The 285,403-nt window shown below is 36.2% G+C and overlaps 11 protein-coding genes, 1 long non-coding RNA gene and 1 pseudogene across 24 annotated transcripts; 7 read left to right on the top strand and 6 right to left on the bottom strand.

Annotated features, from left to right (window-relative positions):
• The first annotated feature begins 63,156 nt into the window (after positions 1–63,156).
• LOC138180949 (alpha-ketoglutarate-dependent dioxygenase alkB homolog 4-like) lies at positions 63,157–65,314 on the top strand (annotated as a pseudogene).
• Positions 65,315–81,381: 16,067 nt separating this feature from the next.
• Positions 81,382–83,194, bottom strand: LOC138180542 (large ribosomal subunit protein uL5-like). Its single transcript, XM_069114501.1, has 4 exons — positions 82,604–83,194; positions 82,169–82,318; positions 81,944–82,091; positions 81,382–81,680 (listed from the first exon to the last, which is right to left on the bottom strand). The coding sequence occupies exons 1-4, from the start codon at positions 82,682–82,684 to the stop codon at positions 81,625–81,627; spliced, it is 435 nt and encodes a 144-aa protein (XP_068970602.1). The 5' UTR covers positions 82,685–83,194; the 3' UTR covers positions 81,382–81,624.
• A 170-nt stretch (positions 83,195–83,364) lies between these two features.
• Positions 83,365–180,997, top strand: Sytbeta (Synaptotagmin beta). Of its 7 annotated transcripts, none has more exons than XM_069114493.1 (11): positions 83,365–83,449; positions 90,037–90,179; positions 112,469–112,824; positions 171,738–171,801; positions 172,823–173,066; positions 173,942–174,178; positions 174,407–174,502; positions 175,947–176,220; positions 176,828–177,061; positions 177,397–177,561; positions 180,724–180,997. In XM_069114493.1, exons 3-11 carry the CDS (start codon positions 112,558–112,560, stop codon positions 180,907–180,909), a joined length of 1,767 nt encoding a protein of 588 aa, XP_068970594.1. In that variant the 5' UTR covers positions 83,365–83,449; positions 90,037–90,179; positions 112,469–112,557; the 3' UTR covers positions 180,910–180,997. The 7 variants fall into 7 exon arrangements, with proteins under 7 accessions (XP_068970594.1, XP_068970598.1, XP_068970596.1 ...); XM_069114495.1 differs by lacking the exons at positions 83,365–83,449; positions 90,037–90,179 and adding exons at positions 85,941–86,380; positions 102,968–103,077; XM_069114494.1 differs by lacking the exon at positions 83,365–83,449 and adding an exon at positions 85,941–86,380.
• Positions 150,110–152,560, bottom strand: LOC138180541 (uncharacterized). The gene is made up of 3 exons (XM_069114500.1): positions 151,434–152,560; positions 151,177–151,352; positions 150,110–150,388 (listed from the first exon to the last, which is right to left on the bottom strand). The coding sequence occupies exons 1-3, from the start codon at positions 152,383–152,385 to the stop codon at positions 150,374–150,376; spliced, it is 1,143 nt and encodes a 380-aa protein (XP_068970601.1). The 5' UTR covers positions 152,386–152,560; the 3' UTR covers positions 150,110–150,373.
• A 2,858-nt stretch (positions 180,998–183,855) lies between the features above and the next one.
• On the bottom strand, positions 183,856–186,999 carry LOC138180538 (mitochondrial disaggregase). Its single transcript, XM_069114491.1, has 10 exons — positions 186,326–186,999; positions 186,190–186,242; positions 185,941–186,130; positions 185,590–185,840; positions 185,421–185,511; positions 185,128–185,335; positions 184,896–185,028; positions 184,603–184,815; positions 184,227–184,524; positions 183,856–184,150 (listed from the first exon to the last, which is right to left on the bottom strand). The coding sequence occupies exons 1-10, from the start codon at positions 186,675–186,677 to the stop codon at positions 184,008–184,010; spliced, it is 1,932 nt and encodes a 643-aa protein (XP_068970592.1). The 5' UTR covers positions 186,678–186,999; the 3' UTR covers positions 183,856–184,007.
• Positions 187,000–187,612: 613 nt separating this feature from the next.
• Positions 187,613–196,013, top strand: Hsc70Cb (heat shock protein 70Cb). Of its 2 annotated transcripts, XM_069115922.1 has the most exons (12): positions 187,613–187,952; positions 189,107–189,305; positions 189,701–190,057; positions 190,188–190,509; positions 190,611–190,866; positions 190,952–191,082; positions 191,166–191,431; positions 191,815–191,922; positions 193,189–193,314; positions 193,403–193,642; positions 193,723–194,013; positions 194,103–196,013. In XM_069115922.1, the coding sequence occupies exons 1-12, from the start codon at positions 187,837–187,839 to the stop codon at positions 194,289–194,291; spliced, it is 2,601 nt and encodes an 866-aa protein (XP_068972023.1). In that variant the 5' UTR covers positions 187,613–187,836; the 3' UTR covers positions 194,292–196,013. The 2 variants fall into 2 exon arrangements, with proteins under 2 accessions (XP_068972023.1, XP_068972024.1); XM_069115923.1 differs by lacking the exon at positions 191,815–191,922 and having other exon boundaries at positions 187,614–187,952.
• LOC138181227 (uncharacterized) lies at positions 191,654–197,482 on the bottom strand. The gene is made up of 2 exons (XR_011173468.1): positions 197,391–197,482; positions 191,654–191,961 (listed from the first exon to the last, which is right to left on the bottom strand). It is a non-coding gene; the product is annotated as an uncharacterized LOC138181227 (long non-coding RNA).
• On the bottom strand, positions 196,181–197,150 carry LOC138181226 (vacuolar ATPase assembly integral membrane protein VMA21 homolog). Its single transcript, XM_069115929.1, has 3 exons — positions 196,962–197,150; positions 196,765–196,870; positions 196,181–196,346 (listed from the first exon to the last, which is right to left on the bottom strand). The coding sequence occupies exons 1-3, from the start codon at positions 196,974–196,976 to the stop codon at positions 196,207–196,209; spliced, it is 261 nt and encodes an 86-aa protein (XP_068972030.1). The 5' UTR covers positions 196,977–197,150; the 3' UTR covers positions 196,181–196,206.
• On the top strand, positions 197,314–200,214 carry Lamtor1 (Late endosomal/lysosomal adaptor, MAPK and MTOR activator 1). Its single transcript, XM_069115928.1, has 5 exons — positions 197,314–197,746; positions 198,009–198,085; positions 198,162–198,251; positions 198,378–198,576; positions 198,654–200,214. The coding sequence occupies exons 1-5, from the start codon at positions 197,702–197,704 to the stop codon at positions 198,741–198,743; spliced, it is 501 nt and encodes a 166-aa protein (XP_068972029.1). The 5' UTR covers positions 197,314–197,701; the 3' UTR covers positions 198,744–200,214.
• Positions 200,215–200,576: 362 nt separating this feature from the next.
• Positions 200,577–203,827, top strand: Nf-YA (nuclear factor Y-box A). 4 transcript variants are annotated; one of them, XM_069115927.1, is made up of 7 exons: positions 200,577–200,732; positions 201,500–201,809; positions 201,882–202,000; positions 202,230–202,403; positions 202,489–202,580; positions 202,687–202,831; positions 202,904–203,827. In XM_069115927.1, the coding sequence occupies exons 2-7, from the start codon at positions 201,518–201,520 to the stop codon at positions 202,973–202,975; spliced, it is 894 nt and encodes a 297-aa protein (XP_068972028.1). In that variant the 5' UTR covers positions 200,577–200,732; positions 201,500–201,517; the 3' UTR covers positions 202,976–203,827. The 4 variants fall into 4 exon arrangements, with proteins under 4 accessions (XP_068972028.1, XP_068972027.1, XP_068972025.1 ...); XM_069115926.1 differs by having other exon boundaries at positions 201,882–202,018; positions 202,690–202,831; XM_069115924.1 differs by having other exon boundaries at positions 201,882–202,018.
• Positions 203,828–204,475: 648 nt separating this feature from the next.
• On the bottom strand, positions 204,476–205,824 carry LOC138181323 (uncharacterized). Its single transcript, XM_069116069.1, has 4 exons — positions 205,498–205,824; positions 205,172–205,292; positions 204,893–205,100; positions 204,476–204,662 (listed from the first exon to the last, which is right to left on the bottom strand). Exons 1-4 carry the CDS (start codon positions 205,723–205,725, stop codon positions 204,476–204,478), a joined length of 744 nt encoding a protein of 247 aa, XP_068972170.1. The 5' UTR covers positions 205,726–205,824.
• A 4,609-nt stretch (positions 205,825–210,433) lies between these two features.
• Positions 210,434–218,332, top strand: LOC138180887 (U8-agatoxin-Ao1a). 2 transcript variants are annotated; one of them, XM_069115194.1, is made up of 3 exons: positions 210,434–210,637; positions 216,134–216,212; positions 217,684–218,332. In XM_069115194.1, the coding sequence occupies exons 1-3, from the start codon at positions 210,556–210,558 to the stop codon at positions 217,817–217,819; spliced, it is 297 nt and encodes a 98-aa protein (XP_068971295.1). In that variant the 5' UTR covers positions 210,434–210,555; the 3' UTR covers positions 217,820–218,332. The 2 variants fall into 2 exon arrangements, with proteins under 2 accessions (XP_068971295.1, XP_068971294.1); XM_069115193.1 differs by having other exon boundaries at positions 217,657–218,332.
• Positions 218,333–229,724: 11,392 nt separating this feature from the next.
• LOC138180705 (uncharacterized) lies at positions 229,725–279,824 on the top strand. Of its 2 annotated transcripts, XM_069114793.1 has the most exons (7): positions 229,725–231,232; positions 231,327–231,704; positions 265,208–265,315; positions 265,740–265,904; positions 267,382–267,479; positions 274,757–274,916; positions 279,130–279,824. In XM_069114793.1, exons 2-7 carry the CDS (start codon positions 231,512–231,514, stop codon positions 279,372–279,374), a joined length of 969 nt encoding a protein of 322 aa, XP_068970894.1. In that variant the 5' UTR covers positions 229,725–231,232; positions 231,327–231,511; the 3' UTR covers positions 279,375–279,824. The 2 variants fall into 2 exon arrangements, with proteins under 2 accessions (XP_068970894.1, XP_068970893.1); XM_069114792.1 differs by having other exon boundaries at positions 229,725–231,704.
• The last annotated feature ends 5,579 nt before the right edge of the window (positions 279,825–285,403 follow it).

The following is a 285,403-nucleotide window of genomic DNA, read 5'->3' as shown; positions in this document are numbered from 1 at the left end:
GGGGTAGGCACCCTCCCTCAGGCATCTGGTGTACAGGTGTCGCAGGCGGGGAGCCATGGCGTCGATCGTCTCCGCCCACACTCGGCCTGGGATTCCGTCCGGACCCGGTGTCACGTCGCGGGATGCCATCCTCCTCGTGGCTTCGAAGAGCTCCTCTTCGGTGACTCCGAGCTCTTCGCTCCACTCCGTCGTCGTCGTCACCGCCTCCTCGTCGTCGTCGTCGCCGCCGAAGTAGGAGGATGGCGCTGATCGTCCCGCGTCCCTGTCTTCCGGTGGGAACAGAGTACCGATGACCTTGTTCAGCAGCACCGGGTCCATGTTCGCGGTCAGCGGGGGCGCCGTAGGTCGCAGCTTCTTCGTCGCTATCTTGTACGGCCGCCCCCACGGATCGGATTCGACCGCCTCGACCAGCTCAGCCCAGCACCGAGCTTTCGCGATCTTGATCTCCCGCTGAAGAGTGCGTCTCGCCTCTCTGTACGCCTCGTAGCAGCTGGAGATCTCCTCTTCGTCGCGCGTCAGCCTGCGACGGCGGGCCCTCAGGAATCTTCTGCGGGCTCGGACGCAGTTCGCTCGCAGCTCCGCGATCTCCGGTGTCCACCAGTACACGCAGCGATCGCGTCTACCGCCCGGGACGGAGCGCGGCATCGAGGCGTCGCACGCCGCGCTCATGCGTCGGCGAAGTTCTTCCGCCTCCTCGTCGACGCTTTCCAACGATGCTGCAGCTGCTGCTGTTGTCCGTCGGGCGTCCCAACTCCAGGCGGAGACGGTGGCCGCCGCCCGCAGCAGGTCCTTGTCCCTCTCCTTGAGCCGCCATCTCGGTGGTGGGCGGGATCGGTTTTCTCCTCGTCGTCGGGCGTCGTCGTCGTCGTTGTCGGCGTGTGTAGCCTCGGGGGCCACCTCCATCAGTATGTAGAGGTGGTCGGACAGCGTTTCCATCCCCTCGGCCACTCTCCAGTCGTGGATCCGCCTGAACAGCTCCGGGGTAGTCCACGTGACGTCGACCACGGAGGACCCTCTCCATGCCACGCAGGTGCTCGCCGAGCCTCTGTTCGCCAGCACGAGCCCGAGACCCGCGGCCCAGTCGGTGAGCATCCTTCCCCGAGAGTTGGTACCGGGGTTTCCCCATTGCGTGGAATGGGCGTTAAAGTCCCCGAGGACGAGCGCCTGGCGGGGAAGGCATCTCCTGACGCACTCGCCGACCCTGTCCAGAAAGTCCCCGTACGCGTCCAGGCCGATGTTGGGGGAGACGTAGACGGCCACCACCGCTATCCTAGCCCACTCGACCGCGACGAAGCCGCGGCCGCGATCGAGCGGAACGCCGGGGGCACTCGAGGCTGACGTCCAAGTTATCGCCGTGGCTCCGTCCAGGTCCGCGATCCAGTTGGGAGCGTCGGGAACGCGGTACGGCTCGGCCACCGCCGCGAGGGCGACCTCGTTCTCTCGGATGGTCTGCGAGAGCAGGTCTTGCGCTCTTCTCGACCTACCGAGGTTGCATTGGAGGAGGCGCTCGAATTACGCGGTCACCTCCATGGCCTCCTCCCGACCATCCGCCGCTGCTGCTTTCGCGGCGCTTCCTGGACTCTTTTCCGCCGCTGGCTCGCGGATTGGTCTCCTCTTCTTCTTGGTCTTCGGGGGCGCGCAGGCCGCCCCGCCCATCCTGTGGTTCGCGGGTGCCCCGAGCGACTCGCACAGAGGGCACTTGGGAGCAGAGGCCGGACAGCCTCTGGCTCGATGTCCGCTACCGCCGCACCTGTAGCACAGATGCCCGCGATCCACACCGGACACGCACGTTGCGCGCACGTGCCCCAGCTCCAGGCACTTGAAGCACTGGAGGGGCCGCTTCGGGATCGCTCTGATCCTGGCTGTCGACCAACCCAGGGCGATTTTCCCCGCCTGGGCTAGTTTGCGGGCTCCTGCCACCGGGCATTTGATCCACACGGACCCGAGGCCGCCCCTGGTGGCGCCGATCTCTCCGATGTGCATCTCGGCGCAGCCGCATCCCGCGGCCGAGGCCAAAGCTCGCCGCAGTTCGTCCTTTTTGACCGAGATGTCGATCCCGGTCACTTGGAGCTCGGCCATCCTGGTTGGTGTGGCGACTCTCACCGCCGTCGGATCCAGCGCCTCGGCCAGACGCGTCGCCAGCAGTGTCGCCTTTCCCCTGTCCCTGTCCCCAGGGACTCTGATGATTATGGCGCCCGTCATCGCCTTCCTCATGTCGACGGACTCCACACCCACCTCCGAGAGCGGGACCTTCGCTCTGGCTGCCTCCAGCACGTCGGCGTACGACATCCTGGCTCCCTCGTTCAACGTCAGAGTCACCGCGGATGTTCGCGGTGCTCGAGGGAGCGTGACCGTCTTGGGAGCCTGCGGCGGTCCTCTCTTCGCTGCGGCGGCGCTCGGTTTCGGCGCGCCTGTCGTCCTGGTCTGCGGTAGCCGCTGGCGTCCGCTCGTCGCCGGCGGAGCCACGGTCGCCCCGTTTCTCGCCGTCTCGACTCCAGCGGCGGCGGCGGCGGCGGCGGCGGCGGCGGCGGCTGTCTTCTTCCGCTTCTTCCGTTGTTTCTTCCCCCTCGACTCCACCACCGTCCACGACTCGCCACCCTCCTGCTCCCTCGGGAGCGACGCAGTTTGGGGGGTACGTAGAGTAGCGGGGCGGTCCGCGCCTCGACGCGCGTCGGGGGTCCGCGGTCGTTGTTTCCCGAGCAGCTCCTCGATGTCCCTGACGATGGAGGGTCTGAGCTCCCGGACCTCCTTCTCCAGGGCATCCAGGCGTGCCCTGTCGCTGTTGTCTTCCCGCGGAGGACGGCCATACTCGCACAGTGGGCCGGTGCATCGCGGACACTCCTGAACGCGAGCAGTCAATATCGCCAGCTGTTGGCGAAGGGCTGCGTTCTCTTGCTCCACCGCGGACAGCCTCGTGTCTACGACGTCGCTGTCGCGCGCCTGTCCGGACCTTCTCCTGCAGGACTCGTGCTTCCATGCGGCGGTGAGGTAGCTCGCCGCGTCCTTCAGCGTCTTTATGCACGTCCCCTTCAGGTTGGACGATATCGTCGCAACCTTCATGATTTCAGAGATGCGCATCGTCACCTCCGCGCTGACTTCCGCGGGCGAGCTCGTCCTTACGAGGATGTCCAGTTCCTCGGGCACGTCCGGGGTCGTAATGGCGACCCTCCTCTTCTTACCCCTGGACGTCGCAGAGACCAGCGACGAACGCGACGAGATCGAGGCGACGGACTCCTCGTCGTCGGACCTTACTCGCGTCCGCGGCCATACTGCCACCGATGACGTGGCATAGTCGACCAGGGGCGGAGCGAGAAAAGCGTACTCCGACCTGTCCGTGCTCTTGAGCGAGCTCCTCGTGCTCCTCCTCCTTGGAGATTCCTCCGCCATCTCCATCCCGTTGTCCTCGCCAGACGCAGAAACACGTCCGGGGGCCTGGCGGTCCACCCTCGAACGGCCGTGGTCGTGAGATGACGACGCAGCGGGGCCCACTTGACTACCCACGACTGCGCCGGTACTGGGGTATCCCTCCCCTGCACCGTAAACGTTTTTACCTAGTTTCTTATCTTCCATATTTGGTTTGTTTGTTTGGTCGCCGGGTCGTCAACAAATCTGCATCCTGGTGCCACTCACTCTTTCGCACCCTACCCCGGTCAAGGCCGGTGCAGGGTGACGGGGAGCCCCACGAGAAGGTGAGGTGAGTGGTCTTGGCAGATATGGGCCCACCAACTTCTCCGAAGTTCTCCGCACCGGATCAGCGAACCGACGGGTACCAAAGGCACCGACCAGCCGCCACCCGACTATAGGAGAACATCAGATCCATCGGGGTTTCCCAGGGCGTGGTCCTACGACCTGAGAACCCATACCCGCCTCGTGCTCCCCAACCTTTTTTTTTTTTTTTTTTACGTGGAGAAATCCTCATGGACACCCGCCGCTGTTTCACAGCCGCGGGTAGTGTCGGACTCTTACCGACTAAAACTCCACGGTGGCCTGTCCTGACGTTTGGTCGAGGGTCACCCGGGTTCTCTTGCGAAGTACTACCGGGGTGCCCCCTGTCGTCTATCTCCCTGTAGGTCTTGAAGGGAGACGTCCTGTTCTTGTTTGGTCCGTTAGGGGGGGGGGACCACGCCCCCTCACGCCTCGATCCTGTTCTCACGCTCCTAAGGCGGCGGCTGCGCCGCGCCTTCGTGGCGTCTGGTGTTTCTCTGATGCTGCTGCGACGTCCTCGAGGGATGGCGCGATCTTTCTCGGTCTCTTTCCGCCCGCTCCTTCGCGAGCATCACTTGCTCGCAGTACGTGCGGACGGCGACGAACTCCTGGCGCCCTCTGAGCATCGCCTCGACGACCGCTTCGGGGGCTAATCTCTCGCCGATGTCGAGCCGCAGGACGCGTCGCGGTTCTGCCCACGCCGGGCAGTGCTCCAGCGTGTGCTGCGCCGTGTCCTCCTCTTCCTCGCAGTGGTGACAGATGGACGTCACCTCCCGCCGAATCCTGAGCAGGTACTCGCCGAATACTCCGTGGCCGGTGAGCACCTGCGTCGTCCTGAAGGTTAGCGGGACCCCGCCGTGTTCTCTCCAGGCGTCCCAGTTCGGAAGCACGGCGCGAACGGCGCGATGTGGCCGCACGGCGTCCTCCTCCACCAGCCGAGAGCGCCATCGCTCCCAGATCTCCGACTTCGTCTCCTCCCGGATGTTTCGGACCGTCTGGCTGTTGGACGGTGGCGTCGAGCGTCCGTCCGAGCTCGGACCTCTCAGGTGTTCGTACACCCTTCGGAGCGCGAGGGCCTGCAGCTCGAACGGCGGGGACGCAGCCAGCACGGTCGCCGACGCGTAGGACACCGTCCTGTATCCTCTGGCGATGCGGATGGCGATCGTCCGCTGCAATCTTCTCACCAGGACCAGGCTGCGACGACTCGCCGCCAGATCTTCGGCCCAGACGGGAGCCCCGTAGAGGACTCGGGACCGGACCACTCCCTCGTAGAGTCGGCGGACTCCCAGTCCTGCTCCGCCGATGTTCGGTAGGAGGCCGCACAAGGCGTTGGCCGCGGCTGTCACCCTGGGGACCAGGAGCTCGAAGTGCGGTCCGAACGTCCATCCGCTGTGGATGGTGAGACCCAGGTATCTCATCTGGTGTCTCACCGGCACCTCTTCTCCGTCGATGGTCACGGAGAGATCGGGAGGAGGGGTTCCTCTGCGGCGTTGGTCGAAGAACCAGAGGGCCTCGGATTTGGCCGGCGACACTCTCAGCCCGAGCGTCCGAATGGCGCGTACCGCGCATGCCACGGCGTTCTCCGCGTTGTTCACCGCCTCGTTCCACCATCGTCCCCCGGCCAGAACCAGCGTGTCGTCGGCGTAGCAGACCAGGCCCGCGCCCGGGGGCACGGGGCATCGGAGGACCGAGTCGTAGGCCGTGATCCACAGTATGGGTCCAAGGACCGAGCCCTGTGGCACGCCGCGCTCGACGCGTCTTCTCTCTTCCCCGTCCTTTCCGCTGTACAGGATCCACCGGTCGCTCAGGTACGCCCGGATCACCCCGACGAGATAGGCCGGAACCTCGAAGTATCGCAGGGCTTCCACTATCCTGGTCCAAGGGATGGAGTTGAAGGCGTTCGTGACGTCCAGCGATACCGCCAATCCCACCCCCTGGCGAGCGACCGTGTCCTCGGCCATGGATCGGACTCGCCTCACCGCGTCCACCGTCGAGCGGCCTCGGCGAAATCCGTACTGGCTTTCGTGCCATCCGGGCGTCCTCTCCGTCATGTGAGCCTCCAGACGGGCGGCGATGACTCGCTCGAACAGCTTCCCCACCTCGTCGAGCAGGCATATAGGCCTGTACGCGGACGGCGAGTCCGGCGGACGATCCTCTTTCCGCAGCAGAACCAATCTCGCCGTCCGCCACGTCCGGGGGTAGGCACCCTCCCTCAGGCATCTGGTGTACAGGTGTCGCAGGCGGGGAGCCATGGCGTCGATCGTCTCCGCCCACACTCGGCCTGGGATTCCGTCCGGACCCGGTGCCACGTCGCGGGATGCCATCCTCCTCGTGGCTTCGAAGAGCTCCTCTTCGGTGACTCCGAGCTCTTCGCTCCACTCCGTCGTCGTCACCGCCTCCTCGTCGTCGTCGTCGCCGCCGAAGCAGGAGGATGGCGCTGATCGTCCCGCGTCCCTGTCTTCCGGTGGGAACAGAGTACCGATGACCTTGTTCAGCAGCACCGGGTCCATGTTCGCGGTCAGCGGGGGCGCCGTAGGTCGCAGCTTCTTCGTCGCTATCTTGTACGGCCGCCCCCACGGATCGGATTCGACCGCCTCGACCAGCTCAGCCCAGCACCGAGCTTTCGCGATCTTGATCTCCCGCTGAAGAGTGCGTCTCGCCTCTCTGTACGCCTCGTAGCAGCTGGAGATCTCCTCTTCGTCGCGCGTCAGCCTGCGACGGCGGGCCCTCAGGAATCTTCTGCGAGCTCGGACGCAGCTCGCTCGCAGCTCCGCGATCTCCGGTGTCCACCAGTACACGCGGCGATCGCGTCTACCGCCCGGGACGGAGCGCGGCATCGAGGCGTCGCACGCCGCGCTCATGCGTCGGCGAAGTTCTTCCGCCTCCTCGTCTACGCTTTCCAACGATGATGCTGCTCCTGTTGTCCGTCGGGCGTCCCAACTCCAGGCGGAGACGGTGGCCGCCGCCCGCAGCAGGTCCTTGTCCCTCTCCTTGAGCCGCCATCGCGGTGGTGGGCGGGATCGATTCTCTCCTCGTCGTCGGGCGTCGTCGTCGTTGTCGGCCTGTGCAGTCTCGGGGGCCACCTCCATCAGTATGTAGAGGTGGTCGGACAGCGTTTCCATCCCCTCGGCCACTCTCCAGTCGTGGATCCGCCTGAACAGCTCCGGGGTAGTCCACGTGACGTCGACCACGGAGGACCCTCTCCATGCCACGCAGGTGCTCGCCGAGCCTCTGTTCGCCAGCACGAGCCCGAGACCCGCGGCCCAGTCGGTGAGCATCCTTCCCCGAGAGTTGGTACCGGGGTTTCCCCATTGCGTGGAATGGGCGTTAAAGTCCCCGAGGACGAGCGCCTGGCGGGGAAGGCATCTCCTGACGCACTCGCCGACCCTGTCCAGAAAGTCCCCGTACGCATCCAGGCCGATGTTGGGGGAGACGTAGACGGCCACCACCGCTATCCTAGCCCACTCGACCGCGACGAAGCCGCGGCCGCGATCGAGCGGAACGCCGGGGGCGCTCGAGGCTGACGTCCAAGTTATCGCCGTGGCTCCGTCCAGGTCCGCGATCCAGTTGGGAACGTCGGGAACGCGGTACGGCTCGGCCACCGCCGCGAGGGCGACCTCGTTCTCTCGGATGGTCTGAGAGAGCAGATCTTGCGCTCTTCTCGACCTACCGAGGTTGCATTGGAGGAGGCGCTCGAATTACGCGGTCACCTCCATGGCCTCCTCCCGACCATCCGCCGCTGCTGCTTTCGCGGCGCTTCCTGGACTCTTTTACGCCGCTGGCTCGCGGATCGGTCTCCTCTTCTTCTTGGTCTTCGGGGGCGCGCAGGCCGCCCCGCCCATCCTGTGGTTGGCGGGTGCCCCGAGCGACTCGCACAGAGGGCACTTGGGAGCAGAGGCCGGACAGCCTCTGGCTCGATGTCCGCTACCGCCGCACCTGTAGCACAGATGCCCGCGATCCACACCGGACACGCACGTTGCGCGCACGTGCCCCAGCTCCAGGCACTTGAAGCACTGGAGGGGCCGCTTCGGGATCGCTCTGATCCTGGCTGTCGACCAACCCAGGGCGATTTTCCCCGCCTGGGCTAGTTTGCGGGCTCCTGCCACCGGGCATTTGATCCACACGGACCCGAGGCCGCCCCTGGTGGCGCCGATCTCTCCGATGTGCATCTCGGCGCAGCCGCATCCCGCGGCCGAGGCCAAAGCTCGCCGCAGTTCGTCCTTTTTGACCGAGATGTCGATCCCGGTCACTTGGAGCTCGGCCATCCTGGTTGGTGTGGCGACTCTCACCGCCGTCGGATCCAGCGCCTCGGCCAGACGCGTCGCCAGCAGTGTCGCCTTTCCCCTGTCCCTGTCCCCAGGGACTCTGATGATTATGGCGCCCGTCATCGCCTTCCTCATGTCGACGGACTCCACACCCACCTCCGAGAGCGGGACCTTCGCTCTGGCTGCCTCCAGCACGTCGGCGTACGACATCCTGGCTCCCTCGTTCAACGTCAGAGTCACCGCGGATGTTCGCGGTGCTCGAGGAAGCGTGACCGTCTTGGGAGCCTGCGGCGGTCCTCTCTTCGCTGCGGCGGCGCTCGGTTTCGGCGCGCCTGTCGTCCTGGTCTGCGGTAGCCGCTGGCGTCCGCTCGTCGTCGGCGGAGCCACGGTCGCCCCGTTTCTCGCCGTCTCGACTCCAGCGGCGGCGGCGGCGGCGGCGGCGGCGGCTGTCTTCTTCCGCTTCTTCCGTTGTTTCTTCCCCCTCGACTCCACCACCGTCCACGACTCGCCACCCTCCTGCTCCCTCGGGAGCGACGCAGTTTGGGGGGTACGTAGAGTAGCGGGGCGGTCCGCGCCTCGACGCGCGTCGGGGGTCCGCGGTCGTTGTTTCCCGAGCAGCTCCTCGATGTCCCTGACGATGGAGGGTCTGAGCTCCCGGACCTCCTTCTCCAGGGCATCTAGGCGTGCCCTGTCGCTGTTGTCTTCCCGCGGAGGACGGCCATACTCGCACAGTGGGCCGGTGCATCGCGGACACTCCTGAACGCGAGCAGTCAATATCGCCAGCTGTTGGCGAAGGGCTGCGTTCTCTTGCTCCACCGCGGACAGCCTCGTGTCTACGACGTCGCTGTCGCGCGCCTGTCCGGACCTTCTCCTGCAGGACTCGTGCTTCCAGGCGGCGGTGAGGTAGCTCGCCGCGTCCTTCAGCGTCTTTATGCACGTCCCCTTCAGGTTGGACGATATCGTCGCAACCTTCATGATTTCAGAGATGCGCATCGTCACCTCCGCGCTGACTTCCGCGGGCGAGCTCGTCCTTACGAGGATGTCCAGTTCCTCGGGCACGTCCGGGGTCGTAATGGCGACCCTCCTCTTCTTACCCCTGGACGTCGCAGAGACCAGCGACGAACGCGACGAGATCGAGGCGACGGACTCCTCGTCGTCGGACCTTACTCGCGTCCGCGGCCATACTGCCACCGATGACGTGGCATAGTCGACCAGGGGCGGAGCGAGAAAAGCGTACTCCGACCTGTCCGTGCTCCTGAGCGAGCTCCTCGTGCTCCTCCTCCTTGGAGATTCCTCCGCCATCTCCATCCCGTTATCCTCGCCAGACGCAGAAACACGTCCGGGGGCCTGGCGGTCCACCCTCGAACGGCCGTGGTCGTGAGATGACGACGCAGCGGGGCCCACTTGACTACCCACGACTGCGCCGGTACTGGGGTATCCCTCCCCTGCACCGTAAACGTTTTTACCTAGTTTCTTATCTTCCATATTTGGTTTGTTTGTTTGGTCGCCGGGTCGTCAACAAATCTGCATCCTGGTGCCACTCACTCTTTCGCACCCTACCCCGGTCAAGGCCGGTGCAGGGTGACGGGGAGCCCCACGAGAAGGTGAGGTGAGTGGTCTTGGCAGATATGGGCCCACCAACTTCTCCGAAGTTCTCCGCACCGGATCAGCGAACCGACGGGTACCAAAGGCACCGACCAGCCGCCACCCGACTATAGGAGAACATCAGATCCATCGGGGTTTCCCAGGGCGTGGTCCTACGACCTGAGAACCCATACCCGCCTCGTGCTCCCCAACCTAACCCCAACCTTTTTTTTTTTTTTTTTTTTTTTTTCGTGGAGGAAACCTTCATAGGCGCCCCGCGCCCTCCGGGGAGAGAGCGCTGGGTAGTGCCGGATTCGTACCGGCTAAAACCTCCACGGTGGCCGTCCCTGGCGCATTACGGTGAGGACCCTAGAAACGCTCATTAGCATGCCATCCCGAGTCCCCTCCGCGCCGAGTCCACCTCGAGTTATGCAATTATAACTAACGGCGCGATGCGCGGCCACCGCGCATCGCGCCACCTCCGACGGGCCGCCGTGCAAGACCTCCTGGTTCCCCGACCAGGCGATTTAGCGGCACCGTGGCGCCGAAGCGCCCGACGCCTAAGACACACCTGACGGCGGAGCGGTCCGAGCTCGCCTGGAAGTGGCGTGCCCCCCCCCACACCCCGCCGCCGTCCGCCTACCCTTTCGGGATGGGAATTCCGTTCTCTCTCTCGCTATCCGCCAACTCCTTCCGCAGCGTCACCTGCTCGCAGAATGTGGCGACCTCCTTCCAACTCCTCTCGTTCGCCAGCAGCGCACCAAACACCGCCGGCGGAGAGATGTCTCCCCCTATCTCAGAATCGAGAGCGCTGCGAGGCAACGCCCACGAAGGACAGTGCTCCAGCGTGTGTTGCGCCGAGTCCACGCCCCCGTTGCAATGCTGCCACCGCGCATCGCGCCATCCCCGACGGGCCGCCATGCAAGACCTCCTGGTTCCCCGACCAGGCGATTTAGCGGCACCGTGGCGCCGAAGCGGCCGACGCCTAAGACCCACCTGACGGCGAAGCGGTCCGAGCTCGCCTGGAAGTGGCGTGCCCACGCCCCCCCCCCCCACCGTCCGCCTATCCTTTCGGGATGGGAATTCCGTTCTCTCTGTCGCTATCCGCCACCTCCTTCCGCAGCGTCACCTGCTCGCAGAATGTGGCGACCTCCTTCCAACTCCTCTCGTTCGCCAGCAGCGCACCAAACACCGCCGGCGGAGAGAGGTCTCCCCCTATCTCAGAATCGACGGCGCTGCGAGGCAACGCCCACGAAGGACAGTGCTCCAGCGTGTGTTGCGCCGAGTCCACGCCCGCGTTGCAATGCTGGCAACGCGCTGTCGCCTCCCGTCCTATCCTGTGCAGACACTCACCGAAGCATCCATGCCCGGTAAGTACCTGTGTCGCCCTATAGGTCAGGGCGGGCCCGCCGCCGTCCAACCAATCGTCCCAGTTTGGTAGGACGGCCTCGACGACCCTGAGGCCAGGCGAATAGGTAGACACTGTAAATTAATACTTTGAATGATACAAATTAATAGCCGCAATGTTATAAATTAATAAGTTAATTCGTAAAAGTTTAATTCTTCGATCTGCATTGTACACTGGTTGAAACACAACTGACGTCGCACGAGGGTAAATGTGTTCCTTGCATACCTGTTGGTATACACGTGGCAAAATGCCAACGGTCGATCAAACAGAAACGGTTTGCAGATATCACAAATGTACCTTTTAAATGTCGTAAATAAATGGTATAAATGTTACAAATAAATAGCGTAAATGTTATAAATTAATGGCTTAAATGTATAAAATATCAGTTCAAATATTGTAAATTAGTGGCTTAGATGTTGTAAATTAATAGCTTGAATGTTATAAATTAATAGCATAAATGTTATAAATTAATAGTTTAGACGTTATAAATTAATTCCTTAAATGTTATAAATTAATGGCTTGAATGTTATAAATTAATAGCTTAAGTGTTGTAAATTAATGGTTTAGACGTTATAAATTACTAGTTGCAATGTTGTTGTTTGATATTTTTTTTTACTTACCTTATATTTATGTTCTTCTTCGATGTTCACTCTCCGGAATTTCAGGCACAAAAGTGCTCGCGCGCGACTTCCGTGTTCCTTATATAACTTGACAAGGTGTCGGTTTGTTAATCAAACGGTAACGATTTTTTGACATAGCAGGAGGCGGTTTTTCCATTGTAACAAAATCAAATTGAACGATTTCTTAATTTTTATCGTAAATTGGCATCTTTTACGATTTAATACGATATCCATTTTTATCATTTTAATAGTTTCTACAAACTAAGACTAAATTCGCACCTCCTTGATACTAGTTTTCGACTATCGATTAGTTTGAACAAAAAGGGAAAAGAGCCTAAGGGCAGTCGATGACGTTACTGTGATATAAGTTAAGCTATTAAATAATCAGACAGATAAAATTCATATGAAGCGTTATATTATATTATCGATATTCGTTCATTTACTCGTGCTAATTAAAAAATAAAATGACCTTTTTTCTTGAATAACACCTACATCACTGTATGCGATACTTAAAATTCTTATTTAATGCTTGTTTAAAATACCTTTTTAGTTCCTCTCACGTTAAACGAGTAAATATACTCGTCATAGTTGTAACATAAAATTTCTTTTATTCTCCAATACCGCCTACATCGCAGTACGTGATACAGTTATTAACTATGTTGCAAATAATATGATCTAATTGGTTGCAATCGCGGTTAGGTATTTCTTCGTTAAACCTTGTCGATCTATTAGGCTATTAGCTAGAGACTTATTGATTCCTGGAACAATTGTTTGATTCTTATAAATTAATGTTTTAAATGTTGTCAATTAATGTTTCAATTGTTATAAATTAATAGTTTAATCGTTGTTAATTATTTGCTTAAATGTTATAAATTAATAGCTTAAGTGTTATAATTTAATAGTTTGAGTGTTAGGAATTAATGGTTTAAATGTAAAAATTAATAGCTTAAATGTTATGAATTAGTGGCTTAGACGTTCTAAATTAATTGCATAAATCTTATAAATTAATGGCCTAAATGTTATAAATTAATAGTGCAGTCCAATTTAGATCATCCAACAATCTCTTAGAGGCTTTTGGTGATCCAAACTGGACTGTTACGTAGTTCTTGGCTTGGTATCGTTTTCCAAAGATTAATCGACTGATTAATTTTTGGAAAACGATGCCAATTACCAGGTCTCACCACGAGGAGGTGACTACGCACGAGACCCGCCCATGGGTTATTTAACACTACACATCGATCTCGACATTCAACCTATTGGCAGAATGTCCAGTTTTGACTCTACTTGACCATGGGCCTGCGTAAAGAAATAGTTGCTTCGTAGTCTAACTGAGAAACACATATCTCCAACGCAGCGCTTACATGAATCTTTACAAACGTAGAACAAGGCATACGTAACGCAACATCTATCTCCCACACAACGATTACATCGATCAGTACAAATATTATACAATAATTCGCATGCCTACTGGCAGCATTCGGTATCGAAGACACATTTATCTAACTTGGAAGGAAAAGAAGAAAATGAAGCTACTGACACTGTATATACCATTTCGTGTCTTGCAGAAGGGACATACGAGTCGCTGTACTAAACTGTTTAACGTTCTACTTTTACGACACTATAAGATATTGAAGATATTGAAAAGTTATAAACTCTAACGTGATTTCAATAAGTTTCCCTTAAAAATGAGAAAACAAGAAGATGCCCGATGTATCAGATGATAAAGGAAAAAATCGCGGCGCGCCCGAAACGAACGAGATCGCGATCTCTCGAAAGAACTAACAAACCTACGCGAAGTACTCCCGTGCACCAGATAACTCTAAGGTTCAGCGGAAAGCCCAAGCATTGACCTTCTCTCGATACCTGTCAAGTAGTCTGGATCTTATCACGGTCGATGGCACCGACCGATGATACTAGTGACCCAGCAAACAGGCCTGCAATTTAACACACTCCAACTGAAACAAGTGAGAACCCGGGGAGGGACCGCTGAACAGGATTACGAAGGCAAGAGGCCTCAACTGCACAGTGGGGTCCACTCACGAGGATGGACCGCTGAACAGGATTACGAAGGCATTACCCCAACTGAACAGTGGGGTCCCCCCGCCCGCGAGTTTTTCACTTAAACAGGATTACGGAGGACGTGAAATGCAGGTTTCTGTCCGAGTACCGAAGTACCAATCGGACAGTATTGCGGTCGCAGGTATCACCAGTGCGATGACAACTCCCGTGATTCGAGGCAAACGACGGGCAGTTTTCGAGCAGTTACTAACCACAGAGGTGTGCTTGGGGCGACTTACGAATCCAAAGATTTGTCCAGTGCACGTTGACCCGCACGTACCCGGAATACGCGCGAACGAGTACGTCACGCTACGGTTTGAAAGAACTGAGCGACCGCGAACCGATATATCGTGGGAACAATTTTTTCAGTGTGGTAAGCGAGGGGATCAAGAGAGACGAAATCTTTATTTTTCGCTCCAAGATAGATAAGTATCTTTGTACAGAATGAGCTTACAATGCACTTAACATAGGTATCTACCTTACAATTAATTAGGACTAAAACGTACGCATCCTACGATATCCCACGGTGTCCCACGGTGTCCAACGATGTCCCACGGTGTCCAACGTTGTCCAACGGTGTTCAACGGTGTCCAACGGTGTCCAACGGTGTCCAACGGTGTCCAACGGCGTCCCACGTTGCAGTCCAGTTTAGATTATCCAAAATTCTCTTCGTGGCTTTTCGTAATCCAAACTGGACTGTATTAGCGTGGTTCTTAGCTTGGTATCGAATTATTGTGCAATGTTTTTACTTATCGATGTAGTGGTTTTCCAAGAATTAATCAACTGATTAATTTGCGAAAACGATTACATCGATCGGTACAAACATTGTACAATAATTCGCAACCGTACTGGCAATATTCGGTATCAAAGATACATTTGTCTAACTTGGAACGAAAGAAGAGAAATGAAACTATTGACACTGCATATACAATTTAGAATCTTGCAAAAGAGACATACGACTCGTTGTACTAAACTTATGAAGATATCGAGAAGTTATATACTCCAAAGTGATCGCAATATGCTTCTTTTAAAAATGGGGAAACGGGAAGGTGCCTGAACAATCACACAATGAAAGAAATATCATTTGAGTATCTAGTATACATATTTAATATGCTATAAAATGTTCGTATATGTAACTGAAATGTAATTTCTGTATATTGATAAATCTGGAACAAACTCATTTTCTGGTTTCTATATGAAGGAAACAGGCATCTTTAAAACGAGAACAATTTAAAAAATGAAAAATAAACTACCAATAATGGTCAATTATAGATCAAATTACTATTGATTAAATTTTAGCAAATATAGAGGATCATTTGTATCTTTTTAATCGAAACTAGGATTACGTTGAAAACAAGAATTTTAAGTAATTGAATTTAAGCTGAATTAAAAATTGAAAAGTTCATTTGGAATAACTAAGATGAGAGAAACCCCGATTATTATAAAATCACCTGCTTTGTCTTTTAACTTTTAACTTTTAAAAATATGTCTTATAGCAGTATTTTCAGTAATAAACGTAGTAATAAGGGGCGCTGAAAAAGAAACAAAGCAGTAGCCAGAAGGGCTACTAAAATTCAATCGTCTTCCACTCTATTGGTAAACCCGATCAACACGCCGAGAGTAGAACTGAATATTCTTGTTTCGCAACGCTACTTTACTACTAATATTTATGAAGCAGAAAATTCTCAAAATCAAACGCGATGAGTGCTTTGTTATATCTGCAATATCAATTAATCTACCATTAAAAAAAAAAAGGAAAAGTCTGAAAATTCCCGATATTTGATACGCAACGCTAATAAGTATAAATCTACGCACTCGTATTTAAGCAATACGCAACACTAATAGCGAGAGATCGAAGTGCAACCATTTAAGAGGTTGCTGATGAACGATCACACTTGCACAGCTCTTGCAGCTGTACGTGTGATCCAGGAACAGTGTCCGACAATTGCAGTCGGAGGGTTGGGGTAGTTTGTGAACGCAACTCTACTCAACAAAACGCGATCATTCATTATCGCAACGCTAACAGGAAAAATTAGCAGAACTCGCGATGGAACAATATCGCAACGCTAACTCTTATAGTGAATTTAATAAAAATTGCTATTTACTATATAAAAAAGCTACTTTAAATATTCTGGTATTGCTACTTGCAATACTATAAAATTAATTGAAAACTAACTCTTTTATAATCTAATTTTAAACAATAGAAAACAGGAAAAATTCTAAAAATTGCAAAAGACAATCGCGATATCGTAATTCGCAACTCTAAAACAAACGCGATTATCATTTTATCGCAACTCTAAAGCAAACGCGATAATCATTTTCTCGCCACACTAATGAAAAGCCGCGATGTTATTTCGCAACTCTAATACAACCCGTAATTAATTTGTCGCAACACTAATAAGAAAAATCGCGATTTGCCCAATGGGACAATGGACCGATATATCATATACATCGGCCAAAAAAGCAAACTACTACTACCACTACTACAAATACTAAAATCGAGCATAGTGACAAAGTAGTAACAATAATGACTTCCCATGCTCTGGATGACCCAGAGGATGGGGAGCCATTAGTAGTTGCCCTCTTGAGTGGCAGTTTGCCGGGCCTCTTCGGCTTATAGCCTCTTCTTTCTTCGGGCGCAATGCCCGCTGAAACTTAAGTCTAAGCTCGAGACTTCTAAATCGCAAACAAAAAAACAAAAAACTTGAAAATAAAAATATAAACCGCGGAAACTGATTGAAGTGCACATGGACTGACCAACGATCACGGCAGTGATCGTTGCCCACTCGCATGTGCGTGCTCGAGCGATAAACGTTCGTTTCGAGCCCACTCGCGACCGCGACCGCGACCGCGAAATTCGAAAAATCGATAGGCAAAACCAGAGACGAGAGCATGCTCTACCCGTGCCAGTTTCACCGTCGATTTTTCAAATTAGATTTCCAGAAACAGGTTGGTCACACGAAAACGCGCCTACCCGACCAGAGACTGTGCCAACCTGCCCGGCCCTACCTACTTATAATTAACAGTCATACCAGAAAGTATACTACCTATCCTACCTAGCGCTATATTTAAAAATGGCAAAACAGGCACACCAACACATTCGCTCCACGGTTCTCACACAAACGCTCGGGCGCAAAGGTCCTACACTAGAGAGGACGTCGCGGGACGCCTCCGACACCCGAGCTTAATACACAGCATGCACACTCTAAGGTACGTACCGTTTTCCTGAAATCGACTGACGAAGGCTAGTGACCATTGCGTAAAACGCGATAAAACACGTCTGAGAAAATGATATCGTTAAAATAAATGTAAGTAAACTTGGAATTATAATTGTAATTTACGGCAATATTACATGGGTGGTTACACTTAATCGCGTGGACAATATTATCAAAAATTGCGATTGTATCGAGACGTAAATTGAATCGATATATGTCTCGACATTTTTAATATTTGAAGTTTTAACGAATGAGAGAAAGCGACGCAATTCCACGGCCTAACAACACACACACACATAATGTGGAAAATACGTCGTGCACGATACACTAACACATCGTCAGTCGCTGATCAATTATTACATTACTTAATTCTAGATCATCGTGCCCAATGTCTCTCTCCCATTCAAGTAGCACCTGGGCACGTGAATGAGATCCTGACAATGGGCACGGAAAGGGTTAAACCTGAAAATCCTGATCTAAAAAGATGATTAGTTTGTGTAATTTTTATTTAACGGACTAACGTTCTTTGATTTTATATTTTACTACTTCGTTTCTGATTAAATCAACTTTATTAATTTAATAGTAACTAAGTAACTCTACTTTATTAATTTAATAAATTAGAACAAAAGTTTAATATTGCAAAAAAGGTAGCGTTAATTGAAAAAGACTGAGACTCGATCAAATGGAACAATTGACTCTAAATATATTACTAAGAAAGAAATAATCTCAGGCGACCTCTTTATCAAAGCATATACTCGAAAGTGCAGAAGCAGTGTTCAAAATTATTGCTTTGATTCAAAAATCTGCCTGTCGCGAAGTGTCTTCTTGCACGTAAAATTTCACGCATTCTTGTACGGGAAAAAATGAATTTTAACTCATATTTTAAATTCTAGCCAAAGTGAAATAAACGAACGTGACTTAATATTGTCACGATTAATTCATTGCCTAAGATCAAGTATATTTGTGTCAAACAGATATATTCGTGTAGATATTTGCCATTTGCAAATATTCATACGGAATATTAACATGCATACTTATAAATAACACGAATATATTCTCAAGTGTATATGTTTAAACTAATTATTATAATCGCGCTGTGCAAGAAGACCTATCCTAAACTAATAAATTTAAAAAAAGAATGTTACTACTCACAGGTATAAAACATACCCGCGGTCACTATGCTCGCAAAAAATTCTACGTAATACAACCAGTCACCCGTGCCGATTCGGACCTTTCATCCTACGACATGATTGGGTGACCGGAGGAACAAAAATGCATGCGACTCACCGTTCGAAGCGGAGAAACAGAGGACGTACCATGGATGCTGCGCCATCCCAGCGAATATCATCAGGGAGACTAACATCAGGCAGGAACCGTGTAAAGTCCAGTGGTGGAAATGGTGGTTGTTTAAGGGCGGATGGGAGGGGGGGGTGAGGAAGAAGCGAAACGTCGTTTCGACAATTTTCGTCTTTTTCCTATCGAACGTTTATTTAGAAAATACTGATATTTTTTACACTTAAAAATTATTATTGACTAATTGGAATAAGTTTGAAAAATATTATTTAGTTGAAAATTGTGAGATATTTCTCGATAGCGAACAAATGCTTACGAATACCGTGAATGCAATGCAATCGTTTGCAAGAATTATACTGTTGGCAATTAGAATATATACTCTGAATTTTCGTTATTAGAATACGAAATATACATTCCACTAATACACTATAGTCGCGTATTATAAATATTGGAAAATATTTGCAAGAATTCAAATGTTCGCCACTTAAATATACTTAAAGAATACTGCACAAACACGCGCGAAACCTTGTTTCGAGGTATTTGAATCTAACTGTTACTAAGTTGCAAGTTTATGACGTTATAACTCAATTTGAAACAATAAGATAATACGTTAAAAATTCATTTGAAATAAGAGAACAATTTCATACATCGGGATCTTTCAAAAGAATCGATGGACTCGCGTGACGCTTGTGCACAAAATAACTGCAAGATTCAGTGGAAAAGAAGAATAGATTTTTATATCTCGTTCCAAGTGAGATAAGTATCATTGTACAGAATGGGCTCAGAATGGATTCGACATAGTCAAGACATATCCCACGGTATCCAACGGTGTCCAACGGTGTCCAACGATGTCCCACGTTGCAGTCCAGTGTAGATCATCCAACAATCTCTTAGAGGCTTTTGGTGATCCAAACTGGACTGTTACGTAGTTCTTGGCTTGGTATCGTTTTCCAAAGATTAATCGACTGATTAATTTTTGGAAAACGATGCCAATTATGAAGGTCTCACCACGAGGAAGTGACTACGCACGAGACCCGCCCATGGGTTATTTAAAACTACACATCGACCTCAACATTCAACCTATTGGCAGAATGTCCAGTTTTGACTCTACTTGACCATGGGCCTGCGTAAAGAAATAGTTGCTTCGTAGTCTAACTGCGAAACACATATCTCCAACGCAGCGCTTACATGAATCTTTACAAACGTAGAACAAGGTATACGTAACGCAACATCTATCTCCCACACAACGATTACATCGATCAGTACAAATATTATACAATAATTCGCATGCCTACTGGCAGCATTCGGTATCGAAGACACATTTATCTAACTTGGAACGAAAAGAAGAAAATGAAGCTACTGACACTGTATATACCATTTCGTGCCTTGCAGAAGGGACATACGAGTCGCTGTACTAAACTGTTTAACGTTCTACTTTTGCGACGCTATAAGATATTGAAGATATTGAAAAGTTATATAACGTGATTTCAATAAGTTTCCCTTAAAAATGGGAAAACAAGAAGATGCCCGATGAATCAGACGATGAAAGAAAAACCGCGGCGCGCCCGGAACAAACGAAGTCACGATCTCTCGAAAGAACTAACCAACCTACGCGACGTACTCCCGTGCACCAGATAACTCTAAGGCTCGGCGGAAAGCCCAAGTATTGACCTTCTCTCGATTCCTGTCAAGTAGTCTGGATCTTATCACGGTCGATGGCAAAGACCGATGATACTAGTGACCCAACAAACAGGCCTGCAATTTAACACACTCCAACTGAAACAAGTGAGTACCCGGGAAGGGACCGCTGAACAGGATTACGAAGGCAAGAGGCCTCAACTGCACAGTGGGGTCCACTCACGAGGATGGACCGCTGAACAGGATTACGAAGGCATTACCCCAACTGAACAGTGGGGTCCCCCCGCCCGCGAGTTTTTCACTTAAACAGGATTACGGAGGACGTGAAATGCAGGTTTCTGTCCGAGTACCGAAGTACCAATCGGACAGTATTGCGGTCGCAGGTATCACCAGTGCCATGACAACTCCCGTGATTCGAGGCAAACGACGGGCAGTTTTCGAGCAGTTACTAACCACAGAGGTGTGCTTGGGGCGACTTACGAATCCAAAGATTTGTCCAGTACACGTTGACCCGCACGTACCCGGAATACGCGCGAACGAGTACGTCACGCTACGGTTTGAAAGAACTGAGCGACCGTGAACCGATATATCGAGGGAACAATTTTTCCAGTGTGGTAAGCGAGGGGATCAAGAGAGACGAGATCTTTATTTTTCGTTCCAAGATAGATAAGTATCTTTGTACAGAATGAGCTTACAATGCACATAACATAGGTATCTATCTTATGATTAATTAAGGCTAAAACGCTCGCATCCCACGGTGTCCTGCGATGTCCCACGATGTCCCACGGTGCCCCCGCGGGGGGTTATTAGTCCAGTCTAGATCACCAAAACTATTTTGGATGATCAAGACCAGACTATACTCATGTAGTTTTTAGCTTGATATCGTTTTCAAATAATAATACTAATATTCAAAATAGTACTTGGTGTATTATTATTTGGAAAACGATACCAATTACCGGGACCCACCACGAGGAGGTAACTACTTTCGGGTCCCATTTACATAAAGAGTTTCTAAGCATTGGAAGCAGAGATGTAAAATTATTTTATAATAAAGAAGTGGCGTGTATTGAAATTTAATAATTGGAATAGCTGTAGTACGTGGATCCGCATAATCGTACTTGAATTTTGTACTTATCATCGAAGAAACGAAACTATGCGAGGTACCAATTGTAGCGCGTATGGACAAATTATAGGATGTCGTTGCCTTCGGTTAAATTGCACTTGCTTCCTTGATTCCATGAATATGGTGTTGTCGCCTTGGTTTTGAGCAGAAATGGAAAATTATGTCTTAAAATTGAACTCTGTGTTACCACAGATTTTATACGAAATAATGAAATGAGAGATTAAATACTGTATTTAAAATTAAAAGATAATGCTATATAGAAATAAAATAGCACTTCAAAAAAGGCTTGATGGATTCCGTTAATAAAATAAAACAAAATAAATCATTAATTCACTCACTACGAATTGATGGTATTGATTTAAATCAATGGATGTAGAGTTACATCCGAGTAACGGTACAACTGTTATAAATTAAGAACATAATTACTTTGAATTAATGGGAGAATGTGGTTATAAATTATTGGTATAACTGTTAAGAATTAATGGAGTAATTGTTTTAGATTAATGGCTTAAATGTTATAAATTAATAGTTTAAATGTTAAAAATTAATTGTTTAACTGTCATAAATTAATGGCTTAAATGTATAATATAACAGTTTAAATATTGTAAATTAGTGGCTTAGATGTTGTAAATTAATAGCTCAAATTTTATAAATTAATGGCATAAATATTATAAATTAATATCTTAAATGTTGTAAATTAATAGCTTAAATGTTATAAATTAATAGCTTAAATGTATAAAATAACAGTTTAAACGTTGTAAATTAATAGTTTAGACGTTATAAATTAATAGCTTAAATGTTATAAATTAATAGCTTAAATGTATAAAATAACAGTTTAAATGATGAAAATTAATGGCTTAGATGTTGTAAATTAATGGCTTAGATGTTGCAAATTAATAGCTTAAATGTTATAAATTAATAGCTTAAATGTATAAAATGACAGTTTAAATGTTATACATTAATAGCTTGAATGTTATAAATTAATAACGTAAATGTTATAAATTAAGAGTTTAGACGTTATAAATTAATTCCTTAAATGTTATAAATTAATGGCTTGAATGTTATAAATTAATAGCTTAAGTGTTGTAAATTAATGGTTTAGACGTTATAAATTACTAGTTGCAATGTTGTTGTTTGATATTTTTTTTTACTTACCTTATATTTATGTTCTTCTTCGATGTTCACTCTCCGGAATTTCAGGCACAAAAGAGCTCGCGCGCGACTTCCGTGTTCCTTATATAACTTGACAAGGTGTCGGTTTGTTAATCAAACGGTAACGATTTTTTGACATAGCAGGAGGCGGTTTTTCCATTGTAACAAAATCAAATTGAACGATTTCTTAATTTTTATCGTAAATTGGCATCTTTTACGATTTAATACGATATCCATTTTTATCATTTTAATAGTTTCTACAAACTAAGACTAAATTCGCACCTCCTTGATACTAGTTTTCGACTATCGATTAGTTTGAACAAAAAGGGAAAAGAGCCTAAGGACAGTCGATGACGTTACTGTGAAATAAGTTAAGCTATTAAATAATCAGACAGATAAAATTCATATGATGCGTTATATTATATTATCGATATTCGTTCATTTACTCGTGCTAATTAAAAAATAAAATGTTCTTTTTTCTTGAATGACACCTACTCACTGTCTGCGATACTTAAAATTCTTATTTAATGCTTGTTTAAAATACCTTTTTATTTCCTCTCACGTTAAACGAGTAAATATACTCGTCATAGTTGTAACATAAAATTTCTTTTATTCTCCAATACCGCCTACATCGCAGTACGTGATACAGTTATTAACTATGTTGCAAATAATATGATCAAATTGGTTGCAATCGCGGTTAGGTATTTCTTCGTCAAATCTATCGATGTATTGGGCTATTAGCGGGAGACTTACTGATTCCTCGAGGAATGGTTTGATTCTTATAAATTAATGTTTTAAATGTTGCCAATTAATGTTTCAATTGTTATAAATTAACAGTTAAATCGTTGTTAATTATTTGCTTAAATGTTATAAATTAATGGCTTAGACGTTATAAATTAATAGCTTAAATGATAGAAATTGGTAGTTTAAATGTTATAAATTAATAGTTTGAGTGTTATAAATTAATGGCTTAAATGTATAAAATAACATTTTAAATGTTGTAAATTAATGGCTTAGATGTTGTAAACTAATAGTTTAAATGTTATAAATTAATAGCTTAAATGTTATAAATTAATAGCATAAATGTTATAAATTAATAGTTTAGACATTATAAATTAATTCCTTAAATATTATAAATTAACGGCTTAAATGTATAAAATAACAGTTTAAATGTTGTAAATTAATGGCTTAGATGCTGTAAATTAATAGCTTAAATTTTATAAATTAATGGCTTAAATGTTATAAATTAATAGTTTAAATGTTAAAAATTAATAGTTTAAATGTTATAAATGAATGGCTTAAATGTTATAAATTAATTGCTTAAATGCATAAAATAACAGTTTAAATATTGTAAATTAGTGGCTTAGATGTTGTAAATTAATAGCTTAAATGTTATAAATTAATGGCTTAAATGTTATAAATTAATGGCTTAAATGTTATAAATTAATAGTTTAAATGTTAGAAATTAATGGCTTAAATGTTAGAAATTAATAGTTTAAATGTTATAAAATAACAGTGTAAACGTTGTAAATTAATGGCTTGGATGCTGTAAATTAATAGCTTAAATTTTATAAATTAATGGCTTAAATGTTATAAATTAATAGTTTAAATGTTAAAAATTAATAGTTTAAATGTTATAAATGAATGGCTTAAATGTTATAAATTAATTGCTTAAATGCATAAAATAACAGTTCAAATATTGTAAATTAGTGGCTTAGATGTTGTAAATTAATAGCTTATATGTTATAAATTAATGGCTTAAATGTTATAAATTAATGGCTTAAATGTTATAAATGAATGGCTTAAATGTTATAAATTAATTGCTTAAATGCATAAAATAACAGTTTAAATATTGTAAATTAATTGCTTAAATGCATAAAATAACAGTTTAAATATTGTAAATTAGTGGCTTAGATGTTGTAAATTAATAGCTTAAATGTTATAAATTAATAGTTTAAATGTTAGAAATTAATGGCTTAAATGTTAGAAATTAATAGTTTAAATGTTATAAAATAACAGTGTAAACGTTGTAAATTAATGGCTTGGATGTTGTAAATTAATAGCTTAAATTTTATAAATTAATAGCTTAAATTTTATAAATTAATAGCTTAAATTTTATAAATTAATGGCTTAAATGTTATAAATTAGTAGCTTAAATGTTATAAATTAATAGCTTAAATGTATAAAATAACAGTTTAAATGTTGTAAATTAATGGCTTAGATGTTGTTAATTAATAGCTTAAATGTTATAAATTAATGGCATAAATGTATAAAATAACAGTTTAAATGTTGTAAATTAATGGCTTAGATGTTGTTAATTAATAGCTTAAATGTTATAAATTAATTGCTTAAATGTATAAAATAACAGTTTAAATGTTGCAAATTAATGGCTTAGATGTTGTAAATTAATAGCTTGAATGTTATAAATTAATAGCATAAATGTTATAAATTAATAGTTTAAATGTTAAAAATTAATAGTTTAAATGTTATAAATTAATTCCTTAAATATTATAAATTAACGGCTTAAATGTATAAAATAACAGTTTAAATGTTGTAAATTAATGGCTTAGATGCTGTAAATTAATAGCTTAAATTTTATAAATTAATGGCTTAAATGTTATAAATTAATAGTTTAAATGTTAAAAATTAATAGTTTAAATGTTATAAATGAATGGCTTAAATGTTATAAATTAATAGCTTAAATGTATAAAATAGCAGTTTAAATGATGAAAATTAATGGCTTAGATGTTGTAAATTAATGGCTTAGATGTTATAAATTAACAGCATAAATGTTCTAAATTAATAGTTTAGACGTTATAAATTAATTCCTTAAATATTATAAATTAATGGCTTGAATGTTATAAATTAATAGTTTAAATGTTAGAAATTAACGGCTTAAATGTTAGTAATTAATAGTTTAAATGTTATAAATTAATAGCTTAAATGTATAAAATAACAGTTTAGACGTTGTAAATTAATAGTTTAGACGTTATAAATTAATAGCTTAAATGTTATAAATTAATAGCTTAAATGTTATAAATTAATAGCTTAAATGTATAAAATAACAGTTTAAGTGTTGTAAATTAATGGCTTAGATGTTGTTAATTAATAGCTTAAATGTTATAAATTAATGGCATAAATGTATAAAATAACAGTTTAAATGTTGTAAATTAATGACTTAGATGTTGTAAATTAATAGCTTAAATGTTATAAATTAATGGCTTAAATGTTATAAATTAACAGTTTAAATGTTATAAATTAATAGCTTAAATGTTATAAATTAATAGCTTAAATGTATAAAATAACAGTTTAAATGTTGTAAATTAATGGCTTAGATGTTGTTAATTAATAGCTTAAATGTTATAAATTAATGGCATAAATGTATAAAATAACAGTTTAAATGTTGTAAATTAATGGCCTAGATGTTGCAAATTAATAGCTTAAATGTTATAAATTAATAGCTTAAATGTATAAAATGACAGTTTAAATGTTGTAAATTAATGACTTAGATGTTGTAAATTAATAGCTTAAATGTTATAAATTAATGGCTTAAATGTTATAAATTAACAGTTTAAATGTTATAAATTAATAGCTTGAATGTTATAAATTAATGGCTTAAATGTATAATATATCAGTTCAAATATTGTAAATTAGTGGCTTAGATGTTTTAAGTTAATAGCTTAAATGTTATAAATTAATGGCTTAAATGTTATAAATTAACAGTTTAAATGTTATAAATTAATAGCTTGAATGTTATAAATTAATAACGTAAATGTTATAAATTAATAGTTTAGACGTTATAAATTAATTCCTTAAATATTATAAATTAATGGCTTGAATGTTATAAATTAATAGCTTAAGTGTTGTAAATTAATGGTTTAGACGTTATAAATTACTCGTTACAATGTTGTTGTTTGATATTTTTTCTTACTTACCTGATATTTATGTTCTTCTTCGATGTTCACTCTCCGGAATTTCAGGCACAAAAGAGCTCGCGCGCGACTTCCGTGTTCCTTATATAACTTATCAAGGCGTCGGTTTGTTAATCAAACGGTAACGATTTTTTGACATAGCAGGAGGCGGTTTTTCCATTATAACAAAATCAAATTGAACGACTTTTTAATTTTTATCGTAAATTGGCATCTTTAACGATTTAATACGATATCCATTTTTATCATTTTAATAGTTTCTACAAACTATGCCTAAATTCACACCTCCTTGATACTAGTTTTCGACTATCAATTAGTTTGTACAAAAAGGGAAAAGAGCCTAAGGGCAGTCGATGACGTTACTGTGAAATAAGTTAAGCTATTAAATAATCAGGCAGATAACATTCATATTAAGCGTTATATTATATTATCGATATTCGTTTATTTACTCCTGCTAATTAAAAAATAAAATGACCTTTTTTCTTGAATAACACCTACATCACTGTTTGCGATATTTAAGATTCTTATTTAATGCCTATTTAGAAGTCAGGTACCTTTTTAATTCTTCTCAAGTTAAACGAGTAGATTTACTCGTTATAGTTGTAACATAAAATGGCTTTATTTCTTCAATACCGCCTTCATCGCTGTACGTGATACAGTTATTAATTATGTAGTAAATAATATGATCTAATTGGCTGTAATCGCGGTTAGGTATTTCTTCGTCAAATCTATCGATGTATTGGGCTATTAGCGGGAGACTTACTGATTCCTCGAGGAATGGTTTGATTCTTATTAATTAATGTTTTAAATGTTGCCAATTAATGTTTCAATTGTTATAAATTAATAGTTTAATCGTTGTTAATTATGTGCTTAAATGTTATAAATTAATGGCTTAGACGTTATAAATTAATAGTTTAAATGTTAGAAATTAATGGCTTAAATGTTAGAAATTCATAATTTAAATGTTATAAATTAATAGCTTAAATGTTATAAATTAATAGCATAAATGTTACAAATTAATAGTTTAGACGTTATAAATTAATTCCTTAAATGTTATAAATTAATGGCTTAAATGTTATAAATTAACAGTTTAAATGTTGTAAATTAATGGCTTAGATGTCGTAAATTAATAGCTTAAATGTTATAAATTAATAGCTTAAGTGTTGTAAATTAATGTTTTAGACGTTATAAATTAGTAGTTACAATGTTGTTCTTTGTTATTTTTTTTACTTTTTTTTTTTTTTTTTTTTTTTTCGTGGAGGAAACCTTCATTGGCGCTGGGTAGTGCCGGATTCGTACCGGCTAAAACCTCCACGGTGGCCGTACCTGGCGCATTACGGAGAGGACCCTAGAAACGCTCATTAGCATGTCATCACGAGTCCCCTCCGCGCCGAGTCCACCTCGAGTTATGCAATTATAACTAACGGCGCGATGCGCGGCCACCGCGAATCGCGCCTCCTCCGACGGGCCGCCATGCAAGACCTCCTGGTTCCCCGACCAGGCGATTTAGCGGCACCGTGGCGCCGAAGCGGCCGACGCCTAAGACCCACCTGACGGCGAAGCGGTCCGAGCTCGCCTGGAAGTGGCGTGCCCACGCCCCCCACCCCCGCCCCGCCACCGTCCGCCAAACCTTTCGGGATGGGAATTCCGTTCTCTCTCTCGCTATCCGCCACCTCCTTCCGCAGCGTCACCTGCTCGCAGAATGTGGCGACCTCCTTCCAACTCCTCTCGTTCGCCAGCAGCGCACCAAACACCGCCGGCGGAGAGATGTCTCCCCCTATCTCAGAATCGAGAGCGCTGCGAGGCAACGCCCACGCCGGACAGTGCTCCAGCGTGTGTTGCGCCGAGTCCACGCCCGCGTTGCAATGCTGGCAACGCGCTGTCGCCTCCCGTCCTATCCTGTGCAGACACTCACCGAAGCATCCATGTCCGGTAAGTACCTGCGTCGCCCTATAGGTCAGGGCGGGCCCGCCGCCGTCCAACCAATCGTCCCAGTTTGGTAGGACGGCCTCGACGACCCTGAGGCCAGGCGAATAGGTAGACACTGTAAATTAATACTTTGAATGATACAAATTAATAGCCGCAATGTAATAAATTAATAAGTTAATTCGTAAAAGTTTAATTCTTCGATCTGCATTGTACACTGGTTGAAACACAACTGACGTCGCACGAGGGTAAATGTGTTCCTTGCATACCTGTTGGTATACACGTGGCAAAATGCCAACGGTCAAACAAACAGAAACGGTTTGCAGATATCACAAATGTACCTTTTAAATGTTGTAAATAAATGGTATAAATGTTACAAATAAGTAGCGTAAATGTTATAAATTAATGATTCAAAGGCCCTGAATTAACAACTCAAACGTTGTAATTCAATGTATTAAATGGTGTAAATTATTATTTTAAATGCTTCAAATCAATAGGTCAAACGTTATAAATTAATAGTTTAAATGGTTATAAATTAATGGTAAATTGTAAGAAAAGAATAGGTAGACACTGTAAATTAATACTTTGAATGATACAAATTAATAGCCGCAATGTTGTAAATTAATAAGTTAATTCGTAAAAGTTTAATTCTTCGATCTGCATTGTACATTGGTTGAAACACAACTGACGTCGCACGAGGGTAAATGTGTTCCTTGCATACCTGTTGGTATACACGTGGCAAAATGCCAACGGTCGATCAAACAGAAACGGTTTGCAGATATCACAAATGTACCTTTTAAATGTCGTAAATAAATGGTATAAATGTAACAAATAAATAGCGTAAATGTTATAAATTAATGATTCAAAGGCCCTGAATTAACAACTCAAACGTTGTAATTCAATGTTTTAAATGGTGTAAATTATTATTTTAAATGCTTCAAATCAATAGGTCAAACGTTATAAATTAATAGTTTAAATGGTTATAAATTAATGGTAAATTGTAAGAAAAGAATAGGTAGACACTGTAAATTAATACTTTGAATGATACAAATTAATAGCCGCAATGTTATAAATTAATAAGTTAATTCGTAAAAGTTTAATTCTTCGATCTGCATTGTACACTGGTTGAAACACAACTGACGTCGCACGAGGGTAAATGTGTTCCTTGCATACCTGTTGGTATACACGTGGCAAAATGCCAACGGTCGATCAAACAGAAACGGTTTGCAGATATCACAAATGTACCTTTTAAATGTCGTAAATAAATGGTATAAATGTTACAAATAAATAGCGTAAATGTTATAAATTAATGATTCAAAGGCCCTGAATTAACAACTCAAACGTTGTAATTCAATGTATTAAATGGTGTAAATTATTATTTTAAATGCTTCAAATCAATAGGTCAAACGTTATAAATTAATAGTTTAAATGGTTATAAATTAATGGTAAATTGTAAGAAAAGAATAGGTAGACACTGTAAATTAATACTTTGAATGATACAAATTAATAGCCGCAATGTTATAAATTAATAAGTTAATTCGTAAAAGTTTAATTCTTCGATCTGCATTGTACACTGGTTGAAACACAACTGACGTCGCACGAGGGTAAATGTGTTCCTTGCATACCTGTTGGTATACACGTGGCAAAATGCCAACGGTCGATCAAACAGAAACGGTTTGCAGATATCACAAATGTACCTTTTAAATGTCGTAAATAAATGGTATAAATGTTACAAATAAATAGCGTAAATGTTATAAATTAATGATTCAAAGGCCCTGAATTAACAACTCAAACGTTGTAATTCAATGTATTAAATGGTGTAAATTATTATTTTAAATGCTTCAAATCAATAGGTCAAACGTTATAAATTAATAGTTTAAATGGTTATAAATTAATGGTAAATTGTAAGAAAAGAATAGGTAGACACTGTAAATTAATACTTTGAATGATACAAATTAATAGCCGCAATGTTATAAATTAATAAGTTAATTCGTAAAAGTTTAATTCTTCGATCTGCATTGTACACTGGTTGAAACACAACTGACGTCGCACGAGGGTAAATGTGTTCCTTGCATACCTGTTGGTATACACGTGGCAAAGTGCCAACGGTCGATCAAACAGAAACGGTTTGCAGATATCACAAATGTACCTTGTAAATGTCGTAAATAAATGGTATAAATGTTACAAATAAATAGCGTAAATGTTATAAATTAATGATTCAAAGGCCCTGAATTAACAACTCAAACGTTGTAAATCAATGTATTAAATGGTGTAAATTATTATTTTAAATGCTTCAAATCAATAGGTCAAACGTTATAAATTAATAGTTTAAATGGTTATAAATTAATGGTAAATTGTAAGAAAAGAATAGGTAGATACTGTAAATTAATACTTTGAATGATACAAATTAATAGCCGCAATGTTATAAATTAATAAGTTAATTCGTAAAAGTTTAATTCTTCGATCTGCATTGTACACTGGTTGAAACACAACTGACGTCGCACGTGGGTAAATGTGTTCCTTGCATACCTGTTGGTATACACGTGACAAAATGCCAACGGTCGATCAAACAGAAACGGTTTGCAGATATCACAAATGTACCTTTTAAATGTCGTAAATAAATGGTATAAATGTTACAAATAAATAGCGTAAATGTTATAAATTAATGATTCAAAGGCCCTGAATTAACAACTCAAACGTTGTAATTCAATGTATTAAATGGTGTAAATTATTATTTTAAATGCTTCAAATCAATAGGTCAAACGTTATAAATTAATAGTTTAAATGGTTATAAATTAATGGTAAATTGTAAGAAAAGAATAGGTAGACACTGTAAATTAATACTTTGAATGATACAAATTAATAGCCGCAATGTTGTAAATTAATAAGTTAATTCGTAAAAGTTTAATTCTTCGATCTGCATTGTACATTGGTTGAAACACAACTGACGTCGCACGAGGGTAAATGTGTTCCTTGCATACCTGTTGGTATACACATGGCAAAATGCCAACGGTCGATCAAACAGAAACGGTTTGCAGATATCACAAATGTACCTTTTAAATGTCGTAAATAAATGGTATAAATGTTACAAATAAATAGCGTAAATGTTATAAATTAATGATTCAAAGGCTCTGAATTAACAACTCAAACGTTGTAATTCAATGTTTTAAATGGTGTAAATTATTATTTTAAATGCTTCAAATCAATAGGTCAAACGTTATAAATTAATAGTTTAAATGGTTATAAATTAATGGTAAATTGTAAGAAAAGAATAGGTAGACACTGTAAATTAATACTTTGAATGATACAAATTAATAGCCGCAATGTTATAAATTAATAAGTTAATTCGTAAAAGTTTAATTCTTCGATCTGCATTGTACACTGGTTGAAACACAACTGACGTCGCACGAGGGTAAATGTGTTCCTTGCATACCTGTTGGTATACACGTGGCAAAATGCCAACGGTCGATCAAACAGAAACGGTTTGCAGATATCACAAATGTACCTTTTAAATGTCGTAAATAAATGGTATAAATGTTACAAATAAATAGCGTAAATGTTATAAATTAATGATTCAAAGGCCCTGAATTAACAACTCAAACGTTGTAATTCAATGTATTAAATGGTGTAAATTATTATTTTAAATGCTTCAAATCAATAGGTCAAACGTTATAAATTAATAGTTTAAATGGTTATAAATTAATGGTAAATTGTAAGAAAAGAATAGGTAGATACTGTAAATTAATACTTTGAATGATACAAATTAATAGCCGCAATGTTATAAATTAATAAGTTAATTCGTAAAAGTTTAATTCTTCGATCTGCATTGTACATTGGTTGAAACACAACTGACGTCGCACGAGGGTAAATGTGTTCCTTGCATACCTGTTGGTATACACGTGGCAAAATGCCAACGGTCGATCAAACAGAAACGGTTTGCAGATATCACAAATGTATCTTGTAAATGTCGTAAATAAATGGTATAAATGTTACAAATAAATAGCGTAAATGTTATAAATTAATGATTCAAAGGCCCTGAATTAACAACTCAAACGTTGTAATTCAATGTATTAAATGGTGTAAATTATTATTTTAAATGCTTCAAATCAATAGGTCAAACGTTATAAATTAATAGTTTAAATGGTTATAAATTAATGGTAAATTGTAAGAAAAGAATAGGTAGACACTGTAAATTAATACTTTGAATGATACAAATTAATAGCCGCAATGTTATAAATTAATAAGTTAATTCGTAAAAGTTTAATTCTTCGATCTGCATTGTACACTGGTTGAAACACAACTGACGTCGCACGAGGGTAAATGTGTTCCTTGCATACCTGTTGGTATACACGTGGCAAAATGCCAACGGTCGATCAAACAGAAACGGTTTGCAGATATCACAAATGTACCTTTTAAATGTCGTAAATAAATGGTATAAATGTTACAAATAAATAGCGTAAATGTTATAAATTAATGATTCAAAGGCCCTGAATTAACAACTCAAACGTTGTAATTCAATGTATTAAATGGTGTAAATTATTATTTTAAATTCTTCAAATCAATAGGTCAAACGTTATAAATTAATAGTTTAAATGGTTATAAATTAATGGTAAATTGTAAGAAAAGAATAGGTAGACACTGTAAATTAATACTTTGAATGATACAAATTAATAGCCGCAATGTTATATATTAATAAGTTAATTCGTAAAAGTTTAATTCTTCGATCTGCATTGTACACTGGTTGAAACACAACTAACGTCGCACGAGGGTAAATGTGTTCCTTGCATATCTGTTGGTATACACGTGGCAAAATGCCAACGGTCGATCAAACAGAAAAGGTTTGCAGATATCACAAATGTACCTTGTAAATGTCGTAAATAAATGGTATAAATGTTACAAATAAATAGCGTAAATGTTATAAATTAATGATTCAAAGGCCCTGAATTAACAACTCAAACGTTGTAATTCAATGTATTAAATGGTGTAAATTATTATTTTAAATGCTTCAAATCAATAGGTCAAACGTTATAAATTAATAGTTTAAATTGTTATAAATTAATGGTAAATTGTAAGAAAAGAATAGGTAGACACTGTAAATTAATACTTTGAATGATACAAATTAATAGCCGCAATGTTATAAATTAATAAGTTAATTCGTAAAAGTTTAATTCTTCGATCTGCATTGTACACTGGTTGAAACACAACTGACGTCGCACGAGGGTAAATGTGTTCCTTGCATATCTGTTGGTATACACGTGGCAAAATGCCAACGGTCGATCAAACAGAAAAGGTTTGCAGATATCACAAATGTACCTTGTAAATGTCGTAAATAAATGGTATAAATGTTACAAATAAATAGCGTAAATGTTATAAATTAATGATTCAAAGGCCCTGAATTAACAACTCAAACGTTGTAATTCAATGTATTAAATGGTGTAAATTATTATTTTAAATGCTTCAAATCAATAGGTCAAACGTTATAAATTAATAGTTTAAATTGTTATAAATTAATGGTAAATTGTAAGAAAAGAATAGGTAGACACTGTAAATTAATACTTTGAATGATACAAATTAATAGCCGCAATGTTATAAATTAATAAGTTAATTCGTAAAAGTTTAATTCTTCGATCTGCATTGTACACTGGTTGAAACACAACTGACGTCGCACGAGGGTAAATGTGTTCCTTGCATACCTGTTGGTATACACGTGGCAAAATGCCAACGGTCGATCAAACAGAAACGGTTTGCAGATATCACACATGTACCTTTTAAATGTCGTAAATAAATGGTATAAATGTTACAGATAAGTAGCGTAAATGTTATAAATTAATGATTCAAAGGCCCTGAATTAACAACTCAAACGTTGTAATTCAATGTATTAAATGGTGTAAATTATTATTTTAAATTCTTCAAATCAATAGGTCAAACGTCATAAATTAATAGTTTAAATGGTTATAAATTAATGGTAAATTGTAAGAAAAGAATAGGTAGACACTGTAAATTAATACTTTGAATGATACAAATTAATAGCCGCAATGTTATATATTAATAAGTTAATTCGTAAAAGTTTAATTCTTCGATCTGCATTGTACACTGGTTGAAACACAACTAACGTCGCACGAGGGTAAATGTGTTCCTTGCATATCTGTTGGTATACACGTGGCAAAATGCCAACGGTCGATCAAACAGAAAAGGTTTGCAGATATCACAAATGTACCTTGTAAATGTCGTAAATAAATGGTATAAATGTTACAAATAAATAGCGTAAATGTTATAAATTAATGATTCAAAGGCCCTGAATTAACAACTCAAACGTTGTAATTCAATGTATTAAATGGTGTAAATTATTATTTTAAATGCTTCAAATCAATAGGTCAAACGTTATAAATTAATAGTTTAAATTGTTATAAATTAATGGTAAATTGTAAGAAAAGAATAGGTAGACACTGTAAATTAATACTTTGAATGATACAAATTAATAGCCGCAATGTTATAAATTAATAAGTTAATTCGTAAAAGTTTAATTCTTCGATCTGCATTGTACACTGGTTGAAACACAACTGACGTCGCACGAGGGTAAATGTGTTCCTTGCATATCTGTTGGTATACACGTGGCAAAATGCCAACGGTCGATCAAACAGAAAAGGTTTGCAGATATCACAAATGTACCTTGTAAATGTCGTAAATAAATGGTATAAATGTTACAAATAAATAGCGTAAATGTTATAAATTAATGATTCAAAGGCCCTGAATTAACAACTCAAACGTTGTAATTCAATGTATTAAATGGTGTAAATTATTATTTTAAATGCTTCAAATCAATAGGTCAAACGTTATAAATTAATAGTTTAAATTGTTATAAATTAATGGTAAATTGTAAGAAAAGAATAGGTAGACACTGTAAATTAATACTTTGAATGATACAAATTAATAGCCGCAATGTTATAAATTAATAAGTTAATTCGTAAAAGTTTAATTCTTCGATCTGCATTGTACACTGGTTGAAACACAACTGACGTCGCACGAGGGTAAATGTGTTCCTTGCATACCTGTTGGTATACACGTGGCAAAATGCCAACGGTCGATCAAACAGAAACGGTTTGCAGATATCACACATGTACCTTTTAAATGTCGTAAATAAATGGTATAAATGTTACAGATAAGTAGCGTAAATGTTATAAATTAATGATTCAAAGGCCCTGAATTAACAACTCAAACGTTGTAATTCAATGTATTAAATGGTGTAAATTATTATTTTAAATTCTTCAAATCAATAGGTCAAACGTCATAAATTAATAGTTTAAATGGTTATAAATTAATGGTAAATTGTAAGAAAAGAATAGGTAGACACTGTAAATTAATACTTTGTATGATACAAATTAATAGCCGCAATCTTATAAATTAATAAGTTTATTCGTAAAAGTTTAATTCTTCGATCTGCATTGTACACTGGTTGAAACACAACTAACGTCGCACGAGGGTAAATGTGTTCCTTGCATACCTGTTGGTATACACGTGGCAAAAAGCCAACGGTCGATCAAACAGAAACGGTTTGCAGATAACACAAATGTACCTTTTAAATGTCGTAAATAAATGGTATAAATGTTACAAATAAATAGCGTAAATGTTATAAATTAATGATTCAAAGGCCCTGAATTAACAACTCAAACGTTGTAATTCAATGTATTAAATGGTGTAAATTATTATTTTAAATGCTTCAAATCAATAGGTCAAACGTTATAAATTAATAGTTTAAATGGCTATAAATTAATGGTAAATTGTAAGAAAAGAATAGGTAGACAATGTAAATTAATACTTTGAATGATACAAATTAATAGCCGCAATGTTATAAATTAATAAGTTAATTCGTAAAAGTTTAATTCTTCGATCTGCATTGTACACTGGTTGAAACACAACTAACGTCGCACGAGGGTAAATGTGTTCCTTGCATACCTGTTGGTATACACGTGGCAAAATGGCAACGGTCGATCAAACAGAAACGGTTTGCAGATATCACAAATGTACCTTTTAAATGTCGTAAATAAATGGTATAAATGTTACAAATAAATAGCGTAAATGTTATAAATTAATGATTCAAAGGCCCTGAATTAACAACTCAAACGTTGTAATTCAATGTATTAAATGGTGTAAATTATTATTTTAAATTCTTCAAATCAATAGGTCAAACGTTATAAATTAATAGTTTAAATGGTTATAAATTAATGGTAAATTGTAAGAAAAGAATAGGTAGACACTGTAAATTAATACTTTGAATGATACAAATTAATAGCCGCAATGTTATAAATTAATAAGTTAATTCGTAAAAGTTTAATTCTTCGATCTGCATTGTACACTGGTTGAAACACAACTGACGTCGCACGAGGGTAAATGTGTTCCTTGCATACCTGTTGGTATACACGTGGCAAAATGGCAACGGTCGATCAAACAGAAACGGTTTGCAGATATCACAAATGTACCTTTTAAATGTCGTAAATAAATGGTATAAATGTTACAAATAAGTAGCGTAAATGTTATAAATTAATGATTCAAAGGCCCTGAATTAACAACTCAAACGTTGTAATTCAATGTTTTAAATGGTGTAAATTATTATTTTAAATGCTTCAAATCAATAGGTCAAACGTTATGAATTAATAGTTTAAATGGTTATAAATTAATGGTAAATTGTAAGATAAGAATAGGTAGACACTGTAAATTAATACTTTGAATGATACAAATTAATAGCCGCAATGTTATAAATTAATAAGTTAATTCGTAAAAGTTTAATTCTTCGATCTGCATTGTACACTGGTTGAAACACAACTGACGTCGCACGAGGGTAAATGTGTTCCTTGCATACCTGTTGGTATACACGTGGCAAAGTGCCAACGGTCGATCAAACAGAAACGTTTTGCAGATATCACAAATGTACCTTGTAAATGTCGTAGATAAATGGTATAAATGTTACAAATAAATAGCGTAAATGTTATAAATTAATGATTCAAAGGCCCTGAATTAACAACTCAAACGTTGTAATTCAATGTTTTAAATGGTGTAAATTATTATTTTAAATGCTTCAAAACAATAGGTCAAACGTTATAAATTAATAGTTTAAATGGTTATAAATTAATGGTAAATTGTAAGATAAGAATAGGTAGACACTGTAAATTAATACTTTGAATGATACATATTAATAGCCGCAATGTTATAAATTAATAAGTTAATTCGTAAAAGTTTAATTCTTCGATCTGCATTGTACACTGGTTGAATCACAACTGACGTCGCACGAGGGTAAATGTGTTCCTTGCATACCTGTTGGTATACACGTGGCAAAATGCCAACGGTCGATCAAACAGAAAAGGTTTGCAGATATCACAAATGTACCTTTTAAATGTCGTAAATAAATGGTATAAATGTTACAAATAAGTAGCGTAAATGTTATAAATTAATGATTCAAAGGCCCTGAATTAACAACTCAAACGTTGTAATTCAATGTTTTAAATGGTGTAAATTATTATTTTAAATGCTTCAAATCAATAGGTCAAACGTTATAAATTAATAGTTTAAATGGCTATAAATTAATGGTAAATTGTAAGAAAAGAATAGGTAGACACTGTAAATTAATACTTTGAATGATACAAATTAATAGCCGCAATGTTATAAATTAATAAGTTAATTCGTAAAAGTTTAATTCTTCGATCTGCATTGTACACTGGTTGAATCACAACTGACGTCGCACGAGGGTAAATGTGTTCCTTGCATACCTGTTGGTATACACGTGGCAAAATGCCAACGGTCGATCAAACAGAAAAGGTTTGCAGATATCACAAATGTACCTTTTAAATGTCGTAAATAAATGGTATAAATGTTACAAATAAGTAGCGTAAATGTTATAAATTAATGATTCAAAGGCCCTGAATTAACAACTCAAACGTTGTAATTCAATGTTTTAAATGGTGTAAATTATTATTTTAAATGCTTCAAATCAATAGGTCAAACGTTATAAATTAATAGTTTAAATGGCTATAAATTAATGGTAAATTGTAAGAAAAGAATAGGTAGACACTGTAAATTAATATTTTGAATGACACAAATTAATAGCCGCAATGTTATAAATTAATAAGTTAATTCGTAAAAGTTTAATTCTTCGATCTGCATTGTACACTGGTTGAAACACAACTAACGTCGCACGAGGGTAAATGTGTTCCTTGCATACCTGTTGGTATACACGTGGCAAAATGCCAACGGTCGATCAAACAGAAACGGTTTGCAGATATCACAAATGTACCTTCTAAATGTCGTAAATAAATGGTATAAATGTTACAAATAAATAGCGTAAATGTTATAAATTAATGATTCAAAGGCCCTGAATTAACAACTCAAACGTTGTAATTCAATGTATTAAATGGTGTAAATTATTATTTTAAATTCTTCAAATCAATAGGTCAAACGTTATAAATTAATAGTGTAAATGGTTATAAATTAATGGTAAATTGTAAGAAAAGAATAGGTAGACACTGTAAATTAATACCTTGAATGATACAAATTAATAGCCGCAATGTTATAAATTAATAAGTTAATTCGTAAAAGTTTAATTCTTCGATCTGCATTGTACACTGGTTGAAACACAACTGACGTCGCACGAGGGTAAATGTGTTCCTTGCATACCTGTTGGTATACACGTGGCAAAATGCCAACGGTCGATCAAACAGAAACGGTTTGCAGATATCACAAATGTACCTTTTAAATGTCGTAAATAAATGGTATAAATGTTACAAATAAATAGCGTAAATTTCTAGAAATTAATGATTCAAAGGCCCTGAATTAACAACTCAAACGTTGTAATTCAATGTATTAAATGGTGTAAAATATTATTTTAAATGCTTCAAATCAATAGGTCAAACGTTATAAATTAATAGTTTAAATGGTTATAAATTAATGGTAAATTGTAAGAAAAGAATAGGTAGACACTGTAAATTAATACTTTGAATGATACAAATTAATAGCCGCAATGTTATAAATTAATAAGTTAATTCGTAAAAGTTTAATTCTTCGATCTGCATTGTACACTGGTTGAAACACAACTGACGTCGCACGAGGGTAAATGTGTTCCTTGCATACCTGTTGGTATACACGTGGCAAAATGCCAACGGTCAAACAAACAGAAACGGTTTGCAGATATCACAAATGTACCTTTTAAAAGTCGTAAATAAATGGTATAAATGTTACAAATAAGTAGCGTAAATGTTATAAATTAATGATTCAAAGGCCCTGAATTAACAACTCAAACGTTGTAATTCAATGTTTTAAATGGTGTAAATTATTATTTTAAATGCTTCAAATCAATAGGTCAAACGTTATAAATTAATAGTTTAAATGGTTATAAATTAATGGTAAATTGTAAGAAAAGAATAGGTAGACACTGTAAATTAATACTTTGAATGATACAAATTAATAGCCGCAATGTTGTAAATTAATAAGTTAATTCGTAAAAGTTTAATTCTTCGATCTGCATTGTACATTGGTTGAAACACAACTGACGTCGCACGAGGGTAAATGTGTTCCTTGCATACCTGTTGGTATACACGTGGCAAAATGCCAACGGTCGATCAAACAGAAACGGTTTGCAGATATCACAAATGTACCTTTTAAATGTCGTAAATAAATGGTATAAATGTAACAAATAAATAGCGTAAATGTTATAAATTAATGATTCAAAGGCCCTGAATTAACAACTCAAACGTTGTAATTCAATGTTTTAAATGGTGTAAATTATTATTTTAAATGCTTCAAATCAATAGGTCAAACGTTATAAATTAATAGTTTAAATGGTTATAAATTAATGGTAAATTGTAAGAAAAGAATAGGTAGACACTGTAAATTAATACTTTGAATGATACAAATTAATAGCCGCAATGTTATAAATTAATAAGTTAATTCGTAAAAGTTTAATTCTTCGATCTGCATTGTACACTGGTTGAAACACAACTGACGTCGCACGAGGGTAAATGTGTTCCTTGCATACCTGTTGGTATACACGTGGCAAAATGCCAACGGTCGATCAAACAGAAACGGTTTGCAGATATCACAAATGTACCTTCTAAATGTCGTAAATAAATGGTATAAATGTTACAAATAAATAGCGTAAATGTTATAAATTAATGATTCAAAGGCCCTGAATTAACAACTCAAACGTTGTAATTCAATGTATTAAATGGTGTAAATTATTATTTTAAATTCTTCAAATCAATAGGTCAAACGTTATAAATTAATAGTTTAAATGGTTATAAATTAATGGTAAATTGTAAGAAAAGAATAGGTAGACACTGTAAATTAATACTTTGAATGATACAAATTAATAGCCGCAATGTTATAAATTAATAAGTTAATTCGTAAAAGTTTAATTCTTCGATCTGCATTGTACACTGGTTGAAACACAACTGACGTCGCACGAGGGTAAATGTGTTCCTTGCATACCTGTTGGTATACACGTGGCAAAATGCCAACGGTCGATCAAACAGAAACGGTTTGCAGATATCACAAATGTACCTTTTAAATGTCGTAAATAAATGGTATAAATGTTACAAATAAATAGCGTAAATGTTATAAATTAATGATTCAAAGGCCCTGAATTAACAACTCAAACGTTGTAATTCAATGTATTAAATGGTGTAAATTATTATTTTAAATGCTTCAAATCAATAGGTCAAACGTTATAAATTAATAGTTTAAATGGTTATAAATTAATGGTAAATTGTAAGAAAAGAATAGGTAGACACTGTAAATTAATACTTTGAATGATACAAATTAATAGCCGCAATGTTATAAATTAATAAGTTAATTCGTAAAAGTTTAATTCTTCGATCTGCATTGTACACTGGTTGAAACACAACTGACGTCGCACGAGGGTAAATGTGTTCCTTGCATACCTGTTGGTATACACGTGGCAAAGTGCCAACGGTCGATCAAACAGAAACGGTTTGCAGATATCACAAATGTACCTTGTAAATGTCGTAAATAAATGGTATAAATGTTACAAATAAATAGCGTAAATGTTATAAATTAATGATTCAAAGGCCCTGAATTAACAACTCAAACGTTGTAAATCAATGTATTAAATGGTGTAAATTATTATTTTAAATGCTTCAAATCAATAGGTCAAACGTTATAAATTAATAGTTTAAATGGTTATAAATTAATGGTAAATTGTAAGAAAAGAATAGGTAGATACTGTAAATTAATACTTTGAATGATACAAATTAATAGCCGCAATGTTATAAATTAATAAGTTAATTCGTAAAAGTTTAATTCTTCGATCTGCATTGTACACTGGTTGAAACACAACTGACGTCGCACGTGGGTAAATGTGTTCCTTGCATACCTGTTGGTATACACGTGACAAAATGCCAACGGTCGATCAAACAGAAACGGTTTGCAGATATCACAAATGTACCTTTTAAATGTCGTAAATAAATGGTATAAATGTTACAAATAAATAGCGTAAATGTTATAAATTAATGATTCAAAGGCCCTGAATTAACAACTCAAACGTTGTAATTCAATGTATTAAATGGTGTAAATTATTATTTTAAATGCTTCAAATCAATAGGTCAAACGTTATAAATTAATAGTTTAAATGGTTATAAATTAATGGTAAATTGTAAGAAAAGAATAGGTAGACACTGTAAATTAATACTTTGAATGATACAAATTAATAGCCGCAATGTTGTAAATTAATAAGTTAATTCGTAAAAGTTTAATTCTTCGATCTGCATTGTACATTGGTTGAAACACAACTGACGTCGCACGAGGGTAAATGTGTTCCTTGCATACCTGTTGGTATACACATGGCAAAATGCCAACGGTCGATCAAACAGAAACGGTTTGCAGATATCACAAATGTACCTTTTAAATGTCGTAAATAAATGGTATAAATGTTACAAATAAATAGCGTAAATGTTATAAATTAATGATTCAAAGGCTCTGAATTAACAACTCAAACGTTGTAATTCAATGTTTTAAATGGTGTAAATTATTATTTTAAATGCTTCAAATCAATAGGTCAAACGTTATAAATTAATAGTTTAAATGGTTATAAATTAATGGTAAATTGTAAGAAAAGAATAGGTAGACACTGTAAATTAATACTTTGAATGATACAAATTAATAGCCGCAATGTTATAAATTAATAAGTTAATTCGTAAAAGTTTAATTCTTCGATCTGCATTGTACACTGGTTGAAACACAACTGACGTCGCACGAGGGTAAATGTGTTCCTTGCATACCTGTTGGTATACACGTGGCAAAATGCCAACGGTCGATCAAACAGAAACGGTTTGCAGATATCACAAATGTACCTTTTAAATGTCGTAAATAAATGGTATAAATGTTACAAATAAATAGCGTAAATGTTATAAATTAATGATTCAAAGGCCCTGAATTAACAACTCAAACGTTGTAATTCAATGTATTAAATGGTGTAAATTATTATTTTAAATGCTTCAAATCAATAGGTCAAACGTTATAAATTAATAGTTTAAATGGTTATAAATTAATGGTAAATTGTAAGAAAAGAATAGGTAGATACTGTAAATTAATACTTTGAATGATACAAATTAATAGCCGCAATGTTATAAATTAATAAGTTAATTCGTAAAAGTTTAATTCTTCGATCTGCATTGTACATTGGTTGAAACACAACTGACGTCGCACGAGGGTAAATGTGTTCCTTGCATACCTGTTGGTATACACGTGGCAAAATGCCAACGGTCGATCAAACAGAAACGGTTTGCAGATATCACAAATGTATCTTGTAAATGTCGTAAATAAATGGTATAAATGTTACAAATAAATAGCGTAAATGTTATAAATTAATGATTCAAAGGCCCTGAATTAACAACTCAAACGTTGTAATTCAATGTATTAAATGGTGTAAATTATTATTTTAAATGCTTCAAATCAATAGGTCAAACGTTATAAATTAATAGTTTAAATGGTTATAAATTAATGGTAAATTGTAAGAAAAGAATAGGTAGACACTGTAAATTAATACTTTGAATGATACAAATTAATAGCCGCAATGTTATAAATTAATAAGTTAATTCGTAAAAGTTTAATTCTTCGATCTGCATTGTACACTGGTTGAAACACAACTGACGTCGCACGAGGGTAAATGTGTTCCTTGCATACCTGTTGGTATACACGTGGCAAAATGCCAACGGTCGATCAAACAGAAACGGTTTGCAGATATCACAAATGTACCTTTTAAATGTCGTAAATAAATGGTATAAATGTTACAAATAAATAGCGTAAATGTTATAAATTAATGATTCAAAGGCCCTGAATTAACAACTCAAACGTTGTAATTCAATGTATTAAATGGTGTAAATTATTATTTTAAATTCTTCAAATCAATAGGTCAAACGTTATAAATTAATAGTTTAAATGGTTATAAATTAATGGTAAATTGTAAGAAAAGAATAGGTAGACACTGTAAATTAATACTTTGAATGATACAAATTAATAGCCGCAATGTTATATATTAATAAGTTAATTCGTAAAAGTTTAATTCTTCGATCTGCATTGTACACTGGTTGAAACACAACTAACGTCGCACGAGGGTAAATGTGTTCCTTGCATATCTGTTGGTATACACGTGGCAAAATGCCAACGGTCGATCAAACAGAAAAGGTTTGCAGATATCACAAATGTACCTTGTAAATGTCGTAAATAAATGGTATAAATGTTACAAATAAATAGCGTAAATGTTATAAATTAATGATTCAAAGGCCCTGAATTAACAACTCAAACGTTGTAATTCAATGTATTAAATGGTGTAAATTATTATTTTAAATGCTTCAAATCAATAGGTCAAACGTTATAAATTAATAGTTTAAATTGTTATAAATTAATGGTAAATTGTAAGAAAAGAATAGGTAGACACTGTAAATTAATACTTTGAATGATACAAATTAATAGCCGCAATGTTATAAATTAATAAGTTAATTCGTAAAAGTTTAATTCTTCGATCTGCATTGTACACTGGTTGAAACACAACTGACGTCGCACGAGGGTAAATGTGTTCCTTGCATATCTGTTGGTATACACGTGGCAAAATGCCAACGGTCGATCAAACAGAAAAGGTTTGCAGATATCACAAATGTACCTTGTAAATGTCGTAAATAAATGGTATAAATGTTACAAATAAATAGCGTAAATGTTATAAATTAATGATTCAAAGGCCCTGAATTAACAACTCAAACGTTGTAATTCAATGTATTAAATGGTGTAAATTATTATTTTAAATGCTTCAAATCAATAGGTCAAACGTTATAAATTAATAGTTTAAATTGTTATAAATTAATGGTAAATTGTAAGAAAAGAATAGGTAGACACTGTAAATTAATACTTTGAATGATACAAATTAATAGCCGCAATGTTATAAATTAATAAGTTAATTCGTAAAAGTTTAATTCTTCGATCTGCATTGTACACTGGTTGAAACACAACTGACGTCGCACGAGGGTAAATGTGTTCCTTGCATACCTGTTGGTATACACGTGGCAAAATGCCAACGGTCGATCAAACAGAAACGGTTTGCAGATATCACACATGTACCTTTTAAATGTCGTAAATAAATGGTATAAATGTTACAGATAAGTAGCGTAAATGTTATAAATTAATGATTCAAAGGCCCTGAATTAACAACTCAAACGTTGTAATTCAATGTATTAAATGGTGTAAATTATTATTTTAAATTCTTCAAATCAATAGGTCAAACGTCATAAATTAATAGTTTAAATGGTTATAAATTAATGGTAAATTGTAAGAAAAGAATAGGTAGACACTGTAAATTAATACTTTGAATGATACAAATTAATAGCCGCAATGTTATATATTAATAAGTTAATTCGTAAAAGTTTAATTCTTCGATCTGCATTGTACACTGGTTGAAACACAACTAACGTCGCACGAGGGTAAATGTGTTCCTTGCATATCTGTTGGTATACACGTGGCAAAATGCCAACGGTCGATCAAACAGAAAAGGTTTGCAGATATCACAAATGTACCTTGTAAATGTCGTAAATAAATGGTATAAATGTTACAAATAAATAGCGTAAATGTTATAAATTAATGATTCAAAGGCCCTGAATTAACAACTCAAACGTTGTAATTCAATGTATTAAATGGTGTAAATTATTATTTTAAATGCTTCAAATCAATAGGTCAAACGTTATAAATTAATAGTTTAAATTGTTATAAATTAATGGTAAATTGTAAGAAAAGAATAGGTAGACACTGTAAATTAATACTTTGAATGATACAAATTAATAGCCGCAATGTTATAAATTAATAAGTTAATTCGTAAAAGTTTAATTCTTCGATCTGCATTGTACACTGGTTGAAACACAACTGACGTCGCACGAGGGTAAATGTGTTCCTTGCATATCTGTTGGTATACACGTGGCAAAATGCCAACGGTCGATCAAACAGAAAAGGTTTGCAGATATCACAAATGTACCTTGTAAATGTCGTAAATAAATGGTATAAATGTTACAAATAAATAGCGTAAATGTTATAAATTAATGATTCAAAGGCCCTGAATTAACAACTCAAACGTTGTAATTCAATGTATTAAATGGTGTAAATTATTATTTTAAATGCTTCAAATCAATAGGTCAAACGTTATAAATTAATAGTTTAAATTGTTATAAATTAATGGTAAATTGTAAGAAAAGAATAGGTAGACACTGTAAATTAATACTTTGAATGATACAAATTAATAGCCGCAATGTTATAAATTAATAAGTTAATTCGTAAAAGTTTAATTCTTCGATCTGCATTGTACACTGGTTGAAACACAACTGACGTCGCACGAGGGTAAATGTGTTCCTTGCATACCTGTTGGTATACACGTGGCAAAATGCCAACGGTCGATCAAACAGAAACGGTTTGCAGATATCACACATGTACCTTTTAAATGTCGTAAATAAATGGTATAAATGTTACAGATAAGTAGCGTAAATGTTATAAATTAATGATTCAAAGGCCCTGAATTAACAACTCAAACGTTGTAATTCAATGTATTAAATGGTGTAAATTATTATTTTAAATTCTTCAAATCAATAGGTCAAACGTCATAAATTAATAGTTTAAATGGTTATAAATTAATGGTAAATTGTAAGAAAAGAATAGGTAGACACTGTAAATTAATACTTTGTATGATACAAATTAATAGCCGCAATCTTATAAATTAATAAGTTTATTCGTAAAAGTTTAATTCTTCGATCTGCATTGTACACTGGTTGAAACACAACTAACGTCGCACGAGGGTAAATGTGTTCCTTGCATACCTGTTGGTATACACGTGGCAAAAAGCCAACGGTCGATCAAACAGAAACGGTTTGCAGATAACACAAATGTACCTTTTAAATGTCGTAAATAAATGGTATAAATGTTACAAATAAATAGCGTAAATGTTATAAATTAATGATTCAAAGGCCCTGAATTAACAACTCAAACGTTGTAATTCAATGTATTAAATGGTGTAAATTATTATTTTAAATGCTTCAAATCAATAGGTCAAACGTTATAAATTAATAGTTTAAATGGCTATAAATTAATGGTAAATTGTAAGAAAAGAATAGGTAGACAATGTAAATTAATACTTTGAATGATACAAATTAATAGCCGCAATGTTATAAATTAATAAGTTAATTCGTAAAAGTTTAATTCTTCGATCTGCATTGTACACTGGTTGAAACACAACTAACGTCGCACGAGGGTAAATGTGTTCCTTGCATACCTGTTGGTATACACGTGGCAAAATGGCAACGGTCGATCAAACAGAAACGGTTTGCAGATATCACAAATGTACCTTTTAAATGTCGTAAATAAATGGTATAAATGTTACAAATAAATAGCGTAAATGTTATAAATTAATGATTCAAAGGCCCTGAATTAACAACTCAAACGTTGTAATTCAATGTATTAAATGGTGTAAATTATTATTTTAAATTCTTCAAATCAATAGGTCAAACGTTATAAATTAATAGTTTAAATGGTTATAAATTAATGGTAAATTGTAAGAAAAGAATAGGTAGACACTGTAAATTAATACTTTGAATGATACAAATTAATAGCCGCAATGTTATAAATTAATAAGTTAATTCGTAAAAGTTTAATTCTTCGATCTGCATTGTACACTGGTTGAAACACAACTGACGTCGCACGAGGGTAAATGTGTTCCTTGCATACCTGTTGGTATACACGTGGCAAAATGGCAACGGTCGATCAAACAGAAACGGTTTGCAGATATCACAAATGTACCTTTTAAATGTCGTAAATAAATGGTATAAATGTTACAAATAAGTAGCGTAAATGTTATAAATTAATGATTCAAAGGCCCTGAATTAACAACTCAAACGTTGTAATTCAATGTTTTAAATGGTGTAAATTATTATTTTAAATGCTTCAAATCAATAGGTCAAACGTTATGAATTAATAGTTTAAATGGTTATAAATTAATGGTAAATTGTAAGATAAGAATAGGTAGACACTGTAAATTAATACTTTGAATGATACAAATTAATAGCCGCAATGTTATAAATTAATAAGTTAATTCGTAAAAGTTTAATTCTTCGATCTGCATTGTACACTGGTTGAAACACAACTGACGTCGCACGAGGGTAAATGTGTTCCTTGCATACCTGTTGGTATACACGTGGCAAAGTGCCAACGGTCGATCAAACAGAAACGTTTTGCAGATATCACAAATGTACCTTGTAAATGTCGTAGATAAATGGTATAAATGTTACAAATAAATAGCGTAAATGTTATAAATTAATGATTCAAAGGCCCTGAATTAACAACTCAAACGTTGTAATTCAATGTTTTAAATGGTGTAAATTATTATTTTAAATGCTTCAAAACAATAGGTCAAACGTTATAAATTAATAGTTTAAATGGTTATAAATTAATGGTAAATTGTAAGATAAGAATAGGTAGACACTGTAAATTAATACTTTGAATGATACATATTAATAGCCGCAATGTTATAAATTAATAAGTTAATTCGTAAAAGTTTAATTCTTCGATCTGCATTGTACACTGGTTGAATCACAACTGACGTCGCACGAGGGTAAATGTGTTCCTTGCATACCTGTTGGTATACACGTGGCAAAATGCCAACGGTCGATCAAACAGAAAAGGTTTGCAGATATCACAAATGTACCTTTTAAATGTCGTAAATAAATGGTATAAATGTTACAAATAAGTAGCGTAAATGTTATAAATTAATGATTCAAAGGCCCTGAATTAACAACTCAAACGTTGTAATTCAATGTTTTAAATGGTGTAAATTATTATTTTAAATGCTTCAAATCAATAGGTCAAACGTTATAAATTAATAGTTTAAATGGCTATAAATTAATGGTAAATTGTAAGAAAAGAATAGGTAGACACTGTAAATTAATACTTTGAATGATACAAATTAATAGCCGCAATGTTATAAATTAATAAGTTAATTCGTAAAAGTTTAATTCTTCGATCTGCATTGTACACTGGTTGAATCACAACTGACGTCGCACGAGGGTAAATGTGTTCCTTGCATACCTGTTGGTATACACGTGGCAAAATGCCAACGGTCGATCAAACAGAAAAGGTTTGCAGATATCACAAATGTACCTTTTAAATGTCGTAAATAAATGGTATAAATGTTACAAATAAGTAGCGTAAATGTTATAAATTAATGATTCAAAGGCCCTGAATTAACAACTCAAACGTTGTAATTCAATGTTTTAAATGGTGTAAATTATTATTTTAAATGCTTCAAATCAATAGGTCAAACGTTATAAATTAATAGTTTAAATGGCTATAAATTAATGGTAAATTGTAAGAAAAGAATAGGTAGACACTGTAAATTAATATTTTGAATGACACAAATTAATAGCCGCAATGTTATAAATTAATAAGTTAATTCGTAAAAGTTTAATTCTTCGATCTGCATTGTACACTGGTTGAAACACAACTAACGTCGCACGAGGGTAAATGTGTTCCTTGCATACCTGTTGGTATACACGTGGCAAAATGCCAACGGTCGATCAAACAGAAACGGTTTGCAGATATCACAAATGTACCTTCTAAATGTCGTAAATAAATGGTATAAATGTTACAAATAAATAGCGTAAATGTTATAAATTAATGATTCAAAGGCCCTGAATTAACAACTCAAACGTTGTAATTCAATGTATTAAATGGTGTAAATTATTATTTTAAATTCTTCAAATCAATAGGTCAAACGTTATAAATTAATAGTGTAAATGGTTATAAATTAATGGTAAATTGTAAGAAAAGAATAGGTAGACACTGTAAATTAATACCTTGAATGATACAAATTAATAGCCGCAATGTTATAAATTAATAAGTTAATTCGTAAAAGTTTAATTCTTCGATCTGCATTGTACACTGGTTGAAACACAACTGACGTCGCACGAGGGTAAATGTGTTCCTTGCATACCTGTTGGTATACACGTGGCAAAATGCCAACGGTCGATCAAACAGAAACGGTTTGCAGATATCACAAATGTACCTTTTAAATGTCGTAAATAAATGGTATAAATGTTACAAATAAATAGCGTAAATTTCTAGAAATTAATGATTCAAAGGCCCTGAATTAACAACTCAAACGTTGTAATTCAATGTATTAAATGGTGTAAAATATTATTTTAAATGCTTCAAATCAATAGGTCAAACGTTATAAATTAATAGTTTAAATGGTTATAAATTAATGGTAAATTGTAAGAAAAGAATAGGTAGACACTGTAAATTAATACTTTGAATGATACAAATTAATAGCCGCAATGTTATAAATTAATAAGTTAATTCGTAAAAGTTTAATTCTTCGATCTGCATTGTACACTGGTTGAAACACAACTGACGTCGCACGAGGGTAAATGTGTTCCTTGCATACCTGTTGGTATACACGTGGCAAAATGCCAACGGTCGATCAAACAGAAAAGGTTTGCAGATATCACAAATGTACCTTTTAAAAGTCGTAAATAAATGGTATAAATGTTACAAATAAGTAGCGTAAATGTTATAAATTAATGATTCAAAGGCCCTGAATTAACAACTCAAACGTTGTAATTCAATGTTTTAAATGGTGTAAATTATTATTTTAAATGCTTCAAATCAATAGGTCAAACGTTATAAATTAATAGTTTAAATGGCTATAAATTAATGGTAAATTGTATGAAAAGAATAGGTAGACACTGTAAATTAATACTTTGAATGATACAAATTAATAGCCGCAATGTTATAAATTAATAAGTTAATTCGTAAAAGTTTAATTCTTCGATCTGCATTGTACACTGGTTGAAACACAACTGACGTCGCACGAGGGTAAATGTGTTCCTTGCATACCTGTTGGTATACACGTGGCAAAATGCCAACGGTCGATCAAACAGAAACGGTTTGCAGATATCACAAATGTACCTTTTAAATGTCGTAAATAAATGGTATAAATGTTACAAATAAATAGCGTAAATTTCTATAAATTAATGATTCAAAGGCCCTGAATTAACAACTCAAACGTTGTAATTCAATGTATTAAATGGTGTAAAATATTATTTTAAATGCTTCAAATCAATAGGTCAAACGTTATAAATTAATAGTTTAAATGGTTATAAATTAATGGTAAATTGTAAGAAAAGAATAGGTAGACACTGTAAATTAATACTTTGAATGATACAAATTAATAGCCGCAATGTTATAAATTAATAAGTTAATTCGTAAAAGTTTAATTCTTCGATCTGCATTGTACACTGGTTGAAACACAACTGACGTCGCACGAGGGTAAATGTGTTCCTTGCATACCTGTTGGTATACACGTGGCAAAATGCCAACGGTCGATCAAACAGAAACGGTTTGCAGATATCACAAATGTACCTTCTAAATGTCGTAAATAAATGGTATAAATGTTACAAATAAATAGCGTAAATGTTATAAATTAATGATTCAAAGGCCCTGAATTAACAACTCAAACGTTGTAATTCAATGTATTAAATGGTGTAAATTATTATTTTAAATTCTTCAAATCAATAGGTCAAACGTTATAAATTAATAGTTTAAATGGTTATAAATTAATGGTAAATTGTAAGAAAAGAATAGGTAGACACTGTAAATTAATACTTTGAATGATACAAATTAATAGCCGCAATGTTATAAATTAATAAGTTAATTCGTAAAAGTTTAATTCTTCGATCTGCATTGTACACTGGTTGAAACACAACTGACGTCGCACGAGGGTAAATGTGTTCCTTGCATACCTGTTGGTATACACGTGGCAAAATGCCAACGGTCGATCAAACAGAAACGGTTTGCAGATATCACAAATGTACCTTTTAAATGTCGTAAATAAATGGTATAAATGTTACAAATAAATAGCGTAAATGTTATAAATTATTGATTCAAAGGCCCTGAATTAACAACTCAAACGTTGTAATTCAATGTATTAAATGGTGTAAAATATTATTTTAAATGCTTCAAATCAATAGGTCAAACGTTATAAATTAATAGTTTAAATGGTTATAAATTAATGGTAAATTGTAAGAAAAGAATAGGTAGACACTGTAAATTAATACTTTGAATGATACAAATTAATAGCCGCAATGTTATAAATTAATAAGTTAATTCGTAAAAGTTTAATTCTTCGATCTGCATTGTACACTGGTTGAAACACAACTGACGTCGCACGAGGGTAAATGTGTTCCTTGCATACCTGTTGGTATACACGTGGCAAAATGCCAACGGTCGATCAAACAGAAACGGTTTGCAGATATCACAAATGTACCTTTTAAATGTCGTAAATAAATGGTATAAATGTTACAAATAAATAGCGTAAATTACTAGAAATTAATGATTCAAAGGCCCTGAATTAACAACTCAAACGTTGTAATTCAATGTATTAAATGGTGTAAAATATTATTTTAAATGCTTCAAATCAATAGGTCAAACGTTATAAATTAATAGTTTAAATGGTTATAAATTAATGGTAAATTGTAAGAAAAGAATAGGTAGACACTGTAAATTAATACTTTGAATGATACAAATTAATAGCCGCAATGTTATAAATTAATAAGTTAATTCGTAAAAGTTTAATTCTTCGATCTGCATTGTACACTGGTTGAAACACAACTGACGTCGCACGAGGGTAAATGTGTTCCTTGCATACCTGTTGGTATACACGTGGCAAAATGCCAACGGTCGATCAAACAGAAAAGGTTTGCAGATATCACAAATGTACCTTTTAAAAGTCGTAAATAAATGGTATAAATGTTACAAATAAGTAGCGTAAATGTTATAAATTAATGATTCAAAGGCCCTGAATTAACAACTCAAACGTTGTAATTCAATGTTTTAAATGGTGTAAATTATTATTTTAAATGCTTCAAATCAATAGGTCAAACGTTATAAATTAATAGTTTAAATGGCTATAAATTAATGGTAAATTGTATGAAAAGAATAGGTAGACACTGTAAATTAATACTTTGAATGATACAAATTAATAGCCGCAATGTTATAAATTAATAAGTTAATTCGTAAAAGTTTAATTCTTCGATCTGCATTGTACACTGGTTGAAACACAACTGACGTCGCACGAGGGTAAATGTGTTCCTTGCATACCTGTTGGTATACACGTGGCAAAATGCCAACGGTCGATCAAACAGAAACGGTTTGCAGATATCACAAATGTACCTTTTAAATGTCGTAAATAAATGGTGTAAATGTTACAAATAAATAGCGTAAATTTCTATAAATTAATGATTCAAAGGCCCTGAGTTAACAACTCAAACGTTGTAATTCAATGTATTAAATGGTGTAAAATATTATTTTAAATGCTTCAAATCAATAGGTCAAACGTTATAAATTAATAGTTTAAATGGTTATAAATTAATGGTAAATTGTAAGAAAAGAATAGGTAGACACTGTAAATTAATACTTTGAATGATACAAATTAATAGCCGCAATGTTATAAATTAATAAGTTAATTCGTAAAAGTTTAATTCTTCGATCTGCATTGTACACTGGTTGAAACACAACTGACGTCGCACGAGGGTAAATGTGTTCCTTGCATACCTGTTGGTATACACGTGGCAAAATGCCAACGGTCGATCAAACAGAAACGGTTTGCAGATATCACAAATGTACCTTTTAAATGTCGTAAATAAATGGTATAAATGTTACAAATAAGTAGCGTAAATGTTATAAATTAATGATTCAAAGGCCCTGAATTAACAACTCAAACGTTGTAATTCAATGTTTTAAATGGTGTAAATTATTATTTTAAATGCTTCAAATCAATAGGTCAAACGTTATAAATTAATAGTTTAAATGGCTATAAATTAATGGTAAATTGTATGAAAAGAATAGGTAGACACTGTAAATTAATACTTTGAATGATACAAATTAATAGCCGCAATGTTATAAATTAATAAGTTAATTCGTAAAAGTTTAATTCTTCGATCTGCATTGTACACTGGTTGAAACACAACTGACGTCGCACGAGGGTAAATGTGTTCCTTGCATACCTGTTGGTATACACGTGGCAAAATGCCAACGGTCGATCAAACAGAAAAGGTTTGCAGATATCACAAATGTACCTTTTAAAAGTCGTAAATAAATGGTATAAATGTTACAAATAAGTAGCGTAAATGTTATAAATTAATGATTCAAAGGCCCTGAATTAACAACTCAAACGTTGTAATTCAATGTTTTAAATGGTGTAAATTATTATTTTAAATGCTTCAAATCAATAGGTCAAACGTTATAAATTAATAGATTAAATGGTTATAAATTAATGGTAAATTGTAAGAAAAGAATAGGTAGACACTGTAAATTAATACCTTGAAATATACAAATTAATAGCCGCAATGTTATAAATTAATAAGTTAATTCGTAAAAGTTTAATTCTTCGATCTGCATTGTACACTGGTTGAAACACAACTGACGTCGCACGAGGGTAAATGTGTTCCTTGCATACCTGTTGGTATACACGTGGCAAAATGCCAACGGTCGATCAAACAGAAACGGTTTGCAGATATCACAAATGTACCTTTTAAATGTCGTAAATAAATGGTATAAATGTTACAAATAAATAGCGTAAATGTTATAAATTAATGATTCAAAGGCCCTGAATTAACAACTCAAACGTTGTAATTCAATGTATTAAATGGTGTAAATTATTATTTTAAATGCTTCAAATCAATATTTCAAACGTTATAAATTAATAGTTTAAATGGTTATAAATTAATGGTAAATTGTAAGAAAAGAATAGGTAGACACTGTAAATTAATACTTTGAATGATACAAATTAATAGCCGCAATGTTATAAATTAATAAGTTAATTCGTAAAAGTTTAATTCTTCGATCTGCATTGTACACTGGTTGAAACACAACTAACGTCGCACGAGGGTAAATGTGTTCCTTGCATACCTGTTGGTATACACGTGGCAAAATGCCAACGGTCGATCAAACAGAAACGGTTTGCAGATATCACAAATGTACCTTCTAAATGTCGTAAATAAATGGTATAAATGTTACAAATAAATAGCGTAAATGTTATAAATTAATGATTCAAAGGCCCTGAATTAACAACTCAAACGTTGTAATTCAATGTATTAAATGGTGTAAATTATTATTTTAAATTCTTCAAATCAATAGGTCAAACGTTATAAATTAATAGTGTAAATGGTTATAAATTAATGGTAAATTGTAAGAAAAGAATAGGTAGACACTGTAAATTAATACTTTGAATGATACAAATTAATAGCCGCAATGTTATAAATTAATAAGTTAATTCGTAAAAGTTTAATTCTTCGATCTGCATTGTACACTGGTTGAAACACAACTGACGTCGCACGAGGGTAAATGTGTTCCTCGCATACCTGTTGGTATACACGTGGCAAAATGCCAACGGTCGATCAAACAGAAACGGTTTGCAGATATCACAAATGTACCTTTTAAATGTCGTAAATAAATGGTATAAATGTTACAAATAAATAGCGTAAATTTCTATAAATTAATGATTCAAAGGCCCTGAATTAACAACTCAAACGTTGTAATTCAATGTATTAAATGGTGTAAAATATTATTTTAAATGCTTCAAATCAATAGGTCAAACGTTATAAATTAATAGTTTAAATGGTTATAAATTAATGGTAAATTGTAAGAAAAGAATAGGTAGACACCGTAAATTAATACTTTGAATGATACAAATTAATAGCCGCAATGTTATAAATTAATAAGTTAATTCGTAAAAGTTTAATTCTTCGATCTGCATTGTACACTGGTTGAAACACAACTGACGTCGCACGAGGGTAAATGTGTTCCTTGCATACCTGTTGGTATACACGTGGCAAAATGCCAACGGTCGATCAAACAGAAAAGGTTTGCAGATATCACAAATGTACCTTTTAAAAGTCGTAAATAAATGGTATAAATGTTACAAATAAGTAGCGTAAATGTTATAAATTAATGATTCAAAGGCCCTGAATTAACAACTCAAACGTTGTAATTCAATGTTTTAAATGGTGTAAATTATTATTTTAAATGCTTCAAATCAATAGGTCAAACGTTATAAATTAATAGTTTAAATGGCTATAAATTAATGGTAAATTGTATGAAAAGAATAGGTAGACACTGTAAATTAATACTTTGAATGATACAAATTAATAGCCGCAATGTTATAAATTAATAAGTTAATTCGTAAAAGTTTAATTCTTCGATCTGCATTGTACACTGGTTGAAACACAACTGACGTCGCACGAGGGTAAATGTGTTCCTTGCATACCTGTTGGTATACACGTGGCAAAGTGCCAACGGTCGATCAAACAGAAACGGTTTGCAGATATCACAAATGTACCTTGTAAATGTCGTAGATAAATGGTATAAATGTTACAAATAAATAGCGTAAATGTTATAAATTAATGATTCAAAGGCCCTGAATTAACAACTCAAACGTTGTAATTCAATGTTTTAAATGGTGTAAATTATTATTTTAAATGCTTCAAATCAATAGGTCAAACGTTATAAATTAATAGTTTAAATGGCTATAAATTAATGGAAAATTGTAAGAAAAGAATAGGTAGACACTGTAAATTAATATTTTGAATGACACAAATTAATAGCCGCAATGTTATAAATTAATAAGTTAATTCGTAAAAGTTTAATTCTTCGATCTGCATTGTACACTGGTTGAAACACAACTAACGTCGCACGAGGGTAAATGTGTTCCTTGCATACCTGTTGGTATACACGTGGCAAAATGCCAACGGTCGATCAAACAGAAACGGTTTGCAGATATCACAAATGTACCTTCTAAATGTCGTAAATAAATGGTATAAATGTTACAAATAAATAGCGTAAATGTTATAAATTAATGATTCAAAGGCCCTGAATTAACAACTCAAACGTTGTAATTCAATGTATTAAATGGTGTAAATTATTATTTTAAATTCTTCAAATCAATAGGTCAAACGTTATAAATTAATAGTTTAAATGGTTATTAATTAATGGTAAATTGTAAGAAAAGAATAGGTAGACACTGTAAATTAATACTTTGAATGATACAAATTAATAGCCGCAATGTTATAAATTAATAAGTTAATTCGTAAAAGTTTAATTCTTCGATCTGCATTGTACACTGGTTGAAACACAACTGACGTCGCACGAGGGTAAATGTGTTCCTTGCATACCTGTTGGTATACACGTGGCAAAATGCCAACGGTCGATCAAACAGAAACGGTTTGCAGATATCACAAATGTACCTTTTAAATGTCGTAAATAAATGGTATAAATGTTACAAATAAATAGCGTAAATTTCTATAAATTAATGATTCAAAGGCCCTGAATTAACAACTCAAACGTTGTAATTCAATGTATTAAATGGTGTAAAATATTATTTTAAATGCTTCAAATCAATAGGTCAAACGTTATAAATTAATAGTTTAAATGGTTATAAATTAATGGTAAATTGTAAGAAAAGAATAGGTAGACACTGTAAATTAATACTTTGAATGATACAAATTAATAGCCGCAATGTTATAAATTAATAAGTTAATTCGTAAAAGTTTAATTCTTCGATCTGCATTGTACACTGGTTGAAACACAACTGACGTCGCACGAGGGTAAATGTGTTCCTTGCATACCTGTTGGTATACACGTGGCAAAATGCCAACGGTCGATCAAACAGAAAAGGTTTGCAGATATCACAAATGTACCTTTTAAAAGTCGTAAATAAATGGTATAAATGTTACAAATAAGTAGCGTAAATGTTATAAATTAATGATTCAAAGGCCCTGAATTAACAACTCAAACGTTGTAATTCAATGTTTTAAATGGTGTAAATTATTATTTTAAATGCTTCAAATCAATAGGTCAAACGTTATAAATTAATAGTTTAAATGGTTATAAATTAATGGTTAATTGTAAGAAAAGAATAGGTAGACACTGTAAATTAATACTTTGAATGATACAAATTAATAGCCGCAATGTTATAAATTAATAAGTTAATTCATAAAAGTTTAATTCTTCGATCTGCATTGTACACTGGTTGAAACACAACTAACGTCGCACGAGGGTAAATGTGTTCCTTGCATACCTGTTGGTATACACGTGGCAAAATGCCAACGGTCGATCAAACAGAAACGGTTTGCAGATATCACAAATGTACCTTTTAAATGTCGTAAATAAATGGTATAAATGTTACAAATAAATAGCGTAAATTTCTATAAATTAATGATTCAAAGGCCCTGAATTAACAACTCAAACGTTGTAATTCAATGTATTAAATGGTGTAAAATATTATTTTAAATGCTTCAAATCAATAGGTCAAACGTTATAAATTAATAGTTTAAATGGTTATAAATTAATGGTAAATTGTAAGAAAAGAATAGGTAGACACTGTAAATTAATACTTTGAATGATACAAATTAATAGCCGCAATGTTATAAATTAATAAGTTAATTCGTAAAAGTTTAATTCTTCGATCTGCACTGTACACTGGTTGAAACACAACTGACGTCGCACGAGGGTAAATGTGTTCCTTGCATACCTGTTGGTATACACGTGCCAAAATGCCAACGGTCGATCAAACAGAAAAGGTTTGCAGATATCACAAATGTACCTTTTAAAAGTCGTAAATAAATGGTATAAATGTTACAAATAAGTAGCGTAAATGTTATAAATTAATGATTCAAAGGCCCTGAATTAACAACTCAAACGTTGTAATTCAATGTTTTAAATGGTGTAAATTATTATTTTAAATGCTTCAAATCAATAGGTCAAACGTTATAAATTAATAGTTTAAATGGTTATAAATTAATGGTAAATTGTAAGAAAAGAATAGGTAGACACTGTAAATTAATACTTTGAATGATACAAATTAATAGCCGCAATGTTATAAATTAATAAGTTAATTCGTAAAAGTTTAATTCTTCGATCTGCATTGTACACTGGTTGAAACACAACTAACGTCGCACGAGGGTAAATGTGTTCCTTGCATACCTGTTGGTATACACGTGGCAAAATGCCAACGGTCGATCAAACAGAAACGGTTTGCAGATATCACAAATGTACCTTCTAAATGTCGTAAATAAATGGTATAAATGTTACAAATAAATAGCGTAAATGTTATAAATTAATGATTCAAAGGCCCTGAATTAACAACTCAAACGTTGTAATTCAATGTATTAAATGGTGTAAATTATTATTTTAAATTCTTCAAATCAATAGGTCAAACGTTATAAATTAATAGTGTAAATGGTTATAAATTAATGGTAAATTGTAAGAAAAGAATAGGTAGACACTGTAAATTAATACTTTGAATGATACAAATTAATAGCCGCAATGTTATAAATTAATAAGTTAATTCGTAAAAGTTTAATTCTTCGATCTGCATTGTACACTGGTTGAAACACAACTGACGTCGCACGAGGGTAAATGTGTTCCTTGCATACCTGTTGGTATACACGTGGCAAAATGCCAACGGTCGATCAAACAGAAACGGTTTGCAGATATCACAAATGTACCTTTTAAATGTCGTAAATAAATGGTATAAATGTTACAAATAAATAGCGTAAATGTTATAAATTAATGATTCAAAGGCCCTGAATTAACAACTCAAACGTTGTAATTCAATGTATTAATGGTGTAAATTATTATTTTAAATTCTTCAAATCAATAGGTCAAACGTTATAAATTAATAGTTTAAATGGTTATAAATTAATGGTAAATTGTAAGAAAAGAATAGGTAGACACTGTAAATTAATACTTTGAATGATACAAATTAATAGCCGCAATGTTATAAATTAATAAGTTAATTCGTAAAAGTTTAATTCTTCGATCTGCATTGTACACTGGTTGAAACACAACTGACGTCGCACGAGGGTAAATGTGTTCCTTGCATACCTGTTGGTATACACGTGGCAAAATGCCAACGGTCGATCAAACAGAAACGGTTTGCAGATATCACAAATGTACCTTCTAAATGTCGTAAATAAATGGTATAAATGTTACAAATAAATAGCGTAAATGTTATAAATTAATGATTCAAAGGCCCTGAATTAACAACTCAAACGTTGTAATTCAATGTATTAAATGGTGTAAATTATTATTTTAAATTCTTCAAATCAATAGGTCAAACGTTATAAATTAATAGTTTAAATGGTTATAAATTAATGGTAAATTGTAAGAAAAGAATAGGTAGACACTGTAAATTAATACTTTGAATGATACAAATTAATAGCCGCAATGTTATAAATTAATAAGTTAATTCGTAAAAGTTTAATTCTTCGATCTGCATTGTACACTGGTTGAAACACAACTGACGTCGCACGAGGGTAAATGTGTTCCTTGCATACCTGTTGGTATACACGTGGCAAAATGCCAACGGTCGATCAAACAGAAACGGTTTGCAGATATCACAAATGTACCTTTTAAATGTCGTAAATAAATGGTATAAATGTTACAAATAAATAGCGTAAATGTTATAAATTATTGATTCAAAGGCCCTGAATTAACAACTCAAACGTTGTAATTCAATGTATTAAATGGTGTAAAATATTATTTTAAATGCTTCAAATCAATAGGTCAAACGTTATAAATTAATAGTTTAAATGGTTATAAATTAATGGTAAATTGTAAGAAAAGAATAGGTAGACACTGTAAATTAATACTTTGAATGATACAAATTAATAGCCGCAATGTTATAAATTAATAAGTTAATTCGTAAAAGTTTAATTCTTCGATCTGCATTGTACACTGGTTGAAACACAACTGACGTCGCACGAGGGTAAATGTGTTCCTTGCATACCTGTTGGTATACACGTGGCAAAATGCCAACGGTCGATCAAACAGAAACGGTTTGCAGATATCACAAATGTACCTTTTAAATGTCGTAAATAAATGGTATAAATGTTACAAATAAATAGCGTAAATGTTATAAATTAATGATTCAAAGGACCTGAATTAACAACTCAAACGTTGTAATTCAATGTATTAAATGGTGTAAATTATTATTTTAAATGCTTCAAATCAATAGGTCAAACGTTATAAATTAATAGTTTAAATGGTTATAAATTAATGGTAAATTGTAAGAAAAGAATAGGTAGACACTGTAAATTAATACTTTGAATGATACGAATTAATAGCCGCAATGTTATAAATTAATAAGTTAATTCGTAAAAGTTTAATTCTTCGATCTGCATTGTACATTGGTTGAAACACATCTGACGTCGCACGAGGGTAAATGTGTTCCTTGCATACCTGTTGGTATACACGTGGCAAAATGCCAACGGTCGATCAAACAGAAAAGGTTTGCAGATATCACAAATGTACCTTTTAAATGTCGTAAATAAATGGTATAAATGTTACAAATAAATAGCGTAAATGTTATAAATTAATGATTCAAAGGACCTGAATTAACAACTCAAACGTTGTAATTCAATGTATTAAATGGTGTAAATTATTATTTTAAATGCTTCAAATCAATAGGTCAAACGTTATAAATTAAATGTTCGAATGTTGTAAATAAACAGCTTAAAGCAAAATTAATGGCTTAAATGTTGTAAAAATGTCTAAAAATAAAATGGATTTGGAAATTTGTTTAATTAATTCACATATTCTATAAAAAAAAAGACAAAAGAACGAAAAGCCATTTAACCACCTGCGATTTACAAAAACTTTAGTAGACCAGTTAAGAGGAGATATTGGACAACCACGAGATCGAGCTTCGACATCGACTGCTAATTGTGATGAAATTCGGTTAAATGGAAAGCTCCATGTAATTTTAACAAGAACAAAAAAGTATTGTTATGTGTGTTCTTACCGAAACAAAGCAGGAGAAAGACACGAAACAACTTATTATTACGATACTTGTCCCGACAAGCCAAGGATGCATCATGGCAGACGTTTTATAAATTATCGTAATAAAAAGATACAAAAAAATATTAAAAAATTATACTTTCAAAGATGTAAATATATATGAATTATTAAAATATAATGTCTTTTTAAATTAATTTTTATGTAAAATCATTTTATATTACCTACAATACACTCGTCACATACGCGCAAAATTGTCTCGAGCTGCTGCTACGACCAACCGAAAAGGCGGTCGATTACAAAGGGTAGTTTAAAAGTTATAAATTATTGTTCCAAATGTATTAAATTTACTTTTTGCGGACGAGTGTCGGCAAATAGCTGCCCAAGTCTTTTTACCGTTGCGGACGCGTGTCGACATATAGCTGCCTGAATCTGTTCACAGTTCCGGACAGTTATTTAGAAATGGCTGGCGTACTTCTATTTTTCTGAGCGATAATCTTATGCGTATTTGGGCATGGGTATAATAAACTAAACAGTATTATGTTATGAAGATTTTAGATCTTCAAAAAACTTATCTTCCGTTTAACGTAAACTTGCGATGCAGGATGATAGTCGAGTCAGAACAAATTTCAATCTTTCAATGGCATTACCAGATGAATCACAAAGCTTTTTATATATTTTTTACAATACCTTATACACGATGCCTAAAAGTTCCAGAAAGAACATGTTCGATAGTAATAATAGTGGTGACGAACATTATTTTGAACCTGACAAGATACGCGGCCCCGTCCGCAAAGGGTTAATAGTTTAAATGTTATAAATTAATGTTCCAAATGTTACAAATTAATAGTTTAAATGTTATAAATTAATATTTTAAATATTGTAAATTAATAGTATAGGATTATTTATTCAGAAATATTAGAAATTAGGATTTCCAATGATTTCTATTCTATAGGATAAATTTATTGATAGATGGATCTACTTACAGTGGATTAAACAGGAAACGATGGTTATTTAACGTGAACTTAATGTAGTAATACGATATAACTAAGACAATTAGATTGATAATTAATAACTCACAACTAATAGTTTACAACTCATGACAACTCGGCAACTCTGTCTCGACTCAACTCTCTCAGCTCAACTCTCGACTCGCAACTAACTACCTCCTCACAATTCGACTATCAATTCACGACTGCCGATTAACTTGCCTTTTTTCCTTAAGCATCCCTTTGTTCTTCTCATACCCCCACCACGTACGTGTTCCGTAACCGTCCGCGATCCTGATCACGTCGCCTTTTTCCGCGTAATCACTAGACTGAAGGACCGACGACACATTGATGGGCCGCTTGGCCCATTGAAGTTTCCCGACCCTTTCGGCCTGTCGGCACTTAGGCTCTCTCGCAAAATTGTTTATAGTTCACCCGATATTTCTTAGACAATCTGACCACGATATTACAATAGTTTATATGTTTCAAATTAATAGTTTAAATGTTAATAAATTAATCCATTGAATTAGTTAATAAATTAATAGTAAATTGTTAGAAAAGAATAGTTTAAATGTTGTAAATTAATAGCTTGAATCTTACAAATTAATAACGCAAATGTTGTAAATTGATAATTTAATTCGAAAAAGTTCAATTCTTCGATGTTCATTGTACGATGGTTGAAACACAAATGACATCGCACGAAAGTCGTGTGTTCCTTGTATACCTGTTGGTATACACTTGGCAATGTGCTAATGTTCTGTCAAAAGAAGATTGTAAAAAGATTATCAGTTGAAAAGTTTATTATAAAGGCATTATTATAAACGAGGAGATTTATAGTCGATAGTAAATTATTCTAGTAATTTCGAATAAAGTTAACACGTATAGAAGACCCAACCAACGTATTACCCTTCTTATGCTATCGCATCGACATTGTCCTTTAGTTCCCTGACTTTCACGTACTATGTGTCTAAAATATGTATACATATGTACATATGAATATAGTTCGAAATAAGTATTTAGCGACTTTTAAGTTCTTTGTTACTTATTAAAGGATGGAAACAGTGCGTTCTTGTGGTTGAAAGGGAATAAGATCTTGTCTTCTCTGCGAAACTGAACATAAGATTGTGAAACCCAATCTTAAGACTCATTTTGAGGTTATGTCCCAAAAGTTTGTCTTTTTTACAAATAAGTTTTCTATTATGTTATATACTTGGACAATTAATTTATTTGGTAGCATTGCTATTTTTAATATTTTTTATGAAAGATTTAAATTATTTATTTATTATTTAATTTATCCGTCAATGAAACAAATGATTTTCTAACGCAAGTATGTAATTTTTAATGTAGGCAGTATGTATTAATGTAGGCAAAGTTACTGTTTTATGTACAAAATATGAAAGGTAACATTGTTATTGAACTAGATAATTTACTTTTTTATTAAATTTATACACATAACATTTAAAATTTGTTTCTATGTCTTATTAACTATTATGGATTATAATATTTTAGAAATGTTCCAGTTATGTATATTGTCCAAACTGTGACAAATCGTGGCCTGGTTGGGATGCTGATCTTTACAAAAATCATCCGTATCATCGAGGAACAGCCATAGAATTTCCTGGTGTATATATAAAGGTATTTACTTACCTGTATCCGATACATCCTTCCATTATTTAATTTCTAATTCATGGTAATATTATTCGTTAATTTTCCCTTTCAAATTAATTTACATTTAAGAATATAACAAGAGATTATCAACCATCAATTATAAAAAAAGAAGTAAGATTTTTTAGTGAAGAGAACTTGATAAAAAGTATTGTTAGAATAATAATTTTATTATTATTATTTATATTTGAGATAATATTCGTAAGAAATTAATATTAACCTATTGTTTTATATTCACTTTTATACAAAGCTAGATTTTCTAAATCCTTGGGAAATTAATTCATTGAAGAACGCGCTTGAAAAAATACCTTGGGAAGTTTCTCAGAGTGGAAGAAGGAAACAGGTATTTCAAACAGTATAATATATAACTACATTTATTATTATAAAATTTTGAGATATCGATAAAGTTTATTAATAGATAAGATAGGAAGATTTAAGACATAATTTAAAAACTCCAGAATTTTGGTCCAAAATGCAACTTCAAGAAGAGAAAGCTTCAGTTGGGTTTTTTGGTGGTTTTCCAAAGTCTACTCAATTTGTGCAACAAAAATTTTGCCAAGTACCCATGCTTAATAATTTCCAAACGGTAGAACAATGTACTTTAGAGTATGATTCGCTACGAGGAGCTTCAATAGATCCACATATCGATGACTGCTGGATTTGGGGTGAAAGAATAGTTACTGTGAATGTCATGGGTAACTCAGTTTTAACAATGAGTCTTTACCATGGTCCAGATACAAAATATAATTTAGAAAGCGTTGCAGAGTATTCCACTATACTCGAAGGCTTCGAATTTGATACAAATGATAAAAATGAAAGTAATAAAGATATCGTTTTAAGGCTCCCAATGCCAGAGGGATCGCTTATGATTCTTTATGATAGTGCAAGGCAAGAAATTTTTCTTACAGACATGGCGAATTAGTACTTAAACATCTATATCGTATTATATTTCTGTAATTGTTTGGCAAATTTAGTTATACAATTATTTTAATTGTCAGGTACAACTTGAGAAAGTATTTTATAACATAGATAAAATAGAATATAATGAATGTGAATTTTATTGCATTATTTACATAATTACTAGATTCTCTTCTATATTTTTTATAGGTATAAATGGGAACATTGTGTTTTAAGAGAAGATATAACTTCTAAGCGAATTTGTTTGGCTTATCGCGAATTAACTCCTCCATATTTATGCACCTCAACAAATAATGAAATAGTCAAAGAACTCTTAAAGAGAGCTTCGGTCTTTCAATGAAGTGTGACTAAGATTTGAAAATAATTTATTCCAACAAAGTATGTAATATAAAATTTGTACGAAATATTTGTACGTTTCATTATGTATTATGAAAATATATTAGATCCTTCTATATATATGTCGGAGATGAAAGGAAAGCCGAAGCCGTTCCTTGGAAACTTTGGGAACATCTTCTAGTAGTCTAGCCTGGATTTTATCATAGCTGTAATTGTTCGAGATTTGTGATATCAAGATTGGGTTCGAGGCGACAATTGGTCGCCGAACGTAGCCACGGTCACGGGATGGATGTTTTATCTAACGGAGGTCTGGAGTGGTTGTATGTGTTCTCCGAGAAATGTGGTTGTGGCGGCATGCGACCTCGAGAGCGGGCCTAGCCACGTGTGATGTTGCCTCGGAGGTGCCGATGCAATGGGACATACATTGTATTAGTAATCAAAACTCCAGGCAGAAACTGCCTAGCAACGGCGTTTGGAACTTTCTCGATGCTTCCAACGAGTGTGCCTAGCAACGGCGTTTGGAACCTTCTCGATGCTTCCAAACGGGTATAGAAAACAAAATGCAATCGTACAGGGAGAAAAATCTCCACGAGACTGGCATTCGTCTTGTGACTGCTTTAGAGAGTGACACGTCGTGTTTCTGTGCTTAAGATCAGTCTACGCTTAGTAAGGAGTCATCCCGTTGATCGTGGATTCGTTTGAACTCAAATTATTGTTTATAACGATTATTAACTTATTGTTTGTAAACCATATTATTCATTGAACTTACTATCCGTTAAACGTATTATTCATTAGCTTTATTATCTGTTAGACTTACTAACCGTTCAACTTATTATCCACTAATTTTATTATTTGCTTAATTTATTATTCGTTCAATATATTTTTCGCTAACTTCATTATTTGTTAAGTTTATTATTCTCTAGACTTATTATTTGTTAATCTTTGTAATAGACTTGTGTATACGTGAAAATATAATCTTAGTTGTGTTAAACAATGGATAACTCACGTGAAGAATTGTCACGCGCCCAAAATTCCAATCTCTCCCCGACATATATATGTCGGAGATGAAAGGACATCGGAGTCCTCCCTTTGGAACCCCGGGAAAATCCCTTAACACCGTAGTCTAGATTCTATCATAGGCGTAATTAAACAATTGTCGTCTTTCGATCCGATTGTATTTGTTCAAGATTTGTGATAATGAGCTTGGGCTCGAGGCGATAGCCAGTCGCCGAACGTAGCCGCGGTCAAGGGATGAACGTTTTGCCTAACAAAGGTATGAAGTAATTCTATAGTTCTCCTTAAAAGAAATATCTCTGGCGACACATGACAGTAAACATTCCAACGGTCTCTGTCCCGTGGCCACACGCAGTTCCTATTCTTCGAGAAAGATGATTGCCAGATGTCGATGTCTCTCCACAGTACGTGATCAGCTAGCCCGAGGGCCGTTATAAACACTAATATCTAGTTACCTAAAGTCCTTCGAACAGATAAACAGTCTTTGTCCCAACTACGGGAAGATAGGGGAGATCTATTTCTTTCAACGAACGGCGTCTCCCACTAGCAACTTTCCCTCGAGGGCGGCTAGCATCTTTTTCTAACCACCGATATGGAGATTGACCAATTAGCAGCAACGCCAATTTCCCTCACCTTCTAAACGAAGGCTATCCTCGACGAATCCAAGAATCTCGTGTCCTTAGACACACCCCATCATAGTTTTCCTCTGCAGCATAATCGCGAAGGAAAGTCATTCTCTGGTGAGGTCGTATTAGCGAGTTACGTAACGTCTGCACGCTCGGTGGATATTCCACGTTTTAACAAAGAGTCCGACTTAGATTTTGTGAGCATGTTCATCCACCATCCCGTCGACCGCGGATTCGTTATTGAGCCTAGGATCATTGTCATTAGTTTCTCGAGTATCTAATTACCACGGTTCCTTGTCCAATCCTATAATAATCGTATCTGCACTAGTCAATGTCTTCTCTATTGCTTATCGACAATGCGTAAACCAAACGACGATTCGTTTCACGCCCCTAATCCTAATTGCAATGTAAACCCGACATATATATATACATACATATAACAATTTAAATAATTCCATACTCAAGTTTAAATAAATTCCGTGCGACGAAGTCGAATATTTATTTTATTCAAATTAATCCTCTCCCGTGCCAGTATCCCTGCACATAGCAGGTTAGCCGAAAACGTGGAAATTATCTATCAGTAGCCTAACACTAGTCAACGCTACCCCTAAGTAATTAACTTATCAATAAATTATTTCGAAAATAAGTATAAAGAAATTTCTCTATTCGAAACAGTCCTCGGACTGTTTCTGGTGGCAGCAACTACCGTGTAAGACATAGTTTTCGAATGCATGTATAAATATTCAAAATAATATCGTTCAATAAAAAAAAAATTTTTGAAATAGACCTTAGACTATTTCTGGTAGCAGTAATTACCATATAACCAATATTTCTTATACAATCAAATCATTTAAATCTTTCCCTTCAGATTAAATTTAAATCAAACAGAAAATAAATCAAATTAAATTCAAAAGTTTGAATTTGACTTTAAACGAGTACGTAACAGTATAACGTTATATGATATAACTTTATAACGTATTACATCATATGGTATAACGTTATAACGTAATACGTTATATGGTATAACGTCATAACGTAATACGTTATATGGTATAACGTTTTAAGGTATTAGGTTATATGGTATAACGTAATAACGTAATACGTTATATGGTATATCGCTACAACGTATTACGTTATATAGTATAACGTTATAACGTATTACGTTATATAGTATAACGTTATATGGTATAACGTTATAACGTAATACCTTATGTAGTATAACGTTATAACGTATTATATATGTAGTGTCCGACAAATGCAGTCGGGGTGTTTGGGCATTTTGTAAACGCAACACTACTTAACAAAACGCGATCATTGATTATCGCAACGCTAATTCTTATAGTGAATTTAATGCAAATTACTATTTACTATATGAAAAAGCTACTTTAAATATTCTGATATTCCTACTTGCAATACTATAAAATTAATTGAAAACTAACATTTTTATAATCTAATTTTAAACAATAGAAAACAGAATAAATTCTGATACGTATAATTCTATAAGAAATTCTAAGAATTTATAATAAAATTTGTAAAAGAGAATCGCGATATCGTAATTCGCAACTCTAAAGCAAACGCGATTATCATTTTATCGCAACTCTAATTCAAACCGTAATCATTTTCTCGCTACACTAATGAAAAGCCGCGATGTTGTTTCGCAACTCTAATACAACCCGTGATTAATTTGTCGCAACACTAATAAGAAAAATCGCCCAATGGGACGATGGACCGATATATACATCGGTCAAAAAAGCAAAGACTACTACTACTACTACTACTACTACTACTACTACTACTACTACTACTACTACTAATACAAATACTAAAAGCGAGCATAGTGACAAAGTAGTAACAATAATGACTTCCCATGCTCTGGATGACCCAGAGGATGGGGAGCCATTAGTAGTTGCCCTCTTGAGTGGCAGTTTGCCGGGCCTCTTCGGCTTATAGCCTCTTCTTTCTTCGGGCGCAATGCCCGCTGAAACTTAAATCTAAGCTCGAGACTTCTAAATCGCAAACAAAAGAAAAACTTATAAAGGTAAAATAATAATATAAACCGCGGAAGCTGATTGAAGTGCACATGGATTGACCAACGATCACGGCAGTGATCGTTGCCCACTCGCATGTGCGTGCTCGAGCAATATACGTTCGTTTCGAACCCACTCGCGACCGCGACCGCGAAATTCGAAAAATCGATAGGCAAAACCAGAGACGAGAGCATGCTCTACCCGTGCCAGTTTCACCGTCGATTCTTCAAATTAGATTTCCAGAAACAGGTTGGTCACACGAAAACGCGCCTACCCGACCAGAGACCGTGCCAACTTGCCCGGCCCTACCTACTTATAATTAACAGACATACCAGAAAGTATACTACCTATCCTACCTAGCGCTATATTTAAAAATGGCAAAACAGGCACACCAACACACTCGCTCCACGGTTCTCACACAAACGCTCGGGCGCAAAGGTCCTACACTACAGAGGACGTCCCGGGACGCCTCCGACACCCGAGCTTAACACACAGCATGCACACTCTAAGGTACGTACCATTTTCCTGAAATCGACTGACGAATGCTAGCGACCATTGCGTGAAACGCGATAAAAGTTAATCTCAATTTTAATTGCAAATATTCATAATTTATAGAGTGAAATTGTAGATAGTACGAAATGTGGTACCATTTATTATAATTTAACAATAAAATTAATGACACTAATATCTCTGATTCCCTGTATTCAATAACGAATCTTTGTTTTTACAGGTTGTGATTGAAATGATATTTGTTTGAATTTATTTTTTATTATTTAGATTTGTAGTAAATGCAATAAATACTGAACGACGCAATTCCACACCCTAACCACACACACTATGTGGAAAGTACGTCGTGCACGATACGCTAACTCATCGTCAGTCGCTTACAAATTATTATAAAATCAATGGTCATCGTACTCATTGCCTTTCTCTCACCCAAGTAGCATCTGAGCACGTGAGTGAGATCCTGGCATTAAATACGGAAGGGGTTAAACCTGAAAATCCTAACTAAAAAAACGTATTAGTGCATCTAATTTGTATCTAACGGACTAATCTTTCTTCATTTTGCATTTTCGAACTTTATCTCTATTACTATCACTGTATAGTCTAGGTTATTAATTTTATAATTTACCGAAATACTAATATTGAATTTATTTATAAAAAACAGCATAAATAAGATCAATGCAATATAATGATTCATTCAAATAATTGACTCTACGAACTATTGAAATTCCACAACAAAAGAGACAAATTGACAATGAATAAGAAATTTATTTAATAACTGACTCAAAGTTACATATTATTGCAAACAACCTCAGGCAATTCCTTCGTCAAAGCACATTTTCGGAAGCACAAAAACAATGTTCAAAACTTGCTGCTTTGATTCCAAAATTTGCCTGTCGCGAAATTTCTTCTTGCACATGAAATTCCATGCATATTTGTACGGTAGGACTGAACTTTACTATCTTTATATGTATATTTTAAATTAACACTCAAATTAAAAAATGAATGGCAAACAATTAAATCCATCGTAATAGCGCCAGGTGAAATAAAAAATGACTTATTATCGTTATTATTAAATATGTAATAATCGCAATTTTTAATGCAACGAAGTCGGAGGGCATCCGACTTCATCACTACGAAACATTTAATTAAATCATTACAACTCTCTCTAGATATACATTTTTAATACACTCCAACTTTAAAAGTGATTACAATGAACATATATGTATATCTTCAATCACAAATATTCAAACTAATTGTTAATATAATATCGTTATAATATCAGTTAGTAGTATTATTAATATTGTTAATATAAAATTTTTCAGTATATCATGTAATTAACATAAACAAAAACGCGATATGCAAGAAGACCTATCCTAAACTAATAAATTTAAAAACAGAATGTTACTACTCACGGGTATAAAAAATACCCGCGGTCACTATGCTCGCAAAAAATTCTACGTAATACAACCAGTCACCCGTGTCGATTCGGACCTTTCGTCCTACGACATGATTGAGTGACCGGAGGGACAAAAATGCATGCGACTCACCATAAGATGCGAGGAGCGTAGTCATCGATGCTACGGTAGCCCAGGGAAAGTTGTCGTGAAGACCGTTATCAAGGAGGAGTCACGCAATCCAATCCCATCATGGAAAAAACTGTAACAATGCATGGAATATTATAATTTAGTCATACTATATTATATTTTATATTATTACTTATATTATATTATATTTGCTTATATTATATTATAATATAATATGACGTTAATTAATTGGAAAATTTAAAGCAGTGGAGGATTAATGTCTATTAATCTCTATTAAAATTTTAATGACAATATTCAAATTAGGAGTAGCAAATTGAAATATATAGCAATAGAATTAAATAATTTACATATTACTTACATTCTTAACTTTTGAAACACCACTAGGTCCTTTCCAGGAAGCAGGAGGAAGAGGAAGGAGTGATAAACCTTTAACAAAACATATGTCTTCTTATAGATATATAAATAATACATGCGTGAATAATTTATTTTGAAACTTAATGATTCAGCAAAAAATGTTAAATAACGTAATATGAAATTCTATGATAACCTTAAACTTTAATAACAATAGGAAAATTAAATTGTTAGTGAACTTTAATTACTGTAACAACTGAAATTCTGATATTAAAGTATAAAATCAGACTTGTTTTTTTTATTGTGAATAATTATAGCAAAATACAAGGAATAAAATTAATTGGAGTACAATATGCAAAGATTCTTACATGCTTAGTTTTGAAGCATCACTGCGTCCTTCCCAAAGCACAGGAAAAAGTAGAAATTATGAGAAACTAAAACAAAACATATGAAATATCATAATTTGTTCTTAAAAAATAATATATCGTTAATAATAAAATAATATATAATAAATAAAAATAATATATTGTTAAAAAAGTCTAAGGTAATGAAAAATAAATCTCTATTCAAACTTGAAATATTAATAACAATAAAAATTGAAATTGTGTTAAAATCTAATTACTATACAAATAGATTGTTTTCTAATAACAATTAAATGTGTTGCATAATTTGTTATATATTAATATAAAATCATTAATTAATTAATTAATAGTATATCCGATTAATAACGATAATCTATATACCCGAAACATTTTTATATGTGAACAGTTTCAAATGTGATTTCTTTAACCTCTTTTTGTTTCATCTTAATATTTTCAACAAATTATGTAATTATTTATAAAATGAAGTATTTATAAAATAACCCCAAACTTTTTTTTTTTTTTTTTTTTTTTTTTTTCGTGGAGGAAACCTTCATAGGCGCCCCGCGCCCTCCGGGGAGAGAGCGCTGGGTAGTGCCGGATTCGTACCGGCTAAAACCTCCACGGTGGCCGTCCCTGGCGCATTACGGTGAGGACCCTAGAAACGCTCATTAGCATGCCATCACGAGTCCCCTCCGCGCCGAGTCCACCTCGAGTTATGCAATTATAACTAACGGCGCGATGCGCGGCCACCGCGCATCGCGCCACCTCCGACGGGCCGCCGTGCAAGACCTCCTGGTTCCCCGACCAGGCGATTTAGCGGCACCGTGGCGCCGAAGCGCCCGACGCCTAAGACACACCTGACGGCGAAGCGGTCCGAGCTCGCCTGGAAGTGGCGTGCCCCCCCACACCCCGCCGCCGTCCGCCTACCCTTTCGGGATGGGAATTCCGTTCTCTCTCTCGCTATCCGCCAACTCCTTCCGCAGCGTCACCTGCTCGCAGAATGTGGCGACCTCCTTCCAACTCCTCTCGTTCGCCAGCAGCGTACCAAACACCGCCGGCGGAGAGATGTCTCCCCCTATCTCAGAATCGAGAGCGCTGCGAGGCAACGCCCACGAAGGACAGTGCTCCAGCGTGTGTTGCGCCGAGTCCACGCCCCCGTTGCAATGCTGCCACCGCGCATCGCGCCATCCCCGACGGGCCGCCATGCAAGACTTCCTGGTTCCCCGACCAGGCGATTCAGCGGCACCGTGGCGCCGAAGCGGCCGACGCCTAAGACCCACCTGACGGCGAAGCGGTCCGAGCTCGCCTGGAAGTGGCGTGCCCCCCCACACCCCGCCGCCGTCCGCCTACCCTTTCGGGATGGGAATTCCGTTCTCTCTCTCGCTATCCGCCAACTCCTTCCGCAGCGTCACATGCTCGCAGAATGTGGCGACCTCCTTCCAACTCCTCTCGTTCGCCAGCAGCGCACCAAACACCGCCGGCGGAGAGATGTCTCCCCCTATCTCAGAATCGAGAGCGCTGCGAGGCAACGCCCACGAAGGACAGTGCTCCAGCGTGTGTTGCGCCGAGTCCACGCCCCCGTTGCAATGCTGCCACCGCGCATCGCGCCATCCCCGACGGGCCGCCATGCAAGACCTCCTGGTTCCCCGACCAGGCGATTCAGCGGCACCGTGGCGCCGAAGCGGCCGACGCCTAAGACCCACCCGACGGCGAAGCGGTCCGAGCTCGCCTGGAAGTGGCGTTCCCACGCCCCCCCCCCCGCCCCCCCGCCCACGTCCGGCTATCCTTTCGGGATGGGAATTCCGTTTTCTCTCTCGCTATCCGCCACCTCCTTCCGCAGCGTCACCTGCTCGCAGAATGTGGCGACCTCCTTCCAACTCCTCTCGTTCGCCAGCAGCGCACCAAACACCGCCGGCGGAGAGAGGTCTCCCCCTATCTCAGAATCGAAGGCGCTGCGAGGCAACACCCACGCCGGGCAGTGCTCCAGCGTGTGTTGCGCCGAGTCCACGCCCGCGTTGCAATGCTGGCAACGCGCTGTCGCCACCCGTCCTATCCTGTGCAGACACTCACCGAAGCATCCATGCCCGGTAAGTACCTGTGTCGCCCTATAGGTCAGGGCGGGCCCGCCGCCGTCCAACCAATCGTCCCAGTTTGGTAGGACGGCCTCGACAACCCTGAGGCCAGGCGAATAGGTAGACACTGTAAATTAATACTTTGAATGATACAAATTAATAGCCGCAATGTTATAAATTAATAAGTTAATTCGTAAAAGTTTAATTCTTCGATCTGCATTGTACATTGGTTGAAACACAACTGACGTCGCACGAGGGTAAATGTGTTCCTTGCATACCTGTTGGTATACACGTGGCAAAATGCCAACGGTCGATCAAACAGAAACGGTTTGCAGATATCACAAATGTACCTTTTAAATGTCGTAAATAAATGGTATAAATGTTACAAATAAATAGCGTAAATGTTATAAATTAATGATTCAAAGGACCTGAATTAACAACTCAAACGTTGTAATTCAATGTATTAAATGGTGTAAATTATTATTTTAAATGCTTCAAATCAATAGGTCAAACGTTATAAATTAATAGTTTAAATGGTTATAAATTAATGGTAAATTGTAAGAAAAGAATAGGTAGACACTGTAAATTAATACTTTGAATGATACAAATTAATAGCCGCAATGTTATAAATTACTAAGTTAATTCGTAAAAGTTTAATTCTTCTATCTGCATTGTACACTGGTTGAAACACAACTGACGTCGCACGAGGGTAAATGTGTTCCTTGCATACCTGTTGGTATACACGTGGCAAAGTGCCAACGGTCGATGAAACAGAAACGGTTTGCAGATATCACAAATGTACCTTGTAAATGTCGTAAATAAATGGTATAAATGTTACAAATAAATAGCGTAAATGTTATAAATTAATGATTCAAAGGCCCTGAATTAACAACTCAAACGTTGTAATTCAATGTATTAAATGGTGTAAATTATTATTTTAAATGCTTCAAATCAATAGGTCAAACGTTATAAATTAATAGTTTAAATGGTTATAAATTAATGGTAAATTGTAAGAAAAGAATAGGTAGACACTGTAAATTAATACTTTGAATGATACAAATTAATAGCCGCAATGTTATAAATTAATAAGTTAATTCGTAAAAGTTTAATTCTTCGATCTGCATTGTACACTGGTTGAAACACACCTGACGTCGCACGAGGGTAAATGTGTTCCTTGCATACCTGTTGGTATACACGTGGCAAAGTGCCAACGGTCGATGAAACAGAAACGATTTGCAGATATCACAAATGTACCTTTTAAATGTCGTAAATAAATGGTATAAATGTTACAAATAAATAGCGTAAATGTTATAAATTAATGATTCAAAGGCCCTGAATTAACAACTCAAACGTTGTAATTCAATGTATTAAATGGTGTAAATTATTATTTTAAATGCTTCAAATCAATAGGTCAAACGTTATAAATTAATAGTTTAAATGGTTATAAATTAATGGTAAATTGTAAGAAAAGAATAGGTAGACACTGTAAGTTAATACTTTGAATGATACAAATTAATAGCCGCAATGTTATAAATTAATAAGTTAATTCGTAAAAGTTTAATTCTTCGATCTGCATTGTACACTGGTTGAAACACAACTGACGTTGCACGAGGGTAAATGTTTTCCTTGCATACCTGTTGGTATACACGTGGCAAAATGCCAACGGTCGATCAAACAGAAACGGTTTGCAGATATCACAAATGTACCTTTTAAATGTCGTAAATAAATGGTATAAATGTTACAAATAAGTAGCGTAAATGTTATAAATTAATGATTCAAAGGCCCTGAATTAACAACTCAAACGTTGTAATTCAATGTTTTAAATGGTGTAAATTATTATTTTAAATGCTTCAAATCAATAGGTCAAACGTTATAAATTAATAGTTTAAATGGTTATAAATTAATGGTAAATTGTAAGAAAAGAATAGGTAGACACTGTAAATTAATACTTTGAATGATACAAATTAATAGCCGCAATGTTATAAATTACTAAGTTAATTCGTAAAAGTTTAATTCTTCTATCTGCATTGTACACTGGTTGAAACACAACTGACGTCGCACGAGGGTAAATGTGTTCCTTGCATACCTGTTGGTATACACGTGGCAAAGTGCCAACGGTCGATGAAACAGAAACGGTTTGCAGATATCACAAATGTACCTTGTAAATGTCGTAAATAAATGGTATAAATGTTACAAATAAATAGCGTAAATGTTATAAATTAATGATTCAAAGGCCCTGAATTAACAACTCAAACGTTGTAATTCAATGTATTAAATGGTGTAAATTATTATTTTAAATGCTTCAAATCAATAGGTCAAACGTTATAAATTAATAGTTTAAATGGTTATAAATTAATGGTAAATTGTAAGAAAAGAATAGGTAGACACTGTAAATTAATACTTTGAATGATACAAATTAATAGCCGCAATGTTATAAATTAATAAGTTAATTCGTAAAAGTTTAATTCTTCGATCTGCATTGTACACTGGTTGAAACACACCTGACGTCGCACGAGGGTAAATGTGTTCCTTGCATACCTGTTGGTATACACGTGGCAAAATGCCAACGGTCGTTCAAACAGATACGGTTTGCAGATATCACAAATGTACCTTTTAAATGTCGTAAATAAATGGTATAAATGTTACAAATAAGTAGCGTAAATGTTATAAATTAATGATTCAAAGGCCCTGAATTAACAACTCAAACGTTGTAATTCAATGTATTAAATGGTGTAAATTATTATTTTAAATGCTTCAAATCAATAGGTCAAACGTTATAAATTAATAGTTTAAATGGTTATAAATTAATGGTAAATTGGAAGAAAAGAATAGGTAGACACTGTAAATTAATACTTTGAATGATACAAATTAATAGCCGCAATGTTATAAATTAATAAGTTAATTCGTAAAAGTTTAATTCTTCGATCTGCATTGTACACTGGTTGAAACACAACTGACGTCGCACGAGGGTAAATGTGTTCCTTGCATACCTGTTGGTATACACGTGGCAAAATGCCAACGGTCGTTCAAACAGATACGGTTTGCAGATATCACAAATGTACCTTTTAAATGTCGTAAATAAATGGTATAAATGTTACAAATAAATAGCGTAAATGTTATAAATTAATGATTCAAAGGACCTGAATTAACAACTCAAACGTTGTAATTCAATGTATTAAATGGTGTAAATTATTATTTTAAATGCTTCAAATCAATAGGTCAAACGTTATAAATTAAATGTTCGAATGTTGTAAATAAACAGCTTAAAGGAAAATTAATGGCTTAAATGTTGTAAAAATGTCTAAAAAAAAAATGGATTTGGAAATTTGTTTAATTAATTCACATATTCTATAAAAAAAAAGACAAAAGAACGAAAAGCCACTTAACCACCTGCGATTTACAAAAACTTTAGTAGACCAGTTAAGAGGAGATATTGGACAACCACGAGATCGAGCTTCGACATCGACTGCTAATTGTGATGAAATTCGGTTAAATGGAAAGCTCCATGTAATTTTAACAAGAACAAAAAAGTATTGTTATGTGTGTTCTTACCGAAACAAAGCAGGAGAAAGACGCGAAACAACTTATTATTACGATACTTGTCCCGACAAGCCAAGGATGCATCATGGCAGACGTTTTATAAATTATCGTAATAAAAAGATACAAAAAAATATTAAAAAATTATACTTTCAAAGATGTAAATATATATGAATTATTAAAATATAATGTCTTTTTAAATTAATTTTTATATAAAATCATTTTATATTACCTACAATACACTCGTCACATACGCGCAAAATTGTCTCGAGCTGCTGCTACGACCAACCGAAAAGGCGGTCGAGTACAAAGGGTAGTTTAAAAGTTATAAATTATTGTTCCAAATGTATTAAATTTACCTTTTGCGGACGAGTGTCGGCAAATAGCTGCCCAAGTCTTTTTACCGTTGCGGACGCGTGTCGACATATAGCTGCCTGAATCTGTTCACAGTTCCGGACAGTTATTTAGAAATGGCTGGCGTACTTCTATTTTTCTGAGCGATAATCTTATGCGTATTTGGGCATGGGTATAATAAACTAAATAGTATTATGTTATGAAGATTTTAGATCTTCAAAAAACTTATCTTCCGTTTAACGTAAACTTGCGATGCAGGATGATAGTCGAGTCAGAACAAATTTCAATCTTTCAATGGCATTACCAGATGAATCACAAAGCTTTTTATATATTTTTTACAATACCTTATACACGATGCCTAAAAGTTCCAGAAAGAACATGTTCGATAGTAATAATAGTGGTGACGAACATTATTTTGAACCTGACAAGATACGCGGCCCCGTCCGCAAAGGGTTAATAGTTTAAATGTTATAAATTAATGTTCCAAATGTTACAAATTAATAGTTTAAATGTTATAAATTAATATTTTAAATATTGTAAATTAATAGTATAGGATTATTTATTCAGAAATATTAGAAATTAGGATTTCCAATGATTTCTATTCTATAGGATAAATTTATTGATAGATGGATCTACTTACAGTGGATTAAACAGGAAACGATGGTTATTTAACGTGAACTTAATGTAGTAATACGATATAACTAAGACAATTAGATTGATAATTAATAACTCACAACTAATAGTTTACAACTCATGACAACTCGGCAACTCTGTCTCGACTCAACTCTCTCAGCTCAACTCTCGACTCGCAACTAACTACCTCCTCACAATTCGACTGTCAATTCACGACTGCCGATTAACTTGCCTTTTTTCCTTAAGCATCCCTTTGTTCTTCTCATACCCCCACCACGTACGTGTTCCATAACCGTCCGCGATCCTGATCACGTCGCCTTTTTCCGCGGAATCACTAGACTGAAGGACCGACGACACATTGATGGGCCGCTTGGCCCATTGAAGTTTCCCGACCCTTTCGGCCTGTCGGCACTTAGGCTCTCTCGCAAAATTGTTTATAGTTCACCCGATATTTCTTAGACAATCTGACCACGATACTACAATAGTTTATATGTTTCAAATTAATAGTTTAAATGTTAATAAATTAATCCATTGAATTAGTTAATAAATTAATAGTAAATTGTTAGAAAAGAATAGTTTAAATGTTGTAAATTAATAGTTTAGACGTTATAAATTAATTCCTTAAATGTTATAAATTAATGGCTTGAATGTTATAAATTAATAGCTTAAGTGTTGTAAATTAATGGTTTAGACGTTATAAATTACTCGTTACAATGTTGTTGTTTGATATTTTTTCTTACTTACCTGATATTTATGTTCTTCTTCGATGTTCACTCTCCGGAATTTCAGGCACAAAAGAGCTCGCGCGCGACTTCCGTGTTCCTTATATAACTTGACAAGGTGTCGGTTTGTTAATCAAACGGTAACGATTTTTTGACATAGCAGGAGGCGGTTTTTCCATTGTAACAAAATCAAATTGAACGATTTCTTAATTTTTATCGTAAATTGGCATCTTTTACGATTTAGTACGATATCCATTTTTATCATTTTAATAGTTTCTACAAACTAAGACTAAATTCACACCTACATGATACTAGTTTTCGACTATCGATGAGTTTGGACAAAAAGGGAAAAGAGCCTAAGGGCAGTCGATGACGTTACTGTGAAATAAGTTAAGCTATTAAATAATCAGACAGATAAAATTCATATGATGCGTTATATTATATTATCGATATTCGTTCATTTACTCGTGCTAATTAAAAAATAAAATGTTCTTTTTTCTTGAATGACACCTACTCACTGTCTGCGATACTTAAAATTCTTATTTAATACTTACTTAAATGTCAGGTTCTTTTTTAATTCCTCTCAAGTTAAACGAGTAAATTTACTCGTTATAGCTGTGACATAAAATGGCTCTTTTTTCTTTAATAGCGCTTGCATCGATGTACGTGATACAGATATTAATTATGTAGCGAATAATATTCTTCGTTAGATCTATCAAAGGATTTATTAGGCTTGAAGAAGTATCAAATTCTATGAAAATTAACTAAATGATTTTATTCAATTAGTATTCGACAATGTCTGTCATTGTATTTTCGATCAGTCGCGGGGAGACGCGTTCGCGTGATATCACGTCAACGGGAGTCGTAAATTCCCGCTACGATTATAATAATCGACACCACGAGTTGATCGATCCTCTGATTTCCGTTAAGACAATAGGGGTGATTGTTTTGATATAACACCGCGTTAACAGGTTGTAAAATATATGTCGGAGATGAAAGGACATCGGAACATTCCCTTTGGAACTTCGGGAAAATCCCTTAACACCGTGATCTAGATTCTATCATAGGCGTAATTAAACAATTGTCGTCTTTCGATCCGATTGTATTTGTTCGAGATTTGTGATAATGAGCTTGGGCTCGAGGCGATAGCCAGTCGCCGAACGTAGCCGCGGTCACGGGATGGACGCTTTGTCTAACAAAGGTATAGAGTAATTTTATAGCTCTCCTTAAAAGAAATATTTGTGGCGGTACGCGACAGTAAACATTCCAACGGTTTCTGTCCCGTGGCTCGCCACACGCAGACCCTATTCTTCGAGTAAGATGATTGCCAGATGTCGATTCGTCTCCACAGTACGTGATCAGCTAGCCCGAGGGCCGTTATAAACACTAAGATCTAGTTACCTAAAGTCCTTCAAACAAACAGTCTTTGTCCCAACTACGAAAAGATAGAGGAGACCTATTTTTCAACGAACGACGTCTCCCACTAGCAACTTTCCCTGGAGGGCAGCTAGCATCTTTTTCTAACCACCGATGTGGAGATTGACCAATTAGCAGCAACGCCAATGTCCCTCACCTTCTGAACGAAGGCTATCCTCGACGAATCCGATGATCTCGTGTCCTTAGACACACCCCATCATAGTTTTCCTCTATGGCATCGTCGGGACGGAAAGTCATTCCTTCTTGCGATCTCATCGACGAAAAGGGTAACCCCTTACGATCAGTGAATATTACGCGTCCGACTTAGATTTTGTAAGCACGTTCATCTATCATCCCGTCGACCGCGGGTTCGTTATCGAACCTAGGATCATTGTCATTAGTTTCTCGAGTATCTAATTACGACGGTTACTTGTCCAATCCTATAATAATCGTATTTGCACTAGTCAATGTCTTCTCTATTGCATAACGACACTGTGTAATCCAAACGAAGATTCGTTTCATGCCCCTAACCCTAATTCCAATGTAAAACCCGACATATATTAATTAAAATAAATCTATGCATATAGATTGCAAATAAAGATAATGGTATGAAAAAATCTGTTAACTTATCCAAAACTAATAATTCAGGCATTAAGGTATTCAGTTATGATACCTCCCAAGATCTGAAGATCAAGGGCTGAATGTCTAAGTCATCTACAGAGATTTATATTCTCTATTAAATTTTCGATTAGAACAAAAAAGAAAAGGTCATTTTGTTAGAGAGATGAATTGATACAAAATAAAGTGTCTACAGCATCAAATAGCTCTTAGTTCTAAAATTAAGTAAAAGGATAATGAACTTTCGACCGTTCGCGAGGAGACGCGATCTTGAAAAAGCGCGCCAACGGGAGTCGAAAATTCCCGTTACGATTTGAATAATCGACGCCACGAATCGTTCGTTCAATCCCTTATTTCGGTTAAGATGATAAGGGTGGTTGAATGAATATAACGCTGATATTAACAGGTTAATATATATTTTCAAAGATCCAACAACTTCAATGTGATACAATGTTACGTATGTGAAATAACAAACTACGAATGAGTACGACCTGAGACTCGTTTCGTGTTGGCGACTGTGATGATGTATCTTCTGTCGATTGACTGTCTTCGACTTGGCGATTTTGTTGACTTGACTTCTGAGCACAAGTGACTGATCTGTAGTTCAGAGGGTCTGTATAACGGTGTTTGGGCCTTGACGGGTCAGACAATGGAGGACGTCGCACGGACCATCTCATGCGACGTAACAAATAAATATTCTGCAATTTAAACTCTTAATTTATCAAAATAGAATTATAACAACAATGTTAATATTCAAATAAATATGAATGTAAACTGTAGCTTCATTTAAGTAACACACCCAGTATTATAAGTGGGCATGAGTTGCAAATACGAAACCTATATTCTAGCACATATTGTATAAATATAGATACAACTTGAATATAGTAGTAACTATTATGCCAGATGTGCATATATTTAATAAATTGATTTATTATAGAATATCAAATGGTAATAAACTAACCTGGTCGTCCAAGTACGACATAGAAATCCAAGCCATAAATACCAATGTTGGGGTCATATTTAATTCCTAAGTCAATGTGTTCTTGAATACCAAAACCGAAGTTTCCAGTGCCAAAGAAATTTTCATTTTTCAATTCATATTCCCGTACCTTTATAAAAGGAAAAGCAAAATTGAACACTTAAAAAGAAATTGAGTGTAAAACATTCTTATCAGTGATAGAATTACCTTTAATCCATGTTCAAGAATTTCCTCTGTTTTTACACCTCCTACCGTACAATATACTGCAATTTTTTCATTACGGCGAATACCAAATAAACGCACAGTGTATCTTGCTTTAGAAAAAACAGGTTGCTGTCCAGTTAATTGTTCCAACACCTACAAAAGTTTGAAAAATCTTAATAGAAATGAAAAATTTGTTCCTTAATTTGAAAATCGTTATTTATATTAATCTATATTTAATTACGAAACAGATTAATTTTTAAGAAACCAACTTTTATTATTAGAGATATAGAAACATATGTATATGTGTGTTTCTATATCTCTAATATGTATATAGTACATATATATTTATATGTCAATAATTATGATATAATAAAAGAACACGAAGAAGTTAAAACAATTTGAAATGAACAAAATACAAAAAACATCTATAACTGGTACCTTTGCAGCACGAACGATTCTATCACCAGATTCACAGACACAGATGTTTAAACAGAGTTTACGAATGCGTACTTCACGCATCACATTCTTGGATGAATCCTTTGGCTCTTTCCGCACTTTTTCTGCTGCCACTTTCTTTATATCCTGTAAAAAAGTTTGTCAATATGCTTCATTTGATAAAAACCGCTCATTTTAAATACTGTATACAAACATAAAAAATATTCGAAATATTGACTTGTTTTATAACAATAAATTATGATATCAAGATGTTTAATGTTATTCATATTAATTTCTTGAACTAGTATTATAAGCAACTATTCTATAAGTCTTATACCTTTTATTTCCTTTATCATTGCCTCGAATCCCCTTTCCATTTTCTCCATTTTTCCATCATTACCCCCATTCCTCTCTCCCTGTTTGGTGTCTCTTTTTCTGACAAGCTGTATTTATCCAGTGTATTTTTAAAATCTGCCTTATCTCCCGCTTTACCCTTGGTCTTCCTCTGTTTTTCGCCATCTGTCGTTTCCCTACCTTACTTTGTTTGCCGCGCTTCGGATTTCCTAACCTCTTCTCTTCTAGTTTTCTTATTTGTATCTCTCTCTCTCGTTCCTGCCTTCTTTCCGCTTTTCTTTTCTTCTTTCTCCTCGTATGCTCACCCTTTATTTTCCCTTCTTCGTGTCACTTTGTGCTTCCTTCTCCTTTTTCCCTTCACACTTTACCTTTTCCGCAGTGCTCTTCGTCCGCGCATTACCCTCGCTCCGACCAAACCGAAAGTCTCCACACTCACCGCCTTGATGAAGAGAAAAGAACGGAACTACGCACGCGCACAAATCACGATGCATTCTGGTGAGTACTAGAAGAATGTGATTCTAAAATAAAAAATTGCCAAAATAATAAAAGTAAATTTAAAGTAAAATTAAAACATGTTGTTTATCCACATACAATCCGATAATATAAAAAACAGGATTATCTAGAACATTTGTAATTAAAAGATATTTAAACGCTGTTATAGCTTCTATGTATAAATTATAATTGTGTGCACGTGCCATGTGATTACTATCTTTTATATAAAGTTGCAAATAATAGTAAATTTGAATAATTTAATGTTTTATAATTCCACGTTATATGTTGAAATATTTAATAATATAAAAGAAATAAAAAATAAAAATTACTTGGAAAAGAAAATTAGTTCCTAGGATTAATAATATTAATAATATTGCGTTAAAAATAATACATATTTCGCAATTAATGTTTGATTAAATAATATTAAGAAAAAAAAACAGTATATGCGTACATTTTACTTTATAATATATCTTTTTAATGATAATATAATTTCGCGCTCCAGCCAATCAGGAGTCAGCTAGGCGGGAATTTGGCAAGATAAAGTATCACTTTAGTGTTGGTAATCATGCTTGCTTTTATATTGATAGTATTTTCATAAATAGATCTTTAAATTTTTGTACATATATACAGAAATTATAAAGAAATCCTTTAGATTTCTGATAGGTAAGATTTGTGAGGAAATCATTAGATTTTTGATAGAATTAGGTTCCTGATAGGTAGGGTCTATATAAGAGCTTTCAATTTCGTTTAATCTAGTTTTAAGTTAATTTCAGCCATTCCTTCAAAACCAGTGGAAAGAGATGCACAAGATATATATATATAAATATATATATATATATATATATATATATATGTATGTATGTACAAATATAGATACAAGATATTTAAGTGTGTTATACAAGCGGAAAGGGTGTGATTCTACGCGAAAAGAAAAGTCGAAAATATAGAATAAAAATTTTTTTTTTTTATTTTTCTTTTTTTTAATTTTTCCATCGAGACAACGATCTATAGTGAGATCCGTTATAACGTACCGCACGCGTACCGAGCGAAAATTCAAAGTCGATTTTCTCGAAAACAAAGCATCAAACGAAAAATTTTTATTCTATATTCTCGACTTCTTTTTTCGCGTAGAATCACCCCCTTTCCGCTTGTACCACCAATTACCAACCACCCTGTATATGCATGGAAAGTATTCAAGACTCTGGAGGTATGATGTCGTACAAGCAGGTCGTACAAACAAATCCAAAAAGTCAACATGGAAGACAAGATTTTTGTTCTGCTCATGCGTGATATGATATGAATGTCTCAGACAGAAACAGAGATACTTCACTTATCTCTGCCTATCTCGTAAGAACTTTGTTGTCGTCCATGTTGATTTCTGACGACTCAATTTTTGAGCAAGTTTCGACACCGGTTGATATGATTGTGTTTCATATAATACCTTTCTCTTCTCTCTCATTATTACATTCAAATATTTATGTATACACACAGATAGAGCTTATGAAAACTTTTAGATTTTTACTAGACAAGTTAAATTAGATTTTTAAGCGAAAATAACAACAGTAATAATAATATATTTTTATTAATACGCTATGTATATGATTTTGAAGTTACACCATTAAATATTTGAAAACTAAATTTCAGTTAATAAGCATAATAAAAGTAAAATGTACGATTACATCGTCTGAAATGAAATATAATGAAATATAGTATATAATCTTCCGGCTGTAATCTTATTTTTACTGATGTCGTCCGCAATGCATACTAGACCGTTTAAGTTCATGTAGTGTTTCAGAGGCTATTGTGCATTAAAAAATTTTTCAAAATTCTTGAATACTTTTTCAGTTTCTAAAATATGATCCGATAGTTCTTATTTGCCACAGGTCAGCTTAATCTATTTAACTAAATCTAAATTGAAGAAGAAAGGAAAATATGAGAAAAATGAAAAATTATTTAAAATTACTAGTTAAAAACGAACCAGTATGCAGATGGCGAGTTAAATATATTGAAATACTATATTTATTATAGTGAAATATAATTATATATACATTATATGTGTATGTATATATATTTCTTAATATTTGAATATAATATGAATTGAATAAGTATACATGTTTATTTTATAAGATTTAGTAGTTTATCTACACGTGTAATCTGTTTGTGATTCTGTTTGTGAGCGATGATGTTCAATTAATTTGAGCTAGCACAAGACGTCTGTGAAGGATTTGAAAACGATAGTATATTCTATATAAGTATAAATAATTTATCAAAATTCTGTAAAATAATACATAAAATAAGTCTTATTCGTATGTGTATAACTGAACAACGTGCAATTAACAATCATTTTTGTTCGGTTAACGATTAATTTATTTATATTATATTTTATATCTATATTTTATATTAATATATTAATCTAAACCCCACTCGCTTTCCTTCCACCGACCTCTAGCGAATCCGCAACGTCGAAAGGTGTTCAGTTATCGGCGCGCCGTGATGCGAGCAACAACTGTTTCGCATTTCGAGTAACTCGCTAGCTCGTTTATCGATACGGTTGATAAACTTTTCGCAAATTCACAAAATCAATCTATAAACTGTTCTCATTTCAATTCGTTTCAAAGTAAACAAGTCGGAAGAATTTTTATTAATTAATTTTACTCGTGATTAAAAGACGTGTTTATTATTTCTCCTTTTACTTTTCATTTGTTTCTTCTTTTATTCCTCTTTTCTGAGAAATTGAACGACCGAGTAGGAACTAATTGTGAAATCGTAGAATAGTGTTTGGGATTTCCTTACTGAAAGAGTTGCCTAGGACTCAATTTTCGTAAAAGGATTTATATGCGCGTTCGTGCACATTGACAAACGGATTCAACATCGGCGCGTTCCTGCGATTTCGTTAACCATTTGCCGCCCCTGGAGTCTCTACGAATTGTAACTGTGGGTATAATTCATTTTTAAAACGTACAAGCCGTTTGAAATAATTGTAAACTAGCGACATAGTAGTTAAAATTCTTATAAATCATACTCAATCACGCAATGTATAATCAATACAACGCATTGTATAACGATCAAGCTTCGATTGTTTCGATTTGTAGTCTATTTATTACGTAAAATTAAAAAAAAACCATACAATCTCTAACACTGGCATTACATTAAATAGAAGTTGTAATTATTAAACATACACGAAGTGGACTTTGTTTCTTATAATTCCTATAATTTCGTTTCATAAATAAAATTTGTCTGTTTTTCAAGAACGTATCTCTTCTACAGTTCTTCAAGCATAAATATCCAAGTATGTCGTTGTTGTTGTTGTTACATCCTGAGGCAATTCTCACGCGATCGTATGAACTACGCAAGTAATTGCGCTCGAGAGTGGCAGCTGTGTTTTGAAATACGAGCACTAGTTGGTTACCTCTCTCAATCATCCGATCGTTATAGGAAATAGCAATGCGTTGTAAAGATACCCGATACCGATGGCACAAAAGCTAACCAAGTTGAACTGGGCGATATTCCGATAACAAACCGTGGTTTGAGGAAAATTTTCACGCGAATCAATACTGCTTATCGAGCTCGCTGTGTAAACGGTTCTAATCGCAAGTCACAGCTTTCCGAAGGGGGTAAATTCTAGTATACGCGAGAAAAAAGTGTTATTGTCCCATTGAGGCGTTCATGTTTTTTTAAATTGTTTTCGCTTATCACGTAAAATTTCTCTTTTTGTCATGCATGCAGACAGTTTATAACAACATTCCAATTTGTCTCACTCTATTTGTAATTTCGTAGCACACAGTACCTATATAAAACGGGGGTGAATATTTGGAAATTTTAATTTTGGCGAGATAACAGGATACGATTCAGATATCGTACATTTTTATGAAATTCTTCGAGGTTTTCGGGGTGCCATTGCTATATAATGAGATCAATAAAATGCTTTCTAAAGTCATTATTAGATTTTGAGAATTAATATTGAATTTCGGGTAAATAACTTCTGCGAATGGTGAAACATTTATTTATGATGATACAATTTAAATTATTTGATTGAAATAATTTGGGCAGATTAGAATTTTAATATTTTAATTGTTTGTAAATTTTTATCTTTCATATTATTTCATTTGTTTAGAAAACAAACATAGGCATCACTGCAAAGGAAAAATATTTCGTTATAAAATGAGATAATTCATGAAACATGTTGATCGCGATGACAGTATTACTAAATTCCTTATCGAAATTTAATACTTTTACTATGCAAAATAAATATATTACATTCGAAAACAAAATAATATAAAATTCAAATAATAAAGATTGCCAGTAGTTTATATTATTTTATCTTGAATGCTCAGCAAAAGCTTTCACTATCGTGAAAGATAGAACGGCAATATGTAGAATATGTTGAAATGTCAACGAAGTTGCATAACAGGTAATTTGCATATTGTATTTCCGCGGATTTTAATTTCTGATGTTTCTGGAGCAAATGTAAACTTCGCGAAGCCTAAAGATTCTGGAATTTATCATCGTGAAATTCCATAAAAAAATAACTAACGACCATACAAATTGAATTTTTTCACAACTGCCATATTAACATCATTTTAGATTTGTTCGTCGCTGCGAAACCTTTCCCCCCCCCCCTTTCTTCCCTAGTTCAGGCCCTACAGATATTGGACAGATTTTCAACGAAATATTAAGTAAACCATTGCCATTCCACGGAAAATTTAATACGATTCTGAGGTTATTTCATGAATCTATTAAAGTCAAGATACTCGTTACTTCATTGTGCACTGTGTTATTAATAGAATTGTTTTAAAGCGAAATATTGTTATAAAGTGAAAATACTATGACAAAGACAAATCCTGATACGCATTTTGTGGAGAAACGGCATGTACAGAGAGGAAATAAAATTTGAAGAAGCTATGATAAATTAGTTTACGTTGCGAGTTTCCAACGCAATTATAAGTTTTTGAATATGGGTATATAAAAATCTAGTTTGACGTTATTTCTTTCTGTCTGTTTTGCTTCCTCTCTGTTTAATATAATATTTAATACGCATTACTTTGAAACACGACATTGTTTCATAAATCATTATTTTCACCGACAAAGTTATTAATCAGGAAATTTAGTTTGATCTTATTTCAACAACTCTGATTTTTCTCCTTTCTTTCCTTCTCTTATAAACTGAAGTTAGATTTTCCAATCACGTTAGATGAAATTTGAAATTACGTACCTCAGAATTAGAAATTTCTCGCGGGAAATATTTCTTGTGAAGATCAAATCATAAAATCAGTGTCCCTTCTGGCACACATACGATATTCTTCTCTCAACAGTGATTTGTCACCGACTCTAATCATTTGTCACAGTCTAGTCATTCTGATATAACGACAAAATATAAGGACGTAAATGGTTCGAAGGTACGCCGGTTTAACGTTTCAAGCGACGGAAGGAAAATCAGATTGTATTTGTTATCTCACGATGTGTAAAGCTGTATAATATTAAACACAAAATATCTCAAATTGTATCGTATCGGTGTTAAATTTCTCAAATATTTTGGACATCTTTATCACATTTCGTATTTCTAACTTTACTTCTATATTAAATATAGATAGGTCTAATAGCTTTTTCTTTATTGTGGCAATAACATGTACGTTGAGTGAAAAACAAAGAAAATTCTTCAACATTGTGCCTTTTTATTGCATAAAATGAAAGATGGCTTTATGGAGCATTCGACTGTTCATACGATAAAATCCTTTATTTGCAACGTAGAATGTATCTGACTTTTTATTACGTTGTAATTAATGATTAATTAAGATGATTAATTGAGTGATTCATGGACATACATGTTTAGATAAAGAATAGGTATAATATTCGCATAAATATTATACAGGTTTTACATCAACAAATTTATGAATATTTCCGTGCTATTTATTTGAAAATAAATTCGGGAATAAGGAATTTCGTGAATTAACAGAATTCCGCCAATTTTATGGAATCTCTTTACGAGGAATAAAAATAGGGCGCTAATAAGTATTGATCTCTGTGATTAATCAATCAAATTATCGAGAAATTCAGCAAAATTAAATTTGCACTCACTTTTATCTCATCGTTCACAGAATTCGCAATTAGAAATTCCAATAATCCTCGTTAAAAAACATTATCGAATAACAGTCTCGTTATATGTTGCTTCAGCAGTTATTGCCATTTCTGTTAATGCCGCAACAAGGGCCGGTATCCTCTATTTTATTGCTCCTTTCTTATGCTTTTAATTTATAAAAATTAAATGCCAATGTAATTTCACTATAAAATCGCTTTAATAACAGTTGTTAAATTGAAAGATTATAGAAATGTTTCGTATAAAAGCATTCAAGTTTAAAATTATTACGTAATTATCTTTTACGCCAACTCTAGCAACGTTTTCACATTTTTTTCACCATCCATAGATGAGCAATGATCTGTGTAATTGATGTACGTCATGTACAGCGTGAGTTGCAGTTGACACCGGAAAAAAACGAGCGGTATTGGTCATATAAAAAAAAAAAGTGGAAAAAAATACATTTTATTTCTCTTCTTTTTCATGTCTGTGAATCAAATTTTGTTTGCATTTTCAGGTGAATTTTCGTGGAAAGATCAAACGCATAATTATCACATGGAACGACAGACTATCGAGAAGAAACAATACCTACAAATTGATTTGCTCGATTTGTTAATACGATTGCGTGAAATGATTTAATTAAACCCGAACGATTGACGGGTAAATGTCAGATAATTTCGTGTCATTCAGATTTTATAGCCCGCCTGTTTCGAACTGTTTCATAACTGATTGCGGTTATTTGTTACATCAGTGATTATTTGCAACAGGAGCATTATTACTGCGAATTAACAACAATAAAATTTGTCTTTTGAAGTCGATATCAATTTTATGAAATTAATTAATTATTTAATTAATTTTATCTCTTAACTTTATTATTTAGATGTCAGAGAGTGAAGTATGAAAGGAACAGTGACGATCAAATTGACTGTAATAATGGCTTAGTTGTTATGTTCAATTCTTGTCACTTAAGTAATTCTCTTCTGGTCAAAGGACTTTTTCTCTGTAATTTAACCCTCATAATTACTGGCTATGTCGACCCTTTAACCATAAAATGTTGGATGTTTAAGCATAAAATGAACTTGTACTAGGTTCTCCATCAAAAAAAACCGCCTATTTTTATCAATCACTTTGAAAACAACGAGCAGAAGTATTGCCGAAGTTACTTTTATTTCTTTTCATTTTTGACAAAGTTCCGATATTTTATCAGAGAATAGAACGGTTTTGCTTGAATTCAATAAGAGTCGCTTGAGGATTTTCGACGTCGAAAAAAATCGGAATAGGTTCGACTTGATAGGAAATATCGAAGGGTAGAAAAACGAGCAGAATTAGTTAAAAAAATTAATCAAATTCCTTACTATTGGTTTATTCCTTAAGTCCGAAATTTTCTGTCGAAGTTGTATTTTAAATATTAGACAAATTTTGTTGAAGAAAAGATTATTTCACGGCATCAGCTTTCTTTATAAGATAGATACTTTTAGGGATTGTTTTTTTTTCTTTTTTTTTTTTTTTTTTCTTAAAGATTACTCTCCTTTTGAATTTCAATTGCATTCTTACACGTGTGATATTTTAACCTTTGTCTGATCATAAAAATGTCATGTTTATTCTAAAAGACGAGCAAAGGATGCAGTTTATATTCCTACGTTGATTTTAACCGATAAAACTTTAACTTCAACCGATAATTTTAGAACGCTTAGGCAGCATCCCGAAGTGTTCCTAAACATATTACGTTTTATTTAGCCAAGACCTCCTTTGGGAGCAGGCTGCCCTCTAGCCATCTCGAGTAGTTTATAATCGTCGCTAAGCATCCATATTTGTCATTTAGCACCGTTACATGAAACTAACGTAACCTATAATAAATATGAAGGAGTGTGTGAATTTTCCTGTAATTCTGGATTCGAGTGCCGTATTTATATTTTCTACGTATGCATATGACAAGAGTAAGGTTTGTCTTGTTTACATTTAAAGATTATAAATACGAGAATTGAGTTATTTGACATTAACTATGCCAACTCAAAAAAAAGATCATTTTTAAAGCTTTAAATTAACAGTTTTTTTTTTTATTTAAAGTTGAAAAAGTCAAGTTCAAAAATAATCAGTTTCTTATAGAATTTTTTGTTTCTTGAAAAATCGAAGTACTGCGGGACACATTGTATAGTAGTTCGTTCCATTTTTCATACAATTCGAAATTCATCGTTGCTCATACATGAATAAGGCTTTGCATCGAATATTATGAAAATGAGAGAATTATCGAAAAAGCTAAGTGAAATGAACAATTGGCGGTGAATTTAATGGGCTTCCATTCCTGGTACACGGAGTTCGCGTTAATGGCACGGCGTTGGTAAAAATTCGTTGTCGTTACCCAGAATTGCATGGTCTCGATCGTATCAATTTTGCATAAAAAGCACAATTTCGCCTCTCTTTCTATTGCTAATATACGCTGTGACAAATTAATTTTAAAATTGCAGTAACATTTAATTATTTCCCTAAAAATTGTTACGTGTATAATACCGTATAAATGCAAAATGCGAGAAGAAATCAACGTTGATGTAAAAGTAGTTTGAAGCGCACGTTACGAATAATTAAAATTTAAGAGAACGTTTTATTTCACTTGGGTGGCATACAGCACACGTGCAATGCCGACTTTAGCTCGTATCTCTAGTCGTGACTCGAATTAGCTGGTAGGTATCGCCTAGAGATTATGTGAGATTATGTGATGCAAAGTAAAACATTAAAGACATGCACGGATGAGGCAAGTTCTAAAACAACGTTTCATGGCATTTGCAAGCTGCAAAAGAGAGTTCTTACGAGGCAAGTCGCGTTGAATGAAAGTTTCATCGAATACGTTCAGGTTCAGCGTTTAACGATTCGTTAGTTCCATTCGAACGCAGTAATACTGTAAAGCAGGACAAAGGTTATGTAAAATATGATTTTTTCGCGAGAGAAAACGAATCTACATATTGTCAAATTCAGTGCCCGATGTTCAGTTAAGTAAAATACGATTCGATTTAAATTGAAAACGGACGAATCTGAACGTCTTTTGCGAACCTGTTTGTGATACAATTGAAACAAAAAGAGGTTAAAGAAGTTCGTTTATAAGAGAAATCCGGCAGTTTAGCTTTTTTCGGAATTATCGGTAGAAAGAATAATTGGAACGATCACGGGATCAAGTGCAGAGGTGGAAACATTAATAACTCAAATACTTTTACAACAGTTAATACATATATTGGAAGTCGATCGTTGCGATAGATACGTACTTACACGTAGACGTATTTTAGTGTGGGATTGAATTTCGTCGTAACCGTTGTCGAGCTCGAAAACATCTGTCAATCTTACGAACCACGGCACTTTGGCAATATGTTGTCAGCGTCACATTTTTCTTAGATACTTCGTTCGTCAGAACATGTATTCAGCTTAACCATAATTTAAATATTAACGCTATAAACCGCATAAGTGCGTGAGCACCTTGTGGAAGTGGAGTCCTTTTACTCTTCTTTATTCTAATTTATTATTAAATATACAACGACAATAACTCAAAACGTAATTGATTCAAGGTTGAAACGTGATAGTTTAGAGTTTGGACGTTTGATTTTTCTTAGCTTTCCTAATAACGTCGTGTTACGAGTGTGCGTTCGAGTTCTATTACTAAACATTTGGCAGATTGTCGTGCTGTTGCAAACATGCAAATTTCGCCCAACGACAGATATTGTAGTTTAGAAATCGACAGTAACTACTGTCAACAACATCAAGTATAGCGATTTACGATGTCTATTGAAATTTATGATGTTATTAATGGAATTTGTACTATCGTTCAGTTGACAAAGTTGTAGGCAATGTTTCTCTAAAATCTGTGTAGATTTTGGGGGTTTGATATTGGAAAAGTTCGACTAATGCAATTAACGAACAAAATATATTTTAGTCGTTTTATTTTCCATGAAATGTAAATAAGTCGTATTTTCCTTAGCCGAAGCTCGAGCTGTTAAACTAAAAAAAAAAAAATTTTATTAATAAATTTTATTAATATCTAATCTGTACGTAATTACATATTTATTACATTAAGGGAAAGGAAGATCGTGCTTCGAACTACAATGCGCGTTATTTTTTTGCATTGATATTTCGATACAACGGATAATTATATTTAGAATAATACAAAATAAAACGGCTTACCGAAGAACTATTAGAGCTTCCCTCTTTTTACGGAAATTTGTTGTACCGCGTTGAATGAATAGTTTTGAATCGAAGTAAAAAGAATAACGATGCTCGAAACTGTCCTCTCATTTCCGAAGTACATAATTCTTGTTCGGGAAGTTCCATCCGCTCTGCACACTTTCTTGTTCTTTGTCGGCGAGAGATACGTAGTTGGGAAGGCACTTCAATTTCTTGAAACTTTCCCAAGGGTAAAGTATACGATGTATTCTATTCGTTCTCAGTTCTTGTGGTAATCCTTCTGAAATAGTACTTAATCCCAGTGTGCAGTTGCTCGCATAATTTACAACTTTATGCAAGAACCTCCCTGTGGCTTTTGTTATTTACAAGAATGAAATCGCCATAAATGCCATTTTCAGAATTCCGCCTCGAATGAATTAATCATTTAGAAGACATTTTGTTAAATAATTATATTTCCAACATGTGTATCCACAATTACAATAAGTAGTTACTTCTGCTATATCTTTTTATTTAAAATAGGATATTCTTAATGCTAATTGATGTAACTATTTATGAGTTTCATTACAGCCTTCGTTTCATATTAAAACAAAGGTATAAAAACAATTCTAAGAAATATTAAAATTAAGAAGTTTTGCGATTAAATGTATTTTTTTCTTAATATTCAATCCAGTCGTTTCATCATTTTCAAAGATTCGTTATATATCTTAGTTTATAAATCCACTCATTAATTACCCTTCGTATCAAAGATCTTATGTACTCGTTGGAATATTGCGATTAAACATGCATCAACGTTCATGATTAAGTCGCAAGTTACCGTTTTTCTTTAATTGGCGAATTTTATCGATTGATGTAAAGGCATAAACTATCATACAGGAACGTCTTTCTTATTTCGCTGTACAAACAAATGTATTTTAATAACTCGTTATCGCAGTTTCTTTTTACAATCAAGTCGATTAAGCGACACAAAAGAAAAACCGATAAACTCGATTAAAGGACCGTTGTGCTATTTCCGGGCCAGAGTGGATGAACTATCCGAAAACAGAATGTTGTAAAAGCTTTTATAATTTTGTAATACCCTGACTAAATCTTCCATTGTCTCGTCCAATTAATATCTGGGCAAAATTTGTCGTTCCAATTTTAAAACGGAAAAATATAAAATCGAAAGTCTGATAAAAAATATGTGCAAGCGTCATGTTTATGCCAAAAGAATCATAGAATTTTCTACTTTTTTCGCATTTTTAATATACATATCCGTGTATACCTATATTAAAAAGATTCCACCTCGTGGAAGTGGACAATTGAGTATACAAACAATTTTTTAACGCAAATATTAAAATACAGCTGTTAAAAACGTAAATGCACAGCAATGGATTTTTTGTTAGATTTTCTACACTTGTTAGATTTTCTACATGACTCGGAAAAAAATTTTCATAAAAACGCTGCAGAACATTTTAATTCGAGGAGAAGATATGTAGTTCGTACATTCTAAACCGATTACGTGCAGCACTTTCGTAAGTTTTGCGATATCTCGATTTATATTGAGAGTGCAAAATGCAGTTAAAGCAACTCTGAACGTTAATCGGTGTGCGACAGTCGCGTCAAAATTCTCTACGATCCACATGCAAATCAAAGATGCAAAAAACCACACATAAACGTTATTCTTAATATTCTTCGGTATTATCCCAAAATCTGTGTCCCTTAGATTCTTATTCGAATTTATTAGCTTATTACAAATCCTACGGTTGGTTTTCGTGTATAATTAGATCTGATCCTTCTATAGTCTCTCTAATTATGTGTTATACTTTAACGTCATTTGCAGGGCAAACTCTAAGCCACGTGTTAGCTCAAAAGCTGTTCCTTACAGAAGTTAATCTATCATGCTTGTCGTAAACAATGCAAATAGAAATTGTCGATTCCATCCTCGTCCTTGCCTAGACCATCCATTAATTTTTCGTAACTTCGATCGAGTCGAGGAGGCTGTTTACAGCAGGAGCAGGACTATTTACGCAGCCTCCCTCATTGGTATTCAATGATCACAGTCGTAGAAGCTGTCGCCCACACGTTATCCATCCACTATTGTTGTGATACTCCTTTCTTTCAAATCGGTAAAAATATATCTGGCAAAAGAAACTTTCTTATTAGGAAAAATTAATTTTATTTCTTCTACATATACGACAAGCTGGAAATCATTGCGGCGTAAATTAAAGTTTTGAGAAAATTTTTTTATTGAATCACGTATTTCGATTCTTTAAGAGAATCGTCGCTTTAATTTCGTAATTGATTTATAACTTTGTTCTCAACTGTAGTACCTTTTCATGATGTGATGAAATATAAGGAATTGTTTATAACGATAATTACAGAATACTATTTTATAAAAGATAAACGTAAAAATGGAACGATTTAAATCACTATGATTCTCAGCCAGTCATGTAACATATATTTTTCGATGACGGGATCTAAAATTTACAATTAATTAGTTCGTTACACGAGCATGAAACGAGTTGGCAGTTCGGTTGAATATCGCATTTGGTCGAATCGTCGTCTCGTTTTTGCCCCTTGTAACTGTCTAAGTTATACTTGAGAGACAAAGGAAAAGGAGAAATTTCACGTATGCCGCGGGTGATTTCAAATTGGATCGAAGTTCATTCACCTGGTTCTTGTAATTAAACTGTTAACGATAGTAACTTATGGATTAATGAAAATGATTATAGTAAATTTGAATCACATTAACAGGTATCGATGCGACGAATATCGATTAGAGTGATGGATTTAGACTGCAAATTCCCAAATGCCAAGAAGTTACCGGGAATTGACTTAACGGGTTGATTGGTTTAATCAGCTACTGATAGACTGATGCGCCTCTGATCGATATCTTATTCCACGGAACCACTTGTAGGTTTATTCGATGAATTAGATGACAGAAATAAGCTAAAATGATGTCCGATGTATCCTGTTGTAGCAATTGTTTATATTGATTTCTGTATATTCTGAAGCGGCCGAGCGATTTTGCGGTTTAATATCCATCTATGCTATATGTAAAATCCATTATTGCTGTTAACAGGCATAATTTATTAAATATAATTAATAGCATACTATTAATTAAATTAACGAAGTTTATTGGGCTTTGATTGAATTAGGAAAGGCATGGCTTTCAAGGATTTTCAATATCGAAGAAAAATCTGGAAAACGATTTTGTCTTTAACTATTATGAACGATTTTTGTTACAAGTCATTCGAGTCGGTTCAAAAATTTCTAATATTTTTTTTTTTGAAGATAATTTATGGCATGTTATTAATTAAATTCACTAAGTATTGCAGGATTTTGATTGAAGTAGAGAGAACATGGCCTTGAGGATTAATTTCTTAATTTTAATTGAGAAAAGAGGTAGGAAAATTGTTTCATTCTTAACTATTTCAAATAAATTTTTAGGATATGTCATTGAATTTGTTTTAAGAATTTTCAACATACTCTTTGATGTGTGTACGATAAATAATCGATACATTCTAATTAACGTCTTGCATATTCGGTATACTTACTCCCAATTGTAGATGTTTGTATTATAACTTGCGAATTGATAGCAGACTATCGATCGAGGTATTTACAGATTTAATTGGTTTCAAGGAAACCAGCGTACAGATTTTATTAACGTTACCAACAACGTAATTCGATATTTAAACACTTATCATCGTATAAATCTGTGTTTCCAACGAAATAGTTAATTTTCAAAGTAGTGTAATTACCTGTGCAATTAAAATTCGTGTTAATTGTTTGAGAGTAAGTGGAAATTCCGTATATTAGCAATTAATTCAAACTTAAATCCGATGAGAATACACATAATTCGTGGAAAGAAAGGCTCTTAAAGTATTTCTTTCAATGAAACATGCTTTGAATAAAATGAAAAAAATGTCGATTTCGTCCCTTGACTTTTACGTAGTATCTGTTACGCATCATATATTTTTTCGTTTCATATTCTTACGCTCGTATTTTTTCCTGCGACCATTTCTCATGATGTTCCATGAGAGAAACGTCTTGTTATTTCATCTTTCTAAACTTATTAAAGCTAAATAGCTAGAAAATTCTCTTTTCAGATAGTTGAACTGTATATGGATTTAATTATAAAAGTATTACGATTTCAGTGAAATTTAGTATACCTTTGTCGAGCTATTTTTAATTCGTTTAACATTTCATATTTGAGACAGAATTAGAAGCCAATGAATGTAAAATAGAAGAATTTTTATTCGCATCATAGGGAACATCGTGTTTGATCACTTTCTATGTATCTGTTTTTTTTGGGGGGTTGTTCGTATTCGGCGCGCTTCCAGTTTGTTCTCTATCGGGAAACTGATTACACAACGCGTTAATTACAGAGTGATAACAGTGAACGAACTTTCGATGTTATCGACTGAAACGTACCCGAGACACATCGATGCTTGATTACCTGTCTTCGTAAGTTCATCTGCCGAATACCGTAATTGCATTAATTATATCTCGCTAACACCTCACTGATAACGCGTCGCTCGTTAAGAGTAAAATATTGTAATACGTTTGATACAATAGCTGTACATACAATAAAAGCGAAGACTCTAATTAGGACAAACTTAGACATCTGAGTCTTGAGACATCACTGTCTCGTATTCGCTTTCATTACGTCATTTGCCTGGAGAATGGTTTCTAGGAGAAAGGACGATAAAGAGGAGGAAAGAAAAGGAGTTCCAAAGGATAAGAAAAGAGAATAAAGGAGAGAAAGAGAGTTGATGACAAGACGAGTATGAAGAATGGAAACGTAAAAATGAAGAGGAGAAAGGATAATAAGCAAGGAGAGAGGATAATGAAAATATGGATAAGTTAAAAAATAACAGAACAAGGAAATTGACATCTTTGAAAATAATAAAGATGTAACGGAAGATAGAAGATAGATAAAGTTGAAATCTATAAAAAGTCTATGTCAAATGTCAGCTGAAATCTGTAATTTCATCTGCAGATCAATTAGCGTCGTGTTTTACTCACAAATTTCTAATTTTCGAAGTTCGTGTTTCTTCTTATTCGATTACAGTCGTCAGCTTTCAACCCCTCGCCACGGTTCGTTTTCTGGGAATCAAACTCGGTTATTCGGAATTGAAACGTGTCCTCCATTCTTTTGCCTCTTTTTCGTGTAACGAGGCGGCGCATGTTCACCCTGAAAAGTCCTTGTTAAACGGCAACACAGAAATACCGATTTGATTGATTGCTCGGCTTGATTAATTGATTACAAAATCGAACAACTCTGGCTAGAACAACAAACAAAAGTTATTTGCCGCGTTATCGCGTAGTATTTCATCAGATGACTTACTTTATCAAGATATAAAAATTCGGCATAACGGAATCGTTAAATGCGCGAATTATATTGGACACAAAAGATGATTTTCTAGTTTTTCTTGATGCTTTCCTCAAAAGAAATATCTGCTGTATCGCGTACTGGTGTTAGATGTTCCCCTACATCTTCAGTTTTTGAAATAAAGTGAAAAATTTAAGCAACAAATGGTGCGTCTTAGGTGTCCTTTTCACTTTCATCGTTGTTCAAACATATTTAAATGTTTAGAATGCAATAATAATACATATCATTTTATTCCGGGCAGTATATTGTCGTTTCAACAGCAATTCGATAGCTGTTACTGTAAAAGCACAAAACATCCGCAAAGTTGAGAACTTGCAATTTCTTTTTCAGAATTGATTTTTTCGGAAATTGTTGGTTCTAGGGAAAAAACGTTTCGCAAATTTGTTTGATTCACAAAAGTCTACAAAAATTGCCTATCGGAGGTTGCAAAATTAGATACGTTGTGAACAGTGTAATTATTCATCGAGTCAATTCAGTTTAAGGATTCTGGTTCTGGTTTCAAGGGTTGATACGGATTTTTACATTTCTCTGCATATATCGAACGAGTGAAACATATCTGGTACAGAATATTTGAATAATAAAAAGAAAATTTGAGAAAAGGTAAAAATTAACAAGGATAATTAAATTATAGTTTCCGTTACAAATAAAATTAAAGTACGCAAGTTCGAGGATGCATGTGACGAGATCAATTGCACGTCATGATTAGATCAAAAATCAAATTAGTCTCGTAGTTTGTCATCGCTTATCATTGTTTGTCGCGGTTTTGATGGGACAGATAGCCTGGAATTTCGGCGACGAGAGACAGCTGAGGTGATTGATATATTGCTAAATCGATTAATGCACTTGGGCAACAGGCGTGTTAGCCCAGGTTTATCATTCGTGAAGTTCCAAGAGAAACGGCCAAGTGAATAGGTACATATTCAGTGTAGCTATCGGCTCAACACTTATAATGGAGATAAACTCCCCGTTCTGGAACACCATTAATCCGAGGAAGAGAATGATCTGTTATCTCGCGAATGAGCCGTGGTATTTCGAAGACATTCTGTATGAAGCGTACACCATGACACACGGAATATCAGTATTCCACCTTTTGTAATTCTAATTTGAAAATTTCCTTATATCATCTTTATGTTGTATAAATTATAGTCAGGAAGAAGTTAATGCGCTCAACAAGAAATTAATGCGCCGTGAAAGCATCAGAGAACATTTTATCGATTTTTAAACAATTTCCTAGAAATCCTTAACAGGATGAAAAAGGTTAAAGTTCGAATATCACCGATGAAATCTTCGAATTCCATTTACGAAGCTTTAAGCGGATAGATGAATCTTGAAGAAGAATTCCGTTTTTATTATTCTATCATACGTTTATTATAATCTCAAAACGAAACAAATTTTAATTAAGGAACGAAGACACTATTCGTAATACCAATAGTTAAGACAATAATAAAAAGATTCTAATTTGATTTTAACGCTATACCTCGTACTCGTTGACGCTACAATCGTGCGACATTTGCCAATGGATCCTCCTGTTCACGCAGGAGTTGCGTTTTTAAGATGTCCTTAAAACGTTCCATTTCCTTCGGATTCTTCATTGTACAACGTATGAAAAGGGTTTGAAAGTCGAAGGAGTTTTCTTGAACATCATTGCACAGTCGCCCAAAAATCTACTACTTTATTTGCTTCGATAGATTCTTTTTCTCTACAAAGCCCAGTCTATCGAAAATTTAGAAATACGTATCGCTTCTAGTTATTCTAATTTCGTCGAATCCGATATCTTCGATACCGGCGAAAGACCGGGAATTTACTTGTTTCTTTGGTCGTCCGAAAGTTTCGTCCTTAGTTTGGTATACGTGAATAGGTATTCCACGAGGGATGGATTTCGGAATGGATGGTCTTACTTGTAAAAGAATCGTTCTCTTTTCGTCGTAGTAAGAAACTTTTCGACTTTACGGATTCATCACGGTGCAGGATTAAAGCGGGATTAAAAAAATATTCAGCGTAGAAAGTTTGTATAACGTAAGAAATTATGTTGACGACGAATGAAGAAAAATATTTAGCATATTTAAAACTGATAATTTAACGTAGACGTAATAATCTAACGTAGACGAAATGATTAATTTCGTTTATATTTCATTTGAGAAAATATATGGAGGAAATAATGTAATGCTAGTCGTTGCTTGGAAGATCGTTTCGTCTTTTGTCATTGAACGATTTCTTAAGTTTGAAGAAAAATATGAAATAATCTTTATTAATATGTAACACACGATTTATTGTTTCATATCTATGCTAAAATTTTGTTATTTATCGAAAGAGGGACGAAAGTGGATATGAAAATTGGATTTAAAATTAATTTTAAATTTAATTATTACATAATAATTAATCTCACTTTGCATCAGAAACCTCTGCACACACATGTCGGCAGAATTTCTTCGTTTCGAGATTGAGTTACGAGATAAAGTGTGGCTGGGATATCCGGAAAGAAATTAGATTTACTTCATCGTGTACACACGAGTTTCATATCTTTAGAAATCCGTAACTTTTGATAAATCGAGAACTTTTTACCCTCGTACCCATAGCTCTGATTTTTCTCATCATTCGCTTTCAAGACACGCTATCGAAACGATCAGACCCGCTATCGATCGCCGAATTACCGATGGAAATGATATTGTTCTTTCTAGAATTCTTCAGAACCCAGCCACCCCTACATTCTAACGAATTTTGCCATTGAAACGAACAAATCGTGCCTCTGTTTCTCATCTCAAATAGTGTGTTCTTTGAAACAAGAAAAGAAAGAGGAAGAAAAAGGTTAAAGGAAGTTTTATGATAAAACTGCAAGGAATATCGTATATAAGAATATCAAGAAATATTTTCCATTTTTTAACAGAATATAAAGTAGAGACAAATGATATTGATACATCCTTTTTTAAATGCCTTTGCATACTGTAATGGTCTTTTTTTAATGCATACTGATTTTTCGATGCATCAACTACTAACTATTTAATTACTGTGTTGTAACTTTGAACAGGAAATGCGGCAAATTTCAGTTTGATTTTTTCTTCCATTTAATTAGCAAAAACCTTAAAATTCACTAACTTAGAGATTTGGCATTTTGGAACGAAGAAATTTGAATTTAAAACTCAAAATTCGTTCGGGGAATTTTAAAAGTCTCAAGTAGGAAGAATACGATTTTGCCTTATTTGTTTAAAAAGCAAGTACCTTATATGACATGCGTTAGAATGATTCAGACGTATCTTTAACTTTTGAAGATATAATATACGGAAGACGCTATGGAGGAGCTATGTGTTTTCGAGTTATAAATAATTTTACTTTCAAGTGGTGGAAAGGAAAGGTAAAGGCAAAGGAAATAACGAGATCAATGAAATCTCTATTTAAATCTCTCGAGAAACTTCTTGTCGATACTTCTTGTCAAAGTAGGCGAAAGCTGGTCACTAGAATACAAAAGAAATTGAAATAAAATAACAAAATGAAGTCGAATAAACACCTAACAAAATACAAACGAATAACAAACTCTATTTTTATATCTATAATAATTCCTGTGTAACATTTCAGTTGTATAGAAAATTGATTATAGTTGAACGTTGGTCGTCTTCCGATGAGATATCCCGTCTTTGAGTTTCATCAGTTCGTGAGTTTCTTTAAATAACGCTAATGCTCGGACAACTGTCGAGAAATCCTCTAATCTTGGTATCTTCTAACAGAGAATCCCGTGCTCGAGAGTACCTTTCTCATCCTCCATCTTGATTTTCAGTCACGTTGCGAATACGTAATGAGTCGATCCCTCTTAATAAGTAGTTTCCCGGTGCAAAATTGAGCGGTGTATAGCGACTTCGATATCGAAATTAAATTCTCCGGCGGAATATTAATATTTTGAATATTTTTGTAACTGTAGTTATTCAGTCACCACGGCGTTCCGTGATCCAACTCCAGTGGCGAGCGAGAGGCGGCAGTCCCTGTTCATGCTAGATTTCGACATCTCCAATTGATGAAAGTGCAATATTGGTTTGTAAATTGGTTCCTTAGCTCTCTGTGTTCTTTGTTAGGAAGTGTAAAGTAGTTAGACTTTAAAACGTAGATAAAATATTTAATCCCATATCACTGCGAAACTATGGTTCTGACAACGTCTCCAACGTTAGTTCGGATTCGACGATCATGGCAAAAGTATTATAGTTTAGAAACCATAAGAAAATGGTTTTCGGAAGTGAAATTAGCTCAAATGAAGATTAACTTGATTTTGAACTATTGAAAAATGAGGTCAATTATATTCAAGAATGCATCTTGGTGAATGCTTTATAAATTATCATACAGAAAGAAATACCGAAATTAATATTATAAAATCTATATTTTCAAAGATTAAAAAAAATTATATTCCAATAATTTATCTATATTTACAATTATTTTTTTTGTTTTTTTTTTTTTTTTGTAAGTTAATTTGAATATAAAATCATTTTACGCTGGCTGTAAGACACGCGTCACGTATAAGCTAAATCACCCGGAGTAGCTGCTACGTACGCCCGACCGAAAAAGTCCTCGAGTGCAAAGAGTTAAGTTATCTATCCCGTCGATCATTTCATAAGAATATAGAGTATGATAAAAACATCAAGTACGTGTACGTTATATTGAGAAGTCATATAAATTATATTAGGTTAAGTAAAAAGTTCTGAGCGTTTTTCGCTAGATGTCTTTAGTGAGCCATATCTCACGATGTGCACATCGCATCGAGTCATAGTATACACCGATTTCAAGGTGATATTACGCATCAAAAAGGTTCTTTGTCAGTTTTGTGTTCGGTGAAGCCAGTTGTGTGTTACAGCGTTCGAAAATGGAGATAAAAAAAGAGAAAATTCGATACATTCTTCAGTACCACTACGACCAAGGTGAAAAGGCGGAGCAGGCGGCCAAAAAAATTTGTGCTGTTTATGGACCCAGTACAGTATCGAATGCAACAGCAAAGCGGTGGTTCCAACGATTCCGTTCTGGTAATATGGACGTCGAAGATGAGGCACGCTCTGGTAGGCCAATCGTCGAAAATGTGGATAAAATCATGGAAATTATGAAATTGCCTTCAAAATGGACAAAAGTAATCGAACAAAACGGCGCATATTTAATCTAAATCGAATAATCTTGACTATGTTAATTTCATCGTCGAAATAAAGCGAAAAAGCGCTCAGAACTTTTTACTTCACCTAATATAAGCGTTACTGTATCGGTACATAAAAACATCCATTCTAATTCTTGTCGTTTTTAAATCGTCTCTTTTTTCTGAAAAATAGTAATATATTTTGTATGTAGTATATTTTTAATTTTATTCCGGTCTTATAGTTGTTCTGGTAATACAATATTTTATATATATGTAGTAAATTAATCGTAATTTTAATAATGCAACGAAAGGGTTCATTTTAGAATTCATTTAGGGTTCTTCGAAGATTGTCATTAGAATCGCAGATACCACTGAATTAAAATTACGTATGGTTGTAGAAGATCCGTGTCACGATCCGTTATATTATACTACTCTGAACATGCTCCTGTCAGAGTAGATGTTATAAACCCATGATCCGGGCAGTGTTTCGTACGTTAGGTACGTGTTTTGATTCAGAGATGTTCCTTGCTCAAATTTTCTTTTATGCACAATTCGTCGCACATGCAATTCTATAACGACACTTCCACAAGTTAAATACATGTACAATATAGACATTTACGTTCCCTATAACCGCGTCTTTACATTTCTCGGAATAATAAATTTCTCATCAATTCACTTCATCTCTTAACGTTATTACTTCTTGAAATAATTTCTTCCGTTCAAATTGTTTAATTACTTTAGATCTAATATAATCTCGGTGATTGCATATTCTGCCCTCCCAATCAATTCCACATCGGTACTATTTTTCCACTTAATTTGGGAATTGAATGAAACACTTTAAAAATATTGATAACATTAGTTATATATCAAATTTCCATCGTGCGGACAAAATTTGAGTTAATTTGCGCACACCATATAGCAGCGCCAATGTTAATTATCATCCACTAAGTTTCTTCCTTGGTGTAATTTTTTAATTTCTCGAGATGTTTAATCGGGGGAATAGAACCGGGGGAAGACAGAGGGGATCCAGCCTTCGGAATGGATTATCCGAGATCGAAGGACCGGGCGTGAACGGCCACAGTAATTAACGAAGGATCAATACATCTTACTTTACGCGCTTGCAGACACCACCTCGACGAGGCAAGGACGAAAATCTCGAGGGAGTAATCATTTCTTTCGCGGACGATTAAATATCTGAATGGAGTAGAACGTCAGGTGGAATCGAGATTAGGCAAAATAATCAAAGACGGCTGTCCCTCTGTTCCCAGCTTCCATTAATTTTACTCTGTTGGCTCGTTTACTCTCGCTCAGAAACTCACTTGCGTCACGCGAAAATCATACCTTTTCCCTAGCACTTGGCTTGTTAAAATACTTCTAATCGGTAATTATAGAGAAATCCTAAAATAGCAAATGGTAAGTTCCCCTAATTAATCCCATAATACCGATTACTGTGGCATAGTTAACACGAAGCCAAATTTTAGGATAGTAATTTTCATAATTAAGAAAAAAAATGAGAAATTCTTTACCCCTTGATATAAATGAAGTGATGTTTAAAATATTGTATTATTTTAATTTTTAAATAATAGAAATACCCATTTCCTTAGGGTCATTGACTCTATTATAGAATTAGATATAATTAGTCTATCTGTATCTATTTCAGCTATGTGAAAACATAATATTACACGAACAGCCGTGAACAGAACTGAATATCACGATTATTGTCCACCGCGAAGTAAACATCCACTCTAAATTGTGACTGCGGTTTGTGGCAACGATACAATGAATTTCGATTTACGACAACACGGCAATTGATTCGTGTTGGTAGTACAATAGTTAATTCAATATCATTAACGCAGAAAGTAATGGAATCTTCATTTGCATAATTTATTTTTCTCCAGTTATTATATACGTCGAATCTTTACAAACAATCGTTAAACCATTGTAATTAAAAATAGCTTTGAAACAGCAATCGCGCGATAATTTAATTGGACAAATCGAAAAAATCGGCAGAAGTCTTAACTCGCATCGACAGTCTTTTCCTGTGCATATTTCCACGATCCAAAACACCGTTTGGGAAGCCTTTCATCGAAACAATTTCGTGATTGTTTCCATAACTTTGTAACGATGTGAATTTCAACTTGCCGCGTATTTTCCGCGAGCACATTTTATTCTAACTGGTGCGTGTTACGTTTCCTACACTTGTAATTTTCAATTTATTCGTATCAGACGCGATCGATTTATTGACTTCATCCATTTCATGTAGGAAGAACACGTTTATTTATATATGTTAGGAAATCTGAAACTTTGAATTAGCCACTCTCGTCCGCGAAACGCAAGTTTGGTTATCCCTCGCTATAAAAGCAGCTTTATGATCGAACTGCGTAAATACCAAGCTAAATTGGTTTTGATTACCCTCGCGATAAAATTGACATTGACGTCGAAGCCTCGGAGAAGACGTTAGAAACGTCGGTGATAGAAACATTTCAAACATTTTGTCTTTTTCTCGTGTAACTTGTAAGCCGTTAATTCGTAGTTGGTGCAACTTTTCTTTCTAGATTTGTGTATCGTGTCTGTTGTTACTTTCACGTTGTCCTGTATGAATTCGATTGCGGTGCAATCGACCGTGCAAATCGTTATTTCCGTGACGGTTCAATTTCCAACAAGGATGAACGTTTGTTTTTCCCTGATGGAGCGAAATCACACGTTATTGTGCACTACCGAACACGTGTAGGTGATTTTATTCACGGAATTACATTTTAGAGAATAATTGTGATATTTAATTCTTTTGTTTGCGCTCGTATGGAGTTACACAATAATAAATAAAATAAACAAAAAATAGAAATAGATTAATTGCTCGTATTAATGAATTAAACCAAACAAAAATGAACTTTACTCAACGCTCTAATTACCAACAAATAATTTTCATACAAAGCTTATTGCTATATCATTAAAATTTTACATATGTGCTACACGCAGATTACTATAAAAATTTTTTACCAAACTCGCTGGATTTTTAAGTAGTATGTAAATCAATATCAAATGTATATCGTCAAAAATTTCTAGGTTCAAGATTTTCTAATATTCTATCAATGATTCAGTTTAAGGATAATAATCGTGCGTTTATTTTGTAAAATATTTTTTCGTGGTTTATTCACATGCGATTTCTTCAAAGAGAATCTAATAAATATATAGATGTTTTTAAATGAAAGGCTTGCAATATGCAGACACGTGGAATTATTTTCTTTGTACAACAGAGTTACACACACGTTCGTATATATTATTCATAAAGGAAGAAATCTAATGAATATGGGTGTTGGAATACAACGATATTAATCGCGTACAGATGAGGTGATCGACCGATCGGATTATTCCCTTCGTTGCCCAGCGCTATCCCCACTAGCGTGCGTTCGTTAGATGTACCGCGGCAGCTAGCGCGTGCATGCTCTTCCGAGAATTCGGCGGAAGAAGTATAAGGATATGGACGGAACATTCGGCACGTCGGTGTCGCGCTTTGATGGCATAGCGCTTTGCATCGCGAAGCTTCTGGAAGGTTCCGTGACACGTGCCGCCACAAAGACATCCACATAGGTCACACTCATTACTGTATAGAGAGTGGGGATTCAAAATCTTTCCAAGGGCCATGGATCACTTAGTCAGTCTGAGAATAACTAGCCAACTGTCAACATTCATAACGTTTACTTGTATTTTACTATAACTTTGTTTAATAAAAATCATATAATATTGTTTCAATACACACATTGTGTCTTCCACAGTTTATTAATCTTAATTTCAAGATTAAATTCTAACAATGGGTGATGCATTTGGGAAATAAAATTCTTTTCCCACAGAAAAATGAAATGTTCGCCTAATTGTGAATAGCCAAAGACAAAAGAAGTTAAGAATATCGCCATATTATCCCTGAACAATGACCTTCTCACTTTTCATCTCCACTCGGTGCATTTACTTTCACCGTTGCTTATTGCATTTTTAATTATCACGGGCCACCTCGTGTTGTTTGAATATTACGTTGACGTCGAACAAAGAAACGACTGATGGAACATTTTTATTTCGCGCTTCAAAGTGCACATATTCAGTTTCAAATGAAATTTAACATTTCAGATATATTCTATGTGGGCAATTAATTATGCCACTCAATCATTTAAAATCTAATCCAATAAGTGCTTATATGATTATTTAAATACATTTTTTAATTATTATAAAATACAAATTATACAAACCATTATAAAATTAATATAAAATGCAGTTGATCGATTTTTTAACAGACAACCCTATTAAGGATTATTTCAATAAAGAGCTCATTCCGACAATTAAAGAGGAATGAAAGACGGAAAGAAATTAACGCGAAGCAAAACAGTTGGGTATCTTATAAATCTTACAAGAAAAAGATTATGTTTCTTCGATGATTATCTTGAACGTTTGCGTCTCCTGATTCTTTCTTCATCTCCATCCTTTTTCCACGTTGTAATTCTTGTTTGTAATATGTATCGTAATAAATGTTCTTGCAGATATTTTGCCATCAAATTCGACAAGAACCTCGACCATTCTTTTTCATTAAGTCGAGTTAAATCTCGTTGATGCTCAATTTCGAGCAATCCCTTTCGATCACGTTTCTCCAATTTCTCGCCTGAAGAACGTCTTGCGCAATCGCGTGTACACATTTCTTTATTTCTTGCAATTCTAACAAGATTATAATCCGATAGACATCGTCTGCATGGTACGCGTGTCTAAATTCAAACGAATCTCATGAATTTGTTAAAACTGTCTTAAAACTGTCAGGAATTCGATTAATCGCCGCTCTTGCGCAGTGAATATTAATCACGTTTATGAGAACGCAGAGGAGGAGGTAGATTAAAATTCACATACTCTATGAAAAGAAGAGGAGAACGCAGATAAGATAGATTAAAATTCACATATTCTAGCAAAATTGATCGTTCTTAGTGTAATTCTATCTTTGAAAAGATTAAACCATATTGGCTATGTCGGTACTATACGGTGAAACTGCATTTATATGATCGAAGGCCATATACATATGGCAGGAATCTATATTCAAACTGATTATTCTCACTATCTATATTTTCTCCTTCAAATAATAGGATTTATAATTATGTTCAGACAAACATTTTCATCAGCAAGAATTAGTCTAATTCCGATGAATGATTTTCTACTGTCCACTTTTACTGTATTTTTACTATATTTTTAAAAGACAGTAGCTTTTTGCTATCTATATTTTCTGGGAACATTTTGACATGGAAAGATTAAAGTTATTCGATAGCATCCAAACTCAATTTCCACTTATTTCCATAACACAGTGATAGAGTCACATATCCATAGATATAGCTTAATTTGGCGTATCATAAATGACATTGAACTTCTCTTGCAGCCCCTATGCAATAATTTCCTTTGCTTGGCCTTAAAAATAGAGAGTTGAGCACATTCGAAAATATGCATATTAACAACTGAAAATAGGTCAGCCCGTATTTGTGTAGCCCCACGTATTATCGATTTCACCAGCTTCTCATTTGTTAACAATTTGCCACATATCCGTGTATTGTACGTACATATGTATCACAAATACTGAAGTTATCTTTTACCGCGTAAAATATTTCACTTTTGGAGAAGAATATTTTGGAAAATCGAAACGTGTTTTGATCAATCAATCAACAGCTTTACGTGACAAGTGAAAAGGTAGGATGATTGCGTACGATTCATTGATCATGTTAGCATTTTAATATGCTTCGCGATAGCGAAGAAGCGACTATGTAATCACCGTCTGGATGTGAAAACGCGGCCAATTAAAGAATTAATCGATGAGAGGACTCTATGGATCGTACGATCGACGCTATTGCATATGCATGTTAGTCGATCGGTTCGTGCACGTCAACAGCCCGTACAATTGACTTAATGAATTCTTATTCACTTTTAAATAACGCTCAGTTGTTTGTTTCTATTCGTTTCTATTCGTTTCTATTCGTTTCTATTCGTTCAAAGCTAGATAAGACATTTTACATGTCCTGCTCGAGTGTCTTCTATGTTCTTCGATCAGCTTTTCAATTTTTCCTCTATTCCAGTCTATTTTATTCTTTCCTTCTATATCTTCCTAGATTCCACGATCTTCTTATTCACGAGATGCACCATTTTCCTTTTTATTATCATACGTTGATTCAGGCCAGGCGTCACAGTAAGATAAGCCATCGCCATAGAAACTGAATAGATTAATCCACGGTATACGCACCGTGACGCAGGAGCAAGATGTCAACTTGAAAGTTCGACGAGCTTGCCAAAAGCCCTGCGTTGTCGGATTGTGCATGTGCGTGCTGGACGAAGCTGTTGGTTCTACTCGACTGGGAAATTGCACGATGAGCGTCACGATTCAATGACGAAAATGGATGGTACGAGATAGAAGCTCAGATCCCTGAAGTTCGAGCGATAACGAGGACACACTAATTTCCACGCTAGTCCCATAACTTTTAACCATTTATACGATAATTAAATTCATACAATGATCGTGAAATGAACAGTTAGTCAAAGATATATATATATGTATGTATATGCAAATGTATATGTCGTATACATATATATACATACACATATCATTATAGACGTCTGTATAAAATTCAACAAAATTTTTCTCTCGCGAAGAATTTTCCACGTCCGTCATTCGGTTTCAGTTTTCATAGGTTTTCATAGGTTTTCATAGGTGAGAAAAGAAAGACACCTAAAGGTGTCTCCTTCATTCTTTATCGAACCGTCGACTCAAGTATCGAGCATCGAAAGAATATATGTATACGTATACATACACTAACAATATTAAGTCTAAAGAAATTCTTATTAACATTATTGCGCGTTTACAGTTGTTTTAGAGGATTTAACTAAGCCATAATTGAAATATCAAAACTCCAGAAAAATGAATGATATAAATATCAATTTAAAAATTGAATTACTTTCACTAATATAACGCATCAATTAACGCATAAAGGGCTGTTCTCATAAACCAATCAGCAGCATATTGAGACAAACAATGACACTATATCACGAAATCTATTAAACATCTCGAAACTCTTCTTCTGTCGCAATTTATTCACGCAATTTGTATGTATCACTCTCCCCGATTATGATCTTATTAATAACACCGTAAAACAACGACATAACTGTGTTCTTCTTTCCCTTCTCGTTGCCTCCTCGACGCGCGAATTCGGTTTGCGTGGCAAATAAAAGCAAACAAAGAAAGGACGGTTCATAAGATTCCTGTCCAAATCGACAGGGTCGGGAATTCACAGATTCGTTGTCTGCGCATCGTTCGCCGTTTTCCTCCATTCGCGTTAAATGGTCGGCCGCGCATAGAAGACCCTCGTAAACGCGATCGTAACGCAACGATTACGGCGAAATGTATAATATGTTGGCAAGCGTATTAAACTTTTTTCATTGTTCTTACTTCTTTCTTTTTTTTCCCTCGCGTAGTTGATGTTGACCAATAAACTTTGACCTTTGGAGCCTCGGCACGCTTCGGTAATTCCCATTCTATGTTCATTCTTCCCCGAAGCAAGTTAGTAAAATGAACGCCGATCATTCGGACGATTCCAGGAGCAACATGGAATAAATATGCATGAGGTTGAAAAGTTCAAAAAGAAATATATACCTGAATACGTGTGGAGAGCAGTAAAATAGCTGGGAATATTTTACAGTGATTTAATTCATAGCGGCTTAATGATAATTTTAAGTGGGAAACCGTGTTCCACCCTCTTTATCCTTTTATTATCCGAAGCTTCGGATACTCTTGCTAAATACACAATGTGACGCGAAGAACGCGTGGTGCAAAATCAGTTAAAAATGTAGAGCATAATTTTTTAATTGATCCCTCGTTTCCGTGAAAATTGAACGTGAAGATTAATTCTTGGCAAAATACCTATGAATTCGTTCAGACTTTAAGTGAAAGAATTTTATTGTAGATTTCCAATTTGTATTTAGACATAAAATAACTTTCTATTCGCTAATGCTATGCTTACCTATAGCAGCGTATATTCCAAATTTCGTTACGATATATCATATCGTACTATTCAAACCGTATAAATGTGAAACTTAGTATCCATTCGAACGATCCCAAATCATTCTCGAATAAATAGACTTTCATCTTTAAGATTGCAAGAGATTGCAGGAACAACATTTCGGTAGCAATAATGCCAACGAATTTCCAGAAGGAAAAATAGGGAAAGTATAACGTGACAACGAGTATGATCCAATCAAACTAGTCTTGGAAGCTTCCTTTTTCGTTCTAATGGGACCAACCTTTTTCAGATCTCAGGCTGAAGAGAATCTAACTGGCGGCAACGGTTCAGAAAGGAGGAAAAATCGAGCGAAAAGTGCGATAAGAAAAGAGGGGGGATATGGTTTCCTCGGCGATCTTCGGGGCAGCCGCTGGAACTGGCTTGGCCCTGTTCGTCGCAATGACGATAGTGGTGTATCGATATTACGCGGTGAGACGAAAGGGAAAATATTGGAGCAGTCTGGATCGTTGGCCAGATCCACCGGGCACGAAGAAGTCGGAAACACGACAAGAAGGCTGTTCCGAGCATTGTCACGACGCCTCCGCGTCACACGTGCTCAATTGTTGGCGAAAACAGCAGAAGAATTACCATGCAGTGCAGACTACGGTATGTAAGATATGCTTCTCTATATGAATCGCTATACGTGCCTCGAATAAAAATTACGAAGTTGCCTTGTCAATATAGGAAAATAGACATTTTTTTCCAGCTCTTTTATTTCATAAATTTTATAAGTCGTATGTTTGATTTTATAAATATTTTCATCGCGGGATATTCGTTCGTAGATTAACGCGATAAATTAAAAAAAATGTTGCGCACGTTCTTCCGATTTGAATCATAGTTGTTACAATATTAAATTTTTGTAGTAATTCGCTCTTGTAAAATTTAGAATTTCGGACAGTTTTATAATTTCCTTTTTCTTAAGATTGATATTTTTTTTAGAATGTTCAGTGAAAAGTATCGAATTATTAATCGATATGAAAGAGTATAATTTGTTTCGAATATTTTATTTGTATTTTTCTAATATTAGTGACTAGTTAATTGAAGCAGCTAATTTCTATTATTATCCGTATTATTAGCGTCTATTCCGCTTGATTAAGATTTATTCTGATCACATGTCGAGAATATCATCGATACACGAGGTATTATAGGTTGGCTATACTCTATATGTAAGTTTGATGCGATCTAGCACGTTAAATACCACGCACAAGTTTCCCCTAACTTATATCTATGCCACAAAATTGCGTGGGATAGTTTTATAACTATGTAGATGCTATATCGCGTAATTTGAAATATTACTTCAAGTAATGCGAAATTTCATGCCCTTAAGACAAAACTTAGCTTAACAAAAGGATCGAAAAGTATCTCTCCCTTTTTTCTTTTTCTTTTTTGTTTTTAATAAGAAATAAGAAATTTTACTTCTTTATATTATTGTATGATAAATTTCCGATAATATTTGTCAATTATATTTTCATATAATTCTCGTAATTTTGTAAAAGAAACTTTTAAAATACCACGTAAACTTTCAAGTTGATAAATCTCGTGACCAACCAGACACAGAGCTTCATTAGTACAATTCTTCTTAATCTTATTTTCCACTACTTACGTTAAGTCTTAAGTAGCCTGACGCGAAGCTTCGTTAATACAATTCTACTCTAAGTAGATAAGCTTGTGATTAGTCGGACACGGCGTTTCGTACAATGGTACAATTCATTTTAATTTCAGTTTCTACTTACTACTTTAGGTAGACAAATTTTATGGCTAATTAGACAGAAATACTTTGTAAAATAGTTTTCGCTTCTCCGCCCAATCTGCAGTAATCGATAATCATAAGGTACCGTCGATAAACGTTATAAAAATCAATTAGTTCTAAATGATAGCATTAAATTGGTATTTTTCCATATCCAATTTTATATTCTTTTTAATTTCTTCTTTAAATTTAAAATATAAATCGCGCTGACATCGCGCTGACTTAATTAGATATAGAAAGATGACTGAAAGTTTCGTCAACTTATCGACACTGTCCTTAATTCACTTGCAGTTAGATCACTCGACGTGCAAAAAGGTTAACCATTAATTAATGGTCTCGGTATTATTTGACCAACGTCAACATACTTGGAGCCGTTCTGAACCGTTGCGTAATTACCCAACTTAATTATATTAGCTTAATAGCGTGAACCGTTACTTTCAGTGCAGTAATACACCCGTATATTCTTTGTCCGGAACACATACACATCATTACATGTGCATTATAGTTTGCCATATTCTCAAACGCTAACATATCGATCGACTAACATACTGGATGTATGAAAAATTAGCTTGTATCCATAACATTCTAATTAGGTTTTTCCGGTTTCTACAGAAAAATGGGAAAACGTTTTTTATTGAATTTGCAAATTCTTCCAATTCTTTGTACATTAAATTTTACAATTTTGTTATTTCTTACATTTATTTAAACATTTATATATACAGTCGAATAATTCACGGCTCGATGAGAAATTATTACCTATACGAATTTGATAATAATGATTCGTTGCATAGCGCGTACCATAACTGTTCGAAATCCTATTAGTAACTGCTATCAATTGGAACTACATGCTCTGCTAATTACTTAACAGTCGGCTACTAATTTAAGGAAAATTGATTGTTTGCACGATGCGAAGGTATAATTGTTTCAATGCCATGCCGTGCGCGTTCCATTTTAAGATCAAAGGTATCCAGGATAACTCTAACAATTGCTCTTTAAAAATCGCTGTGTTTGATTGATGCCGGATGGTTTCTCGTATTCGTACAATTTATTCGTGAAATAATTTTTTAATCGTTTATTGTTGTTAGTTATAAATTGATGAAAGTGTCTTCGCTTTTAATATATAAGCAAACATTTAATTTAATATCGTCGATATTATATAATATAAAATTATATGATATAAAGGTACCAAAATATAAAGGTATAAAGGTTTCTAAAAATAATGATGGAAAAGGAAAACGATCGTGTAATAAAATAAACGTGCGTATGTCAATTCATTTATAAAACTCGTTAAAAGAACGTTTTTCCGAGACAGCGCGTACGGAGGTCACTCGTCAAAAATAATTTTTAGACTCGTTAGTAACAGCCACGTGGCTGTTGTGCACGTGTCAGCTTGTTAGCATGTAGCTTCGTTCTTACAGAGAAATCCACGTATGTGTCAGCGGAAAATCTCGCTGGTAGAGCATATTTATTTTAATCAGTATGTACATACAGAAATTTAATTGAAAAGAGCATCGCGAATGCTTTAATTGTAGTACGTATTTAGGGTTTATTCGTACAGTATCGATAAATATGAAATTTCTAGTAAAATTATATCACCTTTGATTCTAGGCATTCCGATAATTTTTATTTTTCCAATGTTTATAGAATTCTTGATAAGCAATCAATGTTTAATTATTTTAATTTGATTTGTATCCTTTAATTCTATTTTAATTTTCGTTTCATTTTTTAAATTTAATTTTCATTTCATTTTATTTCATTCCTCGTTTTATTCTGTGGATAAAATACAGGCTTATAAAACTGTTTAGGAAAATACCGACAAAGCAGGGTCGGTAAAAATGTTAAGTAATCGATAAGTTCTTAGAGAGAACTAGTCGTTTCGATGTAGGTAAAACAGATTGTCAGTATTTTATGTTGTTTCTCTAGTGATAACGTTGATATCCTTCTTATCACTTATTGGTTATAAAATCTACCGCTGAGAGAGAGAGGACTGTCTTGAGGATTGAAGGCACAGACGAGATAAAAAGTATGGACTTACCATCTTATGGAACTTTATATTTACCATTGATTATCTAGCCTGTGTTTTGTATTCCATGTTCTAAAGTACCAACGATGAACAAGAAACACATATTCCTCGTCTTCGTTTCTCCCTTTATCGATGATCGATATTTATTTTTCGACTCTGGATAAATTTTATCACCAAGGGTATATTACGACAGAATTTCTTTACACAATTTAACTCAAAATACATAAATTCTCCATCTATCATTCTACTTGTTGTTAAATATTAAAAATACCATACATTTCTCATATATTTGAAATGGATAAATTTACCCGAAGATTGAAATTAAATTTTCTTCTGCTACCTTAAACTTTCCGCGGCTTAAAATTCTGCTAATAATTCTACATTCAAACTAACAAGTCATTATAATTCATAATAATAATAATAATAATAATAATAATAATAATAACACAAAATTCATATAATAATAGGAAATAAACAATTATACAGGAATTTCAATAATAACTAACACCTTTTGATTGCATCTTATCGTATAAGGATTATTTTCTCAGCGAATCTGAACGAAAAATGATACTCCTTGCCGTGAGACAAACGAAGTTTCTGTTCGAACGATCGATCAAACGACAGTTGTTCACGGCATTTAATGGCACACCAAGGAAATCCATGTTCTCGAGGCAGTGAGAAACAGAGCAACAATTTACTGCTCGCGTTGCGTCCATCAGTTTGACGCTGAAACTTCTCGCGAAAATCTATTAACTTACGCTATATTGCGCTCAATTCATGGAAATTTCGCACGATAAACCGATTAAGACTCGTCGCTCGTGCGCAGCTTACGTATGACCTTCCGCTTTTCGATTCGACAAAGTCCGCTTACAAGTACCGATCGTTGCGAATGTAACTCGCGAAAATGGACTCGGCAAGTATACAGAAAGATAAGCGCCGGGAAACATAGTATATCGCCATTGCTTTTATTTTTCCCTGGCTTTAAAATTCACCCGGTTCGCTGTATAATTTAACGAAATTCGTAATCTCCTTTATCGTGTCTACTACCTGTACGCGCGCAGATACAGAAACTGGCCGTTCCAACCGGGAATCCAGAATATGGAATGTGGATCGATACAGCGCTCCACAACGATAGATATCGTGCCTTCGAAACGCCGCGTACACAGTACGAATGGCGAAAAGGCGGCACACAGGGATTCGCCTGGCCTCGGATAGATTCCGAAATTTGTATTATTTCCTCGATAGCTCCACCCGTGATATTGCCTTTTGACAAAAAGCAAGGGGAAAATTTTTCAAAAATATAGAGTCTTGCAGAGCTTAGTCTAGCAAATAGCGGATTCTAGGTTTCTATGCTACGAAACTAACAGAAGTAATATTCACGTTTCATGGAAATAGAGTCTCGATATGCTGATTTGTACGAAATACGAAAGAAAATACAAAAGGAATATCGTTACGTTAATTTAATTTTCTTCTTCTTCGAATCTTCGCCATATCTATACGTAATCGAAATATGTATCAACGTGAACGTGTTTCAGCTTAAGTCAATGGAAATTTGAATTTCGCCCAATGGTGTATTGGTAAATGTGTTGGATTGGCGACTAAGTGATTGTGGAGTTTGTCATTAGATGGTATTGACAAAACCCGCAGTCACTTAGTTGTCAATCTGATACATCCATTGGAGGATGTTGCGTTTAAAAAATTGACGCGTGTAGGTAGCCGGCGTATCTCGTGGAATTTGTATCGTCGAAGCTGCCATGTTTCCAGGTATTAATAAAGAATCGCGGCCAGAAGCATATCACGTACGGGTGCTCGTACACAGACATGGTTTTATCGGGCGTAACATTTTTTCTTTTTTCTTTTTTTTTTTTTTTTTTTCTTTTTTATCGTTGTATGATTCTGATCGTAACTCTGTTTCTGTAGTAATACGTTTACAGTTTCTTGATAGCACGTGGCAATTCTACGTTCTCGTTTCACAAGCTGACACAGATGATCAGAGATATTTCAAAGTTGGCTCGGTTAGATAGAAAAAATACAATTTCTTTACTTTTTTACTAATCTTTGCATTGATAATTTTATAGATGTACGACGAAAAAATCGAACAAACTCGTTACACGATATTTCAAAATAGGCAAGCAAGTATTTCTTCCGCTCTTATTTACGTTACATCTTATTAAATATTATTTACATCTTATTTGCAACACACGTTACAGTTATGATAAAAAGGTCTATTTCGATACCTACGACGTTGTAAAAATTTTACGACGTGTAGAAAGAAATAAAGTGGCTGAAGAGCATTTTACATGTGTCTGAAAGAGGTAATCGAAACATCGATATCTCAGTGTCTATAGTCGTTTCAAGGCTATAATGCCATAGGTCATCATAGGTCGTCTTGTATTGAAGATAAATGAAATGTTCCAATTTAATCGAGACGCCCTGTCTATCTCGTAACAATTAACATTGTATAGAACTGACTGTTGTATACCGATAATATCAATAACCTAATATCGTAAAAATATGTTTATTAAAAAATAGTTGAACGTATTATATAATTGGGCAACATAATTGCAAGATGATCATTTGGGAAACGTGAATCGTATAATTAAGACAAAATATACGGTTTTATATCGTGCGGTTTATTCCACGAATTTCACTTCATAATCAGGTTAATGTTTCGCGTAATCTGGCGCTACCGCTAATAAGAAATTACCTGATCCTTGCTACACCAAAGAACCTCGATTCACTGGAATTTGCATTTTAATCGGACCCGGTGCTTTTTCTTAATCGGCAGAGAACAACGCAATAAACCTTGTATAAGCCAGATTCTAGCTATATATACTGCTATATACATGTATATATAGCTCATATACGAGTAATTCGAAATACCGAATGAAATATCTTGTTTGTATTATAACTTAAATGATCCTTATCATTAAACCAGCAAATGTACATATGTGTATTTCTATGTAGTTTCTGCATCTTAATTTTTGCTTCAATAATTTGTTTACAAATTATAACTACCGATTAAAACAAAACAAAAAAAAGGAATAATCTTCACCATGGTTGCTTCATATCAATTAGACTAGGAAAAAAAAAACAAATTAATCGATTTCTTTTTTGAGATTTTATTAATTAAGCAAATAGAATATGAAAATAGAATAAGAATTCGTCTAATGAAAATAATTAAAATGAGAATTTATTTATTTTTTAAATTTTATTTATAGAAATAATTTAATTATTTTATTATTATTATTATGAAGGATGATTATATTATGGAATTATAGATATGGCAAAAACATGTTCGAATTATTTATCATTTTATAAATCAGTCAGTTTTATAAACAGGTCACACGTTGCATTGCTATTGAAAATGATATATTAATCGACTATATAATATCATAAATAATGCTGAAATTCCTTTAAGAACTAGTGAAACGTTTCTTGTTTTACAATCAGTGGGAATAGTAAGCAGTAGGGTTCTTTTCGTAGAAAAACATTTTTCATTTATGATCTGGACTCTCTTCTCGCGCTGTTGTAACTCCACTAGTTGCTTCTCGCAACAAACGTTCCGATAGCAAAGCACGCAAATCGTAGCCTGAAACGTTTCGATGCGAAGAAGTAAAGGAAGCAGTGGAAATGAAAGCGAAGTGAAAAGGAATTGCACGGTGAACTTGTTTCCCGGACGACACGTGTTCGTATTTACTTTTCTGGTGGTCGTAACCACAGGTAATTCAACGCGTTTTTTACCGATTTTTTTTTTTTTTTTTTTTACCATTTATTACCACAGCATCAGAGAGACAAACAGAGGCGTTTCCTCATAAATCTTTTATAAATGAACAATTCTTATATTCTATAAATGAAAATGAAAGAAAAATTGTTCGACGAAATCAAGCTACTTTTACGATGAACAAGGAAGAAATAACGATATAATAAGATAGCGAAGATAAACAGAGTTAATCGCGTGGGTAGTTGATATAAATATATATGTGGAGTTCTCATTGACGATATTTAGTGGTACAAATATGATTATTGCAGAATTTGACAAGCAACCGTGGCGATTAGATACTCGAGATGCTAATGACAATGATCTTAGGTTCAATACCGAATCCACGATCAACGGGATAGCAAATGCGTTTTCTTCCAAAGTCTAAGTCGAACTCAACTTATTTGTCCACAGTACAAGTGGAACTTGACTAACTGCTTTCGGTCCAAATGGAACTGCACTTATATACTCTTCTCTGTACCTCTCTGTATCCCCCGGGTCAACTATATTTTTAAGGAGAGCTATACAACTCTACTCCATACTTGTGTTTGGTAAAAACGTCCATCCATGGCTACGTTTAGCGACCAGATGTGTCACTTCGAGTCCAAGCCTACTGTCATATATCTCGGGCAAACATAATCGGATTAAATCATAAACAACTACTTCTAAGTTTTATTATTTAAGTACAGCTATCATAAAAAGTCTAGGCGAATGTATTGGGGATTTTCCGAAAATTCCAAAAGAAAGGCCCCGATGTTCTTTCATCTCCGACATATATATATATATATATATATATATAGATTAGGAATCGATTCTTATTTGCTGTGAAAATATGTGTTCGCCAAAGATAGACTAAATTTGCAACAAAAGGAAACGCTGTTAGCGTCTAATGAGATTGAAGAAACAGATAAAAGTATCCTTTTGTAGATTCCTTTTATAAATACGTATTACGAAAGAATCTTTATATTCTACAAGAAAAGGAAAGAAAAAAAAAAAAAGAACGATGCCAATAAAATTCAATTACCTTCACCAAGAAAACAAATACAGGGAAAAGAAATTATTAAGCCGATATATAATTTATTATAAAAAAAGTCATCGACCAAAATCAGTGGATTCTTTTCGCAAGAAAACGACATTTATTTAATAAAATGGCAAGTATCGATTAAAGACTATCGTTCGTTCTTCTAAAAGTAATGAAATTTTCCAGTTTACGTAAAGAACCTGACCAGGGATAACAACATATCACGTGCATGCAACACGATCGTCTATCAAGAACCGAGTCGATCCGCCGGGAACTGAAGCAAATTTCGCTCTAAATTATTATTATTATTGTTATTATTATTATTACTTATATATTTATTTTTTACGTAGGATCAGTATATAGTATGTTGTTCGAAAAGTATCTTTCTTTTACAGCACGTCTGTTACAACGACGCATATCTATACAAACGTGAAACCTAATCTGTCGAACGTTGTGATTTTTATCTTGATAGAACAAAATGGATCATACGTAATTCGATAAAATAATGTAAAACGAAAAATGAGCATCCATTATTTCCTTATAAAAAGCGAATCTCGATCTCTAAACGTCGCATCGATAAGAAAAATTGACAATTCCGAAACCGTCTACTTTGCTTCTCTTTCGTTCTTCGTTTTCTACCCTTCTACATCTTCCGCTGTCGATCGATGAAAAGTTGAAAATGCAGATTACGACAGGACCGGGTGACGGAAGTTTCTCGTTTAAAATTCCATACAACAGAGTAAGTACGACGAGACACGATGATCTATAATGCAAAGGCGTAGTTGGGAATGAGGCGCGAAAGAATCGAGACACGGCATACCACGCGTAAGCATGCACGGGTTACACGTGAAGCGCATACGTTGTGTTGCGCACCGGAGCGAAACGATTCCGACTGAGAGCAGGATTTTTCTTTTTCTGTTTGCCGTAGAATCGATGGAAGAAATTCCTGGTCTTTCGATCGCAATCGTGAAAATCAGAGAAACAGGGTCGTTGCAATGAAATTCCATTCGGTGGACCTCGGTGATTTTAGCAAATCCGTGAAGTCTCAAGGAGGATTGAAAAGTTGTCCGCTGGAAAGATTGGTCGGATATATGGCGTATTCGTTACGGAAGATTTCTTTGCTGTAACCTGCCATTGACGTACTATAATTCTGTGATTTTTATACGCGTGGATTTTTATTCCGATGAATGCTATTGGATGTTCACGTGTTTCGGTAAATTTAATATTGATTCCTAGCGAAGTAGAAATAAATTACCGACCTTAATAAAACTTGTCGTTTATTGGGAAGAAAATTTCAGGCTTTTTGCTAGAGCGTTTCATTCGTCGCGAACAGATCTGTGCATTTTCATTGAACAGCGTACTCGCGAAGAATTAAAACGTACATTTTTTCTGTTAAGTGCGTGTAAGGGAAACTCGACCGCGATCAAATAATATTTGCGCTCCATGCGAGGAATGATTGTTATTTCTTTATTGAATGTCGTTGTTTGAAATTTTTCGTTTTCATGTACCGATTATGTCACCGGTTGAAGTACGCGGAACGTTTCAAGCGGTGTTTCGCGTGGAAGTTAATTTCAGTAGGAAGATTAAAAACGTAGAAATTCAATGGCAATTTCTTTCGAGTTTCTCAAGTAACACCTTCTTCTACCGTTTCAACGGAGTCATTATGTTTCCGCATAATACTGAAAACATGTTAATACCGTGAACTTTAACAAGACAATGTTAATAATAAGCCAGATTGGAATACAAAGTTTGGCTGTGCAAAACATGGATTACATCGAATCTTTTGTCGAATTTTCCAGCTGTAGTTTCGAGTTCTTTATCGCGAGCCATAAAATAATTAATAAAAAATATATTTAGTCAATGCCATACGTTCATGCAAAGATTTATATATTTTAAAGTTTTCGAAAGAAGCATAAATCCCTTATGGAACAGATTATGATTATAATTAATATTACAAGAAATGTAGTTAATTTAACAAGTAGTATAATAAAAAGTAATCGATCAATTTTGCCAAAAAGGCCATTCGAATGCCCTCAATAATTGCAAAAGCAGAAGATCAAAAATCAATTTGCCATTCTGACGAGTTAAAAGAAAGTTAAACTCTCCGAAAGCATATACTTAATACGTAGAAAGTTAAAGAAACTTCTTCCAACTTGTAGAATTAGTAAATCAGAGTTGCCCCGCTACAACAAACATCATCCCCGTGTCAAGAATTTCCAGAGTGGCAGGATTTTGCATGATACCTCTTAATCGCTCTATCGCAACTGTTTCCAACTTGGTAATTAAAACGAGAATGTTTTGAGCGATACGGTTCCGGGTAAAGAGAGGCGCGGGGGCCGATTATAAAATTACCGGACGAACTACCTATCTGCGTTCCTTTACTCTCGACTGCTTCGTCAAAAGTGTTCTCGTTCGAGCGGAACACAGTTGCGTTACGTTTACGGGTTGCCGCGATGTTGCTTGAAAAATCGTTTAAATTCATCGTTGCCAGTGATAAGTGGCTCGCGAAATTAGTGATAACTTCTGCGGAGAAATTTTCGAGTCGCCGGTATTGCGGCCTCCCTCTGTAATTTCCCGCGAGGTTTAATAACTTTATCCTCTGTTGTAAACGAAGCCGGAACGAGCCGAAGAGAGGACACGACCTTGACGCGCTACTTTGCTCGAGCAGGAAAGGATGGTTGACTCGGTCCCTTGACCATCGGATCAATCTTTACTGGAAAAATGAAATTTTCTTCCTGGTACCGTGGCACGAAGATTGAAAGTCACGAGAAGGGTTTGTGTGTTCATTGTTCGTATTAAAACATTCAATATGCGAGCCGACTCCGTTATTGCTTCTCAAAGCCATCCTAGAACCGGTGATATTCATTAGGGAAAATTGGTTTACCAGGGAAACTGGGGCCGATTTTTGAAATAAAATTATTTTTCGAAATATTCCGTATAAACTCGGATTAATTATAATTAATTTGTTAGACCGTTTCGTAAGCTCCATCGTTCGTTTCACTATCTACCTTCGGTGAAGCATCGTTCCTTTGTACTTGTCGAAACCATATCGTTTGTTAGTTGTCCATTCTCTTAATTGATATTTAAATCTAATTCTTTGATAGCGTGATGATAAAATAACAAAGAATAAATTCTTATTCTTATTATTCTTATTCTTATTATTATTATTATTATTCTTATTATTCTTATTATTATTATTATTATTATTATTATTATTATTATTATTATTATTATTATTATTGTTAGTAGTCTAAAGACTAAGCGATTTAGGAAATTATTGTTTATTTATCGCCAAAATTTCTCGCGTTCCTCATATCAGATATATAAGATACATACTTTGAACTCCTTGTGGAAAATAAATATCAATGATTACGTTAAACATGATGACTTTGAGATGTGAAATTTATGGTACTGTATTTGATACAGTTTGATAGTTGCACAATGAGATTTAAAAAATGACAGGATGGCAGTCGAAAGCACGAATTAAGAACACCATACGCTTTACGATTTAATTTCGTAAAAAATTCGTTGAACGGGGACATTCGTTGTTCGTTTCTGTTACATCTAACTTTATTTACAGATCGTTTTATCTCTTCGTCTCAAAATAATTTTTCTTTATGTATATTAGATGATTTCGTGCACTCGCAACAGGAGAAAATAAACTTTCGTTATTTTCGTAATAATTAATACCGCGTCGTCGGTGATAAACGAACGAACATAAGCGTACGTAATTAAACGTGCATTGTGAGCGCAGTAATGCTTGGTAAATTATGAAACTGTCAGCGGGGCGAAGCATTCGACAAGGCGAATGTTTAGTAATCGATGATAGATCTGGCAAGATCGACGTACGATAGTTTTTTCAACTCTGGAATTACCAGAACTCTTCTATATTTGCAACGATGTATTTTTAGAAAATTTCTAATAATATTAGATTTTTAAGAATCTTCTTTTTAAGAATTTAATTTTTATAACATATATATGAACGGAAGTCCGCTTTTCTTTTTTCATATATTTATCGTCCATTTTGATTCCTGTTATACAAATCTCGTACTTAATAGATTCCAGTAGTTCATCTTCCACTCTCCATAAAATAAAATAAAAAGCTTCATCGTTCTAATTATGCTAATTATATATATATATATATAAACTGTATACGCTTCAAGTACAAGATGTTAAAGGATTGATCGTCGCTCAGATTTTACGCGGTGATTCGTGTAAACTGATCTTCGAAACGACCGATGTTTCGCACTTATGTATACGTTTCGACTTAAGCGGATTATACAGCGTAATAAACATTCATAAAGGCGAAGTACTACGGAGGGAAATGTTCGACGACGGAAGTCGGTGGTGCTCGTATGAAAATTCAGATGCGAATTAAGCTTAATGATCAACTGGAAAATTGGGTTACGAGGTTGGGTTACGTGAAAAGACGTTCATCAGCCAGTGGAGTAATAAATGTCCATACAAATTCTCGTCAAGTTCGTTATCCAGCGATAGTTGGATCGATATACGCGTATTCCAGGACGATGATGTTCGATATTCAATGAACAGAAAGTCAAATTTCTCGATTGCCATGTATCCTCGTGGTGGAGAGGAAATTCAAGAAAGAAATTAGAAAAATCAGACTGATTTTATATCAGGCTCTACCGATCGACCTTGGTCTTTATCAAAATTTAACACGAGAAGGATGTAAACAAAAATTCAACAAGAAACAGCTAGACGGTGGAAGTAAACTAAGAGCGGATTATTTAGTTTACTTGGATGGCCAATATTGGCCATGGATTGGCTGTAAAATATTTTTCGGAAATCGCATTTGGGTTACTTCGTATTCCTATGATAGATCGTGTTTAAACAAACGTATTAATCGTTATATGCTTCGACATATGTCGCGGCTAAAGCTGATGCTTTCGAGCTTGCCGGTGTTCCGTGTACGTTAAAATTTCCAGAGTCGTCGAGAGATCGAAGCACACGCACGAGCACAAAGGCAAGTAGGCTAAGGGTGAGAGAAACCGTGGGGTAGATAAATAAATAGACGAAAACGTAGAGAACAACTTGCGGGGATATGTAATCCGGAACGAGGGAGGTTGAAAGGAGGAAGAAAGAAAGCCAAGGGATGAAAAGAGAGGGAGGCGTTAAGGGTGGAATTTGAAGGGGATTGGACGAACGGGTGGAACGGCGAAGCGATAGCAACTGGTGAAAGAGAAGGATGGAACAAGGATACAGCGAGAATACGAGGAGAGAAGGTCGAAGAAAAGGCGCGGTGATAGAGAGGGAAAAAGGGTCGAGGAGGATTCCAGGAGCGTATCGAAGGGGAGAGTAACCTGTTGCGACGCACGCATACTCGCTCTCTGTCCTTCTTCGTTTAACCTCGCGGTTCACCCATCACACGTACACGCGAGAACGCACACAATGTTGCTGATGGCGAACACTCGTACATACCTGATAGCTTTGTCTTCGTCTATCGTTGGAAAAACGGAATAGATACCTCTCCGTCTTGCTTGTCGATGAGCGACTCCGTTCACCCTACCAACGGGATTCGACCACCACCCTCTGTCTCTGGCTACGATCCACGAATCGCCGTTTTCTGGTGGCAGACGAACCCTGGCGTAGGGAGCGCATACACGGTCGAGAGTAGTTTAGTCGCAGCCAGGCCACTACGCCAGCAGAATCGAGACGACGAGACTACGACTACGCACGATAAAAGAACGTTTGGAACACGCTTAGAACACGGTTAGAGTGGCGATATATCGGAAAACAAAGACAAATAGTACGTGGTGAGCGACGCACGTATCAAGCGCACGAAGGAGGAGAGACACACACACACACACACGCGCTTTCCGTCAGATAGAAGAAGATCCAGTCGCTATTCCATCGGTTGATATCGAATCCAGCTGACCCGGTAAATTGTTTCTCAATAGTTGTTTATGGTTTGTCGGCGTTCGATCGCGTGATTTCAACGTGTCCCGATCTTATTCGAAGAAGGCAACTCGCGAAGTAGTACGGCTGGACGTTTGGTCGGACGAAGTGGCCGCGAGCTGCTTTGATCGGAACGTTCGCGGAACATTCTGAATTGGATTTGCGTCTCTTTGTTGGAAGTTTCTAAAATGTCTCTGGATATTGTCGATTTGCTGCGTCGTATCGTTTCATCAGTGATGGCTTTTACTTAAGTGCGTGAAACTGTTTTATACGCGGATAGGCGTTTTAGTAGAAGGAGACGTGCCCGGGCGGACAGAAGGTTGAACGTTTCGGCAGGATGTCGAATCAGCAGAGGGTTACTGAACCTCGTGAATCTGGTCGGTGACAGTGCTCGATTCGATATAACGCGTTATAGTTGTTCAATGTAATGTGAGGACGTTTTATTCAGTTACGCTCGACGCGTCGAATTAATTGTGATTTCCGCTCGGCAGCAGAGAGAGTCGGGTGAGAGGAACGCGGCGTTCATTCGTCCGCGAAATATACACGTATACGCGAGATGCGCCGATAAAATTCTGAATCGAGCTTCGTCCCAACCGAATCTACCGAAATTCTAACTTAGATCGAGTATCGAACAGAATTGTTACCACGGGATTGTTTCTATGGTTTTATTCCAAATTCATCGTAGCTTTTTCGTTCTTTCTATGCTCTGAAAGTCTCTGCCTATCGTTCCGTATATATTTATCGTATCCTTTGATGGACAAAGAAACAAATAGTGTAGCATTGTAAATTGTCAGTCTATTTAACCTGTTAACCGGATCCTTCTTTAACCAGAAACTTCTATAGTCAAGAAGTCAAGAAGACAAGAGAAACGAAACGAAACGAAAACAGAATAACGTAATTGAATAAAGAGATTACTATGTACAAATGATTGACAATTCGAGTGGTGAATTCTTCGGTTAACAAATTATTTGATCGATTGTAAGTTAGTAATTGTAAGTTACGTTATATGTATACTCGTGCAACATACTCATACGTGGCAATCATATTTGTCGAAATTTTTATTTAGATCGAACATCGAATAGAATTGTTTGGGTTTGGGTTTTCTGTGGCCTATCTATCATCAAAAACGTCAGTACTCAACAATATATAAATTTATTGTATCCCCTGGTGTAAAGAAAAGCAGCCTTGTCAATTGTACAGGCGTGATTGAGCCACATAATTAATCGATTAATCGTGAATTATTTTCTTCCTACGTTCCAGTGGTGTCACGCGCGATCGATCACTCTTATCAGATTTCTTTTTGCTCTGGTACAATTGCTTCTTCCATTGGGACGCTTGCCAACCTGGAACATTGATTGTACACGAGATTATCGATAGTTATTAAGGAACATGCACGTACAGGTAGGAGATGACGACTTCGCTAGGAAAGTCGATGGAACAGAAGCAACAATTGAGAGTAAATATCGATTGTGACCAGGTGGTGTGATCGGCCTGGCCATTTTTTACTCTGACTCTCCAGTAGGAAAACAATTCAGCGTTGTTTGACATTTCTCTTTCCGTCTTTGATACTTCCATTTCTGTTTCACCGATCAATTAATCCTTTTCGTTCTACACGCCACGACATATACACAGTGTCTTTGGTTTCTGCCAATAAGCAGGAATTATCAGTGAAGAGGGGAGAAAAATACTAATTTGACTATAAGCATAACGATGGATTTTGTTTTATTTTTTATTTTTCTTACGTTACAGCGATCGATTATAGCGATAGCGATAGATTATCGTATCGTATTCCTTCTGTTGAAATAATTCTCGTAATAAATCCATCCTTCGTGTATTCCGCTATGAAATATTTCCATATCAATTTCGAAACAAAACTGTTACAGTTAATCGGTGGATATAAATTTCACGTAAAATATCTTTTGTATTTATATTTGTGAATCATGCTACTATTATTCATCGAAGAAACTAAAAGAGCACCTTGTATATTTGACAAATTATCGATTGGTAATATCTTCCCGTAGAACATTTTAGAAGAAACGAAGGGAACTATTATACTTGATCGTTAATTTCATACATCGTTTCCTCCAGAAAGGATCAAGTGCTCAAACTTAAACTCAAAGTAGAATTTGCTTGATTAATTTTGCAAATAGCTTTCGACGCAGGTGTAGTCTTTGAAGCTGTCGACGAATGAATTTTTTCTCGAAAGTTCCCTTTCTCCTGAGGTTACGTACTGCTCCTTACATTCTCCATTCTTGAGCCGCTTATAAGTTGCAAATTTCATCTGAAATTTAACGTGCACCGCCTTATATCATGTAATGTATGGTGACGCGAATAACGAAATTAATCGGTATAAAACTGGCAAATCCAATAAAGTGCAAGCACAATATAACGTGTTGTAACTGGTATAAAAGAAAATTGCTAGAAATGTTGCACATTTCATTGATATTAATGGCTGGAATTACGGAAATATTAGACAGTTTAATGAACATCAATGGATAGCTGGAATTTTATTTCAAGTCTTGCAATTAAAGAATAATAGTGTACAATTTCTCGTTAAAATATCCAACCTTTTTTTTTTATACCGAAGATATGATAAAAATTAGAGGATCTCGTGAATTATAGATTTATCACCTTATATAAAAGGTGGAAGAAAAGTATTGGTAATAAAAATTACACAAATTTATACATCTTTCTATAGACAGTTTATATGCTTCTTACATTAAAGAAAGTTAAAAAAATTTCCCGTAAAGAGATTATTTTCTTTTTGAAAAATCACTCGCTGCACGGGAAAATCATTGATTACCGACTACTCGGAAAAGAATCGCCTTTACCCTACGTTCAGCTTTCGTTCGGAGTATCAACGAAGATATTCTGACGTTCTTCTGTCGATTATTCGAAAAATTTATAAAATCTACAAAAAAAAAGAGAAAAAAAGAAAAAATCTACATTCCTCCAGTGTAAAGAACTCGACTAGAACGGTTTAGCCTGACGAATCGATATCAATAGGCAAAGAAAAACGTAGTAAGTTATCAGCTGCGTCCTTGGTGACTCTACAGCGATTCAGTGGCAGGTTCGCTTAAGTAATTAAGGAATTTTGTTTGTAACTTGTTCGTTGGGAAGGTGCAAGGTTGCATGGAAAGTGTATCTTCAAGCCTGTTTCAACTTGGCCAACTTTAAAGTATCGTCATCTCGACCCTCGTTTCTCCAGGTTTCCTTGCAAATTCATCCGCTTTAAGTTTAACCTGGACGCATCAAAGGACACTGTTATCCTTCCATTAAAAAGCTAACGCTATGAAACTCGAACAAAGAGAGAGAGAGAGAGAGAGAGAGAGAGAGAGAGAGAGGAAGAGTCATATGGAGAAAAAATTGAAACGAACAAATGTTCCTCTTCTTCTGGGTCATCATTTACTTTCGAACATACACAGTGGCTCACGAAATTATTTGGACACCTTAGACGTAGAATATGTACTTTTACATATACATGCATATACAGTATATACAGGGTGTACAGTCTGATATACCATTTCTCTGGCCAATAACTTTACAAAAACAATGTTCGATATGAAAGTTAATTAGTCTTTGATTTGACACTATGTATTTCTGACTTGATAGGATAGTAAGTGACGCCAAGGCGAATTTTACGACTTACTACACTATGACTGATCTTTACTATTGTATCGATGAAATTTGAAATCGATGTGAAAGTGGATACAGAAGTTGCAGAACATTTACACGTGTCTCGTTCGTTAAGCTAATTAAGACATTTTGCTTGCAAGTTCTCGCTGGATGCACAAAAACATTCGAGCGAGAATTTATGGACGAACGCTCGATCTTCGTTTCAAATACAACACGAGGCTATGTCGTTGTTTTCATCTCGTCTTTGAATCCTTCTGCCATCGGTGTCCTTCGAAGTTTGTCACTGAGACTAATAAAAACCGAAGGCTAACGTCGCCAACTTTCCAAATCGCAATTTCACCCCTCGGCCCTCGTGTTTAGCGAAACGAATCTTAATTTCTCAACTTAGCAAGCGTCGAGGAGATCGATGGCAATCGTTGTTTTGAAGCGGCGCGTTATCTCTTCTTTTCTTTATTTTCTTCTTTTTGGGGCGAGGGGCGCGGGATTAGATTGGGGTTAGCGACGGGGAACGGCGAATAAACCAAAATTGACAATACTCCGTGTCGAGGTAGCGTATTTAACAAAATTTTTTATTCGAAACCGAAATTTGTTAAAAATTTCTATAATTGAAGACGAAATAGTTTCATCGTACTGCTATATATACTTAAACTTGTTCATCTAGAGGCAAGAGTTCCATAAGCAAGATATTAAAAAACCTAAAAAAAATTTCATAAAAAAGATTTCGAATTTTCGAATATTGAAATTGACAGATTCCAAGATCTCGGAATAGTTTAGTCGAAATACATAGTTGTTAAGAATAATCGTAAAATTTGTCGATATTATCCAACGAAGAGAAAGTTGCAACGCGATCAATTTTTATATAGAAGGAAAATTCACGCACGTCTGCATTCGGTTGTTCTTCGGACATCTTCTTTCATCAGTCGAATTAATCTCGCGTTTAATCTCGTCAAGGAAAGAAAACGGCAGTCGATAAAATTTCTAGGCTCGCTAAATCTCTCTGCTAAACGCATCGAAAAATAGGATCGCGCAAAGCTGTTTCGACATCATAGAACCCATTGCTCTGTCTCCGCCGCGTTCAAGCTGAAGGCAGATGGAAATCCGAATGGAACTTGGACTTTCGTTTGAACAGAGTCCCTTCATTGGTGGTATTTTCTTCTCGTCTCGGGATAAAATCGTTTATTCCACGAAATCGTATCGAATGCATCCGACAGCTCTACCAACGAGAGTCCTTCTAGTCCTTAAACTCGTCAGACAGCCTAGTAGAATGATCCAGGCGAGAATTTCGATGCCGCTTTTCCCAAGAGATCTCGAACGATGCCATTAAAGGCTTCCATTTAATATTCGAAAGCCTAGCAACTCGTCGATTCTCTCGAGATATCCCTCGCGTCCTGTTCGCGTCGAAGACCAAGCAAACGATCCTGTGGCGCGATATCATGACATTTGCTTCCTGGCAAATGTCACGGTACGTTATCCGCACGGGCAAATTTCGACGATGAAACAGTGAACGCAAAACACACGGACAAACAAGGTCTGCATTTTATCGCCGCGGTGACCTTACGTTCACGTTAGTCCAGGTTGAACGTCGGCTGTCCCTTGGTTGTACCTAAACTGATCGATCTCTGGCACGAAAGCGGATTGTTTCTTCGCCTCGAGACCGCGGCGAACACGCGAGGACCGAGCGGCCGTCGTCGCAAGTGGAATTACCGTGACCTTTATCGAAGCGAACACGCGAGAAGAAGAAGAAGAAGAAGAAGAAGAAGAAGAAGAAGAAGAAGAAAGCGCGGGGAAGAAGACGAAGAGGGGTCCCGGAGGACCCCGACGTCTTTTATTCTCGGCAAGTGGTATTGGACACCTTCGTCAAGGTGCCGGGAAAATTGTCAGAAGTACTGGGCGATGTCCTGGAGCTAGCATGTGGAGGGGGAGGCGGAGGAGGAGGCGGCGGTGGAAGCAGCGGAGGCGGAAGCGGCAGGGGCAGCGAGGCTGGCGGGAAATCTGGCAACTCGTCGATCGGAAACGCGGCGAACAGGTTTGGGGTTGTCACCGGTGTGGCGACCATAAGAGACAAATGGGCTCAAAGGAGTCACAGATCACCGCTATCCTCCGTGGCCAATACCGACAGCGCCGACAGCACCACTTCCACCAGCTCGGAGGTCAGTACTTTTGTTCCGAATACTTTTTTTTAGGGGCAGCTTTATGGAGCAGCTTTAAATTAGAGAATAGGATTTTTTTTTTATCGGAAATTCGTTGATCGGAAAAGTTGTTGAGTGACATTTCATATACAAAGATGTTGTTCAAATTCTTTCACTAAGAATTTAGTCGAACTTTTAACGTGTTACGCGACATTCTTTATACATAATTCGAATTGAAATATACATTTTCAAGATAGGTCAGATTCAAGATAGTATACGGTGTCAGACTGTCGTTACAGCACCGATGAAATTTCACGGCGTTACACGCGATACGTATCTATCGAAAATTTGCGGCAGTTATTTGAAAGAGTAGCAAACGGTAAAAAATTGTTCATCGGTTATAATGAAAACAAATTGTTGCGTTTCGAGATGGCATCTCTGCCGAGCTCCCGTTTTATTAGAATTTCTTTCGTTGTCCCCACATATTCGTTGATCTCGTTAAACGTAACTTTTTCCAAAGCTACACGAGAAACCTCTTAGCGTATAAAAAGCGGTAACAATGCTGTTTGTCGCTATTAATCTAACAAAAGGAGAGGGAGGAACGAAGAGAAAAGGAAGAAAATCGAGATAAGAATTTGCATCGTCCGTCGTTCGGGGATTAAATATCGACACTTTTCGACGAATAGTTAACGATGTCGTGCTCGTATTAGGAAAAAGTCAAATCAGCGTCACAGACGAAAAATAATTGGCCAAGAAACCTTAGAAATTTCTCCAACGTTTCTTTCTGGATTTAATTTCGTTAAAAGCGTGGCAGGTAAATATTTCGCAGGACCTAATTTTGTATCTCGTAAAATGCATTGTAGAAGAATATATAAATATATTACGAAACACGTATGGGTCAGTGATGTCGTGCTTTGTGCGAGAATTTGCTGGGATTTATGCATAATTGGGGAGAAATTAACGAGGAAACGATAGCACTGGGAAATCACATGAATGTCCCACTTAAAAAAGACATTTAATTAAAATGTATAAATATTTACGATGAAAACGAGACCTTTTCGGACAGAATTCATCTTTAATAATTAATACAAGAATACAATAGTAGGAATTTTAATATACTGAAATTCAAGAAAATTCAAGAAAATTCAATGCGGGCTATATAATCCTATTAATTAATATCATGAAATTACGTGTTGCAGTATGTGATTCAGTGGCGGTGGAAAAAATATAACAAATTCCTTCTTTGTGATAGAGCCTTCATTACCTTGGAACGTATTATCGCGACATTCACGCGAGAAAGATTAACTCAACCACTAAACTAAGATGTTATGAATATCTGCAACGCCAAATTTCTATATAATTGTCGTCAGTTCTCGAATTCTGAAATCAATTTCTGGTCTCGGCGTATCACTTGCAACATCAACCTGTTATACGTTCACCTGATCGTAAAGCCAAACTGAATGGAACGAATCTTTAACTTTAATAAATCTTAATAAAACTTTAATAAATCAAGCACGCATATAAATTAATAAGTTATTATTATAATAACGCCATTGGACATACTGAAAAATATAGGGGCGAGCAAAAGAAAGTGAAATGTTGCTACTCGCGCGTGTGAGTAATAGTAACTTTTTTACTAAATATTTTTTTATCCTGTTGGTGAAGCGTAAAATTATGTATGTGTGAAGAGTAAAATTATGATGCTATTCTACGCCACTTACACTTTAAGCTTTTCTACCTACCGCAATATATTAAACATCAACTAAATAGACGTATCTATTCCTGGAAGAATTCAGGTCTCGAACCGCGTGGAAGGGATCATGTGCAATTTTCATCAAAGAACGTACATGCCTGTGTTTCAATAAAATATTATTTTACAGACGCGTCGTCGTCGGATAATCGAACCCCGGAATTTATTTTCTCCTTTGAATACACCCGGGAGGTTTCGATAAATTGAAAGCTTTGAAGTCGATCGCATCTAACGGGAATAGAATGGAAACGAAAAATCGACGTACATATTTAAAAACAACGAGGCGTGCTTCGAAGTTTGTACGCGCTCCATGTTCCGCTGCTGCTTTTATCTTTTCTTCAATTTTTATCCCTCGTTCCCGCTCGTAAATGGACTTTACACATATCGGATATCACGTCGTTATTTGTTATTTAAAAGCGAAGTACGCGACGCTTTGCCGGCCGATATCGAAGAAGGAGAACGCGCAAAAATCGTCGTCGGGGAGAAAAACAAGGGGAAAGATATAAAAATATCCAATTACGTTTCCCGATAACAAGTTTCAAGATCGGATAACGGAATATAACTATACTAGTCCGGCGTTATAATTTGTCTTGCCAGGTTAGAGTAAACACGCTATTCCGGGATGGCGCTCTGTTTCTGCCACTGTATCGCTTCTTCCTTCGTATGAAGCGCGTTTATACATCCGCCGATATTTACGGAAATTGCATTCGAAGAAAACGTATTATCAGCCAACGATGTAGCGCTTTATTTTCCACTATCTCCTTCCCTCTTCCCTTCTATTTTCATTTCATCGACGATTAAAAGAAATGATATTTCAGAGTTCTTTTGAAACTGTACAATGCGATGACGTTAAGAACGCAAAGATTTAAGTTACATGGAAGAAAAACAAGCTGCTGCGTTCCGAGAACTGAAATTCATTTGACGATGGATATTTTTCATCGTTCGTTTCTATAGATTGGTCGATTTTATCCTGTTCAATTCAGGGAACTAACAAAATTTTGCCACATAGACACGTGGAAAAATGTACAATAGCATCGAACTTTTGAAAATCGATCTGCTGCAGGTTATTTCGCGAGCTAAAATTTCATTTAACAGTGGATTCCTTTTTAATTTTTCTTTCCGAGCATTATCCAATATTTTTAAACAATACGAAGGAGAACTAGAGACGTAATTCCTCTAAGCGAGCATTCGAAAGAAGTCAAAGGTATTGTTGTGCTTTTGCGAAAAATCTCGTGCAAGGTGTCCTATACGAACGATGCAATTTTCCGAAATGAAAAATTTAATTCTAAGAAGAATCGTGAGAATGTAGATGTAGACATCGTACATAGTGAGCCAGGGTGAAGTGCAGTACGATATTGGGGAAAACAGTGTAGAGAGAGTTGCTAAAGGTCATTCAGGTTTCAATATGACCAATAACTGGGTTAGAGAAAAATGGATCAGGGATAACATCATACCACTTCGGACTTTAAATTCTCATAGGAAAAGTACAAAACTAATGGAATTACGAAACCTGATGGTTATAGTAACAAATAAAATAGGCTATACGTACAGTAAGGGACAAAAAGTATTCGTACACCCTTTAAAACAGAATTGCTTTTCTAAAATTAGATCAAACGAGTTGAATTTTTTGGCGAAATTAAACGAATTAGTTTACTGGATTATGCATAGAAAAAATTCTGAAATTTGTTATTCGAGTCTGTTATGAAAATGTTCAAAGTATTAGATTTTCCAGGTTTATGTTAGTTGTATACCGGGCTGAAAATTTGATTGACTGGTGCAGAAACAAGGGGCAAGCATCGAAAGACCTAAGAATCCTTAGATTTCTTATAATTGTAGACTCAAATTTTTAATCATTTTCGTCATTTCGATTTTCGTCATTTTTAACCGTTTGTAGCTCGTAGCAAGGTTAAACAATTTCGATAAAATTTCAATGTGTATATAGCTGACAAAAATTAAATAAATTTACAAAATGTTTTCTTGAAATTTTGATCACGGACTCGAATAGAAAGAATCGTAGAAAGGATCTTTGTTCTCTATTTTGTTCACGATTCCGATCAATTGCAATTTTTCCAAAATTTTGTCTACGCGTCGTCTAATGAGCCAGTTCATCTAACATTACAAAAAGAAACTCTACTCGTTTGTTTCAATTTTAAAAAAAGGGCTTTTTACAACTTTAAAAAACTTTTATTTGTTTCAATTTCGTGAGGTGTACGAATAATTTTGTCCCCTGCTGTAAAATACAGAACATTTACTTCGAAAAAGAAACCTTCATTCTCGGTTTGTTCGAGATTCTGAAAGAGCGAATTTCAGCGAATTTTGAAAAATTTATTCTCCTAAATATGCCGTGTATGTAAATTCGGTAATCTGACATGACGTTCAGGATACAATATGTTTTCATAAACATTGCAGTTGCCCGGCGGAAATTTCTTGTAAAATGCTCCATGGCATTCCACATTAAAAAGCAGGTGGTCGTTGTCTGAGCTGTAGACGCACTTGTTGCATCGATCTTGCTGCGGTCATTGCATTTAAACATATCGTGATTTTGACGCGATATTTCACGAGAAACACAAACGTATCGATGATCGACGACAGTTGATCGCGTTTAAAGCATAGCTACTGTTGCTTCCAATCTACCAGATTACATACGATACGCTTGATTCTATTGTATTCGGTTGCTTGTGGGTTACGTGACATATTTTATTCACGTTCCAATACATCTAAGAGATTTTAAAATACGTTTAATATATGTACATATTTGACTAAACTAATTAGAAATACAAATACACAGAATGGTAATTATATGAAATATTTATTTATATTTCAATATCGATATACAGAGCATTATTTTAATAATTCTGATATTGAAAAACTGTGAAAATTAAGTCGCTTAAAATGCAGATATACCAAAAAAAAAAAAAAATTTTCATGAAATATTTATTTGCATTTTATTATAGAAAATTTGATTTTAATATTGAAACTAATTGTTATGATTCAAATCAAGTAATAAATATAATAATTATAAGTCCAAAAAGATAACCAAGTCGTTATTCAATAAAAGTTTATTCAATGAAATGTTGTATTAAGTAGCGATTGGTTTTTCTCCGCATAAAAAGATTCGAATGGATTCTTGTTAAATCGATACCTTCCGTATGATACGTTGACGTTACTTTGAAATCAAATTCCGTCAATCGCATTCTACATAAAAGCCACGAGATGCATAAGTAGTATACCTACCAGCGGAACAGTTATATATATATATATATATATATATATATAACGAATATTTATAGTCAGTTACAACACAGTTGGTACATAATAATAAGAATTTCTCAAGTTAGCGTCCAAAGGAAGTAAATTTTCTTCCTCTGCTTTCTTTGTCCTTTTACAAATTTAAAGTTAAAGAGTTTAAAGCGATAATGAACCTTGTTTGCAGTTGAAATTTATTTCTCGGCACTCTTTGTACTTCGTTTGAAAATTAGAAAAGTCCTAAACAACTTGAAATTAGGTCACATTCCTCGTACAGATGGATATCAGTCTGCACGTAAGAGACAAGCACAAACCTTCGTATTCTCGTTAGATTCGATAGAAACATTTTTATCAGTGAAATACGACGATACAAACTAACGCAATAAAATGAAAACTATCCTTGCTATAATTTCATTTTCGACTTGTGTTTTTCTATTATTAAAAAATTTCTTCGTTCTTAACACGTGAACGTGATCTCTCGCTTCGATTTCATAATGAAGCTTTAAAAAAAGCCATAAAATATTGAAAGTTCTTCTTAAAGAAACATTGAAATTTCCTCTTCTTCCATGAAATAAGAGAGCAATTGAATCATAGAAATTGTAGGATCGTACAAGGATTAGCGTCCTTTTTAAAATAAAGAAAATAAGGTTATCTACTCTGATATACTTAAAATACCATTTGACCTGTTTTCTCTACAGAGTTTCGAATTTCTTTTATATTTTCCAAGTGGCAAAATCTCTCTTATCAATACGGTTGAGGCTAGCGGCATAGATCGCCGTTCCAGTTTCAATCAAACAGCCAATTGGTAACTGATTTCTCTGTCACAATCAACAGTCTTTCATTCGTGTATAGGACTCCCTTATTCGTTTACAGGGGAACGCGATGCATCCCATTGAAACGATACAGATTAGAAAAAATTCACGTTAGTCTGAAATCGGCTTCGATCAATAAAATCTCGACTAGCGATCGTAAATCATATCACGATAATGAGGGAGAGGGATAAGAGAGGAACTCTGGTTACATCGTACGATCACGATAACGAAGTCTGTAGTATGATTTATTTCTCTTCTCCTTTTCGCCTCGGCGCGAACATTTCTTCTCGCGGTCCTTGTGCAATTGGCATAACGAAGCGTTCACGTCGCCAAATAAAGCGTAAGAAAAGTACGTCTCCAAGGAAAACTCTGCAAGTAGTTCGATTGCTCGTAGTAACGCGATTTGCAGTTATCACGGGCTGTTTATTGGTCCTCGTTCTTCGAACGAGTTATCAGCTTTCGTAGAGTTTATTCATCAATGGGAATTAACAGCTACAAAGGTATAGGATTTCCTTCGCTCTCGTTCTTTTTCCTTGAGAAAACACAGGGTTATAGATTGAAAATTGTAAATAATACGAAAATTGTAAATAAAATAAATAGAATTCTCTGTGCTGCAATTGAAAGAAAAATCAGTGAACATAGATACAATATGTTTAAATTTCAAATGGAGGATCTCGATTAGTATTCTTGAATTATCACAGATTGCCACAACAATGATTAAGTTGTACGCTCTTTATTAAAAATTAAACTTGAAAGTCAAGTAACCGAAACCTTTGACGCAAATCGTATCGTTCATAATCTAACAATACTATTGTAGTTAAGAATCGAATACAATGGAATGGAATGGAATGGAATCGAATAGAAAAGGATAGAGGATGAGAAATCCTGCATACAGAAGGAATTGAGAAAAGCTAGGAAAGGAAGAAACGAGATTATCTTTGTCGTATTATGTTTATTTCAACATCGTAGGATATTTAAAAGCCCATCGAACTCGATCTATTCCAAGTCCTTGCATCAACGCATTAATTTTACATTCTCGTGGTTTGACGCAAAACAACGTTTCTTCGATTACGTATCCTTGGACTTTTGACTTTTAATCCTCCATACAAGGATTCGATTCGTGGTTCCTCGTGCTGGATCGTACCGACCCTGACCGTGATGCTGCTAATTGTGAAAACTTTCGTTTCAGAGATCCAAGGTCGCTTCGATTCAATTAACAAGGAACGTCAATTCTCTTTGTCGACAGAAACATCTTTAACGCCAGAAACATTTTTAACGACAGAAACGCTCTAAAGCTGCGGTGTCGATAACACTCGTTCGGACAAGGCCTTGTCAATTCTTATTTTCGATGTCGTTCTCGCGACGCGATTGCGATCGTTCCAACAGCCGTTTATCCCGCGACATGACGTCAAAGCAAGACGAAAGAGAAAAACCAAGGAAAAATATATAAAACGGCTGGAAAATCCTAGACTTTGTCCTAAATCCGATAAATATACGTTTGATCGATCCCTTTGTGTAGTATCAATCTGGACTTTTCTCGGTTACATTTTACATTCAAGTTTTATCTCGGTTCAAGTAATTTGAAATCATTTTATTACTATAATTTACCTGATACGAGATATCTTTTCAAGTTTCTACGCTCATCGTCATCTCGTTTATCGTCAAGTCGCTCGACTTCGAACGAATCGAGGCCACTTTATCAACGTTGACCTGTTGTTTTACTTGATTCGAAACATCCCTTCAAGCGCAGCTGAGTATCTATCGAGTATTTCTTGAAAAGAATGATAATCGTTAGGGTAATGATCCCTCTATTATTTAATAAAGTAAGAAGGTTTGGCTATACGGAAACAAATATGTTATTCGTCTACCGCACAGGGGCTTGAAAGCACCAAATACTATCGTTTTACGTAAAACAAGTGCTACGTGACCTATTGGCTTCGGTTTCACATGCAGTGAGAAAACTGAGCTACAGCGGCATGATAAGTGTGTCCGTTCTCGTCTTCTCGTTTCGATGTAAACCGAGCGTCACTCTGTTAAACGCAGAGGGAAGCGCAGCGAACGTTAACTGGAATTCGCATCGTTTCCGTAAAACGACGTAACGGTCGCGCTCTAAAGAGCAATCAGCTATGGTAGTTACAGATAGTTGGTGAAAATTTCCCGGCATACAGCGTGTCTCGATTAGACGGCAGACGTTGAAGTGGACGGAGCAGTTGCAAATATAAATGATCGCTCGAGAGCTGTTCGCTTCCCATATACATGTAAATTAGTTTTGAACGCCGGACCCGCCTCGACAAAGATTAAATCCAAGATAACGAAGCCGAAATTAGATTAATCCGATATTTTTACGGCAACGTCGAAATTGCTTTTTAATTGGCTCCTTTGCTCTGGCGGCTTCCAACCACCGACTCCCTATTCGCCATCGATCTCCTATCTTCGTCCTCGATTACATTTAGTACTTCGTTAACGAAGCCTACGTGATTCGTGAGAAACGTGCGTCTAGAAATTCTGCGAACCGATAAGGACAATCATCCTCGATCCTTGTAACTTGACCTTTATCTATGATAAAGCTTCGTTATCTCGTAGATTTTAGAAATTGTCTATTCCGCAGTATAATGGAAATGTAAATGAAAATGGCTTGTTATATTAACATAGGAGAAAATATGGCGAGATATCTATTTATGCTTCTGGTATAAGTATTCATTTATCGAGTCTGGACAACGTTGTTTTAGATAAGTTTCGTAGTCGATTTTGAATATTGTTGCGAAATTTATTGCAGATTCTGAACATTGTTGTTGGGTCACGCGTTTAGAATAATCAGCTTAGTAAGGAAATGACCAAGTTCTGTCTGTATTCTTTAAGCAACATTTCCACTCACGGAAAGTTCCATCGTTACGAAAGGCTGTTCTTGCTAGAAGAACACATCACACACCCTACAATCTCTATGTCTACATATCTCTATACTCAGTCTCGCGTTTCTGCACATACATTTTCTCTTGAAATTGTCCGAACTTCGAATTTGGCAAGACCATAGTTTGCAAGGAGCATTTTTATCAAACAGATTTTTATTACAATTTCTTTTCCAAAAAATGTGCTTATCTTTTGAATGAAAAAGCTGTTGTGATGTTAATTTTACGCAATGCAACAGAAAAAATCCAAAGATTATTAAACACGCAGCAAAGACCTTGGATAAATTTATTATAAGAAAGATGTGCGCAAAATGCATTTAATAATATCACCAACACCGACATGCTCTCACACGTAATTTTCTCCCGCCTACAATTAATCGCGTATTAATTGCATTCACCAATATTAAATGACAGACAAAGGCAGACATGGATCATTGAGAAGAATACACGGATCATACAGAATTTGCAGAGAAGAGGTCGCGATTTACGTACAGTAACAGAACGAAACAGTTGCATATGCCGGGCAAATTGGCCACTGTGCAAACAGAGAGCAACGTTTTATGTTATTTTTGAAAGCGTGTACAAGTGTGCGCGTCATGCTTGTTTGCGTGCTAATTAAGAAACGTATCGGTCACTTCTCGTCCACTTTATCCACTTTATCGAGTCTATTCACTCCACTGGTAAATCTGAAATTTATTGTACGCGGCTGTACGGTCATTCGGTGTCTGATTGATATTTATAAGCTCGTAACACGCGTGCTTGAATATCCTACGTGAAATCGAAGCTTGCAACTCGATTATAGCCGCTGTATCATCTTCAAACGCGTGTTCGGTTTACGGTGATAACGATCTCTTTTAAGATTGCTATTTGAGATAAATTGTATTTCGTTAGGAGTTTGTGCTAACTATATACGTATATATATATATATATATATTTATATATAAGATATTATAAGATAACGTAATGTTTATCACGATATAGAATATTATGCATATAATAAATAATAACAAATAATATTTATGCATTTGGGAAAAATTTGAACGCGCAAAGATAGTACAAAATATCCAAAGTAAAATGTTTATTATAGAGAACGAAACGAACGCCTGCAATTGCGTTTCTTACGTTCTGATTATAAGAATGGTAAATTGACCTAAATTGGCGTAGTCCAGTAACGAATCAAAGTTATAAAAATTTATATAAGAAAGAATATTTGACTTTATAAGGAAATTGGTCTAAACGTTCGAAATACAAACCTGATTATAATGTCTGGAAGCTCGGGCGACGTAATAACAACAGGGAATTAACGGACGCAAAACGGTGAAATTGCTTAAGACATCGTTTACCAGTGGACAGGAAAGAATATGCGATTTCCGCGGCCTCTACGATTGTTACGCTGCTAACGTTAACGCTGCACAAACCAAGTCCCTCTTATGTACTTAGGTCTCCCTCGATACATCGTTATTAGAAGAAAAAAAGAGTTGAAAAAGAGATCAACAGATTTGGCATGACCCGTCACCCTTTTATCGTTTATTCTCAAAAGGAAGAGGATATAACGGAGCAAATGAAGTTTATTTTATTCGCGAGTGAAGCTCGAACAATAGAATAGTATATGTATTAGAAACTGTCGTTTGAAAGAATATTTGAAGAGCTTAGGGAGAAAATTAAACGGCGGAAGTAGGAGAATGACTGAGAAGATTTTTAATGCGAGAAGGTATCGTATCGTGAATATTTCCAAATATCGAAGAATAATATTATAGATCCTCGCAGAGGCATGAAAATTTTAAACAAAATTAAAGATGTACAGAGTATCGAATTTATCTGGAAACACGTGAATATCTCGACAACGTTATTTCCTCTACTTATCTTTTATTCCCGAGGAAAAATACAATATTTCGAGGAAACGTACTCGTACAATTTTTCCACCGAGCCCTCCATTCTAATCTAAACAAGATCTTAATTTCAACTTTCGTACGTTTCTCTTTATTATTTGACCAATTCTATTGTGTTTTCGAACGATTCTATATCCAGCACAGTTCGTTGAATACGCAAACTAAACATCAATTTCTTTACAAGGTGCATATGCAACCTGGATAATTGTTTTGGTTTTTAGATGTTATAAAGCGCATGTATCGTCGCGATCCTCGATTGTCTGAGGAAATGGGCTTCTACGGATCGGAAGGGAATAGATTGAAGGAAAATGCACAGCAGAGATAAACGAAACCGCGAGCAGCAACGAAACGAGTTTCAACGATCGGTGTACGTAATGGGCCTGATAGCGCCAGTGGTTCGTACGAACGAATCGCGATAGTGAAACTTGATTTGAATTTTTCATGTTGCTCCGAGAGAGCTGACGCTGAAAATCGGGGGTAATTGGATCGACGGAATTTTTGGCCCGGCACGAAATGAATATTAAAGTAGACAGTTGCTGAATGATATTGGTGGAACGACGACCTGACTTTATGGCCGTACTTTTTGACAAATTGAATAAATATTTCATACAGATTGAACTGTACCTTAACAGATTTCTATGTATTCTGCTCTGTATACTCTCTCTATATATCGTCGTTCGATACCTGGGGTCGCTACATTCTGTGAAAAACTAATAAACGTACGATACGTTCAAAAAAATAAAAAATCCTAGACGTAAACGAGTGGCTGTTGATATATACTGAGATATAAATATACAAATAGGCAAAAAATAAGGAAAAGCTAGGAAAAGCAATTAATCTCGTTGCAATTATAGATGAGATACATATTTCACGACGCGATGTTCTTCGCGCAGTGTTTCGGGCGAATTACCTCGTTATTACGAGTTATCTTTTTTCATTTACTTTTCGATATTTGCAGCTGAATATCGTTGCTTGTAAAGAAAAAATTATTATACTCGTGCATAGCGTATATTGTATTTTTCATAAACGTCATTGAAATACAAGAAGATCGTAAACTCATTGTTACGCCCCGAGGCTCGATATAGGCCGTGTTCCTAACCGTTTCCCTTGGTACTACAGTGTCGCAGACAGATCGTCTTAAATACATGACCGGCGAAATATACACGATGTAGCGATAAGCGCATTCGTTTTCGTCAAGCATCGAGTTCTAAAAGACATCGATCCGCCTTCGGTCCTACCTATTTTACCTACACAAAAAAGGCGGCATATGTGATCATAGGCGCGAACGATTGCGAGACCCGAGCGTGGTGGGGATCGTCTCCAAGAGAAGACGAAGGAAAAAGTCGGAGGGCAATCAGTATCATACGAGGATTCAAACTGAATGCATCAGAGAAATAGGAGAGAGAGAGAGAGAGAGGTTCAGAGAAATAAAATCAAGGTCGCTTTGTCAAACGAATACGTCAAGAAATATTATAAAGTCGAGTCGAATTATAATAATAAACTAGTAGTTGTATCATCGTTAAATCATTTGTAACGTGTTAATTATTTTAAATATTGTTGAAAATTATATTAACCCGGTTAATGCAGTGTTACAATCATGTAAACTATCTCTGTTATCCTAATCGAAACAGGGGAACGACTGGTTCGCGGCGTCGACAGAATCAGAATCGTAGCGAGAATTTACGCCTCTCGCTGACGCGTTTCCTCGCGATCGAGTCTCTTCGCGAACGGTCGTGACACTCGTATTTCACCCACTTATGAAGTTTCAATTTCAAAGTCAATCGACAGGTTGTTGCTAGTTCTATTAAATATTCTGCCTCGCTGATAACAACACGCTTCGACAAATTAGATCCATAGTGCATCTTATAAACCTTATAAGATCATGGGAAATGTCGATTCGCTAGAATCTAATTTATGCCGAAATCTTCAAAGCGATAGAAAATTCCCAATTTATGCAAACGCGATCTTTTTTCTTCTTCTGTTTGTTGAACAGGTACCGCGATCTTTAACCGAGGATTCGGATAGATCGAAGTGAAGTTTGGATCGTGATAAACAGCACTGCAAGTTGTCAAGTGGTCACCACGAAAGTAACAGCCGCGATCGATGTAGCTCCACTTTGCCGAGCGAGCGACAACTAATAGTTCCGAATGTTTCGAATTTGGAATTTAGCGTTGAAAACAAGTTCTATATAAGCGAGAAAGATGGTAGAAAATTTGAAGAATTGAAATTTCAATAATATGCCGGTCACTTTATCCTTCGAGGTAACAGAGCACATAGAAAACTACATAAACGTGCACAAAAGGGATAATTAAAGAAAAACGTAGTATTCTACGCGTTATACTTGCTTTACTTCAAACGAAAATCAACAGACTTTTTCTCTTACAAACGATTTATGCTTTAATTAATGGAGAATCCGTTTTAAAGCCATAAAGAATTGTCTACAATTTCAAAGATAGCTGAAATCCTTCGAACTTTCCACGTGCAGATCAACTCTTTTCTTTTTCTTTTTTTCTTTTTTTCTTTTTTTACCATTTCTCGGTACTTCTGTCGTGATGGAAAGAAACTTTGTTTCGCGCAAAGCAAGTGTTGGGACAGCTAATACCCAGTTAATGAAATAGATGGACGGAAAATCGATTATCAAGGTTCGATCGAAAATCGTTGAGAGTTGTCTTCGCCGATCGGGCTAAAGCGCGCCCTCCGGGCTCCAACTTAAGAACGACAGGCAATGATTGTCACGCGCGATTAATTAAAGACCGGCAAGCAGCCTCCTAGCCGGCGATGCACTCGGTATTCGTGCCGCGGATCGATGCTTTCCACTCGGTGAGAAACGGAAGAGCGGTTAATTGGCATTGAAGTAGCTGACAGAAACACGATCGTCCACGGTACGTTTATGATCGAGCTGTGAGCCCTGACGTACATTCGTGCCCAACTTTCTGCTTTTATTCTATCCTTCTTCCCGTTTCCATTCCCTTTCCCTCCTCTCTTGCGCTTTCTCTTTTCCCTTTTACTTGATCTTTTTTTACCCTGTTTTCTTTTTCGCCCGTTTTCTATCGATATTTTCGAACGATACTCTTGTTAAATAACGATCTATCGTAACATTCGTAGTTTTTCTGAACATCATATTAGCAGTGGAAATGTTTCGTTTCTATTCCTCAGTGAACCGATCTTTGCCTCTGTCAAAGTTTCTTCCGACCTAGCAAATTCCTTCTCGTCTCCTCTTTTGCGTCATTCCAAATTTTCAAATCTCAAAAGTCCAGTTCTCATCTATTCTTGCCGTTTATATGTAAGTTTAATTAATTTAAGAACGATTGTTAATAATAGAAAACTATTAAAAATAAAATAATTAAATAAAATACAAAATTAGGTAACGCAATTTGCCTTGCGCTCATACGACTCAAGAACGAGTTTGATCTCTAACAAAGTATTCTTTCTCTCGTTTCCTAAGAAATAACAATCTACAGCCTCCGAACAGATCCATCACAACCAACAAATTTTCTGCGCCATCCTTAGTTTCTCACCTCATCGCGTAGCTTACGTCAACAAACACAACGAAAACGCAGTTTCCGCGAGCGAACGACCGATATTCTAAACCTAACGGCTGTAACAACTCTGTTACGCACCATTAGCTCGCAATTTTGAGCTTCCTCCTTGTAACAAAGCAACGGAACTGGCGTCCCTGTTAATGGAATTCCGGACATTAGGAAATTGCAAACACGGTAACGACACTGTGTCGTCTAAAACGAATTCCGAAATTTTCTTCTCCACAATTTCTTTCATACTTTCAACGTCTTACATTAAAACGATCGTGCAATTTTATGTATCGAGTAAAATTGCCAGCCCTGGATTAATAATTTCGATCGATCGGATCGCATCGATAACTGGCACATATTAAAACGTCAGGATAGTCAGAAGGAAATACGATCGGAACGTCTTAAGAGGCAGACAGAGCCACATTACCTTGCTGCTGGATAAATATGTCTAGCTCGATCGAGCGATTACGATGTATCGTATTTGCTTGGTAAGTAGAACAGGATTGCGAGAAATACGCGATAAACTTGTTACAAAGTACTCGATCGTGTAGCGTAAGCGGTTCTCCCGTGTTCATCTGATTCTGATCCTGATCGATCGATGTTATTTGAAAAAAGATGAATATTCGTTCTGAAAGTAATGTGCGATTTGCTATGATGTAAATTAGAAATGAAAAAGCACGTTAGAAATTATAAAAATCAGTTTCTTTACCGAATGCTATATAATTATATAGACTGAAAGTTGAAAAATAATCAGATTTACATTGTTGCAACGAGAAGATCCTCGAAGAAGGATTTTAAAAGTTATTAATTCTTTTTCGATTTTAAATACCTATCAGATATCTTCGATGGAATAACTTTTGTATAACTATGAATGCAACTTACCTTTTGCGCGATTATGAATTTTAACAACGATGAAAAAACGTTATGATTGATATGAAAAATAAGACAAAAGGAAATTCGAATTCTCTTCGCTTCGAGTAATAAGGCAACAAAGCGTGAAATAAATTTTTATACTCACGATCAGGAGATGAAACATAACTTTTTCGATGCTCAAACGAGTCCAGGATTTATATTCATCGAACGTTCGATCCATTTAAATTCGTACAACATAGAACAAACGTAGTCAGGGCTGTTTAAGAATTCAGAAAAAGAACAGACATGATCCGCTTTGAAGCTCCATGGATCAAGGATCCTCTAGATTCTTGATAAATAATGCCGATGATAAGTCGTCATCGGTACGATGAAATAGCCATCGTTTTCAGAAATTTTTGTTCGAAAGCAAAGAGAACAATTTAGTCGAAGACAAAAGGCTACAGCTAACGGTGAAACAGTAAAGCATCGAAACCGGTTATTGTATATCTACTGGCTTTTGATGTGGATCGCATGATCTCGATAGGTCAGAACCTGCAAAAGAGGCAGATGGTCTTTTGTGTCAGTGTTTGCGTTACTGTTTGCGATAGAGTAACGATAGAATGATTGCTATTCTTGAGAAGTAGACTCTATCTTTTCCATCATTTGGATTTCACTCGTATAATACGTAGCTTGAATATAAAATCTGCATATGTATATGTTTCGTCGTTTCCAACAAATACAATTTAAATATAAAGTTACTTCCTTATTATTGCAAACCTTTCGAACATATAATTTATATTAATTCATTACGAACTCTATGCTTCACTTTTAATGCAAAATTGATAACACCCGAACCTTCATAGGCAACCCTCGCATTTTGTCTGTATTGTCTCTCTATGGACGTTCGTTTTCCATATCGATTATACGAATAAGCTGTCGCCTTTCAAGCAGCCCCGTCTTTTATGCAGAAACCGCTTTTGAGAGTGGCGCGCGAGGTGATAAGCAATCACTCTGACGTCACGAGTAGAGAGAGAGAGAGAGGGACGGGGGGGGGAGAGGGTGAGAACGTTAGCTCTATCATTCGATGCCTTTATCGTGCATATCATTGTTGGAACCACTTGAAGGCGCGATGGTAAAGTGCATTTGCGTTTTTGTTATCGTCCTCGCTCGATGATATCTCGTGTACTTTGAAACGAGGGGAAAAACTTCGCTTACGTTTACCAGCTGAACAGAAAATAGAGTTCGAGCGAAGGGGGGCGGGTAATTGATACAGAATCGATCGAGAAACAACAGACTGGAGAGCGTATTATTGAGGCAGGGAATGGAACCGGTGTTTACCTACCAGCAGACGCGTCATTGCTCCTCCAGTTACTCGTTAACAGGTGAAACGTCTTGTTGGCCCCTCGAGTCGTCTATTTGATGCTGTAATGAACAACAACTAATCTTCAAGTGACAGAGAATCTTCGCGATGAAAGTGAAAGATTTGCGAAATGGTAATATTCCTACGTGTAACGAGTATGGTAACATTTTTATGATATTTACATACAACTAGACTGTCGATTTTGATTTATAAAAAATTATAAAAAAATGTAAAAATACAAAGATACATATATATATAAAACATAATATAAAATATCCAAAGTAGAATATTTGTTGCAATATTTAATAAATGAAACAAGTTACTATTTGGACTCCATTCTTTTTTTTTTTTTTTTTTTATTAGATTCATAAAAATATGAAATAGAATAAAATGCTAGGTTTGTCTATTGGTTATTAAATTCCATATCAGAGATGAACTATAGAAGTTTCGTAAATAAAATGAAAACGATACTGATAGAATTGTTGAAAGTGAAACTGCATAGTGAGAGAAAGACCTTGCATAACGAGGCAGGCACAACCCTGACACATTTGAAATAATAGGTTTCCTCATGGTTTCCACGTCGATCGTTCAATTTTCTATACCCATAGGAATATAGACTTTTCTCTTCCTTTTCTCGAAAACTTTTTTATGCATTATCATGGACGAGCATGATGAGGTATTCCTCGTTGACGTCAATCGCGACACCTGCGATTCTCCTGATTCATTTTATTATCCAATCAAATCATATCAACTTGTAGGATATAGAATCTGTCGACAAGGTTCATCTGCGAGGTTCTTCGTTTTCTCGGGAGGAGGATACTGAAAAATGGAAGTTCCACTCTCCCACATATGCATCGAATGTGTTTGAAGTGAGAAATATGTATGTAAGTGAAGAGTGAAATATGTATGTTACTGACGAATGAAATATGTATTTTTGTAACGAAGTTGACGGAGAATATCGTTCGTCCAAGAATCTCGATAATTGAGAAATAGTTATTTAAAAAATGCGTATTTTAAATTCTGCTATTAACCAAAAGCCGCGATGCAATAGTCGAAAAATAGAAATAAAATAATGTACATGTTGTTTCTAAGCCACTAGAGACGCATTAGATTTTTGGAATTCTTTTCCAAAATTACAATATTATTATTATATTATTATAACGCACCGGACCATAATATAGTGTAGCGGCAGATTATTTAAAAAATTTCCTATTAATTTGAAAATGCCATATTTATGTTAATAGTTGGTTATTATAACGGACCGGCCCTTAATATAGTTGTTTTACAAATCTTCTATTAATTTGAAAATGCCACATTTATACGTTAATAATTGGTTACCAAATAAATTACAAATTTAACCGTTCTATATTTTTTACGCAAGCGACTTACGTTTACCCTCCATAAATATAATATCCGAGACAGCAACTACCACCCACGTAAATCCACCGCAAGGCTCTTTCACATTTTCTCTCCTGGAGTTAAATCTCGATCCCAATAACTCCGGACAATTAATTCCATTTCTGTCGAGCAACGACGAGCTCCCTGGGCACTTGAACTAGACCCCGTGGAAACGCGTCCTTAGTTTCGAGTGACCTTAACCGACAGATTGCTCGATTAGTACGTCACTTCCTAGTCTTCATAATCAGATTATTAGGCAGACGCGTTACACTTTGAATTAGATACTGAATTGGCTAGGTTAAGCTTACGGCTGATTTTCCAGACGCAAGATCGCCATAATGCGTATGATCGTGCGTGTGTTGTGTGTGTGAATGTTTGTGTGGTTGGGAGGGGGGGGGTTATCCTTGTTAACACCCACGAAACACGACGTTTGGGTGTCGTTTTTATGAGAATTGTTACGAAATTCTCACGAATCGTGATTCTTGAAACATGTATACGTGTACGTATTGTACGTTATAGGTATTAATTATTTATATAATTAGACAAACAGAAAGAAATTGGATAGTATATTAGGATAAGGTGATTGACGTGTAGGCTTGTTTGATAAAAGAACGAGTGAATGAATTTGTAATAACAAGATATATTGAAACAAGTATATGTACAGAGATAGTGTACGCTGATTTTGATCGTCGCTCACTCAATACTATAATACCAAAATACTATATTTACATGAAAGAGTATACTTGTGTAACTCTAGCTGAAGACTAGAAGAAACAGCAATAACAATCTAGACCTTGTAACCCAAAACAACGTTAGTATTCAAGGGTACGATAATGTGGATCTCTCCCAGTGTCTAATTTTTTCCGTTTCAACTTAAACTTTTTCTACGGCCATGGGCCGCTACATCTTCCCCCCTACCAGTGACAACGTTCTAGGTAGATTTTACATACCAAGCTTATTCCATTGACTTATCTAAATTCTACCTGAACTCGCTCAGAAAAGCGGACTTTCTTGCCCGCACGCGCGACGTTCTTATTTCTCGCAGTTTCTTCCTTCGTAATTGCCCGCCCTTCGTTTCGATCGTTTCGGATTTCGGGCAGGATTAACGCGCTGCGGATTTCGGCTCTATCTTCGTGTTGTTGTTGGTGCTCGATGCTGTCTGGTACAACAAAAACGGATTTTACACGGTTTATGGAAACTGTTACGTTTTCCTTATTCGTTTCAATGATAAAATTTTTACCTCCGCGTTGTTTATTGCGCGGGTTTGCGCATAAGTTGGTGCCGGTGTCCACGTGGAAGGAGATCCTCGTACTCCTGTCTGTTACAGGGGATCTGCAGCGGCGGGATGATACTGAACCGTCTCGTTTCCTCTGGTTCCAGTTGCAAGGGGCACGGCAATTTCTTGCTTGGTCTCGAAAGGTCTCATGGTAGTAGCATAGCCTGTCCAGCTGGTCTCTTTTAGTGGAACGCGATCCGCGGCGTCTCGAGCGTGATCTTGGTTGGCACCGATTGTTGAGGCTCAGCGCGTCAATTCGCGCCTCTATTTGACTTAACCTGTCTTCAATGCTTAAGGCGCGAGTTCGTTGTTCGCTGTTCGTTGCATTTCTTGCTAACATTCGTTCGGCATGGCACCGTATATCGTACATCTCGTCGGCTACCCTCGTTAGGGTCGTCGCCTCATTTACGCTCACGGCGGTTAGGACATATTGCATATTTTCTGGAAGGCGATTCTTCCAGATCGCCAGCACGAAGTCGTCCGAGACCGACTTTGGGGCGAGCTTCCTCAGGTCCCAGTAAAACTGGGACGGCGTCCTATCGCCAATTTTTTCATCGTCGAAGAACTTTTGCATTCTCGTACTGTCTGAATCGGTGAATTTTTTAATAAGTTCTCTTTTCAGCCATCCATATCGTCCTGTCGACGGCAGGTCGCCAAATATGTCAAGAACTTGGTCTAAATATTGTAACTCGATGTTCGCGACAGCCATAGAAAATTTTTTCTCGTCGCTAGTAATGCGAGCGAGCTCGAACTGGTTTTCTAACAGGACGAACCATAGCTCGATTTCTTGGGGCCAGAATGGCGGAGCGCATACGGAAAATACGGATCTTACACTGTCTGTGGCATCCGTCGTGCTAACTTCTTTGTTGGCACTTGTTATTTCGACCACAGCACGTTCACCACTGTCGTTTTCCATCACGTGTCGGGGTCACCATTTTGAATTTGTAATAACAAGATATATTGAAACAAGTATATGTTCAGAGATGGTGTATGCCGATTTTGATCGTCGCACACCCAATGCTACAATACCAAAAATAATATCATAGGGAGCACGTTCATATATTTACATTAAAACGAATGTTACCAGAAAAAGTTAACCTTCTTATATATCTCTAGATGAAGATTACAAGAAACAGTAGTAACAACAATGTAGACCTTGTAACCTAAAACAAGGTTAGTATTCAAAGGCACAATAATATTGATCTCTCCTAGTTTTGGATTTTTTCCGTTTCAACTTGAAACTGAAGTGGATAGGTCGTGATAGGTATTGAACAAGTACTACAGTATAATTAACACTGTATTTACTAACAACACTCTCAACGTACACTTTGCGTAAAACTCGCGATTGCACTTAGCGGTTCGCGGTTATGAGTTCGACCTCTAGACGATGCGTTACGATAGCGATTCAGCAGAGTTCGGATGATGATTGCTCAAGATGCGTCGAGGTACTCTAGTCAACTATCAATTACCAACTGACTTTCCGTCAAGATGATGCTGCAGAGAGGGAAACTATGATGGGGTGTGTCTAAGGATACGAGAGATCATCGGATTCGTCGAGGAAAACCTTCGTTAAGAAAATGTAGGGAAATGGACGTTGCTGTTTATTGGTTAATCTCTAGGTTGGTGGTTGAGGAAGGATGCTAAGCGCCCTCGAGAGAAAATCGCTAGCGGGAAGCATCGTACCTGAGAAAAAACAGATTTCCCGTATCTTTCCGTAGTTGGTAATAGAAGATTTAGAGAATGCTAAGACAAAGACTATTTGTTCGTTTGAAGAACAACCTTGGCTAGAGAAATCCAAAGATTTATAGCGGGTACTTAGGCTAGTTAAAAATATGCTATGAAGATGTTTCGACATCATTGGCAATCATGTTGTCCGAAGGATAGGATCTTTGCGTAGCAAGCCACGGAACAGAAACCGTTGAAATGCTCGCTGTCGAGTACCGCTACGAAACTTCTTCTACGACCATGGGCCGTTACAAGGTGAAAGATCCGTAAGACGAAATGACGAATTTATTATTTTCTACGTTTGAGCATATAATTATAACAATGACCATTCAAAATCTTTCTTTTCTTTATATTTACGAAATAAATTAAAATTTCACAATCGAGAATAAAGATGGTCTTTCGCAAAAAATGTGATACTTTCGAAAATTTAAGAAAATATGAATCAAATTTCTTTGCAGCTTTCGGTAATTTTCAATGTTTTGTACTCTGATGCAATGCAAAAGCACAATAAAATATAATAGTTATTTTGTTAAAAACAAATTACTACAATTAGTTTATTTAAAATAAATGGATTAAACAGATGGTTAAACAGATGGTTATTTAATATGAACTAACCACAATAACGTATTATAATTAAGACGACTAGATAAATTTGCAACTCTCGTCACCACGGATCCAACACTATCTCGATAACGCAATTCGCACTCTCTGGCTTCTCAACTCAAACTGACTATTAATTCGTCTTTGTCCCTTAGCATCCCTTTGTCTTTTGTCTTAGCCCCACCACGCACGTGTTCGGCAAACGCTCGTGGCCAGGGTCAGGCAGACCTTTTCCGCGAAACTATTCGATCGAAGGACCGACGATACATTGTTGGGCCTGTCGGCACTTTGACTTTCTCGCGAGATTGTTTATAGTTCGGCCGCTATCTCTTAGGCCTTTTATCTACGATACTACATTAGTAATATATTAGGTTGTCCCAAAAGATTCTTTCGCTTTGATGCACAACATTCTTTGTTTTATATTATTTTATTGAATTACGTATGATCCATTTTGTTCCATTGTTCCAATATATCGCACGCAATTCAATAAAATAATATAAATATAAATAATATATATAAATAATATAGTATAAATAAAGCAAAAAATGTTGTGGTTCTATTATTTCCTTATAAAACAAAAAAAGCTTTTGGGACAATCTAACACGCACTGTCTAATAAGCTGTAAAAGTTCATGTCGATTCGCTACAAACTAATTGTTTAACAAATATCTATTCATCTCAGTGTAATTATGGACAAAAGATTTTCATGCGTCCAGTGGACGAAATGTTAATTTCGCTTGTGTGCGTGCGTCTCTCTCTCTCTCTCTCTCTCTCTCTCTCTCTCTCTCTCTCTCGACCTGTTAAAACGCTGCTTTTCCTTTCATCCCGACAATTACTCTTTCCAAGGTTTCGCGTGCTCCTGAAGCAAAATCCTGATGCCGCCATTCTGATAGGATTTTACGCGTCGAACGCTGTTTGACACGGTAGATATTACGCCGGTCTCCATTGATTCGGTCTACAGGGATTTTACTCGAAAGTGCGACATTTGCATTTCCACGAATGTAATATCTATGATTTGTACGAATTACTGGGATTTAATCTTCCGTCGTTTTTTATTTTACGAATAGGCTTAAAGAATATTCTTCGATCATGGTGGTTGTATTAGTTATTACATGAACTTCAAATATATGACACATTATTTATTCGTTTATTATTCCATATTTCACGAGGAAGACAGAAAGGTGTTTTTTTATCTTTTACCTTTAGCAGCACAACATTTCCCAAAAATGTCGCATTAAAAAACGCTAATAATAAATTTGTTAAAATTACATTATATCTGTCTTTATCTATTATGTAGTGTCTTGAATAGAATTTTCTCTTACCGGTGCTAATATTCTAAAATATGCAACGAACGAATCGATTTCAAGTTTGACGTGCAACTATCGCTGATGCTTCTGGAAACGACCGTGTTTCCAAAGTGGAACACACAGATTGGTTATTTACTAGAGCTGGATAGGCCAATTGCCGGAGAAATCGTTCGGAAAAGCGAAAAATCCTCGTGGAAAAAGGTTAAAACTTCATGCTAACAATTCGATAGACCAATTTCTCTTCTTTCTTTTTTCTCAAGAATAGTTTTCACGGAGCCGTGGAATAAATTTTAATGTAAAAAATTTCAAAGATTCTATAAACTTCTCGTTTGTCGTTTGAATCGCGCGGCGAAACGAAATCAAAATTACTATTTACGTATGCAGATCTCCGCTATCTGAATTGGAGCATGTATAATCGTTGGGTATGTGTGCCATAATACGAGTTGATGTGAATCCGATTTGCATGTTCATTTAGTAATAATTGGTCGGATAATCGTATCCTTGTCGTTGGGCGATAGCCGGCCGAGTTATTACGTGTTATTCTATTCATGTTACGTTTGTCCCTTTTCATTGGACACTTTACATCCAAATCGATACCATTCGCTTATATTTATTTCATTTATTCCCTTTTCTTCTGCTTCGTTAGGATGTTTTCGGAATTGAAATTGAATTATTTTTCGGTAAAGAGTACACTTTTTGAGGTGTCGATATTATAACGGGAAAGATATACACGATTGAAAGTTTATATTCCAATTATACGTTAATGCAGTACACAAGCAAAAAGTATGTAATATGTTAGATTTTTCTTTTCTTTTCTTTTCTTTGTTTGGAATTTATTTGGAATTTTATTACAATCAATTCTCATTGAGATTTATAAGTAAATTATTCTGGCGTGGTACTATGTCGTGTTTAATAAGTGTTTGTCGTATGTTTGATTCTAGATAATATATTAGACGAATTAAAATTTAAGGTGAAGAGAATTGAAAATTTAATTGAAGAAATTCCTTTTTTGAAATTAGAAAACATTGGTAAAAGGATATCGAATTAAAGGATATCGAATTTAAAGAAGTGTGTGTGCTGTAACGTGAATCACAAGCAAATTGGTATCTCAGTCTCTTGAATTACATGCAAATTACTAAATTACAGGTATACTACGTTTTGGTTAATTATAGACTCTTGCAAGCAAGATTAGCTATGGACAATATGCAAATGCGTTCGACACATTCGAATTAGTTGTACGCTTATAGCGAGCAAACAAGTACGACGATTCATGATGCTAAAAGTATGAAACACGCATCAACAGGAATATTAATGAACCATCGATCGATATCGGTACGACGGGTACATTCTACCGATAAGTGTGGCTTAATCAAAGATGCGATTGTTAATGAAGCTTAAATGCAATGAATTTGAAATAAAATAAATTGAACATCTCTTCAAACATATTTCCCTTGGATCATCAATTAGCAGAATAATACCTATATTATAATTATAATTAATATTTTTTGTCTTTTACAAGAAAATAATTTTTAAATTTAACAAGCTCGTTCCCTTTTCCAACTACGTTATGTTACTCGCTTTTAGCTAACGGAATTATTATCAAAATTAAGAAGTCAAAAAATCATAACTTATTACTTATTCGTTTATTAAAAATCTTCTAGTATACAAGTAATATATATTTATAACTATACCGTGTGATACTTTACGCACGAATAGCATCATACTGTACCAATATGATATTTACATGTAAATCGATCATCAGACGAACTTGCTTCTCGCGATTGTTTGGCTTTTTTGTTTTTTTTTTCTTTTTTTTTCAACGTGATTTGTTTGAACTGAACAAAATTAGGTCGTAAAATATGTTAAACGTCCTTGCGTTGTAAATTGAAGCGAGTATCGAGAGTGCGTCAGATACTATGTCTCTGGAGGGTAGAATTTTGGCTCGCCTCTTCTCGAAGTAACGCGCACACAATGTAATTTCCATTATTACACACACGAAATGTATTGCCACTTTCAATTAGGCACGCTGAAAGCATCATTGCTATTGTAGGCTTAGGGCAGCATGTTGCAGTCGCAGTGGCACCGACCCACCGGTCGTTCATCCCAAACTTCATTATTTGCCTACCTGTGGCCTGAATTCACTTGAACAATATTAACAGGCCCGCATGATTATTGCAATATTTACGCGACGTCCTGAATTAATTAGTAAGAAACGATTCGGCCGTCGATACGTAATTAAACCGTGGCGTGAATTTCGTTGCCCGTTGTCCACCGATTATTTCGAATATCCGGTAATTCTGGTTTTGCGGTAACTCGTGGTTGGACTATACGTTGGCATATACCTAAAGTGACCAAAAGTTTTCAGCTTGCAAACGCTGTATGTTTCGTTATATGTTGGGATTTTGACAGAATGTAAAAACCTATCAACTTTCAGACCTACCTATGGAAAAACCTATGGAAATGAGAGAAATTACTGTGTTGATGTCTGTGACATTGACACTGTTACGTATGTTGTTAGGACATTGAAGTACGCGATTGCCGATTCCAATTACGTGATTTTCTTAAGATATTCAAAATCCTCTTTCCATTGAAGCGAAAGCAAGATCGAGACATAACAAATTTAGATCGCAGAATTAGCCATTAGTGAAGAAGTAGAAATTAATTTAAATAAAAGATGGATGATCTATATGTAAAAAATTGGAGAAAGTTTGATTCACATTCTACGCGTTAGCAAAGTTCCAATAATCTAGCTTGACAGCAATAATCTTGGAAATAGTTGCTAATACAAATAATCTGCTTAAGGAAACGACTAGTTTGTCTTGGAAATTCCAATCTGTTTTGACTCATTTTATAGCGCAATAATCGAAATGTTTCACTTTCCCTTTCTTCGTACCTTGCATAACTGTAACCGTCTAATATTATCTTAATCTTGCTCGAACAATAATTTTTACTTGTTTGATGTTTCTCTATCGCCATGTCTCTAGTTCTAAGAAGACGCTCACGCGATTATTGGGAGGTTTAATTTCGATCGAACAGTGAAGATTCAAAAGAGAGTATAAGAGAGACAGACAGAAAGAGAGAGAGAGAGAGAGAGAGAGGAGGAGGAGGACGAGGAGGAGGAGGACGAGGAGGAGGAGGACGAGGAGGAGGAGGAGGAGGAGGAGGAGCAAGAGGAGGAATATCAGTAATCAGGTCTGAAATTAACCCAAGATGCTCGATAGTCATTGTAGCTGCTAATTGCTCTAGAGCCTATGTCTACTATGGAGCAGAAGCTTTCAGCGTACCAAACTGGTGATACGTTTCGTGATATAATGATGTAAATTGCATTCTCGACCGATGCGATGCTTTTCGATACACAAGACATTGTACACGTTGAACTTTCTTGTATGCATTTCGTGTATACTGTATATACGTGAGGAGAAATTTCATCATGTTACGTGGAAAAATTAGAATTGATACGTGAATTTGAGATGAGAATTTGAGCTCAAGCTTATAATACATCGCTATGTACATCCATGATCCTAAATAGTTATGATAACATAAATAAAATGAGGTGATGTTTGATGTAAGGTGCCCAAGAAATGCTCTCGATGTTCAACGATATAATTTATTTAACAATCAACAATCCCCGCTTCTCGGCTATGTTTGTGTCACGTAGAAGATCGAAGATGAAAATAAAAAAAAGAAGAGATTTTATTTACTAACATCTTGACTACAATAACGATAGTTTACTTCCGTGCCGCAGCCGTGACTTTCCAAGACTGAAGCTCTTACGATTCGGTCGCATCCCTATACAAGTGGTTATCTTATGAAATAGGGGGGTGGGCTGGGAAGGGGTGACGCCCGAGTGTCGGGTCTGGGCCCGGGACCTCCTGTTGCCGCGTGCACTCCCTTGCCGTCTGGTGGGTTCCGTCATCAGCCTATCGGTTTTGAAGTGTGCCGGTTGTGACATTTGCTTCGCTGTTACACTTGACCCTTCGCACTTCGTTCAAAACCGAACGAATCTTTGGACAGATTCTTTTCTTTTGTTGGCCCTCGATATCATACCCACTACGCACACGTTCGTTAGACGTCCGCGACCGTTGCCGCATATGCATTCTTCCGAATATTCGGCGGAAGGACCGTAGGGATATCGATGGTACATTAGGCATATCGGCCTTACGCTTTACGTATAGCGCTTTGTGTCGCGATGCCGTCGGAAAGTTCCGTCGTCGAGTGTCGCCACAAAAATAAAGAATGAAACTTTTCTTAACACGAAGACATTTCCATTTTCTAGGTTCTAGGAAACCCTTGAATTTCCAAGGATTTATTTTCTCATACGTACTCGATAGTTTCAATTGGTATACGACTACTTACAATCAATTCTCAACGAGAATTATAAGTAAATTATTAAATCTAAAGGGTATTGTCTTTTTAGTCTGCGGATCTGATCCGTCGTGTCAAGTAATTGGCTAACTAATAGGTTTTGGTGGTTGTTAACTCTTGTATTATATCTGTTGCTGAATTTGGATATCTCTTCTTTAACCGTGGATATCTTAAGGTCGCGGTGTATTGTTTCGTTGGCAACATAGCAAGATGCATCTATTAAGGATCTTAGAGTTTTTGATTGGAATCGTTGGAGAATCTCTATGTTGTGGAATTACTCGCTGTTCCCCATAGTTGGATCCCGTAGGTCCAAACAGGTTTCAATATGCGCTTTATATAGCATTATTTTACTCTGCGTGTTTAAAGTTGGAGCGTCTGTCAATGAGTCAGTAGAATTTTTTTAGTTTTGATTTCAGTTGTTTGGATTTATCTAGGATGTGCCGTTTCCATGCCATTCTTCTGTCCAGGATCATGCCCAGATATCTGACTGTATCTTTGTTTGCAATTGGAATATTATTTATGGTCACCTGTGGGCAGGATTGTTTTCGCAGCGTGAAGGTTGTATTGACTGGATTTATTTTCATTTATTTTGAAACGCCATTTGTGGAACCACTTTTCCATTGAGTCGAGACCTCGCTGGAGGGTGCTCAATAGTTTGAGAATTTCAAAGGAAAGAAATGGAACCTATATACAGAGATACAGATGTCGAGCGCTTTAATTTGGACATTTTATACATTTTTCCGTATATTTTTACACTTTTGATCTCGCCATAATTGCGTGAAAATTCGCAGTCTAATGGTCATCGATAAACTTACCTGATCTTATCTACGAAGTTGTAGCGGCATATGCGTCTTAGGACGTTTCGATTCGAAGATGCCTCACGTAGTTGTTTTGCCACAGAGGATTGACACTGTACGACGCGCATAATGTGATAAAGAAACTGCGGACAAAGCAATTTCGCTGCTACGTGCAACCGACAACCGGCGACAAGTTCAAACGTTCCGCTATCCCCCTCGACCAGTATAAATAAACGACCATGTTCTCTAGACATAGTCAATCAGTCGCGCGAATCAATATCAATATCGAGTCATCGAGATCATCGATCGGCCGAATAAGTATAACGAATGAGTCTAGCGAATCAGCATAACAATTAGCATCGGTACCGCAGTATCGCGCAATCTTATAACGAATATCATCGAGCGGACAACGCTTGCGATTAACTTTGTATTGTACATTTTAAAATGCCTGTAAATAGATTTAACGAAATCCACAAAGTAAATTCTCATCCTAATTGAAGTTAATTTTAATAAGTATTTAAAATACCAGCTTTTTAGATAGAAAATCCAACGGACAGGGGGAATGCTGCGAAGCGACTGAAATTTCTGTTTTGACAATTCTACAAATATAAATAACGTATACAACGTTAAAATATCCGATACGGTTAAAACATCGGATTGCTGATGCGAAACTCGAAAAAGCTACGATTTCAATAATGTAGCTGCGTACAACGTGACGGGCGTACTCTCTGTTTTAACAGCGTATTTCATCCGTGCCGAATGATTTCTGCATTCAGCAAGAGCGATGTTACGTAATTAAAAAGCACACTCTATTCGGCCATGTAGATGTAATCGATGGGAACAAATTTTTCTACCGCTTAATTAAATCCTCGTTCGTCTGCATCCGCAATTGAACCATTCGTTGAAACAAAATTTAAATTATTTTTTATGTTAAATCACGTTATCCACATGTTTTTAATACACGAGTTCTTCGACGAGACACGAACTTGTCCATGGTACACGGTACCTGTTACACGCGTTTCTCGAGCGGAATAACTCGTAGGTGATTTTGAAAACCCGCGTAATTATTCGCTTGAAAAACACGAATCAAAAGACAAGTGACAATTAACGAACATTCATTACGCCCGACCATGTAATTACGTTACGTTGCATCGAATCATGCTTGAGCATAGTGTATGCCTACTTGCGTATAAGACGGCTTGAACGAAAACAATGTAACAATTTTCTATTTTGTTCGCCCCATCTAAATCTATCATAAATGTTGATCAACGCTTTTGCGTTCATCGAAGCGTTGCGAAATCGCTTAGACTTTGTGATTTTTAAACGAGAGATGTGCTTGTGCCCTTGTACTTTTCGAGAAAGCATCTCCGTCTTATTCGTCCGCAAATCCTAGAAATTTGTGAATCTCGGCTTTTAGAAATCTAGGAATTTAGGAATTTAGGAATCTATTAAGATTCTGACGTCTGGAAATAAGAATAATGTCGGTATTTTTCAAAGCGAGAAAATTTGCGCTTGCATAAATTTTTGGTTAAATAAAATTGACGAAATAAAGGGAATCGCCGAGAAAATTGTTCATTTTTCTATCGTAGTACGTTCAGACAAATAATTTGTGTCACTATCATCGTTCGAGTCTGCCGTTGACTGCTGAAGCGTGTAGACGTGTGTCTAGGGCTCAGTGAAGTTCACGATACAGCAAGTGACGACCCTCCGTCGAGAATGAGTTGAAACAGAAATAAACCAAGCGTTCCCTAAACTTAATCGTGGAAAATCCAACACTTCTGATCTCTAATCCAAATCATAGCCTCTCGACTAGTTATTTCAATTTGAATTAACTAGCTCGAAGATGGCCCAAGTAACTATCTCCTCCTCTACCTCCTCCGTGGCAAAAGGATAATATATCCCATCTTTCAAACCGCACAAACAACATCAAAAAACGTAAGCTGGATTCAGTAAAAAAAAAAAAAAAACGTAAACACTAGTCAGAACGAACCGTCAACAAGCCATGTTACAACAGATTGTACTTACAATAGATGTTACTTACAACAGATTCGCAATATTAGAATCTACAGACGATTCTATGGACGTAGTTGAAACATCAACAAATGTTTTGTTAACTACTAAGTGTTTTGTTAATAAACATAAATACCCCTATCACATAATAATAAAAATCGTAGAAAAACGCAGACTTAGAAGAGTATGGCAAAGTCATGGAACACCTGAAGACAAGCGTAAGCTTTAGCTAACGCAACAAGAAAGCTAACCAAAATCCTTAAAAATTACAAAAATGACTGTTTTCAAAAATATCTTGCTAATCTGACTCCGACTACTCACTATGGAAGGCATCCAGGAAACTCAGTCGTCCTCCGCAAATAATCCCTCCAATTCCACTGTCCGCAAGGTGGATGGGCGCGTTTGCAAGTCACTTAACTAATGTCTTCAAATCGTATTCCCCCACTATTGCTGCGGAAATAACGGAATACTTGCACTCTCCCTTCCAGATGTCTCCCCCTATTCAACCTTTCTCATCTCTGGAAGTTATAGAATTAATCCGTCGTCTAAATCACAGGAAAACATCGGGACATGATCAGATAAGTAACAAAGCTATCAAGGAGCTTCCCATAAAAGGGATTGCTCTCATCACTTCTTCAAATAACTTCAAATAAAAAAAAATAAAAAAAAAAGAAGAAAAAAAAGAAAGGAACTATCGTCGTTCGAAAGTAGCTATGTATTTTCAAAGCTACACGGATATTAAACAATTCAGTCCTTCCCGAGCTGTAGACTTAATGACTCGGAGGTAAGGGAAAAAAATACCCGGGAAAAGCCCAGCCGAAAAGGCACGATGGACAGACAAAATACAACAAGTGCGGATACAGTGCCAGATTGCTCTAACACTCGATCTATTAAACTCGATCCTCCACCTTGAGCGTTAAGTCATTCAAGGTACGCGATATCGACCGATCGGTTTGACCTGACCGGTTGCTCTTTTGTCGATAATTCGCAACAGGCGGATAACAAGAAAACTGTAAGAAAAATAGCGAATAGAAGGTAAAGAAATAGAAAAGGAAACATAGAGGTTTCTAGATCAAATAATCGAACGTTGAGTGGCGTAGTGAAATACCTGATGGAGTACGCTTCTTCTGACTGTAAGAACTAGTAATGAGGCGATGTCGAGCAGAAGAAGTAGTTGACAAAATCGAGAAAAAGTTATTCAACTTCGCGATAACATTTTTCAGTATTTTTACTTCGCTGTTATTTACCTCTTTTTTTTTTTGGTTTCATATATATACACACCCTTCGAACTTTTATAAATTTCTACTTATGCAGAATGTTTCAAAATATCGATGGGAGATCGACATTTTTCTGTCGGTACGATCCAAATTTAATATTGAATTTCGTAAAATACATACGCGATGTAGATGATATCTTGTCGCTATAGTTTTAGTCGAATACGAGATATTCCTGCATTTCTCATAAAAGATATAATATTTGCGTAATTTTTGTAAAATTTCGGTAATAACGAAGTAACGGGGAATTTTCAGTCAAAATTTTGATCATAAAGGAAATTGAAGTTAAACAAAGTTGAACGACGTAACTTTATAAAGTATAAAATATTGCATTAACCGCGATAATAAAAAATAATGGCCGATTTTAAAAACAATGTTGAGGTACTGCCATTTCGTAACGCCTTTATTCTGGCACACGAGCACGAATGTCGAAAACTGATAGGGATTGTTTTTACTGGCGGAAGAAATAGTACGAAACTGTGCGAACAGCCACCCGTGCAACCGCCAACTGGAACAATGAAGATTTACTCTGTACCTTTGGAAACGTTATTCCTTATTCCAGCAAGAAATACAGCTATAGAGGACGTATTCGAGAAAGGTAATAGCTGGCGTAAACCAATTTAACAGGTGATTTCAATTCACGAAGATTTCGAGAAAAGGAAAATTGAATGGAAATCGAGAAACTGCAGAAAGACTAATCGACAAAAAACACCGAGTTGTTTTCACCTTTTACCAGTCACCAAAAACTATTGATTAATTCTAATCAAAACGATGGAGGAGCAATGATATTTTTATGAAGATCAAAAGTTAAACTTGTGCTATTAGAATTTTAAAGAAATAGCAGTATTCTTTTATCGAAATAAAGATTTCAAGATTTCGAATTATCAAAACTTTCGAATTATTATTTATGGTCGAGTTCCGTTTGGATCCAAACGAGAGGAAGAAATTACTAGGTTGTCCGAAATGTTTCTTTCGTTTTATAAGTAAATAATAGACGCACAATGTTTTTTTCTTTTATATTAGTTTGTTGAATTATGCACGAACATAATAATGGCGAAATAGAACGAAATGGATCATAGCTAATACAATAAGATAATATAAAAGAGAAATTGTTGTTCATCTATTATCACCTTATGAAACGAAAGAAACTTTTCGGACAACCTAATATATTAATGTAACGATGAAAAGAAGCGCTTTCAACTATTGATCTTCCCTAACAGTAGGACCATTGAAATAAATAAACAAATATGATGCAATTTTAAAATTTATCGCTAAAAGTGGTTCCTCGAACAGCCGATTACACTGTAACGTCTGTTGCACTATGTGCGAAAGTAACGACAGTCGTGCAGCATGTTCGAAAAGAGCATTCTTAAGCACTCTAGCTTGCAAGTAAGAGATTCTTCTGTCAAGAAAATACAACAGGAGCTGGAGAAACTACTGGAATTGTCTCATGCCCGGTTTATAACTGAGCTTGCCGTTTCGCTGTCGTCACCTACGGTAAATTTTAATGTTTATTTAAACGCTCTATGTAAAACGACTTTTACTTTATCACCTTTGAAGAAGATTCAAAATTCCTACGCGCCTTATTATGCCAATACGAATGCTTTACTTCGCTTTATTTTATTTCTTTTATTCGACATAAAATTTGTCAGGATATGGCCTGATTCTTAAAATGGAAGGTGCGAAAAGAACAATACTTGGTGTTTAAATATAAATGAATATCACGTTACTAAACTTAGCCACTCATTCATCTATTTATTTTGTTCTTTAAAGTACCATTTTAACGATCAACTGCTTAGTTACCCTAATTACCTAATTATATAACTTTTGATTTTCATCCATTTCGCCACATTTTTCTCATTCTTCTTATTCTTCTCCATACTTCTACACCGTCGTTCTTGATACACATCTCTAATTGCTTAAAATTGATCGATGCATTTAGATGAAATAAGATCAAAATGAACTTCGTAGGGTAATAGTTCGATCTTTTATCACTTTTCCTATCGATAAAAATGGTGATCATTTTGAAACGTGCAGTATCGATTGCGAATCTACTGAGCATACGAAGCTTGCCACAAGCTTGCACAACGTTCATGAGCATTGCTTTGAAAGAACTAACAGAGATAATTTTACATTCGAATTGTTTGAAACGTAAACGAAGAAGCGACGCTTCCGAATGTTGCTGAAATCGAGGGGATTGGAACGGGCATCTCCGTGCTTTTAATATTATTCTCTTTCGCTGCACGAGTTCGCTTCTACTCGATCTTGCCTCGATTCATTGTTAGTAGGAGGAAGCGTTATTTCCTATTTCCTATTACTCCTATTTCCTTGCGAGCTCGCTGCAACACAGAACGATGGTGGGACAGTTAGACAAGAATCAGCGATGTCTGAATATAAAGCAGCCTCGGAATGTTTTCCTTTAACTTTTGAGAATGAAAGAATAATGAACATAACGTTAAATCGTAGCAAAAGCTCAGTAGACAAATATGAGTGACGAAACGATATTCTATTTTTCGACTATTTGGAAGGAAAAGTTAATATCTGTAAATATTTTTCAGTATTAAAATATCAAAATTTATTTGCTACGATTACGTTTAATAGGTGATGATTCAATACGGATTTGAATATGTTAAACGTAAATATATAGAAATTAGAAATTAATATTTTATAAAACGTTCTTAGATTGGTCGAAGAAGAAAATATCTCGAACTTTGCTTTCATATAAAAGAGTAGTTCCAATTATCACTGATCTATAGGATATTCCGCAATATGACAATCGTAATTTTCGCGACATTCGTTTCGAATATCTAAATAAAATCTCTTTAATCTCAGCCGCCGTTTTTCACGGTCCTTTGGATAATGAAGAGATCTAAGGGGAGAATCAAACTGAAAATGACAATTCCCTGTTGAATGCACAGAAATATGCCCTTGGCCGTTGTATCGTCGCAATCATATTGAAATAATCACAGATATCCTAGACCAAATCAAATTAAAAAAAAAAGGGGGGGGGGAGAAATAACGTAAATCTAATGATAGAAATTAAATGATAAAAATTAATACTAATGTGAATTCAACGATATTCGTCGTATAAATTCGCTGATCGCTGTATAAACTGACGATTAAACCACACAGATATAAAGTTCGTAAATCGTTCGAATTGTTCGTTGTGGCCGTACTTAATTAATTGATTTTAACGAATCTTAACCAATGTGCCAGGTATTTATGATAGAAATTTTAAGCTATCTAGGAATTTCTGAAACTCACGTGTATAAAATGTTTCTTCTAAGTGTAAAGGGACAATAAATTCGACATGTGAAATACTGCGAAGCAATGTGAGGAATGATTTTTCGTTGCAAGACTTGTTATCGAAGCGAAAGCTCGCTGGGGGCGTGCGCATAGTCGAACAAGTAGAATAAACAGGGTACATCGAGGATTCAGGAAAATCGTAGATTACGTTTTCGATGTTACACGTATGTGTAGCCATAGTAATGAAATAAACGAGTTTCACGACTGAACGTGTTGCTAGTTTCGTGTCATACTCGATGTTGCGAAATAAATGTACATATTTGAATAAGTAATATGGATGAAGCAACCCGTTATGCCTAGCTAGGTCGATAGTGTAGTGTAAATAAGCGCCACTTAAAGATATGCCTAATCAGGTAAGTAGTTTAAGCTGAACAGAGGCGGGCGTTGTTTTTAAATCGGACAAATAGAGTAGATCAGTTATGACCGTTGTATCGGTAGGTATAAGTATAGATAGACGAGTAGAATAGGTCGAGCGGCCATTATGCCTTGTCAGACAAGTAGTGTAAATCAGCTAGAAACGGTGTGCCTATTTAGACAAGTAGAGTAGACCGAGCGAGTGCTCTGCCTAGTCAGACAAGTAGAATATAGCGGATACTTGCCGCGCCTAGTCAGACAAGTAGCGTAGCGAGTGTTATACCTAGCCTTATATGACCTATTTTATTATTACGTTATTATTATCATTGTTGTTGTCGTCGTCGTTGTTGTTGTTGTTGTTATATTATTGTACGTGTATTCTCATAAACGCGCTTTAATCTTGTTGATCGCGAAACGATCTGAAAGTATCCCCAAGAATAATGTTACGCTCTCGATTTGATTCACCGTTACAACAAGTGAATGCATAAGATTGTATGTGTATTCCATTACTTGTCGCGCGGTCTCTCCCTAAATTCGGATCGCAACTCAGTGGAATCGAGAGCATCGTAAAATCCTTGATATTTTACGTAAAATATTTCGAGGAAAAAATCGGTACAATTTTGAACGGTTATCAGTGGATTTTCAGTAAGAGATCATGAATGAAGATACATGACAATATACATGACATACGATAACTTGAAGGAATCAGGCTCCATTTTATTTATCACGCATCAAGAAAGTTATAAACTTCATTTGAAACTCGTCGTACGGTAGAATTTTCAAGTTCTGTCTATCTAACTTCGTGTTTATGTATGAAAATATTTTCTATACGCACGTACAGGACGTTTAATTTACGGTTGAAAATTGTTTGTACGACGACCTAATTTCATTTTCATATATGTTCGCTGGCGCTCGTTATCGCGACGATTAAAAAGAAGCAGGGAAAAAGAAACTTAAAAGCAACTCTCCTTTTCCGCTCTAAAACATTCGTTCCATTATCATAGAAACTTATAACCTTTCTCGCGATGAACCAAACAGCCAAAGTGTTTCTATACTTACTTACCTCAACTGGATCATTTCTTAGTTACAAATTCCTTCAAACATGAAATGAAACATTTTATCTAAAGAACACTAAACTTTAAGTAAGTTAAATTTAATTTTACTATATGCAAATGGGATATAACAACACGTACTTCGTACAAGTATAACGATATAGTAAAAGTCAATGAATCCTTGTACGAATAAATCGTTAGAAAAATATCTATAATTCGATCAATGAACAACATTATTTAACTACTCTTCGAATTAAGAAATAAAACTCTATGTCAATTGACAAAATAGTACAGTCAAAGTATTACAGTATCGTGCAACATACTCAATGACAATATTTACCAAGAAAACATTTATACATTGAGTATACGCAAAAGCGATGATTCTCAGCCATGCTCTGGGAATTGAACGATTTTTCCTTGTTACCTTTTAGCCCCGAGCAGACAGAAATATCCTTCGCGAAACGGTATCTCGATCCGAATTAAAGCGTCGATTCGCAAGTAGATTTCGCGTTCTCGGAGAATTTTATCAAACGATTCAACGATCCGATATTCTCCAATCTGGCAATCGTTTCGCCGTGGTAATCTCTGAACAGCAACGTCCTTCGGTAGCGTTTCGAAATGGCAAAACAATTTAATTAACGCATCGATAGACCAGGACGTCTCTTTGCACTTCGCAACTGTTGAATCTGTGCGCCTTTGTGGAGAAATTGGAGCAAGGTTAAACGGCGAAGAAAAGCGGAAAACGAGGAAAAAGATAGGAAAGGTGAACAAATAGGTGAAACAGTGTGGTATGAAAATATGATAAGTGGTAGTCAACTGGCAGAGAAGTAATTAACGAAGCTACCCTATATTTCTCGGATCGTTAGAAATCGTAGAAAGCGGCGGGCTCGCCATTGAAAAACACGAAGCTCGACTGATGAATCGTGACAACGGAAATGAAATTAGCTTGTATCCTCGACCTCGTTAAAATTTCTCGGCGATCGCGGTCTGTTTGTTACCTCGTAAGAGTTAAAGGACGGTTATAAAGATTAGCGTGAGGATAACTTATAGAGAAATAGATCTACGATGTTTCCCGAAACGCCCAGATAAAGAATATTAATTAACCGTGCGACATTTGTTCATCGATAACGTTTTTTAGAGGTCGCTTAAAAAAGACGAGGTAACACGTTTTAGCGAGTTGACAGAAAGACAGATCACTTGTTCTTAGAAATTAGTTAATAAATCTGTTAGTCTTGCTTCTGATCAAAATAGAGTCTCCCCGTTCTATAGCTGACAGTAAAATAAAAACGCTTTAACGGAAAACGATTTCTCTTTTAGAAATTTATCTGATAAGCCTTTATTATTATAAACGAAGCGATGAAAAGAGTATGTTGTTTCTGGTTTTTATCAAAGCTGAAAGACTTCCCTCTCGTAAGTTATATTCACGGAAATACAGAAAGATTTCACGCACGAGCAGAATATTCGGATTTTTACGATTTTTCTGTAGCGTTCACAGGCCGGTTCTACAGTTTCGATTCTTTCAATTTTCTGGATTCGGAGTTTCCTGGATTCGGTCCATAACGAAACGACCAGAAAACATTTCCTTTGGGCGCGCGACTATCGATAGGAATTAGAATGTGGTAATAAAAAAATTGAACGAGGAACAAACAAAAAAGGACTTTGTATCGTTCAGCCACGCGCGTGACGTTATACATTGTACGCGTATCTATTTAAGCCTCGATGAAAGGCGGAGAACGCACGAAATCTCACGCGAACTTCTCGCGTTGTATAAACTTTTTTTCCAAAACTGTTGCTAAGCTAAAGAATAAATGGCAGGACAGACGGCAGGATATTAGGTTGATCGATCAACTTTCGATTCTTTATTTTTTAATTCGCGACATTTTTTACCTCCATCCATGATATTTTTTATCGTTAAATGCAAAAAACTTTTGATTTCTCATTGATATCGTTTTATGTTTTGGAAAATATTCAATTCTTTATTTCACTATTTTATCCACGTTAATGTTTAGATAACATTTGCAGAAGATATAACAAAACTTATTTAGCGAGTATTTTAAGGAAACCGTCTTCCGTAATTTCTTTTATTGCAATTTCTCAGCAACTTATTCGAACAACTTTCAACATACGCAATACTATTTGCTTACCTTCCATGTGTACACAGATTTGTTATCGGCGAATTTGAAAGATTGAACGAACGTCTCGATATTTACCTGGTATAGAGGTTGCAAAATTGGTAGCAAAATTGTGTGCAAATATTTACGTAACCGCGGAAATGCTTCAAAACTAAATAGAATATCGCAATATGTAGCGAAACGATTTTCTTACTATTTATTTATTAACTAATATTTAACATCAACCTGTAAAACTTACTTAAACGCATTGAAACAATATTGTTTGCAAAAAATTGATTCGATGAAAAATTAATATTCGATATAAAGAAACAGCTTCGAAATTCTCCACTAAAAACACACGGCACGTGTTTCAGACCTTTTTCAACTCTCCAAAAATATTTTATGAATACACATAAACAAAAAAATAGACATTCCTGCATTGTAAAAACAAAGAGAGAGAGAGAGAGAGAGAGAGAGAGAGAGAGAGAGATAAATAACTTTCTTTGTCAACAAAATTTTGTACACGTTTTTCTAAAAATAGATCGATGACTGTGCCGAATCAGCGAACGATTAATTTCCATGTTTTCTTGCAACCGGCGTCGAGTGTGTCCGTTACCAATATCCAAAAACACAGACGAGTCCTCTGGCTTGCCGATATATTCGTGTTACAATTATTAGTTACCGATCCAGGAATAAACAGGATCTCTTGGAACGGGAACACGATTCGTTCGGAAACAGGGGAAAAAAGGTCGGAAATTGTGCGAAGAAATTGTGTCGAATATTTCGAGGAAATTGAACGAATCGTTAGAAATTTTGTGGCTCCTTCGGACGATATTACGCAACATCGAAACACGGACATTCTGCTGTCTCCCATTTTTCCATCCCAATATTTTTTTCGTTTTCGATATTTTTCTTCTTTTTACGCTGACCCAGATTGTATGGCGCACACGTAACACGAACGCGTTTGATAGCACGTACGTACGCGTAATTTAACTTTGAAATCGAAATTCATTTTTTTGCATGTTGGGGGGTAATCGTTCCGCTGGCTGGTTAAAGGGAACTGTTGGCTTTGTTTCTCTTTTAAATTCGAGTTATCACTGGACGCGTTTACGAGTGAAAAAATGGTCAATTAATTTAGAAGACTGTTGCTATAGAAAGGAAAGGTGAAAAGAAAAAAGTGTAGCATATTGGATAAGTGACAGCGATGGGATATTGCGTTGTTTCGTGGCAAGAAGCATCATTTATTTCTATAGAAACTTCTTTTACAGATGTTTATTATCCAGGTACGGAGAAACAAAACGACAGGTGGAAGAAATCGAATAAATTCTACTCCAACGATGCTTCTAACGAATACAAATTCTGTTTCAGGAGTTTAATGTTGCCAAGGAACAACACGCAGTGCAGCCGTGCTCCTCCGTGGTCATTGAATCAGGTAAGATTCTTCGCTAGAAAATTAGTATAACACGAACCTTTTCATCCTCGACGATCTCGCAACTATATCGCAACCGTCTCTTCCATCCTTACATTGAAAATTACCAATCGACAAGAGGTACCAGTTCTCCTGTCGCGCTCTAAAACTATGTTACGAAAATGAAAAGTAATCCACTGTTGCGCGTCAAACTCGTGGCTGGAACATGTGCACAGTATAGGAAGATATCTTTTATTCGATCGAAGTTGCAATGCTGAAAATCGAAATTGCAGCTCGTGAAGAAATTTAGTGTAACACTGGCAAATTGCCAGTTAACAAGACGATAATCAGAATTCTGTGCAGGAATCTCGAGTGTTAGAATAATAGGGAGCGTTGTTAATAAATATACTGTTAATTATACTCTAGTACTTCTTCGGTACCTATCACGACCTATCCACCACAAACTGATCACGTCGGGGTCACCAGTCGGGATCACTGAAGAACCAGTACTGGTTAAGACAAAGTTACAGTTAAGACAAAGACATTGGCAATCATGTTGTCCGAAGGATAGGGTCTTTGTGTAGGAAGCCACGGGACAGAAACCGTTAGAAAGTTTGCTGTCGAGTGCCGCTACAGAATTTGATTCTTTTCGTGTGATTCGTTTCATGTGATTTCTGTCATTTCAGAATAGAAATACGACAATTATAATAAAAATGCATGTAAATTTGTCAAATCACACAGTGTCACCAATGTAAACTCACAACAACGCTTGTATCAGACCTCAACGCTTCACGTTCTACCGATCCACCGCGCTTCGACGACATTGAACTCTAAATGATCTTTCTCTCTCCTGAAACAACTTTTCGTCATAAAAAATATCACTGCGAGAATACTGAAATTTCTGATCAATGGTGTTGGAGAGTCTTCGAAAGGTTAAGTGGAACGTAATAATAGAGTAGACGGGGACTCATTGATCGTCGCTTGGTTACCAGCTTCGTCAATATTGCCTGTAAACGACATTACATCTAATTACCATCTGAAACAGGGAGCTTGCCGCATCAAAGTCGAAGCTATCCTGGCGGTGGTGGCGGATCCGGAAGCATGGGACGATTGTTCACGAGAAATTCGTCGGTGAGCTCGCAGAGCTCGTTGGAAGGTGCGCCTGGACCGTCCATCCATCGCACTGGAACTTCGACCCAGATTCGACCATTTGGCCCTGATGGACGGTACCACCATCATCGGGATCCCTTGCACGCTGCTTCTTCTTATCCACCCAGCAGGAGTTCGAGGTATGATTTAATTAAAGATATAATCGAATAAGTTGATAACACAAAAGAGCTTTTTTCTGCCAATCTCGATCAAGCCCGCTCTCTGCAACTCTGCATACGAGAGACTATTTATAAAATGTAAAGTGCGATTTTGACGTGATAAATGCGATTTTGACGTGAAATGACTGGACAAAATCTTTCCTGCATACGATTATATTCTACATGAAAGATTCGTTTCACGTTATTTGTTTCTTTCTTGGCAGACGAATAATTATAAGCGGTAGACTATCTGCGTTATATAATGGATCGAAATTAAACGTTTCCATTAGAATTATTAAACGACAGTGGACGAATGTCCGAGTTTTCGTTGAATGCATGAAATCTTGTTAATTACTCGGGAATAGCCGAGGCATGACGGGTCGAGGCATAACGAATGTTTAACGAACTCTTAATCTGACAAAGCGATCCTCGAGAAAAGTTTGGCCAGCTAGCTTTTTCGGCTACTCTCGATTAAGCGAGACAGATTTTCCAAGAAATATATTGACGGCGTTCGAGAACTTCTTAATTAACCGTATAGTACAGTAATGTCGGACTTGATTAAATTTTATCATATCGTAAAATATTAAATAGGGGTATATTTATAAATTGAATTGCCAGGATAAAATTAATAAAAATAAGTGTTTGATCTACTACAAGGGATCGATCTTTGTATTATTGCTCGTTGTCGTTATCGTTATCGGTACCGCTGTTTCAAAGTACATGTCGTTAAACATCGATTTTTCGTTAGTCGTTCATTGGCCATTCACTGCACCCGTCATCTTCGTATATTATTCGTAATTGATTATATAACGAGGAGGAATTGACACGCACCTTGCACTCGATTGCGAAACGCACAGATCACCATCACCTGGACGTGCAGCATCGTTAGATGCACGCTGTGGGAGTCCAGCCAGTTGTTCGGGAAGTCTTCTGAGCAATAATGCGTCACCATCTCAGAGCTCTTTGTCGTCTCTGGCAACAGGTGTGAGCTCTTCGTGTGGTGGTTCCTCGATAAGCGTTGCCCACGTAGCTTCCAGATCAGCTGGTCGAAGTCTTTCACCTCTTCTTATTCCACCATCACGCATTTCTGGAAGGTGAGGTATTCCCCGATCATTCCGTGATCAGATATTATTTATCATTTAAATCAGTTATTTGTCATTTAAAATCTATGCATGGCTGAATAAATTATTGATTTTTATTTTGCTTCTCGCAATCATTTCCCACCAATAATCTTTTTATCCGAAAAAGCAATCTCCGTTATAAGGATCTTTACCTTTGATCTATAATCTTGAAACGTAATATGTACTCCTTTTATGCAACAGCGAAGGTGGACCACCTCCCCCAGCATCACCACTCGGTTCCATACAACCTGATCTTTACCAACGAAGAGATGGACCTATTTATCTTAAGGCTCGAGGGTACGTGTAAAAGATTTTATCATCCAACACGTAAATATTCGCTTTCCTTCTTTATTCCTACATGAGGGACCAGGGTTGACACGAATAAAATTTATTAAATGTTCAACCAACAAAGTCCATCGATATTAAATTAATTTTATTCGATAATTAAATCAATAGAATTCACAGTATATGTATACGTATAAAGATCTAAAGGTTGAAACGAACCATCTAATTTAAGCTATTTGATAGGCAAATCTTTGTCATTCTTACGTTATGCTGCTCTTTCGCAACTTTAAAACGATATTAACATCCTGTGCGTGTTCGTAACACGCCAATTCACGTCGCTACAGTTGTTCCAGAAACCAGTTAAAGAAAACATGGAGTATAATCGGATCACGATCGTATTCCCGTTAAATCATTCGATACTGTTCAAACGTTATGCTTCTATTATTACGCGTCATCATTTATCGTGGACGTTTAATATTTTCATACGATCGAAACGCAACGCAACTTTAGCCCACTTTACACATACGCATATTATATTTGCATATACGCATGACCTACATGTCGATCTATTCCTGCCCGGAACATGCGAAGCACCTAAAAGGATTGAGTCACCGGATATACTGCAATCTGATACGAAAGTCAGCTGTTTTATTTGACTTGAACGCGAGACACGCGGATGATCAATCCCCTGGTCAATAGGCAAAGAACGCGTTAATGCTTCTTCGTATTACCGCGTCTGCTAATTGGAACGTGTACCACGTATACGACTAAGCAATGTGCGCACGTAGATCCGTGTTTATCGTTAAATACGATGCAACCTATTCGACGCCGAGTGAAAATAACTGATAGATAAGTATTTCGAGCTTGATTCGAAATAGAAACAAATATTTAGAATTTTATGTTCCATTTGATTGTGATACGTTGTTCCGATCAAATCCAATGTATGGAATTTTGCATAATTTTTACGACATCGATCGATATGAGCTGGAACAATTTGAAATCACTTTGCCACTATCGGACCTTGTTCGGATTAATTAGCTTACTTGAGATCAAGCAATCTAAGAACGCTCTGGTCTGCCTGAATTTGTTATTTACTTCGAGAAAAATATATGCTCTCAAACTCTCTTATTACACTCGTTCGAACTCTGGCTCGTTTCGATTCAAGCACCGCTAATTTAAATTCGCTAATTTAAACGAGGCTCTTTAGAGCGCCAAAATTCGTTCAATTATATATTGCGCAACTTAAGAAAAACAACGATCGCCGTGTATAACGTCATCTTCGGTTTTATGCTCGTTAATATTGGTTCTCCAACTCGAGTCAACTTGACATACATCCACGATACATCTCCACGAGAACACGTGTCATTCGAATTCAGATCACTCGATACAGATACGTTCGATAAGAAACGAATAGAAGTGGAAGTAACGCGCGTCTTCGTGCTGGCTGTCATTTTAGAAATGGAAAGAGTTTAGGCCGGCTGCATTTGCGATTCAAATACGACTTCGATCGATCGGACCTGCATGTACACCTGATCGAGGCTCACGATCTGGCTGGAAGTGATCAAGGAGGATTCAACGATCCTTACGTGAAGCTGACGCTCAGCCCTGAAGTGGATTCGAGAAAACGACAGACACAGATATACCGTAACGAGGCGAATCCGTTCTTCGACCAACAATTCAAGTTCCCCGTCAGCAACGACGAACTTCAAGACAGGACCCTAGTTTTACAGGCAATTGACACATTATTACCGTGTTAGCTATTAGGTTCCATCATAATAAATATCGCAAGTACTTTTTTTCCATTTATTCGATATATCAAAATCAAACAACAATGCGACAATTATCTTCGTTTGTGTGCTATTTCGTTGGAAAAAGTGAAATCTGTTACGTTTGTTTCATTGATTCGATAACATTCGTAATACAATAAATTATCTCGATATAGCAAAAACATCGGGTTTCTACGAAATTGAAATCAACAAATTTGTGTAAATGGAGAAACAGATGTATCAAATTCGGATGGTTCTTACTTTGTTTAAAAACCCTTTATCTTCGATTAAATTGTACTGGTATTATTTGTTTCTCTTTGGTGCAAACACAGTTCTATTTAAACGCTATATTTTTTGACATTTAATTTTTTGTTAATTTTCCTTTCGGCATATAAAAAGATTTTTTGTAATATGTCATCGACCCTTTAACAAATATTAGCATAACCTTCGATCAACGAAGGCTAATATTTCGTTAACATTTATTATGATACGAGTTATAAATAACATTTTTCACGTTACGCGCGCCAGAAAATTGGTGATTTAATCGAGTCGAACTTTTTCTGTCTAACAGGTGCTCGATTACGATCGTTTCTCCAGGAATGATATAGTAGGTTCTGTCAAAGTACCGCTAAATATTTTACGATTAGATTCTCCTACCTCGACCGAAGAAGTTTGGGGAGACATTGAACGTGAACGGAAGCCACCCGAACAAATTCAAGAAGTTCTACTGTCGCTCTCTTATCTGCCCAGTGCCGAACGATTAACAGTACAGATTTTGAAGGCGCGAAATCTGTTTCCACCACAGGTAACTCGATCGAATTTACCAAATTTCCTCGTTACTTTATTTACATATTTTAGTAATCGTTCTACTTTTCGTTCTCTAATTTTCCCATCAACTTTCGTCACTTAACTTTGGTTCGTGCGACTATTAAAAAGTTAATCATTTTCGTTTCGTTTCATTTCGTTTCGTTTCGTTTCGTTCCGTTTCGTTCCGTTTCGTTTCGTTTGATTGCTGATTTCGTTTTTAATTGATGTCTGAAATTGACGTTTCTCCTTGCTGTCGTTCGTTTGCGTCGTGAAAGATATCGACGATTTGAGCATTTTCATATTCCACGTGACGCGCTTGATTGTGTTACGCAGGACAAAGAAACCTTAGATTCGTTCGTGAAAGTAAATCTCCTTTGCGGAGAGAAGAGGGTGAAGAAGAAGAAAACTGCTGTAAGAAAAGCGACCACCAGTCCCGTTTGGAACGAGGCAATGTCCTTTAATGTTCCTGCCAACTATCTTGCATCGTCAGCCATCGAGGTAGATATATGTGCAACGTGTTTAATCAAGCTTTTCTAGTTCCACCATAATGCAGGCTCTCGTATCGTCGAGTAAATAAAACCATTGTCCTGGTGAGAAGCAAAATAATACGATTATATCGATCTTCCATTAAAGTTTTCACATACTTCCAATTTCGTATAGAATAATTTATTATTACACATAGTGAATAAAAGATATTAAAATCACACTGTTCATTAAGCTACGTTCACTAGGTTCCACTTTTTATACGGCTCGTCCTTAAGTAGACTAACTATCCTCCTGTGGCGTAATTAATTCGAAAAAGAGTCTTGATTTCGAGGCACACGATTTATCTTCTGGACCACTGTCAGATGTCGGTGGGTTGTCCCCAATGGGTGGGTTGAAAATATTATTTAAATCAACGGTTCGTGTATTGATATGCGTAACAAAATTCCACGAGGGTGAGCGTTCGAACTATATTATACGGCTCTGTAACAAGAGAGAAAAATCACATTTTCAGCAGCATGGGAAAAATGTAATTTTCAATTTTTATCTTGCGAAACGTAGCTCGCCGTTTTTTTTTTTTCCTTCTCTTCAAAGATCGTGCGAAAATTAAAATAAAAATCGTATTAACGAAAAAATTCAACACACTTTGCAACTTTGTTTAGTTATAGCTCGAGATATTAAAATTGTTCGATAATCGACGTACGTATTGGCATAGTATAATACGTGTATACGTTCAATTTTTCTGTAATTCGAGTATGATGAAAAAAAAAAAAAGGAACAAAGTTACAATATAGTCACATGTATGTATCATCTATTTCTATTTTGACATTATTTGTCCTGTGCATTTCGAACAGTTTTCCAATAACATCTGTTTCGTTTAATATCGACGAATCTATCTTAAATTAAGTATAGAAGGATAAAAAATGACTATCCTTTTTTGACCTTAATAAAGCTATCGCTATAGATATCGATATAGTTAATTAAAAGTATCGAATTCCATTAAAATTAAATGACATTCAAATGATATAAAAATTAAAATGATATTCAAAAATTTCGTTTCACGAATAATTAGCTCCGAGTACGACTTTTTCATAAAATATACGTAAAATATATTTTCGTTGAATACGAAGTTCCTTATTTCTATGTATGTGCATACTTTTGTAAAATACAGTCAAGTTATTTTACATGCGATAGACACCATCTGCTTTGCATCGAATATTTCAAAAGCAATACCTCCGCAGCCATTTCCACGAAACGTAAAACCCTGCAGTATTGTTCTCGGGATCACGCAACCTTGCCAACTATAAACGAGTTCCGTCGATTACAAGTTATTGATTTACATCATAGGGTCGCCCACAAAACCTAGCAACAATTTAGAAAACACCAGATCCCCGTAGAGTTGAATTCCGATCAATTCTCGCAACTTCGGTCGTGAACAATTTTCATCGATACGTTTTTACTTGTTACTCGGCGGATATAGACTTTGAACGTGAGTCGTTAGTGAAATTTTGCAGCAGTGACAAATTTGTATCTTAGACCCTGCAAAACTGCAAGATCGTATTGAAATTTATACACAACCCGATAATCGTAAATAAAGAAATTTCATTAGTCTAACAATTATGAGAAACGAATTAACCTGCCACTCGAATTGATCTCACCAATCTTTCAAATACTAAATAACGATTGCTTTATTTACCTTTATTTATTATTTAGCTTTATTAAGATTGCTTTATTTAGTCGATATCGTATTTACACTGGCGAAAACCATAATAAACAGACTTAATTGATATCGATTTGTCTCTACTAAACTGTAATACCGTGATTATAGTACTTTCTGCAAGATGATGATTTTGTCAAAAGATGATCTGTTAACAAATGTATACATACGTATAACAACCACGTTGAGCAAACGTGGCGCTACGGTTAAATAGTTTCTTCATGCAAAGAAAGAAAAAGAAACAGAAAGACAATCAGGAAGCATCCGTAGAACTGACCAGTCGTCTCTTAAAACTATACGGAGAGAAAAAAAAAAATAAGTAGAGAACGTAGACTAGACCTACTATTATATTACAGGATTAACAATGGTAAATTGAACTGTCAAACGTGTGATTTACAAAACCGCAGCGATATCGCGTCTCTCGTCTACGCTAAACGTTACGTTAGTAATAACGAAAAACAGAAGTTCGTGCTTATACTATCCTTGTGGAAACCCGTACTAGTTGAATAGAGAATTTATTTGCTTTGTGAAATCGCGTGTTTACATAGCGAGTTGGCGAAACGTCGGTCGCGATTATCGACGAGCGTTCTGTCGCGTCCGGAAAAAAGCCTTGAAGAAAAAAAGAGCAAACAAGAAAGAGGCGACCTTCGTAGTCGTACGACGAGTCTAGACTGAATATCGATGAACTTCCGTGGTTTTTTATAAAAGTCCTCGACGATGATTCTTGAGTCAAGCGATCGATCCGACGTTGCAAAATAGGCAATTCCAGCTGATTGAAAACTTCAGAATAGTCTTATAGACACGCTATCTTTTCTTTCGCGTGATCGCGTTTTGGTCTAAAATTTTGAAGCTCGTCGAATAGACATGATCAGATATATATCGTACAACGACAGTAAAGATTTATAGATCTTTAGAAGGCTATTCATAGATGAAAGAAAATTTGTTGTTCGCCGAAACTTTTTTACGATGGAACCGAGAGTACATTTTCAAACACTTGTCACAAATCTGTAAATATTTTCTGAAGTAAAACGAAATGTAATGGTATAGGAAGTATAGGATGTATAGGATGTATAGGATGTATAGGATGTATAGGATATATAGGATATATATAAGATGTATAGAAAGAAAGTTTAATGGAGGAAATAAATTTGCAAAAGTAGTCCTTGCGGCTCTAACATGCACTCCTCTATATTACGAACAAATAGCGATTCATCGTTCATCAAACGAAACATCATTTTTCATTATCACGATTAATAGGAGGGTGATACGCAGAAACGGATTGAACCCAGCGATGAGATATCGATAGATCTAATTGCTACATCCATCGATTTTGATACTCCGAGTATATTCCTGAAAAACATTTTCATCGTATGTAAAAAAAAAAAAAAAAAAAAAGAAAAGAAAAGAAAAAATGGGAAAGATTCAAATTGATGAAATAATTGAACTAATTCTTTTGCAAGGTATGTGTGATGGACTCGAGCAACGAGTTTATCGGAGGGAACGTGATCGTCGGTTCCTGTATCGTTGGTCCAGCCACAGGAGTGATTCGGGGAGTGGAAGGAAGCGGAAGTCAAGGAAGAGAGCACTGGCTTCATATGACTCAATCACCGAGGAAAACCATCGACATGTGGCACACGTTACACTAAAAGAAAAAGAAGAAGAGAAAGCAGTAGAAAAGCAAAAGAATCGATCGATGTTACGTTCGTCGCGTACCGTTTTCTAAAAAAAACAAAACGTGGCCATTTTATGGGAACGTGGACACAATTTCTTCTTTATTCCTTTTTGTTTCGCTTCCTTGCCGGATTGCGAAGGGAAGAGTACAATCAGAAAGCATAGGATAAATAATCGGTAAATGGTATATGTAAACGACAGTAGCAGTGTTATATATGTGAAACCGCTTTTATGGATGTACTCGAGACCACTAACGAATAAGAAAACCGCGAAAAAAATACATCGTTATTGTCCGTTTCAGCGAATCGCAAGGATTGATGTCCCTCGATCCTCGAGAATCTATTAATATGATATTTCACTGTACCAGATTTTCCGTAGGTTCACTATGACCTTCGAGATTGAATCGTCTAACCTAAAGGAAATGGTACGTATTGTGAGATAAACAGTTCGTTTATTCATAAACAGGGAATCGTGTCACAGGAAGTGGATGGGAGAACATTTTGAAGGAAGGAAGAAGGAAGAAGAAAAACTTGCGTATGGAGGAGACAATCGTTCCGTATATACACACTACGTATTTGTATTTGGTATTTGTATAATTTGTTTCTACTCGCGGCTAAATGTACCTTACACAATCAGCAAGATAATTATTCCATTCGTGGTAACGAATATGAGTGATAGTAGATAATCGTGCTACAAATGATAAGAAACACATCTCCGTACTTTCCGTTACACAGTACAGTAATGAAATTATTTGCTCGAAGCAATTTCAAGATAAGACATTCGAAGGATGATTTCAACTATAAGTAAATAAGATGGTGATGGTGATAGGAAAAGATAAAAATGAACAAAAAGAAAAGAAAAGAATAAAATAAAAGACAGGAGAGAGAAGGATGAATAATTTGGTAAATGATATGTTTTTCTAGTCCTAATGTGATTTTTATTGTAGTCTGAAACCACTCCGGTGATTTCAGACTAGTATACATACATATGTACTTCCTAGGCCTAAGTTTGTACTATGCAACAAAACCGACCTCAGAGAAGTACAAGGCGTGCGTGGATGCGCCATTGAATAATTACAAACGAACTGAAAGCCTAATGAAAACGATTCTCCTCCGATAAATATAGTATAATCGCGTTATCGTCGTTAATGTCGTAATTATTTACGAGTACATAAGCAGCAACAGAAAATGCAAAAAATTGTCGCGTGTACTATTATCGTGTAACGTTCGTTCAGACACACAAGTCTTAAAACTATTCAACGCATGAACGTTCGGAAGCAGTAAGATATATCGTACGGATCTTCTGAAATACTACTGAATAATAGAATATATATTTCTCGATTTATTACGTTCCTTTCTCACACTTTTGCTAGGCATACAACACCGCTAAAGAGTTAAAGAGAAAAATAGATAAATACAGAAACAAGAAATCAAATCCTATGTATTTAATAACGAAGTCTGATTTATACGAAAGATAACGAGGAAGGGCAAACAAATAAAGAAAACCAAATGAAAATGTGAACATTTCCGACCAAAGTTTATCATATCATATATACCGATAATTTTGAAAATTTCAGAGCTTATATCTATTTATTGTTAATTTAAGAGAGTTCGACTAAGGAACCTGCCGTACTTATAAATATTTTAGGCTCGTACATACGTGTATTACAGCGATTAAAATGTTTTTGATTCGTTGGCTGCGAGAATACTAATAATGTGACAAACGTTACCTGGTGAAAAGAAAAAATTAAAATTAAACGTTGATCATCGTTAAGTATGTTATAAGTAAATATAAATATATGTTATATAAACATATACATATACATGTAATGATATATGATTACGTAACACGTAACAGTTGGTGAAAATGAAAAAAAGGTTTGTTGGGAAGAAACGCTTAGCTAATTATGAGCGTGGTCCGAATCGTACGCTTAACTTATACTTAACAGTATTTCTATTATATTCCACATACATGGTATTTATATTAAAAAAAAGACATATATGTACACATATATTCATATTTTATTTATATATACATACAAGATATATATATATATATATATTATATTATATATTATATTATATTATATTTATATATCTTACATGTATATATTATATACATATAAAAATGTTCTTCTACGTATACCGTATAATAAAACAATCATTTTGGGTGTCTAATACAATACGCGCGTCTAACATTCCGAATATACTTGTAATAGCTGTGACGGCATGTAACGACTACATGAATTTCGCGTTTCCGCATTCATCATAAATGATGAAACAGAATCTCTGTAAACGCTACATTTTTATCGTATTTCTACCATTAATTTTCATGCGCCTATTTCAAGAACGATCTCACGCGTCGATTATTTCTTGCTAATTTTCAATACGATACATAGATAGACACCCCCTTGTCGGACCTGAATTTGCCTTGCACAATAATATTTAAATCAAATAAAAATGCTCGCATCTATCGCGATTCCCAGTGGTTAGAACTACTCGATGATACTATTTGGATTATGATCGTTGTACAAATAATAATTGATGAAAGAAATAAGGTTTATGGTATTGTGCGGGGCGATCGATAAGCAAGGCAGAGAAACAGTTTCCACAACTGATTTTCTGCGCGTTTCGAAAATGTCTATAGTCTTACTAACGTCGTAAAGAATGTACAATGTGTCCTAAATGTGAAGTGTAATCGATATTTTCTTGTAATGTATCCTCGTGATTCGATTTAAAATAAAGAATTACTGATATCCATCAGAATCGTATATTTCATTTCATCTATATATTAGAAACGAAATGTAAGGTGTAATAGAAAGAAATTGTAAAAATTTGTACGGATATGATGGATTTTATAATTTTTATTTACATTTTGTTTCGTTATGGATCTCAAAATTATCGCGCATCATTAAACATATATTATTATTACAAACATTGTTTCATCTCTACAATAAATAATACAAAACATCCCAAATTTTTTTATTTATACGCACTATGAGATCAAGCTATAATACATTTTCTACAGTTGTTGAAATTATACACCTGCAATAATCTTTTATTTATTTATAGTATTAAAATGTCGAATTTACATTTGTTGTTAAATTCTCTGTAGAAAGGTCGACAAAATCTTGTGCACCTTTGCGTCGTATTGATAACGCTATATTCGCACCATTTTTATACCATTTGACTTTAAGTAATACGCAACATCCCTTTTCTATAAAAGCACAGAAACAATATTTCATTAAAATTTGAAAAAAATTGTTTTTAAATATTAGTAGTTATTTACATACCTAATTGGCCTCGTTCATGAGCAGCAGCTAATTGGTTAACAACGCGTCTTTCAATTTCGTACTTAATAGAGCGTGCTCCGTAATGAGTGTCATATCCTTCGGCTAAAAGTGACAGAACTTCTCTATTCCACTTTAATTCTATTTTATGCCTTTTCTTCGCACGATCTGCCCAAGTTTCCAATTCTTTTACAACTAACGATATAAGTTCAGATTGAGAAAATGGTAAAAAGTATACGATTTCATTTATTCTACCCAAAAACTCGTCTCTACCAAAGTGTGACTTCAATATCGGCCTCACCTGTAAAAAGGACATTTTTTTTTTTTTAAATTCGTTCTAAAAATGTTAAAAAAATATTTTAAAGAAATTAATACATACTACATCGTCTTTAAATTTACGAGATATTTCAATGTGTTCTGGATCCTCCTCTGTATCAACATTCTTATCCAGTTTTTGCTCCATTACACGTTGAGCTTCTTCTCTAAGGTGTACCGCGTGATCAGCGATTACTTCGCTTGCCAAATTTGATGTCATTATAAAAATTGCATTTTTACATTCGATTGTTTTACCTTTACCGTCAGTGAGTCTTCCCTAAACAAATATGTAGATTTTCATTTTGATGTAATATTTTAATGTCATATATTCGATAAAACACACAGAATCAATCATACTTCATCAAACAATTGTAACAAAACAGTCAGTACATCGGGGTGTGCTTTATCAACCTCGTCAAATAATACAACAGCATTTGGACATTTCCTTAAAAGTTTTGTTAATTGTCCACCATCGTCGTGGCCAACATATCTAATTGATACAATAAAAAAGAAGAAAAGAAGAACTGGTAGGTTATGTTTATAATATCTGAAATATACATATAGCGTGATAAGTAGGAATAAAATTTACCCTGGTGGCGCACCAATCAGCTTAGCAACTTCATGTTTCTCTTGATACTCTGACATATCCAATCGAATAAATCCTTCCTGTTTATTTTTATGTATATATGCAGCTAATTGCTTAGCCAATTCAGTTTTTCCAATTCCTGATGAACCTAAGAAAAGAAATACTAAGGGGTGTTTTTCATCTATCCATCCATTCTCTTTCCTTCTAATAGCTGCAATTACACAGAATATTATAACAAGTATTATATACGTCTTATGTTTATATATAAATTATTAAGCGTATAAAATAAATCTTACTAGATGCAACGATAGATATTGCTCCAGTTTGTCCAACAATATACTGTCTCAAACGTTGCTCTAGTGGAAATCTACGACGTTCTTCTAATTCCTGTTTACAATATCAGGCAAAAAATGGATCAAAAATAGTACTACATAAAAATCAAAGCTTGATTTTAATCATATGTACTTTTTCCTTCATTATTTCATCATATTTTATCGCGCGTTTTATAAGCATTTCTTTGAGTTCTCCATCTTTGGCATATTCTACTGCTCTATGTCCTGATTCATTTTTCATTGTTGGATCAGCTCCTGCTTCTAATAATGCTTGTACACAAGGCTTAGAGTCTGCTAAAACAGCATAATGTAACGCTGTAAAGCCTTTGAAAGTGGCCCTACTATTCAAATGATCGCAAAATTCTTCCTCCCTTATCATGAGCACTGGAAATTTGGAAATTTATGCAATATCTTGTAAAATATGAATAATATATACAACTATTCCATTTTTATTTAATTATTGTAATTTGTTTCAATCTTGTACCATCCAAAGTATGTAATCCTTTTTCTATAGCAGTTCCATAAACATTAATAAATTCATCTTGCAGATTAGCATCTGCTCCGTGTTTCAATAAAAGTTTCACAACCTCTGGTTTTGCATTAATAGCAGCGAGATGCAATGCTGTCCAACCTAATGGATGGCGCATATTTACATCAATACCTTCTTTTATAATCTACAAACCAACAGTTTCTTAGTAATTGATACTATAATGAAATATCTGTTTATACTCACATTCGTTAACTCTCGAATATTGCCATACTTTGCAGCCAGAAAAAACTGTTTATCTAGTAAAAAATATTGATGGTAAATGGATGTTTATTCCATGCAATTACATATACAAAGACATATCTTCTTTAATAATATATACCTCTGTGATTTTTGGCTTCGCAAAGAGCTATGGTTATGCCAATACCACCTAGTATAAATCCTATGTTTCTGAAATTTTTTTTTTCATCATTAATGTCATATTTATTTCGTAAGACTTTCATTCTTCTTAATAAAGGACGAATTTCCTTCGATTTAAGTATATCCAAAAATTTATATAATGGATACATGTGTTCCTGAAGTTTCCAATAGAGCTGGGCATAACCTTTACCATTTTGATAGAATACACTTTTTATTTCATTTGCTGTCCATAAATTTCCTTTATTCATCAGAGTCGTTGAATTTTTATTCCTTTTTATAATTGAACAAAATCGTAAATTACACAGACGCGACATTTTACAGATGTGGATATCATGTACTTATGCGTTTGGACCGTATGATTTTTATATTACACGATTATATCTACTACTTATTACTAGTATATCGATATATGAATTCATTGAATAACTGCCAATAATTCATATAATAATGCAGTAATACAAATCGCACTATATTTACGTTTTTGACCGCTTTATTTCAAAACTGCTTTAAATCACGCTCTTGTATACAAGCGCGACATATCATGCAACATTTTATGAAATTGGACTGACGTATAATATAATATATACATACTTAAGGAAGCAACTTTTTCTCTTGATTATATACGTAAATATAGTCGACGACATGAGTAATTTTATTAGAACGCAACATACAGTTTTTGCACATACATATAAAATTTTTATTATTACATATAAAATATAACATATACATATAATGTTTACAATTATAACTCTATGAATAGTAATAATTGTAATATATGTGTGAATACATATATATTACGAAATATCACTCATTAATTCCACATATAATCTTACTATAATCAAAAAATTGTAACAGTGTAAAAATTTGCAAAATGACGTTGTTTAACATATTCAATTACAGTAATTCAAAATTTGTTTCACACAGGCATACCGTCGTGCAAACCAATCATACTTGTGCGCAAAATTTGCTATATATAAATTCAAAATCTGCGAGAAACGATACGCGGGGAGAAAGGAAATGTAATAGCATAAATTCTTCTAATCGATTATTTGTATATAGACATGGTAATTTGTAGCAAAATAATGTAGTATATCGATCCATTATTTTCGATCCTTCGAGAAATGAAACTGACGATGTCTAAGAGGAAAATTCCAATGGCGCATAATTCCAGAATGTTCCAGAGCAGCCGACTGACCAATAGGAATCGTATACCGCAGCGCCATGATTGGTGAATTTTCAGCAGAAGTTAGCAGAAAGAAGTAATCACAGTTACCGTGCGGAGAGCATTTCATTCAGATTATTGCGTGAGTGTAGAGCGAGAATTTATCCACCGTACACGATAATTATTAACGCGAAATCTAAACGACTATCAATCACTCGTCTATCCTTGTCCAGGATCAACGTTTAATCTTTGATTTACGCAAGATAGTATTATTCAGTGTCGTAAAGAAAACGTCGTACCCAGTCTCAGCCATGGCTGCTATGTCCGTGATCGGAATTGACTTTGGTAACGAAAGCTGTTATGTGGCTGTAGCACGAGCGGGAGGCATTGAAACTATAGCTAATGATTACAGTCTTCGAAATACACCGTAAGTTTCTTTTATTATAATAATCGATACCTAATTTTTTCTCTTTTGTAGAAAGATACCGGTGCTCACCCGGTATCTCCAAATATTTCTCTTGTTTCGCTGATTTACGTGAAAATTTTACGTAAAACTAGTAGGACAATTTAAAAGTAGTAATACATAATTCATTTCTGTACAAGTAGTATGTAAAGTAGATGATGCGGTATTCGATCATTGCCATTTATGTTCAAATCGTTTTATCTACTTAAGCATACCCGCTTACTTTCACATGACTAAGAAGTACAAAAAAGTCCATAACGTAGTTATGGTCCACGAACTATTTTTTCTTTATTTGAATTTGGCGTAGTCATGTAAAACGGAATCAACAATCGATTTAAGTCAGAATAAATGTAATGAATAAGACGTGACGTTACTACTTACTACTACTACTACTACTACTATTACTACTGCTACTACTACTACTACTACTACTACTACTATTACTTTCCCAGTTTCTTTGTGTACAAAATGTATACGAATTGTTATTTTTTTTTACGTTTGAGTTATCGAAATTTATATCCGAACGTGACGAATTTATATGTATTACTTGTTTGTAGATCGATAGTATTTGATAATCGTATTACTACATAAATAAATTGTTATGATATTTGTTATATTTTTTCTTTTTATCTAATATTAATAAAATGTTTAAAATATGAAAAAGAAATATTTGTAAAAATAAAGATATTAAAGTGCATGTAATAATTTAATATTTTCATTATTAATTGTTAAAACATTAAATATAACTTATTTTTATTAATTCTGTTTCTTATATAAATGTCATGTTATTAAAATTTACGTTTTTAAAATAAAAAAAAACTGATATTTTCCATGCATGTAAATAGGTGTTTTATTATTAATTTCTCCTCTCATAATTTTATAATCTATAATGATTTATTAGATTTTTTACTGAGAGAATTAATAAATTGAAAATTGAATATTTTTGTGTTCTTTAACATATATATACTTCAGAATGAAAAGCGGACTTCCAGGATGATTAGATTATTCTAGAAATTATGTAGAATATTGTATGATGTACACATGCTTGTTCAATATTATGTGAATTTTATGCATGCTGTGGTAGGTGAAATTTGTATTTATATAAATATTGATTTTAGATCATGTGTAGCATTCAGTGGGAAAAATCGAATTCTTGGTGTAGCTGCTAAGAATCAGATGGTGACCAATATGAAAAATACCATTCATGGATTTAAAAGACTATTGGGTAGAAAATATAATGACCCACAGGTACAAAGAGAGCTTCAGACATTACCTTTTAAGGTAACTCATCAGTCAGATGGAAGTATTGGTATACATGTAAGTTGTTTTTAGATATGGAATTATTTCCTTTCTATTATAACCCAGCAATAAAATTGAATGATTTATGGTTATGTTATTAATATTTCATAACATATATAGCTATTTTATAAAATTATAATAATTATTGTATTAACATGTCAAAATGTTATGGGAAAATAATATGATTTTTTGTAATTATTTAATGTGATATTAGACGTTACTTAGATTCAATCTGGGCATTGTGCCAGATTTCTCACATTTATAGGGACTCATATCTTATTTATATCTCTTTAGAGCAGTTAAAACATGATGAATCATATCATATATAATTTGTACAATAAAAACTATAATGATAAAAGTAATTATGTAACAAGTACAAAGCAAAGGTATTTATACTTATTTCTAAATTTTAGGTACAATATTTAGGAGAGGAACACATTTTCTCACCTGAGCAAATAACTGCAATGTTATTTACAAAATTAAAAGATATATCTGAAACTGCTCTTCAAACTGTTGTTAATGACTGCGTTATTTCTGTTCCATCATATTACACACAAGCTGAACGTCAGGCATTGCTTGATGCTGCACGAATTGCTGGTTTAAATGTTCTTAGATTATTTAATGAAACAACAGCTACTGCTCTGTGCTATGGCATCTATAAGCAAGATTTACCAGCACCTGATGCACCTCCGAGAAATGTAGTCTTTGTTGATTGCGGCTATGCAAGCTTACAAGTAAGCATTTGTGCATTCCACAAAGGAAAGCTAAAGGTATGTAATGACTTTTATTACCTTAGTAGTAATTATCTTAACTGGTATTAATAGTTATATACTTGCAAAAACAATAAAATTATTATGATATAATCGTACATATTATATAAATGTTATATTTTATTTCCAGATGATAGCTAGTACTTTCGATAGTCAATTGGGTGGAAGGAATATAGATTCTATTTTAGCAGAACATTTTTGTAAGGAATTTCAATCACGTTATAATATTGATCCGCATAACAATCCACGTGCATATATAAGACTACTAGCAGAAGTAGAGAAATTGAAAAAACAAATGTCAGCCAATTCAACGATGCTTCCTCTTAATATTGAATGTTTTATGGATGAGAAAGATGTACATGGTGAAATGAAACGAGCAGATATGGAAGCAATGTGTGCACATTTATTTAAACGCGTTGAATCCACTTTACGTCGATGCCTTGAAGATTCTAGTATGTTCTATTTTGCATTTAATGTTGTTACACATGTAGTTTAATTTTACATAAAATATATTTTCCATTAATTATATATTAATCTGCAATACCTTTTGTAGAATTAAAGTTAGAAGACATTCATTCAGTTGAATTAGCGGGTGGTTCTAGTCGTGTTCCTGCTATCAAACGATTGGTTGAAGAAGTGTTTGGTCGTACTGTATCTACGACATTAAATCAAGATGAGGCGGTTTCACGAGGATGCGCACTTCAGTGTGCGATGTTGAGTCCCGCTGTTAGAGTTCGTGACTTCTCGGTAACTGATATTCAACCGTATCCCTTGAAATTAACGTGGGATCCTACTCAAGGGGAAGACGGGTACATTAATATTCGCATTTTATGTATAATATTAAGGATATTTAAATAAGGACACTTTTTTCTGATTTTTGTGCTATTATTTTAGTGAAATGGAGATCTTTGGACACAATCATTCTGTACCATTCTCGAAAACGTTGACATTTTATCGATCAAATCCATTTACACTCACTGCAAGTTATACTATGCCATTAGCATCATATCCTCGAACTCACGTTGGTAAGCATTTAATTCTTTTTATTATTTAATAATTCTTTCTTATTACTTAATAGTACCTTATTATATAAACAACATTTTTACAGGTACATACACAATAAAGAATGTAAAGCCAACGCCAGAAGGTGAATTGTCGAAAGTAAAAGTAAAAGTGAGGATAAACTTGAATGGAATTCTTACTATTGTATCGGCTTCATTGATCGAGAAACGTGAACTCACACAACAAGAAAAAGAAGAAGAAGAGAAACAGCAACAGCAGCAACAGCAAAATAACATGGACGTTGATCAGCAGCAAGACAGGAAAGATAAATCTGATCAAGAAGCACAGGCAAATGAACCACCAGCACCTGAAGTATGTATATCCATCGTTATATCACCTTTCATTCAAATTATATGTATTCAAGATCGTTTTTTATCAACTTATGTGTAATAATATTAACATTTAGTATAACATTTACTTTGTAATACATTCATAAAATTATATTAACTTAGGGTTAGGTTTATCTAACTGTTTGTTGAGCTAAATAATAATGGTATGTCCAATAAAATAATACTTAAAAAAAAAAAAAAAAAGAAAAGAAAAAGGTTTATTGCATAAATAACAATTATACTGCAACGAAGTGTAAATTAGATGGAAACTCATTAAATTCATTCTTTGGTATACACTTTTGTAGAAGAACAGTATTCATGCTTTGAATGTCTGATGCATGACTATGTGAGTTTATTGTGGTTTAGGTGAGCATGGATAAAACGCGACGGAACTCAGATGCTGATGATGGTGGAAGAGGTGCGGGGGGTTCTGCCCCTTCCTACTCCTCCAGGATTCTCTCTTGGCTCAGCTCGGTACGCGACACACTATCATTACTTGGACCCATATGTTAACTGAAACATGTACAATAATTTATGACTTTTGCTTAGGTTGTTCTATTATTATAAGTCATCGATGGTTACGCGAATACCTTGTCGCGTGTAAAAGTGGCATAAGACTTTTATTTCTTTCATCACGTCAGCATCGTCAATTACTTGTTATAAGATCATTGTAATCATAAAATGAAATGTCCTGCATGATATGAGATTCGCGTGCTACGTATTATATATGTTACTATTCACTGTCTCTCCCCCCCCCCCCCAAAAAAAAAAAAAACCATTTTCTTAAGCACATTTTATCATTTTAAAAGAACTAAGATCTGAAAATGTTAGGTTCGTTTGCAATGTAATTGCTTGTGATATGTCTCTATACTTATTTAATATTTCGAAAACATTGATAAATTAATCAAATTCTATTGATTCGTGTATATCTAATATAAATTATTTATGACCTAGAAGTTTCCTACATATTGTAGTTTCTTTAGTGCATGATATTTAGTTATACTCAAAGGTTTTAAGTCTGTGTCGATTTCTTCTGCAAACTCGGTTAATAATAGCAACGTATAAGAGAAAATAACGCAGTCAGTCAGAATATTTAATTTGAAAACGATTATCAATATAAACATATGCATATTATAATCTCGTGCAAAGTGTTATGATGCATATGGGTCCAAGATACAGCTGTGTCACGCCGTGCTGTCTGTCTTTGCTCAGTTACTTTTCTACTGGGTCGCAGAAGGAAAAGAGACAGTAACTTTTTATAATGCAATAGCTATCAATGTGCTAAAATTGTGAAGGCAGGCAATGCGGTTCGGTTTTCGATTCGCATATTTTATGTAAATGTTCTTCTCTATATAACTACGTAATATATCTTGAAGTTGAAGTAAGACGAATTGAAAACTGCTCGCATAAGTATAATGCGCCCCTCTTTATCCTCTACTCATTTCTATCATCACCTGACTTCCAGTTTGTGTGCCTTGGTTTAAAATGTTTCAGTTTTATTATGACATTATTATATTTATTTTATCTATTGTGTGTGATTACGAATTATTACATTAAGAATAAGAAATCATTTTTAATATTCTTATAAATGCTAGATAAAAGAATTAACATAGTGTGTTCCATATGTATTTCTTTCGTTAGTATTTATAATAATAAAAAAATAAATTTTAATATAAATTTTATTGTATATATGTATAGATAGATAAGAATATTTCATTTGGATATCTTATTATTTTTCAGGGCGACGATAAAAATGACGAAAGTAAGGGTAAAAAGAAAGTTCCTATTCGTACCATTGATTTACCGGTGGATATGTGTGAATACGGACTTTCTCAGCGTGATTTAGATGCCGCACTAGAAAAAGAGGTAAATTATGTTTATTACGTTTATTTAAGTGTTAGTACATTTCTTATAATTCGTATATTCTATATTAATATATATTTTTACATCCAAGTCCAAGATGATCGCTGAAGATAAACAGGAAAAGGAACGTGTTGATGCCCGTAACGCATTAGAAGAATATGTTTACGATTTACGTGCTAAGCTGTCGGAGGAGGATCAATTGTCCACATTTATTACGGAAGATGACAAAGAAACACTTTATTGTACATTAGATGAAACTGAAAATTGGCTGTACGAAGAAGGTGAAGATTGCCAACGACAAGTTTATTCAGAACGGTTAACACGCCTTAAGGTAAGTTACATTTATACTTTTTATTAGATACCAAATAAACATTTTCGTTCCAAAATTGAAAATTGTATGTTTTTTGTTAGTCACAAGGTGAACCAATTAAAGAAAGACGAATGGAATTTGAAGGCAGAGGCTACGCTCTTGATGAATTAGCAGGAGCTTTGCAACTTGCTAAAAAGGGGATAGATCTCATTAGATCATCCAATGGAAAGGATGATAAATATTCCCACCTAACAGAAGAAGAGGTAAAGAAGGTTGAAAAAGCAGTGCAAGAAAAATGGACGTGGCTAGAAGAAAAACGCATGCTTCTTGCCAGTACACCACGCACACAACAACCGCCAGTTACTGTAGCTCAAATTCGTGCAGAGAAACAGGTATTTGAAGCATATATCCAATTTAATGTATAACCGATAATACGTTTATATATATTGCCTTTTACATATTTTCTTTTTTGTTTTAACAGTCACTGGATAGTGTTGTAGTACCAATTTTAAATAAACCAAAACCTAAAGTCGATCCACCAAAAGAAGAGAAACCTAAAGACAAAGCTTCTGAAACTCATCAGAAAAATAATCAAAATAGTCAAGGTGATGCTCACTCTCAAACCAATCAACAACAACAACCCCAGGAAGAGAAAATGGATGTTGAGTAACGGTCATCCAATTTTATGTGTGTTTAATATTATTAAATCTACCATGATTAAAATAACGAAAATATGTCATTACACAAGTCATTTTTATCATGTCACAAAAGCGCCTGATATGTTCTTAGTTAGCAGATGCGATTGTTTTTTCTTTTCTTTACCCATCACAATTTATTACTAAGTTTGCAATTTATTGATAAGTTAACCTATTTAAGAACAACTATCATTAATCTAAGTATATTGAAATTTGAAGAATTTTTTTTCTGTAAATCACTTAAACAAAGTTGTATGTATATTTTACGTTCAATTAATTTAACTAATATATCATTATAAAATTATTTCATTCAAGTAAATTTCTATAAAAATAGAGGTGAACACGGAATAAATAAAGATAGGCGCTGACATTTTTAAATTTCGTTTTATATTGATAAAAACGTATAAAAAAATTTTCTTTTTTGACACGTGTACATGTATCCACTGTATTCGTTTATGAAAAATAATCAATTCAGTTAAAAGTACACGATATTTGTAACGATCTTCTTATTTCTTAGGACGTTACAGGAATATTATTTTTGTAATGTAATTACAAAATTCTTCAAGCTTTAATATGCTTTTAGGAAAGCATAACAAAATTTTCATCAGTGGAACACTCTAAAGAGATCCCTGATTTCATTGCCAGTAAGATTTAATACATTGTGTCCTATAATGTATAGAACAAGTATTAAGTTAGAGCTAATGACTAAATTAAATTGTGAAGTAGTTAATATCGCAGGCGATTTTATGTATTTAATTACAATAAGCATTCATTCCAATACTTCCCCGGCCGACAGCAAAATATTCTGTCACACAAACTTTTGTTGCATTTAAGATACTTAAATAAATTAATATTTCATTAAAGAAGTTTATTAAGCTTGTTCTAGGATTTGCTTACAGCTTTGTATGTTTGAAAGGGCTGCTAACTTGAATCGTGTATATTTTATGATATTTCAACATTGTCAAAGCTTTGATGACATGAAATTACGAGAAATGAAATTATAGTTAGGTATATTGTACATAATTCGTAGTTTTTCATAAAAGTAAAACATTTTGCCTTTCAAATTGTGTTCTAATTAATTTGATAAATATCATTTTTTTATAGTTGTTGCAACGGTACTGTTCATTGGTACTAAAAAGGAATCAGTGGTATATTGTGTTGCATTGTATATTGATCACGATTTATTTTGTTATTTATTCTTCCTTAAAGGTAGAAATAAAGTACATGACTACTATTCAGCGTTATTAGGGGCGAATTTGTACTGAAATTTTGTAATAATCTTCTGTATTTTATTCCCCTTTCTAAAAATTCGTATTTGTAGCTTTTTAAGTAGCTGTTTCGAAATTATCAGCCTAAATACTACAAAGGATTATAAATTCGCCCCTGATCTAGTACTGTGATCGGTAAAGTGCACTACAATTAATTTATGCATCTGATGTGATTTATTGAGGCACTAGAAATTATAAACTAATCTACTACAAGGTTTCTCAAATATAAAAGCAAAATATATGTAATGGAATTATATTCCATATAGATATATGTATATTGTAAAGTTTGTGCTGTACAATATGCAAATATTGTGTGGGAATGTCACTGCTTCTTTTTATTTAATAATTACGTTTCATTAATTGGTACAAGTATAGTTATATTCGTCCTTCATGCAATTTCACATCATTAAACAAAAAAAAAAAAAAAAAGGAAAAAATAAGAGAAAAATATCGAAACATTAACAAAAAAGTATGCAATTGCAGAATGTAACGCAATACAATGTAACATGTTTTTTTTTTTCAATGATTATACGCGAATAAATGTGTTATCAAAAAAGTGTACTTAATCACATATGTGTTTCAAATACAAAAAAAAAAAAAAAAAAAAAAAAAAAAAAAATGATTAATCTCGTTTCGTCTGTGTCTTCGATTGATCATCGAAGTATGCGCGATATATAAAAGCGCCCAAAGCTACGTGTAAGACAAGGATTGCAACTCCAGCTGAATACACGTTGCTTGGCACCTGATCGAGCCCCAATAATCCTAAAATGTATAAAAATTTGTTTAAAATATTGATACGATGTCAAAATTATATTCGTAAATATGTGTATATCATATTTTGATTATTACACAATTAAGGTGTAATAATCAAAAGTATATATTGTGATGTACTGTATTAAGTAATTTATGTATATGTAACATTCCAATTCATAAAGTTTGTACATAAAAGGTATAAAATATTGGCTACTAGATTAAAAAATATGCAAAAAATATTCTCAAATATTCTCAAGAATTATTTACTATTCATGTTTATGTTAAACTATTTTATTATTAGATACTTCCCCCAAAAATTAAATTAATATATATATACACAATTTTATTAAATATCATCAACAAAATATAATTTTTTAGATGTACGTAAAAAAGTTAAACATTCTAATAGCATTGTTTGTTTCCATACCATCAAAAATAAAAATCTTGCTAGCAAAAAATGAAAATACAGGTAAGGCTATTATCACCATACAGTGGAATAATACTGTTTTAAAGACTTCTAATTCTGGTAATTCCTGGAAATAAAACTACGTATTAAAGATATTATTATATTTAAATACATATAATACAATATATCAATGAATTAAAATGTAAAAATGAACACACCTTGATACTTGCCATGATGTAGATGTATTTTTAATTAAAATTTCCTTAATACTATTCAGTTATCAGTTACAATACCAATTTTATTAGATTTAAAGATATATATAATATTATCATTATATTACTAATTTAGAAAAATATAATTCAACAGTTTTTATTAATGTCTAAGAAAAAATTGGAAATGAATATGTATTATTTATATAGAAAGTTGAAAAATCATTTCCTTTTCTATTTTAGTATACTATTTTGTTGAATGACATACATGTATAAATCTGTATATAGAACTTATACGATATTATATAGTAAAAAGATAAGTCTGATATTTTGATGGATAATAATTTAGACAACAACGTAATACGATAAATTCGTACACTCGTTATCTTGTGAATATTTAAGGTTATGTTATTCGATTTAGTACGTTATAAATCCCACCAGAGGAAGGTTGTATCTCGCATGTCCATATCCTTTTTGTTAGCGTTTTCGTATCTGGTTTAAAAAAGTTGTCACACGTTGCACTTTGTATAATTGGCCAGTTTCTTTTAGTCATAAATCCATCTCAATAAATCACTTTAGTTGTCACTCTTCTCGCAGTATATTGCATTTCTGGACAGTGATTGAAGCGCAGTATCGGCACGTCCAGAGCTGATTCACTTCACTTGATTGTATACAGGAATGAAGATTAAAAATAATACGTTGTAGCAATACGTCACTGGTTATAAAGTGTTAACAATTCATTTATAAGTATGGGATGTTGTTACAGTTTTTGCAAAGAAGACAGCGATCCGCAGGTAATAAATTAAATTATTTTAGTCAAGTGGGATGTTTTGAAAGCTCGATTATTATTATTATTATTGTATAACATTAGATATGTTAAAGGATACGTATAAACTTTTATCGCAATTTCACTTATTCGGATTACGTATACAAGACTTTAATAGTCAAAATGTATATTATATTCTTATATGATTCACATCTATATAATTGAAATAAAATTCAAAGACTAGAATTTAAATTAATTAAAACATGTAATTTATCTGTTTATCTTTGTAGAGTGGGGAAGCAAATGAAAGGACACATTTGTTGGTAGATCCTGTCAGTAATAACACAAATATACCTAGAGTACACAGGTGTGTTCTTTTTATATATATTTATATATGATATAGATAAAAGTTGTTCAAGCTTTTTCATTTCTTTTCCTTTCAGCGATGATTATGTTAACCAATATGCAAGTTCAGCACCCAAAAAAACAGATGAACAAAGTGCATTAAATAGAATTTTACATGAAACAGCTGCGTGAGTGTTTGCTTCTGCCTTTCTTAGTCCTTATGTTTATGTTGCCTTTTTTTTTTTTTTTTTACAGTTATTTGGTAGAATATCATAACAAGGATCAATTAATTATGTTGATATATTTAATTTCAGTAATGTAATAGATGTTGGAGCACTAGATTCACACAACTTAGAACAGCACGAATATATGGATAGATCGCGTGCATATTCTAAACGTATAGAAGCTGGAGGTATTAAAGTACCTGATAGTACATCTTGCTTACTCAAAGATGTTCCTGCCCCAGAAAAAATATTGGCAGCAGAACCTCTTGATGCTGAAGATCATGGACTGGTAAACATACATTATATGCAATATAACATCCTATTATTTAAATATTTATTAATTTTTGTATATGTTTTTATTTATAGATAACAGAAATGCTCCATAAGGCTGTGACAGCATTAGAGGATGTTAATGTTGAACACAAGGAAGATTTAGTAGTTCCTTTTTTATCGTGATCTTTTGGCATTTCCTCAGCAGGATTACATCTTGCTTGAGTGAAATCATTGTACTACACAACACTAAAAACATCATACATCTTTCCAAAATCAATTTTCGATAAGTTAATCTGAATTTACTTCAGATTTTAGGATAGAGTGGGGCTAAACGTCCGACGGGTAAAATGCCCCGAATTTTAAATCTCCGTTTGTAAACAGTCGGTTGAATATCGCATAATGTTATTTAGACAGCGAGCGTTAGCGGGAGGGACTCCAGAGTCGCCATTCGCACACGAGCGTTCGTCTCGAGTAAGTCTTTGTCATACGAAGATCTTAAATTTGGGACTTTTTATACCCTGGACTTTTAGCTTCATCCTATCTTACTTGAATTCGAATATTGATGAAGCATTATAATCTGGTGTATCGTAAACAAAAGTTCAGGTACTACTTCTTAATAACAAAATGTTAAAATGGCTTGACAGTTTTTCTGAATATACATAATTATTTTAAGATGTTACAAGTTAATATATTTCCAAACGACCAGTCTTTAATGAAAAAGCTGAATTTGGTAGTGCTTTTCCATAATTTATATACGATACTGTAAAAAGATAAAACCACTGTTATTAATCTCCACTAAGATGTATATCGAGAAACAATATAAAAGGGCTATTTTGTCATAATTTAATAAACGCAATCATATATTATAAATTTATCATTTTTCGCATTAAAATTTGCAAAATTAAGTTTTATCGAGCGAATAACTAACTTTTTTTTTGTTAACGTTCTATCAGCGTTAAAAATATTTCATATACGTAAACGGCATTATATGAAACATGGTAGTTAATATGTAGATTCAGTGACAATTAATATTCACGAATGCGACGAATATATTTCGTTACTCATATTAAAGTGTATATTTTAATTACCATGCACATCTTTGTCTTTTTTATATTGTACGTATTTTGTTCTTATTTTATATTTGCTACAGTGTTGCAAAAAGTATGTACAATTTCAAGTGAGAAGGAGTTCTTAACTTAAACATACATATGTGATATTTATATAAATTAGTACTATTACTAATATTATATTCTTTACTCATTGCCACTTTTCTTATATGTATTTCGTTCATCAAAATTTGTTAATTTTATATTTTATTAAAATTATAATAGTTATTACTCCGCTATCATCTCTTATTAATTGATATGATATTATTATTATCTTATTAATTGGTGAATTGCGATATGATAAATAAACAATATAAATTGTGAAATTATATATTGTTTTGTGAATAACAGTCGTATTAGATAAACTTAATTATAGTCAACAATAAACGATGATTAAACAAACGTTGTATAAGCCGCACTTGTTACATTATTAATTACGTTTATTGAAAATTGTAAGAATTAATTTGTTATCAAAGCTATACGCACAAACGCATAAAGACCGTCAATATCGATTATTTATTATTTCGTAAAATATATTTATAAAAATACTTTCTTTTCATTTATTTAAATGCTCCACCTTTTACACATTGAATGCTATTCCACTACTCTAATACTATTTCAAGATTTAGAAACTTCGACTTCGAACAGAATTATTCAGTATATAGAGTATTTATTTTTAAATATCGTAGGATTGAATTACGTAATTCGTTATGAAATTTTATTCGGTAAATGAATGCGGGAATAATAAAAATGTGGAGAAGTGATCACTACGGATAGTACATCGGTAAATCGATTTAAAAGGAAGCGGGAAATGAGCTGTTAGGAACGCGCGAAGTTTGATGAGAGCGCGGGAAGCAGGTGGTGGGGATAAGTCAAGCCAGTAGATTGGTTGGGCGCGTCGAGGCGCGGAGGGGCATCGACCGGTCTGGCATCGGGCTGCTATCGGACTGGCAGGTCCCCCCGTTCAGTACCACCAATACACAAGAGCCGAGGACTCTCTATCGCCGACCATTGGTCCTCAATTTGCCGACCAATCATTGGGAAAGTGCCCACGAAAATATCCAATGTAAGTCCACAAATTATCAAACATCAACGGGGTACGCGTACGGCCGCGCATCGTTGTACGATTAACCGCGTTTTCGTTTTGTGACTTGTTCCAATTGCGAACCCGTGTCTTCTTGTGCTTGAAAAAGTCTTTCCGCACGGCCATGTTTGTCGAGACGAGCGTTTCTCGTCCGAAATTCGCGTCGTTCCATACATTCCGAATACCATCCAGCAGACTTGGTCTTCGTTTCGTACGTCGACGTTCGCTGCGTGTTAAGGATCACGAAAATACGACGTTGATCATGCCACCGAGAACAGGATGCAATATCCTTCGGAACCGATTTCTGCCCGACAGAAGGTGATGATTGCTGGCTGGCCTCGATTCTCTTTCCTACGTATCTAACATTCTGCACGTGGGCTCTTTAGACTTCAATGTGTTCGCCACGTTGGCGATCTTTATCAATGCGTACGAGACAAAATTGTGCCCGACAGAATGAAAGAAATCATCGAGACTCTAACCTTTCTACGCATTCCATTTATTTATCTTCAGTTTGATACAACAAACACGAAAGTTCCCCTGCATGATTCATGGAGCTTTCGTATATACGAGTTCACGTGTATACACAAATTTTGCCTTTGTGTATGTACATACATGCATGTAGTCATCTTTGTCGCGTTAAACCTATCTCTTTCCATCGGAGAATTTACATTTAGCTTTCTATTAATTTACTTTCGAATATAACTGCATTCTGTCTTTGTTTTGTTGTGAGGTCAATGTCTTCTGTTTAGCGATAGGAGTAATTTAAAATGGAACAACTGGGTGAAGGGCAGGCGGTTGTAGTTGGCAGTGCCGGAGGAACCGTCCAGGTTGTTCAAATGGGCCAAGGAGGTCAAGCAATGATGTTACCACAAGCTATACAAATGGCAGCACCAAATGGACAAATACAAGTTGTTCCTGTGTCTAGTTTAACTAGTACAGGTCAACAAATAGTAATTCAACAGCCACAAACACCTCAAATCATTCAAACTCCAGATGGACAAACATACATTTATCAGCCAGTACAATTAGAGGGTCAAGTTCAGCAAGCACAGCCAACAGGTATAAAAGTATATGATTAATGTAGTTGTTAAATTGTAAAATTTATATACTAATTTCATATTTTTTGAGTAGTAATTAATATCAATGGGAATCTTATGCAAATTGCTGGAGCAACGTCGCAACCGGCAACTACTGCAGCAACCACAACGCCAGTACAACCCTTAGCAAGTCCTACAGCAGCAGCGACTCAGGCAGGAAATGTTTTCATGGTGATTACTATTAAAGTGTCTCTTTCACTTACATAGTCTGTGTATTATATATTATACCGACTTGTAGTGATTATGGAGCGACAAGGACAGCATAATGTCTTTTCTTTTTTTTTATATAGTTTCTTTAGTTCAAAATTTAAGTATATAGCTAGTTTAATATGAACTAGGTATCGTTGAGACACTTAAACATACGCGGTTTTTGATGTTTCAGATGGTACCAGGAAATAGCGGACAAACGCAATTTCAAAGGGTAGCATTGCCAAATGCAGAAGTTTTTGAGGAAGAACCTTTATATGTAAATGCAAAGCAATATAGGCGTATATTAAAACGTCGTCAAGCACGGGCTAAATTAGAAGCTGAGGGGAAGATACCTAAAGAAAGACCTGTAAATATATGTTTAGTTACGGTTAATTTCATATTATATGTTTTGTTGCTTATGCATTTTACATGAAATTAGCATTTTCTTACAGAAATACCTCCACGAATCTCGTCATCGACATGCAATGAATAGAATTCGTGGCGAGGGCGGTCGTTTTCATTCCGGTCAAGTAAAGAAACGAAAGTAAGTCTCTATATATATATATCTGTTTCTTATTATATTTCTTTATGCAAAACAAACACAGTGTCTCATTCATTATTTTACGCATATAAGAGTGTAATGGTTCCAGTAGAGCAAACGAAAACGCCATGATTACCCAGCACATCACAACTTCGACCAGCACCAATACCGTTCGTACTATAGCAATAACAGCAGCAAATGTAGGTGTACAATATCACGACACAGATAATATGGCCTCGACGATTGTCATTGAAGTAAATATAAATGTTTTTCTGAACGAAGTACAAAAATTTTGAAATAAGTTTAAGTCTGGACATTTGTTACAGAAACAAGGTATTCCCCTTCAGGAAATGATTTCACAAGATGATATTGTTACCTCGAACAACTGCTTGATGTAAATAAATGTTTAAACTAGAAGTTGAGGCGATGCATGAACAATTAATCAGTCAAAAACGAAAAATGTGTTTGTGATGACATTCTACATATGTTTGCATTAATCTCCGAAAGTATAATTTGTAAATAATCAACTTGGTGCGAGATACAATGCAAACAGTTTCTGAAAACAAGATGCTGTGAAGAATCATCAAAACTGTATATACTACGAAAAGGTTACGAAAAGGTTTACTTATATTTTTTTAATTTGTGCGTAGTCTAGCACAGATTTGGTTAACACTATTGCTACTAGTATTATGTCACGGTATAACGGAAAATTGGATTCAAAATTAGATTAACTTTCATTATAGTGAAATTGATGAAAGATATGTGGTACTACTTTGTGTACATAAAAAATGCTTGCAGTGTTACATATCAAATTTATATTATAATTTCAAAACGTGTAAATTTTTCTACAAATCATATCGCCACGTTCAATCGAGAGACTGAACTATATAATTTATTGTTACGTGCTGGGTACTATTTTTAGATTAGATTTTATAAATGAATTAATCTTAGCTTCCATTATAACGATGAATGAACAAAATACAAAAAATGTGTACATCGATAAGACTTTTTGTACAATTTTATGTGCGAGTACAATTAATTTAATCTGATGAAAAGCTTTATGGAATATAGTTAATTGTTAAGAATATATTATAAGAAGTTACTCATATTTTTTGCAGCGGCTTATGTAAATAACATGTTTAATCTTGAAATGTTAACTATTTTGGCTGAACAAGGGAGGCTATGTAACGTGTAATTTATCTGAATGGTTTTGGAATCTTTGAAAATTTATTAAAAAGTTAATTCGACTTTACATTCGAAACTTTTAATAAATTATTTTATTTCCACGTATATGTGCAGATAAATATAACATTATCGTAATAATTCTGCAATATTTAGGTTATTATTTACTTTTTCCTACATATATCTCTTACATATTATTAAAATGGTATTTTTCTAAAGTTCAAATGTTAGTTTTTAAAAGGGGAAATAACGATAATTAATTTCTCTTAATATGTAATGAAATACATATTAAGATACGGCACCTTTTTTTTTTTTTTTTTTTACAGACGTGAAGAAATTAAAATAAAAAGAGACGAAATGTTTCACCTTCGTACATAAATATTTTGTTAAATGGTCTTAAAGTAGGGCAAAATTGTAAATAACTTGTACGAATGTAATGTAAGAAAGATTTACGTGGAATGTGATACTGCGTGTTCAGCGTGAATGCGAACTATTGTAAATGAATAATTAAGTTGAGTGAAAATAGGAAATAATATATTTGTAAAGTGGCTATGTACAAGCAAAACAACGTGGGTTGTGTTTTGTAATAATTCGTGTCTGATGATTTAATTAACGTAATCCTTCGCCAATAGCTTATCTTTAATTTTAATAAGTGATTACTGAAAATAATTTTCTTCTGGTGAAAATGAGAGATAACGGAAAGATCGGACAAAAGATTAGATTATGTTGGAAGGAAGTACAAATTTCTTGTCTGCCAGAATTTCCGAGCATTCAGACGGTGGACTGTCGGGTCCTTTAGTGTATATTTGTGGTTCAATAGGTAACGGTGGACCAAACAAACATTCTTTTACTACTCGATTTCCGGTAGCACCTATCTTTGCATCGTATTCTGAATCTCCAGTTCTAGAAAGAATAAATTGTAACAACCTATAGAATTAATGGCGGATACTTACTTTTTTTTTTTTTTTTTTTTACTATAAAATTATGTATATAAGTAGGAAAGTTTTCTAAAGACAAATGATAATAATCGTTGCTCGTGATATTTTAATCCTTATTGGATTTACTACGAATTTACTAGTGGATAAGTAATATTTATCTATATCAAAAGAACTGTGGTAATCTTGCCTTCTTACCTTATACGAAGAATTTCTCTTTCTTTTCTATTGGGTACTAAATTGTCTGGAGGTTTCTTTGCTTTCTTTAGCCGTATCAAGTCTTCTGTTGCAATTTTCCATGGGTTTCTGTAGGAGTTGGTTTGAGTCGTTTCCGATATGATCCAGTCTTCCGCTAAACGAATGTCTTTCCATTTTCCATATGTTTTCGCACGAGGTGAATAATCTCCTAATATTATCAAATTTCCATTTTAAAATATATATGTAAATGAAATTGTAGTTTTGTTTATAAAATAAAACCTTTTGAATATTCCATTTGATACACAGTTTGTTTAAGTTTGTTCTCCTCTCTTTCGATTAGATCCTCATCTGGTACAACTTCCGAAAGAAATTCTTTTAAATGCCGGTATTTCTTGCGAATCTAAATATTTGAAAGTTATATCAGCACTGTTACATGTTTAAAGTGTGCTTTGAAAATCCATGCGATGTACTTTAACTCCACAATGAGCTACATTAAAAGAATTTAACGGTTTTCAATTAAAATCCAACATCGTAATACAAAAATATTTATTACGAGGTATTGCTCATATACTAATTGTTAATACCAAATATCGTTGCTTGTTTACTCTGTTTAAAGCTTGTTGAGGATCCTCGGTTTGTTCGTTTAAGGTAAGAGCAGCATTTTGTCGTTGTGTGTTCAAACACTTCCTGTAAGGGCCATTTAAATTATTCAAAGGCGGAGGGTACTCGGATTGTGGCCTGTATTCCTTTGGTCTACCAGTTTTCTTCGATGGGAAATCCTTTTTATATATCGTTATAAAATCACGTGCTTCGTCTTCCACTTCTAGAAGCATGGTTTCTCTTTATTTATAATACGAACATTATAAAAACTTCTCGCAATGATCAACGATCATGTCTGATAAAATTCGACGAAAAGGTTACAAAAAACCTTGAAGTTGCCTATCTTTAACTTACTATACTGTTTTTTTTTTTTTCAGTTGTTTACATTCACAATTTGTCCGATTTGGACATCTTCGTGTTTGTTAGGTTATATCCTTTATGAGATCTGCTGGGTGTTTCTTTTTTAATCTTCTTTCTATGCTTGATGCGTTGATCGTTTCCGCTGTCAGCCGGTTCGGGTGCGTTGCTATTCTTTCTCTGTACCTTCTTGCGCATCTGTTAATCTCCTCCTTGACCGTTGGTATTTCCAGGTCTTGAATTGTCTCTATCTTGCTTATATGGCTCATTGCTGCTGTTCCCCATAGTGAACTTACTATACCGTTGACAATGAGTTGAGAAAAGAAAAGGAAGGTTAGATGTAGTAGGTATAAGACTTTTTGTTTAGAAGATTTCCGATCTGTTGTCGATATTACTTTAATTCTTGATAATAAGCAATATTAATCGTAAAGGAAAATTCATCGTGAGAATGTTCAGAAATTTGTGAAGTAAATGAACGATAAAGGGATACGAAAGGAAGGCTTCTCGACGTCTAATAATTCTCCGATTTCTCGCGATCCATTATAGAGGACGATATAACAAGAGGTGAGGCATGGTACCCTTGTGTACTATAAACGCCAATTAGGACATGACATCGAATTTCCCTGTTATAGGTACGTCCTTGTTGATGCGAGTCGCCTACGCTTTCTTTCCTCTCGCTTTCCTTCTTTTTTGCTTCTCTCGTCATTTAAGGTTGGAAAAATAGATATCCATGTTCTATTTTAACCTCGTAACGATTCAATATCGACATGCGAAGTTTCGTTAAGATTAATTGAATATCTCGAAGGATGAAGGGTATAATAGTATAAATTCTCGTATTATTAAAGTTAGTTTATTTGCAATACGCTTTACAAGTTTTATCAACGATACGTTCTATTTGGCCGATAAATATTAAGTTCTTTCGAACGAATTCTTCGCTTAAAGAATTCTAAGAAGACAAAATATACAAATCTCGAGGATCTGTAGCAGGGCTGTTATACACATCGTGTGCTGTAACAAGATAGGCATAATTCAAATCTTACGCTGTTTGTAATGACGTGGAGTAATTAATTTTCGTCGAGTAACAATGTTGCCAGAACTGTCTGAGCAATATTTTCGCCTCGTTACTCACAAGAAGCAATTCGTACCTTATAGGTATCCTTTAACTTCTACAGCCCTCTTGCTATTCTGCCCACGCTCCTATTCGAACCCTCCTCAAAAGACAAACGAGGCTTCTTCGGTGCGCCTGTCTTTTTTGCCGCTGTTTCCGGAATTCAGGGGACGAACGAGTTTATTCTGTTCATTTTCACCAAGTTTCTTCCGAAGTCATCTTTCGTTATTTTGTAGCATAGAGTTTCTAGGGTCGGTTTAGGATGGCCGATCGAGTGGGTGGAAGTTACGTAAGTGATTCATCGATGACGAATAACGGAAAATAAGGTGAGAAAAAGAAAGAAGAAGGTGGAAGCTCTTAAATCTTATGGATTCGCTACTTTGAATTGGCATCTTTCATTTCTAAGGAATTAATTTGCAAAATTTTTAACTTACAAATGTTAGATTTTGCAAGATTCAATCTCGAACACACATTTAATTTAATGTAGAATGATTAAAAAAGTTTCATTTCAAGTGTTTGCTCGACCGATAATAATACCTATCATTTTTTATTTCCAAACGTAAGCTCTTGAGAAACTTTTAAATTTCGATAATTCAAAGAGCAATCTATAAAGCATCGATTTCTAGCAACTTTTAAAATAACTATTACGTAAATCCACGCTAAAGGTTGATTCGTTCGGTCAATTTCGTTCAACAATGTCAGCCGTACGATACGTCACTGGAAACGTACGTTGCAACCCACGTTTACGATATCGGAAGTTCGCAACACTTCTTGCACGCATTCGTTGCAGTTATTTCGTAAAAAATATTTTTTTTACACAGAGTAGCCTTCATGCAAAAAAGTACCACCGACAGTCTTAATTTAGTTTCATAATGTTGCATCAATAATATGGCAAACGGTTATTCTATTACGAGTACATACGAACATCGAATAGAAAAAAATATGTAAAAGTGTATGGTTTTTTCCATCGAGGTCTCGTCGTGCCGTCAACAAACGTAAAAGACCTTGCAGTTTCTTTTCCTTTATCGTAATGGATAAATGAAACGCTGGAAAACGATCGTTTTGGTTTTCGGAAAGCAAAAACTTTGACACGTATTGGGCGTACGATCAAACTATAGAATACGTGCTTGTTCGTTTTATATTTAGTCGATCAGTTTAGTATTTTAACTGTTAAGTTAAGTTCGCATAAATATTTCATTCAACTTATTTCCGGCTAATAAATACGTAGCCGAAAATTAGTCTGTTGAAATATTGCACATACCGAATTAAACTTTTATCGATACGTTAATACACATCGAGATTGAATTAGTATTAACGAATGTAAAATTTCGGTATTTAACGGTAATTGAAACATTGTTCGGAGCTGCGATTATGGAATGTAAATGATACAAAGTACGAGTCAACCGAATCGCATTCAATTCCAATCGTTGCAGTGCGACGGAGCGAACCAATGCGTTTTCAGAATTAAATGGCCGAATTAACTGGAAATTCGACGGTGAAACGGAATTATAAGCCATTTTATTCTTTGGGAGAAAAAATGAGAAGCAGAGTCGAGAAAATCTCGGTGTTTCTTTTTCAAGAGATGAGATTCACGACAAACTTTTGCGATAAATAGATTTTTCTTAGCTTTGCAAGTCATATTGATTAAATTTACCGAAAAGAATACACTTTGTTCAAAAAATTAATCTTGTGGGAAAAATTGTGGCAAATATTTTCTACGTACCACTTCAAAATTAACAACCATCCTCGAGATACATTTTTTAACGTCAAATTAAAGGAGAATCGGGCTGCGCCCATACGTTTCTGGATTTCTTGCTACAAAGCTAACGATAATCGGTATATGATACAAATTTCATTTAACTGAGATTCGTTTTTCGTCCGAAGCTACTAGCTAGGCAAGCAGAAGGACGGAACAATGTGAAAATAATTTTTCATTGCGCGGATGGATATACGCGCAAAGACTACGCGGAGAAGTATAAAATATAGTCTCTCTAATCCCTGCCACTAACATCCATTGTACCACTGTTTGGTATACAGGAAGATTAATGTGCTATAACAAGCAACCAGCTTATTAAAAAGGACCAGATAACCACGGTTTCGTAATTGACTGGCTAGATGGAATGATACATTATGAGAGATAACGAATGAAAGGAGGAAAAATATTCGCGTGGGGCGGTTTTTCGAAACTGCTATAAACTTGCCCGTTAATTAAAAATAAACAGGTGTCTGTATCTCGTGGATTAATGTTACCGTAGATGTGTAGACGATATGACTACGAGTATAATAGACGATATTTAAACCGATGATAGTTAAAACAAGCACGATTTTACCCACTGAAAACGGGAATGTATAAATGAAAGCAGACACGGTGCTGAAGCTGCGAATACAACGGAACGTAAATTGAATTTTGGAACGAGGGAAGATCAGATTCGAGGGAGGAAATTTAACGATACACGTGTCTCATAACTGCAGGATTATCTAGGTAAATTTTAGGTATTTTATCTTTCGGTTCATTTTCTCTGCGAGTAATTCAATTTAAAACACTTTTTTTATTTATAATTGTACCGTTCACCTTACATCAATTCTTTGCGTATCGATATTCAAAGAGTAGTTAATTGTTATTTATTTCATTTATTACTGTCCAACGAAGTTCGTATTACGCGTATCGGTGAAATATTTTGTATCGTAGGTGGAGCTATGAAACTTGCCCTATGAACTTTTATCAAATATTTACTTTGCCGTTCACTGAGATCAAAAATTTTCCCAACCCTTTTCCTATCCCTTTACCGTGCCGATTCAACCCTCGCCTAACATCAAAATAACACCACGGAACGGGAACGTAAAATCCCCGTAAAAAGGCCATCGCATCAAACTTTCTCTATAAAAAAAAAAAGAAAAAAAAAAAAAAGAAAAAGAAAAGAAAAAAACCCTCGATATTTCATCTTGCGTGGTCTGATCCTTCCTTCTCTTCTCTTTGCCAACCCTTTCAAACTCGCCTTCGACACCAGCATCTTAAAATGTTCTTTCCGCAATCTTATTTCAGGATACATACACCCGAAGAAAAGTGGACGCAGAAATAAGTAGATGCAAAATAAATAAAGCGATGGAAGGTAAGCCGGATGGGAAACGTGACGGAAACGTAAATCGTATTACGGGCCACATAATCGGACCGATAGGCACACAGCGAGGGTACCAGTTGCTTCGCAACCAGTTGCTCGTTCAAAGGGTGGCATCCCCTCGAAAAAGCACCACCCCCTCCCCCTTTCACCTCTCTACTTTCTAACTTCGCCTGGGTTTACGAACCTTTTGCCAACCTGGTTCGTAAAGCAGCGAGTACAACGTTGTCTAGACATCGCGGAACGAGCGCGTGGAACCTCGAACCGAAGTTTTATCCACGGTCTCACCCTCCGCAAAGAGATCCTCGTGGGGGCGAGATCGCCACGCCTCCCGCGTCTATATAAGCTACCGGTCCGACGTGGAAACCTCACTTGCACCTCGGCCACGGTCAGGAAAGGGTACGAATCCTTCTACGAGTACGAGTCAGCTATCCCGGTACACGTATCAATCGATCCTTGATTACTCTATCCGAGAGGAAGACATGAAGTTCAGCCTGTTCTTGTTGTTTTGCTTGTTTGCCGTCTTCGCTGACAAGACTCTCGGTAGCCCCTACATCGATGACGGTGAGTAACTCTTCCGCTTCCTCTTCCTCTTCGTTTCATTTTATTTCCTTCTTCGATTTAATTTTCTGGACTGCGTCTGAGTGTGACTCGCAAAGCAATTGGAAAAGTATGGCGAATGAATTGGAGGTACGCGAGGGATTGGATGCGAAGGTAAAGACGACGTGGATTTGAAGATGACGATCGGTGTGGTGACTGTGGGGAACGATCAAATTTCCGAAGGTCGAGGGTGAATCGAAGATGGAAAATTGAAACGAAGCCTGTTTGTCTTTAGATGGTAGAGATTTTGGGGAGCGACGCTATTCGCAAAATCTTGGTCAATTTAGAAATTTCCTAGTAAAGCGTAGATGTTTCCTGTTGGGCGTCGAAACTCATTGATTGTAGAAATTTAACTTGAAATTCAGTTTGTTTAAATTTCAATCGAACGATATTTACATGTTAAATTCTTTCGAGTTTTGACATTTCTAGTTTAGGTCGTTTTTAAGTGAACTTAGATAGCGTCGTAATAACGAGACGTAATTGGAGCTTCGCGTGGCTGATAAAATTGGAAGAAAATATACTATCGTTTATTTTTCGAGCCTCGTTCGACTTTCCATTCGTATTCGAAGCTTTTCGTAACGTAACCAGTTAAACTGGTTTAACCAGCGTGTTTCAAAGATATACCGATCGACATATCCTAATCGCATTAGTACGCTAATGATTATTTGTCGTGACGATCGCGAAGCGTTCAATTGCAACGATAATGATATTTAAATGTCAATTGCACTCTAAATCGTCGAGACTAAATAGTTAAATGGAATTCAGCATCGATTCAATTTTACGCCTGTTTTATCCATTTTTATTAACTATCTCCGCGAAGGATAGTATAAACGTAATTAAATTTTTCCTAGTTAATGAACATCTTTAACGCAAAAGAAAAGTGTTCTCAATGTAACAGTATGAATTTACATCTCAAATATCGAGATCAGAAAAGCAATTTTTCGTTGCTTCCTTGCCGAAATAATCTCTCAATTTTCGTTTTCTCCTACAAATCTTTTACGACATTTCGATAGAAATCTTGTATAATTTTTCGAAATTTCTTAAACTCCAAATCTTCTATACTAGATATAGTAAAAGAAAATCAACAAAGTTTAGTTTATCGCGATACGTTGTATTTAACTGGATAGAGCGATGTTACGTTGTGCAGAGTGCGACTAGTAGTATAAACCCGTATGAAATCAGACGTATGGTATTCGAATCTACTGCGCTGGCACGTTCGTTCAAGTAGCGATTACTTACACATTATGCTTTCTATGAAGAGTCGATATATTGTAACCAATGCTCGTCAATTTTGCTTTTCTTCTATGTATATTTATAGTATATATACAGTATAGTATATATACAGTATATATATATATATAGTTTCTTTCATTCTATGTATATTTAGATGTTTAAAAATTTAAAGCAGTGAAAAGATTACGGTCTGAAAAGTCGTTGACATAAAAATTTGTTTATTTCAATTTCGATGAATCTTGTTAAGCGTTTGGAGGAAAGCTGGTTAATATCTCGATACAAATAATACGTTTTCAAGGTAACATTATATTTATCGTGGTAACTAATTGTTAGCGAACGAAACAGTATCCGATGGATGCGCGTTACGCAACAATCGTTGATTGAAAAGAAAATGAAATCAACGTCGATCTGGCTAACCGCTTTAAGCGATACTTTAATTGAACGTGCGGATAATTAGATTCGATGGCTTCGCCCGGAAATCTTACGTAACACGCGTATAGTACGATACGAAATTTAACACGGAGTGTATTAGTCGGTCGATTTTAACGTGGAAGATTTTACGTGAATTTAAATGAACCTTGCGAAATACAATTTTCCGATATATTGGAAATTCCTGTGAAACGAATACATTTTTTTCATATTAACTTTACCTTCGTTTAAGTAAATGTACTGTGTAAATTACAAAATTTCCAGCTCGGTCAAATAAAATTTATTTAACAATAAACCATCCAATATCGAATAATTAATTTTATTATTACGATTTATTAAATTTAACTTATCGGACGTATCTGAAATGGAAATATTACTAAATAGATACAATAGTACAATAATTTAGTACGCGTATAATTTCTCTATCGAATAACTTTGCTACCAGAATAGGCATCGTAGCTCGCGTATTACGACTATCGATGGAAAAATCTAGCAAACACTGGATGCTCGGTTCGCTTCCGAATCGTTCCAGCAAACGACCATAATTTTCCATTGGAAAAACTTTGTAAAATTTCACGAAATCTCTTGACCAAAGAAAGAAGAAATTCCTCAATTTCGCGGTTGTTTCGTCGTTTTTACGTATCGCGAGAATACCGAGAAACATCGACAGCATCGTTGTGCGCGACCGAAAATAAAGACGAGAGGCAAAGGCGCAACGCGTTGGATTACCTTAATCCTGTTTTAAGGCTGTTGACGAGAATACAGACGACGAAGAAAATGAGGAAACGTGGGTAACCAATTTGCTATTGCGCGTTTACCACACGATCCGTTTCCGTTAGAATTCAGAGTTGCTCTTATTCCCGACGAATTAATGAATTCCCTTTGCTGGATCGACTTCTAATATCAGCCGCCTTGTTCGGATCGAAACTCGAGCGAACTGATTTTTCCATTCCATCAAAGGATTACTCTGGTAAATGGAACATTGGAATTGGAATTGGAACTTCAAAGTGGATTATTCGTTGAACCTAACCGAAGGAAGAGTAATTCAAATGATTACATTTGAGGAAAGTTGAATGGAAAATCGGTTGATCTTGTAGGTATCTGTTCCTTGTGGTATTACTTCCCCTTCTTTATTTTGTTTTAATGGTAATTTTATGGAAATTGGACAGGACTTAATGTGGGAATTTATGATAAGATTTCGTGGATAAATATTTAGTGTTTGAGAAAGAGACTGGAAGGGTAGGGTAGGGTTTTTTCGGGCGATTAACGACGTCGATGGAAGAGAGTAAGAACCGGGTTTGTGCAGAGTATAAAGTGTAAAATTTGTTTCAAAATATAATATTAGGATGGTGGTTAAAATGAATTATTTGGGAAATTTTCTTCTACGATGCTTCTACGTGCTTCTACGTGCTTCTACGATGAAAAATCAGAAAGATTTGCTCGCTTTAACGAACTCGAAGATGATACAGCAGATACGTATCAGATTGTTTAAATATTTGAAATAAATTGAAATCTTTGAAAATTTGAACTCCGACGAATGAAATCGAGATTGAATGGTCTAAATTATTTCTTAAAATAAAATTTCTCCAAATTTCTTCAAATTTCTTCAAATTACTAAATTGAATCTTCTACTAATTACAAATTTTCATTGGAAATTTTGACAAACGTTTTTTGACCACAGTTTTAATATGCTAATTTCAAACAATATGTTTACGAAGGATGACGATGATGTTTGACTTTCGGCGAGGAAAGTAGAAAATGAGATTCTATTAAGATCTTTGCGAACCTTGATACCTTCCCTGTGAAGGACAATGGTTTACGTGATCCGATTTGCAAAGTGTCTTCATAAAGTAACGCGTATCAAGTAATTTTCGTCGAAAATAATTTACTTTTTCTTCGAGACTTTTGCATTCTAAAAACTATTATAAATTCAACGTCTTTCATCGCGTGCAAGTAAATTTTTCGAATTTCCACTTGGCTGAAAATTCCTTTCAACTATTTACTATGATAAATTGCCAATTACAGTCTTTTATTTCTATTTTACATCTATACACTTATTTTACATATTTATCGTGCTGGTTGAAAAACAAACTACGAATATCCTCGCTAAACGTTTTCCTCGCTTCGAGTAATATCTTGAATGAAACTTTTGCTACGGTTTACGCGATGCTCTCGTTTTATCCGGAAACGTTCACCGGATCGTATCGAATGGGATTCACCAAAGAGGAATTGATTCTTTTCGATCACCGTCTTTAACCTACCGCCTTTCGCAAATTTGTCGCTGTCGCGCGAGGCGCATTAGCAAAATTGTCGATAATTTTTCTCTGCTTATTCTACTGAATTAACATCTTCAAGATTTCAAGATTTCAAGCATAGCATATTGTAAAATTGCGTACATTTAGAAACGAAAGAAATATTCTGTACGGTTAATTCGCTAGAATCATTATTTCATTGCATCCAATTAATGAATATAACGAAGGATATAATTATTGCTTTAAAGAAAGATAAACGTTCTTTCGTGTTTCGTTTAAGATAACAAGAAATTATGCTTGAACGATTGTTTCTAAGGACAACAACACTGTATACACAATATGAATGTAAGGATCCTGAAATCCTGGAACTTCTACCGTGAAATATCTGACTTCAATGATACATAAATATTTATGTATTAACAGTTTTCACAGATTAATATAAATAGTCACGATTGAAAGATATTTTAAGAAAAATTCGTCAAAAATTGCAAACCTGTTACAAATATTTTTTTCATCCTTTAGATCAATTAAATTAATTCCTCTCAGAATGTACGAATATTATTTGCACAATTTCTGACGCGTTTCTTCATTAATTGGCTGTAACTTTTCAAACAAATAAAACGAAGCTATTGTTCCGATTTCGCCAGGTGCACGTGTTACACCTGGTAATCCTCTTTGCATTGTCGTAAAATACGAGGCAATAATTCCGAGCTGGATGTCGTTATTCGCGAAACGAGTGTCGTCGAAAGAAGCGGACCAATTTGCATGAAATATAAGTAGAGAAGAACGTAGGCGACCACGCCAACTAAATATATATATCCGTTGAAAAGGTTTGCCGAGCAAATGCTCCTATTTTTATTTTTCCTCTTCTTCGCGATACAATTTACCCTTTTATGAACTCTGTTAATGGACGCCGCCGCCGCTGCCGCCGCCGTCGCCGCCGCGTTTGATCCATCTAGCTATACGATACTTTCTTTTTCCTTCCGTTAGGAAACCGATTTTTCCAAAGACCAGACCACTCAACGGTTCAGAAAGCAATCCTGGATTATTCAAAGTGTCCTCTTTCTTAGTAATTTTATGTAATTGTTGATGTATTCTTTTGTAAAGGTACTTATTTTACAATTCATGCAGTGTAGCTGTTGTAAAAGTTTGCACAGTGAAATGTTTCACCGACCGAAAGAATTCTTTCTTAGTGGAAAAGCGGTATGCATCGTATCTATTTAGAGAATTTTATAGGAAATTGCTCGATTTGCATCGATCGAGCGATTTCTCTATCAAAATTTAACTTGATCGCGGATTCCTTCGATCAAAGATTTCCTCCTTTATACCATTTTTCTTCTGTATCCTTCGATTTTTCTCCGACTAATGCGATTCGTCGTGATCTGTATTATCGGAAAAAGCTGCTGTTGTTACCGTTAGTGGGGAAAAAGTGAATATATTTTCGAATGAAAGTTTTCATTTTTACGATTTCTACTTCCTGTAATTATCTCTTGTTCGACTAACAGCGTAATTACGGTGTTAACGACTCTTTCAATGTGCGTTACAGAGGAAGATTCGCTGCAGGTTGCGGATTCGGATTATACAGACAACGCATTGGAGAATCTGATGAGAGCGGCTCAACAAAAGTGAGTATTTACTGTATCACTGTACCCAATTTTTATCCTTCCCCATCCTCTTGCAAATACCATTTCTAGAATTTTTATATTTTTATCAAATAGACTTGCATGTATTTCTTATAATCGTTAAATAGAAAATCAACCTTTGAGATCTTTAAGAACTCTAGTAATTTTTTTATTTTTCCAATTAACCTTCGCGCTGCGATATTCGAATTAAAACACCGTTGCACATGCTCATTCGCGTTAAGATTCGACTTTAATCTGCATATCATTAAAATATCTTTCATTCGCTGATTCGACGGCAAAATTGCAACAAGCTTAAAGATCAAACTCTTTAGCGGTAAAGCAGTTGGAGAAAATAATTAAACAAAATTTGGATCTTCTCTATCCACTATGAATTTCATTTGCAACGATTAATACATCTCTTATTCGAGAATTAACATTTTTTCTTCTGACATATTTTTTAAATACTCCTTTTAATTTCTATCCTGCTATCCACGCAATAGTTATATGGAAGAAATAATTTTTCCATTCGAGAGAAGCGATTCGAAGAATGGTTGATAGATTAATTAATTAACACTTTGACTGCCACGCCGAAATCACGTGTTTCGCTGAGGACGCCACGGGAGTATTTTTATTATTCAAAGCATATAATGGCAAAATAATAATAAATTGACGATGTAAGACAACATTCTTCCCCGATGGACCGTTTGTCTTATTGGTGGTCACGGGTGACCACCGTGGCGTCTTGGTAACAGTCGATAGCGACGTATTATAACGAGGCTTGGTTTATTTCAACCAACCGTTCTCGTTCGTTATTTTGTCGTAAGCAAAACGTGCAGAATGTATTGTTGAGACGTGTACAAGATATTAGTAAACGGTATTTCCTCATTGTATATATAATGCTATATATATAAAGCTATGTGCACACTTCTAACTTCAATTATACGATTATAAAGTAGCATTTACGATTATTTTCTAAGCTGTCTTTATAATAATATTCGTAGATTACCCCTCAAAGATATGGATGCAAACACAGTGCACCGTTAGATGCAAGATTTGTTCTCTCTTGTTTTTTTTTCTTTTTTTTTTTTTTAGATTTTCTAATAAAAATGTTTAATCGTTCAACGGGGCACTTTTTATTTCAAAGTATCTTCTACTTATCGGTTCTATTAAAAATGCCTTAGCTTTTCGTACAATGTTCATGTCAATTTTCATAGAATGTTTACAATTGTAAGAAGTTGAAACGCTCCGTTCACCAATAACCATCGTGGCGTGACAGGAGAAACCGTGGCCGGTCATATACGACCAAAGTGACAGTCAAAGTGTTAACGGATCATGCAGCTCGAAGGTTGGACAACAAAGTTGGAAAATATTTTTACACGCATCCTTCTCCCGTCGTTGTCTCGATGTCTCTGCAACGTATTATTCAGATACCCCTAATCTCGAGTAGACGTACCTCGTTGATCTACTTGTTTAGGCGAGCCTGCATAAGACGGGGTGGAAACTGTGATCATCGACCAAAAGACTGCTGCTACAGTTCCAGTTGCAGATGCAATTTGTGGGGCTCAAACTGTCAGTGTCAACGAATGGGTCTGTTTCAGAAATGGGGCTAAACGGCTCGTCCGTTTTCCCTTTTCTTTCGGCGAGAACGTTTCTCCTTTTAGCACGCGACGCGATTATCCGCACCACTCGTACAATTCCATTTCAAGATTTCGTTTCGTCTCTCCATATTTTTCCTCTTTCATACTATTATCCTTTTCACCATCTGCGAATGCTTTGCAGTTTCAAGCGTTTTTCTTATACAAATTTTTTACCGTTGTCCGCTGTTCACGGTCTAAAAGTTCTACGTGTTATCGATTAGATTCCGATAGAATTTCATTTGCGGCGTACGATGGAAGAAAAACAGTCATTGAGAAAGACCTATCGATAAAATAGAGCGAGCTTGCGAATGTGTGCATCGCGGAGAGGCTGAGTTTTTATGGTATTTTTCCCTGTTGCTTCTTTTGCCCCGTTTTTTTCAATTATCGTGGAAAATACTCGACGAAGTCTATGTATCTCTTTGCTTGGTATCTTTCTTTGCTTATATTTTCTGCGCACATCTCGTATCTACCTCTCTCGTGTATTGTACTCGAACGATAAACTTCATCCACAGCCAGTTCTCCATTTTCTTACATTTCTTTTTATTACATATTTATATATTTTCCCATTACATTCTTTAAATGAAATTATTACGTTTTGCGTCCTTTCGTTTCTTTATTCTTATTATTAATTAAGATGGACTTCGTGGCCTTGCGCAATCTCAAACCCCATCGAGACGTAGCGGGAAGTAAGGAAATAAAGTTTGACTGATCATTTTACTACATTCCTATAGGTGGTTTTTTAGTTTCTCTAAGAGGCGAATGGAACTATCGAGTAGCATGTAAAAAAGGAATACGAAGCGGTTCGTACGTTAAGGAAACCGATTCTTCCGCTTGAACGACGATAATAAGTTTTTGAACGAACGACGCAACAATAATTGTAAGTCTGTATCTAGCGCAAGGAGATGTACGTTTTAAGTTAAAACTCGCCTACATTCTGTCAGCCTTCGATTACTTCATGCTCCATAATTATTTTCGATGAAAACTCAATTAAACGGTATTAACTTAAAACGGTACAAAATGGAAAAAAATTAGCGAACAGGCGTTTTGCTTTGTGATAGATTTCTGCATTGCCAATATACTTGCTATGAATCCCTTGAAACTTTCTGTTCCTCGTAAGACACTTATCGCGTAATCGAGAATCGTGCCTGTTATCCTCATGAAATAATTATCACCGAGAACAGAAAAAAGAAAGAGATTGTATAAAACTGGCATACAGAGAGGATGAACGACTAATATAGCGAATAAAACATTTCATCAGGCTCGATTCTCCGATGTTTCAGGCCGTCGTCTTGTTCGATCGGTGATAGATGATCAAAAATTGAACGATTCGATGAATTTTCAACGAAATAGAACAATTCTATAGGTCTTCTACTGTCTTCTGATTGGTGTTTCCTCTAGTCACTTTTAACAATCAGACGTCGGTGTCCTATGGATTTATCGCTGACGAGGATGATCACGGCCGATTCGTAGAATAATCGATCGAAGCTATTTAATAAAATTGATTTCTCAGATGTAGAGAGAGAGAGAGAGAGAGAGAGAGAGAGAGAGAGAGAGAGAGAAAGAAAGAGAGAGAGAGAGAGAAAGAGAGTGAGAGAGATAAAGAGAGAAACTCGCGTTCTCATGACACGAGATCGATCATCTCTCTTATTCAAATTTTAAACGCACGTGTATGCATTACTAATTATTAATGGAAAATACAATAATGGATGTTATCGTATCGTATCGGAAGGTGGATGTACATGTACCGATATATTATATGGAAATATAATATATATTATATATGTAACGACAAAGTAATTTTCTCTCCTGAAATCCTGCTTATGTTAATCATAGTTTGTATAACTACCAGCCAAGCATTTCGCTTTGGATTTCATTTTGGAATTTTCGAATCACTTTTCAATCGTATCCGCGTTCTATCGGCTGCTAATTTTATCATTGATACGAATAATAATATTAAAAAAGTTTCGTAGGATAGCGGAATTCTAAATTAACTTTTGTTTTTTAAATTCTTGGTTTTTATGAAATACGTAGTGAATGCAAACTTCTGACCGATGGTGGTGTACGTAGAGCTTTATACTTTTTGTATTTGTTCATATTTCATTTTATTAATAAACTTACCATGAAAAACGTGTTACGCCTCCCTTTGAAGAAGATCACGAGGAAAGTTTTACGTTCGAGAGACACGAACTTGAAACGACATGGAAGACCAAAGCTTGTTAAATCCTCTCACGTATCAAGGTCGTCTGATAAAAAATAACTTCGTACAGACGATGAAACACACCTCTACATTAGAATCTCTACTTGAAACTTTGAGAAGCGTAATCCCCTTATGCGCGTAACTTCCCTCTCTTTGCCTGACGTCTGCATCCATAAACCGTGTTCTAGAAACGTACGTTTCAACTTGCTAAAATTCCAACAAATAGTCTGCGAACCTATCAAACGAAATAAAGAAAGCAGAGAAACCATAACACAAAGGGATAATAGCAGCAATTAAAAGTCCGTTTTTAAGAAGCAGGAACGAAAATATCCAAAAGAAGAGACAGAAAAACTACGATAACTGAAAATTTCCGAAACGAGCAAACGATCGAAAGCCAATGGTTTAGTAGTCTTCGACTACGAAAACTTTGACATTCCAAAAAGAAACAAATACACGAAAGAATACTGCGAAAAAGTGGCAATAAATTTCCTATTAGCCAAACATCGTGTCTAGTAGAGAAAGGCTTGATACAAGGGAACGAAGCAATTCGTAAGGCACGAGCGTCGGCGTGAAGCGACAAGACGAGCTGTCCAGCCAGCTGGTCACGAGTTAAAACTCGGCCAGAACACGAAACGAAGCGAACGAGACGTTGTCTGTTGAAATCTGCCACGACCTCCCAGAACGATGCAACGACGAGTACAGTACCGGATCGAATGGGTCGACCAACTGGATCGTCACGTACGTTTCGCTTATATCTTGCTGTGCTTGTCAGATATCGCGATCCACGCGAGGATCCGCGTCCTCGAAACACGAGGAAGTCGAGGATCGAACGGAGACGAATCGCGGATCGGTCAGACCTTTGTTATCTCTCTTACGCTGTTTCTTGGCACACGAGCAGTAGGAGAAGGTCAAACGAGTTAACCTCGAGGAACCACGACGACCTACGGGCCACCCGTCGACTCCGTATAGTAAATAATCTTTACATCATGGTAATGGAAGAGACACGGCGGATGTTGGGGATTTTTCGGCATGACGAAAGAAGTTTCGTTAGGTAGGTGTTTGACAGTTTTACGGGACAGTTTTACGGGACAGTTTTACGGGGTGTCGATCTTCGTTTATGGGATGGCAGAGAAAATTTGGCAACAGGGATTTCGTGCAATTTCTTTTCGGAATTTATGAGCTATCTTATTGAGGGAGCTTTAAACGCTACTTGTTCGGTGTATCGTTATGGTTTCGGTGTATTGTTCGATAGCGAGTGTATTTCATTCTGTCGCATTGGAATTGACACCTCGTTCGAACAGACGGATCTCGTGTAATTGGTTTTTGGCAATTTAAACGATCAATTTAAGGGCGCTTTATTGGAGGAATTCCTCGCTCGATATGCATCTTGTTTGTTGTCGATAGTTTTCCTTAAACTCTGACGTTGATGCAAGGAATGTTCATTAATTCAGGCGATAAGAATACCTGATCAATTTGAGACGATACTTAGAAATGGTAAATTAATAGATCAGCTGGAAATTTGTGTCACCAGCTACGCGACGTAGTTGATAGATCCTCTTGACGGGTCGTGTCATACTTTTCGTCACGCACGTGTCAACGTTTTATTGGACTTGGGTCAATTGGTTTTCCAGGTCGTGTCGCCCCGTGTAATTGCACTGGCTAATGTAATCTAGTTAAGGAAAAATAGAGCGCTCCCCAGGATGATGAAATCATAACAACCTCTTAATCTATATCTCACGTGTATTATAGCGAAATTCTGCGGCTTATTTAGAACGAGTAAACATAGCAGCAGCAGTATTTCAAGATTACATGGAACGGAGTCATCTAAGTATTTATTACACGCTGTCATGTGTCGTTCGTTTCAGTAATGGTATCGTTGGATGCATGGTGTCCTATGCTATTTCCCATGGTAAATTGTTTCATGGATATCCGAAAATAGCTTGTTGATTCGACTATGCTATAATAGAGCGATTAAAATTTTACAGAATATACGTAGAACGAAGCCTAATGATTTTTTAATATACTTTAACGATTATAATTAAAAAGAGAATCGTTGCCTATTGTTAGGCGTTAACTTTCTCCATGGAATAATTATTAAGTTACTTTTCATCTAATAATTAATACAATTTCTTAGGTATATATATATACGTTAGTTTCCGTGAAATAATTGTTTCTGCTGTTAGGAGACTGTTAGGAGAAGCGAACTATTAGGTTGTCCGAAAAGTGTCTTTCTTTTACAAACCCGTCTTTTACAAGGATGCATCTTTATACAAACGTGAAATCTAATCCGTCGAACGTCGTGATCTTTATTTTGATAGAACAAAATGGATCGTACGTAATTCGATGAAATAATATAAAACGAAAGAAACTTTTCGGACGACGTAATTGATGTTTTCAAACAATTCTTGCGGATTAGAAAATATTCTGCAGTGAAAGCGAGGGAATCGAGGCCGGAATCTCTATCACGGAGTTCGATGACACGGACACAAGAAGGAACCACGATCTCTGGATCACGTTTTGCACGAGGTTCGAGTTCAACGAACCACGGTTCGATTTTCTACGACTCCTATCGTTTTCGATGTTCATTCTCGAGATAGCGAAACGTTAGAGGGAGAACCGCTGCGAGAGAAGATAAGATTCGCAAGAGGACGAAGTAACATATACGTAGTTGCCTAACAGTTTGCTTCATATCGGAATATTTCACAATTGTTCTAAGAAAGAGTAGAGAAGCCATGGAATTTCAAAGAATTCGGATGCTGCCGAATAATTGTAATAACATAGCAATCACGAAACTACAACGAATCTCGAATTTTACGCTTTCCATTCAAATATACTACGGAAAATTTGAAACAAGTAAAGTTTCATACAAACAGCTATGCCACTTTGTTTAAATAACGATAAGAGAATCTAAATACTATGTGTCAATCGCGAGGACATAAATTCTCATTTTCTCTTCGTATCTCTACATCGCAAATACCACTAGCTGGAACTAACGAGAAATAATAGCCGACTATGCCATCGAAACGCATATTTACTGATCAATACGTGACATCCGGCCGATGTTGAACTCGTAAAACTGGCGAAACTCTGTCGAAGCACGTTATAACTGTTAATAAACGCGTGCATGGTTAATCATTTGAAGGAAGAGCTGTTTCCATATAGAAGATCGATGTACAACTAGTTCGATAATCAAGCTTCTCGTCGAAATTCCCTCCGCTTTGTAACAAGCGGCTTAATTATATTCCTTTGTTCCTGCCGATATTTCGTTTTAATCGCGCTGATAATTCTCGACGTTCAAGTTACAAGTTCGTTGACCCGATCAAAGCGAAATCATAGTCATTCGTTCCTTCGATCGAACTGGTAACGCTGTGTTATGCAGAAAGAAACCTCCAAATTCCGGATCTTTAATTTCCTTGAAATTTACTGCGACGTTATTGCACGCGTGCCTCAATTTCAGTCGTGAAAATGTAACTAGATGAGATGATAGGTGGATCGTGTACACCGGAAAACGGAAAGGTTGTACGCAGTTTTAGCGTAATTTCGAGAAGCACGCTTTCGTGGGAAGTGCGTGCGTATTCTCGTTCTCCAGTGAAATAACAGCAACTTCTTAATGAAGCAAAGTTGCTTTTATTAAACCTACCAACTAGCCGCTTGATAGGAGGATCCAGGGTTGTTAAGAAAAGTACAGCGTATTTTTATTTTCTCGTAGTGCTCTGCGAGTACAATAAATCTGGAGTGAAAATATCTAAATTAAAATAGCAATGATTTTGTTCATAATGGAGAAAGATGTGATTACCTTGTACTTTTATCGCGTAATTATCTGCGTTTCGCAAGTTGAGCGAGAAAACAGGATAAATAGGAGCGAGCCAGGAAGTAATATCACGGAACATGAAAATCCAACGCGAGGGATAATAGAGGGAGGCTGTAGAAAGCTCGTGTAGAAAAGTAACTGAAAAGCAAGACTCTAAGCTATGATTCGATATTAAAAACAACCCTTAAGTCAATAGGCGCAACCTCCTAAGCAAACAATTCGTTAAATCTTATTCGTTACACCTGTTTTTACTAGAACAGATAGAATGCCGGTGATGGAGATGCTGACGTAAAGAGAATTCGACCTTTTGCCTCTTTTGTGTTTGCAAAAGATTCTCAAACTCCTTTCTTTCGTACGAAACATCCTAACGTGTCCTACATTTAGTATCGTTAACCCACCGCATCCGCAGAGAAGATATCTCGTGAACTAATTTTTACCTGAATCTATGAGCGATATATTTGCCACTTTAATCAAAGAATACATGAAATATTTCGTCCAAAGTATAAGATAAACTCTGATACATTGCGTTAAGGTTCTATCTCGTAATGGAGAGAGAGAGAGAGAGAGAGAGAGAGAGAGAGAGAGAGGAAATGCGTGGATGAATGTACAATAGAAAATATATTTAAGCAACTTTAAGTATAATATGTATGCTAATCCAGATTCGCGTTACTTTACGAAAGAGTTTCGAAGCCATAGGTCTATGGGTATTTATACAATTACTAATAATTATTAAAATAATTAATACTAAAATACTAATAATTAATACTAAATAATTAATTAAAAAGTAGCTTGTCTGTACCCCACTGCATCATTTGTGCGAGGCATATAAGGTTCCTAGAAAAGGCTATGAGGCTGAGAGGCCCTTCAAATTGATTTAGTGCCAAATAATACTCAATGGCTTCGAGGACCAAGAAAACTAAACATCAGACAAAATGTAGAGTTTTCCTTGAAGCGGGACCTACTTCAACACATTGCAAGATATTTCTACCATTAGGAAAGGGCAGAAGGATTAATCACGAAAATACGTTTCTCATACGAAGCTTATAAACGTTGGAATTTCACGTCCCCTTTCTTTTTTTTTTTTTTTTTTTTTTTTTTGAGACTCGAAATATCCCCTTCCCTTAAAATATAATCTCGCGTAAGCTGCAATGCATCAAAAGATATTTCCTGCGCACACGCAAAAGGATCAATCGAACGCAAAATACACATTAAACGGACGCGCCGTAAATAATCGAGAACCGTATGCATAACAACGCCAGTTTCCTTTGCATAATCGTACGCTCGTTTTACGATCACGTTTGATATCCGTGACGGATTCCACGGGATTCATCTTCCGCGAATCCGTTCGACCTTTATCGGCCGATCGATCGACTCTGCCGCCTCTTGAACACGTGCTGCAGAACCGTACGGCACCGGTGCGATGGTTAACGGTGATTCGCTTTCGAACGAGCGCGGCGTGCTCGTAAAAGTCGCGACCTTCGATAAATCAACCTTGAACGCAGGGATGCGGACAGAGCTTCCACGCTTGCCCGAGGCTCACGCTCGTCCTCGCGACACCCCTGAACGAACCATCCAGCCCTCTGCGTGCTATTGCGTAAGATTACTATGTGAGAGCGTGCAGAGCAACCTTGAAGAGCCTCCGCTACTAGTTGCCTCGACAACGATCCATCGAGACTCTACCAGAGGAGTAACAGCGTTCTATGTTCTGTGTTCGTCGCGTCTTTCAATGTGAAACGTGAAGTTCGGGCCGGACGACGAAATTGATGGCGAACTGATATGTGGATCGAGGTGGCTGGACATTTGCCAGATACTCTTCTCCGAGGATTTTGAAGCGGATGGTACACGGAGACACGTAGCATATGCGCTCTTCTTTGTATCGAGAATTTCGATCTTCATCATCAAAGTTAAGGGTTTTTGTAGAATGTAAGGATCAAGAGGACAAAATTAAAGTTATTAATACTTGCGCAATAAATCGTTTTAATAATAGTGGTGGATTTGTAAGTTGAAAGTTGCAGGTTGTAGAGACAGAGATAGATTATGGATTTTCTCTGTACGTATAATTCATTAGCGGCTTGAATTGCTTAATGCACCGGATGGACGTATGTGAATTATTAATAGCGTGAAACATTTCAAATTTATATTGTATTACATTTATGTATAAATAAACGAATATTTTCTTCGATTGATAACAAATTATAGTCGTCGGTATCCATCGTCCGTTGACGATACGCAAGTCACGGAACGTGTTAATTATAAAATGAACTAGAAAAAGTGCTAATTACAGTTATTATGTGGTACGAACTTGTTAATTTCTAATTCAAGCGCTGCTGTTCTTCGAATTAAATAAAGTAACAACACGTTAGATATAATTGATACTATTATTTTTTATTCGATTGGGAAGGTATAATCGACTTACTTAATAAGTCATGATCATAGTAGAGATAGCATAAGAAGATCATTGTGGTAGCAAACAATTATCGCGATGAGCTTTTGTGCGAAACTTTCTACGCTGATTAGAAATAGGAATAAGGAGATCGACCAACAAGTCGGAAGTTTCTCTGTTCTAGTAGTTAACAAGAACACGAATGTTGTACATTCTTCTATATAGTAAATGTGAAATGTACGCGAGAGAAGATGCGAGAGATGCATTGTCGAAACTTCCATTGTCTCATGGACGAAGGAAAGTTAAATTGGATCCTGAACAAGTAAAGAAACAGTTCAGTTAGAACGGATCAGTTTGGACATTAATGATATTAACATATTTTGTTTCGAATCCATTACTAACGTTACGTTATTACGAATGAGATGAATGAAATGATATTCCAAGAATTTATAACGAAACAAATGCTTATTTCTTATTCTGCCGTAATGGCCAGATATCGCTTATCGTGTGATACGTAGTACTATTTAACGAGTTTCTTCTTTAAGAATTTTTATGATTTCCAAGTTATTAATGGATTTGAAACTAAGTATGTAGGTAACAGGTATGTACCTACATGTAGATATTAATTAGATCTTGGAATTGTGGAATATTCGTAATTGATATAATTTTAAAAAGGAATAGTCACGATATTAATTTTAGACGATAATGATACATTAAACCTCTATCATTTAAAAAAACAGCTAATATCCTAAAAGTATCGAATAACTATATATATATATAAATATATATATATATATAGTTATTTACTAAGCTTAGTTATTTACTTAGTTATTCACTAAGCAAAGACATTACTATATTAAACGGGCAGTGTTCCTTCCACTGCCAATATTTGATTCGTTCATCTAAATTGTTTAGAAATATAATCCGTTTGTTACATCGATCAACGTATTGAAAGTATCGCTAATAGCATAATATTAATCAATCGACCCACAATTAGAAAGAATATGAAAGGATAGGAAAAGCACTAAATCATTTATTTCGTTATATAAAACTGACTAAAATTGTTACCAATAAGAATATTAATTTTCATTTTTCGAAGAGGAAGATTCGAGAACTTTTGGTGCGAAATGTTTCGCCTCAACGCATAAGACGGAAGGTTTTAAACGATCAGCGATGGACATCGGAATTTTCATGAATCGCATCCGCAATTCATCGGACGCGAAATAACGAGTTTCGCGTAATGTTTCCCTCGCAGGTCTGCAAGTTTATTATCCTGAAACATCGTTGTTGCCAAGGAAACCATAATTTGAAAGCGAGGACGAGACTACGTTTCACCAAGTCTTCGACATGCCAATGAATGGACGTTATTATTAATTAATTTGTTGCGAGCGTACGAAGAATAATCCGTGCAAAGGTATGACGTAGCATACCTTGTTCATGAGAAAATATTAATTACTTTACCCGCGATGAAACACGTACTTCGCGTTACTATTACATATTTAGTATCGTGTATTACAATAGCGTACGAATGTTGCCGAGATTAATTAATTTTTGGTAAATCATAATTAAAATTGCTCTGTATTGGAAAGCGTTATAAAGAACGCTGCATAATTTTGTTAAATATTTTGCAAATATTTGTGTAATATACGATATAAATATATTCAATTGACAGATTATCTTGAATATAGTATAACATGAAGGGATCAATGAAAACTAGAAGATTAACAAGTTCTTATATCGTTGGAACTGGTCAATGAGAATTAAAGGATTATAAAGTTTCTACGTTAGTGGTTACTTTATTGCACGAAGGATCGCGTAGTTAGCACATTATATGATAATATTAATTACGCTTAAAGTCGAACGGAAATACCTGGAGGTGCACATACAGGGTGAGAAAGAGGATCAAGATTATAGTTGACGCATTAAATCAGATACGTTTAAGGCGATGCCCGACTAATGGCCCTGGTATTTAATAACGATGCCACCACGTATTTTGCTCACGTTGACTTCTTATAACAGTTCGCATGACATACGCATGCGAGTGCGTTTCCTTTTTATTGTGTGTAAAACATATGGGATATTGTTACACTTCCGCAATTATATAGTCCTACGTCATAACATCTTGATATTTGTCAGTGTTCGTGCAAGAATGTAAGAATCTTTGACACAACCAGTTCTTTGTCAATTTACGATACCAAAATCGTATCATGTATGTATATGTATACCTTAACAATTTGTACTATTTTCTTTGTTCTGGAAACAAAAAAGCAACAAGTATACATTTTTTATCAACTTGATCATTTCATTCTGTACTAATTGCAACTTTAACCAATTTTTCTTCCTTAATTTCTTTATCTTAAAGTAGTCAGCTGTTTCAATAATAGTCGATGCGATATAAAAGTACTGTATCTTGTTTCTGCTTTATAAAATGTTACGAATATATAAGTTATGCATATAAATTAAACATACGATGAAATAAATAAGTTTTTTCAAATGACAATCGTGAATTCCTAAAGCAATAAATTTTCAAGCTTGGAGCAACTGGAACAACTGTCTCTTATCTCAAATAAGTAACGCGCAAACTAATTTACTGGCGACGACAGCTTTATTGTCTTGAAAAGACATATAGCGTTACATACACATCATAGCGTCTTCTCCTCGTATATTAAAGATATAAATTCGCAATATCAAGCCTTCAGAACCTAAAATTCTAAGATTAATGTCATGAGAAGGTTTTGCGTCATTTGCAGACATAATGTAAATACGGGTGCATCAAAACTTCAAGGTGCAAAAGATACGTATCATTTTTAAATTCAACGTTCCAAGACTTCGGTGTCTATATCTTTATAGTGTTAAATAAAACAGGCGAGAAAACGAGAATACGCAAGTACATTACGTCAACAGAACTGCTGTTAAAAGATATTTACAAAAAGAACAAATAAAATACAAGTGTCTCACTTTTCTTTAAGTTAATTCAATTAATCACTAATAAAATCACCCGGAATCAACGATGACGTAAATCTAATAAGTTACAGCCTTCTGATGCTTTACAGTAAGCAGAAATACATCAGCAGCGGACTTGTTAACAATCGATTAACACCAATTAAATTAACGTTAACACTCCATTTATCACAATGCTGAAGACCCGTGAATTATCGACTAATTTACTTTTTCAACCGGATGCTCAAGTTGAAGCCGCGATGAAAAAAAAGATGCATACTTGGGGAGCATTTTATTCCAAGAATGCAATTGTAACGGGCATATACGGCGGCGGCTATGAAAGCATACGACAGCAATGCAAATGCAAGTGTAGAGGGAGGAAAAACGTGAGAAAGAGAGGGACGGAATCGAGCGAGAGAGAGAGAGAGAGAGAGAGAGAGAGAGAGAAAGAGAAGAAAAGGTTGGGTAGTGGCCGCGGTAAATGGTGCGAGAGAGAGGAAGGGAGAGGACACGACGCGACGGTGAGGAGCATTCGAGTCAGCTTGACGGTGCCGGTCGCCTCAGTATGCCGCGCAGCGCGCAGGCTCGCGTACGCGTATTGTTTCTCTCTGTTCTCGTCTCCCTCGCTCTCCCTTTCTTTCCTTACTTTCCCTCTCTCTCCCTCTTGTTGTCTCGTATGCACGCAGCGCGGCTAGAATACGCAAGTACAAAACATCTCGCGGGTCACTGTTTTCGCGTTTACGTGTCGTCGTTCCGTTAAGGTTTTTTTTCTGCTCCGTTGGTCACGCGCGCGACAAGAACCCAACGAAATTCAGGTTCTTCGTACACATATCGTAACACGTTAGACGTGTACAACACGACGAAATTTCTTCGAGAACCAGTTATCGACGCGTGTGCGTGCATATACGAGGCCAGTATACGTCGTGACACAGTGACACGGTGCGTAAGGTTCGTAGTGAAGGAGAGTGTGGCTCGCAGCGAAAAGCATCGCGAAAGAGCGGGAAACTCCGATATACTCGACGGATTTTCAAATCGTTTGACACATCGGAGATAGAGACGAAGCATGGTTGGACACTGGAGAAGACTCGACGCGGATAAGATGGTCTGGCAAGACGTAGCGAATGCTGGAACGGTTACGAAACGCGGTAGAAGGAGACGTGGCACGAAATGAAGCGAGTTTATCCTCGTACGATCGATAACTATAGCACCACGGTGAATATCAAGCGGTTCGTATATCCAGCGTGCACGAACCTAACCTAGCGAACTACCTGTTCTTTCGAGCTTTATACTTTCGTAAACACGGTCGAAGAAATTGTCTAATAATTTCTGGCTCGTCGGAAAGGTGTTGACGTGAAGTTAACACTCCACACACCTAGACACAGCGTAGAGGTATCCAGAATGTCAGAATGAAAAGCTTCGAGTTATTCAGGAAGTAATTTTCCTCGCGCGCCATCTTGATCCGTCGATAAATAGCGATGACAGGTGGTGGACGCGATTGTTGATCGACGACCGCGCGCGATTCGATCGCTCATGATCGAACGCTCGATACATCTTGGTGCGTGCGAGCGTGCAACGGTCGCGAGTAATCCCCGGAAGATTGCTTCCACGAGGGACGCCTACTTACGAGAAGACAGAAAATTACGAGAGGCGAGTGAAACAGCGAAGAGAAGAGAGAATCCGAGGCGCTTTTATTTTTAGCCAACGCCGGTTCGCGCATCGCAAAAACCGGTTTCCAAGTCTCTGCTCGAGCTCGAGCCACGAGGTAGTAAGGTGCGTATATACGCGAGAAGGGTTTTAGCTGAAAAGGGAGAAAGCGAGAGGGAGAGACACGCGATATAAAGGTGGAGTATGCTTCTTTCTCTGTCGGCGGGTAAAGAAAGAAAGAGTGACACGGAACGTGGAATTCTCCTAAGCCGATACATACCTCTCCCCACTCCTCTTCTTTATTCTCCCACCTCGAACTATCGATTGCGTGTATGCACGCCTGCACGCGCCTATCCATACTCGACGTGTTACGTGACATCGTATCGGGAGTGTATGATATTCGATTATCGAGTAAGTCGACGACGAGATGTTCATCACCGATGTAATTAGCCACCATATACCTCGGTATATGTACACGTCACGGAACATCGATAAATCGTTACAGTTTCTCGAATCGATTTTATTGAACAAGCGTAACAAGTCGGTGTGCATAAAGAAGAGAATGTGAATCGAACGAACGGAAGAATTAAGAAATAACGAAAGTAAGAAGAAAAGTAAAAGAAGGAAGTGTTTGTATTGGATTGTTGCGTGGCATACGAGATCGGCGAAGACACGAAAACGGCATGAAGAATGGCAACCGATTCGAGCAGCCGTCAAGGTGTAAGGGCGGTCGCCACAACGACAACCGATCCGCAACGAAGCGAAAAGCGCGCCGTCGCGGCGCGAGGCGCCGCCGGTGCTCTGGCCCTCAGTATTCTGGCCTTGGTCCTCCAATCGGCGACCACCGCGACCCCCACATGGGGATACTTCACCAATCCTGACGGTGAGTCATGCTTTTGAAATTCTTTTGATTCAAACGCGCGTATTTCCTTGATCCATCGCACGATGATGCGCGCAGACCAGTACCCGTCGATTGCGCATGCTCGATATTTCTCGCGGTCAAATTGCCGACTCTCGAGTTCATAGTTGCGATATCGATCGCTTATCGATTTATTTCACTGTCCGTGTCAAATACAGAAAGTGCGTCAAAGAGAGCAGGAGTTTGACGTTTAATAAATTTGTTTCGTAAATAAAATGACATGCGTATACATGCCCTTGAAATAATTAGAACATTTTCTATTCAGATAAAATAGTCAATGTAAATACAAAACTGATTGTTGTATCAATTCTGCTGCTCTTTTCGAGTTTATATGACTCGAAACGAATGTTATATCTTAATAAATATTATTAAAATATAGATGGGTTTTAAATATTTGGTTTTAGTACTCAATATGATACTATCTTTCGCGTATTTTATGCTTCTTATAGATAAAGTATTAACAAGGAAGAAGATATCTAAAGAGATACAAATGTGAAGAAGAAGCGAGAGCTATCAAAATCTATCAAATTTTTCTAGTTATACGAAAGAAATCAAGTTATATACTTTTAGTCGATATTATATGCAAATATAGTAGGAAAAGTGAAACTGAGTCGCAGTCATTTGAATATAACGAAGTAAAGCGTGAGTTATTACTGTTGCGCAACTACTAACTAATGCGGTTGTCTTTGTGGTTCCCATTTCATAATTTCCATAGAAATAGCGTGCAATATGATTCTTAATAGCGGCTTGATAGTATCACGTAGAAAGCTGTATCGAGAAGTGCTATGGACACTAAAAGTTTTTGTAATTTAATATACCTATAGAAGCGAGCTTTTTCACAATATTAATATCTAGACGCTTTTATGCATCCACCTCTTATTTAAGCGTTACAAGGACATTCTTATAACAACTGTGTACAGGTTGTCATTGTATACGAATTAAAAGTTCCGACGGGTTACTCAATGTATACTTTTCGACAGAAAGTAGCACAATCTTTCTACATATATATGTTTCCTCGTAATCTTTGTATATCTGGATAGAATACGTCGATCCACTTGTCCGCTACTGCTCGGAAGTAGCATCAGACTATGTCGCTATTATTCTACATATATTAATTATTTAGATATCATTGGTTCTACTAACATCAGAAGTCTTTTTAACCCGACTTGTAATTCAAACATCAAAAAATCTGAAAATGGAAAATTTGTCATGTGACAAGCCAGTTCTATCTAGTTTGACAATTATTAATACTACTTTTTATTATCGTATATTGTTTTTTGAAAGCTAATTTAATCGCGTCACAACATTCCATTTTACATAGTTAGGATGATTAAAAAGAATAAAGTCACTGCACTTTGATTTGGCCGTAATTTTCTAATTAACACCTCGTCAATAACATCTGTAGTAACATCTTATTAAAAAGAAGGAAATGTTAGTATACTTTTTGAGGGGTAGTGTATGTTTCGATGATAATCTTTTTATTTTTCTCTATTCACGACGAATTCTTAAACTCGGAACTGTTCTCTTCCATACGAACAAAATTCGACCCAATTCAGAGCACGATATCCCGTATATCGAGTCAATTAATTCCAAAGGTAGTTTTTACAGCTGTTGCGTATCGTATCTTTCATCATTCTACCTCCCTTCGACTTGTTTCCTCTTAGATAACAGATACAGGTTGCCCGCCACTGACTCGTTCTTTATCCTCCAGCTTTTCCTGCTAGACTCGATGGAATGTTCAAGTACGAGCTAATATAGTAGCACGTTTATTGCATTATGCGACTTAGTAGCATCGGGTTAATCGCGCATCTCTAGGCGAAACATTCTCAATGACTGCACAGAAGTCGAGGAGCTGTGGGTCGTAAGAAGTTTCGTTTATGACTACGGTAAATAATATGTATACGGCTAGAGTAATTACAGTTCTACAGGATATTAAGAAGTTTATTAGCAATAATCACCATACTATTTTTTTAGTTGTGGTCTGGATCCTCTACAATATCCTATAGGCGATATTTTACTATGTGCACTAAATAAATAAAATATATATTTTTACCAACTGCAATATCTGTTTTAATGTATTCAATAGCAGTAAACTATTATATACAAACATATATATATATATATATATATACCAAACGTGTCGCGTATATTGTGGCGTGCAAATATTGATACGAGTGTCGCTGTATGTACTATATTTCACACCGTGGCTCAAATAAACCAGAACCCCGAGCTCCGCATGTAACAGCGAAACACATATCACATCGTAGCTGTAAAAAGATCAGTAGCATAAAACATGCACTATTTACGTAAAACGCGTTCTCACGCGATTGAGTTATCGAAAGATTGTCCGGAAATTCGCGAGATCATTTTATTAATTAAGGTGAAAAGCAAAGTGTTACGAATCCAACAAGTAATCTACAATAGAATAATTTAAGGAAGTACCGTTCGTTAAAAAAAATAATATGGCACATTTTATTCTTGGAACAGAGGCTTTCTGAGGATTTAAGGAGTTTGTTCTTTTAAATTTCCGACACGAACAACTTTCCATTTGCACGGTACTGTATAAATCCTTTGTCTGCAGGAAAATTGAAATTATTTCTCTTGCGACGTCTGAAAGTCAGACGGGAACGAGAACGGTATTAACATTGTCCTTGCTCCGCTGGTTGTTTCTTGAAACAGCGAATACGCTGTAATTCTCATTATAATTCTCGACATATATACTTTATTTCCCAGTGTTCCATGAAACTTCGAAGTGTCGCTCAATGCCAGCGTTCGTTAGACGTTGCGTAATCTTACTGAACTAATCTTACTTAAATGCAAATTACGTGCAGATCCTTGCTTCGCTACGCGTTGCGTGTCCAAGTTTATTGGACTCGTGTAACAAAATCTAGATCCGAGGTTTAGTAGCATAAACGGTAAACGAACTTGCGGATTAATAACCTAACGATTAATATAGTTTATAACGTTTCATCGTGAAACGCTTAAGCACTTACTGCATTTTCTAAGCGAGATAATTCCTTTCAATTTTATCATTTCTTTCATCATAAAATACATTGAAGTATCTATATCACGGATATAGTCGACGTACAGTTTTAAACATGATAAAATCAGAAAACAGAATTTATTGGAATAATTCCATAACAACATGCATATGAACTCAGTCGAAGATCACAGGGAGACTTGCATACATGTTTTAAAATTTAATGTGCTGTCACATATCATCGAGACTGTGTTTTCATTCGCCTTGGAGTGAATACGTGTTCCAGGAATATTGTCATAAAAGTAGTCGTGTCATTGATTTTTCATACAAGTTCATGAATTTAAAGCGTTTAAAGTGTTAGGTTGTCCCAAAAGTATCTTTGGTTTTATAAGGAAATGCACAACGTGTTCCGGAACAAAAAGGGTCATACATAATTCGATAAAATAATATGAAACAAAAATTGTTGTGCATCCATTAATTCCTTATAAAACGAAAGAAACTTTTGGAACAACCTAATATTTAAAGCATCGAAAGAACTTCAACTGTACCATATTATATTAATTTACACGTGTCAGAATTTTTCGTAGTATTTTTCAAAATAATTTAACAGAAAAAACGTTTAACTATCTGATTAGGATAGAAATAAAGAGCAAAACGTTTGCACAATTAGCCGCGCAAACAATCGATACCGAGATGACCATTCATTCTATTGTAGTTGTACGAGGAACAGAACAGGTGTCGATAACCTTTCGTTTCTTTATCCATCGGTAAACGCTTAAATACAGTCGATGCGATTCACTGGTCGTTTTTCATGGTTCGTTGTTCCATCGCGGTTTTTTTTTATTCCCTGGTCGATATTCGTTCCACACTTAAGCACAATTATCAAGGTGCATCATGGTTGCCCAATCCCACGAGTTGTAGGCTTTCCGCCTACCGAGTACGAGGTCTACTTGTTGTCTAAAGAAAGTCTTGCGAATGCTTTATTTTATAAGGACTTGCTATGTTCAGGTATGAAATACTGGCAAAGGCCGGTGTAACCACATGGTTACAAGATTATTCGATGCATAATGCAAATATTATACTGATTTTTAAATATGATTTCTCTCTGAAATATGATGATTGGTATGTCGATAGAGATTTTGCAGTGCCTATGCAACAAACATAGTTTGTTGTGACAATGAATGTGGGGGTAAATGAATGAAAAATTTAAATTAACCTGAAGTATTCTAATGGGACTTTTACGTGGACGAGTAAATGGAAAAGTTTAATGGGTATTTTTCTCTGATGCGTCCAAGTTATATGAATGTTATTAAAGAATATCAGTACATTATTAATGTATTAATGACTTAGGTATAAGTAAGATATATATATATATATATATATATATATATATATAGAATATATATATATATATATATATATATATATATATATATATATTCTATATATATATATATATATATATATATATATATAGAATATATATATATATATATATATATATATATATATATATATATATATATATATATATATATATATATATATATAGAAGACACAAATAATATATTTACGTTAATAGCGAATTTAATATCCTTTGTGTATTATACTGTGCATATACGCTATATACGGATAAATGTAGCTAGAATGTGGCGGTATGCGTGACCCTAGCAGGTGGTTACTACGATGCTCTACCGGTGGTAAATATTTCATATGTGTGAACGTGAACGTGTGTTTACGATGGGTGGATGTGTGAATGAGCGTTACAGGTGCGTACCTACCCGTAAGGCTTCTTTCATTAAGAAGAATCCTACGCTATCTTATTCCAAGGCTCTTACAGCTCGAATATCTTAAAAAATGTTGAGTCACTTAAAGCATAGTTAATTCAACGACAACCTTTAGCTCGTTACTTTAATCCTCCTAATATGAATTTTAATATGTAAAACATTGCGTATGAAAAATTTGTTCGAAAACTGTATCATATAGAATTTCGATCGAAGTCGATGATTTATAGCGAATTACAGAATCCGAAGTAAGAATTGCTTCTTACGCCACTTTCACGTTTTCCTTGTGCAAGAAGGTTTCTCGGATTAACGCACGGTCAGCATAGAGATGCTAATTAAACCCTGAGAAAGGTTGCGCGATTAGTGCTCCGAGATTAACACGTGACACGAATATTCCACGCCTAAAGCATCTGAAGCTTCGTTTGGATTCAAGCAACGACTTAAACCACTTTATCACTGACAACGCGTTCTTTATTCCACTTCAAATATCCTCTCTGCTCAACTTCAAGAATACGTCGTTTTAAGCATCAATTTTATTTTGTTGTTCTTTTGAAATCAGATTACGCTGGAAATCCATTTATCTGATTTTAATTAATGTCCGATTAAATGAACTTCTCTTTATTTGACAAGTGAAAGGTTATTAAATAAAAGGAAAGTTGTCGAGGAAATGGATAATAAGGTAATAATGGGAGAAAATTAGTGACTTCGGAGAAAGATAAATTAGAAAATTTTCTTCGTCCTTTGCGATGCACACGACTTTCAGGGACTCTTTATCGATCCTGTTTTCTAGACACAGAAGCCCGCAAGACAGAATGGTTCTCAACTGTAAGAATTGTGGCTTTGAATACTGTTACTCGCGTGATTCACGTCTCGAATAATGTGGCCGTCTTTACAATAAAGCGACCAACTACCGTTTGTTGGCTGACTGGAATATCGCAATTAGAATGTGCTACATACGTGTGGGGAGAACCTTCACCGTGTAATTTTTCTCGTCTTTCGTGGCCACAAAGCGAAACAGCCGGGGGGCGGGGAGGGGGGGGACTGTCTGGCATCGATTAAACTCTGATATTCCAAGAGATAGATGTTCTTGTACGATGGTTAAAATAATTTACGAAGAGGTAAAGAGCAGAATGTTAGCACTTTAAGCTGGGTATAAGCAACTTTCCATAGGTTGTTCTTATAGTAGGTTTTTCCTGCAGTTTCAGCAGTGTGTAATATCGATGTTACCGATATATTACAAATTTCTGTCTGTGGAATTTTTCATAGAATTAGTTTCCTCGTATTAAAATATTGGAGTTTTCACTGCGTGAAAGTGCATCGTTAGGCAACAGTAAGTGAAAAATGTAGAAAAGAATTTTTTCATCGTCTCTATAGTTTCTAAGAAAAATAATTTCCAGTGGAAGCTTTGAATGAGAACTATTTTGTAATTATTCAACGGTGTGTGAATTATTCAGAAGTGTGAAATTTCTTGAACAGATATATAATAATAATACGTGTATACGATAATCTTCGGCTCATTGGAGCAAATCATTTTCCAATTACGTCGATCAAAATTCCTTCTGAACCAACTACATAGCCTACATAGAAAAGTAACTAGAACAACTGGTTTGATCGATTTTAGTATTTCCGTTGATTCCATTAAGAAGCAAACGTAAAACGTAAAGTATACGTCCCGCGTGTATCGCCATAAAAGAAGCAGTACGATAGGCTGGTACGCCAGGTACGTCGTCCATACATAGTGGAGTAGCAGCCTGGCAGGTGTAAGTAGGTGGCTTTGGATACTGTTACACACGCAGACGCGCGAAACGCCACGGGGAACCGTGCAACGAACAGGGAATACCTGAGTGCGTGTGGTAAAAATGATAATCAGAGCCTGAGAAACGGGAGCTACCGGAAAGGTTCCGCGATAGGGTTGTGATAAGTTTCGTGCTAGCACGAACATTTTTCGAAACTCGATCGTAGCGGAATTGTGACATGTTTACATGGAGACGAGCGCTTTGGGATATCTTGAATCTCTTCCAATATCCGTGCACTCGTAGATGATGAAAAATTCAATTCGCTTCTTAATATAAGTTTCAAGGTGGCGAGAAATTTGAATCATTTAAAATGTAAACGATCGCGGTATCTAATGGATACCGAGCTTTTGCGATTGTTGCAAGTCTTAAATCTTGATTGTTGCATCTTGAATACCGTATATCGAAAATCCTTGGACGTTCTGAAAGTCTTAATATAGGTCTTGCGAGTCTTGAAAGTAGGCCGTGAAAGTCTCGAATGACAGTTTTAATAGATTCCAAAGTCTTGGAACTCGATGGGTAACGAACATTGTATTCACAGTCTCTTACGTTATATTCCATCTTCAATTTCTCGTATTTGCCTTCGATATCTCGTATAACATATTGTTTATTCGAGCTTTCGATACTTGGAAATCTATCAAGTATCGGTTGAATATGATTATCGAAGCTCTAGAATTTTAAGACTCGTCGATTCTCTAGATCCGAGGCTTACCAAGGTTTTAAATATCGAATCGCGTTCGAAGTAATTCGAATCTCCACGGTGCCGAGAAATAGTTAGAAGATTTCTAACTATTTCGAAACTTAGATCCAATCGATCATCGTTATTTACACGTAGACGATACTTGGAACATGCGTATATGGCCGAGGTTCGTGGTGCAGGAGCTAAAATAGTTCCCGGTAGGAACCGTTCGATAGACAGGTTAACGAACGAATAAGTATGTATGTTCATACACGGTGGAAAAAGTGAGAGTATTACGAGGTTCGACGCTCGCGCACCGTCTATCTCCGTTAGTTGCCACGGCGAGAAGATGGAGATTACGAGTCCGGTAGAGGGTGATGTTTGATGGTTACGGAAAACAGGCAGAACTGGTATAAGAAGTGGTTGAAGTAGGTTAATGGATTCGATGAAGTATCGCGTAGAACGGTGGAAATAAACGACGGAAGACCGGTTAGGAAGGATGAACGGGCGTGTGCGTAGAGCGGTCGTAAAATCGCGGAAAAACGACGAGGCGAAGATGTTGGAAGATATGTAGCCGCGTTGAATGGGCCCAGTGGTCGATTCGAATCGTTCCAAAGGATAAAGTTAGCTTAATGGATGGCATCGAGTCGTTATACCGTGCTTGCGTGGTAAATTACTCGTACGTACGCGTATGAGCATTATTCGATTTAAGACGATTCCCTCGCCAGAGAACCTGTTATAGCAATGATTACATCGCATCTGCTGAACGTATCGTCGGGAATACGCGATCATCTGATTCATTGGTTATACTGTTACTTGCATATTAATCTTGTTTTCGTTATACGGACCGTGAGGGATGTTGAAAAACGCCCGATTTAATATGGAAATTGAATCGTTGAATGTTACGTTAAATGTATTTGACAAACAGTCAGTTTGCAAGCTCTGCTTCATAGGTAGTCTCTTTTTATCGCTATTAGTAAAACGTTATTAACTATTCCGGTTAGTTTTATTTGATAAAGCTTGAGATCTTAGAGAGGTCGAGATTGGCCTTAGTAACGAGAAATGTTTTATTTAGCCGCAGTAAATTAAATGCTTGCATAGCTCCTTTTAATTAAAGTATTATCGATTATCACGTCTATCGATATTTCATAAAATTTAAATTCTTGTCGGGTCTAACCTTCCCATCAGAAAGAAGAAATACGACGAGACCTTTGGATTCGTTAGTTACGCTTTTACACGTAAGACGAATCTTGTTTTTCTTGCACGATTGTAAGGAATCATGAAAATGTTTGATTTATGCGCAGCGCGTTATATAGTTGAATAACCAGTTTTCTTTTAAGATTAAGTCAAAGTTAGAATACACGATTTCCTTCGGTAACTCCAGAAACATCATCGATCGAATATCGCTAAAAGAAAGATTTCTTTAATCTCTCAATATTTTTTCAATATTTTTTCAATATTTTTTCTGTTACTAGCATATACATACATACGTATATAATTATTGATACTCTCGGCGAAGGAAAATAAATTTTAACGCTACGCGTATTAAAACGGTGGTTTGGCGAAGGTTAAAGTCTAAATTTGTGCATGGTTTGCTTTCAGCAAACTATTAATCTAAACAGCATCGTCATACGTTCGAACATCATACTTAAGGAACCATATATGTACCCTCAGAATTCTAGATAACGTAAGATAAAATCTTGACAAACACGCATTATCTCATCTCCCATCGATAGAACCATTCCTACTGTACACGTTATACGGATAGCGTGTTTCGCGACGATGGTTTAGACTCGCGTAGCTAAACTTCAGCGTAGCTTGTCGTCGGTAAGAGTTGCACAAGCGCTGTAACGTCTCTAATGTTGCAGCGTAAAACTTTAAATAACTACAAATTCAGCGTTCGACCTATGAAACCTACGAATAAGCTGTTACTTCGAACAACATCGTAATTCGTCTCTGGCAGTCTTTAATTCCCTTTCAACATGCGTATTACCCCTGTGGGGATCCTAGACAACATAAAATCTCTGTAAACGCGTTATTTCATTCTCTATCGATAGAGCCACTCATCGTTCGCATATACAAATACCTTTACCAAGTTAAACGCAACACTCTCGACTTCTCCATAATGTTCGAACGAGTTGTGGCATCCTACGAGGACGTTTTCATTCGATCGCGGGAAAAACCTGTTGTACGTGTACGTGACTATGCGTATTCTGCTGCCAGGTCAAATTGATGTGTCATTGTCGATTCCTCGAGCAGCACAATGTGCCGCAACGTAACACACCATTACCATTGGGAAAACAAGTATGCCACCCCGTCGTGAGTTTTACGTACGTGTACATATACATATACACGTGGAACGAGAGAGCGAGAGAGAGAGAGAGAAAGAGAGAAGCGTGTAAGTACCGCTATGCAGAGGACCAAGAAAGTCTTGGAAGAGCCATGGCGTGAGTGCAACGGCCTTTACCTGGACTCTTTCACTCGCCACTCGCCACGACTATGCCATCTTCCTCTGAAAGTTATAGTCAACGCGAGCCACTCGTTTACCTCAGTGCGAAGAGGCTCGTCCGTAACGGAACACGATACATTATTATAAGTCGTCGTGGCCCCACTGTCTTCTGTATTACGACACCGCTGTATCCAATGGTTCTCGGTTCATTGCGCCATTCGCGCACTTTCTTCAGCGTCGTTAAGATCAAGTCAATCGGTGAAACGAGTACTTCTCGATAATATAGGCGTTTGAGAAGGTTGGATGATAGGTGGGTCGAGTAATTTATTCGCCTTCTAGTAGTTAAGTCTTTACGGTTCTATATGTAGACTTAAACTTGACACTGCGTTACGTTCTACCCGTTTTGGCTTCGACGTGTAGAAACGACGTATTCTTTTGCGTTATCATTTAATTCGATAGAAATATGTCGATATAAGTAGGCGTTATTAGTTATAAAATATAGAAATACATTAAAATTACGAACATCTTTGGAAAGTATCCGATTCGGTATAAATCAGTTGGGTTAATACGTCGAACGGTGCTCGAATCACAGAGGATTAATCACAGAGTTATAATCGAGGTGGACTCCGGAGAAACGTACTACTCGTGGTGTATGAGAAATAGGGTTCAGCAGTTAGTCGATGAGATATCACATGCGTGGTGGAATATACGTTTATGGAAATAATGAATAACATAGTGCGATTTGTTTCTCATAATATATTGCAATTGTGCGATATTGTGTGAAATTAATTAAAATATCATCGACTAGTTACGTTAAAAAGGATCGAGGTTTAGTTCCCGCGTCTTCTCACCTCTTCTCACGTCTTTCTTTAAGAGATACAAATTTCTAATTTAAAACCCAATGATACGTTGAAGGATAATTATAATAAACATTAGAAGCAATTCTTTTGTGCATCCGTATCTTTAACAAAGTAGCCTGACTTTGCGTAACGCACTGGTTCTCACGATCTAGTTACTTTGCTGTAAACTCGTCCATGAGGTAATTCGTATCGTATTAATCTGACTAGAAACAACCTGTAATATCCGGTCGAGCGAAGAAGAAACAGAACCCGAGATCACGATACCGATACAAATTCTCGCGGGAAACATATCGAACGGATATGGGAATGTCTGGTCGTCTGTGAAATCTTGAATCTTCTATTTCTCTTCTGTGATTAAACGACCGGATATAACCGATAAATATCGATAATATTCTTCCGTGTTGGACATTTACAAGTTGTCGAGTAGGTCGATTGGTCACAGCTTGATTGTAATTCTCACGGAAAATATTTTTAAGTAACCCTTAAGTTAGATTCACATTGGTTGTTACAGAATTCGTTGACGATGTATAAGTGGCTAATAATATAACTGTTTTAACCGTCGTATGAACGACGTTGCGCTACGAGATATCTCATCCATAAATCAAAGAAAATGAAATTGTACAACATGGTAAAATAGTCGTAAGTAGATTGCGAATGTTTATGCATTTACGGGAAGTTTAAAGGTGAAAAATTTATAAAATTTATGTAATATGCAAAAATGTACAAGATACTCCAAATAAAGTACACACCTATTAAAACATTTAGGGGGTGAAATTGTCTATTCATGTTCCATTTCTTTAGTCATGTTCTTAAAAGAAAAAAAAAAAAAAAAAATATGAAATTGCAACTTCACTTAATATCTCATTTAATATCTGTTTCTCAAATGCTTTCTTTTTTTTTCTTTCTCGCATCTGGTCGTTTCGGTTGAAAGAAGAGTTCCCACTGTGTTATTGATTGCAGTCGTTTCCTTCGAAATACGTGCGAATTCATGAACTCTTATTCTGCGATCAGGCCGGCGTTCGTTCAATGGTGTATTTAGCGCTGGAAGCAGCCCTTTCACACCTCCTACTCAGCCATCGTTTAAATCAGTCAAACTCGTGGAAACATCGACGCGTGGCATTTCGTATGCGGAATATCGGCTCGAAAATCGCGCTTTCACGATGTACCGTGGCTCGTTACTCGGTCCATTTGCGTAATTTCCATTTCGTCCCCATTTTCATGCAAAGTTTTTCAGTATTTAACGAGCTACGAGAATTCACGAGAGCGTTATCCCAGTTACCGCACTAACATTGTATCTCGATGTTAACGAGAAATTGAATTTTCTACGATTTCGATCGAAATTTCATTCGCTAACGGTAAATACCTTTAGGATTATTCCTTTTGTTCCATTCGGCTCTTCCATTCGGTGTATTCGTTAACGCTAATTAGAACGTACGTAATTGTACTGTCGTTACATCTTTTGCTTATTTTATTATTACATAATTTCGGACCGATGCTCTATATACGGATGATAATTCCTTCTGTTCATATAAATTCTTTGCGAAACGGTTCTCTGAGATAACGAAATTCTAAGCTGTCGTTTCTTTAAATTCGTAGTTTCAATGGAACACATAGTAATGCCATATTATAATTGGCATTATTACAAAGACAGAGTTAATTTTCTAAATTTTGTATGGGCGAAGGAGGAAAATATAGAAAGTTGTACCGATATACTAGGAAATATAATCTGGCGACGATCGAAAGTGTTGTTGCGCAAGAGAATTGGGTAAACAGATATCTACGCGTAGTAGGTACGTACGTTTCGTCCATGACATTCTTTTCCGAGAGTAGACACGAAGTTGTTCTCACGATTGAATCGCGGCTGTCGCGTGGGCCGTCGCGTTCTGAATATTGCATCGATATTTCTGATATTTCTCTATAAATGCGAAAATACCGTTGTCGCTTGAAAATAGACGCTGAACAAGGACGTCTTAGCGTTTATGCGCGTTTCATTGTGGCTGATTACCATTCTAATGTAGGTGGTTTGATTCTAACGTAACTAATATATTATCTTATGTAGGAAGAATACGGTGACTCGCCAAGGTATTTGAACGATTATAGTGGAACAATTTTTTATGGATATATTATGTGTCATATAACGCATTTCGAAATTTCATTAGCATCGTAACGTTACACGTATACGGGGCCGCGGTAAACCTCTTATAACTTGTATGTAAATTTTCCGACTTGTTCCATAGTTTATCAACGTGATCGTAATAGCGTATATCACTGTAGTGCTAATGAAATGTCCAAATGTTTTTTCCAATGCATATAATATATTCGTGTGTAGCGTTGCTATTTTTTCCAAAGTTAAATATTTTTTCAGCCTGTAAGAAAAAGCGTTCTTAACAATAGAAAGAGACTTTTTCGTACGATTTCGTAAGGAAGGCATAAAATTGCAGATCACTTTTATTAAAAATAAATACATTTATCGTTTAATTAGTAACTTTTAATTAGTTACGTATACGCAATATGTATTAACTGTAAAAGGTTTATAGTCATATTTAACTACCTTTGTTGTACAGAAATGTCTTATTTGTCCATCGTAAAGGAATTAATTTGGATATCGGTAAACTAATCGACTCCGTACCATCCTAAATTGAGTTATGAAACTTGTTAAGCTTCTGTTAGATCATTATCAGAATATAAAATGTTCCATAAACTATAATGAACGAAGTAGAAATACATGAATATAAACCTTTTAAAATATATTTAAAAGGAAATAATAGACGCACAATGTTTTTTGTTGTATATAGTTTATTGAATTATACAGCAGCATCTATTTCTAAATAGAACGAAATAGATCATACTAAATTCAATAAAATAATATAAAAGAGAAATTGTTGTTCATATATGATTGCCTTATGAAACGAAAGTAACTTTTCGGACAACCTAATATAATATATTTTTTAATATAATATATTTTACGTTGATTTGGAACAACGCGTTCAAAGAGAAATCGATTTTATTTCCCATCTTTTGATAGCGTATAGGAGATGAGAGTTATTTTATATGGATATGGTAGGGCTTTAATCTTTCCGCTATAGCGGAGAGAAGAATGTCAAGGAGGTGAAAGGAACTGTTAGATTTAGAACGAACGAGGCGCCTGGTTCTCCGTTGCTTAATTTCCGCTTCCTCTTCCAGGTCGCCACATATGTGCTAACGTAGACTCTCTTTTGGCAGGAAATTTAAAGTCCAGTCCTTCGTGTAAACGAGCGTATCTTGTTTCGGATCAAGTGACATAGTATCAAAGTAAAATAGAAACGAAAAATAGAGTAACGATGAAACAAAAGCGTTGAACGTAAAATATTACTTTATTCCGTAGATCTCTAGAACATGGAATATATCTCTCTACGGATCTCTTGTAGATCGTTCGATATTCTTGAATATTTGCAATAGAGATGTCGATAGTTTCGATGCTTCGGGCATCGAGTAACAAGTTCATAGGAGCTATCGAAAGAAGAAGATCTCGTACGATACCTGGAGGAGAATGTGAGTTTCAGTGAACGATCTTATTTAACCGATTCAACCAATCCCGTTAATCTTACGCTAGTCGAGATTACACCGGTTGTTAATTTTATTAATTTTAGCCGCTCGTTAGTAATTTCTATGGAAACTGTAATCTACGTAAATGTGTCTCGACATGATCGTGTTTGAAACGGCGTGATCCTAAATTAAAAATGACATTCTCCTTTGAGAGAATGGCGAAGCAATCGATATCCGCGATACACGGAGGTAAAGGAAGAATTTAAATATAGACGAGATATTTCTATTACCTTCGGAATTTAATTACACCATGGATCATGGATACATACACATCCACTGTTTATGCATACGGCGGAGTTTTGCGCGAGTGTAATGCTCGATGCAATTAGCGAAACTTGCAACAAGTGCAAATGCACTGTATATTATACGTGCACAATTGTAAATTATACACCATAGACTAGAGTTTCCTTTCATATAAAATTTAAATATAAAATTCCTATAAAGATCGTATTATCGCCCGAGACTTATGGACGATTCTTGATTATAGTCGCCGTTAGAACCGGCACAACAATGTTGCTTCCAGGCGTAATTAAATAAAAATATCTAACATATTCCGGAGGATGCGAATATCTTACCGATTATTCAAACGTTATCTTACAATTATTTAAACCAGTATCCGAGTACAACCAGATTTCATGTAGTTACAGCAATACGCGGTTCACTTGACACGCAGTAGATAATAACAATTTATATATCATTTTTCAAAGGATCAAGTGCATATTTACGATGGAAGAACCTAACTTACGTTTTGTGAAATAAAACTAGCACGAACAAGCAGATGTAATTTTTTACGATGTAGTAAGAAGCAAAAGAAAAATGGTTCGATCTTGTCCTTTTCATATACGAAACTTTATCCGTTAATCAAATTTGGTTGTTTTCCTTTAATTCTCTTTAGTATTCAACAAGGAGAAATACGCGTATAATTTATATTAACCGAGAAATCCTCTTCTAATCTCGCCGAATCGCCGAATCGCCGAATCGCCGAAAAATATGTTGGCTATTAATAGCTTTGAAACCTTAAAAATTTGCCAAACGATCTAACGAATATCAACAGATCCATTTAATAGAACGTTGTAATAATGTCTTATAGAAAATACGAAAACTTTCTATTCAAGGAAATCCTAATTAAAAGTCGAATCGTCGCGGATGAAAGATCGATATAAGACGCGAGCACACAAGTAATAAACTAGAAAACGAGCAGTGCAGGTTGTAGCAGTTAGATCGGTGCTTAGCAAAGACAGGATGGTTCCCTGGGAGTTGAACATCCGGCGCATCGAAACGGAAACGGGAGTGCACCGTCTGGTACAGTAGATAGAAGACTGGCCTCGGTCGCGGATATACACAAGGCGCGTGATTCGCTCGCACGCTCGGCTTTCGTACCAATTACAGATGGTTGCTTCGCTGGTAATAACCCTCGGGACTTAATGGAAGTCGAGGGGACCATGACGGAACGACGGATAGTACGTCCCACGGGTTTCTAGACCGCGCTCGCCGCCATTCGCCATGAGAAAATAGCGTAGCACGAGCCGCACGACTCGCGCAAACCACGTGCACTGCCACTCCGGACGATTGTTACGGACTTTCGCCGTGGAAGTTTCGCGCTAGTAGTCGACGTGGAAAGTCACGAAATTGAGATGCACGGCCAGTCACGCTGTATCGGTACCGTCGAAGTTGTGATTAGAGCAGTGACGCTTTTCGCAAATTAATCTCTTAACACACGTGCCACTGATACCGAACGCGTATGTATGTCGATTCGCGTGTTCAAGCAACGCTGTTCATATAATTTTTACAGTTTACGCGTGTTTTCACAAAATAACTTTTTCTCCTTTTGAAACGATCAATGAAATCTCTTTGCAATCGGAGATAACTAACAACGAGAATGTGCGTGATATATCTTTTGTAGAATATAAAATATATGCTCGTATAAGATATGGTAGTTGAAATTCGTACAGATCAATAGCTAACGTAATAATTGCCAAATGATAAGATTATATAGTTAGTATAATATGAATTAATATAAATGTAAATTAAGGTAATATAATTATATAACTATAATAGGTCGGTAGATAAGCCTCGCGTCGATCAAGCGATCGAAGGTAATTATTGGAAATTAAATTCAAATAAATAACAGATTTACGCTGGTCGAGAGGTTACTTAGATTACTAGACTAACTTGAACGAGGCTCAAGGTCGATCGTGTACAACGACTACCAATTCCTTTTGAAGAAAAGAAAGCGTAACAGAGAATCGTTTTAACCTTTACGATGCTCGGTCACGAGATACAAAAGGAATCGGAAGATTATGCTACGGATTTTAATCGAAATTATTAACTTCAGTTCGTATGATTGAAGTCGATTGCGGGGTCACGAGAGGCGCGGTCGCGTCTGGGTCAGGTACAGATCTCTGGTTCTCTGTTACCGTTCTAATAAAATCTGCGATATTTTTCTACCGGTACTATTTTACAGCTATTATCTCGCAATTTTCCAACGAATAATTTCGAGAACAACGAGTTTGGTCCGTAATTAGCGAGAATATGGGAACTTTTGTGCATTCGTAAACCTGCGCTATTTGTGGAACGATGTGAATGGAACTTATGCTACTTATGGGAGATAATACAGGAGAAAATGTGGGCCGCAAGATACAAGGAAGATCAACGTGCAGTATTTTCTGTTTTTTTACACTCGTTGCACATCGTACCATTCCCTTTGTAAATACGAGAGAAAAGTCGATGGTTTTCCCTGTGTGATAGTTCAGCTAGTTTCGTGCGAGGAAGGAAGGACGCGCACTCATCTCCGGGCTTGCGTTATTCGATCGCGACAAAAAGATAACTGATCGCGTTACAGAGACTCGTAATTTTCTTCGTTGGAGAACAACGGGCGTTCCCTCTTCAAATAGCAATCGTCAGACTGTATTTAGCCGCGTCGATAACGATAAACAGATTCGTTTAACGACGTACTTCGTTACGTTCGCGTCGTTTGCGGCACCTCGTTTCAGCGAGTATTCCATCTCGTTCTTTTTACGTCTTCTCTTTTACTTTACTATTTTCTCGCGATCTCGATATTTACGAACCTCTTACACCGTCGATTATCTTCCATAAATCGAAATTGTTGCAATTTCAACAGGAACGAAGCGCTTTGTCGTTTGCGCTTTGTTGGTTTCAACGACTTTCTCGTGCATCTTTCTCCCTTTGCATCGTATACCGATTGTCCTCGTGGAAACAACGATTACGTAAACGAGCGACTATTCAACAGGTCTCGTGCTTCACAAAAGTGTTTCGTTTTACGTCCACTGGACAAAATGTACCGCTATCGCTTGCCTGCTCGCGAAGAGTCGATATCTTACGTAATTCATCGTTCGTGCTTTTGCATTCACTTTTCACGAACAAATAGCATTATTTCTCTCCATGATCTCTCTTTGTCTTGTGTTCATAATTTAAAATATAGACAAATAGGAATTTAACGCATAAATAATTTCAGATAAAAAGCTTGCCTCCGAATCTCATGAAATCGCTACGTTTTCACCCTTACCATGGAAATCTGTTTTCACAGTTCAAGCAGGCTACACTGCTTTCTACTATCATTGCCACACTTTCAGAAGAAATATCGTTTTTCTTTCCCTAACATGAAAGTTGAATTTCGATTGAATTCATAAGCGTTACACGGCGAATAACTCGTCACGGATCAGACGTAGCCGGATAAAGAACGGAACTGTCGTCATTTTTATTTCGCAATAGTGATCGAGCGGTAGGCTAACGTCTATCGTGAGCGACCGATGGTTCGCGTGTTTACTGCGAACGTGACGCGACACCGCTCGAATCTGCAGGATGTCATGCCGATGATACACCGATGTTTATGATAGTTAATCATTAGAACGATACTCGCGGCAAGCGGAACGGTTTTTTAACTCTCCGGGTCCAAGACGGTATGCAAGGAAACAGGAAACGTTTAGCCGCGTTTCTTCAGGAGCAATTTACGAGCTCGTGGGTTCAAGGAAAGTCGAACGAATCAAATGTTAACGAACTATGTTCGGATAACGATGCAGCGTGATTAGAGTCAAGAATATTTTTAATCGAACGTTTACAGACTGAAGGAATAGTATCGTAGATATCGTCAGAGTGCAGTAGAAATATTTTTGTTGCTTTCGTGAGAAGAAATATTATTATATACTTTTTCCGTGTTATACTGTAGTATCTTGTACTACTATGATTAGTTTATTTACAATAATTGGATTAAACAGACGTTGATTAAACAGGAAACGACGGTTATTTAACACGAACTAATCGCAACAACGTATTATAATTAAGACAACTAAATAATTAATTAGCAACTTTCTCTCAACGACGCTAGCAACGCTATCTCGTACTGCTGTTAATTTGTTTATGTCACTTAGCAACCCCTTGTCTTTTTGTCTTTGCCCCACCATGACATGCTCAGCAACTGCTTGTTTATAATTCGCACGATAACCCCCTCCCCAGAACCCTGGTCCACGATACTACAATACAATTATCTGATTTTTATATAAAGAAAGTACCTGTTATTGAATATGAAAATTGTAAAATCTGAAAATCTAACACGATCGAGGAGCTTAACGGAAAATTAAAAAAAAAGAAAAAAAAAGGAGAATGATACGTAACGTCCATATTTTGACTTAAATTTCCATTGGTTAGGAAGAATGATATATTTGAATATTTGGAGACATTGGTATATCGAAATTCAACCCGATTCACAGTTTTTCAAGCGTGGAAAGTTTGCGACTTACACCGATTTTCCCTCCGACTCTGTGCCAATCTTCGCAAATATTTCTGAAAATCAAACACACAGCTCTTTGCGTAAATCCAATCACGCGAAACATTTGCCACGACCCGCATGGAAGTATCAGCTATAAAAGTATACGGAATTGTGGAAAAACGGTGAAAAGGTTGCGTGAAACGATCGGAAAGAACGAGAAGATAAGTCGAAGGCGTGCGCGAAGTATTTGATGCTCGCAAAAGAGATATGTGGAACAAATCCAGGGAAGATGTGATAGGGGCTGCTGGCTGGAATAATTCCAGCAACCACTGTCATCTTTCTACGATATAATCTACTTAAATCCGTGGATGAGCTCGAGTAGAAGGATGAAAAGACTCGGAAACTAAGTAAAGAATTGGACGTCGGTCGGTGATGATATTTTTTCCAATCCTCACGTACGTAAGAGGGTTCCCTCGTTCGGTATTTCCATTGTCGTTATCGTGACAATACGTGGCTACACGTACACTTGTACGGATTGAGAAAAAGGTATATCGTACACCGTATCGAAAAGTCTTTCGATAGAGCCACGGGATTTTAAAGCTGACGACGACCTGTATTTTCGCGCGAAATGGCGCGTACCACGGGAGCAAACGTGTAAAACGCGCATCTTATGGGGTAGGAATATAGATATCGGGACGTATCGATGGGGTGTAAAGAAACCTACGGGAGTATGGCGAGAAATCGTAGAAATAATGCAACTGAAAGTAGGAATATTTGCACAAAGGAAAACTATTGCATATTTCGTTTCTCTGTTTTGCATTATAATTGCATTATAATGCAATGGTTTAACGTGATAGTGGAATTTTAACTCTTCGTAGACAGATCGAATGGTTTACGTCGAAGACTAGCTTTTTTTTTTATAAATACCTAGAAATATTACTCCGTTACAATGTTCTCCTGTTGCTTGAACCAAATGTTAAAAAGTTTTTCCACTGAAAATACAAATTCGGAAGAGAAACATTTGAACGGTTGAAAGTTCGTTTAACGCTGATGCTTTTGCCGATGCTGTAATAATCGATATATTTGACGTTACTTGATCAGAAAATCCGCTGTAACGCGTAGCTCTATTTGCAAAATGTACGCGGTTTGCCTACAGATGGCTACCAAATTCGAGCCAATCGCCTCGTAATATTTTATTTGTCGAATAAATAAAAGTAATCGTAGAAATCGAACGATTTCCTGTAGAGAAATAAAGTAAAACGCCGTTAAAGGAGAAAATTACGTTCGATTAAGGTCGATTCTTGTTTTTTTCTTTTTTTTTTTTTTTTCACTCGTTTTCAAATTCCCAGTTGAAGCGGAAAAGGAGGCACGATCTTTCAGGAATACGTGGTTAGATAATCACGCAAGAAGGAACTGTGCAATGACATTCCACGAGCAGAAAATCACACGATTGTACTGTTAAAGCGGTTACACGGTGAGAAGCGTTCTGCGGAAGGGATTCGCGGCATTTTTACGGACGTCCCAGCGTGAACGGGAAACCGCTCGCTCGTTAGAAGATTGCGTGGTCACCTGATCGTTTTAGCGTAGTAGCTACGTAGCCGGTTTCGAGATCCTTAGAGGCTTCTCTGTTCCCTTCTTCTCGGATCGGCTGGCTCGCGTTCTCGCTCGAGCGACTTTCGTGTTCCGGGTGGCGGCCACCGGAAGTCCTTTCGACTCGCCTCGGTCCTCTCTATGCTATTCTCCTCACTTTTCCGCGTAACTCGTATTCTAGTCCACCGCGTTTAATATTCTGTCGATGTTGCGCGGCTGTTTTTTTTTTTTTTTTTCTTTTAGGAAATATACCAACAGCTGTTTATGGATCGCGATACTGTTCGTTCGAATAAAATAGTCGGTGTTGCGCGTTCGTTATATGAAATTGATGACCAATACGCACTGTTTAAATAGAACGTCGCTTACTTAAACGACCTGATTGTTCAGTGACACGTCTGTTTATCATAGCGTGAAATATCTTTAATCGTTTTACTATTTTCGATACACTTGCGAAACATTTAATCCAGGATATTTGAACGGAACCACGCTTGATAACGTTTGCTACTTATATCTTTTTATACGTATTTCCAATTTCTTTCTCTTTATAGAGCCTCAGAAAATTCTTGTCCCATGATTTCCGGTCTTACTGTTAAGTCGGCCACCTGTCGCGTTACTTCTTTTTAATTCTTCTTTCTTTGATTAAGTCAATTTGCAATTCCAACACGTATCGAGCAATGGTCTTGGAAGTTCGTAACACTATCATTTACTATTAGCATTATCGTTACTGATACCGTTGTATTTTAATGCGCTACCGTCTCGTGCTACTATTCTACAACATCGTACAAGCGCAGACACGTATGACATCTAAGGCCCTGTTGTCCATTCTTTATATGACGTAGAGACTATGAATATTTCATTCAGTAGCACGAAGGTTATCTCTAGCAAGAACTGCTTTTAGGTCAATTTTCGATTCTACTGAAATTTCTACATTGTGCGATTAATACTCGTACGAACTTATCTTCCATTTTGTTCTATCGTTAAATTTTCGTTTTCGTATCTTTTATCGTATATTTAGCCACTTTCGTTGTTTGTAGTTCATTCTTTTCACGTTGTTTGAACTTTTCCGTTTATATTTTTTTACATTGTTCGTATTTTTATAGATTATTTTAAAGTATGAATTACAACGTGTAGTACGATATAAAAATCTACGTATATATGGTGTAGCATGTGTCGCAATGAATTCATCGAAACGACAGCTATTTTATTCTTGTTTATTCCTCCTATAAAAGTACATATGCTGTTTCGTTTTGTGCCACAGGCTGGTTATATTTATTTCTGGAAACTATTTGTTTTAGTTAACTCGCTCGCGTAGCTTCCAGCATTTCTTGTTCGCAACACGTAGAATATTTTATTTCAAAGAATCGAGATAAAATAGAGTTGGACTCGTTAGAATTCACGAAACAGTCGGATAAAGTACAAAATATATAACTGGGATAAAATTAAAAATATACAAGGTTTCATAAATCGATCGACAATCGTTTTCTAAGAAACAGTTGCGTTTGAATATTTGTATCTCGATAATCTGCACGAAACTGTTTGCCATTGAAAGTCGTGAGAATCGAACGGAATTCATTGTACGGGAAGTATCGCGACGAGAAACTTTAGTAGAACGTTTCTTCTCGCTGCTGCACGAAAAAAGAAAAGACATTTTCTATCGGCTCGACGGCCTAACGGTAGTGGTCGATCGAACTCTATCGTTCTTTAGTTTAGACAGCAAACCAGTTAGTTTTTTTTTTTCGATTGTAAGCGTACACGCTAGCCTTTATCCCGCTACGAATCGTTTATGAGTAACTTTCCTTTTACGATACGCGAATAAAACTTCCATTGATGTAGAACGGTCTAACGCGCGTTAACGCGCTTGTCGCACGCTCACAACGAAATAAAAAGAATGAAAAAATGAAAAATCTCGGCTACGATTAGATTTTCATTTATCGAGTGAAATCTCGATTTCAGAATGACGAGGAGAATTAATTAATTTCTATTGCAAAAACTCTTAGACGAAGATTTCTATGGGAATTTGGAATTCAATTTTATCCTCCTATCTAAAATAAAATACTTACTGTGTTCGTGCGTAGATGTAAAATGAAATATAGCGGAAGATATGTAACTAGAAATTGTTTTTCCTATACGAACGAAGAAAGTGTTATCGAATAGAAAGCTTGTGGCCGATAATGATAATACGCGTTTCTATAAAATTTTCCATACGACGGATAATATTAAATAGAAGTGGAATTACCATACCTCGATCTTTGGCGAGCAACCCACGTATCGTTGCTCGCCCCCACGTATTCGTTCGCGTTGCATTGTTTTCAAGAACAAAACCATGCGCGGCTTAATATTACGACAATGACGATAAACGTTCCATCTTTTGTACTCTGTAGCTACACGCGGTATAATAAAATTGTGTATTATATTATGCAAATAAGGATATGTAAGCACGATAATTAAAAAAAAAAAAAAAAAAATAAATAAGCACGAAAACGATAAGCAATCGCAACTGAAGCAATTTTAAATATACGTAGAATCGCACATTCAAACTCTAATACGGTGATGGATATAAAGAATTTCGGAAGATACGCAACATGAAAGAAATATCGAAATTTGGCAAAATGGAGTTACAGATACGATAGATATAATATACGTACAGAAATATTAACAAATATCAGAATATTATAGAATAAAGAAATATTATCGATATAGTAAAACGCTATCGTGCAATATGTAGATGTTACACGATATCGTAATTACAAAATTAAACTATGTTTTGAACACTTATTTTATTTCGAGTCGGTCCCGTAGCAAGCGTCAATTCCAAATTTTCTTCCATCCATCCGCTTGTTTGTATTTCGCTGGCGTATAAAGTGCAATACCGATGGCATTTCAAAAATTAATTATGGACGGTAGATGAGATGGAAATCGCGTTATCTACAGAAATTTGAAATCTATCGAAATCGGAGAAGCTAAATCGCCGAGATCTTTCGTTGCTACGTTAATTTTGATGGAGTTGTAAATTAAGTTAACGCTATCACGGTGTACGCGATTCAATGGCACCGTGGAAAAAGACAGGAGCGTTGTTTTCTCACGAACAAAATGAAGTACGTCGTCGTGTCGCGACAATTTTCATTCTGTTTGCCTTTAACGGTCGTAAAAGTGTCGTTAGCGGGTATCATCGTGTCTGGATAACGTTCCACCGTTGTGAGAAACAGAAAGAGAGGAACTCTGGCTCGGAAAGTTTATTATCTGCAGGAAAATTCTCATTTCCGTAAGGAGATTAAACAACGAAGGAAATAAATTCTGCTAGGCTCCCCTATAATTTCACGTTCGACGAGACAAGGTCGAGCAGAGAATAACTCTTGCCCACCACCCTTATCTTTGGCATACTCGTTTTTCTTTTCTTTCGCACCCGCTGCGACTACGCTACCTGCAAATGACTTTATCGCTTAGCAAGCTGACTGTGTTTCTCACGAGTAGCATTCGATCCGTCAAATTTTCTTATTCGCTGGATTTATTCGGAATTTTCGTTTTTTGCCAGAGCTCTGGTTCTTCTTGGTTCATCGTCAATGATAATACATACCTTGGCGCGATGGGCATAGGAAGTCGCTACTTAACGTCGTTTATCCTTTTTCATCTCGGAGAATTCTGATACTCGAAGACGATACCGAAGAATAACGTGGCAAGTTATATTCTTTGATCTTTTAGATTTAATACGTTAATTGCGTTTCTCTGTTTTTGCTTTAATACGTACTTTTTAATGATAATAATATTATCGGTTCTTTTTTATCAAATGTAATAAATTCGTCGTTCTACTTTTACAAGATTTATTATATCTTTTATTCGTAAGGAATTGTTCTTCGTTCCAGTTTTGCCATATGAAAATCGTCATATGAGAATAAGAAAATAAATAAACGAAAATAGCGTATACCTATCGTTGCTTGCGATCTTCATTTTTAGAGAACGTAGTTGTTTTCTCTAAACAAGGAAGCTTTTAACTTGTAACTTACAAATGGGTTTCTGATACAGGTGGTTGTATAATCGATCGACGAAGGTACGAATTCGCGGTAGGAATTCGACATTCCCAACGATTCTTATTTATGCACATGCAGCGTTCGTAAATGGATGTCGCAACGTATAACGCTGCATTTGTGGGACAATATCGTGGAACGCGATATTACACCATTCGGTCGCAGGAATGTCAACATTAACGTTAATTTTCCTCTGTTCTTCGACTAAAAATTGCATAACTTTAAGACTAAATCATCTTACTAAAATTTCCGTTACATGATAGAAAATGTAGTTAATATAGGCAAACTAGATGCACGACAATTAGTTAGTACATATAAGTAATACGTATGCGATACATGTTTCCACGTTTATCATCAGTTAGATACGTTTAAGAGAGGAGCACTAACGAACAGGAGAGAAGACCTGAATATCCTTGTATGCTCTTGTTAGGTGGCCTCGGCTATGGTATTGTGTTAATGGTGAAAGTTGCATTGCTATAGTGAATTTTTGTCGCGATAACCGTTACTAGCTCAACGTCCTTTCATTTTACGCGGCTAATCATTAATTACCGTTCTCTTCGTAGAATTCGTCGTTTTAAATAACAACGATTAATTTACTTCGATCGAAATTTCGTTAATTTGTACGTAAAGATCATCGTTTGTAGGCAGATTGATCTTTTGACAAAAATTGATATAAAACGATGTTGCAATGGCAAGTGTATTCGATATTGAAATATTCCCGATATTCTCGATATTGAAAAATACTATATTTATGATTATATTATTTACTACTAATAATGTTATAATTATTATTTACACGGTAAAAATATTACAAATTATAGATATTGTAATAAAAATACCAGAGAAAGGTGAGCAGCGTCGAAACTTGTTAATGCGAATTATTAGAAAAACTGGGTCTGAAAAAAAGTATTAAAAGTATAGAAAATTGCTGACAATGTACTACAAGAGAACAACGAGGAAAGTGAAGTGATCTTGGTAGCCGATTTCATGGTTCCCCGACGTAGTTGGCGGTCAAAAGCCGTCACACTTGGTGCATCTTTCGAAACGAATGACATTGAAGAAGCAAGGAATCATTTTTCTCCGCATGGGATCGATTCGTGGATCCCCTGTAGTTACGGTCCGGTAGTCGATACGGCAGACGAATCGTCGTGAGACCGATTTGCGCACTAATCGCGTGTCGTGTTGCGAATCTGCCTTCTCTACGTCGATCCTTTTACAACGTGTAAATTGTTTCCGTGATCGTACACGCGATCGCAAAAGATCGATGGCTTGCCTTCAGTGTCGGATTATTAGAGAATCGCTCGTACATATGGTATAGGTCTCGTAAAAGTACCACTCAACTGTAATAAGGTCTTTAGTTTCTGTCAAAGTTTATCCATTTCTCGAACAGATACACTTACGTAGGATAAAATAAAGTTCAATCGGATCGAATTATGGAATATACGTAAAATAGAAGCTGTAGAATTTCCAAACAGAATTTAATAGAATTCTAATAGAATTTACATAGTTACGTCATTTCTAGGGATCTGCTATTTTTCTGGATTTGAATAGTTTAGTCCTCCTGGCCAGATCGTTGACTCTATTATTAAGAGAAACGTTGAGAGCTTAATTGCTGGTTAAATCTTCGGTATACATATATGTTCGAAGACTAAAGTTTGCGCGGGCAAAAATGAAGCTAACGAAAGAAACGTTCTATTCTTGAATTTTCTTAAACTTTCTGAATTTCCTTATCTACTACTATTTCGCTTCATCTTTTTTCTCATAGATCGAGATTTATTATTATTACTCTTATTTGAATTTCAATCGTCGAACTTTGCAGATATCTGTACTTTCAGCTGTAAATTGGAACTCGGTCTGTTTTATAATTTGGACGAAGGATGATTCTTCAAAAATATAGATACGCAAGCACACAAGCACAGCTGGCAAGTTGTATTATAGAGAGTTAATTCGCGCGGATCGTGAGTCTTCGATAGAAAATCCAGAAGGATAATTCTTTTGGCTACGTGGTATAATGTCGTGACATTATACGATCCGACTTGAATGTACTCCATTAGCGTGGATATCGTAACGGCAACGGTAACCTCGTTAATTAATTTTGTTCGTTAGACCTGTGCGCGATAAAACGTGTCCGCCGGATGCTTCTGTACGAAATGAGCAGACGCGAGAACGCGACTACATCACTATATATAACTGTACCGATCCTAGGAACGAAGGTGAAGCACGTTTGACCTTGCCATTGGATTCATTATTAATACCACCGTTGATGCAGCCACTGCAAATACGCGTTGCGTAATTCACACGCGCGTATTAAGTTTATTCCACGCGTCTGCATTACAGTATGTTTGTACTTACACGTGTAATTTTTCGCTGCTTTTACAGTTGTATAATCTTCTGCGTCGTTTCCGACCACGAGGTAATTCCGAATATTATTTCGAATTTGTGTAACGTTATAAGGCATCGAAGGTTAATAAATTCGTTCCATGATCGTGATACTTTCGAGCTAATTAATCGAACCGGTTCGTAATATAATCGACGCTGGTCCGTGTTTGTGCATTTCCAGAAAAGCGAAAGAATATTTGAATATCTTTGAAAGACCTTTAATTCTTGTTCCGTATATTTCGATCCCTTTGAACAAAATATTCATCATGTTACATAATTTTTCTGAGCGTATCGGTAATTATGTAACAGAGGTATATATATCTAATTAAATCACCAAGATATTGAAAATGAGAAAAGTTCGATCGTGGTGAGATTTATTTTTAAACGCGTAGAAAGATCTAACATCGTTGCTAATATTTCGTTTTGCATTTTCACAGCTGATATTATATTTCCAATATCGAACCTAGTCAGCGAAGGGGCTTTCGTTTTTCGACGTACGAATTTTCACCGAATCGCGGAGCGTACGTTCTATCGAATTCGTCTATCGAAATTGACACGAAAGAGAAAAAGAAGAACGAAGGTAGCGCATCGTACTGTAACGTTCGACTACGGTCGATAAAGCGCGTTTATGCCAATACATAAATAAACGAGCACTTTATTTGACTCGTGCTGTGACGATAAAAATCGTTAGCGGCTACAACGCTAAAATAAAACGTTGTTTCATGGCGTGAAACCATAAATAGAATACAATGAATTCACGATGCTGGAAATAACAGCTATTGTTACGGTATCGGAGAATCGTATAAATCCTACTACGAAAGCGTATATTTCTCACGTTTTCCAATAATAACCGCGTTTACCAACGAAAGATCGTTAATTAATCGCAAGAAGACGAAGGAGTACTGTAAAATCGAACAACTTCGATTCCACAAGAAAATCGAATAATCCGATAGATCATACGAAAGGAGTAAATATTCTTCGAGTTTTCTCTACGAGGAAATATTTACGCGCTTCCATCGGCAACCGTTTTTCTATTTTCCAATAATCAATCCAACGTTCCTCCAGCGAACACCATCAATTAACCGTAAAGAAAGCAAACGATCGTGCAAATTCTGCGAACGAATCGAATAATCCGATAAATTTTACCAGACAGAGTTGCGCGATTCGATAAATCTTACGGAAAAAGATAATTCTCTTCAAAATCGTTATATCACTCCCTTTTCCAACGTTTCGTATCGCGAAAGAAGCATTTCGATATGAAATTTTCATATATATAACATAAAAATAACTGTCTAATCGTCAAACTGGCGTAAGAGACGGAAAATGAAGAAAAATCAACTTATCGTACTTTTCACCTGCGATCAATTGCAAATACGTATTCTTCGTTATATATTTACGGCAACGTGGATTCAATGTCGCGCTATTGTATTCTCCCCTTGTTTTAATTTTCACATCCGTGTCTCGTACGCGTCGCGGAACACAATCGTCTAATTGTTTCACGACCTAGAACATTGTTTTCGAAGCCGACATACTTGTTGTTAAAGTTGGCGATTTCACCGCGCCATCGGAAAATTCATACGATCGCTTCTTGCTACGTATCGTGAGACGCTTAGAGTTCGCGCAACGAGTTGGTTAAGTGTATCGCGAAACAGCTCGGCGCGAACCAACGATAATTAAAGTGGAAATTATTACGCGAACCGTGCATGACGTCCATTTCTGGACTAGGTTTCTCTCCTACGGGGCAATTGTTCGACGATTAGAAACGCCTGGCGATCGGAGTCGGCGCGGAAGGTCGTAAAACTGGTCGAAGCGGCGATTAGATTAGCTGGTTAGCGAGCGAACCGACACCCACGCGGCCCTTTGACTGATTTTCAATGATCACGACGCGTATAGAACGCTGGTCGCGTTGGAAATAATAATTCACCGTTTCGTTTCGTAACCAGTGTGGGTATATCATAGAAAACAGCTTGATATGGTTATTTCATGGAACTGACGGTTTGCCGGATTCTACGGTTTACGGATAGTAATATTGAAATTGATATTCGATTCTCTTCGTTAGCCGATCACGTTCATCAAATACTGCATTTACTATTAAGAAACGTGGCGAGCTTGTCGATAGAGATATAAAAGAATATTTTATTGAAAAGTTGAAGATATAACAAGTGTCGTTTGCAAAATTTGATGGATTGTTTGAACTGCTGATTATTCAATTTCTGCGTGATATTAATGGGGTTTTATCGATTTTATCTCCTTGCAATTAAGTATCTCTCTCGAATATTCTCTCTCTCTCTCTCTCTGTTCTTTTGAAAAGAGGTAATGAGTTCACAATGTTTGTAGGAGACGTATGATATTAGTTTAACATAATTAATATTTCTCTCTATAATTGGTATTGGTTTTGGTATGGAACTGACAACATTTTGCATTTTAATATCGCTCTTCTATGAAACTCGGGAAATACGACTTATCGTATTTTTCACCCGTCACCTTCGATCTATTAGCAATTATCTTCTGCACGAACACTGCAGTCGTTCTCAACCAATGATAATATTCTCGTTTTTGGTACTGAATTTTCGAAATTTTCCATCGAACCGTATGCATCGATGAAACGGTTGAGAATCACTATGCACAATGCGACAGAATACGGAGTGGAAGAATGGCGTTTCCAATGAAACTGATGCAAGTGCGACTCGTTGTATCGAGCAGACGGTTTATGAGCAGACTCGATATAAGCAGACGGTTTATGAGCAGATATATATATATATATATATAGAGAGAGAGAGAGAGAGCGGTGCTAATTGTGCACAACATTGATCTCAATGGAAACTTTTTAGATTCGATGAAACATGCTCTTTGATTAATATCGGATTATATGATAATTATTTTGAAATTAGGTGTGCTTAAAAATGTATGAATAATTTTCGTAATTTATAAAGTGCGATATAATGTCTCGATAGTGTACATATATTATTTAATGAAATGGGAAACGGCGAGTCCCTCCCCCAGTTGGAAGAACTCGACACCGATGCAACTCTGATCTCCTGAGACTATGTAGAAACTTCCGATCCGTAGAACTGCAATCAACTACTTCCTACACCCTGGGAATCGTTATTATCGTACACGGAACGACGATTTCATTACGGATATGCAAATTTTTACTCATAAAGTAGCGAGACTGGAATGAAAATGTGTCTTATGTCGTAAAGATTCTAATATGTATCTATTTTAATTTTAATATTTTATCTACAAGACTGGAGAAAAAAATCGTCGTTTCAAGAAATCTGTAAGAATTAATTGTAAAAGGGATCTAGGATAAAAGTGTTATAATTGCTAAAAAAATTGTACTATATTTAACAGGAACGATATTGACATTTAGAATAGGACGATCTTAACCAATTTTTTTTTCTTTTTTTTTTTTATTTATGGAGTACACGTAAATATTTGATTGGAGATCCTCAGAACCAGTGGGAATTATCTATAACGTAAAGGAAACAACATTTTTTCATCGTTACGTGATTGAGTATAATAATTTTCTACTGCAATTAGACCTTACGGTTCGCTGTTGAATAATTAGAAACTAGTCTATCTACAATCGTAAATGAATTCTTACTAATTGTAGGAATTTTTTAAACAGACTCAAATAACATCAAGGAATTGAATTAAAAAACGAACGTTTCCTTAATTCCTTGGACAAATTGCGCACTAGTAATGGCAATAATCGCCATAATTAACGATCAAAGTTTTCAATTCTCTTACAAATTATTTCCACGATAGTCGTTTGAATTTTCAAACTTAAGACATTATACATCTTTGGCGAGAAATTGGCTCGGCGGTTTCCTTAAGTTCATTTGGAAATGACGGGCTCTATAATTTATGGGAAAACGTAATCTGAACGCTTGTAACTTTCGAGGACTGGTGGTGGTGGTGTGGACGACGAGATCTGGTCTTCGGGAACGCCGGCGAAGCGGAAAAGACGTTAATACGAATTGCAAGGAACGCGTGTTGAACGTTTCTTGCCCCAGTTACTCGATTTTTTCACACGTCGTGTACGAATACGCGAGCGCGAGTCACAATGCCGTGACAAATTGCATTTTTGTTCGCGCGCCCTGACGAGCTTACGATTTTCGAGAGGAAAGGGAACCAGGCCGCGAGCGCACGAACCATTCGGCAATCTGACGCTATGTTCAACGTTTCGAAACATTCGCGTAAGCTTGAGAATTAATTCGCTTCTTCCAAGTTATTGATTCGTATCGGCGTTATTTTCTTAAGAAAATTCCAAGTTGACAAATTGAATGGCTCGTTCGAAGTTCTCGAATGATCCTTGTTAGGTTCCTCGAGCATCTCGATCAGTTTTCAAGAAAATAGAGAAAGACAAAGATCTTACGTAACGTTTTGTTCGCCTTCTTATCCTTACTTGCCTGAATAGTTACTTTTTTCTTTGTTATTTTTTGTTCATCAAACTACTAATTGGGATTTATTTATCGAATTAATCATTTGGATATTTATTCAATTATTTCATTCGACTAAACGTAATTTAATTGAATTAACCGATGAATCGATGTTGAATGTCTGCATGGAGTTTTGTCAATTTTGCTATACGATAAGAACGTTTCGTCGATGTATCTAAAATATTTGTAATACTTTTGCGTGATTGGTGATCGTAGGGGGAAGAGAAAGTTTCCTGTCATCTTAACGAGATTAATATTGCTACGACTCGAGGATCTTAGACAATTATCAGTGATTGTTTAATAACGAAGATGTACACTTCGGTAGAACACAAGCCAACAAAGTAGAATAGCAAGGGAGAGGTTAACGGTGAGATGCCAAAGGAAAGCGGATTGTCTATGTCAGACACATTTTCCAGTCAATTTAACAGCAACTGTGTCTTTCTATAATTTCCGTGTTGCATGTTCAGCGCTTTAGACCTTTCTGAGTAAATGTTAATAGAAATCTTATTTCACATTTTTACATTATTCGTATAAAATCTAATAAAATTAATTTATAAAGATGTATGAGGCAATTTATTCCAAAGCATCTTTTTCTGTTTCTTATATCTTACCGTGTTAAACGTCGAAACCATGTTGTACGTCAAACTTTTGCGAAAAGAAAACGGACAGAAAATAGAACACTACGAGCCAATTTTCATTTAAAGTTATCAACGCTCCAGATTTACACCTCGATGAAACGCCTCGCTGTCACCTATCATGTTCCTAAATGTAACACCGAATGATAACGCTAAAACCGTCTGCAAAATATTCACGGGAACATGGCGTAATAAATTATCCATCCATCGTTTTCTCGACTCGAACCGCACCCTGTCTTCCGCAATTTTTGATCCGCCACCATTCATCGGTCACGTAACAAAGCAATAACAGCGGAAACCATATTTCGTCCTGTGAAATATTATACGATACATCCTTCAAAATTCGCCAGTATTGAACGCAATGTCCTCCTATCAATGATCTTTTATCAAGGGTGAAGCAATTACGTACTATCGAGTAGAAATTACATAAAAAATTATATAACAATACGCTTGAATTAGATTAAAAGAATTAGATTAAAAGGAATATTCGAATAATTCGAAGCTTGACCACATCGCACATACTACGATATTACCTACTATACATACCAAATTTCAAAATTCTTTACGTAAATTAGATTTCCTTAAATTATAAATTCTTTAAAAATAGGAATTTCTTCGTTTCAATATCAGAGCGCACAATATTGAATTTTTCATTAACCACGACAAAGTTGACCGGTATAGTTTCTATATGGTTTATATCTCAATCCGCTTTCAAGAAAGGCGATCTCTAAATTTTAACATCGATTTCCATTCGACCACGCAGGATAGATTTTCCACTATTGTTCTAGCAACTTCCGAAAGAATGAAAATGAACATGGCAGAAGAAAAGCAAACGTACGCAGTGTATAGGTCAACTTTATGGGCCGTTTGAACGGCAAAACGAGCAACGCGAAATTGCGGTTTTCAATTGTTCGTGCTCTCCTCGAGATCGTCGTCGAGATCACGTTCTCGCGACTAGGAACGTCGCTCTGCCGCTCGTTATCCGTCTTTTTTTTCCTTCGCGGTCACGAGCTGCTCGAGTAGTTGCGTAATACTCGCGACCAGGAAGGATTTATCGGGTTGAAAATTTGTCGAGCTCGAACGAGTACGATAAAACCGATGACGAGTTGGATTTGTTATCGGTTTCGAAGACCGCGTCGTTTCCTCCCATGTTTTATGGTATCTACGTGCGTTAACTAGCTTGGACGCTGTGTCACTTATAGAGGGGGACCGTGGTAACGCTTCGGTGACTTTCTGATCAAAGAGAATCTTGGGTCGTTACGTCACAGAAACTGAGGACTCGTAGCTTCAACTTTGCGACAGTCGATCGTCGATGTTGAAACTAAAGCGAAAGAGAAGATAAAGATCGTAGTTGTTATCTATGTTGTTTAGAGTTATATGGTTGTGTTAAAAACTTGTAATATGTTATATGTAATATGTTGTTGCAAACGACAAAGTTGCAAGTGTTTGAGACTAGGCTCATTTATTTAGACTGTCTTCGAATAGTCTAATATCATTTTACCGTAGATTATCAAACGTGACTTTATTTTTCACTTTACAGCTGGATCGGCAGCCGAGAAAGGATACTTTGGTCCTTGGAGGCAATGCAAGCTTCTACTGTACGGTAGAGAAAGATGCGGCCAAGGGGTTTCCAGATTCCAGCCAGTGTGTAAGTTTACTTTAGATGTCATTACCTACCTTACCTCCCGTAGTCAAAATCATTTTTCCAAAAAAAAAAAAAAAAAAAAATAATAATAATAATACAATTAATAGTTAAATGAATGTTATCCGTAATGAAGGTATTATAAAGGATTCCTTCAGAGCAGTACATCTGACCATGTTTCCAATACCGTGAAATAAGCCAAACGGCTCGACTGTTTATTCCAGTAGTCTGCTAACAAAACATAAAAATCCTGTTGCGAAAAGTCACAGAAGACATTACCCATAAAATACCTAAATAAGCCAAAGTAAAGTCTCCGAGACTGTGGAAACTTGGAAGTAATCTTTATCACGGAAATAATCCTTTTATCGAAGCAAATGGATCGTGGAAGATGACGAATCGAAAGTGACATAAAGATTTTCTCTTTTTTCAGTGGCTGTGTGGGTGGCAGGATTAGCCGCTGCGGCCGCCTCTGCTCTTTTGGCGATCCTGGTCGGTCTTGCCGTGCTACAACTGGCGATGGCTTCCTCGGCGAAACGAGTTATTATTTCGTACAGCACTGCTCTGATAGGGAAAGTGGCTCTTGCCACATTGGCCAGTGAGTATTTCTAAGAATATAATCGTTCGAATTAATGCGATAGTATCACCTATTATTTACCATTCAGTGCGATCGTTAGACCGCAGATTTTTATATATAATTTTTGTTTATATAGGTGTATAAACATATAATATAACATATTCAAAGTGCTCGTTATAATATTTAACAAACAAAATGTATCTAGGTTCTATTTTTGAAATTATATTTATAAAAGCATGCATTTGCATAGATATCCGCAGTCTAAGGATGTTTCGTATGCGCATATTATGCCTTTAATAAACTAGGTTTTATTTGGAAGACTAAGTAAAGACATATACGTTTTTACTATTAATAGGTAATAAAAAATTTTCTATAAGGAAAAATTCGATTCTGATAAAGTTAATTACGATCCGCTTGAAATTCCTCTTGATCATTTATGTCTGGTTAACATTCGCTATTGATAAATATCAGATAATCAGGTTGCAAACAGGAAACTATCTTATGCAAGTTATCTGTAGATAACTCGTTTATAGTCGAGTTCCATTGAATAATTGATAATTGCGAAACTGGTCTTCGAAACGGGATTGTTTGAGTGAAGTAGGCGTGAATATTAATTAAGCGTGAAATGTACGATATAATTAAATGGCAAAAAAAGGGAAGCAACAAATGAAATTTGTTATTCGAGAATACTATAAATTGGAACGAAATAGTCGAATATATGGCATTGGGTAAATATTTCACTTTAATTGCAAACTGATTAGCACACGTGTCTGACACAGGCAGAAGTTTATGATGGTCTGAATGGTATCGTGGAAAATATAAATGGAAATGAATGTTAAGATTTATTTAATTATGGAAATGTGCCTCAGTTTCGTTTTCTACTCGCCGCTCTCTTTGTTTAATATGACTTTTTTTATTTCTACCCGCACAATTGCAATTAACGATATATTGATTACGTTTGGCGTCTTTATTTTCCGAGATTGCAACTTTTATTTGTATTTTTTTATACATTTTAACGAGGTCGTATTACGCGTAGGGGAATTCGGTGTCTACGCGATTCTTTAAATCGTTATAATTTACAAAATTGCGGAACACGTGGAAATTGTAGAGCGTAATTCAGGCGGAGAAGTCCTTTTGCATCAGACAGTGTCGGAGAGTTTTGCAATAGGCTGACCACGGTAGGATTACCAGTCACTTGTCTACTTACTGGCCTACTTACCCTTAGACGAAGAATCGAATATCTGCGGTGGATCTTGTTGCTGTAAAGTGATACGCGTTAAACTCATAGATCGTGCAGTCGACCGCGTTTAATGAATGAATTTTTCCCCTTCGGTCAATGTTGCCTCTTCAAAAAAAAAAAAAAAAAAAAAAAAAAAAAGAAAAAAAAAGAAAAATAATTATTTGCTTACTGAATTATAAAAATATCTAGATACGTATTACGTAGAGATATATTTTCTGTTTGTACGAAAACCGTAGAGTATGAATATTTTTGTTCCAGCTTCCTTGGCAATCGTAGCAGCGAGTCTGTTTGCCCTACAAACCGATGACAGAGCTAGCAGCTTCGTTATCACGAGGGGAGAAGCGTTTTATATGCAGGTAAGCTTGAAAATCCTGTTTCCAAGTGTTTATTCGTGTGTCTACAACCAGTCCGCGTACCAGATTTTGTTGAAAAAATGTATTTTGAAATTTCCTGAAGAGTAATATTCATCAAGTCGAATATTTTAACAAGAGGTATTTGTCAGAGAAGTGTTTAAATTGCAAGATAAAGCTCTCGCGTGTATTCCTGTTATTCGAGCTTCGAGCCAGTATTATCTATATAAGAGTTTTAATCTAATGCCTCCAACTCTGCTTTTACTACGTTTATACATATATGCGATTATATAGATTTTAATTCTTATCTCATTTCCATTACACTAAATTACTCTATGCAATCGATTCTACTTTAACTATCGACTCTTAGTGGTACACAGAGATGATTAGAATCGAAGAGATACGATGGAAATAAATACATATATGCGTATAACTGTTATATAAATATTTATGGAAGTTTATATTCTTACGAATATTTCGGTCACGATTGTTTATTTTGTATCTTTTCAAATATATCAAAATTAAATTTTCCACTCATTTGCACACATTGTTAATAATGAAAAACGCAACATCTAAAACCAGCCAGTGTAATAAGAAGTTTGATCGTTCGATTACTTCAATTCACTGACACAGCTGCTTTAATTCTCAGATTCCTTCGTTCTCCTTCGATTAAGTTCCTTCAGCTTTTTCTCCAAAATTTCCTCTCCACTCTTCGAATCTCCGTTTCGTTCGTGCTGATAAATCGCTGGTAAAGCCTGAAACTTTCACCAGCGTAATTCTCCTCGAGACCGATTAACTCGTCCATCGAGCTAGTTTCCTTCAGGATCCTTCTCATTAGCATAGTACACTTAACGAGGGAAACTATCGACCGCTGCTCCGTTCCTCCACGATATTTCGATGGAGCGCGTTGCCTCTTCGTCGAAACCTGTTGCTCCTATCTGAAAGGAAGCGAAACCGTTGCACGTTCACCTGTCGAGCAACTAGGCTCTCGTTGTCTCGATAGCGGAGCATCATTTATCGTTACAATTTCCTGACGAAGCCACTCGAGGACAGATGTTGCGACTCTGTGGACAGATCAGCCTCGGTCCCGTGGCTTTTCCGAACAAATGCTGCCTTGCACTTACGGTTACGCGTGACAAAGCTGATCTTAGTTCTTGTAAGTGTTCGCTATGTTATATCGAAGCAGACGTGCGCCGCAGGATATTTTAGTATTTCATATATGGCAGGGGAACTAGTTATTGAAATATTGCGATGAGACACGAGTGACAGCTTGGCGTTTAATATTAAGAGAGGGTTCTTGGATTCGTTAAAGTAATTGTATTTGCACAGGGTGGTCTGTAACTGTCGGTATAATTGGATACAGAGCGTGATTCTACGTGACGAAAATAAGGCAAGAACATGAAGTAACATTCTTTCGTACGACGCTTCGTTTCCGAGGGGATCGTCTGTGAAAATTTATCGAGTCTGCTTAAAGTTGGCCAAGTGCAAACTAGGTGAAATAAAATTTTTCCTATTATTTTCAAGAGAATAAAGTTTGAACTTGTCTGGTACACGCGTACGATACGAAACGTTTAAAATTTATTTTTCTCGAAAAGAAAGCCTTTTATCAAGAATTGTATTTTTTTTTTTTGTTTTTTTACTTATCTACTATACGTCTTACTTATCTTCGCATGTATGTCGATTATCTACTCTTGTTCAGTCTGGAATTAGCAAAAAGCTTAAGCATATTTGACAAATTTTCAAGCTCGATTTTCTCGGAAACGAAACGTCATACGAAAAAAATTCGATTTCACGTTTTCATCGTATTTTTCCACGTAGAATCGGCCAATTGTACTCAATTGCGCCACCAGTTACGGATTATCTTGAATATCACATACGGACCTCCTGTACAGAGATTTTTTACGATATTTTGTCTTTGAGGAAAAATAATAGAAACGTTAGTTGCTTGAAATTTCGAATTTTCCACGATATAATCCGTTTCTTTGTCGTCGTTTGATCATAATTTGCAGAATTTGTTTGAAAATTACGTCATTAATTGATTCGTAGACTCATTGACGATGGTAAACACCGATAGCCTTTTTGTTTGTAGATAGAAAACTCCGTGGTTTATCGACGTTAAAACGAAAACTGGTACGAATTTGCATGTAGCATAATGACGTCGACTTGTAGAAATATTGCGGTTATTGGAACACCGCAAGAGATAAGGATGATGACGACGATACGCCTCGACTATCCATCGGTATATCGTAAGATCGTACCGATGCGTCGAGTTTCTCTTTGGTCGCAGCCAAGTTATTAGAACGGTAATCAATGGAATGACAAATGTATTTAGGTAGGAAATTCCGACTCCTTTTCACCGTTTTCCACGGTACACTTAAGTCTCGAAGTGACATTTGAAACGGTCGGCGTATATAATTTTATGAAAGAAAGTTCTAGAGAAACTTACGGTGATTCCTTACTTTCGTGTTTAAATGTACTAGCTACGTTATATTTTGAAAAAGAAAGCTGTGTCAAAAACGTGTTATTTAGAAAATATAATTTTTTATAGAAAAATAAATAGTAGATAAATCGGATATCAGTTATCGCAACATTTTTATTTGGCTTTATATTTTATTTTCCGATACAAGATAAAAGATAAAAGATAAGAGAGAGGAACGTGCGCTGCTCTCGATAATTTTACAGCTATTTATCAGTGTCCTCGTTTTCCAAACAAATCTTTTAAATTCAAACGACGTCGTTGCAAATATTAGAATTGCCGATCGAGATCGTTCGTCGCTCGAAAGTCTCTAAAAATCTACATGCAAGAATCGGAAACAGTGTCACTGAACAAGATTACGTAATATCACACTGACGTAATCCTTGTTTCCGACAACGTATCGTAATTAGACACTCATTAACCATTATCATTCTTCTTGGCTCAACTGGAATTATACTTATCGCAGTACATTTACTATCTAACTGTGTGCATCGAATAATTTCCACGTTAAATCCAATTAACACGCGACCGATTTTCTATCGATCACTTTCTATCGAATCGATGCCACAGAAATCGATCGTTCTACCGATAATCGTACGGCATGTTTCAAATATACGTATCATATTGAAATAAACGTATGCACATACGTAATATGTGTACGGTACGCAGATTCCAAACGAAGTGTGAAACGTATACGCGAGTCGCGCACGATCGAGGAATTAAATACTTAAAGGCCACCTGATCAGAAACAGCTCGCAGGTGTTTCGTTAAGCCCCCCGCAGGGGCTTAGTTAGTATGTGTCGGAGCACCCACGACTGTTGGACACTTTAAAAACAATGAGACGACATTGGCGGACCCTCAGTGAACGTTTTGGCGCGGATCGTTTGCCAGCAACGTGCGTCCCCGTTCCTTCGTTTCACCATACAACTTTTCCACGATCGTGTACTCGGCCTACGAACTTTACCAGTGATTTCTGTTCCCGTTTCTTCCTTGGAATTATTTTTTTCTCTTTTTTTAACGAAAGACAAATCGCAGTCGTGTTTTATTGACCGAGCTGTTGTTCGACGCGTAGAATGGCGTTTTTGTCGATCAGTTCTCCGAATGTCGACAAACTTGCAACGAGTGTTTGGCGTGTTAATCTGTTAATCGAAATTCGACGGACAAGCGGTAGATAATACGGTGATTTTACGGAGATTCTGTTTTTATTTTTCATTATTAACAGGCTCTTAACGAACGCTGTGTATCGAGCGTATGTAAAATAATTTTCAAGAAACGAGATCGCGATTCGGAGCAGCCTCATCGCAAAAACGTAAAGCGTTTCGTAAGGATTGTTGTGTTTCATAGCGAAAGTTGTTAAACAGGTTGCCATTCGGTAGCTAGCTACGATGAAACACGAGATCGAGACGCGTTATCTATCGATACTGTTGCACGATTGATCAGTGATACGGCTCGCGTGATCGGTGGACGTTAACCTTAAGGCGAACATCTTCTTCGATCTACGTTCTCCGATTAATTCAAAGACTATATAAAATTTCTAATTACGATGATCTATCGCTTCGAAATCGCTTCGTCGAACCTTTGAAAACTTCTTCCAAAGAAACTTACACAGTTAAATCTATAGAAGAAATTTCCGTTATAAGAGAAGTTCTTGATTCTTCGATCAAAAGAAAGTGGAAAGCAGAATGGAGGGAAAGTCGAGAATGAAAAGTTACGAATGTTAAAGGACATGGAACCGTCATATTCGCGAATATAAAGCTGTGCTGTGTGAAACGTACGAAGTTTTTTATGAAATACACTTTATCCGTGTTACGCGACGATCGCCACACGGGTGTACTATAGTAGCGGATGCAAGATGATGGAAAAGAAGAGGCGCAGCCTTCTGAGAGAGGCCAAGGACGAGATCGAGCTGGACAAAATGAACAAACAGAAACAGGGCAAGGTGAAATCAAGCCGCGATTTATAACGATGTAGAGTTAAGCCCATGGGGATTTCACATTCGCCGGAAGTGCGTTTCGTATTCTACGATCGTCGAGATTCCATAGTTTGACCTTTTTTTTTTTATAGTTTTTTTGTGAGATATAAGAGACGTTTATTTTTTGTCCGTGACATTGGTAGAAAATGAGATTAAGCTTTTTTGTCGGAGAAAACGAAAGATACCAAATCGTATCGGAACAATTATCATAATCGGTAATAACTGTAGGTTTGTGTCGTTCGTTGAATTAGATAATTTATGAAGAGGTTGATATACAGGAATTTAGGAAAAATTGAAAAGTAATTTGCCAATTGTTCTTTTAAAGAATTTGCTTGTTTCGATCGTGAATTTCTCGAAGCATTTCTTTCAGACTTTGGAAATATTAGAGATCCCGGCATAAAAACGTTTTGCGAGGAGGAAGATAAAAGAAAAAGAAAGATAATAGAATAAAAATAATAGCGGTGGAGTCGATCGGATGGAATTGAAGGTTCGAGTTAAGATGCCACATTTTTCACCTCTGTTTCATCGAAAGATACGATCTGATGTTAATCTATAGAAAACCGACGTTCCTTTATATTACAATAATAATACCGTATACATTTTTGCCTCGAATTGATACGGTTCGATCTTTTCCTCTCATCGCATATTCCATACTCGAAATATAATAAAATACCGTTTTGACCGTTGAAAACGTTATATACTTTTCAGATAAATATGAAAAGGCTCGGCAGAATTATTTAACGCGTATCGTATCGATGAGAATTGTACTTTTCTTAATAAGAAAAGAATAAATGTTTTTTAACGCTCGAAGAAGAAATATGAAATTTTATTCTTGACGCCAATAACAACGCCGTTTCTACCCTTCCGCGTGAACTTAACAAAAGAAAATCAGAGTTTGTACGGTAAAGTATTTCATTCGTTGGTGAATGCAGCTCGAATGTAAAGAGGCAGAGGGTCTATCCTTATTTTATCGTGCGGAGAAAAACTGGCGAGGAAACGGAAATCTTTCCCTCGCAAGGGAAGAAATAATCGTTAGGAAATCTTGTTTGCAATTTCCAAAAAGTATGTCACTTCTGATCTCTACTATTTTTGTTTCTTTCACGAAACGAGCAATTCTCTTAGACGCTCAAAGAATAATTCTGTCGCGTCGTTCGACAAACAGAATAAAGTAGCATATAAAGTAGAATATAAAGTATACGCCAGCGATTGTATTGAAAAATAAATTCATATTAAGTTGGTGATTCACATTCGAATATAAAATATTTTATTAAAATAAAGTACAGGTTTCGTAGGATCTGGAGGAAGCACGTACAAAGTCTAAAATCCCGTTGCGAGCATCCCCTAATACCATGGCTTTATCTCACCAGCTTGATCTCTGTAGTCTCTTCCTGCGTACAAGATTTAACCGTGCTTCGACATTTTTTCATTCTGACCTTAATGAATGACAGTGGTACGCGTGGGCTGATAAATAAATCCCAGAGGGAGCAGCGTTTGTTAATCAAATTGTCACCGGACCGTATATTTGGTTTTCCCGTTTTCTCTTTTCTTTTGCTCGGCCGCAGGTCGATACGGTGGAAAGGCACAACGGAAGCTAAAGAAACAACGGTGAATCAATTATTGCGCCGAAACAATGGCTTCCCTGCGTTTTTTCTACGTCTTAATTAAATCCCCTGTTTTCTTCCACCTTTCCTATGTTCTTTCCGCGTTCCCACCCTCCTCCGTTCTTTTTCCTGTGTTCAATGATCGAGCGTATTTCGCAACAAGAGACAACAACATCGGTTAGCTACACGAGAACGAACTGTTTGACGCGCTGAAAACAAGCATTCCGTATAGAACAATATGGACGAACCTTACGAGTTTTAGAACAATGGGAACGTATGAGGCGTCCAGGTGGACGAATTAATGTACCGCTGTTGCGATAACTCGACGATATTCATGTAATTAACGAATTAGAACATTTTAGCAATGGTCAATTTTGGCGCGACAAAGTCGAAAAATTAATTGTACGTCATGGTGCTGTGGATTGAAAGAAGTTTTTTCTTGCGATTAATGAAATATCTCTTAGTTGTTTTCCTCGGTAATACCATATATATATATATATATATATATATATATCCTGTCACGATGTCAGCGTTCTGATAATTTTTGTTTACAAAAGTAAAATAGGTAATTTATTTTTTATGTATTATAATATGCAATTCAGCCTTGTCCGTTCGTGGTAATCGTTAATTTATTGATATTTTTCTGACAAAAGGTCGATAATTATGCGGCTTAGAATTGTCCACGATAACGAACTCGCTTCATCGATAACGAGCGTGCATAATCGATGATTCATCGGACTGCAAACATTCGGTACGATAATTGCGAGTATTTGCGTTAATCGTTGAACGTCGTATTTATCGTGCTTTTTACGTTCCAACGCTCTTCTGGTTTCATCGAAAGATTTATCAAGAATTATCGGGGCACGAGCAACCGTGTATTTATCCGATGAACCGAAGTTTAATTTTTTGGGGGGAAATAGTTTTACGGTGAACCGACTACGACAGGAAACTTATGCTCGCTTTATAAATTCTCTCGATCTATTAATCACCGCGATCTATTTTCCTAAGAGAAAGTGAAATTTTGTCTTAGAACGTTTTGTAAAAATCGTGACAATTTTGGTCTCCGTAACCGTGAATTCGAATAACGCAAGACGTTTAACGTGTTAAACGATAATTTACGATAAAATTATGTCCAAAGTTAAGAAATAATTTGTCGAATCGATCGTTCAGATATACATACCATAGTTGGTTCGAAACTTTCATCGACCAAAGGATACGAAACTTATTGTTACAGTTGGCTGCTATCGCTTTGAACTTTGGCGTGCTGGTCACCGCAGTATATGAAGGTATTTATGCTCGACGAGGCGGTGATCCGACGAAGATTAGGGTTGTCGGTGATCCTCGTGCAGCTACCATAAATAATCCTGGCTACCGGGAACATCAACCCACGAATGGTAAGTTCGCTAGACACGTGATCCCTGTTTAATTACTAAACTACTCTGCTTAATTAATTTCTTTTTTTTTTCTGATCCCGTCTAAATCTAAAATTGTAATAATCAACCGTACAATAGCGGAAAAACTATCGACGTTAACCACGAGCCTATTTATAGAAAAATAATATATCGGAACTCGTTTAATAAAGAAGTCAAAATTTCATAAATTGTAAATTGCGCAAAATACCGAATGTTCTTTCTTCTGCGTTTGTTCGCATTTGAAGGTCACGTTTCTAAAACCTCTGTCACAATCGTATCGTCGCGAGGAAGACTTCGCGAGGAGCAATGATACTTCGTAACAAAGGACCAAGTATTACAAAATGTATGGAGCGCGTGTATGGCATGGCAAAATGAAGTCGATCGAATTTTGGTATTCGTTTTTGTGCGAATGATACGTGAAGAAGTTGAGTAATTTGCTTATTCGTGTCGAAGGGAATCGGCAGATGCGGTAAGTAACGCGAGCAATTTGACACGATTTCAAAATTCTTGGAAGCTCGTGGATATTGCATTGTAGAATTTAGCATTGGAAATTTTGCGTAAGGCTCGTAAGTCATCGATATATCGAGTCGCAGACATTTTTTAACATCGACTCGTATCGAAACTTTCCACCGACGAATTTAGAAGCTTCGATATTAAATTCTGGAATTGGAAAACGTTGAAATATTAAATATCACGATATCGAATGATAGATTACTGTTCGTTTCGGTTTATGGCTAATTAATTAATTGAACTCAAATTCAACCTCTATATGATATCGCGATATGATGCTACGATACTAAATACATTTGTTGCCTGTAGTTTCGCGTCTCCTCGTTCGTCTCTTTAATTTCCGTTCCACACTTCGTTTAAATTTCACATCACAAAATTAGAATTCCTATCGCGCCTATTAAAAAGAAATCTGTTTGAGGTAGCGCAGCAAGCGACATTCGTCCATTCAATACTTTTATATCGCATTTGATAAACGCTTGTCGTAAGTTTTTTCCCACCTGCGATATTACTCGATTTTCTACGGAACAAAGAGAAAGCTCCTGGCTGTCGGCTCGAAGGTAAAGCTTTTCCCTCGTCGGAATATTATTAATGCGGTTAACGAGGCAACGTATCCATTTAGTTCCTAATAGCTTCGCTTCGGTGCACAATTTCGAACGGGTTACATTGAAGGTTACGCGTCAACCAAACGAAACAGTAGATTTTCTACCTGATTTCCATGAATATTTCAGTCAGATTTAGGAATTAACGTATCACACCTATTTACATTTCCTATTTCATCGAAGATAAAACGAGAACAGGATTTTTCTCTCAAAAGGTACTCGAGGTATTTTGAACAAATCTTCGGGAATGTTTTCATCGTAGAAAGGTTATTACAAAATGAGCAAAAGCTTGCAAAATTTTCGAGCAAATGAACCGATGTTTCGGTTCCCTTTTTAAACGTTTCTAAAGAGGGTCTCTCGAGCAAGATAAACTTTAAACATCTTCGTGCGATGCTTGATCTGCTTGAATCGAGCGAAGACGTTCTTCGGGTTGGCCGCTCGTGGCAGAACGTTGCTGCGTGGCTGAAAGTCGAAGGACGTTCGCCTAACAGCTGATGGAAACTCGATATGCCCGAGAAGTGTGTTCGGATGTGAAACGCGGTGAAACGTGACGGGAAGTGAAGGCGAAGGGAGCAAATAGAGAGATCGTACGCCAGGGATCGGAGAAGTAAAAAATGACGAGGGAGAACTTGCAAACTTGGAAAACTTGCAAAGAAAAGGGACAACGAGCGAAGTTGCGGAGAGAAAGAACTAAACTGTAAGACGAAACATGGCGTCACAGTAGGAAGGAAGCGCGAGTGATAGAAGGAAAACTAACTGCTAAAGAAACGGATAAACAGACACGAGGACGGTATCTCGAGTGAAAAGATAGTGATTAAAATTTAGGGGGAGGGGGGAATAAATCAAACGGATGCTGCGTGCAAAAGGAATCTTCTTTTTACAAGATATTTTACGAATTAAACGAATGCCACTGCAATTTGTGAGTTTTGTATACATCTCGATCTGCCTCCCGTTTCGACCACCAAAATGATTTGTAACGTTTTACAAAATTCCCCGGCATGAAATTTCCATATTCGCTCTCGAATTGGGAACTTTTTATCGATAGAAAAATGCGACGGAATCGGAAATAATACGATAAGGTTAAAGTACATAAATGAGAAATTACAGTTACTTCTTTGCGCGCGTGCGACGTTGAAGCGCTTAGAAAGATTAAAAAAAAAAAAAAGAAAAAGAAAAGATATCGAAGGCCATAGAAGAAAGGACGAGCACGGAGTCGAGTGGAAAGAGGCGATGTAAAAATTTGTTGCCGAATAACTTGGCGTTTGGATGACACATAGAGTGGAAATTCAGCCGAGTGCTCATCGCGCTCGATCGTGCCTCGTGGTGAATTAAAACGTCTCGATGAATTTCCACGTAGCAAGAGTGCAGGTGCGCTTAAATATTACTGCCGCGTACGTGGATGCATGCGTGAAACGTGACACGCGTGTTCATCGAATTGCAACGTGCGCGATTTTTCATAGATTTCGATTTGTGCCTTTTCGCGAAAAACTGCCTTTTTTTCCTTTTTGTTCTCGTGAATTTTCGATCGATCGAAGATTACGATGCTCGTCAATTATAGTTGGTTACTCGTAGCATAGCGGACTATGTAAGAAGCGTTTTACGAAGAGTATTATTTATAGGGGTCTATTCGTCTGGTGTTTAAAAGATGATAGCCAAGATTCTACCTTAATGAGAAATTCCAGAACTAGCGGTTGTTATACGCTGTTCCGGCTGCTTTATGCAATTATTTTGTTCTGTAGCTGGAAATTATGGTGTAATGAGTAATTACTCTTATAAATGATATTAAACGTTCTTACGTTCTTATTAACTACGATTTCTTCGCAAAGAGATTCAAAGAAGCCCTGTAATTGCAAGAGTTTTCGCTACTATAAATTTTCTAATTATTACCGAATACCATGGAGAGACTATCTATTTCAGTCCACGATTGTGCAATCTTACGATATCGTTTAAACGATTGAATTTGTTTATAAGTAGTTGTACATGAAAATATATTATTGTATAACAGTGCTCCTTCGTACAAACGTGAAACCAAGTCTGTGAAATGTCGCGATGTTTATCTCAACGGAACAAAATGGATCGTACGTAATTGGAGAAAATCATATAAGACAAAATGCGTTTATTATTTCCTCGTAAAACGAAAGAAACATTTCGGACGACCTAATAGCATTTGTCCATGATGATTATTTTTTATTTATTAAAGTTCCACGTTCCTCGATTAAAGTTAAATCGTGGAATTTAATTCAATGTACTCGAACAGTTGGGAAACCCGTTGGCCACTTCGGCGGACAATCAATTTCCAAACTTTTTTTCCTATTATCGTAGAGTGAAAGGTTGTGGGACTGTCCACTGTCACACACACACACACAAAATTATCCGTTTTATAGTCCTCGTTTGCTGTTTTTAACTTTTACGACGGTTAGTTTCTTTGGTTAATTAGTCGAAATTTATAATCCAGTTTGTTTTCAATTAAACGTGTTTAACGTATAAAATGGTACATTTAATGTCGAGATTATTGTCGCTACCTTCCTAATTCCAGCCAGGTTTCAAGTTCAGAATAAAAATAAGATTAATCAGATTACGTTTTAATAGTTCGAATTTACGACTGTGAACTGCATTTTAATATATTCTATCGTGCAATGTAATATATGTATATCGTAATACACACTAAGTCGTTGCAAATGAAACGTGTCATTACTAGAAAAAATATGCTAAATTAATATACACATAGTGGACTATCTCGTTAACGCCATTAACCACGATGTTCACGCAAACTCGTATTTTTACCATCGCGACTAAATAAATGGAACCTAAATAGAAATTTATTTCGCTCGCCTGATAGTACAATACGTATCTATTTTATTCAAGATATTTTGTAAATTATTGCGTACTTTCTCGCGTTTAAATTCTCCAGAAATAGAGAAACATAAATTATTGACAGATTTTTTACGCGATTTCACACAAGTATACCTGCTAATCTAATAATATGGTTACATAGTATAGGTATAGCGTAGGCATATCATATATAAAATAGGAAACTTTTATATTCTAAATAAATGAAAATATATATTTGGTGTTTCGAATTTCAGGCGGCAGCATCTCGATGACCGACGCTAGTGGCAAGCCCTATGTAGGCGGAGCCGGAAACGGTTCGATGGCGTCGGTAGCAACTTCCGGAAGCGTGACAAGCACGGCTTCGCCGCTTCGAAGCTCGTTGAAGAAGCCAAAGCCGCTCGGTATCCACAATCCCGGTTTTTCGGCGCACAGTCCGACTCTATCGAGGAACGGCTCGCAGAAAAAAGTGCGAATTCAGACGCACTCTACCGAGGTTTAAACAACTTCCGCGAAGACGAAAGCGTCGATGATGTTTGTTCTCGCGCGGGTCTACTCGCAGCCGATTTCGTCGAAGAAGCATTCCGATACGAAACGAAAGTTCGATGACGAGCGTAGCGAGGCAACGAGACTCGACGAGGTTCTTTATCGCGAAAGCGGAGAAACAGTCCGCCGATTCTTTCTGGTATTAATTTTATTTAGACGCTCGTAAAAAACGTCGCGATACTTATCGATGAAGTTTCTTCGTTACTTTATCGGGTCTTTCAGAACTTTCCTACGCGTGAGAATAATATTGTAACCCTCTATGGCGAAGATGTTGATTTGTTTATAGAAAAGCAAATAATTGGGACAATTTTTCCCATATTTCGAAACCATATTTCGATGGAAACAGAGAGTAATTGTTCGAGTATAGATGTTTCTTCAAATTTATATCCTTTTCGAGGCAACTGAGAAAACAGAATTTACATTTGATTTATACGCCAGATATCATTCTAACGAGCAACTCTACTATAATTATCTTGTACAGTGGTGTTATGTTCCGTTTATTCTGTACATTTAAATTTCCCGTAGATGAATAATCGTGCGCAGTCTACTATAATAATAAGAGTTTGTTAGAAATTATACAGCGACGAAATGTAAATTAATATGTACATATGTAATTTTCAACCGTGATAATATAGAGGGTTGATAGATTTTTCTCTTTACATAAGCAAGGACAAACACGAAGCACGGAGGTACCTTCCTCGATAATTGCTCGGTCGGTTGGTTTCGTTACTCGAGTACTTCCGACGATGTGACGCTCTATCGAGGCGAATGGAAAAGACTTTCTCGCGATCTTGGACTATAAAGTTGCAACTGAAAGACCCAGATAGTGTTATCGCGCGATCGAAGGACGACCGTGAGGACGTAGGAAATAAACCCTGTTGAAAGTGATCGAGGGAATCGCAGAGGGAAATTGCTTCGACTACAATCTCTGATGGCGTTGCTACGTCTTCGAGAACGTTGTAACCTTCGGCTCAAGGCGCCAAGCGTCTGACGTCGACCGATATTTATGGTAGACGCGACAATACCGATTCAAAGGTGGAGCTTACGATCCACCCCCGCAACGATTTCGTCGTCGACTTACTCGATAAGAAACTTTCAACGATTCTGTAAGAGTTTCAGTTCTCGTCCGTTTTCTTCTTTCTTCGAGTCGCGCTCGTTAAGACGCGAAAGTCGTAATTTATCGAAGAGTATTTTACTTTTTTTTTTTTTTTTGGTATTTTATTTCGTTCGAAACTGATATTAAATCGAAAGATGCAAGGCGTTTAAAGATGTCCACGTTTCGAGAAGGAGGATGCCGATGGATTCGGTGCGCTCGATCAGGCGAGGATCGAGAAAACCAGCCAGTCGTGTTCGCTGAGATTACGATTTAAGTTCCCAGCGGTTCCAACCGCGAACAAGCAGAAATTAACCCTTTGCGGTCTGGTTGCTTGGTGCAGTAAGCTTACTCGTGGTCCGGCCACGTTTCAGAATCGTATCGATTACTTGCACGAGCAAATTTTTCCAAAGTACCGCGCGAAGTGGATGTTGGATGAAAATATCGCTCTTATATCCTTCTCCGTTTTGAAAATATTTCAAACGTTTTAAGTCGAGCATATACGTATTCGAGCGGTGTTTAAAAATTCTCAACTATCTACTTCTTCGTTAAAATCTTTTTTTTTTTTTTTTTTGTTAGCATCTTTCCATTTGTCAAGGTACATCGAAATATTTGAAGTTATATCGTTGGTTAAGTTATTAAACGTAAAGTTATTAAAGTTATACAGTCTGTTGTAAAATAACGAGTACGTGGCTGAAATTGGTTAAAGAATAAAAATGGTAAAATTTCAGTTATCTCGGATATTTGGACGTTTTAATTAAAAGAAGTAGTTCGATTAAAACCACTAATTTTCTTTGTTGACTTAACCAAATAGAAATTATTTAAATTTTTGTGTAACATCGATTCGAAGATTTCTACTCGGCACCGTTTACAAAAAAAAAAAAACACGACGAGAGTTTAATGTAAACTTTCAGCTGTCCGATAAATATTCCGGGATCACGATATCATCCCACATCGTGTCCGGTACACACGTTTTGGTCGCGAATGGTTAATAGAATTTGATCGAATCGATCGATAAACCGTATCAAACACGCGCATTTAACGTTCTACCAGCAACTTGTAATTGTTTAATCGAGATTGGCGCGTCGCTAAATGACAAGCACAACGTCGAAGCGAAAATCAAGTGGCTCGACCATGACCGATATCCGGGATACGTGCGGCGGTATTTGGCGAAGAGATTTAATTATGCATTTACGGATAGAACTTAATTAAATCTAGTAACGAGTCATTGATGCGAAACGAATCGTCGATCGTGATTTAAAAAACAGAAGAACGATAATAATTTTTGATACTATCGTCGTTCGATTTACGTCACGGTTGGAACAGCGATAATCCTATGAGTATTACGTTGTAAAGTGATGGTAAGGAGAGAATTAAAGCCGATTGTTAACTATCGTATTTTAAGCGTGAAATAGCCAGATCGAAACTAAGTCCAGGATATGGCGTACAATTAAAGTATAGGATTAAATTCGCGAATCGACCGACGTGTTATTACCGAAACGTACCAATCGATCGATGTTCGACGATCTTTTCTAGTTACATGGCTTTTCCTGGTTGCGTTTCTTCGGGCATTCTTCGTCTCCGATTATCGAAATTATACTCGCGTGTGAGATATTTCATTTGGATTTCTACCAAGTATTTACCGTATGGATATGGGGACGTTTAACGAAATTAATTTCATCGTTCTAAAATCTGTTTCTTGAACGTTCAGGCTAATTTTCTATATTTTCTATCGAGCTAGTACCCTGAAATTACGTCTGTTTTCACGTTTAAAGGAAATCCCATACGTACAATTTTTTCTTTGCGTATCCGGCAGAAATAAGGTGCAGAAGTTTCTTGCATCGAATATAAAACGCGATAAAATGGTATTCGAGATAGCTTACGGGCACGCGTTCTCTTCCTATTCTTGAATTTTTACTCGAACAATCGTATCTCTCGCAATCGAGAGAAGCAGCGCGAGGAACGAGAGAGAACCCGCTGTATTCGCTAGATTTGGAAAAAAGAGAGGAGGAAACGGTCAAATGGCGCGTTCCAGTAACAACACGTAGTCGTCCATCTTGGAAGTCGCAGGATACGTGATATGTTTTCCTACATTTTTCTCTCTTTTTCTTCTCCCTCTCCTTTCTCTCCCTATGTTTCCCCTTTTTTCTCGTTTTTTAATCTAACACCTTCCTCTTTTTCCTGTATGCTCCTTGTTCGTCGCATCGTAGTTTCAACACGGCGTTTCTTCGTTCGAGCAACGAAGTATAAATAAAATACTTATTGCGTCGCATCCGTCCAGCCCTACGTAGGCAGCTAGCCGTAAAACGGCAAGAATTATATATATATATATACAAATATAAATATATAAATATATTTATATTTTTTAGCGATTGTTTTAATATATATATATAAATATATTGTATGTTGCGCAGTGTACTCGATTGTTTCTGCTCGTGTCATTAGTCTCGAACAGAAGAACACGTTTTACTCGTTAGAAATTATTATTATTATTATTATTATTATTATTATTATTAATATTATTTTTTATTACCGTTACTGTTGGTATCGTGACACTGTTTCTCTTTTTGTTTAAAAGAAGTCGTTTTCACGCTTCTTTAGCCGATGATTCTGGAGCTATTTATGATTTGTATGCAAAGTCGACAGGCGAGTCTTTACTGTATATCTTTTTCTTTGTAATTCGTTTTCTTCCGCCTTTCTTTTTACGTGTAGAACTGTGTGTGAATAGTTGTTGACGCTTATTTATTTATATCGAATGAAATTCGATCGAAATTAATTTTCCGATCATTCCTATATGAATTTTACGAGTTATTTTTCTGACCCCTCTTTTTTTTTTTTTTTTTTTTGTTTGAAAGATTATTTTATTATGCTATCGGTAAATTATGAGTTTAATCGTTCTACGGTTAAACTGTACTTTTTTCTTAACATCTTTCTTTCCTTTCAACGTTCGCATTTCTGGTAGAGAGTAATTACGTCGATATTATGTTGAGTGAAATACTTAACGATGCACCTACGCTGATTTTTATCGTTGATATGATTTGTCGAAACGAATCGCACGAGCCGAGCGTGTTTATAGGACCTACGCAAGAATTATTTCGACATCCGTGAATTAAACGATAAAAAGAAGCTCTGCCTTACTGAATTCAGAATTTCTCCATCTCACATATCTTTCAGTGGTATATATATATATACCCTTAAATGATTGACGTTATAGTCGTAAAAAAGTATTAATCCTTTCATTCGTAGAAACATTTTCTCCTTTGTTCATCACCCGCGTGTTCAATGTTAAGGTCTCAAAAAAGCGAGAGCCACTGTCGTCTAATAAATCGTTGAAATTGTTAAAAAGTAAAAACGAAAATAGAAACGAATAAATTTGTATTTGTAAATTTGTATCTTTCAAACGCGTAATAAGAGAACACAGAGTGAGATGGAAACGCAGTTACGCGCGAGTAACAAACGTAATTAGAATTATAAAAAAATCCGTGTTTTCACTTTTTGCACATTTTGCTACCCATTAAAGCGAGAACGATCGCCTTATATCGCGAAGTTTGTGCGTCTCGATGAATTTTCTAACGACCAGTATGATGCTGTTTGAATCGTGCGAGGACTGTATGTATGCGAGGAAATCGATAATAAAGGAATTTCTATGATTCACGATTACCTGAAACTCCTCTTTCTTGCGCTTTGTCCGTTCAAACAAATCCACGATCACGAATATCGAACGTCCAATGTAACGTTCGTGAAATCCTGATCCCAGTTATTTTCTATTTTTAATACCGTAATACCGGCGTGAAGCTATTAGCAGCTTATACAGCAAACTATATGATAGCTATGCGGCAAGTAAGATCGATCGCAACGGGTTTGATCAGCAAATTTTCGCGTTAATTATCTGGAATAACAGAGGAAACTGAAATACAAGGTACTCGAGATAGTAAAAAAATTAACCTTCATTTATTAGCTTACAGACTGAAAATGAAAACTTAAACGACGAACAACAGCGTCTTTCGGGCCACGCGTCCCTCGCGGCAGTACACGAATTCTTCTTTCGAGGCAACTTCTCGTGAACGAAGAGCGATTTAAAAAAGAAAGACGAAAAGAACCGGGAGAATCTCCCGGTGAGAAAAAGGAAGGAATAGAAACAGAGAGAAAGAAACGAAGAGACGAAATTCGTTGGTTTAGCTGCTCGTCTGGCTCGTCATCGCTAGATCACGAACTACCGGTTCGATTAGGTACTTGTAATAACTATACAAAAATAATAGTCTACGATCGACGAACCACGTCTCGACAGAGCAACGCCGTATCGTTCGTCGCGTCAAAACCAACAACGATGTTCAGCCGATCCAGAGAGATAGAATGGCCCGACACGAGTTCAAGGGACTCGAGGCTGGTCTTCTTTCTTTCATTTTGGTTCGTCGAGGATTGCATCGTGCGCGCGATAACATTGTGGCTTTCGCACAAATCATCCACGAAAGCTCGAGGGGGAATCCCTCCATCTTGAATAGTAAAAATAATTTACAAATCGCTACTAACGTGTCGCTACTACATCAGAATGTTACGTTCGTAGATACAAGATCAATGTTCCATTTTGTTTTTTCTTTTCCGTATAAATTAACCGCAAGGTAGAACATCCTCCCGTTCGATTTGTTCGTTACACGCGATTAATCTCGTTAAGAGAACGAGAAAAGTGGTAAAACGAGATAAAAGAACGATCAAGGGAGATAGAGAGTGTAGAGAGGGGTCGTGCGTTTCGTCACGGAGATCTTTGCGAGCGCGAGGACGGTAGTCTAGGAACCAATAGACACCCCACGATACGTCGATCACACTTTCGAAGCGAGAAACGTGTCGAGGAACACTTTGCCAGGCCACGCCTGATCGGCAGTGACTATATTGTT

The sequence above is a fragment of the Bombus flavifrons genome, chromosome 6, assembly GCF_040668555.2.
Source record: "Bombus flavifrons isolate JBK064 chromosome 6, iyBomFlav1_principal, whole genome shotgun sequence".
Classification (NCBI taxonomy): Eukaryota; Metazoa; Arthropoda; class Insecta; order Hymenoptera; family Apidae; genus Bombus; species Bombus flavifrons.
The sequence above is the reverse complement of the archived record's forward strand: the minus strand, read 5'-3'. Positions and strand labels throughout refer to the sequence as shown.

Coding starts and splice junctions, on each gene's coding strand:
- LOC138181226 (XM_069115929.1), bottom strand. Junction 196,347..196,764: donor CAAGATTTTTATTTTTGATG/GTATGGAAACAA, acceptor TATACATTTTAG/GATTATTGGGGCTCGATCAG.
- Hsc70Cb (XM_069115922.1), top strand. CDS start 187,837: ATGGCTGCTATGTCCGTGATCGGAATTGACTTTGGTAACGAAAGCTGT. Junction 190,867..190,951: donor CCTACTCAAGGGGAAGACGG/GTACATTAATAT, acceptor CTATTATTTTAG/TGAAATGGAGATCTTTGGAC. Junction 193,643..193,722: donor AACGGTTAACACGCCTTAAG/GTAAGTTACATT, acceptor GTTTTTTGTTAG/TCACAAGGTGAACCAATTAA.
- LOC138180887 (XM_069115193.1), top strand. CDS start 210,556: ATGAAGTTCAGCCTGTTCTTGTTGTTTTGCTTGTTTGCCGTCTTCGCT. Junction 210,638..216,133: donor TAGCCCCTACATCGATGACG/GTGAGTAACTCT, acceptor TGTGCGTTACAG/AGGAAGATTCGCTGCAGGTT. Junction 216,213..217,656: donor ATGAGAGCGGCTCAACAAAA/GTGAGTATTTAC, acceptor AATCTCGAGTAG/ACGTACCTCGTTGATCTACT.
- LOC138180542 (XM_069114501.1), bottom strand. CDS start 82,684: ATGCGTGAAGTACGCATTCGTAAACTCTGTTTAAACATCTGTGTCTGT. Junction 82,092..82,168: donor TTCTTGAACATGGATTAAAG/GTAATTCTATCA, acceptor CCTTTTATAAAG/GTACGGGAATATGAATTGAA. Junction 81,681..81,943: donor TGTCGTACTTGGACGACCAG/GTTAGTTTATTA, acceptor TTTAAATTGCAG/AATATTTATTTGTTACGTCG.
- LOC138180538 (XM_069114491.1), bottom strand. CDS start 186,677: ATGTCGCGTCTGTGTAATTTACGATTTTGTTCAATTATAAAAAGGAAT. Junction 185,841..185,940: donor AGGATTACATACTTTGGATG/GTACAAGATTGA, acceptor CCAAATTTCCAG/TGCTCATGATAAGGGAGGAA. Junction 185,336..185,420: donor AATATCTATCGTTGCATCTA/GTAAGATTTATT, acceptor GTGTAATTGCAG/CTATTAGAAGGAAAGAGAAT.
- LOC138180541 (XM_069114500.1), bottom strand. CDS start 152,385: ATGGAAAACGACAGTGGTGAACGTGCTGTGGTCGAAATAACAAGTGCC. Junction 151,353..151,433: donor GCGCAATAAACAACGCGGAG/GTAAAAATTTTA, acceptor TTGTTGTACCAG/ACAGCATCGAGCACCAACAA.
- Nf-YA (XM_069115924.1), top strand. CDS start 201,518: ATGGAACAACTGGGTGAAGGGCAGGCGGTTGTAGTTGGCAGTGCCGGA. Junction 202,404..202,488: donor AGATACCTAAAGAAAGACCT/GTAAATATATGT, acceptor ATTTTCTTACAG/AAATACCTCCACGAATCTCG. Junction 202,832..202,903: donor CCTCGACGATTGTCATTGAA/GTAAATATAAAT, acceptor CATTTGTTACAG/AAACAAGGTATTCCCCTTCA.
- Sytbeta (XM_069114497.1), top strand. CDS start 112,558: ATGGTTTCCTCGGCGATCTTCGGGGCAGCCGCTGGAACTGGCTTGGCC. Junction 171,802..172,822: donor CTCCGTGGTCATTGAATCAG/GTAAGATTCTTC, acceptor CATCTGAAACAG/GGAGCTTGCCGCATCAAAGT. Junction 177,062..177,396: donor GAAATCTGTTTCCACCACAG/GTAACTCGATCG, acceptor TGTGTTACGCAG/GACAAAGAAACCTTAGATTC.
- LOC138181323 (XM_069116069.1), bottom strand. CDS start 205,725: ATGCTTCTAGAAGTGGAAGACGAAGCACGTGATTTTATAACGATATAT. Junction 205,293..205,497: donor CTCAACAAGCTTTAAACAGA/GTAAACAAGCAA, acceptor TCAAATATTTAG/ATTCGCAAGAAATACCGGCA. Junction 204,663..204,892: donor AGAGAAATTCTTCGTATAAG/GTAAGAAGGCAA, acceptor TATTCTTTCTAG/AACTGGAGATTCAGAATACG.
- Lamtor1 (XM_069115928.1), top strand. CDS start 197,702: ATGGGATGTTGTTACAGTTTTTGCAAAGAAGACAGCGATCCGCAG. Junction 198,252..198,377: donor ATTTTACATGAAACAGCTGC/GTGAGTGTTTGC, acceptor ATTTAATTTCAG/TAATGTAATAGATGTTGGAG. Junction 198,577..198,653: donor ATGCTGAAGATCATGGACTG/GTAAACATACAT, acceptor TTTTATTTATAG/ATAACAGAAATGCTCCATAA.
- LOC138180705 (XM_069114793.1), top strand. CDS start 231,512: ATGGCAACCGATTCGAGCAGCCGTCAAGGTGTAAGGGCGGTCGCCACA. Junction 265,905..267,381: donor GGCTCTTGCCACATTGGCCA/GTGAGTATTTCT, acceptor TTTTTGTTCCAG/CTTCCTTGGCAATCGTAGCA. Junction 274,917..279,129: donor GGAACATCAACCCACGAATG/GTAAGTTCGCTA, acceptor TTCGAATTTCAG/GCGGCAGCATCTCGATGACC.